Consider the following 288358-nt stretch of genomic DNA (forward strand, 5'->3'; position numbering starts at 1 on the left):
CACCTTTCATCTCTCTAAAAATATTGAACTGAATGTTCAGAAACTGGCTCTGAACTATTAAGCACACACATCTGGCTAATCATACTTGGATTGTTTCATTGATATTACTTTTCAGTTTTTTTTTTTTTTTTCCCTGTTCTTCCTTAATAATTTAATCAAGAATAAAGAATTTTTAAACATAAAACATCACTTAAGCAATTTTTCTAGCATTAGTAACTTCAGTTTTAACAAAAGGAATGCAATTAATTACCTTCCAGGTGAAACTATAACATTAAATCAGAAAATTTGGTGTGTAAGACTACTGAAAAAAATTACTTCAAATTTTTGCCTTTTATAATTCAAGAACCCCGTTTCCCATACCTAAATTACAGAATTTTCACAAAGGAAGGCGTTGAAAAATTTTTTGCTCCTTAAGGGGAGGCTGCTTTGAAAAGCTGAGAATTACTGGTTTAGAGGATACGCAATTATAAAAAGGTTGAGAACTGCTGCTATATGCCATTCTTGCCACATATGTTGTAATGTTTTACTATTAACTGTTTGTTAAGCAGCAGAGATGCACTGTTTAAGCAAACGTGGTATGAACACAAGATCTTTGACATATCCCCAAAGGATGAAGTCACATGGGATTAAGTCAGGTAGGTGACCTACGAGGGTAGCTGTGCAGGACCAAATCATTGGTTGCACTGTGCCCAAGCCAAAGGTGAGCAGTTCTTTGTTTAGAAATTTATGAACCTCCAAATGTCAATGGGGCGGTACACCATCTTTTAGAAAAATGAAATTTGCCGCATCTTCCTTCAACTGAGGAAAAAGCCAAACGTTCGAGGTAGGAAACCCTAGTCACTGATTTTTCAGCAAAAAGAACGGCCATAAACCTTTGATGAATATACCACACAATAGACGCTTATTTCTGGGTAATCCCTTATGTATTCAAGGCAGGCAGGGGGATTTTATGATCCCCAAATTCACATAGTATAGTAGTTTATTTTGCCACTTAAATGGAAGGTAGCTTCATTGCTAAATACGAGTTAATTGCAAAAATGTTCATCTTGCATAGCTTTATCCATGAAAAACAATAGTTTAGACATTGCAACTTGTCACTTGGCTTCAGTGCTTGCACGTTTTACAATTTGAAAGGCTTAAAATGCAATTTTTTTTCTCAACACAATCCAAACGGTAGATTGAGGTATCCCAAGTTTACAATTAGCACAGACTGTTGATTTCTTTAAACTGTTTAAAAAAGTCTTTTGCACTCTTTCAACATTCTTTGCTGAAAACACCTGGTTGCCCTGGACTTTTGCCTTTACAGACATATCCAATTTCAACTAGTTGTACCATCTTTTGATACTCTGAGATTTGTATGGAGTTTTCCTCTAAATTCTAGCCGAATGGTGATTACTGACTGACTTTTTGCAAAAGAGAGCACATAAACAGATTTGTCCACTTTAGACACCATTCCCACTTCTTTCCAAAACTTCAAAAACAGCTTAATGGTAACAGTGCTGCCATCTATTTCAAACAAACAGCATTACTGACTAAAAAATCTAACATTTTACCTTTTTACAATGACATATTAATTATAATTTTCTGTTTACAAATTATGAAAAGTATTAAATTTTGTAATTGGGTATTTCCTTCCCGATAACATTGTATTGTTTAATACAATTTAGTAAGCAAATTATTTAAAATAAGCATATCCCAACATTTTTTTAATGAACATTTTCTAGCGGCCACAGTTCAACAACTGTAGCAAATTATGTGTCAGACATACTATCATAGTTAGCATGTTGCCTGAGCATGAATTATGTTAGGTACAGGTTGAAGCAAAACTGCCATACATGTCCATGGAGGCATATAAACCTGTGCATCCATGTAGTTATATTAGGTATCCCTGAGCTCTGCTAACTGCTAAGCATCTACTCCTATAAAAATTACAAGGGAGAACACCCCAGAGGGTGGTATGAGCATCTCCCATTCCTTATCACCAAACTTTCGAGATAATTTTTAATTTGCCATGTATTTTTAGTGTCTTCTTGCCACACAGATACTATATGCTAATAAATATCCCTGCTTTCACTAGGATTCGAATTTGGGCCCTTCAGCATGGCAGCTAGCATGACCAACTACTATCCCATCAGGTAGGCATTCTGCAAGGTACCAATCACAAAGGGTATCTTTCACTATTAAATCCTTATAATAATTTTACTCATACCTTATGAGCATCACACTTTCTTTTTCTGTTGAAAGCAGAGTGAAAATAGTAAGCATATTAAATATTTAATAACTTTGACCTTTCTCCAGAATTATTATCTGTAACATGATCGTTTTTAAATAACAAAAGAAAAAAAACTGTATCTATTTTAAAACAGAAAATTTTCATTAGCTGAAGAAATGTTAATCTTGTGCCCATGCACAAATCAATAGTCTTTTGCTGATGCTGAACTATGCATATTAACTTTTTAATCAAGAAAATTAATTTTTTTAAAGAGAAAATTTTCACAAACTAAAGAAACATAAAACACATGCAAATCAGTAAATGTCTGAATATTAACAATGAAAAACTATTTAAAAAATTTTTATTAACTGAAGAAATGCTAGCTACCTATTTGCACTTGCAGAAACTGGTAACTGTTTCATACCAAGGTGAAAGCATGCCAATTTTTCTTTCTTACTATGAACATTCTAAGAGATGTAGTAAAACATGTTATATCATGCACCTAAGATTTTTCCATTATTTACCGTGCTTGGATACTAAATATTATACGGTAGTCACATGAAAGAAAAAAAAGAGAAAAAAAAAATCAGTTTAAAAAGGGTTTATTTTACATTAAACTGTACAAAGAAATTGACAGATTTAATACAGTGTTGATGTAACAGCACGATCTTGTTATTTCACTCCAAAATTAAACTTGATTTTGGTTTATATTTATCAAGAAATGTAATTAAAATTAATAATGCAGTTTTATAAATAAAAAATTATATAAAAACTTTTAATAGCCGTTTAGCATTACATCAGAGATAAGCATTAGCATGATAAAATATTTAAAGCCTGTATGTAATAAGTGAAATCAGTATTTATGAAAAATAATGCAAAATGTGGCATTGGAAAGGAATTGAAATAGCAGTGGCTCATAATCTGAGATGCAGAATATGATCTGCTGAATTTCTGCAGCTGTTTACTGAAGGTACTGGATATAATCAGAACTCATCATCAGAATCCAGTGCTGCTCTTCTCCTATCAAACTGAAATTAAACATGAAACTGGTTAACTTTTACTTTTTATCAATATGAAAAGCAATAATTAGCAATCAAATTATTTCAAAAAAACAGGTCACACACATGAAGTTATATGCTGTAAGAGCTTTGAATATAAATAAAATTTATTAATCACAAACATGGATGATCAAATTATTAACTATCAAGGTTGTATTCTAAATTTTTATCTTGAAATAATAAAGTGATTTAACTAGGTTATTAACTCTCCTGGTTCTCTTTAATTCACAATGTAAAACATTAAAACATCTTTTAACACATTACAACTTTTCAGAGTAACCATGTTATGTTAATAAGGGACTATAACAAGGCATAAGTCAAAAACTGCAGGAATGTATTTCATTCCTGTTCTCTTTTTGCTTCTCTGCTTAGCAATGAATTGCAGGCAATGTTTGGTCATTTCTATTTTCAACTTAGCATCTCATAATTTCTGCATATTTTTCACATGCACTCTCTTCCTCTATACATTTCACATCCACATTAATTAACTGCCCTCCCTTCCAAAAATGCCATATTTTGAATATTCTATCCTGGAACTACCGCTCATGGAAATTGTAGATTTGAATCAATTACTCAATGAAGAAGCAAATTTTAAAAAAAAATTTATTAAGCTAGATTTTCAAACTACTTTAAATAACTTCAAACTACTTTAAATAAAAGTGCCCATAAGATGTCACTGAAAATCTCTGAAAAATAGAATATATTTGTTACAAGTTACAAGCTTAAACACAGCCTGCTGAATGATATATTGAATCATGGCCAAATGGACTGAGATTCTTGAAACGGTTGTTAATAAAAGACATGCATATCTAAATGCACACTTTACAGCTTGATCACATATTGTGTTATATCACAGGTCTTAAAAAAAAAAAAAAAAAAAAAAAAAATCATGTCTTACAATAGCAAAGCAGCAATGTATATCAGCCTTCACTGATGGCACCACCTGCCAACAAACTTTGCTAATCAAAACTTGGAACTACTCTGATATGCGCCCTCAAGTCGCCAAATTTCTCGCCAAACATTTTTGGCGAGAAACTTCACGCTGCCATATTACTATCTAAATTTTTTGTCTATATTTCGAACTTTAAGCCTAAAATGTCTCCAAAAATGCAGTTTTCGCACATGCAAAAACTACATTTTGAACACACGATTTAAGCTAAAAAACCGAAACAAAAACAAAAAATTTAGATAGCAAAAATGTCAAGTTTCTAACCAAAAATATTTGACAAGAATCCATGTACACAGCGACATGCTTTAACTTAAAAAAAGTCTACGAATTGCACAATTTAGGCAAGGAACGAATCTACGATCTACGCACACCTCGCTTTAGTAAAATAACATAACAATAAATTTCAAATAATACCATGTACACAGCGTTTTGTTTCAAAAACAACAACGACAGAAATTCATACTAAATAACCAATGAACATAACATTCTACAAAATAAGAACAAGAATAAAATAAAATGCACTTACTATGAATTAATGCTTTTTCGAGCAGCAGAAATGCCAATTTCATACCGCCTTTAACATGCCGCCACGTAATCACTATCGTATTTACATTACAGCCAGACACACTCCAGAAAATTCATACTATGGTTCCCAAATAAATAAAATCACAAATCCCTACTTCTATCATGCACAGGCATTAAAAATAATCTCCCAAACCCTCCTTCCACACCTCCAAATACCCACTACCCCTCAACAGGATGGCCACAATGATATTTCCTTTTGCCGAACTTCAATTCAACAACTTCTTTATCTTTCCCTCCCATCTTCTCAGACACAGACGCGAATCAACGAGCTCCAGCTAAAGATTGTTCAACGTCAACAGGGTTGCCATAGAACACGCAATCGCGCCAAAAACCAGCGCAGAACACATATCGCCTCATTTGGTGAAATTAGGGCGTATATCAGAGTTGTACCCAAAACACTAACAGCAATTCGTTTGCACAAAAAATAGAGGTGATGCTGATAAATAACAAAGGTAAAACAAGAACAGAACTTATGCCTTATGTTTGTAACATTTTACACTCATACGTAATATTACTTCATTTATACAGTCAAAAGTCTTTAATCCGGACCTCAAAGCTACAAACTTTCTGCGCATACATAAACACAAAATGTGTTTACGTATGCACATAATACCTTTACACATGCGCATAATACGTTTACGCCTGCATGTTTAATGTAAAACGGATGGTATAAGCTAAGCTAAAATTATCTAATTATCTATTTCAGTTAATGTTTCAGATTGCGTTGTTCCTTAATCTTCTAATTGGATCCGGCTTATTATTTTTTGCAGACTGTTAGAGCAATTTTTTAAAAGTAAGCTTAAACTTTCGATTATGTCAAAAAGAATTTCCGATTCTGGAGTTGCCAAAGGATCTACAAAGTGAAAGCATGTTTCGATGTTCATCAAACAAAAAGTGGATTTGCTACAAAAAATGGATAGGCATATCCTTTGTTTCTCTAACCATTGCGAAATCTGTTTATCAATTTCACGCTGCTCTGTGGCCATGGGGGGGACTTCTTCCAAAAAACGGATGAACTCCTTATCATCAATGAACTGGAAGTTGATCTGTCAGCACTATCCTTATCTTCAGGGCAGATGTTTTTATTTTATTCGGCTTATAATTACTTACTAAATGTAGTATTTCATCTCGATGTACTCTGTCTTTGATATGATTTAAATCAAATTTTTCGTCATTATAAATATCACGAATACACATCAAATAGTTTTCTGGTTGCAATTTTCTAATTTCGACTATGCGCAATGTATGCTTTACGCATGAGGGTGTTGAAAGAAATGTTTAATGAAGTAAACAAATAAATATTAAGTTTTTTTTTGTAAATTTTGATACCCTTTAGATCATAATTGCTCTTTATTTCATAAATTACAGTTTCATATTTTTAATCTTATAATTTCTGCATGCCATCTTACCAGATTTAAACTGATTATCTATGATCCAGTAAAACCGATAATCCGGAATTGCCGAAGTCCCGATGAGTCCGATTACAGACTTTTGACTGTATATTAATATTTTAATGATACATTGATTATGGCATATTCCAAAGTTTATTTTAAGTGTCACTCTGAATTTTGTTACTAATAAAGGGTTTAGTGTTACAATACAAAAAATAATTAAAAATCTTACATAAGCAGATATTAATCATGGGAATTATCAAATGTGAAACTTCAGTAGTATGATAGTGAAGTACAAGGATTATTATGAAAAGTAAATACATTAAATATAACAATACCTTCACTGTAGGTGTATTATGTTTTACTTGACGATTGACTTCTTCCAAAAGATGGATGAACTCCTTATCATCAAGCTGCAAAGTCAATCAAATTTCTCATGAAATTATTTAATATGAACCTACATTTTTATAAAAGATACAGATCAAATTCAGATGTTAAAAAGACATTATAAAATTTATATGTGAAAAAATTAGCTTTGGAGAAACAAGCTTTAGCTCTCTAGTTGTTGCTCCACCTATTGTGGCACCATTTATTTTAGTGAGGATAATAGCTGTGTTGTTACTTATATCAATGGCCTTGTACTGTATAGGTAATCTTAGAGGGTCGAACAATAAACTGCTGATAGGAAACTGAAGACTGTACTAAAAAGTCAAAATACATTGGACCAAATATGGCGATTTCTTTCTTAATGCAAACACTAGCTGGTTGCCTAGTTGTCACCGCTTCTGACTCTGCAGTACATCTTTGATTTCTAATCAATACTGCCGAGTTTGAACCATAGGTCATTTATGCAGTAGTAGTGCTGTAATGACTCTCATTATAAGCTGCCCCCATAATACTGGAGCACCAACAAATGAAAACTAAAGCCAGGTTCATAACAAATTTGAAATACTTGCTTTAGTCCTGTACTTGAAAGTTACTACTATACAGTGCAAATTATAAATTTCAAACAATTTTCCTACATCTCTAAACCAATTATTGCCTCACCAGTACCTAAGGGGTTAAAACAGCTGAATACCAGTAGTTCAAACTGAATTTAAACTCAGGTGAATGAGCTGGCTGATGACTGTTTTCATGGTTTTTACCATGTGCAACATAAATGTAAGCCAGATTCCCTTAGAAAGTCTTCTATGAAGGCATCTTTCAACTTAAGTAGTTAGCTCTCATGTGCTTTGCTGTATTCAAATAACTAATAATGATGAATACTAATAATGAAACAGTACAATCCAGTGAATTAAATTGATGTGAATAAGATATCAAATATTAACAATTAATCGAAGCTAATTCTCATTCACTTCTAAAGGTAATAAATTACAATTAAAACTTTGAAAAGAGAATATAGGTGTCAGAAAAAAAATCTAATCATAATAAACTAAAGTTTTATTCAGAAAAGTTAAATTAATTTTAAATTCTACATTTCAAAATCCAGTCTGACAGAAATTCAAGCAATCAAAATCCTACTATATGTACTTTATGCACAAAAGGCATTTAAAGTTATTCTGCATGAACATAACTTTACATGTTATTCATTCATATGATATATTAGTTGTGAGAAAATTTCCTAGTAAACTTATATATATACTTTGTGCTGCCTAATGAACAGTTTGAACCTTGTAGCATACTTTTCCAAGAGCTACAAAATTTTGGCTTTTCCAGAGCAGTTTGAATTCTGTTTTCTTTAGCAAGACCACTGTTTGGTCATCCTTAGAATTCAGTTAGCTCACACATAGAAAGTTGTGTTAAGATTTCAGTAAGTTTGCATTTTTTAATTATTGTTTCAAATAGGTTTTCAATTTTTTAGCTGTTTAAAGCTCATTTAACCATTTTATTTATAGAAATCTCCAAGTACAGTTTTTCATTTTCTTGATGTTAAAAGTTTAGTTTAGTATAATTGAAGACCTCCCAATTTTTTAGTTTGTTTAAATGACTATTAGTTTTGCTCCTGATTTACTCTTGATTTTGAGTTTCGGATTAGCATATATTGGTTTTAGACCAACCCCCCCTTTTTTTTTTAAATTTCTATGTATATAATGTAAAGTTCTATGGTTTTTTGTCATTTTGGCACTACGTAATGTTTTATTCATTTTTCTAAGGGTTTCGAAAACGTGTAGGGAAAATTCTGGTACATTCAAGATTCGAGTTTTTGGTTTTATATGAATTTTAAAGTCTTGAATAAAAATTTGATGAAATCTTTTACAGTTCTTGATCTTAAATGGACCAGGAGAATCAAAACATATTAATTTACTTTTATGAAGCTTTAATTCATTTTCCCTGGTGAGTTCTGAATTGGAGTTTCAATAAAAGGAGATTAATTTTTATTTGTATAATTTTGTATATCTTCTCTTTCACAATTTTATTTTTTGAAATTGTTCAACTATGAATTCTTTCTTTAATTGGATTAGTTTCAATATTGTGTTAAACCTCTTATACATGGCTGCAATTATTATATTATAGAGGAACTGCCTAGCTTTTATTCCAATTTACTAATTTATTTAGATGCTTTAAGTTTATATATATATAATTAAAGATATTCTTCACATAATTAATCAACAGAGATAACTATGGAAAAATTTAGCAATTCTCTTTTTATTATTTACCATTTTTCTAGAGAAGATTCTATAAATGATTATACATACAAAACTGGTACACGATTTAAAATATCAAGTAATGTCATTATATTTATAAATGTCTCTATTAATGTCCTACTATTTTAAATTAGTGAGCCAATTTTTTAAGCTAAAACATAGCAAATAATTTGTAAGTACCATAAAAAAGAATAATTACTTTCCTGAAAATATTGTTTAATAACAATGGTTGCAGATATATAAGGTAGCATACAGTTATACAGGAAGATTGGATGATAAACAGACCATATTTATAGTTATTCATTAATATGAGTAATCGGATTTGAGGGACATGAAACCTCATATACAATAAATTTCTACTGAGTGCATACTATGCTTTTTTACATGAATGCTGAATATAGTTAAAAACTATAAAAAATATCATCGTTATTGCATCTAAACTTACATAGCACACCCACAGATTTTCTGGTGTTCTCTTCCGACTACAAAACCTAGTCTAACAATAACATGTCTGATAGCGTTATTTTATGTAATATTATTTAAATTCTAAATTTCAATTATTAAAAGACCTGGCTTTTAAAAGTAATATAGTTTTCTAATGGCACCTCAACACATATAAAAAAGATGTTATAGCAAGTAATCATGATAGTGAAAAAAATTTAATTATCAGTTTGGGGATCAATCATTGTAGTGAAACAGTTGTTATTACTCGCAATCATTGTAGTGAAACAGTCGTTATTACTCGCAATCATTATAACAAGCACTGATTGCATAAAAGATTAATCTGATTACAGAAAAACATTAATTTCTGTTTTAAAATAGTATTTCTAATCAATGGCCAAACAGAAAATCATTTGGAATTATTGGAATCTGAAAAATGAAAATACGATCCCTAATCTAATGTCCTCACAGACTAGCAAAATTAAGAAAATAGCAGTGTCATATAATTGCTAAAATAATATCATAACTTCATAATGACATAAAATATCATTATATTTACATTATTCATAGCTCAAATAAAGCTTTTAAACAGCTTTTATTTTGAAAATAGGAAACATATTGTAATTCATGCATGAAGTGTAACAGACATCTATATCCCACATATATCTGAAATATGCTATCCCTTCATTTGGGTTTTTAATTACTCTACTGTGACCTTCCAGTAAGACAGCAAAATCCGAAACCAAAATCTTTCTCCTGTAAATGAATATAAATTATTTTTAATCATGAACATAGTTTCAGATCATTCAACTATGTGCAGATACATGCTCATATAAAACTGTAAATCATTACCTGGGATCGTATCCGCCCAGTTCTAGCCATATTAATGACCATATTTTCTAACATTTTCCCAGTTTCTGGTTTAGCTATTGATATTGTACTCACTATAAAGAAACAGAAAAAATTAGCAATTACAGGTAAACATGCATTAAAACTAATCCTCTAAAATGACATTTTTTAGAGCTAAATATCCATAGCTAAATCAACATAAGAATATCCAAAGAAAAAGGAAAAAAATTATATACTAAGATATAAAAAAAAAAAAAAAAAATTATATACCAAGATATAAATAAAAAAATTATATACCAAGATATAAATAAAAAAAAATTTATACCGAGATATAAATCAAAACTTACAATATCAAACAAAAGCTTTTTTAAACCTTTAAAAAAATAAAAGCCATGCAAAACAATATTTAAAAAACTTCAAATATATTCTTACATCTACCACGTGCTTCTTTTGATAACACTTGAGTAAGAATCTGATTTTTGAATTCTTCTTCTTTTGCTTTTTGTTCTTCAGCTGCTGCTTGATCTCCCTGACTTCCCTTAAAAAAATTTAAGAGATTTTAAATGCAAGAAATGAAACATTTTTAAACGGGGGAAAAAAAAAAAAAAAAAAAAAAGGGCTTTTTAGGCTTATTTCAACATTTTGTCAATTTATTGGTATCTACACTGAATGATAGAGAGATTTCATATTTTACTTACTTAAAATGTGAAAGAATTATATTTTTCAAATGAGTCGCATATTAGACTTTCTCGTGAAAGTTTCTTGATCTGAGGAAGCGAAACCATCCTAGCAAAAATTTAGAAAATTTAATTATTTACATATTTGTGACAATGGTTGCAGGATGTTGATGAGCTGCCACTAGTTTTTAGATCTTTTTGGCCTTGTCGCACTATCTGTTTTTTTGGTAATCAAGACCACTTTATTACAGGCCAATGCGGTTCAGAGTTACTAATGATGATGTTCACCTATATATGGCATCTGTAATGCTTAAAGCCCATAACTGCTCTGCTCATGTCAGGACAGAATCTCTTAGCTACTGCCCATAGCACAATGCTCAAGTTGGTCACATTAAAACAGCTGTCTTACAACGAAAAATTTGGAGCAATGCACTTTCTACATGGAAAATAATGCCACTACATATCTAAAATTTTATATAATTTATAGGAAAGATGCCTTGGTATTTGTATATTAATTGCTATATATAGCTTAAATTGGCTTCAAGATACGGCAACAACTTGCCAATAAATATCTCCTTGCCATTAGCCAACCATGCCCTTAATCTTTGCAACTTTAACATACTGAATGAGTCTTAAAACAGAACAACAATGAATGATTGAGTAAATACATTACAATGTGACAAGACTTTATCTAGAGGTGTTAGAAGTATCCTCCATTGAATTCAGGGCACATGTTCAGACAAAACATGATCAAATTTGTGAAGGTTGTTGCTGTACACTAGTCCCTTTACGACTTTCAACAAAAAGAAAGGTACTAATTCAGAAGTCAAACAACAAAAAAGAAAGGTACTTACGTATTATCGCAACCAGGTTGGCACGATTTGTAAGTTTGAGTAAAAAAGTATGAATAGAAAGAAAATGTACATTTATTAATTACAGATAATTTTTAATACAGTTTTTTACATTATTTTGTTTTAAAATATAAAATAGCAATTAAACCCTTCCAGTTTCGAATTTGAATAAGTTGCAGAATTATTTTTTCGGCGGAAATCTTTTGGCTTTTTCCAATTTCCGGTTCTCACAACCAAATGTTGATTGCACTCTTCGACGTTACATTTCCAGAAGATTTGCTTTCCAAATTACAGTTTCATTTTATGAGAATTTTTACAAGTACGTTCGTTCGGTATAATTCCATATCCCTGCAACAATTCAACAGCATCTTTTACACTCACAGGCAGATCCCAAATACCCAAAGTTAAAGTATTTCAGGGCATTCAATCTAACCGGTAAGAAAAATAATTTCTTTACGAAAAACTACGTATAACACGTAAGGTTGCCGTAAGTAGGGTCGCCAAATTTGACGATTTATGCGAATCTTGGCCTGGTTGTGTTAATACGTAAGTACCAAAAGAAATCAAGGGGTGATAAATCTGGCAAAAGAAGTGCCACACCTGATGTTATGGTCAGATAAAAACACTACTTACTGTACATGATTGTTGTATGTACTGCTAGCACCATGGCTCCATCCTCCTAACAGCTAGAAATTCCTTTACTCATCCTCAGACAGTTCTTAAAAAAATGAATTGACTATGTTGCTGATTTAACGAGTCAAGTTCACAGTCTTATAGAAGAACACAGGATGATGTGACATGACAGACACCAAATTTCTGAGCATGCAGTGGAACCTCCATGAACATGGATGGATTGTCACGTGAACAGTGTCACATGTTCTGAGAGCACATGTAATCTGACAGGCAGAACTATGCTTCATCGGAAATGAATAAGTAACCATCCTTAATGTATAATGGCAATTTTGAATGCCTGCAAGTTCGAGTACTGCTTCAGGATCCACATAATAGTTGACTGAGACACCAACAACAGCTATACTAAACACTGAGATGATTTTGTGGACTGCATATCATTAGATGTGTTTTGCCACCCATCTCTGCCTCAATGCAGACAGTCTTTAGATATATTTTTGGTCTATTATGCACGAACCTAGTTTCCTGTCATTTTGCAATCATTTATGCATTACTGAATTGGTTGAGAACCTCGCTGCAACTCCATCGGAAGAAAATTTGCATGATGAAAATCGAGGCATGCATATGTCTCAATAATACATATATGCTACCGCTCTATTAACACCATGCTGACCCACTGAACTACTCTCACAACTTTCCTCACTGCTAACACTCGATTGACCTACATGCTGGTTGCCTCAAGATCACTGGTAGACATTTCCTGCTCTTCTAGGTAGGTTGTCACACTATGCCATAATTATTCAATCAGTCATTAATTTAAACATGTTCCATGGGGCTTTTTTTAAAAGAATCACACTGCACATATACTAAGCCACCTTTTAAATTGTTTCTCAAATGAAACTATCCACTTTTTTCAGAATCACAGAATACTGTTTGTGATGCATTAGCATAACTACCTTACCAAATATTCAAAACACAGGCAAACCATAAACATAATAAGTCTTCAGTTAAAACAAATATTATCATTCAGGGTATTTTGGGGGAAGAGGGGTAGCATTATTTTTCTATAAATAAATTGTGCTTTTTTTTTTTTTTTTTTTTTTTCCTTACACTCAACAGCAGTCACAAAATTTCCATCAGATTAAAAGAAATAAAACCTTGTTTGAAATTAAATTTATTGATTGATTTTTCAGGATAAATACATATGTTCAGAATTGAATTTCGGTACAATATAAATAAATTTAAAAAATAATTTTTTTGCAATTATAAGCCATCATTCTTTTCCTTCTGTAAAAAATCAATAAAACCAAAATAATTGCATTGACATTCAAGTACCTATTCTTCTGGCTTGATATCAGACATTCCTTCACCTTCAATTTTTTCATTTTAAGTTTGTTCCCCCTTTCTATTATATTTATCCTGATAATTCTTTTTTTGATTGATTTCTATCAGTTTCAGCCTGGAAACACTATTAAAAAGAAGACAGAAAGAAACACGAAATAAAAGAAATGCAGAAAAATAGTTACTATATTCACACTGAGATGACAAAAGTCATGGGACAGCAATATGCAAATATACAGATGGCATTATTATCGCATACAAAATTATAAATGGGCAGTGCATTGGCAGAGCTTTCATTTGTATTCAAGTTATTCATGTGAAAAGGTTTTTGACATGATTGCAGATGCACATACTTTGAACACACAATGGTAGTTGGAGCTAGATTCATGGGCCATTCCATTTCAGAAATCATTAGGGAATTCAACATTCTGAGGTTCACAGTGTCAAGATTAAGCCAAGAATACCTACTTTCAGGCATAACCTCCCATCACACAAAATAATTCCAGAAATTAATGTGGGACATATGGACATGTCTGGTAGGACAGGGCAGCAAAATTTCACTTTAATGGCTATGGCAGCAGAAGACCAAGTCGAGTGCCTTTACTGATAGAATGACATCAGCTACAGCACCACTCATGGGCTCGTGACCATATCAGTTGGACCCTAGATGACTGGAAAACCGTGGCTTGGTAAAATGAATCATGATTTTAGTTGCTAAAAGCTAATGATAGGGTTCGAGTGTGAAGCAAACAATGCACCGTGCAAGCTGGTAATCTGTAATGATGTGGGCTGTTTTTTCATGGCATGGCCTAGGTCTTCTGGTCCAACTGAACTGATCATTTACTTGAAATGGTTAAGTTCTACTTGCAGCCATTCATTGACTTCACATATCCACACAACGATGAAATTTTTATGGAGGAGAATGTGCTATGTCATCGGGTTACAACCGTTCATGATTGGTTTGAAGAAAAATCTGGACAATTCCAATGAATGATTTCACCACCTAGATTGCCTGACATGAATTTCATATTGAACATTATAGGATATAATCGAGAGGTCAGTTCGTGTACAAAATCCGGCACCGGCAACACTTTCACAATTACAGACGTCTACAGAGGCAACATGGTTCTATTTCTGCAAGGGACTTTCGACACTTTGCCGAGCATAATAATACAAAAAGAATTGTATAAGACTTAACAGAAGGCATAAAACTTAAAAGGCAGCATAATTGAGAATATTTTGCCTTTGGAATGCATGCAATGCCACATGAACTTAATTAGATACGTCTAAACAATATCTTTTTATCATTTATTACACCATTTTGCACTATCCCACAAGCTCTGAATAGACTGAATATGACAACTAGTGTCCACATCAGTGAAATGACAAGAAAGATTTACCAAGTAATATTCGTTATCTGCCAGGTTGCAAATCTGAAATTTTTAACTGATGTGAATATGATTCACAAAAAATAGTTTAAAAAAAGTTAAAAAAATAGTTAAATGGCATGATATTTTACTCACTTATGAAAAATCTCAAATTGTAATCAGAAGATTCATATTCCCATAAGCAGCTTAAAAAAAGTAGTTAAATGCCATGATATTTTACTCTCTTATGACAAAATTCATAGCAGTGAAAAAAAAAAATTCTGATTATCCATAACTTGAGTTTCAATATGCAGAGTAGACTTCCCATGTTTTGTGAATATTTTCACCTATACATGTCAAAATAACCAACTCATGTATGCACGCACTACATACATAGTCACGTACACATGAAAATACACTTTTTAGCTTAAAATTCATTTCTGTAATTAGTATTTTTTCCTTTAAACAGACTTTTCCAGTCATAATGAATCTTAATGGGATTGTAAAATTAGCTGGCTGATGAAAAATAAAACATTGGATATCTTCAAAGGTTTCAAATGTACTTTTAGTCAAGGGAACACACAATGCCTTTTTTGTGCAATTCGGAGATTTTTTTTCAAGTGAAAATAGGTCGATGTGTACATGGATACTGAGTTTGTGCAATTCTTTGTCTTGTTGTTTTGGCTTTGTGTAGTGGTGATTTCATGTAGTGGCAAAAATCGCCGTTATGCAAGCCAAAATAATAAGTCAAAGAATTGCACAAACTCGGCATCCACGTACCGCCAAAAAACACCAAGTTTCGCCAAGGGGTACCCTAAAATATACTTTTACCCAAAATTCTATATAAAGTCCATATACTTTTTTCCTCATTAAATCTATTACTTAAAAATGCTTCTTCAAATTATTATGTATGACTAGAGCATTAACTGTAAGTCATAAAGATTGCCAAACAAATGCTTCTCACCAAAGCTGTCAACAGCTGGCAACTTAACGATGACTTGAACTACCAGGAAAGAAGAAAAGTAAAACAAAAATTAAAAAGATATGAAAAAATAAAAAAGCCAAGCAATTTACTCTCAGGGTTACTGCTGGAAAATTCCATACAGAAGGATTGCTTTCATATTCATACCACATAAAAATTTCTGCCAGCTTTAAATGTGTCAGATTTCGGACTAAATGCTTATTAAAAGAAAAGGAATCAAGGTACAAAGTGAGAGAGTCATTCATTAATTATAATCAAGAATTTAACAATATAACCATTTACTCATGACATTTTGAGGAACTCTGAAATTACAGGGCTAAACCCATAAAGCTCGGAGGGTTAAAAAGAAAAAAAAAATTTTTCCCCCCAGTACTTAAATACTATCCCATAAACAGTGAAAGCTGGCTACCATTGAACCTTAGAAATTAGCAGAGATTGCTCCAAAGTTGTCTCAATCATTCCTATAACATTTTGAAGGAGATAATACTTGTTCATTTAATAAAAAATCAGTATTTGACCCACTTCATGTTTGCTCTTTATAAAAAGGTTTTCACCGACAGAAGGTTTTGCTGTTTGAATTCTAAATTAAGAAAATCGAGTATCGTAAAATATGGACAATCATCCAATTCTCAAAGGCAAGAAACTTAAAAGCTGTGGCTGTTCATAAGTATATGGTGACAATGCAATGACAGAAGTGCATAAATGGGTGAGCTTGTTGAAAGAAGCTCGGAATCACGTCCATAATAAATCAAACTCAGTAATCTACCAAGGGTAAGGATGCTTTTGTGAAGAACTTCATGTGGAAACTAACTTGCATCTATATTATGCATGGGAAGAACAAGAGACTACTATTCAAATTAACTCATTTTAACTTCCCTAAAAATTTTTGCTAATCAATTCATATCTCACAAAGAGGTATTTCTCGATCAGCTGCGATGAGACTTATTCAACTTAAATGACAATTTTTGCAGGTGTACTGCAAGGGTCATGCCTTGACCCTGTATAGTTCCTGCTTTAAACAGCCAACTTAACTCATGAAAAATTAAACCACAATATGATGCTGGCATACTACACAAGTGAGACTGCAAAGTTTTCAGATCTATAAAGCCAAATCCTGCAATTAGTATTCTACAGGACTCTGCCATAAAAAACGAAGATTAGTGTGCAAAATAGAAAATTTCAATTAATGCAGGTAAATCTCAACTTCTACACATCTGCAGAAAGTGGGTTCAAAATATGAGAGTGCAGTCTCTGTATCTTTTCAGTCAGCAGGTGCCAAGATTAGACAAAGTTAATTATTTGGCTGGTATTTACCAATCATCGGCTTACTGAAGCACAAACATCGACTACATAGGCAATAAAATTATAGCAATTGTGCACCAATAAGTACTTGCATTGCCTAAACAGCAAGTTTTTTTATAGGACTTTGTAGCAGTAAAGGAAATTTCAATGCCTTCCTGAAATATATCTGCTTTCTATGAGGCTCGCCCAAATCATTAATACACCTTTTTGAAAAATATAAACATATGCTGTGTTTCAAGAAGAAAGTCAAATGCGATGAGCTCCCTACTTTTTGAATTCACCACTGTATCAAACAACAATAATAAAACTTCAAAATCAGATAAACTTTTCTTCAGCATTAATCACAAAATCAAGTTTGACTTTCACATTGATATTAGTCATCTAGTATAAAAACAGAATCTTAAATACTTCTATTCTAAATAACCATCCTTAGAATTTAACATTACTTACCATATTTCGCTGTCCCTGGAGTTCAGCTAAACGTTTTGCTCTTAATATTTGTAACTCGTCGTCGTCCATGATTTCAATTCTGCTCCAAATTTTCAAGTTGAGTTTAGATGCCCATCTTGAATTTGAAAAATGTGCAAATTATGTAGGAAAAATTCGAAAAAGGAAAAAGAATTAGTTTACGTATCTCTACTTTAAAATACCCATTAATAATTACTTTTAAGCGGTGAGTTCTAAATGATCATTTAGAGTGCACTGTTTTTTAAATGCATGATAGTCTATCATAAAATAAAATTTCTTCAAATGGTGTTTTATGCATACTTTTACAGTTGTAAAAGGTTTAAGCTGAAATTAATGATTTTTAACCTTTTGAAATTGCTAAAATAAAATATAACGAGTATAATAAAAAGTAATATAATATTTTAGTTGTTTATTTTTCTCTGATTACGGTTAACTGTATTATTCGCTGTAAGATTGTTGACATGGTGATGGCGGAATTTATGCAAACTAAATTAAATTAAGGGGACCTTTCTTATTTTCTTACGGCACTGTAAGAAAATGGGAGTTTTAGGTCTCTGGCAATTATTAGGTCCTGTAGGTCAACCTGTTACTTTAGAGTCTTTAGAAAATAAAATTTTCGCCGTAGATATTAGTATCTGGCTAAACCAAGCATTAAAAGGTTATCGTGATTCTCAAGGTGGTGCCGTACCTAACGCACATCTCTTAAGTTTATTTAGCAGATTATGTAAGTTACTCTTCTATAAAATTAGACCAATTATCGTATTTGATGGTGGTTTTCCAGAACTCAAAAAACAAACAATAATTAACAGAAATCAGAGAAGAGCTGCTGTTAAACAAATTAGTCGAAATGTAGGTTTGAAAATTCTTGCAAATTATTTAGCATCTAAAAATTTAGGGCAAGTTGTCGATAATCGGAATAGTAGCAAGCCAATAAAAGTGAAAGAAAAAGTTCAAGATGAAATATTTAAGTTGCCACCTTTGCCTGAAAGTTTTCGAGAAGCTGATAATTCGTTTGAAAGTAGCGATGCAATTGAATGGAAATTTCGCGACTTTAGCAAGAAAGATATAAAATATCTAAATCAAATTGATATTGAATCGGAGGATTTCAACTGCCTTCCTCCTGATGTGAAACAAGAAATTCTGAGTACTCTGAAAGAAAGCCGTAAACATCGAACTTGGGAGCAGTTTGAAGAACTTCCAAAAGAGTCTCATGACTTTTCTAATTACCAAATGCAGTGTTTGTTAAAAAGAAGGAAGCTACAGAGTAAACTTGAGCAGGTGCAAAAAGATATCCAGCAGATGAATTCTGCTGGTTTCATTGACCAATACACAAGTGATCATGTTATTGGTGAAACTAATAAAATCATGTCTGATGATTGCTCCCATTATGTACTTCTGCGAAAAATTATGCAAAATGAAAAACCAAATTCTGATCAAAGTTCTCAGTGTGATGAGAACAACTCCTACTCTATGGTTGAATCAAAAAATGCATTTATTAAAGATATGGAAAATATTGATGTTTCCACTGACATTTCATCTGAAGTTCTTATTAAAAATATCAAGAAAGAAAGTGAAGATTCAGTAACAAGTAATGAAGCATATAAATTTCCATGTTCTTTTGATTTAAGCAGTGAAGATGAAGTTGATAATCCTCCAACATTTGATCAGGTAAATGATTTCAAACAGCAAAGTAGTCCCTATACGAAAGATGAACCTGTGAATGAATTAATATTGAATTCAGATAGCATGAAAAATTCATCAAATGATAATTTTAGTGACCACAAAGAACAATATCTAAAAAAGAATTATACATCTGTTGAAGAAGTAAAATCATCTTCAGAGTATAATGAGATCAATCACATATCTGAAAAGGAATCTTCACATTTACTGCAGGTTTCTGATGATAGTGAAATTGAGGTCATACCTGAAAAACATGAAATTTTTCATAAATCTGAAAATGCTTCACATGATGTGGAACATTTACTTCTGTTATCAAGTGGTGATGAATTTATGCCTTGTAATGAAACAGAGACTCCTGAAATAGATTTTAGTAGCAATTTAAAAGATTCACATGGTCTTGAAAATAAAGCTGATACAATAATAAAAGTGAGAAATAATGATGAATCTAAAAAGCAACATGTAAAACATATTCCAAAAGAATTTGATATATCTGTACCAATCAATCCAACCCTCAGTGAAAATTCTTGTAAACCTTCAACTAATAAAGGGCATTCTGATTCAGGCTTTTCTGTTATACCCTCAACATCTTCTGATCAGTCAATATTAGAAAGAGAAATTGTTTTGAATGAAGAAACTATTAAGGCAAATCTAGACCTGCAAAAGAATCTGGATACTGCAACAGCTTTACTTGAAGCAGATCAAGCAAAACAAGATCGTCAATCCAATACTGTTCAAGAACATATGGTTGAAGATTGTAAGGAGCTTTTAAGACTTTTTGGTATTCCATATGTTGTGAGTCCTACAGAAGCTGAGGCGCAGTGTGCATTCTATGACTCTGTAGATCTAACTCATGGAACAATTACTGATGATAGTGATGTATGGTTATTTGGTGGTAAAAGAGTATATAAAAACTTTTTTACTCAACAGAAATATGTTGAATTTTATAAAGACAAAGAAATATTTGCTCATTTTGCATTAAGTCGTCTAAAGCTTATAAATTTTGCAATGCTAACAGGTAGCGATTATACAGAAGGCATTGAAGGAGTTGGCCCAGTTACAGCAATGGAAATTTTGAGTGAATTTCCTGGTGAAGGTATTGATGCGCTGTATAAATTTAAGCATTGGTGGGAAGAATCAAATAAGAAAGCACGACCACCAGAAAATAAAATTCGAGCAAAACTTCAGAAATTAGCATTAGCTGAAACTTTTCCTGATAATAAAGTTTTTGATGCATATCTTCAACCTGTGATTGATGAGTCAACAGAAAAGTTCTCATGGGGCCAACCGGATTTAGATTCTTTACGTGATTACATGCGAGAAAAATTTGGTTGGAACAAGAGCAAAGTTGATGATGCCTTATTACCTGTTATAAAAAAATTGAATGAGAGAGATTCACAAACGCATTTGGATAATTTCTTCACTGTGAGTTTGAAAAAGCACGCAAATCTATTTCCAAGTAAAAGAATTATGTCTGCACTTAAAAAAATGACTTCATCTGAAGAACAAAATTCAGCTGTGCAAAATGAAGGTAAACCTATGAAAAGGAAGTCAAAATCGGCTGCTAAAACAGGAGTATCAAAAAAGAAAAATATTTCAAAAGCACAAAGGACTAAAAAGAAAACAGTACCTCAAGGACCTGTTTTGAGTGAAGAAAGCTCTGATGAGGAAGCTAAGTTGTAAGCAATTTAAAAAAATTATTTTAAAATCAAATCCTTAAGAACTATAACTCTGAGATGAATGCAATCTCTTTTAAATTGTAATTATAAAAGCAGCTTGATGCTGTTACAGCAGGGTATTCAGGATCCAATTTAAGCATATATATAATGTTAAAAAAATTAATTTTCTTAATTAAAAAGATTTTTAATTAATTTTCTTAATTAGAAAATTAATTTTTTTAATTAATTTTGACATCTTTTGAAGGTACTTTTCCGTTTTGCCGGCGCAAGCGATAAAGTCGCCAATAATGGTAAAACCGATGCCAAACGGAATATTCTCGCTGGTAACCTTTTAAGCCTCATTTTCAAAACAAGTCGCAGCTTTTTCTTATCAGATTGATTGTTTCTTTCAATACTGGCATATAATTACATAGAATTTTTATCAGATAGTTCAGTTTTATGTCTGAGGCCATTTTCGGTAATTAAGTCAATTAGGATGCAATCACAGCGCTTACCCTAAGCAGAAAATATAGAAATATTCATCCATTCTAATGAGAATGCATTAGCGAAGTAAAGCACTGCAGTTTTACATAATTTCTGAGTAAGCTATTCGTACGAATTGAAATATTTCTTGTATTTAAACTTGTGTTCCAAATTAAGATTTAACTTGAAATTAATGTAGATAATTACTGAGAGCATTAGACTTTTGTAGAGTAGTTTACGTGAGAGGAGATCGCTAGGGGTCACGTGATATGAACCGGCGAATCAGGATGTTGAACCATGAAAGCATAGTAAATTCTTAAATTAATGTCTTTTTGCAAACTTATTGTCTTTATTTATTGGCTTTTTATAAAATTTTAAGCGATATTAAAATGTTTATGCCTTCTTTTTTTAAAAGAATTCTTAGAACTAACATTTTTTTAAATATTTTTCATGTGTATACTACTGTATGTTGTCGCCAATAAAGTCTGCTTGGCGAGATTTGCGCCGGCGAAACGGAAAAGTACCCTTTTGAATTTGGGGCTGAATTTGGCATCTTTTGCTTTTGTGCATGATAGTTGCATTATAAAGTTGTAATAATGTATCATGGAGGTAGAAAGTAAGATGGAGTCGCCCTAAACAAGTTCCTCCGTACCCTGCTCTGAAGCACCGGCGATCCCTACGTGGTGACCAAAACATTGGGTCATTTACCATTGAGTTCTATGGGATTTGACGCGTTCGGGTGTAAATATTTTGTAATTACGACGCAAATATACATATAAATGTATATATTTTCTTTTTCTACAACACTTCAGAGTCCTAAGTATGTGAAAACAACATATTTTTAAACAACATTTCATTCTGAACGGAATTAAATGCTATACTTTTCACAGGACAGTTTTCTCAGAGTGGTTTAATTTGAATGAAATACTTTCACAAGTTTTCGTTAATTACAATAGAAAAAAAAATTAAGGTAATTCGATTTTATTCGGTTAAGGTACAAAAGTTAAGATCAAAGTTTATTGTATTATTAATATTAAAATTATGCATTATTTCTTTTCTATTTATAGAGCTTCTTCCTAAAATACTTTCTTAAATATAACATGATTTTTTGGCTTCTTTTAAATCGAAAAATGTAAGCCAATTTATAATTAATGCTCTGTTCGGTTCATTTTAAATTAGAGAATTATTAGGAATTAGCGAAATGCTTTAAATAAGTATTTCGCTAATTCCTAATAATTAAATAGGTATTAAATTGTATTTGACTTTCTCTGAACATTTCTGAAAGAGAATAAAATAAGTTTTTTTTTTTTTTTTTTTTTTTTTTTTAAGTATTATTTAAAACTTGTAACTGAGTTATTATAAAATGTAAAGGGAATAATTCTTTTAATTATACTTATCAGATTTTTTTTTTTTTTTTACCCTTCATTTCAACAATACATATTCCAGAACTCTTTATTACGTTCTTAAGTGCGCATCTCATAGCATTTGCTTTACAATACCTTTTAACAGATTGCTTTCCAATACGAACAATTCTTGCTTAAATAGTTTTATAACGTATTTGTCAACAGGATTTCAATTTATCTTTACAATTCAATATTAAGGTTTATATTTAGATAACATTTATAATCATTATAAATTAGATACATTTAATCATTAGATTTCTTCACAGTACTTTCACAGTTGTTTATAAGTGAATAAATTCTTCATTTCAAATACATTTATAAATAAATTAATGAATATTTAAGTATTTTGTCAAAGGCAGATACATGCTTTTTGCAAACACATGCATAAATACCCATACATATTTCCTATTTATAATTTCCGGCATGTGCAAATCTTTAATTTCTGTGCATTCACTATATTTTTCGTGTAAAGTAATTTACACTAATTTAGCATACACCCGAAAGTTTTACATAAAAAATATATATGAATATAATTTAAATGAAAATTATAAGTATTATTTTTAATACCCACTCAAAGGTCAGTTTTTCTTCAAAATTCCTCCACGATGGCATCTCTCTCTTTAGGCAGATAGCCCTTGCATGCGTTACTCTATTTAATAAAAACTTAATCTGATCTATGTGCCTAATTACAAATATTTTAACATACATAATTTTATGTTTACATTTAGCCATCAAGTTTCAAACTTTTCAAATCTTCTAGAAAATAAATTTTGGCAGATCTTTTTTAGCAATTTTCTTAAAATCTATATTTTTGTAGTGCAACAGCTTAGAATTTTATAAAACGAATTCATAATCAAAATCGCTGTTGTTAGTTATTGAAAAATAACCAAGATGTGATTTTTACGTAAATGTCAGTAAACTATACAAATTGCTATTATCCATCACACTATGAATGTTTCTTTCATGCGAGAGTGTCCCTTTTTCGATTTCTATGAAACTGTCGTGTGTCGAAATACTATCAGAATCTTGTCAAGCGAGCTTCTGAATGTAAACAAAGAACACCCCGTCTGGTGACCCAAGCTTCAAAGCAGTGCTTCACTTCTAGCGCGGAATGGCCCCTCTTCCCTTTCCTACCTCCATGTAATGTATAGTGTTTCAACATTTCATTTATGCATTGTAAAATAATGTATTTAAGATGCTAGTTGTTAAACGGACTTTTGTAAAAATAAGGTTCTGCATGGAAATCCAAATTATATGTAAAAAATGAAGTTCTTGTCAATATCCGTGCATACAGTTTTAAAAAAAAGTTTGTGATTTTACCTATTTTATTATTGTAATATAATAATGAAATTATTTTCCTTAATTATTTATCGTAGATTTAACTAGATGGAATTTTTTTGTATTTTGGAGAAGAGAAACTCCACGCTGTTCTCCCTTGATGTGCATAAATTTTTTAGCATCAATCAAAGATTTAATTTTGATTTTTTTTTTTTTTTTTTTTATTTGGCATGCTTCTCTTCATATGTGAAACCATTTACTTCTGTGTTTGAAATGGATGTTAAGGATTTATTATCCTTTCTTATCCTTCTTGAATTATCTTTTTTGAATCTCATTACATATGTACACATAATGCATATAGTAGAACTAATAGATTTTTCCAGAACAGTGTTGCATACAGTACCCGCTGCTTACTAAAATTGCTTCTGTTTTCAGCATATTTGAGTTTATTAAGTATTTGGATTTAATCCTAGTATACTGTACACATGGGATTTGGCAATACATTTATGAGCTGTAAGCATGACATTTATGGTCAGCGCTAAATTCCCAAATGCGAAGGGAGGTCACTTGACATCCGAACTACGTGAAAGATGATGTCACGTCAAAGATACGCCCCTTACGCTCAGTAAATGTCTGCGCATAAATTGAAACATGCTTGTGCAATATAAATTTCAGTTGAGAAAATTTTTCTGAAAATACTACAGATGCTAACTAAATACATACCAAATATTAACATTTTAGCATGTATAGCTTTCCAATATACTCTTGTGTTTATTTTAAATCACTACGAAATATATGAGATTTTAGTTTTAAATTCTTTTAATATTTGCAGTGCATTTCATGTAATAATTAGTGTTTTGTGATTTAATTTTGTCATTGTATTAGGAAAACAGTATTTGTTTCTCTATATAATATTCAAATGAATAATTAATGAATTTAAAATTTCGAACATTTTGTAATAAATGTGACAACTTGTATTATTTTATTGTATATCTGAAAGGAATCTGGTTTAAATTTTATATAACAAAACTGCTTAATCATGACAAATATTAGCTGCAAAATTGGGAAAAAGTGCACAATCGCAAACCCCTTGCACGTTTTTCAGAATAGCACATACACATAAACCATTTACACGTCGACTTATTTTTACTTAAAAAAAATCCCAGAATTGCACAAAAATGGCATTGCACACACTCTTAACTTTATCCATCTACACTGCTATTTTCTCATAAATTACAAAAATTTGCATGAAAATGCAAAAAAATTCTGAGATTCTTTAAACTCGGTAAAAAGCACGGCTGATCTTTAGAATATGGTAACTGGTAGTTTGGCGACATTTTGGAGGCGATAAAGGTTACTACCTGGGACTTTGGTAATAATGTGAGCAGTACTCAGTTCCGATTACGTATTATTTTGTGTGAGGGAAATGAGAGATCATGGGATATGTCGTGTGATATTAATGGACGAATTACGGTTCTTTAATCCGAAAAGGGGGGAAATCGGGAAATTTTGTATTTGGCTTTATTCTGTGTTGTGTTCGTTAATTTTTGGATCCCATGGCCCTAACTAAAGTGAATTCGAAATGGGTATTTAGTGGGATTGAAAGGGGTAGTAATAAGTGTTTCTTTAAGGTTGTGCGAGATAGAAGTAAAGATGTTTTATTAAGTTATTTATTTTACCTGGTACCTTGCTGTGAACTATAAGTATGATTTTAAAGATCCTAAAACAGGCGCACATACGCTTGCTTTTTATTTAGCGGAGGAAATAAGAAAAGTTTATCGGACACGTAATCAAGATTCTGAAGAAGATTAGGTAAGTTAGTATTTTTAATTATTTGAGGATATTATTTTTATGCATTGTTCTAAATGTAAGGTGGAAGTAAAGTAATTTGGTATTATTGGGAAAATTGTTATTAGCAATGATTTAGTTTAAAGTAATTAGGATTGTAAGCTAATTTTTATTAATTTAATGTATGTGCTTATTTATATTTTAAGTAGTGTTTTTGAATTTAATTATATTTTAATTAAATGATAGTTATTTTGTGAATTTTATGTTTGTAGGAATAAGGTATACGTTTTAGTTGAAGTAAACGTGCATGGAAATAATTTAAATATTTGACACTAAGTATTTGTAATGTTTGCGGTATGAATTCATTGGTGACGTTTATAATATAATAGATAATTTAGAGGTAAAAGTTTTTGGATATTTTATTTATTTTATACGTGGAAATGTTCATATTTGGAAAGGGTATATACTTTTTCGTTATTAGGTAATTTCATATATGTTCTTTTTAACGGGTTTAAAGATTCAGAAAATTGTCATGCATTTTCGTGAAATTTTTCTAATTTATGAGAAAAAAGGAGTGTACATGGATATGGTGAAGAATGTGCGCAATGCCATTTTTGTGCAATTCTGGGATTTTTTTTTTTAAGTAAAATTAAGTCGACGTGTACATAGTTTAGTGATATTTTAATTAAATGATAGTTATTTTGTAAATTTTATGTTTGTAGGAATTTGGTGTACGTTTTAGTTGAAGTAAACGTGCATGGAAATAATTTAAATATTTGACACTAAGTATTTGTAATGCTTGCGGTATGAATTCATTGGTGACGTTTATAATATAATAGATGATTTAGAGGTAAAAGTTTTTGAATATTTTATTTATTTTATATGTGGAAATGTTCATATTTGGAAAGAGTATATACTTTTTCGCGATCAGGTAATTTCATATATGTTCTTTTTACCGGGTTTAAAGATTCAGAAAATTGTCATGTATTTTCGTGAAATTTTTCTAATTTATGAGAAAAAAGCAGTGTACATGGATATAGTGAAGAGTGTGCGCAATGCCATTTTTGTGTAATTCTGGGATGTTTTTTTAAGTAAAAATAAGTCGACGTGTACATGGTTTATGTGTATGTGTTATTTTGAAAAACGCGTAAGGAGTATGGTATTGTGCACTTTTTCCCAATTTTGCAGTGAATATTTGTCATGATTAAGCAGTTTTGTTAGATAAAATTTCTAGCATAAGTGTAATTTGGCTAGTAGATTGTTGGAAGAAGTGTTCAGTAGATAAAAAGAAAAGAAACATGTCTTTACTTCGTGAAGACAAAATGGCGGCGGGAAAAAAAAATAAAGGGTTGCTGTAGGAGAGTTGGTCGCCAAATTTTCGCCAAAAAATCGCCAAGTTACCATAATCTAAAGATCAACCAAAAGCACATATATGAAATTACCTGATCGCGAAAAAGTATATACCCTTTCCAAGGATGAACATTTCCACGTATAAAATAAATAAAATATCCAAAAACTTTTACCTCTAAATTATCTATTATATTATAAATGTCACCAACGAATTCATACCGCAAACATTACAAATGGTTACAAATACTTAGTGTCAAATATTTAAATTATTTCCATACACGTTTACTTCAACTGAAAAGTATACCAAATTCTTACAAACATAAATTCACAAAATAACTATCATTTAATTAAAGTATCACTAAACCATGTACACGTCAACTTATTTTTACTTAAAAAAAATCCCAGAATTGCACAAAAATGGCATTGCGCACACTCTTCACTATATCCATGTACACTGCTTTTTTCTCGTAAATTAAAAAAATTTCACGAAAATGCATGAAAATTTTGTGAATCTTTAAATCCGGTAAAAAGAACATATATGAAATTACCTGATCGCAAAAAGTATATACCCTTTCCAAAGATGAACATTTCCACGTATAAAATAAATAAAATATCCAAAAACTTTTACCTCTAAATTATCTGTTATATTATAAACGTCGCCAACGAATTCATACCGCAAACATTATAAATGGTTACAAATACTTAGTGTCAAATATTTAAATTACTTCCATGCACATTTACTTCAACTGAAACGTATACCAAATTCCTATAAACATAAAATTCACAAAATAACTATAATTTATTTAAAATATCACTAAACTATGTACACGTCGACTTATTTTTACTTAAAAAAAATCCCAGAATTGCACAAAAATGGCATTGTGCACATTCTTCACTATATCCATGTACACTGCTTTTTCTCATAAATTTCATTGCCATATCAGTATGTTTTCATTTTGATGTCCTCCAATTATGAATGTCTTTTCATTTCTTTTTAAAATATAGAAATGTGTCATTACTCTGTATTACGTATGTTTCAGTTAATGTCATAAAACTCTATGCTACATAATGTCATAAACATTATGTAGCAAAGACTTGAAAACTTACTGATGTCTCCTCACAGGAAATTTTTAAATATGTCTGAGTATAATATAAATGATAATATAAATGTCTGAGCAGAAAGAGGCTGTGTTTAAGTAGATAAAGGATTTTTAACTGATTGGTGAGGGCGTTATTTAATAGCCACTGTATTGTCTATTAAACACATAATTTATCTATTTCTGTATAATATTTGGCACTGTTCTTTTATCAGGACCTAATTCAGAAATGTAGATATGTTATGCATGTATATATGTATGTATGTGCTCATATATTTAAGTACAAATGTATGTGTATACACATACACATATATGTATGCATGCATACATTTGTTAATCCGGTCCTGATAATAGAACAGTACCTAATATTTTGCCAGTTGATTTTTTTTTGGGGGGGGGTACACCGCCACTGATAAATCATGAGAATATATTGATGAAGCAACGCACCATGTTGCCAAAGACCATTTACGTGGGAACCCATGATGTCACCAAAAAATATTTATTGTTCAACCCGGGCATATGTATAGCATTCTCCCAGATGGTTTTTCAGTAGCATGACTGCAGATTATGATCCCTCCAATGGGAATTTTAATGTTTTAACCTAGTGGTGGACAGCATAGTGTAGTTTTGATTGTTTCGGCAAAATCTCATATTTAGCCTTCTGCATGAATAGACTGTAATGTGGCTTGCTTTAAAGACATCATGTGCCTCTTTCTTCTTTTTGATTTTAGAATTTTAATACCAAGTTTGTAACCTTCTCAGATGTTTCCTTACCTGAAAACAGATGACTGTGTATATGGTGAGAACAAAAGCACAAAAACTTAGATGTATATGTGTGTTGGATTGGATTATTCAACTATGGCAAAGCACACAAGGGTTATCTGCCTAAAGGGAGAGATGCCTTTGTGGAGGACTTTCTAAGGGAAACTGGCTCATATACACGTTACACATGGGGAAAACCACAAAAATGCCCATGCAATCAGCCCGTTCGCGGGATTCGAACCTCGGACCGAACTACCAGTGTTCAGCGTGTTTACCGCTCGGCCGCTGGTGGGCCTTGTATATGTGTGTTATATAGAAAAAGGAGAATATAGAGAAACAAGTGGCAGTGGATGAATCATTGCAATAGATATAATATTTCTTTCCAATGATGCAAATAAGTTATTACAGTTAATAGCCTAATGACCTTACAGAGTATGGATATCTAGGAATGTGAAATGGTCAATAACACATATTACAGATAATGAGTAATTTTCTCTATAGTTCAAGAAATTTTTAAAAAATACCTTAAAATGTGTGATTTACCATAACTGATTAGGTTTTTTTTTTTTTTTTTTTTTTTTTTTTTTTTTTTTTTAATATGGCGCAAGTACACAAGGACTACATTGCTAAGGACAGGGATACCTTTGTGGAGACTTTCCTAAGGGAAATTAGCTCATATTCATGTTACACATGGAGAAAAACAACCATGCAGTTAGCTCATTTGAGTGTGTTCAAAACTGGGTTAAACTACTAGTGTTCAGTGGTCATTACTTCCCAACGACTGGCGAGACCCATATTTAATGTGTATTAACAATATTTTCCTGCGACTGAAATGGCTCACAATAGGCGATTGGTAAAACTGAGGAGTGTTGTTACTTCAACCCAGTTTCAAATCCCAGCAAATTGATTGACTGTATGAGAGATTTTGTGTTTTTTTTTTTTTCTATGTGTAACATGGAAGCGAGGAACTTTCTTATAAAAAGTATTCCACAAAGGCATTCTTCCTCTTAGGCAAATAGCTGTTCAGTCCTTTGTTATAATCTAAATAATGCAGTGTTAATTTGTAAGTATAATTATGGTCTAAACAGAACTATACTCAATAATTTAAAAACTTAAAATTGTAATTTTAGAAAAAAGAATAGCTTGTTTATAGACTGTACCAATTTCATTAATAGAAAAGTACAGAATAATTTCTTTAAAACACGAGGTATCATATTTCCCTTCAGAGTTAATACTCTATAAACACTAATGTAATAGTAGTAATATTAAATACAGCAAATGCTTAGTAGTACATAACAAATCTTTCCAAGTTTACATTATGAACTATCAAACAGAAGTATTTACAGAGAAGATAGTTCATGCATAGTGCAACAAATTTTGAAGAGACTAATTGCCTGTATGATGCAAACCGTTTTGTTATGTTATTTGATATAGGCTAGTCAAAACTAGGTCACAAAAGGAGATACAATACCTGTTTGGCATGTACAAAATTTGAAGAAATTTTTTATATACCACAAGGCACGTTTTTGCAGAATTTGTGATAGTTAACTATAAATTTTTAAAACCCTAGTCCGACCTTGGCACCAAATTAGCACCATTGCTGTAGAAGTACATGCCGGCCATCTTTCAAAGTAATGCCAGTTGTACCTCATTGTGGTTACGATGCATGTGTTGCTGTTAATGATAGTTTATTTGAACAGTTCTTATAAATGTTAAACATTATTCATTATTAAAATCATATTTTTTTCTCCACACTTTTATTTATTGAGTATTTAAATTTTGAAACAGTCATGGATTTATTTTTTGTTTTATAGCTTTGAAAATTAAAAAGAAAGAAAAGAAAATGTATTGTTGCTGAAAATTCTGAAATAGCAAATTATATTATTGATTGGTTTGTTGATTATGTTGGTTTGTCTATTAAGATATAATTTATGTCCTTTAAAACAAATCTTTTCCTGCATGCTTATATATCTTTAGCAATATATCATTGCAAGCATCTTACTTACTAATAATCTCTTTAACTAATGAAACTAATTCCATGTATGCATACCTGAGAATTAAAATAATAGTTTAATACTAAATCAAGTTCAGTGACAGAAATATAGGTTGTAAAGATGAATGTTGAAAACACAGAAAGTAAGTTGAATGGTTGATATATGTAGAAAAAACTACCTATTATTTCCCAATTTGGCAGAATCTGCATTTAGTTTTTCTTTCGTAAAGATGCAGCCTATACAATTGCTATCCATTTTTTTTAATAATCAGAAATGCAGTGTTCCATAAAATTATAGCAGAGGCAACACTGCAGAACAAAAGTGTGTTGAGTGCCACATATAAAATCTGATATTAATTTTTTTCAGTTTCACTTGTATTATTAAGATGCATGATTAAAGTACACAAACATTTTAAAAACATACTTATTAGAGAAAAAATGAGCATAAAATTTTTAATAGGAACATTGTGCAGGATATTTTTTAACACATGTGAGCTCCTTGTTTGAAAAATATGATAATGATGGAAATAGTATTACAAGATATGTGCCTGAAATTTTGCTCATTTTATATTTTAATTGCATCATATAAAATTTTTACTGAAATGCACCTAATTTCAGCTTGCAATAAAAACTGTCATTTTTTCTGTAATTTCTGATTTGTGTATCTGTTGGATTTGCAAAGTCAGAGAATAGAAACTGTCTACTTTTTTTTTTTTTTTAACTTTATTGAATTGGCAAGAAAACTATTTAAAATTAGGTAAAAAAAATAGCAGCCTAGATTTTGGATAAAACTAAATTGATTTTGAAAGCGAAGAAACACAAATCCCAGTTTGCCTGGAGCAAAGAAATTCAGTTTCTAATTGTGTTGATATCATTATAAACTGTTATATGAGAGTCAGATATTTATCAACAAGTATTAATGGTGGCATGACAAATATCTGTTATTATACAAGCATCATAAATCCAATAAAACACACAGATGTTATAGTAGCAACTATATAAATTTTATTCACAAGTTTGCCCATGATGATGACTGATGTGACATGAGAAAAAAACAGCAAATATATGGAAATGCAGTTGATTGGCATTTTCAAAAACTTAGAATCTATTTTTAAGGTCTGGTTACAAAATAACAGATAACTGTTTATTTATATTTTTTTATTCAAACACAGTTCCATTGTGAATTAAACTATTAATCTTACTGTGAGGTTACCATAATCCCAGTCTTATTCTGAATATTCTTTGAAAGAGAAATTTATAGACTAAATATGGCAAGTTTTGCTAAATTTGGCTTAATCAGTGAACTTGACAAAGCAATCGTACCATGTGAAAACATCTGATACTACAATATTTTACTGAAAATTTTTTACGTGCACTACATTTTCTATATAAGACCAATCTAAAAAATTATCACTATTTATTCTTTCGCTTTCTTGTACGGAGAAACATAACCAAGCCATTCAGTTGAATAATGCTCGAAATCGTTCAAACATACATATTCACAGATATCCACAAAGACATTTCAGATTTCCGAATCAAAGTTCCGAACCATGTTTACATAGAGCGAAGTTCTTGTTGATGCTGGGCGGAGCTTCGTTGTGACGTCGGTTACGCATGAACATGGACCTTATAAGAGATAGACTAACCCAGTGGGCGGGGCGCGCGTCACCGACATGTCGGCGAGAAAGAGTAGGGACGATCTGGTTTACTGTAACACTGAAACCTATGGCGTTTGTATCACATAACTCTTTTTAATTATTAAATGTGATACGTTGTATAGTGATGAGATTATGAAAGCCTCAGTTTTTTCCAAATAGGATTTAATATATCTCATTAAAGCACTTTTTACTGCATTTCGCGCATTTTTTTCACGCGTAATTCTTGTACAAACATCTTTACTTTGGTAAAACGGTAAAAACTCTTAAGCACAAAATTTATGAACTTAATTTTGCCTACGAATAACGTAAAATTAAATAAGATTGATAGTACCTGATACTTTGAAATAAATACGGTAAAATTAAGCAAGATCTGATTTTTTTTTTTTTTTTTTTAAATTTAATGAACATTTTCAGGCAGTGATTTTCCAAACTATAATAACATTCCAAAACGATCATATTTATTTGATTATATGATCATTAAATTATTGACATTAAAGGGGATTAGTTATTTTAATAATTCACAAAATTCGGAGCATAAAATTTTCTGACGTAATGAAGGGCAAAAAAATAAAAGATAAAATAAAATCTAGAAGCACTCAGATTTTATATTACGCCCAAAGGGAACTTTTTTTAAAGTTTAGTGTGTTACCTGCACTTATTGAATATCATGTTCTTCCCCCGTAAACCACATACATTTGAAAACAGCATATCTTTAGAATTTCCGCACTGGAGATAAAACTGTTATTTTCCGTACAGTGCTCTGAACTCTTTGAGTTTGTTAATCAAAAATTCGTTAAAGTTTTACAAAATATGAAATAGATTAAAACAAATTCGAGATTCGGCCGTCCAGATGCCCATGTTCGGGTGGAGGATTACATTATTCAAAATTCGATGGCTCTAGATACCGTCGTTTTTGTGACAGTGCGAGAAACATACATGCATTCATGCAGATTCTTCATTATTTAATTTCTTTACATATAATACAGGGCGATAATATTTGGTAACAACAATTTGCAAGGAGACACGGACATTTCTAGTAAAACAGCGCAAAATGCCGCTTCGAAAATAACAGCCTTTCCAGGCTACCGCCGCTTTGGGCTAATAAATCAAATTAACAGTAAATAAAAAAAAAAATCTTATGCAGAACTAAAAATAAATTTTAAAAAATAATCACTATAAAATACAAGCAAAATTAATTTACGGTCAAATACAATTTTAATATTAGAATTAAATGTATAAAAATTTTTAAGGAGTCAAAAGTGTTTATCACTATGATGTATTATGAAATATAATTGAAATAAAATTCCTTTATAGAAATTGTGCTATAATACTCATTTATAAATTTAAAAAAGCAGTACAGTTTAGAATTTTAAACAAAACTTTCAAAAATTCGTTTTTAAATATTTTAGTCTTTTTTACTTATTTACGCCAATAAAAAGCATAAAAATTGAAAGAGAAAATTGCTTGTTTGAAATTTTCTATTGGTTCAGATTTAAAATATTATTTTCTAAAAGAAGTAGTTACAAATTTCCGTACGGCATAGGAAAAGCTAAAAAAGTATCCAATCCTGAAAGCATGCAATAGCTTTATAATTATTTGGAACGTTAATTATGCTTGATAAATATGCTAAATTTTCAAAAATAAGAATATGTAGAAATTCTAATTTGTGAAATGAGGCGCTACAACCAGCTTTTTCTTGACAATTATATACGCTGCAATAGGCAACCAATGTTAAATTTGTGCAAGTCGTCCCTACTCCTCCGGATGTGATCAGGGTGACAGCCGGCAACGCCTTAGACGAGGGAGAAAACCCGTTTGGATTAGTCTATTTCTTATAAGGTCCATGCGCATGAAGTGACGATCACGTGACCTCCATGCGCGTTCGGGGATTTAGCGCTGACCGACATTTATAAAGAGTAGTAAGGGGGTCATTTTTTTCTTAGTGACAGTTTTCAAAATCACGCCAAAGCCGTATCGTATATTACGCTTTTACCAGTATTTGAGTTTATTATACGAGTTTTGGTTATTGCAAGTCATGATATCAGCTTTAAACTTTTCAAGTAAAATGAAAGCTGCTAACAATAAATCCATTGATTAATCCTAAAATAATAATTAAAAATTAATGCTAAAATTAAATTATTTATATAACATTTAAATTCATGTTGCAGTTTTTTTATAAAACATATATTTATAATTATATTCATGAAGTAGTTGCATCTGTTATAAACAACTATTCTATCTGTGTTTTTAACAGTATTCTCAATGTCGTAAATTTGCTGGCAGCTCTTTTTTTTTTTTTTTTTTTTTTTTTTTTTTTTTTTTTAAAATATATATAGCACTTTTCAGTTTAAGGGTTTATCTTAGAATTTGCTGTGCTTTTCTAGATTCACTTTATGTTGGCACATCATTGTTTTTTTATGCATTACTTTTGCTGTTAGTTTCTGCAGTTTTTTTTCACTTTCATTTTCAGTTTTTACATTTGTTGTCTCAATATTGTTAAGAACTGATACATACTCTAAGAATGAATCTTCATAACATACCTTAACTGATGTCTGAAACATAAGCTATAGTTTGCAATTCCTCTGAGGCTTTTGTTACATAAAAGGCCCGATTTCAAGATAGCCGCTACGCAAAACCAAAATAAGAAATAAAAGAATTGCACAGGCTCTGCATCTATGTACACATCAATCTAGTTTCGCTTAAAAAAACATCCGAGAATTGCACAAACTGGGCACTGCACACTCCCTTAGCTTTGCCCATGTACACATCGATATATTTTCATTTAAAAAAGATCAGGAAGCTAAAACGAAGTTAAAACTATCGTGGTAACCAGAAATGAGGTTTCGTCACCAAAATTTAACAGAATTTGTCGGTAATCGAAGGGACACCCAAAAATCTGAAAAATCATCACATGTTCAACAAAATATATGCTGGTTAGAGTAGACCGAAGGGTACCTATTGTATTATCGCAAAGTTGTTGTTTCGTTTATCGCCAAGTTGTTGTTTCATTTATGGTAACCTGAGTAGTTGAATGTTCTGTAAATACACTTTTACCTAGAATTGGATGCTCCTTTCACTTTTTAAGTCAAAATATATCGATGTGTACATGGACAAAGTTGAGGAAGTGCACAATGCCAAGTTTGGTCAATTGGAACTACTCTTAAGCCCTCGCTTGGCGACACATTTCTCACCAAATATTTTTGACGAGAAACTCCACGCTACCGTATTACTATCTAAATTTTTTGTCTACATTTCGAACTTTAAGCCTAAAATGTCTCCAAAAACCACATTTTGAATACACAATTTAAGCTAAAAATCCGAAACAAAAACAAAAAATTTAGATAGCAAAAACGTAAATTTCTAACCAAAAATATTTGACAAGAATCCATGTACACCGAGATTTGTTTTAACTTAACCGGGACAAATGTGTCCCGAAGTAAGTATACAACAACTGGGGGCTCGGAACAGTTTGTCGTTGGTGGCAGGGGTAGGAATTCTAGCGCTTGAGGATTGATGACTATCTTATGAAACCCCGTAGAGGGCGTTCTTTTGTGGGATTCCGCTAATGGATTGGGGAAAATTGTCCGTGTTTTGAATTCGCATGTGTTGTTGGCAAATTTGGTATCTTCTAGGAAATATTTTGCTGAGAAGAAAAAATAAAAAGAATAATTTGTTACTTTGATTCACAGGCATTTGCGTTTTCAGGTTTTTTCCTGTGAAAATACGGCTTGGAGGTCAAATATAAAAGACATTTTATTTTCTGAAGTTCGTCTGCTTAAATTCTTCGGAAGTTATTTTAAAAGCTTGAATGTAGTTAAAAATACATAATTTTTTCAGTTATTTCTGATTAAATTCTTTTTAATTTGGTTTCAATTTGAAATTGTCTTTGTTTCATTCTTTTCATAAGTATTTTTACCACTTTATTCCATTTTTAATGTGCATGTTAAGGCAGTGTAAATAAATATAAATGTTTTAGGTGATGAAAATTAATTTTAATGTTATTTCTAAATGACATACATTCCATGTATGACATTTAGAAATAATATTAAAATTAATTTTCACCAACTCCAATACATGTGAAATTTTGGTTTGTTATGTTCTAAATGAAAACTAGCGGCAGAGCGGATAATATTTCTTTATCTCCTGATAATTTAACTTGGATTCAAATTCCGATGAATGGATTGACTGCATGAACTTTTCTTGTTCTCTCACGTGTAATTAGGGTATATCAGCTAATTTTCTTTGAAGGCGCTTCACGATAGCCCCTTTCGCTTAGGTAGATAACACTTTGTTTAATCTGACAAATAAAAATAAAATTATATTCAAAATAAGAAAGCTAAACTTATGAGCATTTCCTTTTATGAATAATTTTGATGACAAAATGAATTTTAATTGTGCGACAAATGAAATACAAATTTTTACTAAAGCAATTATTATGGAACATTTTCTAATTCAAAAAAGTTTCAAAACTTTTTAAGTTATCCATTGTTATATGTTTGTATCTATAACGTCATATCTACAGGGGTTGGACAAAAATATGGAAACACCTTTAAAAAAACATGTTTCTTTGCTTAATATGGTGTAGGAAACCCGTTGGCATCCAAAACAGCTTGCAGTCTTCTCGGAATGGATAAATACAGTTCCTGTATGTTTGCCAAGGGAATATTATACCATTCTTCCTTCAAAACGGTGGCAAGTTCAGATAACGATGTTGGCGGTGGATAACGAGAACGCACCTTCCGTTCCAATGTAGACCACAAAGGTTCGATAAAATTCAGTTCTGGTGACTGTGGTGGCCAGGGGAGATGGGACAACTCAACCTCGTGCTCAGAAAACCAGTCCTGGACAACGTGAGCTGTGTGAACAGGGGCTTTGTCGTCTTGGAAGACACCATCACCATCGGGGAACAAAGTTTGTGCCATGGGATGAACTTGATCGGCCAAAATGTTCACACAAGTCTTGGCAGTCATGCGCCCTGACACAGTTATCATGGGGCTAGCAGAGAACCACGATATGGCTGCCCAAACCATAACAGAACCCCCCCATGTTTCACTCTTGGCAACAAGCAGTCTGTATTATAGGCTTGAGATGGCGTTCTCCAGACGTAAACTCGGCCAGAAGTGGGAAACAATGTAAAAGGAGACCATATTACTCGCTTCCACTGCTCTATAGTCCAGGCTTTATGACTTAAACACCACCTTTTCCTGTTACGGGCATTAGCATCACTGATGAGTGGCTTCTCAGTTGCAGCACGGCCAGCAATTCCCTGTTTATGAAGCTTCCTTCTAATTGTTTTGGTACTCACAGGGTTCGGTAGCACAACATTCATTTCAGCAGTAACTTTTGCAGCTGTCGTCTTCTTATTTTTCGTCACAATTGCCCTTAATGATCGTCTGCCACGATCACTCAGGACACACTTTCGTCCGCGCTGTGATTTAGCAGATGATGTTTTTCCGCTTTTCAAATATGCGGATTAAATCTTCGATACAGTACCTCTTGAAACACTAAACACCTCGGCTACCTTGCTTACGGAAGCATCTACCATACGTGCTCCAACAATTTGCCCACGTTCGAAGTCTGTTAACTCTGACATAATGCAATGACAACCTCACATAATGTACTCCGACAACAACTGAACTGTTTAGCACATTTACGAAGTTGTATAGGTTGCGTCAGTAGTCAAAAACGCTAGCGCCACCTACATATTTCATTAAAATCAATCTTTCTTTTCAAATATGCATTTCACAAGGTGTTTCCATATTTTTGTCCATCCACTGTATATCAATTAGTTCAGAAATTGGACACTGTTTAAGTTAATTGAATATGGAAAAGCACACGAAGGCTGCCTACCTAAAGAAAAAGATGCCTTCGTGGAGGTCTTTTAGAGGAAATTGGCTCGTATTCACGTTTCACATGGGGGAAACAACGAAAACCGACCATGCGGCCAGCTCGATCGCCTGACGTCGAACTAACAGCATTCAGCGGCCTTAACCACTCAGCTGCTAGTAGTGTTCAGAAAGTAATTAATTTTAAATGAAAATTGTGTTTTGGAGGGAATCAAATTTAGATATTGGAATACTAAGCATGTATACAGGAATTCAGATGTGTACCACTTTTTAGTTCCCTGAACTTAATCCCCAGAGCGAATCTTCATTAATATTCATCAACTCAGTACGAATCTTCATTCCCAGCTTCATTACTCCCAAAGAAAGCAAGAGTAAATAGCTTGAGATCTGAAAATTTTGCATAACAGTTTAAATATTAATTAGGTAATTATATTGCGTAATTTTGCAATAAAATTACGCAATATAATTACCTCAAAGGTGATTTTAGCAATCTTAAAATTTAAATTATAAAAAACTGAACAAATATTTCGCTATTCAGCAAAGATGTTTACTTTCTGAAATATCAATGCGTTCCTGTATATGCAATTTTGCATTCAAAAAAAAAAAAAAAAAAAAAATGGTGTAGCAATATAAATTATTGAACAACTATCATACAAATAATATCTAATATAAACCGCTAAGTGATAAAACTAAATTTTTGTTACTGAATACATTAAAACTCAACAAGGATTTTATTTTCTTAAGGTCCAGGGTCTGTGTGCATCTGCATTTCTTTCTTGAACCCAAAACTATGAAGCGGTTAAAAAAATTAAACATCTTATATGCCTGATGTAAAGGCAGATCAACTCTGGGATCGCTATTTGCAACGTCACATGGAAGAAAAATAAATAAAAAATTTCTTGGTTCATGCATTGTAAATTTTTAGTGAAGTAGAAACGCAATGACCAATTTCTATTTCTCCAGAAATGAATATTACCAGAGGTGTAAAAGTAAATAACACTCATTTTGGAATCCGGAAATGCTTTTTAGTAAAGTTTTTAGTCTCTCTGTAGTAAATAAACTCTGTTTAATATGCTCTTCAACATCAAAATAATAATGCTACTAAAAATGAAAATGTATATATTGTTTGCAGGAAATGTTTGAATATTTTAACTCACTGAATTTTCGATACGATGACAAGTGAATATATTTAACTCCGATTGCTTCGCTTTTTTTTTTTTTTTTTTTTTAGTACATAATCTATGTGCAAGTTTAAAAAACTATTTTAATCATAAAATGGAACACATTTTTGAACAAAATTTTATAGTTGTAGCATACATTTTATCTGAAGAAGATAAAATAATATATATTTTTCCCTTGAGAAAACTGCATACATTGATTCTATAATTTTCCCCCCTTTGCATAACCGCTGAGCCAAGAGACCCCAGTGAAGGAACACAACTGTTTTTCAAGCCCACACAAAAAGGTTAAAAAAAAATCATAAACTTGCACAATCTATGCGGCAAAGGAATCTACACCTCGTTTAAATAATATACTTAATAAAGTGTATATTTAAGCGAGGTGTAGCTTCCTCGCTTAAATAAATTAATATAACAACAGTAAATTTCAAGCAATATTATGTACACAGCGTTCTGTTTAAACTTAAAAACACATCTATGAATTGCAAAATCTAGGCATTGTGCACTAATCAACAAAATAAACTAAAGTAAATTACAAACAATTCAAAAAACAGCAATAACGACAGAAATTTATACTAAAAAACAGTGAATGTAACATTCTACAAAATAAGAACAACAATAAAATATAATGCACTTACCATGAATGAATGCTTCTTTGAACAGCAGAAATATCAATTTCAAACATCACCAAAACAATTTCACCACAAATTTGTTAAAAAGATCTTCTATTTCAGAACAGCGATGGAAAAACATATAAACCACCAAATAAAACTCAAAATCGCATTTCCGATTATAAATATACAATGTAGCTTTAACATGCCACTACGTAATCTCTATCGTATTTATAAGACAGCCAGACTATCCACAAAATTGATACAGTACAAAGTCTGTAATCTGGACTCGTCGGGACTTTGGCGATTTCGGATTAAAGATTTTTCTGGATGATAGATAGATCATCAATTTAAACCTGGTAAGATGGCATGCAGAAATTATACAATTAAAAATATGAAACCATAATTTATGAAATAAAGAGCAATTATGATCTAAAGGGTATCAAATTTTCCAAAAAAATCTTAATAATTCTTTGTTTACTTTATTAAACATTTCTTTCAACGCGCGCATGTGTAAAGTTTGTGGCTTTGAGGTCCGGATTATAGATCATTCCGAATAATGGACGTCCGGATTACGGACTTTGTGCTGTACTATTTTTCACAAATAAATGTTCAAAACCTTCTTCTCCTAAATCCTTGTAAAATTTCCAGCTGCCCGAAAAAATAGTTGTACCAGGCACGCGATTAAAATTTTACCAACACATCTTTCATTGCATCATAAATCATTTCAAACCACCCACCACACGAACCAACCAGGAACTAAAACCACTACAGTAAAATCCAAGTTTCTACACAAAAAGGGTTGCCATAGAAACCAACATCACCCCCAAAAGTATCGCAGAACAGATATCGCCACATTGGCGACCTGAGGTTTATATAAGAGTAGTACCGTGCAATTCTCTGATTTTTTTTAATTGAAAATGGGTGAACGTGTACATGGATAAAGTCAAGGGCAATGCCTAGTCAAAGAATTGCACAAACTCGGTATCCATGTACCGCTAATTTTTGCCTAGGGGTACCCGTAAATATACTTTTACCTATATCTTGAATATTTAAGCGTGTTTGCTACCAATGATTTATATGGAACGGTGGTAGATGCATAGTCTCTTTATAATTTCTCAAAGCCAACAGCAGCTACACTCATGTAAATTAGTGGTCTATAAGAAGACTCATACTTGTGGCACATGCTGTCAGGGGTAAAAGTATATTTTAGGGTACCCCCTCGGCAAAAGTTGGCGATTTTTGGCAGTACATGGATACCGAGTTTGTACAATTCTTTGACTTATTATTTTGATTTGCATAACGGCGATTTTTGCGCCAAAATAACAAGACAAAGAATTGCACAAACTCAGTATCCATATATACATCGACCTAGTATCACTTAAAAAAAATCCCCGAATTGCACAAAAATGGCATTGCGCACTCCCTTGACTTTATCCATGTACACGTCGACCTATTTTCCCTTAAAAAAATCCAAGAATTGCACAAACTTGCATTGCGCACTCCCTTCACTTTGTCCATGTACACATCGATATATTTTCACTTAAAAAGTCAAAGGAGCACCCAATTCTACAATACAGGCAAACAAAAAATACATAATCTCAATAAACTACATTTTAAACCAAACAAAATAACATAAAAAGGGAAAACATGTTATGCATTTAAGCACTACAAAAAGCAAATATCCACTTACCCTATTTAGAAGGTCTTTGTCTTTAGTCTGTTGCACACAAAATTCCTTAACAGCATCCAAAAACTTCCTAAAATTATCTGAACTCAAATCCATATATCGGCATCGCCATATCTGAACCTTTCTTCCTACAAACCCATTCAAATCCATCTAAACGGTTTTTCTGTTCAACTAGATGTATATCCTTTCTTCATACAGGACACTTACAATGGCTACTAAGTAAACCTTCATTTACCACACCAGTCAATTAACGCTCTTTTCCCCTTTCGTTCCAAATCGTACAGAAACTTCAAATTAATCTTACTACATTCAGCCATTCTACCGTCTAAACAATAAAACCAACACACACCACAAAAGCGCTTAGAAAACATCCCATAATTCAAAATTTCCCAGAATCATGCACCCAATTATGTCACAATAGGGTTTCTATAACATTCAACTGCTCAGGGTACCATAAATGAAACAACAACTTGGCTATAAGTGAAACAACTTCGCCATAATACAAGGATTACAGTCTACTCTAACCCTGTCAGGTTCTGACTTTTGTTAAACTAATATAAAAATTATTTAAACACTATTAAAAGCATATTTTTAGTTAAAAGAATCCTGAATTTTCATACTGAGATTAGTTTTTGGTATTACCATATAAAAATATGCTATCAGTCTGTGGGAGATAGTGCTCTTTAACGCATCTATAATGAATGTGTTAAATATAGTAAAATCCTTCTTATCTGTGTTTTTAAGTGAAGGTTATGTTAGGTTATTTGAGTATGGCAAAGCATATAAGGGTTATCTGCATAAGAGCAGGAATCTTTCTTAGGGAAACTCACTGTTATTAATGTTACACATGGAGAAAACCAATCATGCTACCACCTCAATTGCCAAGGTTCAAACCTGGATCAAACTACTAGAATTCAGCAGACATAAGAATTCGGTCATTGAAGTGGCTGTTTCTGAGCAAATAAAATTATTGTGAATTTATGTAAAAGTTTAATTTTTATTTTACTTTTTATTAATTTAAGTATTATAAAATTATTATAAAACAAAGTGAATGCTTTTAAGTTAATAAGTACAGTGGATGGACAAAAATATGGAAACACCTTGTGAAATGCATGTTTGAAAAGAAAGATTGATTTTAATGAAATATGTAGGTGGCGCTGGCGTTTTTGACTACTGACGCCACCTATACAACTTCGTAAATGTGCTAAACAGTTCAGTTGTTGTCGGAGTACTGTTATGTGAGGTTGTCATTGCATTATGTCAGAGTTAACAGACTTCGAACGTGGGTAAATTGTTGGAGCACGTATGGTAGGTGCTTCCGTAAGCAAGGTAGCCGAGGTGTTTAGTGTTTCAAGAGGTACTGTATCGAAGATTTATTCCGCATATTTGAAAAGCGGAAAAACATCATCTGCTAAATCACAGCGCGGACGAAAGTGTGTCCTGAGTGATCGTGACAGACGATCATTAAGGGCAATTGTGACGAAAAATAAGAAGACCACAGCTGCAAAAGTTACTGCTGAAATGAATGTTGTATTACCGAACCCTGTGAGTACCAAAACAATTAGAAAGGAGCTTCATAAACAGGGAATTGCTGGCCGTGCTGCAATTGAGAAGCCACTCATCAGTGATGCTAATGCCCGTAACAGGAAAAGGTGGTGTTTAAGTCATAAAGGCCTGGACTATAGAGCAGTGGAAGCGAGTAATATGGTCTGATCAGTCTTCTTTCACATTGTTTCCCAATTCTGGCCGAGTTTACGTCTGAAGAACGCCATCTCAAGCCTATAATACAGACTGATTGTTGCCAAGAGTGAAACATGGCGGGGGTTCTGTTATGGTTTGGGCAGCCATATCGTGGTTCTCTGCTAGCCCCATGATAACTGTGTCAGGGCACATGACTGCCAAGACTTATGTGAACATTTTGGCCGATCAAGTTCATCCCATGGTACAAACTTGATGGTGTCTTCCAAGACGACAAAGCCCCTGTTCACACAGCTCACATTATCCAGGACTGGTTTTCTGAGCACGAGGATGAGTTGTCCCATCTTCCCCACCACAGTCACCAGAGCCACCACAGTCACCAGACCTGAATATTATCGAACCTTTGTGGTCGACATTGGAACGGAAAGTACGTTCTCGTTATCCACCGCCAACGTCGTTATCTGAACTTGCCACCGTTTTGCAGGAAGTATGGTATAATATTCCCTTGGCAAACATACAGGAACTGTATTTATCCATTCCGAGAAGACTGCAAGCTGTTTTGGATGCCAACGGGTTTCCTACACCATATTAAGCAAATAAACATGTTTTTTTAAAGGTGTTTCCATATTTTTGTCCAACCCCTGTATGTATGATATGTACAGTAGCTTATAAAATTATTGATATACCTTAAAGTGTTTGAATTTTCACCACATTTTTCAGATAATATGGCTTTATTCTGTTATGTATAAAATTGTGCATTGCTTTTATCTAAACAGTAATTAAATATTTAAAATATTAACCTGTATGGCCAAAAAAAAAATCTACAAAAATCTCGAGGTACTGAAAAAAAAGGGTACTCTTCTGGTACTCCACATTTATAAATGTATGTATGTATGCACATGTATATTAGTGTATTTGCATATGTGTGTGTATGTGTATAGACACACATATGTATATACATATATACATGCATACATTAACACATACATGCATTTCTGAATCCAATCCTGAGAACAGAAGACTGCCGAAAAAAGTTGCTAAAAGCATAAAAATGTAATTTATATTTAAAAGAATTTAAATTCTAAACAAATACGTATAAAAGTAAAAGCAAATTTAAATTCTATAAAAAGGAAAAAAGCCAAAATAATTTAAAAATATGCAAACATGTAAAAGATTTAATTCTCGAACTAATCTACAATATCATTTAAATTCAGAAGCATAAGCAAATCAAGTGTAAAATCTATCCATGAAAATAAATCTACTAATTTAATAAATTAAAATTAAATTAAACAATTTTTTTTTTTAAATGCATATGTGAATGATCGTACAGTAGGCAGGAGACAGACTTATCAAGGGATAATTGCCTCCAAACCTAACTCTCCAATCATTCAATTCGTGTTTCGTCATTCATGCAGGCAAGGGTAAAAGTCAAAACCAAAAGTAATTCCAATAAAGTGGTACTCTTAGAAATTAACATTTAAGTATTAACATTTAAGAATTAAAGTTCAAAAAGGAAAATACTAATTAAGTCTTTTGAGACACAAGCAAGTATATAATAAGTTTTAATTCTAACTTACCTACTATATGAGTGTTGGGGTTCTAAATATGAAATTATATTTTTAAATATATATTTATTTTAAAAATTGTGAATTAGTTCTTTTTGTTTCTTTTTGTTTTTTATTTCTTATTGGTTTATATGGATTATGTATAGTTCTTTTATAGTTTCTTATTATTGATATGCATATTCGTGTAGGGGAAGTTTCTGTAGACAAGGATTTCTAAAATACACTGGTTTCTAGATTTTTTTATTATTTTATAAAAAATTAATTTTTAAAAAAATTTATTTTTTAAGAAAAAGTTTAATTCTTGACTTTACTTGCTTGTTTCTCAAAAGACTTAATTAGTATTTTGCTTTTTGAACTTTAATTCTTAAATGTTAATACTTAAATGTTAATTTCTAAGAATACCACTTTATTGGAATTACTTTTTTAAAAAATAAAATTTTTTTAAAAATTAATTTTTTATAAAATAATAAAAAAAATCTAGAAACCAATGTATTTTAGAAATCCTTGTCTACAGAAACTTCCCCTACACGAATATGCATATCAATAATATGAAACTATAAAAGAACTATACATAATCCATATAAACCAATAAGAAATAAAAAACAAAAAGAAACAAAAAGAACTAATTCACAATTTTTAAAATAAATATATATTTAAAAATATAATTTCATATTTAGAAAATACTTAGATACTACATAAAAATTTTTTAAAAAAATACTTAAAGCAAGTAAATAGTAAGTTTTAACTCTAACTTACCTACTATATGAGTGTTGGGGTTCTAAATATGAAATTATATTTTTAAATATATATTTATTTTAAAAATTGTGAATTAGTTCTTTTTGTTTCTTTTTGTTTTTTATTTCTTATTGGTTTATATGGATTATGTATAAGTATATTATATTATACTTATGGAGTGGGTATTCGAAACGGCGTCTTATACCGGAAATTCGAGTCGGATGATGGGAAGACGTTCCGATGGCAACTGATACTTCCAAGATCCCGGATTCCTGATGTCCTCAAAGAACTACATAACAGCCCTACAGGAGGTCACTTTGGAATTATGAAGACCTTACAGAGAGTTCGTGAGCGCTTTTACTGGAATAATGCAAAGAATGACGTGCAAAAGTGGTGCCGATCTTGCGATGCCTGTGCAGGTCGGAAAGGACCGAGGAAACGCAGCCGAGGCAGACTGCAACGTTACAACTTAGGTGCGCCTTTTGAACGTATCGCCTTTGACATCCTGGGACCTCTGCCACGAACTGCTGATGGCAACAAATACATACTCGTTGTCATTGATTACTTCACCAAGTGGCCTGAAGCTTATCCTATTCCTGATCAAGAGGCAGTCACAGTAGCTGAGGTAATGATACAGCACTGGATTTCCAGGTTCGGAGTGCCTCTTCAGTTACATTCCGATCAGGGAAGGAATTTTGCCTCGGCAGTAATCAAAGAACTATGCAAACTACTTGGCATTGACAAAACTCAAACGACGCCATTGCATCCCCAGTCGGACGGCATGGTAGAGAGGTTCAATCGAACCATCCTTAATTACCTCTCATTAGTACCCAGAAACCAACAGGACTGGGACAAGAAATTACCACTCTTTTTACTGGCTTACCGCAGTGCTGTCCACGAGACTACCGGCTATTCTCCATCACAGATGCTCTTCGGTCGTGACCTTCGTCTGCCTTGTGATCTATTGTTTGGCCGCCCTCCGGATGCTCCTTCATCGTCTGAGGAATATATTCAAGATCTCCAGGCCCGGTTTGAAGTGATGCACAATTTTGCACGAGAGCGAGTCAACTTGGCGACGGAGAAGATGAAGACCGGATACGACACAAGAGCTACTGAACATCAATTCCACGAAGGAGACAAGGTGTGGTTGTGGAACCCGATTCAACGAAAAGGACTGAGTCCTAAATTACAGTCACCTTCGGATGGTCCATATACAGTGCTGAACGCGAATGACGTCGTGGTTCGGATCCGTGAGTCTTCGAACTCTTATGACAGGTTAGCTCATTACTATGGCCATAGTACGTAATGTAAATAATTGTAAATAGTGTAAGACCATGGTCCTTTTTGTTTTTAAATGTGTATTTGATTTGATTTGTATTTAGTATTTGATTTGCATTTAGTATTTGATTTGTATTTGATAGCATTTGATTTGTTTTATTTATTGCATTTATTGTTCATGTTGTTCATTATTGTAATGTAATGCTTATTAATGCATGTATGCCACAGTTGTAAGTTTAGCTTCCTGTCCAGGGATTGTACTGCCCGGGACGTGCAGTCCTTGGGAAGGGGGCAGTGTTACGAATTTGGTATTTAAACAGCTAATGTTAGTTCAATTATAAATTAAATGGTTTTATTTCTCGCGCAGTGCAGCGCGTGACGAATATTAAAAGAAAGCTAAGCAGGAAAATTGAAAATACAAGAGCGCGTGCATTAAATAAATAAATATCTCTTTTTGATTTCGAGAAAGTACTGGAAAATTCTAGCGCGTGATTTTAAAATCTTATAAAAGGAGGAAAACATCTCAGTTTGTAGTAGTTGCTTAGTTTGTTGTTGCTTAGAAAACTGCTCTTGTTGATTGTAGCGAATTCGCGGATTAGCGTTCTTTAGCTGTTTTGAATTACGTTCTATTGGATATTTGAGTAGTTAAAAGATAACTACTGTGAGATATCGTAATTCTGCATGATAATTTGAGAAAATTTAAGCATTTTTGTTGTGATAATAATAAATTTTTGTTCATTTTTCATCGGACTTGTGCATTCATTTCATAACGAACCCGTACGCACGCAACAATTTTTGGTGTCAGGAGTGGGGTCCCACTTTTATAGTTTCTTATTATTGATATGCATATTCGTGTAGGGGAAGTTTCTGTAGACAAGGATTTCTAAAATACATTGGTTTCTAGATTTTTTTATTATTTTATAAAAAATTAATTTTTTAAAAAATTTAATTTTTTATAAATTTAATTATAAAAATTAAAATTTAATTTAATTATTTAATTTAATAATTATTAAAATTTAATTATAAAAAATTAATTTTTAAAAAAAATTAATTTTTTAAGAAAAATTTTAATTCTTGACTTTACTTGCTTGTTTCTCAAAAGACTTAATTAGTATTTTCCTTTTTGAACTTTAATTCTTAAATGTTAATACTTAAATGTTAATTTCTAAGAGTACCACTTTATTGGAATTACTTTTGGTTTTGACTTCTACCCTTGGCTGCATGAATGACGAAACACGAATTGAATGATTGCAGTTAGGTTTGGAGGCAACTTCCCCTTGATAAGTCTGTCTCCTGCCTACTCTACGATCATTCACATATGCATTTAAAAAAAAAATTGTTTAATTTTAATTTATTAAATTAGTAGATTTATTTTCATGGATAGATTTTACACTTGATTTGCGTATGTTTCTGAATTTAAATGATATTGTAGATTAGCTCGAGAATTAAATCTTTCACATGTTTGCATATTTTTAAATTATTTTAAATTATTTTGGCTTTTTTCCTTTTTTTAGAATTTAAATTTGCTTTTACTTTTATACGTATTTGTTTAGAATTTAAATTTGTTTAAATTTAAATTTCATTCCTTGCAGCATTGGCGCAAAGAATATTTAATTAAATATGTAGTTAAATTTAATTTTTTTAATTAAACTCAGTTTATTCTTATGAAACAAAAATGTAATTTATATATATTTTAGTACCTAGTGGGTTAACCTCTTGCTTTTACTACACATTTAACTTTTTTTTCTAGTGCAGCAACTACACCAAAATTTCCTTTTTTATTCCATTATTTGTTTCAGGTCTAACTTTTGGTGAAGTATATCCTTACTCATATCTCCAATTGTTTTCGAATATATTCTGCTAGATTCAAATTGGGAGACTGAGGAGGTGTTCGCTTACTTAAAGAGTGCTTCATCAAGAAAATTTTGGGCTTTAGCCAAATCACACTTTGATTTCTAATTTTTTTTTTTTTTTTTTTTTTTTTTCATGAGGTGGTTATTGCAGCAGAATCTTTCTTTGTGAAGAACATCTCTTGAAGAAACAATATAACTGCTTCTTCATCTCTTGTTTAATTCCATTTTATTATTATTATTAGTAGTAGTAGTATTTTATTTTGATGTGATTTTAGGAGCATTTTGTGTGTGAAAGTATTGGCCTAAATAGAAGATGCAGTATAATTCTACTTAAGAAAAAGGCTTGCATATAAATTTATCTTTAAGTAATGCTAAGTTAAGAAATAAATAATGGAATATGGCTTGATTTTCAAAACATCATTTTGAGAGAATAAAGAAAATTGTATTATAATCAGGCCACTGTCATGAACATCCATGCATTCTTATACTATTATTTCATGCCATGTTCAAAGCTTTCTCTGACAAAGTGTACTCATGTCATCTTTAAATATATGTTAATTCATACCATATATACTCTTGGTTAATTTTGTGACTTTGATTATCAGTACTCGTCCGTTAATGGGGCACCGGACAAAGTATGTGATGCAAGTGCTCCTGCAACAGCCTTAACTCCAATAGTCATCATATCATTCTGTGAATTGCACCAAACATTGTGATTCATTATTTTTATATCCAAACGCATTTTCCATGTAAGATTTGAAGATTTTGATTCATTGCTGTTTTTGAACAAAGGAATTGAAATATATTTTATGATTTGGTAATAGCCAAATAAAGGGTCTGTCATTAAATTCAATATTTTCTGATTATCTGCACCCCTCTCTTGAGATGTTGTAAACTCACTGCCAGTTAATTTTTCACAAAGTTAACACATGAAAGGCAACAGCCTTTTTAAAATGACAGCAGGATAAAAATTTCATAAAAAACCAAGACACAGACATGCAATGAAACACTAACCTTTGTCAAGAAATCTTTATGTAATTTGTGTGTGTGTGTGTGTGTGTGCGCTTTAACTTCATGTAATCTGTTTTCGCATAAAAAACACCAAAGAATTGTACAAATTTTGCATCCTGATTCTAACATTTTGTTCGTAATTTTTCACATTACATTTCCATAAAATTCATCCATTTACGAAGTACAGCTAGACTGTGATTTTTCAAGTCTCTACTGTTGGGCAGAACACTATATTTCAGTTAAAAATGCAAGGTTTTACTTTTCCTCATCTGGCAAGCAAACCACAGTCCCACTATGGTTCGTTACAAGAAAAAAAAAAAAAAGAAAAAAAAAAAAAAAAAAAACCCTCAATGCAAAATGGAGGACTAATCATAAAGATAACCATCAAAATAGAAGGCCTGCACATGCACGTATATCTGGGTTGCCGCATAAATATATTTTGTCATCATCATGAGTTGCCATGTAGTTATTTTGGTGGCATAGTGAATTTCCTTTTGAGTACTTTTCAGGCAGCAGGGATGCAGATAATCAGAAGGAATTTTAAATTCTTTTAGGAGGGGAAAAATAATTTCCGTGAGACACACGATCAAAGATCCTTTCAGTGGAAGCATTTTCTTTGTGAAATGATACAATATCGTTCTCAGATTATTCATGTGTGAATATTTTCAAGCAGCAGTGTGTAATGAATGTATCCTTAGATTTCTCCACTGGTAATGACTGTAGCCCATCAGTAGCAAAGTACCTATTTCTCTGTGAAATAAACAACAGTTTCTACATTTTGGGACAATTTGTATTTTGATGGTTAAAAGACCATAAATGTAAAATATATAATGTAAAATATTCTGCATTTTTATACTGTTAACTGACGCTTTACACAGAACTGGCAGTAGACTTTTTGTCACCTAGTGCAAACTCCATGAATTCAAAATTTTGCCACTCAGTGCAGTCACACCAGCTGCATAATCTCTGGCTATGCATAAATCATTGATTGATTTGTGTTAATTGTGGTATTAATGTAAGTAGTGAGAATCTTTTTAAATCTTGTTATGGATTTCAACAATATTTTTAAAGTAAATATTTTTTAAACTATTGTACGCATGTGTGATGTACATATGACTTTAAATCTGAAGGTAAATTTACAGATCTTGATTATTCTCTTCACATGTAGTTAATTTTGATATGTTTTTTCGTTTTTTAGCATAAAACCTGAACGCTTATATTTAATTTTGTGTTAACATTAAGTGATCAGATTTCTCTGAAGCTACCGGGCAACAACTTGGTTACTAAAAAGAAAACAATTTTTTTAGCATAATCTTATCATTTCAGACAATTAACACTTTAAATGGTTTCTTTCTGTGTTGTTCCTAGTAAGTTGAGTTTAGTCATTAAAAAAGCAAATTTGAATAAAATTGCCACCTATGTGAATTAAACATACCACCCATTCCTGATAAGGACATCTGATTAAATTTTGCTCTATCTTATTTGTGTATTTGGATAGTCTCCCCCTTTTCTTGTATTTCAGATATCTTTTAATACTGTATTAATCCTTAAAAGAATTAGCATTTTAGGAGTTTATTTTAAATGACCTTTTATTAGCACCTAACATTAACATACAGAAAAACAATCAAAACTCAAAACATTAAATAGTTTTTAAAAGTTCAGAGCGTGAGTTCAAACAATCACATCTCACTTCTGCAGCTCACGTGCGTTTGAATTGAGTATTTTCTCTATATCGTCGGTAGAGCAAGTTGCCGATGATATTTATTTGTTACAGTCTCACCCCCCCCCGCTACGAAGACATCCCGGTGAGCAGCCAGAGGAAGAACTGTCTTGTCGGTTCTTTTGCACAGCATTCTCCATTTCCAAGTGGAGTGCTTCTTCGTGAGATTACTCAATGGTCTTGAGATCTGTTCAAAATTAGGAATGCAGCGTCGATACCAGCTGCAAGTCTGAGGGACACTGTACTTGCTTTACATTCTCTGGTGAAGGAATTTGTTGAATGACTTTTACTTTGGCAGGGACTACTTCATTGCAGAACTTAGGATATAATGTCTGAGGTATTTCACTTCAGAACAAGCAAAATGACATTTCTTTCGATTGGTATGAAGCTTGAATTTTAAGAGTCGATGAAACACTAAACGCAAGTTTTTGAGATGCTTCTCAAAAGTAGAATACCGTCGCAATAATACCGTATAATAATACCGTCGCGATAAGTAAGAGTGTTGACATTTAACCCATTCCAGAAAATATCCATTAATCTTTGGAAGGTGGCTGGTGCCGTCTTCAATCCAAAAGCCATCCTGGTGAATCTATAAATCCCAAATTGACATACAAAGGCAGTTTTGTCTTTGTCTGGAGGGTACATCGTAACTTGGTGATGCCATCATTTTAAGTCTATGGTACACATGTATCTAGTTTCCTTTGCATTATGAAGAAGTTCATCCACACGAGGCAGCGGGTATGGATCAGACTTAATCACAGAATTCAGTTTCTTGTAGTCAATACACAATCGAAAGTCACCGTCCGGCTTGGGAACTAAAACAACGGGTGCTGCATATGGTAAATCGCACTCTTCGAATATGCCTGATGTAAGAAGTGCATCGATTTCTTTCTTCAAAATATCCTTTCTTGTTGGAGATAGTCTGTAAGGGGTTGTAGCCATTGAAGGTGAGTCCTCTGTATCAATTCGGTGCTCGATGTAAGGAGTTGGTTCTCCCCCCCCCCGGAGAGAACGTAGTTTCGTATTTTTCTAATAAGGCATTCAATCGTTTTCACTGCTCTGCAGTTAGATTTTCACCTTCGTCTGGACGTAATAAGCAAGGATTTGTTAACATATCACAGGGTTGGACTTGAATTCTTTCAGCAAATGGAAAGTATTTATTTGTATTGTCACCCAAAAAACCACTTTTGCTCACAATTATTTAGAACTACTTCAGCTTCTCCAAGTGGTGTTCGATTACCTGTAGCATCAGGAAGAGCTATCAGTGTCAAGGGGAAGGTCCGTCCTTCAAGGCCAAGTTTCATACAAGTTGTGTAAACATTTTTCGTTCTTTGGCTGCCATCAGCGAGACCAACAGTGCAAGAGGATTTCTCGAACTTTACTCCATCTTCTTTTAAGATTTGGTACATTTTTTTCCCCAGCGATTTAATGACTTGCTCCACTATCCGCACAAACTGTGCCAACTTTTCCATTGATGGAGATATTCATCACTGCAGTTGTCTTAGTGTTGCCTAACTTTTGTATACAAATCTTGTCAAAACGAGCTGAGGCTGAACTCGTGGAGTGCTGGCAATCTGGGCATTTTGATTTAGTAAATCCAACTTTGTCACGGCTATAACAAGAGAGGGTTGGTTTATTTGCTACATTGGTACGCGTCTTCTTCACTGGCGTGGATTTCGGAATGCCACCTTCCGAACTGGAAGTTTTCTTTCGAGTTGATGTGATTGCAACTTTGCTTTGATTATTATATAAACAATCGTAAGTGTCCAACTTTTCCGCTAATTCTGCAGGCAAGTTTAAGTTTGGCGAAATGTCCAGAAAGTGATCTCTTATTTCTTGAGAAACTCTCTTTTTCATTTGGTCAGCTATAATGAGCTGCTTCAAATCATTAAATTTTGTAATATTTAATTCTCTGTGCCAATTTTCAAAATAACTGGTCAGTTTAAATATGAAATCATGCCAAGTACTTTCTGGTTTCTTTCGATGTAGAGCGAACAGTTGTCGGAATTTATCAGCGGTGAGCTTATATCTCTTTAGAAGCATTTCCTTTATCTTTTGGTGATCTCTTGACTCTTCTTCTGGCTCACGAGCAATCAATTTTCCAATTTCTGTTGGTGACGATCCCACTAAATAAAGAACTCAAGTTTCTTCTGGAACCTTTAAAACTTCAGTTGTCTCTCAAAAAGATTTAGGAACAGGGCCATGTCATTATCCTTAGGTAAAATTCTCTCAAGATCCCCATTTTTTTTTTTTTTTTTTTTTTTTTTTTAAATCTCATTAACAGGTGCTGCTGTAGTGGAGAAGGGTGAGTTCTGAACTTGTCTCAAGTGTTCCAATTCATAAGCTTGCTCTTCTTCTTTTTCTTTGGCTAATTCAGCTTGTTTCTCTTTCTCAAGTCTTTCTTCTATTATATTAGTCAACATATTTTTCACTAATTCTTCATCATAATTATCGGATTTCGTTATGAGTTCTTTTAATTGTATCACTTTTAGATTATCTTCCACGACTAAATCCAGTTCAAGGGCAAGAAGTTTTAAATCTTCTTTTCTACCCTTACTCAAAAAGGACATTTTGACTTTTGCAAAATTTAAACACAGTCGTAAAGTCTCAGCTAAAGTTCCCACTATGGTTGTTAAAGCTTGATATTCTAATTTTATACTTGTTTGAATTTTAAATGTATTTTCGTCTTTCAGTCCTTAGATATCGTTGATAATTTTAAGCACTTATGGTCATACAAAGGAAATCAATTTTGCAATAACTTTAAATAAACACTATTGGTTCACAATACTTACAATTCATACATTTTTCAAAACTTATTATCAATTAAAATTTTAATACTACAAATAATCAAATATTATTCAATAGTTTTAAGTCGAGATTACTTATCTGAACTATACCCATCGGGGTAGATGTTAGCAATGCACCTCTCGGGTAAGAAGATCCATTCCTTTCATATAAGGCTGCTATCACACATTCATTTGCTTCGGAAGAACAACTATTTGGAATAATTTTTCTGCTTTGTCACAACAGCTAGTCACCACAGATCATCTTGGAATTAAGACAGGGAAAATGGTTCTCCATTACAAACAAGATAACAGCATTCGAAGCCAACCGCTGATTAGTTGAAAACGAACAACTTGCAGTTTTTTTTGGAAAGGAAGGAAAACGTCACACGTCTTTCTTTCAATAGTAAACCACGCAGAAAAATTGTCCGAAACAGTTGTTCGTGTGAAACAAACGCCGTGTGATATGGGCCTAAGACAACAAAATGGCTATCACAACTATATAAAGTATCCTGAAACGAAATTAAATTTAACTCATTCTGCAACTCTATACTGCGGCCCCACAGTGGGCACCAATTTTCTTTGTATTAATCCTTAAAATAATTAATTAGCATTTTAGGAGTTAATTTTAAATGACCTTCTATTAACACCTAACATTAACATACAGGAAAATGATCAAAACTCAAAATGGAATTAAATATTAAATAGTTTTTAAAAGTTCAGAGTGCGAGTTCAAACAATCACATCTCACTTCTGCAGCTCGCGTGCGTTTGAATTGAGTATTTTCTCTATATCGTCGGTAGAGCGAGTTGCCTATGATATTTATTTGTTACAATACAATATTTTGCTGAATAATTTGTTATCAGATAATTATCCTTTGTCAAAATGTATTCTTTTGGAAGTTAAGTTTGACTTCATTTGCTTACATTCTACAGAATTTTAAAAAAGTCCTTTTTTAAAATTCTGCTCATGATTTAATTTTACTGTCCATTTTCCAAGTATGAAATACAAGTAAATTATAAATCTAGAAATTCTTTTACTAGCCAGTCTTTTTGTGGATCTCGAAAATTCCCTGAAATGAATGTCTAGAAAGAATGATCATTTGATTATTAAATATATTATTAATCACACAAAAAATTTCAATAGCTTTATGGAGCAACATTAATAAAAATTCATGCAACTAAGTATATTTACAGAATGCAAGATATTTTCTTGCGCTTATCCTAAAGTGGAAGTATTACAATGTAAGATACATATAACCAAAGATGTCTGATCACTTCATGTTAGCATTAAGTATCAGTCATAGATATTCTCAGAAATCTTTCTGAGATTTTAATGTATTTTGTTATAAGAATAATTTTCAGTCTTTTATCAAATGGTGTTACGACATTTTATACCATGCTTTGTTTTTTTAACCATTTTGTTAAACCAATGATGAACTAAATGTGGTACTCATGATGTATGACTGTTAATAATAAACAAACGAAAAAAAAAAAGAAAAAGTATCCAGTGTTTTAATACATTATTTACAATTTGTTTACAGTGATATTATTTCTCTTTGCAGTCCATACTACATTGAAAGATAGTATACTGTAGGGAAATGAATATCTTTTGGCTCTCCTTGAATCTATTTAAATAGATATATATTTAAAATGAGGGAATTTGAAATCACTGAAGGCTTAAAGTTTTCTCAAGTTTCTTTTAATATTTGAACATGATTGGTACTCAGAACAAAATCAAACTGCAGTAAAATTGTTTTCAGCTGTATTTTTGTATAAAACAAGTATGGAATCTTCGTATCATTTCAGCCATTTTCTGTATTTTTTCTTTTTCTGGTAATATTGTTAACCTGTAAAGAAATTGCATCAAATGAAAAAAAAAGGCATTCATCATTGAAATTATAATTAAAAATTGGTTAAAAGTTTTGGAAGATTTAAATTTAAGCATATTGTTATTGAAACATTATTCAATCATTTTTAGTCTAATGCATATTTTGTATGTTTTCAATATTTTTAATTCATGGAGGCAGAAAAATCTTATCATGATCTGATGCGATGATGAAATTTTTCTGATCAAAAAATTGCCAGCAAAATTTACTTAGATTAAAAAATCATCTCTAAAAACCGAGTTAATTATTTATACCGAAACACTAGAAGGTTATCTAAGCTTCATTCCAGTTTTGACTTATGGAAGTCTGAGCACTTGTAACCTTCCTTTCCTTCTACAGACCTCTCAGAAGGACTTTTTTCTCAACAGATTTTAAGTTCCCCTCATTCGCAAAGATGCTTTAGTCATAAATATTTATACTTGAGATTTGAACGCATAACTAGTGGCATAGGAATCCATCTGCACCAACCCTCATACCATCCAGTACATCAAAAATTGTCTCGTAAATACAAAGTATGCAAAAATTTCTTTAAAAGAGTGATGCATTAAAATAAGACATCATTATTTATATGCTCTAGCGTGAGATGGTATGGTGATTGAGTTTGAAGGAATTAAAAGTAATGTCTGGGAATTTTTTTAAATATATTGTTGCGTGCGTACGGGTTCGTTATGAAATGAATGCACAAGTCCGATGAAAAATGAAGAAAAATTTATTATTATCACAACAAAAATGCTTAAATTTTCTCAAATTATCATGCAGTATTACATTATCTTGTAATGTTGCGCGCTCCCAACCTGCACGCAACAATAGTGGTGACTGCTATGAACTGGAAAGTACACGAAGTCTTGAGAAGGGTTTAAATCCCTTTTTATTCAACTTTAGAAATTACAAATGCGTGCTCTTGACGCTCACAAACTACGCCGACCCGGCGGTAAAATAAAAATAAGAAACTAAAAATGAATAATAACAAGTAACTACCTACGAGGCTCTCTAAAACGTAACTAACCTAACCACGTTCTAAGATACCGCTGACAATTCAGCAAACTTCTGAATATTACGTTGAAAGATTTAACTATCTACCGAGGCAAGCACACAGGCCGAAACGCGTGGTTCTTCAATTTCTACCTAGCCACCTCCACGCTCGTGAAGCAAGAAAGCACACTTTCGAACTCGTTTCCCTTCTATTTAACTCAGATCTCTTCCGCTGACAATTTTGAATACTTTGCGCGTTCTACTAAAATTTACATACTCTGGCATTGGCAATTCCAGGGGAAAGTAAGGCTAGATAGGAAAGATAGTTTAAACTTAAAATAAATATTAGTTAAAATAAATATAAACCCTACATTTGCCGCTGCCAGAATTTTTTAAACTTGGAAGCAGGTCCTAGAAACGACCTGTTGAAACGTTTCCACAATTCTGAACTAAAATTTAAGAGCCTCGTTTACATAAAAAAAAACTGTTTTCTCACAAAAGGTAGAATAAATTTCTGTAGATACTTATTTAACCCTCTCTTCTTACAGCAACCTTTCCTGGACTTCAGCAATCAATCTCTTCTCTTCCTTCCAGAATCTGGAAGGAATAAGTATCAGTATCTTTCTAAATACATTATAATTTACACTTTCTTGACACTGAATAAGTTTTTGCTTTTGATCGATTTATTTTTCTTAGTTACTGCTTAATTCACATTCATTCAAGTATTCAAACATGAATTTAACTTTACCCTGGCTCTCCACCATGTGTGGTGTCAAACGGGAAGATTCGTGTTTTAGTATTGCAACACTTCCCCTAACCACAATGATTTGTTAGAATTCAACGACCAAAATAGACACACCTTACTCGACATTTTAAAACTCGATGAGCTATTTTAACATTCTTAAAATTCAAGTGAAGGTGGAGAACCCTACAAAACACATTCATTTTAAATTCCCCCTCATTCATCTTTAGACATGCAGGCTTTCGCTCTAAAGCATGATTTTATCTACAATTTAATACTTAAATTTGAATTCATTTCTTTTGAGCATTTACTTTTAGCATCTAAAATTTTATGCTCCTAGACTAAATTCTACTTTTACATAACTTTCAAGTATTTACGTATATTTACAAAATTCTAATCCATATCATTTTTACAATTTACCATAAAATGAATAAGAGAAAAATAAACTTTTACTTTACGCATTCTTCGCCAAGCTGGCGGCACTGAAACTAAATTTCTTATTAATACAAGAATACGAAGTTATTTTTATCTTCGGCCAAATTTTGGCTTTAACATAACAGAATTAGTCTTTCGACCAACAAAAACTGCTTGTTCTTAGATTTTATACTTAAAGAAAATAATACTTTTGCCTTAGCTAAATAAAGTAAAACAAAACTTATTCTCAACCGAGACAAATTGACTTCCGTCAAAACATAGAACTTCGTATTTACGCATAACATTTCGGAACAAAAGAAAAAAATTTTATAGATTTTAACTTATCTTTGAGTTTTCGATGATTGGAACTCGGACATCCTCTTCTGGCAGAACTGCTCCCACGATATGGAATTCATCAACGTCAGTCGTCTCCTTTGTGTCCGTCGAGTGTCGTCCATGTTGATATTTCTTTTTCGCCCTCTGCATGCTGGCCTCTTGGAGTGGTAGTCGTCGGGTTGCTGTCTTTTCTGTTTTGCCCCTGGACAGCTGGTCTTGGCGTCCTCCGGTCTGGAATCATGCTTGAATTTCTTCTGTTGGTGGTGGTCTTTTCGTTCTTCCTGCTGTCTTTTCGTTCTCGGGAACGGCGGCCTTGTTTGCACCTGCCACTCTGGCTCTGGAAGCGTTTTCCTCGATGCAGAATTTCTACTGCGATACGTTGTAACTGGTGTTTTCCTCTTTACCAAATCTTCTTTACGCGGCGGCGTTGCTTTCTTGTATTTCTTAAATGCTGGAGTCTGAAAGTTTTCATTTCTTCTTTTCGGTACCGTCGCATGACTTGTAGCAGGGCTAGGTTTCTCTTCAGTTCTCTGCTTCTTGGGTGGTGGAGCGGGTGACGTTACTTCTGGACCTTCTACTTCTTTTACGCTTGAGTCCTGCAAGAAACTTTTAAGGATTTCAAAATCATTTTGATTATAATATTTTTTTCACCTGGTCGGGACTTGCTTTACAGATTTCCCCTCTCTCGTTCTTAAGGTACAATACGACTCCCTTGATTTCCTGAATTACACATGGGCCTTCAAATTTTGGAACTAACTTTGCAGTAAAATTGTCTGGGGCACTTGATAAAGAAAATTTCCGCTTCAACACTTTATCCCCAACTTTAAGATCTGCTTCACGGCGTTTTCTAACATAGTATAATTTTTGTCTATTTCTTGCCGTATCCGAGCTTTTAACCGCCTGGTCAATGAGTTTCTGTACATCGTTTTGTTTGAATTCTTGCTCTCTTTGTTGCACAAAGAATAATTTATCTAGTGGCGTAATGAACTTCCTTCCTAAAAATAATTCTGCTGGAGTTTTTCCCATAATATCGTCATTTGCCGTTCTGAAAGCATAAGCTAACTCATTTATGTAGCCATCCCAGCGCTTGTGATGTGTGCTAACATAACTTCGAATTATTTTTACAGTATTTTTATTAACTCTTTCTGCTATGTTTGCCTGTGGTCTATACGGAACCATTTTGATATAGCGTATACCAAGTCCAGTGCAAATATTTTCAAATATTTGGCTAACGAATTGTTTACCGTTATCGCTAATAACTTTTATCGGTGCACCGTATTTTAAAATGTATCTGTGTATGAATGCATCTGCGACTGTTTTGGCTGACGCGCGTTTAAGTGGAACAATTTTTGTCCATTTTGAAAAATGATCTGCAATTACTAAAAGAAAACGATTTTTATTTAACTCACTCTGGGGGAAAGGACCAAGAAGATCTATGCCTAAAATTTCATTCGGAAATGTAGCGCAAATGCTATTTAAGTACCCGGCCGGGCTGTAATTAATATCATTTATTAACTGACATTGACTGCAGGACCTGACATACGCATTTACTATTTTGTATAATTGCGGGAAATATACCGCCTCGCGTACCCTTTTTAAAGTCTTTCTCACCCCTAAATGACCCGCTGTTTTCGCCTGGTGTAATTCCTCAAAATGCTTAATCGAAGCGAGGCTGGGATGACTGGTTTGTACTCGAGATTTTCGTTTGTTGTTTTCGTATAAACGGTCCTTCAAATATGCATAGATACTTCCAAATTCAGGATCATCTTTCAATTCAGCAATAATTGTTTCTCTAGACTCTAAAATTTTTGAAGTCAACACAGCGTATTTAAGTTCATTACCTTCATCGTCCAGTTTTATACGAGAAAGTGCGTCAGCTACATTGTTTTCCTTACCCGGTTTATATTTGATTATTAGATTATATTCTTGGAGTTTTAAAGCCCATCTTATTAACCTGGGCGTTAGGTTTTCCCCTAGTAAAGTCTACCAACAGCCGCATGATCCGAAAAGACTGTTACTGGCGCTTTGCCGAAATAAACTCGAAATTTGTGTACAGCCATTAATACGGCTAATGTTTCTCTTTCTGTAGCTGTATAATTCCTTTGTGTAGGGTTAAACGTTTTACTAAAAAATGCCAAAGGATGGCCATTTTGCATGCGAACAGCACCTACAGCATAGTCCGACGCATCTGCAGCAATTTCTAGGTTTTCGTCCCTCTCCGGGAATTTCAAAACAGGGGCACTGATGAGCGCTTCTTTTAACCTTTCAAATGCGGTATTTGCGTCTGCTGTCCACGTGAATTTACTCTTCTTTCTTTTAATTACTAACAACGGTTCAACAATGTTCGCAAAATCTTTTATGAACGACCGATAATAAGAACATAACCCAAGGAAAGAAGAAATTTTCTTGGCGGTGTTGGGAGGTGGGAAATTCTTGAAGGTTTTTATTTTTGAATCTTGAGTTTCTATACCCTTTTGCGAAATTTTATAACCCAGATATTTAAGTTCTTTAGTTGCGAACTTGCATTTTGAGGCGTTAATTGTAAGACTGGCCTCTTTTAATAATTTAAAAACTTCTTCTAGGTCTTTAATATGTTGTTCCAACGTACTACTTGTTATAATTATATCATCTAGATAGATTAAAGTCGATTTTCCTAGGACAGGCTTTAGAACAATGTCCATAGCTCTCTGGAATGTTGACGGGGCCCCACACAACCCAAAGGGCATGCGTAAAAATGCATAAGTGCCCGATTTTGTTATAAACGCGGTTTTATGTATGTCTTCGGGTCTCATAGCTATTTGATAGTAGCCAGACGTTAAGTCCAACGTAGTCATGTACCTTGTAGATTTAATCTTTCTAATAATTTCCTCTATAACCGGCAAAGGATAAACTGGGAATTTAGTAACACTATTAAGTTTTCTGTAATCGATAGCAAACCTCCAAGCCCTTTTATCCGAAGGAGAAAACTCGTTCTTTTTCCTACATAGTACGACTGGACTCGCGTACTCACTATTTATGGGCGTTATTATTTGGTTCTTTAACATTTCCTGAATGTGTTCTTCTATGATTTGCTCTTTCTGTTTATCATAGCGGTAAGGTTTAGTCCTACAGGGTTTGTCGGCAGTTAACTGTATCTCATGCGTAACTATTTGACAATTACCAGGCCGTTCTGAAAACAAGTTTGAAAAGGTACTCACCACTTGCTGGATGGCTTGGCTTTCATGGTCATTCAAATGGCTAAGGTCGATTTGCGGTTGTTCCACTAGTTCCACCACCCTCCGTTCCATCTCCAGCACAATAGAACTTTCCTGAAAATTCAGTTTGCCTTTCGCGGCCTTTAAAAACTCCATACCTAAAATAAGTGGACTTTGCAAGTTTTTTACTGCAAAAATTAATACTTTAAGGCTCTCGTTTTGAACCTGTATTTTTAAAGATAATTTTCCAATACAGTGACTAGTTTGTCCTTGCCCTGCTATTATTTCTGTGTTTTTATTTTTAAATAATCGTATCCTATTAAAATTCTTTTTAAAAAAAATATCACTCATAAAATTACCTTCTGCTCCTTTATCGATGAGGGCTTCTACTGGTACATCGCAACCAAGACTTGTATAATTGGTAATTGTAGTTTTTTTACGATGACCGTATTTAAGTATCTTCTTGAGGGTTTTTTCAAAACTTCCGGGGTCTGGACCCTCGCTTGTACAGGCACCTCTACTCGTTTAAAGCTTTCCTTTCAACTTCTGCCTCCTGGGTACGCGGACGGTTGTTTTCAAATTTCCCTTTTGGGCCTTGACCTTCGAGCTTCGATGAGTTAGCTTGATAGCTCTTTCCCCCATAAGAGCGGTTTGCATTTCTCGTCTGCTCATTTGAAAATTGCCTTCGGATACTTTGAGAATACGATGCCCCTCTAGCTTTTTCCGCTATTCTGCGATTTTGGAACTTGACCGCCAATTCGAAGAGCTCCTGCAATGTGCTTGGGTTTCTAATTTCGAAGTAATCTTGAACAGCAGGTAGCAATCTTGGTAAGATTATTTCAATTTATCTCCGCGTCGGGTTTCTTCCCATACAGCATATCCGTCAGCTTAATTTTTCTCAGAATAAAATCCGTCAACTCTTCTATATTCCGTTGATAAAAACTATATAGTTCGGCTTCTAGCCTTCCTCGGTCTTTCACTATGGGGTAGGCCTTTAATAACGATTTTTTGAAATTTTCAAATGTATATGTCTGGCCTCCGAATTCCCCTAATAAAAATTTGCCTATATTCTTCCACCATAGCGAGGCCTATCCTCTTAGTGCAGATGTGGCGATGGCAACTTTTTGTCTTTCAGGCACAGGGTAGAGCTGGAAGTGATTTTCGAAGCCTTCTAGAAATATCGCCACCGAATTTTTTCCGTCGAAATTGACGTTTGGCTTTGATTGATGCTCTCATCGTCTGGACCAGGTATCCAAATCCTTCCAATTGGCTTGCCATTTCTTGTTGTTGTCCATCAGCTTCCATCCAGTTTTCGGCCATTTCAGTTCGACAAGTGTTCGGGCGCCAATGTACTGCGGCCCCGCAGTGGGCACCAATTTTCTTTTTATTAATCCATAAAATAATTAATTAGCATTTTAGGAGTTAATTTTAAATGACCTTCTATTAACACCTAACATTAACATACAGGAAAATGGTCAAAACTCAAAATGGAATTAAATATTAAATAGTTTTTAAAAGTTCAGAGTGCGAGTTCAAACAATCACATCTCACTTCTGCAGCTCGCGTGCGTTTGAATTGAGTATTTTCTCTATATCGTCGGTAGAGCGAGTTGCCTATGATATTTATTTGTTACAATACAATATTTTGCTGAATAATTTGTTATCAGATAATTATCCTTTGTCAAAATGTATTCTTTTGGAAGTTAAGTTTGACTCCATTTGCTTACATTCTACAGAATTTTAAAAAAGTCCTTTTTTAAAATTCTCCTCATGATTTAATTTTACTTTCCATTTTCCAAGTATGAAATACAAGTAAATTATAAATCTAGAAATTCTTTTACTAGCCAGTCTTTTTGTGGATCTCGAAAATTCCTTGAAATGAATGTCTAGAAAGAATGATCATTTGATTATTAAATATATTTTTGATCACACAAAAAATTTCAATAGCTTTATGGAGCAACATTAATAAAAATTCATGCAACTAAGTATATTTACAGAATGCAAGATATTTTCTTGCGCTTATCCTAAAGTGGAAGTATTACAATGTAAGATACATATAACCAAAGATGTCTGATCACTTCATGTTAGCATTAAGTATCAGTCATAGATATTCTCAGAAATCTTTCTGAGATTTTAATGTATTTTGTTATAAGAATAATTTTCAGTCTTTTATCAAATGGTGTTACGACATTTTATACCATGCTTTGTTTTTTTAACCATTTTGTTAAACCAATGATGAACTAAATGTGGTACTCATGATGTATGACTGTTAATAATAAACAAACGAAAAAAAAAAAGAAAAAGTATCCAGTGTTTTAATACATTATTTACAATTTGTTTACACTGATATTATTTCTCTTTGCAGTCCATACTACATTGAAAAGATAGTATACTGTAGGGAAATGAATATCTTTTGGCTCTCCTTGAATCTATTTAAATAGATATATATTTAAAATGAGGGAATTTGAAATCACTGAAGGTTTAAAGTTTTCTCAAGTTTCTTTTAATATTTGAACATGATTGGTACTCAGAACAAAATCAAACTGCAGTAAAATTGTTTTCAGCTGTATTTTTGTATAAAACAAGTATGGAATCTTCGTATCATTTCAGCCATTTTCTGTATTTTTTCTTTTTCTGGTAATATTGTTAACCTGTAAAAAAATTGCATCAAATGAAAAAAAAAGGCATTCATCATTGAAATTATAATTAAAAATTGGTTAAAAGTTTTGGAAGATTTAAATTTAAGCATATTGTTATTGAAACATTATTCAATCATTTTTAGTCTAATGCATATTTTGTATGTTTTCAATATTTTTAATTCATGGAGGCAGAAAAATCTTATCATGATCTGATGCGATGATGAAATTTTTCTGATCAAAAAATTGCCAGCAAAATTTACTTAGATCAAAAAATCATCTCTAAAAACCGAGTTAATTATTTATACCGAAACACTAGAAGGTTATCTAAGCTTCATTCCAGTTTTGACTTATGGAAGTCTGAGCACTTGTAACCTTCCTTTCCTTCTACAGACCTCTCAGAAGGACTTTTTTCTCAACAGATTTTAAGTTCCCCTCATTCGCAAAGATGCTTTAGTCATAAATATTTATACTTGAGATTTGAACGCATAACTAGTGGCATAGGAATCCATCTGCACCAACCCTCATACCATCCAGTACATCAAAAATTGTCTCGTAAATACAAAGTATGCAAAAATTTCTTTAAAAGAGTGATGCATTAAAATAAGACATCATTATTTATATGCTCTAGCGTGAGATGGTATGGTGATTGAGTTTGAAGGAATTAAAAGTAATGTCTGGGAATTTTTTTAAATATATTGTTGCGTGCGTACGGGTTCGTTATGAAATGAATGCACAAGTCCGATGAAAAATGAAGAAAAATTTATTATTATCACAACAAAAATGCTTAAATTTTCTCAAATTATCATGCAGTATTACAATATCTTGTAATGTTGCGCGCTCCCAACCTACACGCAACAATAGTGGTGACTGCTATGAACTGGAAATTACACGAAGTCTTGAGAAGGGTTTTAATCCCTTTTTATTCAACTTTAGAAATTACAAATGCGTGCTCTTGATGCTCACAAACTACGCCGACCCGGCGGTAAAATAAAAATAAGAAACTAAAAATGAATAATAACAAGTGACTACCTACGAGACTCTCTAAAACGTAACTAACCTAACCACGTTCTAAGATACCGCTGAGATTTCAGCAAACTTCTGAATATTACGTTAAAAGATTTAACTATCTACCGAGGCAAGCACACAGGCCGATACGCGTGGTTCTTCAATTTCTACCTTGCCACCTCCACGCTCGTGACGCAAGAAAGCACACTTTCGAACTTGTTTCCCTTCTATCTAACTCAGATTTCTTCCGCTGACAATTTTGAATACTTTGCGCGTTCTACTAAAATTTACATACTCTGGCATTGGCAATTCCAGGGGAAAGTAAGGCTTGACAGGAAAGATAGTTTAAACTTAAAACAAATGTTAGTTAAAATAAATATAAACCCTACAATCTCACAGTAGTTATCTTTTAATTACTCAAATGTCCAAGAGAACGTAATTCAAAACAGCTAAATAAAGCTAATCCGCGAATTCGCTACAATCAACAACAGCAGTTTTCTAAACAACACCAAACTAAACAACTACTACAAACTTCGAAATCGAGTGAATGGTTAGGCGGCATTTAGTATGCTCTGCTACTTTAACCGTCTCTATTGGAGATATGCCCTAAGGCGTTGGGAAGAATTAAAAATTAAGGTGATTTACACCGCACCGTCAAAGGTGTAGCAGGAACATGTGCTAATGCACGTGAGTTGGTCAAGTAGGCTTTGGAGAAGGAGGGTTCAAGCATCTGGCCGCCGTAAAAGCTGTGATGTATCTTCACTAGTTGAAGAAAGATGATACGTCGAGGCCAGTCACGTAGGTGGTCACCCACCCAAGTACTGATCCCGAGCTCTGCTGCTGTAAACAGGGGAACCTGTGTGTTGAAAAAGTGAAAAGAAATCGTAAACATACTGAAATTCCCTCAAATGCTTCTAAGCTGGTGATTACTCTTCACTTTCAGCAAATCTCATCAGTGTCATGGCTGCTTTGAACCCGGCAGTAAACTTCTCAGCCGTGGTTTTTGCAGCACGGATCTTCTCAACATTCTTGACTATACTGTTCAGAAACTTTTTGATTTTAGGATCTTGAATCCAGTCTATGACTTCATTGTACTCTTTGGGTGGGTTTTCCAATTTCTTCTTTATTACTGTAGAGAGGTTTCATGTGGGTTTTACTGCTGTCTTCCTCTGCTTCGATGAATTTCGGAAAATCTGCCGGAGTAGGGATCTTGGCTGCTGGCTTCGTCTGCTGCTTCTTTGCTTCATATCGCTTCTTGTACACGGGGCAACCCCTGTATGAACTTACATGCGGTAGTGAGCAGAAGATGCACTTAGGTTTTTTCTTCTGGCTTTAGAGAGCATTCTTTACTTCTATGGTGTTGTCCACACTTGCAGCATCGCTCAGGATTTGAGCACAGATGTTGCGAATGTCCATATTCTTGACATCTATAGCATTGAATTACGCGTTTTTTCGGGGCAAACTTCTCGATCTTGACATTAACACTTAACATATTGTTGAGTCCATGAATTGCACGTCCTTCCTTCTTTTTCTTCAGCTCTAACTATAAAGTTTCTCGATAGCGTCTCTTCTTCGTCTGGAAAACTGCTTGACTTTACTTATCGGGAATTTCCTTCTCTCCAGATCTGCCTGGATTATTTCTTCCTTCATCGTCGATGTGAGGCCCTTAAAAACAACCTTAATAGGTTTTTCGCTGAGTAACTGGAAAGTATGAAATGGTATATTTCTTTTCTGCAAAACCAGAGTTGTTTTTCTGTAATCGTGTCTACTGACTTTAAATTAACATATAGTAGTTTCATTTTCATATTGGCTTCGAATTCTTCATTGCAGGTATTGATAAGGATTTCATGAATTTTAGGCCAATCCACTTTGCTTTGCTGGAAAACTATTGGGGGTGGAGTTTCCTCTTTTTCGACTCCTCCTTCTTCTTCCATACCTTCTACTTCACTTAGCTGCTCAAATCGATTTTCCGTCGTAACTTCCATTGGAGCTTCGTTTTCTGATACTTTCGCGGTTTTCTTAGGAGAAATCCATTCTTGTTCCCTACTGTCTGTTCCTCTTTCAGTTATCTGCCCTGGATAAAATTTTTTCGTGAATGTCTCTACATCCATCTCACCCTTAGTTCTTTTATGAAAGTAATTGCAAATTATGTCAAACTCAAATTTTGCAATCTGGTCCCGGATTTCTTCTTCAGAACATGACTTGAATTTTGGGATGTCCTCATCATTTCCCATTGATAAATCTTCTGGTGTCTGTTCGTCAGTAGCTTCTCCATTCGGTGTTTGAATGTCTCTTTTTTCCTTACCAGGTTTAACATCTTTCTTCTTACTTGGTTGTTCGCTTTCCGTATCTGACATAGTTTTCGCCTTTTTCGCTTTACGTTTCTTTTCTTGGGCCATAAGAATGAAATCCTCTTTCTTCAATGGATAGGTCTTGTTGGTTTTAGACGAACGCTCGCTTCGGTAGTCCTCTTCATCAGAACTATCGAGTGGTGTCCTATAAAAGGGAATTTTTGTGTTTCGGTTTCGCAAATCAATGACTTATTTAAAGACACAAAAATTTTTGACAACAGCGTACGTTTAGAACTCTAACTAAATTGTTACTACTACAAACTGAAATCGAAATCGAAATCGAGTCAATGGCTAGGCGGCAATTAGTAGCCAACCGCTACTTTAACCGTCTCTGTTGGTAAATTGCCCTAAGGCGTTGGTACGTAAGTTTTTAATTAAGGCGATTTACGGCGCGCCAACTAGGCGAAACTTGTCAAATTTTGGGAAATGTAGATGGAGTAAGGGAGATGATTGGCAGGAGCCTGTCACGTGGGTGGTCACCAGCTTACGCGTACAATGAGAAATATTGGAAATATTAATAATTATCAAGTTTTGAAACAGGTTATCTAGATTGGAATAATTAAACTAATATCGCGATCTAAATGAAGACAAATGACACAACTAAGTGCAACAGATTAGCTAAACAAAATATTCAAATTCATCCTTTCTGTAAAACACAGGTTAGACAGTGGTAGTCACGTGGGAGTCACCCTCCCGTGAACTGTCCACAGCCCAATGCATCTTGAAATAGTAGATATCACAATTCAGTGAAGTCTTGGTCTGAGAAATTAAACACTAAAGTTCTTGTACAACACTGAGGCACATGAGTTACTGTAACTATACACTATGTACATATAGGGACGGCGGTATTTGAGCGAAGTGGCAAATGGTGAAAAACATTTTACACTAGCAATAAATAATCAGAGCTTTGAAGATCCAGGTACACGGATCATGTCCATAAGTCCACAATATTACAAAGTCTCTGATATAACAATAAGAAGATTACGAAAATGACAAATATAAGATCAGTGCTTTGAAGATCCAGGTACACGGATCATGTCCATAAGTCTATAAAGTTTCAAAGACACTGGTAAAATGACACAATGAAGATAAAATAAAGATAATAGTACTATGTACAATATATACACATTTCACCATTTGCTGTTATGGAAGATGCCTCTTGGGCGCTTTGCTGCAATTTCTATAGTAGGATCATAATTTATCAGATTACGGATATGTTCGTATTGAGAAAGTTCTATTTTAGCATAGAAATTGTGGCTCGTGGTGAGAATTTGATCATCTATGGGTCTTATTTTTAGTTCTTTATGTATCTGCAGGTTACGTACGAACCATGGGGAGTCAACAATTTGTCTGAGTATTTTGTTCTGAAAGACCTGTAGTTTGTGTCTATAAGTCTTGTACACAGTGGCCCAGATAGGCACTGCATAAAGTAGGGTGGGTCTTATTAAGCTGGTATAGATCTTCTTCTTGAGACTGATATTTAATTTAGCATTTCTTCTTATTAAAGGGTAAAGAGACATTTTAGCAGCGGTGGCTTTGCGCAAGGCATACTCCGTGTGTTCTTTGAATAACAGCTGTGAGTCGAAGACCACTCCTAGATACTTGGTACTTGAAACAATTGCTTACTACAAACTGAGAGGTTTTCCTCCTTTTATAAGATTTTTAAATCGCGTGCGAGAATTTTCTGGTACTTTCTCGAAATCAAAAAGATATATTTATTTATTTAATGTTAAATGCACGTGCTCTTGTATTTTTAATTTTCCGGCTTAGCTTTCTTCTTTTAATATTCGTCACGCGCTGCACTGCGCGGGGAAAAAAAAGCCATTTACTTTATAATTGAACTAACATTAGCTTTTTAAATACCAAATTCGTAACAATATAATTTATTACTTTTATTTATATCTTTTCTTGCTGTTTTAGGCAGCTTCATCATCATTCAAAAAACGGTTTCATTTCCATTCCTTATGCAGAGATATTTGCACAAAATAACTGCAAGATAATAATAACAAGCCCTGTGCTAGGACTTTTTCTGCCCATTGTGATTTCTGCCCTTGTTAAATTGAGCTACTTCTTGTATTGAAAATTTTGTCAACTAGCGTGGCAGCATTAATCACCAATAAGTAACAGTTTCTGAATAGTAAGGCCACTATCTAGAAAATTATTAGGCCACTGAATAGTGAGGCCACTATTTACAAAATAGATAAACCTATAGAAAGTATCAAAATATTCTGAGGAAGCAAAATGCCTGTCTTTTGCAGTGGTACATAATATGTTGTAGAGTTTATATTTATTTTAACTAACATTTATTTTAAGCTATCTTTCCTGTCAAGCCTTTACTTTCCCCTGGAATCGCCAATGCCAGAGTATGTAAATTTTAGTAGAACGCGCAGAGTATTCAAATTTTTAGCAGAAGTAATTTTGAGTTAAATAGAAGGGAAACGAGTTTGTAAGTGTGTTTCTTGATTCACGAGCGTGAAGGTTGTTTGGTAGAAGTTTAAGAACCGCGCGTTTCGGCCTGTGTGCCTACTTCGGCAGTTAGTTGAATCTTTCAACTTCTTATTCTGAAAGTTTGCTGAAATCTCAGCTGTATCTTAGAACGCGGTTAAGTTAGTCACGTTTATAGAGCCTCGTAGGTAGTGAATTGTTATTTATTCATCCTGTTATTTATTTTTAGTTGTACTTTTCTATTTTTATTTAACCGCCGGGTCGGCGTAGTTTGTGAGCGTCAAGGGAACGCATCTGTAACTTCTAAAGTGGAATAAAAAGGGAGTTAAACCCTTCTTAAGAGTTTGTATAATTTCCAGTTCATAGCAGTCCCTACTCCTGTTGCGGGCAAGCTGGGGCCACGCACACTACATTGGCGCCCGAACACTTTTCGAACTGAAATGGCCCGAAGCTGGATGGAAGCTCCTGTACAACTCCAACAACAAGAAATGGTGAACCAATTAGAAGGATTTGGATACCTGGTCCAGACGATGAGAGCATCAATCAAGCCAAACGTCAATTTCGACGGAAAAAATTCGGTGGCGATATTCTTAGAAGGCCTAGAAAATCATTTCCAGCTATACCCTGTGCCTGAAAGGCAAAACGTCGCGATTGCCACGTCTGCACTAAGAGGACAGGCGTCACTATGGTGGAAGAATATAGGCAAATTTTTATTAGGGGAATTCGGAGGCCAAACATATACCTTTGAAAATTTCAAAGGATCATTATTAAAGGCCTTCCCTATAGTGAAAGACCGAGCAAAGCTAGAAGCCGAACTGTATAGTTTTTATCAACGTAATACAGAAGAGTTGACGGACTTTATTCTGCGAAAATTAAGCTGACGGATATGCTGTATGGGAAGAAACCCGACGCGGAGATTATTGAAATAATCTTACCAAGATTGCTATTTGCGGTTCAAGATTACTTTGAAATTAGAAACCCAAGCACATTGCAGGAGCTCTTCGAATTGGCGGTCAAGTTTCAAAATCGCAGAATAGCGGAAAAAGCTAGAGGGGCATCGTATTCTCAAAGTATCCGAAGGCAATCTTCAAATGAGCACACCAGAAATGCAAACCGCTCTTATGGGGAAAGAGCTATCAAGCTAACTCATCGACGCTCGAAGGTCAAGGCCCAAAAAGGAAATTTGAAAACAACCGTCCGCGTACCCAGAAGGCAGAAGTTGAAAGGAAAGTTTTAAACGAGTAGAGGGGCATGTAAAAGCGTGGTTCCAGGCCCCGGAAGTTTCGAAAAAACCCTCAAGAAGTAAATACGTTCGTCGTAAAGAACTCACAATTACCGATTATACAAGTCCTGGTTGGCGATGTACAAGTAGAAGCCCTCATCGATACAGGGACAGAAGGTCATTTTATGAGTGATATATTTTTTAAGAAGAATTTTAATAGGTTACGATTATTTAAAAATAAAGACACAGAAATCACAGCAGCACAAGGACAAACTTGTCAATGTATTGGGAAATTATCATTACAAATACAGGTAAAAAAAATGAAAGCCTTAAAGTATTAATTTTTGTGGTAAAAAATTTGCAAAGTCCACTTATTTTAGGCATGGAGTTTTTAAATGCCGCGAAGGCCAAACTGAATTTGCAGGAAAATTCAATTATGCTGGAAATGGATCGGAGGGTGGTGGAGCCAGTGGAACAACCGCAAGTCGACCTTAGCCATTTGAATGACCATGAAAGCCAAGCCATCCAGCAAGTGGTGAGTACTTTTTCAAACTTGTTTTCAGAACGGCCTGGTAATTGTCAAATAGTTACGCATGAGATACAGTTAACTGCCGACAAACCCTGTAGGACTAAACCTTACCGCTATGAAACAGAAAGAGCAAATTATAGAAGAACACATTCAGGAAATGTTAAAGAACCAAATAATAACGCCCATAAATAGTGAGTACGCGAGTCCAGTCGTACTATGTAGGAAAAAGAACGAGTTTCCTCCTTCGAATAAAAGGGTTTGGAGGTTTTCTATCGATTACAGAAAACTTAATAGTGTTACTAAATTCCCAGTTTACTCTTTGCTGGTTATAAAAGAAATTATTAGAAAGATTAAATCTACGAGATACATGACTACCTTGGACTTAACGTCTGGGCTACTATCAAATAGCTATGAGACCCGAAGACATACATAAAACCGCGTTTATCACAAAATCGGGCACTTATGCATTTTTACGCATGCCCTTTGGGTTGTGTGGGGCCCCGTCAACATTCCAGAGAGCTATGGACATTGTTCTAAAACCTGTCCTAGGAAAATCGACTTTAATCTATCTAGATGATATAATTATAACGAGTAGTACGTTGGAATAACATATTAAAGATTTAGAAGAGGTTTTTAAATTATTAAAAGAGGCCGGTCTTACAATAAACGCATCAGAATGCAAGTTCGCGACTAAAGAACTTAAATATCTGAGGTATAAAATTTCGCAAAAGGGTATAGAAACTCAGGATTCAAAAATAAAAGCCATCAAGAATTTCCCACCTCACAACACCGCCAAGAAACTTTCTTCTTTCCTTCGATTATGTTCTTATTATCGGTCGTTCATAAAAGATTTTGCGAACATTGTTGAACCGTTGTTACTAATTAAAAGAAAGAGAAGTAAATTTCCGTGGACAGCAGAGGCAAATACTGCATTTGAAAGGTTAAAAGAAGCACTCATCAATGCCCCTGTTTTAAAATTCCTGGAGGGGACGAAAACCTGGAAATTGCAGCAGATGCGTCGGACTATGCCGTAGGTGCGGTTCTCATGCAAAATGGCCATCCTTTGGCATTTTTTAGTAAAACTTTAAACCCTACGCAAAGGAATTATACAGCTACAGAAAGAGAAACATTAGCCGTATTAATGGCTGTACACAAGTTTAGAGTTTATTTCGGCAAAGCGCCAGTAACAGTCTTTTCGGATCATGCGGCTGTTGGTAGACTTTACTCGGGCAAAAATCTAACGCCCAGGTTAATAAGATGGGCTTTAAAACTTCAAGAGTATAACCTAGTAATTAAATATAAACCGGATAAGGAAAACAATGTTGCTGACGCACTACCTCGTATAAAACTGGACGATGAAGGCAATGAACTCAAATGCGCTGTGTTGACTTCAAAAATTTTAGATTCTAGAGAAACAATTATTGCCGAACTGAAAGCTGATCCTGAGTTTGGAAGTATCTATGCGTATTTGAAAGACCCCGAAAGCTTTGAACACACAGATATCGATTCAATAAGAAATAGAGCAGAAAACTATGAAATAATCGATAATTTATTATTTTATACGAAAACAACAAACGAAAATTTAGAATATAAACCTGTCATCCCAGCCTCGCTTCGATTAAGCATTTTGAAGGAATTACACCACGCGAAAACAGCGGGTCATTTAGCTGTCAGAAAGACTTTAAAAAGGGTACGCGAGGCGGTATATTTCCCGCAATTATACAAAATAGTAACTGCGTATGTCAGGTCCTGCAATCAATGTCAGTTAATAAATGATATTAATTACAGCCCGGCCGGGTACTTAAATAGCATTCGCGCTACATTTCCGAATGAAATTTTAGGCATAGATCTTCTTGGTCCTTTCCCCCAGAGTGAGTTAAATAAAAATCGTTTTATTTTAGTAATTGTAGATCATTTTTCAAAATGGACAGAAATTGTTCTGCTTAAACGCGCGTCAGCCAAAACAGTCGCAGATGCATTCTTACACAGATACGTTTTAAAATACGGTGCACCGATAAAAGTCATTAGCGATAACGGTAAACAATTCGTTAGCTAAATATTTGAAAATATTTGCACTGGACTTGGCATACGCCATATCAAAATGGTTCCGTATAGACCACAGGCAAACATAGCAGAAAGAGTTAATAAAAATATTGTAAAAATAATTCGAAGTTATGTTAGCACACGTCACAAGCGCTGGGATGGCTACATAAATGAGTTAGCTTATGCTTTAAGAAGAGCAAATCATGATACTACGCGAAAAACTCCAGCAGAATTATTTTTAGGACGGAAGTTAATTACGCCACTAGATAAATTATTCTTTGTGCAACAAAGAGAGCAAGAATTCAAATAAAAGGATGTACAGAAACTCATCGACCAGGCGATTAAAAGTTCGGATACGGGAAGAAATAGACAGAAACTGTACTGTGATCGAAAACGCCGTGAAGCAGATTTTAAAGTTGGGGATAAAGTGTTAAAGCGGAAATTTTTTTTATCAAGTGCCCCACACAATTTTACTGCAAAGTTAGCTCCAAAATTTGAAGGCCCCTATGTAATTCAGGAAATCAATTGAGTCGTATTGTACCTTAAGAACGAGAGAGGGGAAATCTGTAAAGCAAGTCCCGACCAGGTGAAAAAATATTATAATCAAAATGATTTTGAAATCCTAAAAAGTTTCTTGCAGGACTCAAGCGCAAAAGAAGTGGAAGGCCCATAAGTAACGCCACCCGCTCCACCACCCAAGAAGCAGAGAACAGAAGAGGAACCTAGCCCTTCTACAAGTCATGCTACGGTCCCGAAAAGAAGAAAGGAAAATGTTCAGACTCCAGCATTCAAGAAATACAAGAAATCAACGCCGCCGCGTAAAGAATCTTTGGTAAATAGGAAAAGACCAGTTACAGCGTCCCTCAGTAGAAATTCTGCGTCGAGGAAACCACTTCCAGGGCCAGATAATCAGGAGCAAACAAGGGCGCCGTTCACGAGAACAAAAAGACAAAAGGAGGAACGAAAAGACCACCACCAACAGAAGAAATTCAAGCACGATTCCAGACCGGATGCCGCCAAGACCAGCCGTCAGGAAAAAACGGAAAAGACAGGAACCCGAAGACTACCACTCCAAGAAGCCGGCGTACAGAGGGCGAAAAAGAAAAATCACCATGGACGAAACTCGACGGACACAAAGGAGACGACTGACGTTGATGAATTCCATATCGTGGGAGCAGTTCTGCCAGAAGAGGATGTCCGAGTTCCAATCATCGAAAACTCAAAGATAAGTTAAAATCTATAAAATTTTTTTCTTTTGTTCCGAAATGTTATGCGTAAATACGAAGTTCTATGTTTTGACGGAAGTCAATTTGTCTCGGTTGAGACTTAGTTTCTTTTACTTTATGTAGCTAAGGAAAAAGTATTATTTTCTTTAAGTATAAAATCTAAGAGCAAGCAGTTCCTGTTGGTCGAAAGACTAATTCTGTTATGTTAAAGCCAAAATTTGGCCGAAAGTAAAATAACTTCGTATTCTTGTATTAATGAAAAATTTAGTTTCAGTGCCGCCAGCTTGGCGAAGAATGCGTGAAGTAAAAATTTATTTTTATCTTATTCATTTTATGATAAATTGTAAAAATCATATGTATTAGAATCTTGTAAATATACGTAAATAGTTGAAAGTTATGTAAAAGTAGAATTTAGTCTAGAAGCATAAAATTTTAGATGCTAAAAGTAAATACTCAAAAGAAATGAATTTAAATTTAAGTATTAAACTGTAGATAAAATCATGCTTTAGAGCGAAAGCCTGCATGTCTAAAGATGAATGAGGGGAATTAGAATGAATGTGTTTTGTAGGGTTCTCCACCTACACTTGAATTTTAAGAATGTTAAACAGCTCATCGAGTTTCAGTATGTCGATTAAGGTGTGTCTATTTGGTTGTTGAAATTCTAACAAATCATTGTGGTTAGGGGAAGTGTTGTAATACTAAAACACGTATATTCCCGTTTGACACCACACATGGTGGAGAACCAGGATAAAGTTAATTTCAGATTTGACTACTTGAATGAATGTGAATTAAGCAGTTAATTAAGGAAAATAAAATGATCGAAAACGACAACTTTATCCAGTGTTAAGAAAGTGTAAATCATAATGTATTTAAAAGATACTGAAACTTATTCCTTCCAGATGCTGGAAGGAAGAGAAAAGATTGATTGCTGAAGACCAGGAAAGGTTCCTGTAAGAAGAGATTGTAAAATTATGTACCTACAGAAATTTATTCTAATTTTTGAGAAAACAGTTTGTTTTATGTAAACGAGGGTCTTCAGTTTTAGTTCAGAATATGGAAACTTTTTCAACAGGTCGTTTCTAGGACCTGCTTCCAAGTTTACCAAATTCTGGCAGCGGCAAATGTAGGGTTTATATTTATTTTAACTAACATTTATTTTAAGTTTAAGCTATCTTTCCTGTCAAGCCTTTACTTTCCCCTGGAATCGCCAATGCCAGAGTATGTAAATTTTAGTAGAACGCGCAGAGTATTCAAATTTTTAGCAGAAGTAATTTTGAGTTAAATAGAAGGGAAACGAGTTTGTAAGTGTGTTTCTTGATTCACGAGCGTGAAGGTTGTTTGGTAGAAGTTTAAGAACCGCGCGTTTCGGCCTGTGTGTCTACTCCGGCAGTTAGTTGAAACTTTCAACTTCTCAATCCGAAAGTTTGCTGAATCTCAGCTGTATCTTAGAACGCGGTTAAGTTAGTCACATTTATAGAGCCTCGTAGGTATAACTTGTTATTTATTCATCCTGTTATTTATTTTTAGTTGTACCTTTCTATTTTTATTTAACCGCCGGGTCGGCGTAGTTTGTGAGCGTCAAGTGAACGCATCTGTAACTTCTAAAGTGGAATAAAAAGGGAGTTAAATCCTTCTTAAGAGTTTGTGTAATTTCCAGTTCAAAGCAGTCTGTTGCGGGCAAGTTGGGGCCACGCAACACCACAATGTTATTGAAATTTTAGAGATACATGGGGATAAGATTTTACGATTTCTGGAGCTACTATGTTACTTTTTAGTTACACTTCTGTAGTGACAAAAGTAACTGTAGTGATGACTTTAATTTAAATATCATATATAAATAATCTAAATATTATATAGATATATATAAATTTTTAAAAAATTTTGTTTTTATCATGGCAGGGGTATTACAAAATAATACAGTTTTTCTTTTATAAATATATAACTTTTCTGTGGATTGATTGTCAAGACAAATTTCGTTTTGAAATGGTATCATGTATCAATAACAGGGGTGGAAATTAAGGTATAAAAAGGAAGGTAATCCACTATAATGTTTACTAAACACATTGTCCATTTTACTAAGTATCTTTCTATAATTATCCTTTTCTAAAACATTTTTGTATAAACATTTTGTCTTAACAACTAAACACATTGTCCATCCTACTAAGTAAATATCTTTCTATAATTATCTTTTTCCAGACATTTTTTATGTGTACGGAAAAATGGATTCAGAGGCTTTAGAAAAGAAATAGATAACTTGCAAAATTCTTATTGTTAGTTAATCTTTGTATATTTAATTACATCTGACTGTTTAACTGTAGAGTCATTAGGTCATTTTTAAAGCAGAAGTGATGAAAAATGAGCAACGCCTTCCCCGGGAATAGAACCACGGACCTCCGGAATACGCGCCCAGCGTGTAGACCACCACACTACGAAGGCGGTAGAAATACATTATATAGTTCTTTTAAAGGGTGACTGCGGGTTTTAGGGTACCCAATCGCCAAATCGTGGGTGTGGAGAATCATCATCCACCACCCTTTTAGTTCGGGCACCACTGTAAAGACATTAGGATTCTTTTTTTTTCCTGGAAAAGCAGGGAAGATGAAAAATAAGCAACGTCTTCGCCGGAAATCGAACCGCGGACCTCTGGAATACGCGCCCAGCATGCAGACCACTACACCACGAAGGCACGCTAAGAAGGCGGGAAAAATACCTTATATAACATTTGAATTTATACCTACCGTAAATGGTAAGTTCCAGGAATTTGACCATACAATGCTCCAGGTACTGAACATATCCCTGTTTCTTCCAGTAACTGCATGGCATAAAATGTATCAGGAGTTTGTCCCTTGGCCTGAAAAAGTTAGATGTATTTACTTATTAGATTCCGTTTTCTAGTGACTGGTCTAATATTATCTCAACGTAACTGAGAATGAACAAGCTTCTCGCATTCTGCTTTTCGGTAAACTAGCCTAAATTAAAAAATTTGAAAAATAACGTGGATTGTAAGGGAAGAATCTTCGCTAAGCTACTATTAATTAAGGACTGAAACTGAACATTTATTAACCCCCTGCAAAGGAAAGCATTCATAGCTTTGGTATTATATGGAGTAAATTTCAGATGGATGAGTTACACATTACCATGTGGAATGGCATGACTGTTGCCATTGAAAGGAGACCAGGTAGCTTGAATATTGTGACATTCAACTAAATATTACTACCGTGGAATGTTTTTGAAATGAAACAGGAAATTCATCAAAAGCCAAAGACCTTCATTCTCGAAATCAATAAAAATGTCCATTCTGTTTTATCACAACAAGGGAATTTTGTACATGCCTAATGCGAAGCAAACTATTAACTGTAGCTGCTATATTTTCTTTCATGTATACAGCTATATATACATTTTTAATTCCATTGATTGCCACTTTATGTAATTGTAATTTCTACTCATTTTCGAATTTTAGATGCTTAAGTTTCCTTCTTGAATTTTCAGTTAACTTGCTTTCAAGACTCCTTACACAGATTAATTGAATTCCGTATGCTTGAAAGCTCTAGCCAACTATTCAATTTCTTTCCTAGCTCATGGTTCAGTACTTATAATTTTATTTACTTTAAAATTTGGCAATAATTTTATCAGAAAACTTAATCTTGTTTTCCTAATTCCTAATTAATGTCATATTTGTTTAATCTGTTAATAATTTGGGGTTTCTGAATCTTCGATCATCTCCTACACCTGACACGTCCTTCCCGAAAGCTTTAGTAGCCCAAATGAAGGTTGTAGTGTCATCCACTGCCTGGCTACTACATGAAATTCTTTTGAAGTTTACACCCAGCACTTTTCAATTATTATCTTTCATTCTCTAATTTCATAGTACCCCCTCCCCAATGCGCCTACAGAATGCATTTCAAATATTTCTCACTTCAAAATGTGGTTAACTTCAAATAACACAAATGTATGCAACCTGCTCCACCAGAGAGGAAAGTTTAATATACTAAGCGGAAGAAGGAGTTAAGAGATTAATATAGAACTTCCCATGAGGAATGCGAAGCGCATTTATCAAAATTAATTGAAAGATTAGATGACGCCGCTATCAGATCTAAAGTACAAATCTAGTTGATATGCCGTCGAACAGCTTTACACTGAAAAATATAATGTCATTTATAAGCACTACGCAAGAGAAAACAAGATGGTTTGGTTTATTTCATTATGGCAAAGCACTCGAGGGCTATCTGCCTAAGGGGAGGAATGTTGACTCGTATACAGGTTACACATGAAGAAAACGCCCATGCAGTTCGCGGGATTCCAACTTCGGAACTATCAGTGTTGAGCGACTTTCCGCTCGGCCCTGGTGGGCACTGAAAACGAGATGGAAATGTAAAAACAAAATGGATGTATTATGCACAAACATCAGAATTCTTCTACTAGTGCAGGAAGTTAGTTTCTCCAGCCATTGAAAGAGTGAATTCCGTAATAATGTTAATAATATTTCGACATCCGACATAAAACACGGAAAAGTACAATACTTTATATATTAAATCTTTCGTAATATGTCGGAAAATGCCCGTGATTAGTGATATTTTGATTCAGATATCTGTCTGAAATGCATTTTCTGTGAGAGATTGTGGTAGAAATATGAGAATGAACGTTTTATTACATGGTTTATCATTCCATCTATTCTGCCTTTCAGTTACACCAAGCGCTCAGAAAAGCTGATATTGAGGGTGTAAACTGAATTCCGATTGTATCATTTGATTTGCGTTGCTGCTAGTTTTTAGAAGCAAACATTTATTTATTATAAATATACAGATGAAATTTAGCAATGTAAAAACTTTTGAATTCTGAAGTTCGCTGTCATGACATGATTTGACAAACATAGGGTAATTAAAGATGAATAATACAGAAAAGAAACATATTTATCACTTCTATAATAAATCATTTTTATAAATATAGGTATAACATGAAAGGTTAACGCTCTAATTTTCGTATAACAACGCCGCAAATCTCACTAGAGGCGATGATATATAAAATGTTGCCTTTAGCGAAAGGAAAATTCGTACGGGCTATAACACGCAAAAACTCCATCAGTAATTGTTGTTCAGAGACATTTCTGAATCAAATGTGCTAAAGAAGCACTCAGTGTCACAACATAACAAAGTGGATGAAACAGGTTTAAAAGACAGGTTATGCAAGGAAAAAACACACAGGAGATCCAGGACAATAACCAAAAGCACAAACCAATAATGAAATACTGGCTTAAAACATTTGAACATTTCAGCTATGACACCCTAGTAAGTGCATGCACCAAGCCAACAGACAAATATACAAGGAAAATTATGTCGTGTTACAAACCTGGCATAGTTAAGGCAGGCACAGAAAGCTACCGGGAAGTCAAATGGTGAGAGTTTAGTATAGAGCTGCAAGTGGATTATTTCGTGAGCGGACTCTAATTCACTGATTAAGTCATGTTTTATTTTCGTGGCAAAGTGAATGGGTATAATTTGACTTGTCACATTGGAACATGTACGTGATTCTCCAAAGGTAAGCATTCTCTGCGTCTTAACCAAATGGAATGTGTTTAGGCCTTTTTTCTTTAGAGTTACGTGAAAGAGAATATATTCTTACCCTCACTTCAGCAAGTAAACGGGAGGTGGCCGAATCATTTGATCAAGAACTCACCAGCGGCCGAGCAGTAAAGTCTCTGAACACTAGTAGTTCGGTCCGTGATTCAAATCTCGTGAACGAGCTGGCTGGATAAGCATTTTCGTGGTTTCCCCCATGTGTATACGAGCCAGTTTTACCTAGAAAGCCCTTCACGAAGACATCCCTTCCCTTAGGCAGATAACCCTCGCGTGATTTGCCGCAATCAAATAAACCAAACCAAGCTATTTGATCTAGATGTGTTTTCACCTGCATAGGGTTTTATGCTTATTAAATAGTTATCGTGTTATTTGGCCTTTACTTTCACTTTTGTTTTCGTCCTTTCCCATCAGAATGCAAATTAGTGAATGCATTTTAAGTACAGAGTTCTTGAATTTAAAAGAGAAGTTTTAGCAGCTATTGCTGACCGGTGCACTGAGGCAAACACATCAAGACAAACGGAAAACAGCATATTAATCGCGGCATGTCTTTAGCTTTAGTATATGTAACTGTTCATGAGAGTTTGAAGGCTTAATCTAAAGCTTGCAAACCCACTTTATCTTGTAATTTAATATTTTAATTTTTGTTGAAATGTTGTATCTGATTTTATTGCAAGCTGCGGAGATTTATTTTCTGTACACAGATTGTATACAGAAAATAGTGCATAGAAAGTAAAATGTAACTTTTTTATTTAATTGTCAGGCTGACGTTTAAATAAAAAGGATTCATTTTTGGAGTTATTCTTATTTGGAAGTTTGAAAAGAGACGATAATTCATCTGACTGTCTTTATGGGTCCAGTAGTTAACAGTTAGAATAACGTGTATACTATGTAGCAAAACTCAGGAATTAAGCAATCATGAAGACGTCTGTCTTGTCACAAAAAGCCTTGACATCGAACGTCTCTTGCAGATGCATAAAAATTTGAGTTAACTTTTGTATTATACCTACATTTCAGATATAAATCCGTTGCATTCGCAAGTATTTCTTTCCGTACCATTAATTTTGTTTTACCGTGAAAGAGAGCTAAGTTCAACAGCCATGTCTTCGTTAAAGTCCTTCGTTAAGTCAGCAGCCATGCTCTATGTTAAATTCGGAGCTAATTGGAATATATGCTCAACGTAATGTTTATATATCTAGGCCTCACTTGCTATATTTATTAGTAGTAGTTTATCTATGTCCAGAATTATCGAAACCATTCGAGAGATAGTTTGGAGAATTTTCAATAACACGGTGATTAAAAAATTCTGCAGAATTCGTTGGATGCCATTCTGAACTGCGTAGCATTCAGCCGTCATGAGTGATAGCGATGATTTAGATACCACTGAAAGTGCAATTGCATCCTTTTTCTGGAGAATTCTCCTGAGCATGAGCCATTCCAACATTTTGAGTTAAAATATTTAATGTTTTTTTTTTTTTTTTTTTTTTTTTTTTTTTTAGATTATGGTTCAAAATATTCAAATGATGAGAAAAGCTCCAAGATTCGAGATACGGAACTTAAAATCTTTCTGAAGATTCCCAAGATCCAAAGAATCAAATGTTCAACTTCAGAAAAAGCAATAGTAACTTATAATCTATTTTGCAGATTATGAGTTAATTCAATTACTTAATTTTTTCCCTATTCAAAAGATATCTCAAAATTTTTTAAACGGTATAAATATGGTTTTGCGGCTCTTGATCTTTCGTGAAAGCTACCATGTTACTCTAGCATCATGAAGTTTGGCTACTCCTGCTATATAACATCGAGAGCCATTTGGAGCTTTATCTATAGACTACATACAAGAAAACGTTTTTGCTGCATAAATTCTTAATTCTTTCTTAGTTAAAACTTACTTGAGGCTAATCTAAAGGCCACTTCAATATTGAGTCTTTAATAAAAAAAATTTTAACTTAAATTTAGACTCAAATTTAACACATTAGTTACCAATCTTTATTCTTTGAATTAGGTTTCTTCCATTTGAAATCCTTTTAGAAAAAATCCAACAATAGCTTTATTAAATTTTACACAATTTAAAATTTGCTTGCTTCGAATGCTACAACGAACTAACTACCAAAACCGTAGTTAAATTATTCTCAATGATCCAATTTATTTACTTTAAAATGATCCCCAGTACTTTTAAAATCTTCATAATAAAATGAATTTTATCATTAAGTTGTAACAACTATTATAAAAATGCCAGTTAATAATATGTTTGCCAGGAAGTTACAAGCTTGATGAATGTTTATTATCACCCTTCTAACTTGATGATAAACGTGTTGGTAACTATTTTTTTATATCCATGTGTTCGTGAAAAAATGATGGAAATATAAAAACAATTCGATGAGAGTAAAGTCAATAGGTGGCCAAGAGGCTAAATTCTTGAAATGCTAGTATTTATATCTAGGGTTCGACTCTCAGGGGGGCAGAACAGATTAAGCATCATCATGCTTTCACTTTGTGTAACGTACACAAAAGCCACTTAGAAAATCCCCCATAAGGATATCGCTTCAGCAAATAGATGCATGAGTATTTTGTGATAGATTTTACTGAATTTAATAACTAATTATCAAAAATAAAATTTGCTATAATAACAAAATAGTACTAGTTTTCTAAAAAAATTAAAAAGAAAGAAAAATGCTAAGAAAAACTGATGAAGTATTTTGTAGCACACTGTTTAAAAGTAAATTACCAACATGAATTAAGTACCTATGGCTATACATTCTAAATTGTATATTATGATATACTACAGAATATAAATAGTGGTAAAAAAAAAGCCCAGCTATGGATTATTCACTTATACTATATTTATTCCATTTTTAATTTCAAAACTCTATATAAATTAGACAAATGCGATGAACTTTAGTGTGCTATTACAAATAACGTTGCTTCTTTTATAATGTGTCTGCAGCTTTTCATATACTCTGCAACATTCTTTCTGGAGTGTATTGTATGATGAAATTGTATTCATAGATCGTCAACTGCCATGCTAGTACTGTGGACAAATTGTATCGGAAATGATTCATTTAAAATACGCATTTGCGAGAAGTCGCTTGTAAAGTTTATTCAGAACTTGTTATGTCTTTTATCGACATCTGGCAATAACTTGTATTTCATTTTCTTTTATCGTTCGAAAATGTATGTATTTTTAGACAATAAAAAACTGATGCTTTTGGCAATTTCCAAAATGGCAAAGAGTTTGGTTAAATTTCGCCTTTGCAATTAAATTTCATATCGCTACGTAAACGCTTGAAATATTGCTTTGAAGAAAATCTTTGGTCAAAAATAAGATTCTTTGGGTAGTATGTACAAGATGCCTAAGAAAGGCAAAGAATGGTCGAATATGAATTACGCTGTAGTAGGCACTCTGTTTCAACTAATAAATAAAACATCGACCAAATCATTAGTCACTTAACAATAAGGAATATAATAATACAAATTCTTGTATCATTTGGATTCCATCAATGAATTGTGAAAACGCTTATCGAGTGTTCCATAAATAATAAGCTTTAGCCAAAAACAGCAGTGAGTTTAAGTGGAAGTAGATGCTTTCTCGACGCGAAATTCTCTTAAAATACATTATTACACGTGAAGAAACATGGATCTACGCTTTTAATAGAGAAACAACAATCAAGTGAATGAATCCATGTTCGAAATGTGAAGCAAAACCTAAATGAACACGTCAAATGTCAGCAAACCTCAAAGTGATTGATTGTTTTCTTCGATTATCTTGGTGTTGTGTATCAAGAATTTTTATCATCTTGCGAAAGTGTTAATAAAGGATATTGTTAGAGTACTTTGTAGTGTTTGTGTGAAGCAACTCGTAGATGTTGACTTCAGTAAATTAAGGCGAGATAACTTATGTATTTTGCACCATGTCAATACACCTGCTGTTAATGCTTTTGTCTTGAATTTTTATCCCAAAATTTAATGAATACGACTTTGTATGGCTCTATGATTAAAATGATATGATGTCTCTATGATTAAAATTGCCACATCATAATCACTATTTTGAGTTTGTCGATGCAAGAAAAGGAAATTCGCTGCATGAAAATAAATTTAAACATGTTTCAAGATTGAAAAAACATTGGTGTTAAGTTCAATTCAATCGGTGGAGTTACTTTGAAAGAGATGTAATAGACATTGTTTGATAAATTAAAATCTTGTATTTAGTGAAATCATTTCCGACACATTTCGCTCCAGTAGTATCACACATTTTAGACAGTTTCATTGAGATTGTATTCATAACTCGTTCAAAATGTGTTGCTATATGTTATAACTCACTTTAAAGAATTTTCTTTACTATGATATAAAGCTTTTGAAAACGCTTTTAAAATTTTCAAATTTCAAATTAACATTGAAAGTAACATTACCTTTGCTTCTATCACAGCTTTTTCTGGAATATAAATCTTAGGGAAAACAAATGTAGAGCCAGTGTAATTGTTGCACTGTATGCCATCTATTTCATTCAATGCATTAATAGCAATAGTTGCCTTCTCGTACAGTGACTGCATTATATCTCTACATTCCTGTTCAGAAAATGGAAAATAAAAGTTAATTTTTTTTTACGGGTCATCAAGCCTAAATTTTGCTTTTATTTAAAATTTTATTGGGATTCTGATTAAAACGGTTCTTTGCGTCAGTGCATGGGGGCGAGGAAATATATATTTTTCCAAGACAAATTCATAACTTTGCATAAAGGAGAATGAACATAATACCATATTCATTCGAAAATAAAATACTTTTTATTTAATTTTTGTATTTCATTTAATTTTTACTTATTTACTGCTATATTTTTTCTAAAACGTGAGAATAATAATAATAATATATAATCGGTATTCTGAAACGAAATTGTAAAATGTTTAATTATCTCACTATATAGAATAATTCTGCTTAAGTAGTAAATATATATATCCTATAATACTATCAATAATGTGGTGTACTATAGAGTGCAAATTAATTAGGACAAAGTGATTTTTTCCGAAAATTTTAAATTAGTTACCTTCAAGTCCCTCCAAAGCAGTTTTATTTGCCTTAATTTCGTTTAGATACCTACTTTCGACTATTGAGAACTAACTACTTTAGACAATAAGTTAATATTGTTGCATTCGTTTTAAGCTTGTTTCTGTGAGAAGAGAAAACTACGATTGCATACTTATTATATACGTTTAACATTCGCTTATTTTAGCGTATTAAAAATTGATATCATGCTTAGAAAGAGAGCAAAGATTATCGCATTTAACAGTCGCAAATCCATAACTGTAAGCAATATTACTTTTGCAGTTGGTATTGCAATAGGGAGCTTTTCTTGAATTCTGGGTGACACAAAGAAACTGGATCTTTTCCTCCAGAAAGAAAGAGATATTTGTAGATGAAAAAGGAAAGCAACTCAAAATCTGATCAATTTCTACTCCAAAATAGCACTATTAATCCAATAAAAACCATCAAAGACCTTAAAAGAGATCTATTATGTATTGGTGTTGATATTCATCCTTCAAATGTGCTGCGTAAATTTCTCGCTGTTAGTAGGAACGCGAGAAAGACAATTTAAAGACAGCTTTTCACACGTCAAATGGAGCAAAAACGATTTATTGGGAGCAAAAAATACAAATCTTAGACCATAAATGACTGGAAAAGATCATTTTCAGCGATGAGACTTATTTTTGCTCATATTTACATATCTTGTTAACTATCTAGACGAAGCAAGGGTGAACCAATAAGACTTCAGCATCCCCCCACACCGCCACAGATGGCACTGAAAATCTAGTTCCTATAGACAGAATGATGAATTCTTCGAACTATAGAATCTTCGTATTTTAAAACGTAGAATTGTGCTATCGTTGAAAACCTTTTGCAGGGACATTTCAGCGTGACTTAGCTCCATACCACAATTTGAAAATCTGTCAGAAGGTTCATGTTGGAAAATAAAATTATTGTGCTAGGTTGGCCAAGGATATTCACCAGACTTAAATCCGATCGAAAACTTGTGGCAAATTCTCAAGGAATATCGTAACAAAATGGATTGTACAATAAAAGAGCGCATGTTAAATTAAATATATTTGTATCACGGTATTAAAAATGTCTCGAACGTCTTAAAAACTTCTTAAAATCTTAAAAATAGCTAATACATATTATTTTACTCTTTGTACACGATATGTTTTGTTTTACTATTCAACCTTTGAAGAAAAAAATAGTTGCTTACTCTTCATTTTACCCTGTATTATCTAGTAAGCTTTGAGAAATAATTGATCATTTTTGCAGTTTATCATTATCTCACCTGTATGAAGCCTGGATATGACGGCTCATGTGGTTCGGGTGGAAAAATCATACAGTCTAATGCAATCTGGAAAAACAAGAAATGAAATGTAAGTGCTTCGAGTAAAGTTTCAAGCATACTAATTTATAAACATTAGTCATTTGCCTTTTCAAAGCGCACCAAAGTCTTAAACTATTATTGCCTTTTATATGTCTTTCCTGCTTGACTTTTACTCTCAGTTACGTTTTCAAATATGTTGAATGTGATTACATTTTTTTATATAATTGCTAATTTGGATTTAAAATGCTGAAAAATAATTTCCCTTTATTTTTTTAAAATCTTTTAATATTTGATTGTAAGTTTAGTTTTTGTATCAAAATTAATTTTTAATAGCTCTAATTAATTGTGTATAAATTACACAGGGTGTTTGTTCAAAAGGCGGCTATAGGCTTCGTATCCTTAACTAAAAATAAAACTTTTAAAATCTTCTATAACATCATTAAAATGTGATCATAATATCATTCCGGTATGGATCATATCTGGATATCACTTTTTAAACCATTAGCTCTTTTTAGGTTTCTTGATATTTTCTAACTATTCTATTTCTAATAACGTATTTTAATTTTTGTTTTTAAAACAGCTGCTTGGCCCAGGTTCGAATTCTGGAAAAAGGCCTAATTGCATGAGCGGTTTCCAATTTTTTTTTATGTAACGTAAATGTGAGCCAGTTTCCTTTAGAAAGCTGGCTTGACATCTTTATCCAGTCAGGAATTTTTTTGTTACTTCGCATATATTAGATTCTAATTTAAAATATTTTTCTTACTTTCTTTAATGATGCATATTAGTGAATGGAAGTTTATGAAAACAGAGACTAAAATAAGTAATCATATGAATTTGCTAAGAAGCTGTTTAAATATACAGATATTTATTTGCAGATCGAAAAGCGGTGCCGCTCAGATTGCTAAGAAATACTTTACTAAGATTGCTCTTGATATTGCCCTTCCTTTAATAAGATTGCCCTCGAATGTAACTCGATAATATTTAAAATAAACGAATTTCATTCCCATTGTTTATACAAGGAAAAGTATTTTTATTTTTTGTGCGTTTGTGTGGCTGCAACGAGTTAGCATTTTAAATTAATATTCAAATTTTATTTGCCATTAAAATTAATATTCAGTTTTATTTGCCATTTTTAATATAAGCTATATAGTCTGTACAAAATCATTAGCCCTTCGCTGTAAAAATCAGTTATAAATCTTCAACTTAGCTGAAAGTTAACATTGTTCCGATATCCTTAAAAAAATTCCAAGGGGAAACTTAAACAGCAGAGAGGGAAATGATATGAAACGAAGAGGATTACACAAAAATATTTCTCAGGGCATGCGGATGCTGTCATATAAATTATCAAAAATAATTACATAGTTTATAACTTTGTTTAGTTGGTTAGGGCAAAGCACTCGAGGGCATTCCTGCAGAAGGAATGTATTCATCACGAGCTTTTTTAGTAAAGGCGCGTATTCATATTACACGTGGGGAAAATACGAAGATGCCCATGCAGCCGCCCTTCTGCTAGTATTTGAACTTTGGTCAAACTACCAGTATTCACTTTTACTTCATCTATTAAGCTACTCAATGAGTTTGCTTTCTAACTGTGTCTTTTTGTTATTCATTAAAGCTCTTCAAATTCCTAATGAGGAAAAATTGCTATTGAGAGAATTTTAAACTGATACAGATATTACGCACTTTCCATTATTGCGAGCAATTGAAAATCAAGTGCTTCTATTTAGTCGTAGTGAATTAGAAATTTTAGTATCATCAACATAGCTGTAATTCTTTATTCAGCATTAATCACAGATGGACATTTCTAGTTATTAAATTCTTAAACTATGGCACAGAAAATCATATAAAAGTTTAGATACCAAATTTGAACCACTCGATGAAAATAAAGATTAAACATTAAATGTTATCTTACTTAAAGTAAAAAATTCGAGTTCATAAAATGTATAGAACACTTGAAATAAGTTGAAAGACCAGAACGTTTCTAATATTAGAATAAAAATTCACCGCGCTATTTGAGTAATTTACCATGGCTAACATTGTTTTGTCTCGCTGATTGTGATTTAAATTTAAAAAATTTAAGAAAAGATTTATGCAACTTTAAAACAAAAACTGACGTTTTTAGAAATTAAAAATTTCTTCTTGGATACTATATTTGTAATATTAAATTTTTAGCTGGCAGTTTAAAAGTGTTGACAAATCACATCTCTTCGAATTCTGAATGTACAGGTATCTAACATTTTTGTTTTTAAAAAGCCTAATGAATATTCTATTTGTTTGAAATTCTGCTCTACGGAAACCACATATCGTTTGAAATTTTATAAATTATATATAATTTTCATGCAATATTTATTTTCATGCAATAAGCATTTAAAACAGATATTTTTGAATGACACTCCCGATATTTTATGCTAACGAAATCGCCTCTTGAAAATTTACCTGACCCATAACAGATGGGCACATTTTCACGCATATAGACTTCTTGTAAACGCTAATAACATCTTCACGGATATTCATCAGTTCGCAACAACCGCAACGTAATCCGCATCTATGCAGAAAAAGAATAAGAATGAATTTTAAAAAAGAAAAAATTCGTTAGTTCTTTACAAATATTTTACTGCAGAAAATTTAATTCTCATAATAGTATCATGCAACTAATCTGTTTTTTTTTATTTATTTATTTTCGTGAATTTAAAATAGAAACAATGTACATTGTGATATAAAATTTAGAGAATTTTTATATTTGTCAACTTCCACGTAATTTTCTCCTTTAATTTCAAGCAGTTATACAGTAGAATTTCTTTTTAACCCGCAGCAACGAGACCTTGCTGATTCAGGACATTTGAATGTATATGTTACCGGCAACATATGAAATCCGGCATCCTCTAGAATGCCTAAAACTAGCTGGGAATGTATGAAACGATTCCTATTTTGCACATTTCCTAGGCATTCTGTAGAATGCCAAATGACAAACCGGGCAAAGTATGAAATACATTTTGATTCGTTTCGAAGAACCGAAACTACTTATTAGAAGATAATGACGTAAAAAAGCCAAAATGACTGCTAAAGAAGGAACCACAGGACTACTGGCCGCTAAATCGCTAGGATGAGATAGATGTTTGTAGAAAACAAAAGTACATTCATTTACCCTCTTAAAGAAAGCGTTATTATACTATACAGTATTACGTCACGGACGCTGAGTAATTTTCGTTATTTCATGAAAACACATTTAAGTACTGCACAGGAACGACGTGACAGAATGTCTAAAGAACTTTCAACCAATTACAAAAACATTACACGTAATGATATTGAACTGTAACAATCACCTTTGTGAGCCCTGTCAGAAAAAAACCAAAAAGGTACTAAAAAGGGCACTGATGTGAAACTCATGATTATTTCTGACTTCGGTTGTCAGGTAGATCTTACCGATTCAAAGTCTCAGCCAGATAGAAAATACAAATTTATTACTCTGTATCAAGATCACCTCAGCATCTTTTTTTTACATATTTCGAAGAACAGTTTTTTCATGGCACTCCTTCATTAATTTATCAAAGTAACATTTGTATTTTAGACGAATGAACGTCTTTTAAATAACAGCCTTATCATAACCTTTTTTTTCATACTTTGCGTAAAGAGCATTTGTCATTCTGTAGAATGCTTATTATATGCAATGCCTAGGTAAAGTATGTAATAATTCTCTTATTTCATACTTTGCCTAAAATTGCCCGGCACTGTATAGAATGCCTAGGCATTCTGTAGAATGCCGGCGTTTCATACTTTGTCGGTAACATATATATATTTATAACATATTTGTTCATGTTTTTTGATACCATCTATAGATATTGCCGATTCGGAACCTTTGATCGTGTTTTTTTACGTATCAGCCAAAATTAAATAAATAACATCGAAAGTCATATAAATTATTTAAAATTTAAACACATAGACATGATTTTATATTACAAAAAATCAAGCAACACTTTAAAATTACCTCTTTCGCAGTGCATCTCCTAATAATTCGATGTCATTTTAAGATAGTGCGAATGAAACAAAAATGTCTGCCGCCACCCAACCCTGCTTCTTCTCATCACTAATACAAATCTTCTTCGAATATGTAACCAAATACAAGATGTTGGCATGGAGGGGGGTCTAATATATTGTAAAACCAAGAGAATCTTCGTCACTTGACTCGTCACCTACGAACATGACTACAGCCCACAATTTACGTCAATAGCGAAGTAAAATAATGTTCTTTACATCTTTCCAAGCAAGAGACAAGGTAAATTATTTCTGAAATCATGAACATTTCCTTAAGTACACACATCGAAGCATACACAAAAATCTGCAATTCATTTTTATATTCGAGATTATTCCTTCGTCTACTGATTGAATAAGGCTTGCTATGTTGTGTGGCAGAAATGAAACATGTAAGTTTTCAATGCTTAAATCTCCAGATTTCTTGATTTTTATATATTTTTTTTATTTCGTAGTCCTAAATTTCGAATTTAAAGTTAGGACCTTCAAGAGTATCTTTCCTGTGGAATTCCGCCGATTAGAGCCATCCATGCCACATCAAGCTAAAGCGAGGAAATCCCACATAGTATTAGAAAGGTATCCCATAACTTTTACATGCCAATTAAATTATTAAGATCGGAAATTAAATGAGATCTTACTCTCCAAGGATACCAGTTGAACCAGACATGATACTAACAAGTTCTAAATGTTTGAAAGGTTCACTCATTAGCATCATTGTTTTCTTGAATGACTGGAAGAAACAACCTTGTCCAAATGCATTAAACTGGTAACTCTAAAAAATTAAAAGAAGCACCAAATAAGACCTTTTTTAAATCTTTATTTCCAAGACCATATATTACTTTTCTTGTTATTCATATCACTCACCAATTATCAGTATAAATATAATATGAAAAAAGTATAAAAGACACTCTTACGTACTTGTTGCTCACCTCATCAGCCAGTAAGACTAATTTCTGACGAACAGCAAACTGAATGATTTCTTCCATGGTGTTAGAATTCAGTACGGAACCTATAAGCAGTTCGTAGACTTTAAAAGTTGGAAGAGAAGCACACCAATGTAAAATTTTAAATTAGTCAAAAAAGAAATTTTGAATTACCCTAGATTTCGAACAAATCTATATTTATTTCGAGATAAATAAAAAATAGTTTCCTTTCCTTCAGAAGAAAAAAAAGTGTGCATAAGTAAGAGCGTTCATATTTCAATGGAAATCAATGTGAGGAGACAGACGAGAAATACATGTGTAAAGACAGACGAAAAATATCAAAGCAGGACTTTCTAGGGAGACGCGTGACAGCACGTCATTTATTGACAGTAAATTGGCGCTACAAAAGAAATGGGCAGCAATGACTAAACAACTCATTGGCAACTCATACTCAGCATGGACAGTGGATGTGGAACCTGCACAGCAGTCACGGGAGATCATATCCCCTACTAAAGGCTTGATGCTTTTTGCTGGACACCTGCCATTTGAATGTTTCGGCCTTCTGTCGCATTTTGCTCTATGCTACTTTTTTAATAAAGTTCCTTTTTATCCTCTTAATTTCTTTCTCGGGAACTTTCGCTTGCATTACCAATGTTTTTACGTCTTGGGCATTTATGTTATTGTTGTGTTGATTTGGAAAGCTTTGAACAACGTTATGTTGGAAAAAAGCCGTCTCGTCCTTAATTTTTGCACACCAGTATACATCATTTTGATGTCAAATTGTTTGAGAAACTGTCTTTTTATCTCTGGGTTGGCTACGCAGACCACTTTCACACTTTTTGATGGTAAAAAAGTAGATTCATTCCAGATTTTATCTATTATAAATTCAATTGATTAAGCCACTAGTTCATTTTTGAAACTGAATCTGACATAATACTCTTCCCCTTCCTTGATATTCTTATAATCCACAATGAATCTGATTTGGCACTACTGTTTACCGTAAAGCTTTTCTGTTTGTTTACCTTCCCATGCTATGTCAACCAGCTAAGGAAAAGAATGGTTTTATTTTACTATTATGTATTTCGGGCTCTCAGAGTTTATTCCTCAAAATATTTACTTGATGATTAACTCAATTATTTGAGAAAAGTTGCCATTGATCGAGGATATTTATCCCGTGATTATTGATAAAGGCCTTTAAAAAATTTTCAGCTTACCATCAAAGAAGACATTCCGCTATTAGAAATAACATTAATAATTTTTTCGTGCCTTCATTTCCTACCTGTGTACGTTACAAAATTGCACAGATGCTCCTGGAGATCAATTTTTATGTCATGTTTTCGCCTATTAACAAAATTCATGATAAGGTTCCATTTCGGACTTTAATTGTTTGGGAACTTATAGCATATCTCGTGAGCGTGGTTTGAGACATATTGGCCAAACTAAAGGAGCTTTGAAGTTCAGTATGAAGGAACACGAATTTTATGTTCGAAAATTCGAAATTAACAATAGCTTCGATAGCTAATCATAGTTGGAAATGTAATGGTAATTCTGACTTTGAGTCGGCAATAAATTACCCACAAAGTTTCTTCAATTGGAGAGTTGGATTTCTTGAAGCTTTATTTTAAATATTTCTCTTATTTATATAGTGGCTTTAATTCCAATCCAGTCTTTTGTAACTCTTTTAACATTCAATTAACATATATTTTTAATTTTCTTTATTTTTTCTTCCTATAGATGGCACTACCTTCTCCTTCGCTTTACTCCTGTTAGGTATACATACAACCGTGGCTTTTCCTTCGTTCCTGATTTCTTTGCTCCTGATGCAGAAGGACATGTACCTGTTTGCCCTTGCAATCGTAAAAGTCTTTACTAAACTCTACGCCAAACACAAGGTTGTTGTTTTGCTAATTCAATCTGTGGAGCATACTAAAAACGAGCACAACACCACCTGTTAAGAATAATATCTAAATATAACGTCATGCTCGTTTTCGCTTTGGTTCGCTCAATAAATCTCATATAATTACGGCTATTACTTCTCACGGGTTTGAAAAAAAAAATTTATAAGTAAATATTTTTTTTTTCTTTTGAAGAAGAAGCCGCTCATCCGGTATAGTGGTCAGTCGCGCGGACAGCCGTATCGAAGAGCCTGTGTTCGAATCTCGGAGAAGGTATCTATTTTGAAACTGAACAAAAGTTCCACAGTTAAAGTTTCCACAGTTTCTGTATTCACAAGCATATATCCGTATATGCTTATGCGTATATGCGTATGCAAGCATATATTCCGTATACACAAGCATACAGTGTCTGCGTGGCGAGGACGCACTCAAAATACACAGCGAGCAGAAAGTTCTCTCTAGCAGTTGGTGGTAAGAAAAAAGTTGTGAAAGACCCTCGGATCGCCTCTCGGGATGTTCATTGAACTTTTTCTCCACATTCTGAAATGCTTATCGTTACTTCACTACAAGCATCTCCTTAATTTTGAAATTCTATTTACATGCTAAGTTTGTACATAGTTTTAATAACTTGGGGTAAGGCTTCGGCCTGTGGTCACCTAAGAATTGTGGAGTAGAGTAGTTAATGTGGTGGAACTATGCCTGTACAACCTTACGGTGAAATCCTAGTGTTCCGTTCACTTTTCCCTGTACCTGTTGAAGAAGAACTTATGTTAGATCGCTTTCGAAATCGTTATAGTTTTATTCAAAATTTACACCCAATTTAAATTTGCTTTTTTGCCTAAATTTAAACAGATTGTCTTTCTACTCAAAAATCTTTTGAAACTAAAAATTGTAAGGACTGAGGGATACATTTTAGCAGCATTTTATAACTTCTTATAATTCAATCGATGCAGTTTAAAAAATCAAAAATTCTCATATCGAGAGAAAATATACATGATATTATAAATACGGGATTTATTTTTAGAAAACCAACGCTTATTGTAGCAAAATATAATAATTCAGTAAAAAAACGAAGCTTGCATACCATACATATTCATCTCAAACAACATATTAGCTTCTATAAAAATATTTACTTTACTGTATTGTCTTTACATATTCTTTAATTGAGCTAAAGAATTAAGATGTCTGTATACATATTAATTTCATTCAAAGTCAGTATCATTTCAAGAAATGATCAATTCTGATGAAAAAGTCAAATTTTTTTAGGCAAAATAGACTTTAATTTGTCGTACATTTTAAACAGAACTGTTTCGATTTGGAGAGCGGTCAAACACAGATCCTTCTTCTTTAAGAAAAAAAAAAAATTTGTGAATTTTTCAAGATTTTTATGAGGTCGGGAAAACTGAAAGCGAGAGTTTAAATCCTAGAATGTGGCCTTTAAAGGAAGTCAATCAGAAACTAATTTTAAAAGAAAAAAATTTTAACTGTATTTTTTTTAAAGTTTTGAGATAATAATAATAATAATTTAAAATTAGATGTAATCAAATACGAATATATTGGACACATTTAGGAGTGCAGTCACGCTATGCCTGGAAAGAAGTGGTGGAAAATTAATTAATGTCTTTATGAATAAATAAGCTACAAAATTACAACAGAACTGAAATTTTGCACCAAATGTCAATAATCTGCAAAATATGCAGATTACAAGAATTTCAGCAGTGTCCTGTCGCTGTTCAAATATAAAGCAGCCGGTCTACAGTTAGTGCTTTTATAGCCTTAGAAACTTTCAACAAGTTGCAGCAGTTATAACATAAATACAAAATAAGTCCAAACAACGAAAATAATTCTGTTAAAAATTAATTTCCAGTATGTTATTCATATACGTTGTTTTTTTTAAATAAATTTCTAATCAAATTATATTAAATAAAATAATAAACAGAATTTTACAGCATGTTTATACGAATAACAACGTACGTGAATATTCAAACAAAACAGCATACATGATTATACTAACTCGATAATGAATGTATTATACTATCAAATAAGTTCTATTGAATGATGTTGCTATTTTAAATTCCATCATAAATACAAATTTATACTGAATTCCTTCTATATGTGTATATTAAATAACTTGTGTTGTACAGATATTAAATGAACAACCGATTTATTGTTTAGCGTAGTTAATTTCGTTTTCGTGGATGTTTATAACATTTAGCGAAAATCGCGTGTTCTTAAGCCGAACACAACACCAATGCTGTATTTTTTATCACCAATCCAGCTATCGAAGACAAGTACAAAGAAAACTGTATAATTAAAATTTATTAAAAGCTTACATAGAGAACTCAGAACGTAAACAAGAGCTCCAAAATTATTCCCTGGAAGCTCATTCCAAAAGACATCATTGTTGAAGAACAAACCTTCAATTGGGGAGCATAATGGCTGCTTTCCAATTCAACAAAGGATTTTAAAGGTGTTTTTGATATTCCTGAAATTGCTGATATTAATCCTTATCCTTTCACACTAAAAGGACAGATTTAGATATGGATGAAGAACAAATTATCGAATTCGATCATCTTTCACTACCTGAGATGAAAATTGTCTTTACTTTTATATAATTTTCTAGTGAACTTCCTAAAAGTAATTCGCATGTGAAAATGCTTTTCTTATTATGGTCTTTTTGAATTTTAACGTGATTATTATGCCTTCTTGGTATGCCTTCGTAGTGTGGTGGTCTGCACACGCTGGGCACGTATTCCAGAGGTCCATGGTTCGATTCCCGGTGAGGGCGTTGCTAATTTTTCAATTCTCCTGCTTCCAAAAATATACCCGGCGAAGGTGTTGCATATTTTTCATCTTGCCTGCTTCCAAAAAATACCTAATGTCTCTACACAGTGTATTACAAATAAAAAATTAAAAATAAATAAAGAATTACTTTACTATACATTATGTACCTTGGATACTCGTCTTCCAGGCATGAATGGATAAGGTGAGGATGAGTCTGGTAGATCTTAAGTGGGTAAGTTTGAGTCAACGTCTGACACTGAAGACTCATTGACAAGTAAAGGGGACATTTGTGATGAGGAGACTGTATGAGAGGTGGAAGAAGTTGGCACGTTAATTGTGCCAGCAGCATCATTTGCTGAAGAGTTAAGAAAGTAAAGGTGTAAACTTTTCTGAATAGGTTTCCTTTTCCTGGTAAATACGATTACAGCACTGTATTGTATCTTGCACACCAGACTTTACTTAAGCAAACCTCTCATAATTTATTTATTATTATTGTTATTATTATTATTATTATTCGAATCCGAACAAATTTCCCTCTTTCAAGACAATTTTGTTCGTATCTATGAAAGTTTGTAAAGTGGGAAACGTCTGATAGAATTCATAGAATGGGGCGCGGAGGTTGATAATCTGTCATTAAATTTATGAGAACTGAAGCTAAAAATGTGACTGAAGTTTTTCTATATTATGTTTTTTTTTTAATGTTCTCAGAATGTCTTCTATAATGCCTTGAAGATATAGAAATTAACAACTTTATTTGACTTTCCCCCCCCCCAAAAAAAGAACATGCGATCCAGATAACTGGAACTCCCGATGATTGGAGTTGTACTGAACCTCTACAGGAAGTTTTTAGATATCGTTTAAAACTTTTAAACATTTTAAAAGTTTTTTTTTTTAATTAAGGCACTAAGTCATAGCTTTTTGAGCGAATTATATTTTTTAATTTACTGCATCGTATCTAACAAAAGTTAATGAATATCTCGTACCTGTAGGATTGCCAGGATTAATGACTAAAATTGCTCTGGGAATACAGTAACGACTGGCTGCTTCCAGCGCAGACGAGAGTTCATTTAAACTAATGGACCATTCTTGATCTTCTTCCAAAAAGTAATCAATCTGAAATAATTAAGTGTACTTTATTTGAAGAGAATCTTTAACGTTTCAGAAATGGAATGCTAATCAGTTGAATGTAATGCTAATACGAAAGACGTCTAGAGACATTGCAATACTTGAGAACGATCACATTTTTAAATTAAAGAAGTTGAATATTAAACTTTTATAAACTAAAATTTGTCCTATTAGTTGAACGTTCAGCCATTATTCTATGAGTCATTGATGAGATTTCATTCTTATTTTTATTGACAACTTTATATATATTGTTACGTTATTTTCTTCCTTCACGTTCGTATGGGGTTCGTAGATTTGGAGTGAATAACGACGACACTTGATGAAGTATCGAAACACACTTTATTTAGCCAATATTAATCAGGACAGCTCCAAAGTCACGTTTTACAGTCGTCGAAGATCTACTATATACACTCGCTGGAACAATCAGCGATACAGCCTTCAGGTTATCAGGCTAAAACGGGGGACAGCTTCACTGCAAGCGCCAGAGTACAGCTCCCGACTCTGCTCGGTCGTTCTCGGAACTCCACGTACTCTAGATCCTCTCCACGCTACAACTCGCGATGCACTCGACGACATACAGGGCACGGCTCCCGACTCTTCGGTTCAGTCGTTCCCGGAGCTCAACACGCTCTCTCGGCGATGCACTAACCGCGATACTCGAAGGCACACTCTTTCGATGCACTGGACGACCAACTCGGCGCTAGACTTCGAGACACTCGCTGACTGACTATATATCAGCTCGCTAGACGAGGCACACACACTAACTGACTGCGAACCAGCAGGGTTTATATAGCTTTTGGCTGGTGTTCGAGAACATGCTGGGCTAAACCGGTAAGAATTCGTTCCAGAAGGTTCTCCGTCTGTCCATGGTATATCGCCAATTTTGTCGCCAAATGAGCGATTTCTCGCCAAATGTGGCAACTTTGCCTTATCTTTCCATTTTATATATATAAGCCTGTTTTGCGGGGAAGCTATCTCACCGCGCCTGGACATTTTGTAACAATATATATATAATTGTATAATATAATGAAACATGTTACTTCAGGTTAGATTATAAATTCGTCATAAAATCTTATTCAGACATATATAGAACTGTTACTCAATCCTGTAATCTTATATCACTTTACAAAATTTTATATTAAATGGATACTTGAAAATATAAAAATAATTTAAAGAACTAAAGTGTTTATACATTTACAAAAAATAGCGAAGTATTTATATATTTACAAAAAATTACTACACTATTACATAGTATTTCCATTAGTTGTGATTTCTTTAATCCGAGTGACTGATACAATCAAACTTCTCATTAGCTGACACTACCTGGGTTTTATATATCATCAAGGGATGTCCGAAACTAAATGCGGATGTATTAGCTTCTTATTTGACAGTTTGGCGAACTGTATGTTAACAGGGGAGTGTCCGCTAACTTGAAATATGCTTTAATTGAGGTTGATCTGTATTTTCGAAAAATTAAATCATTCTTTAAATTCTGTTCAAATTTTAATTTGATTTTATCTATGTACTTCTTTACCTCAACCATACCAAATTCATTCAGAAGTGAAGTGAAAGAGGGATCTCTTGGGACTGGTACCATCACACCAATTCTGTTGCCATCATTAGGAGAATTCAGAACGTTCAAAATCGACTGAAAATTCAAAATATTCAAAATAGCTTAATAAAATCGTAAATTATAAGCGATGAAATAAAGTTATAATGAGTTTGTATCCTTTACCCTCAATGCTTCACTGGCCCCAGCAGTCAATATGACATTTTCGGCTGAAGCTTGGACTCCATCTCTTCTTTGCAGGTATTGGGCAATGTGTTCCCGAATAAGGTCTATGCCTTCACTGTACGTGTATGCTCCTTTAAATATATAAAAGTTAATTACGTTATGTTATTTTTATATATCTTGTTATACATATAATATTATAAAACACTAATTACGATAAGTAATAAATCAGAAAATTTTTAAATATTAATTATCAGAATTAAAACATTTCTTCACTAAATGTCAAAATCATTCGTAGAAGCAACATAAAATCTTTGGAATTATGAACATACTGCGTCTTTTGAGCTTAAACTCCTCACTATCTCGATTTTAAAATGACCATTATAATTTGAAGTTAACTGAACTATAACGATAACAGGTAGGATATTCAACAAAAATAGCTTACACACATCAGGTTTTGCATTTTCCTCCATGTTTTAAAGCGAAACGAATATTATTTAGCGAAATTACTTTCATACATAGTTATCATTTATGAAAATGCAGTTTAAGTTCAATAGAATGTAAATATTTTGAAATATGAGGAATCATCAAAAAGCAACTTTAATATGTTAATGAATTTAAAATAATATATTACATAAATACTGCTAGTAGCGACTTTAAAAGGGGATATAAGGCGATCGCATATGGCGCCGAATGTTTAAGGTTTCTTGAAAGTCACCAGATACAATAAGGCAGGCCCCGGATATTACAAAAACGTTATCCATGTAGCTTGAGGTTTCAGTGCATGCAGATTTGTCGTCCTCATAGGAAATACAATGTCAAAAAAAAAAGTAATTCTAATATTCGGCTTGTTTTAAGCATACACGAACAGGAAGATGTAGGAATTAATCAATTTTGATATACTTGATATGAGAAACCAACAGACATTTAGCAAAATGTTCCATTGAGTAGCTTGAATTCTTCATCAGTTTTATTTCAATGAGATAACAACTAGCAAGAAGCTAGCATCCGTTTCATTTCATTTCCTACAAGTAATCAAATGAAAGATAAGATGCTTCAATGATGAGACAGTCAGTCGTTGAAGAATATTTGTCGTGGAATCCCGACGTTATTGGATCAGTAATACATCTTCACGAACCGTAAAATGAGCTGTTTAAAAATGTATAAATGTGCATCCAATCCAATTTCTACATGTTTTGTGCAAAAAATATTTAACTTTCTTTTTTATGCTTCCTCGTACAGTGAATTTCCACGAAGGAGAAATTGCTCGAAATTGTGATCAACCCTTTACAATCGAGAAGTGACTCTCGATCACCACTTGTCCATTAACTCGAGTGGTCAACTTGGTCCATCAACTCAATCACTTGAGTCGATGGATTCGACTTGTCCATCAACTCATGTGGTGACTCTCACTAACCACTTGATTTGATGCGTTAACTATGGTTCAGTTATCACTTCATGAGACTAGTTTGGTTCATACTCAACAATATGTGCATATAAAACAACTGCTGGTCTTAAATCTTAAATACATATTCTAGATTTATTATCATATATGTGTCTTCGATGTTAGCTCGAACTTGAGAGTCGTGGCAATAGGAATATTATTTTCAAAGTTACGGACCCCAATAAGCACGAAATAAGGTGAAATAATCAGCTCAAGAGAAGATGAGTTTGATTTTTCATTGTAGAGGAGCGAAATTACGTCTGTGCGTAGACTAACATTTGTAGAGGATGAAAGAAGTGATGAAGTTGAGAGGTAAGAGTTGTAAGAAGGCGAAATATCAAGGTAATAGATAGTGAATGTGAAAGCAACAGGGATTCTACAGAAGTTACAGAAAATAATCCAATATCACAATGGATAATGTGCTCAGAATCCGAAAAAATACCGCAGAGAATACCGTTTATATCCGGCGAAAGAGCCTGAAGACAGCAAGTACCTTCAGACATATAAAAACCGTTAGATTTCTGTGAAATCATTTTAAAGTAGCAGTAAGAAATTCAATAAATATTCGAAAATCGCCTCGAGTTGCTGCTTCGCCGAAGGCCTCTAGTGTAGTGCAAAGGGTTGATATATAAGAGTCGGGAAGTATAGTTCCAGTTAACAGCCAGAGAACTACACAACTGAATGTTTGACATCATGATTTCAACTTGTCTTGAACTTCTGAAATGAATTATAAACTTTTAAAGCCATAAATGAAATCAGTTGCAATAAAATATTTACTGATAACAGACCATATAACTGCAGCGGTATCTCATATATTAAAAATATTACCAAACGCTTTGAACCTAAAATCTAAAGACCATTAAAATATTTTTCTATACTGAAAAAGCTATGTCTCGTATTTTTGAAAATACTTTTTATTACACATGATAATAAGAAAAATAAAATTGTGTTTGAGAACAAATTTGAATATTCAGCTTTTTTGTATATTTTCGTATCTTACCTGCACTTCTGCCTCCGCATTCGTCTAAGATACTGTTAGCTCGTGCCTTCACATCACTGGGAATAAAGCTATCGTTCAAAAGAGGAGGATATGCGCAAACTGCCATGACCTGCAATAAATAACAATGATTTCTGATCAAATAATATCTGATTCAAGAATAAACAATGTAACTTAGAATCTCAGAACCATCCAGATATATAGATGTGGTAATTCGCTCCTATAACTCGTCCGCCTTTTCCTAAATCTGGCAACAGCGACAGCGGCGAGATACTTCTTCACGCTGCGTGAGGAAATGGACAGATTTGCATTCCGATGAGGTTAGAACACGGTGATGGATGCAGCTGAACTATGCCGCTCGAAAGATGTAATTCCGTTTCACGAGGATTCAACCTTTTTATCTTACTTCCTTTCACTATGTACATACCACAATTATGTTTATTCTTTCATCATTAAATAATCCTGTACACCAAGTAATTTTTGTTAAAAAATGTCTTACAGGTCCAGCTTTAACATTAATAAGATCAATTCGTGGAATTACTAATTGGGATCAATTAAAACACCATTTATTATATGAATTTTTGGAAAAAATTAATAGCCTTCAATTACATAAAATAATGGAATCTCGTCACATGAAACCATTTGAAACCTTACAAAAATATTTTTTAGCAATGAGAGACCTCGCACACAAAGGTTCTCTGGATGATTCTTCTTTGATTGACTATGTCATCAACGGTATTCCTGATTCATCAAACAACAAAATAATTTTATACGGTTGTAAATCCATCCCTGAATTTAAAGAAAAACTGAAGATTTATGAAAAACTTTTTAACAATTCAAAACATTTGAAGCAAAGTACTCCTAAGAAATTTACAAATTCCTTTCCCAATGCTAAAATTGATGCTAAACGTACATCAAATACACAGCCAGTTTGTTATTCTTGTGGTTTAAAAGGTCACAGAAGCAATACTTGTCCTAATAAATCTAATGGCAAATTCTGTTATGGCTGCCAAAATTATGGTCACGTTCATTCCAATTGTCCCAAACGTTCTGGTAGTTCTACCACGGAATCTGCTCCTAGTTGTTCTATATCTGATAATACTGTAAATGCACTTTCTGATCAAAAGTTTTCTAAAAATCCTATGCATGTTGATATTCGGCTTAAAGTAACTCAGTTAACTGCTCTCTATGACACTGGTTCACAAGCAACGCTAATTAATGAGCAAGCATACCGCAAAATTGGTTCTCCACTATTACATCCTTCCAGAATTACATTCTCAGGACTTGGCCGAGACACAGTTCAAAGTATTGGATTCTTTCAGGACTACATTCAAATTGAAAACACTATTTTACCTGCTAAAATCCATGTAGTAAAAACCATATAGTAAAAATATAGTAAAAAACTATATGATTCCTCTTGATGCCATTATTGGAACAGACTTTTTGCAACAAATTCGATTTACATTTGATAAAGACGGTATTCATTTATGCAGCAATAATAATGATCAAATTTTTGTTAATGTTGCTAATGTTACTCATGATCACACATTTACATCTGATCTTTCACACATCCCAAAATTGGAAATTCTCGAAGAAGTTCAACATATCATTCCTCCTCACAAACCACACAAAGTTGACACTACTATGGAAGATTTTTAGGGAATAAAAGAAAATGAACATCAGTTGAAGAAAACAGTTAAGGAAAATGATAATGATGATGCACATGACAATTTAGAATTGGATTTAGATGATGACAATTTGGATTTGGATGATCTCTATGACAAAGATGATGCTGATACCAATCGTGGAGCTCATGACGATGATGTTGATGAAGTTGGTGATGACGCAGACAACGACATGGATCAAGATCATATTGATGATGACGACAATCATGACGCTAATGGTGCTGATGATGATGATGGCACTCATGAAGCTAATGAAGATGGTGATAATGATGTTGATCAAGATGACATTGCTGTTGTTGATGAAGATCATGTCAATGAAGATGATGATGATGACAGTCATGAAGCTAATGATGATGATGATGTCGATAATGATCCAGACGTGCAGAATATTGAAGAAACTGCGAAAAATAAACTGAATCAATTTGAACAAGCATGTGCTGATCAAGCAAACGAGAAAACACCTAAAACACCTGCTAAAAGTGCAGAAATTCCCAAGGAACAGAAAAATAATCTAAGGAAACTACTTGTCTCTGACATTCCAGCGGATAGTACAATTTCTCAAATTGCCGAACTTTTTCCAAAAGCATCTCAGATAACTCTGAATTTATTACCTGTACATCCAAATGTTACCGTAAGTTATATACAGGAAAATGATGCAATTGAAGCGAGGCAAAACAGAATGCTGAAATACTTAAAATCAAAATTACTGTTTCATACACTTTATCCGCTTCACACCCAAAGAAACGCAAGACGAGAGCCTGGAAGTATAAACGAATAAAATTTAAACGAACTTCAAAGACAATGACATTGCTGACACAGCATGATAATGAAAAAGCTGCATTATGCATTGAAGCTCAACGGAACCTCCTCCGTTTACAGCAAGCACATATACGACAGTATAAGAAACGTCGCAAACCTCCCTGCAAATACAAACTTGGACACCAAATACCAATCCAGCCTGAACTGAAACTTCCATTTGGACTGAATCTTCGACTTGAACTGAAACTTCCATTTGGACTGAATCTTCGACTTGAACTGAAACTTGGACTTAAACTTCGTCCCAAATTATTCGGTCCTTATGAGACAGTTCATCCCTATGATTGTAATGAAGTACAAAAGATACGCCATGAAGGAACCATTATGATGACAACCTGTGCTGATAAGACGAACCGGTGGTGCACAAACCTAACATTCGCCACCTGGACATTGATTTTTTTTTCACTTTTTCTGCTTTTTTTTTTTTTTTTTTTTCTTTCTTTTAAGATCAACCCCCAGGCGAGGACGCCCGGCAAGGCAGAATGGCCGTGTGGTAATTCGCTCCTATAACTCGTCCGCCTTTTCCTAAATCTGGCAACAGCGACGAGATACTTCTTCAAGCTGCGTGAGGAAATGGACAGACTTGCATTCCGATGAGGTTAGAACACGGTGATGGATGCAGCTGAACTATGCCGCTCGAAAGATGTAATTCCGTTTCACGACGATTCAAACTTTTTATCTTACTTCCTTTCACTATGTACATACCACAATCATGTTTATTCTTTCATCATTAAATACCCTTAAAATGTCACTGCCTTCCTCTATTTTAATCCTAACCTCATCCTACATAGATATCAGCAGTTTTTGTGTTTGAAATTTATTCTGTCTTTTCTAGAATGTGTTTGATGTAATGAATGAATAATCAAACATAAATAAATACTGCTTCAAATTAAGATACAGGTATTATAATCAATTACAGGCTGCGTACAAAGTCCGTTTAATTTCTAGATATTTCAGAATGTATATCATGTAACATACATATATCAGCGTAATTATCAGGAAAAAAATGGAATGTACCTCTTAGGCGTCTATACTGCCTGTATGTGTGTAGAGACATTAGGTATTCTTTGAAAGCAGGAGAGATGAAAAAATAAGCAATGCCCTCGCGAGGACTCAAACCACGGACCTCTCGAAAACGTGCCGAGCATGCTGACCTTTACAACACGAAGACATGCTAAGAAGGCGGGAGAAATACCTTATATACTTACCTTTTAAAGGGCGACTGTGCATTAGGGGAAACAATCGCCAAATCCTGGTGGTGGAGAATCTTCATCCACTCTATTAGTTCGGGCGGCACTGTATCAGGTTCTGTGTTCCTCCTTACTTGCTTTGGGAACATTAAATGTCCTGACTCGGAACAGGGAGCTTACTAAAGCTATGTTCAATAAATTTGGGAAGTAGACAATACACACAGGAAGGGTATACGAAACCCTTTATTTTTCTCTCTTTACAATGATTTCCGGACTTCGGAATACAGAGACCAACCACTTGTGGTCTGAACGTAAGAATATAAAAATATTAACTAAACTCTAACTAAACTTTGGATTAATCAAACAAGTGCCTACTCCAAGATTGGCCGTATATTAGCAAAAAGGCGTATGTAGTACAGAGAACTGCTAACACTACGATACGTTTAAAATTATCAAGAGGATTAAACCTCTGGCCTTGAAGGCAACCAGCAACCGAGTAAAACTACTATGGCAAACGGCCTGCTTCTAATAGCTCTTCCTCTCTCTTGCTTGGCAAAAAGCCACAACTTAAGTACTTGGCGTTCGCAAGACAAGTTTGCATAAATAAGTTAAAGCTTTTAATTCTGGCCGGAAGTAGAAAATAAGAAGTGATAGTAAAGATTTAAAATAAAATAAACGTTAGTAAAACTTAAGATCCTTACATACTTCCCGCCAGAGTTAATTAGTTTGAAACTGAGGTCTAAAACGACCTTGTTGAAAACTTTTAGCTCTAGAATCCAACGCGAGGCCAATCTTTTACAAACATTTCTCACTAGAAACTAGAAATTTAAAAAAAAAAAGTCGTTTTTACATTATCAACTCCATGGACAATTACGTTTCATCTGTACTACACCTAAACAGGAGTTCTTAGTTGAAATCTGGTTCCTTCCAGAGATCTGGAAGGAAAACTAGTTTAATGAAATGTTACACAATTAAATGGCAAGTAACATGAATACTTATATTTCTCTTAACATTCTTATTTCATTCATGACGTTATTTAATTATCTCCTCGTGCTCTCTGACATGTGTTGTAAAGGAAAACACCAAACACGAACGTGTTTATGTACAAGTGTTCAACACTACCGCCTGCAACCAAAACACTAACGTGTTAAAATTCAACACAACAAGACCTCATAACACACCTTATATTCATCTCTAAACCTTGAGGTACTATTCTGAAAGTGGCTAACTCTGAAGTGTAGCGTCAGAGAGCCTAACTACATTCATTCAACCTTTAACACATATTCACAATAATTTGCTCTTTTTACAGTCACACGAATAAGTTAAAATTTTTAGCATTACTTTCACTTTTAACATATCACAGTATTTCTTAACGTTTAAAATAACAGTTCACATTGTATATAAGGACATATTAACATGCCGTTAATTTTACGCATTTTAAAACATTCATTAGTAGTACATTGTTAACTTCTATTCTTTTCCAAGCAAGTGCCAATTCTTCTACATTGAAATACTACATTTCCAAAGTCTTTCAGACTAAAACTTCTTTCTTGCCAGAATCTTTTAAATAAAATTTTAAACAATAACTTTTACAATATTCAAGTATTTACACATCCTTTTATACATTAATTTTAGTTTTACTCGCGAGTAATTGAAAAACATAATACCAAAATAGGTAACAACTCATTTCTCGCCTTTTTGGCGATAAAGGTAGACCTCACATGAGGTAAAACGTTTTGAATTCTGCCACTTGCAGTAAAAATGAAAGATTAACTTAAGGTTTCAAAGTAACATAAAGTTTTACTTATCTTTGTGATATTCGGACATCCTTTTTTCTGCCCAGTCCTGGAAGGTAGCGAAGATTACGGTTTGGTTTATCTTCCTTCTTGTGCGGGTTCGCCCTTCAGTTCCTTCCTCCATGAGCTTTCTTTTCCTTCCTGTTTGGTCACAATTGAAGACCTTCTTTTTAGCCTCTGCCTGTGGTCTCGGCCGTTTGATGGCAGCTGGTCTTGGTGGAACCGGGACAACTCTCTCTCGTTCCTGCTTGGATCTCGTTGCTGTTCAAATTTTCCTTGTTTCTTTGCCTCCGCAGCTGGTGTTCCTTCATCAATTCGTCGACATTTGCTGCGTAGACTCCTGTCCGATGGGTAGATCTTCCGTTTTGGAGCCGGGTTATAGTTGCCGTCATTTCTCCTGGCTCTCTTTGCATTCGTCGTACTTCTCCCTTCTTCATTCTGGGGGTGGCCGTGCTCTCTCTTTTCTGGTCGGTGGAACGGCTTCTTTTTCTTGTTACCTTCAATTTTCCAACGGGGAAACTTTCTTTTCAATTGCTCCTGCCTCCTAATGGCTTGCTCTTGTGATTGTCCTTGTTCCACCTCTGGAGCTTGTGCCTGCAGTGCCTGCCGTGCCGGATCCTGCAAAAGATCTTTAAATATTTGCATTTTATTACGATTATAGAATGGTTTTATCTGGTCAGTGTTTGCGGAGCATGTTTCACCATTCCTGGCTTTTAACACCACTACAGCCTGAGTTATTTTTTCTATGACATATGGTCCTTCAAATCGTGGAAAAAATTTGGCAGTTTTATCTTCTGGTGCTGAAGAAAGTGAATGCTTAATTTTTAACACTTCATCTCCTACTTTATAAGTTACTCCCCGTCGTTTCATATCATAATAAAGTTTCTGTTTTCTCTGTGCTACTTCAGTGTTCTTTTTTGCTTCTTTAATTAATTTTTCTATATCGCCCATTTTAAATTCTGGGGCTCTTTGTTGAACATAAAATAATTTATCTAACGGCGTTATAATCTTTCTGCCTAAAAATAACTCAGCAGGAGTTTTGCCCGTTGTATCATGTTTTGCGGTCCTAAGGGCGAAAGCTAATTCATTGACATAGTTATCCCAGCTTTTATGAAAATTTTTAACATAACTACGGATAATTTTCACTATATTTCTATTGACCCGTTCCGCTATATTTGATTGCGGCCGATACGGGACCATTTTTAAATGACGTATGCCCAGTTTTTTGCACATGTCTTCAAATATATTACTTACAAATTGAGGACCATTATCCGATATTACTTTTAGGGGCGCCCCGTATTTTAATATATATTTATTTAAAATAGAATCAGTAACTAATTTCACGGAGGCTCGTTTTAAGGGAACAATTTCGGTCCACTTACTAAAATGATCAACCATAACAAGGAGATAGCGACTTTTATTTAACTGACTTTTTGGGAAAGGGCCCAATAAATCGATGCCAATTATTTCATTTGGAAATTCGGATTTAATGCTATTTAGAAACCCGGCTGGGCGGAAATTAATATAATTAACTGCTTGACATGTTGGGCAGGACTGGACATACGCCTTTGTTAACTTTTGCAGTTCAGGAAAATAAACTGCTTCGCGTACGCGTTGGATGGTTTTTCGAATACCAGCATGAGAAGCTAAAGGGCAGTCGTGTAACTCCTGCAGTATATTTAATCTAAGACTAGCTGGGATAACAGGTCGAAATTCGTTGCTGGAATTTGTAGTTTTTGTATAAAATAATAGACCATCTATTAGTTCGTAATGGGCCTACCTATTTCTTATCGCAACAATATCTTGGTGGCTAAAATTATCAGGATCCTTTAAATACTCATAAATGCTTCCAAACTCAGGATCCTTACCCAGTTCGGTTATTACAGTTTCTCGGGAATTTATCGTACATGCTGTGAGCATTGCCACCTTTACAGTATTACCTTGTTCATCTATTTTTATTCTGGATAGGGCATCTGCTACGATATTTTCCTTTCCGGGGGTGTGCTTGATTACGAGGTTATAATCTTGTAACTTGAGTGCCCATCTTATTAACCTTGGGGATAAGTTTTTCCCTGAGTACAATCTAGTTACCGCCGCATGATCAGAATACACTGTTATTGGCGCCCTTCCAAAATAGACTCGGAACTTTTGCACTGCTAACAGAACTGCAAGTGCCTCTCTCTCAGTCGCGGAATAATTTCTTTGTGTTTGATTTAAAGTTCGACTAAAAAATGCCACGGGATTTTGCGAAAGTACCGCTCCTACCGCATAATTCGAAGCATCCGCTGAAATTTCTAAATTCTCATCCTTTTCAGGAAATTTTAAAACAGGGGCTTGCGTTAATGCTTGCTTTAATTTTTCGAAAGCACTATTGGCTTCGGCCGTCCACGAGAATCTTGCCTTTCTCCTTTTTAATTTTAACAATGGTTCAGCAATAGCTGCAAAATCTTTTATAAAGGACCTATAATATGAACAAAGTCCTAGAAAAGAAGAGCGCTTCTTCGCCGTATTTGGCGGCGGATACTTTTGCACAGCGATTATTTTCGATTCGTCTGTCTCGATTCCTTTCTGAGATATTTTGTAACCTAAGTATTTTAATTCAGGGGCTGCAAATTTGCACTTTTCGACATTAACTTTTAGGCCGGCCAAATTTAATAATGAAAACACCTGTCTTAAATCCTGTAAATGTTGGTCCAGATTATCACTAGTAATAATGATATCGTCTAAATAGATAAATGTGGACTTTCCAAGAACAGGCCTTAGCACAATGTCCATACATCGCTGAAATGTAGCCGGTGCCCCTGAAAGGCCAAACGGCTTACGAAGGAATGCATAAGTGCCAGACTTGGTTATAAAAGCAGTCTTAGGCACATCTTCCGGTCTAACCCCTATTTGAAAATAACCAGTCGTTAAGTCTAAAGTAGTCATGTATTTGGTAGAAGTTATGTTCCTTAGAATTTCTTCGATAATAGGTAACGGATATACAGAATATTTAGTCATGGAGTTTAATTTACGATAGTCAATTGCAAAACGCCACATTTTTGGATGTGTTACCGGATAGTCATTATTTTTCTTACATAACACAACCGGGCTAGCATAACTACTTGAGATGGGCGTTATGATCTTTTTACGTAACATATCTCTAATGTGCCACTCTATAATTTTTTTTTTATTCTTATCATATCGGTATGGTTTGTGGCGAACTGGCATTGAATCTCCGGTGTCGATACTATGGTTAGTAACTTGAGTAAATCCTGGAATATCACTAAATAACGAAGCAAATTCACTTACCACTTGCCGAATTTTTTGTTGCTCTTCCTTAGGCAGGTGATCGAGGTTTAACGTTGGTGGTTCTGTTTTTTCTTCTCGAACTGGTTTCATCGTCACCTTAAGGGACGATTCGTTAAAATCCAGCGTTACTTCTGCCTCTGAAAGAAAGTCTATCCCTAAGATGACATGTGCTTGCAAATTCTTTGCGATAAAAAACATAATCTTTACTTGCTCGTCCTTGATACGAATGTATACCGGTAATTTACCTATGCATCTTTCTCCCTGCGCAGCTAACACTGTCGTATTATCCGAATTATATATGCGGTATTTCCGAATTTACTTCCTAAAAAAATATTCTGCCACACAGGAACACTGCGCGCCTGTATCCAGGAGTGAGGTGGCTGGGATGTTATTCACCAACACTTCAATCTTTGGAAGAGTCAAATTTTTCACCATCACTGTATTTAACTTGAAGGAAGAGGGGTTTTCTTGGCCTTCGGATTTCCGCACCCTTCCGTCCGCAGAAATCCGTTTTAGTTTAAATCTTGTTTCTTCCTTTCCATGCCTTCCTTCTTTTTCCACTGGCCTTCAGACTTTTTTCCTGGCTTACTATTGAACTGTCGACGTTCGCCGGTTGTTTTTGGATACTCGGGTTTCCTTGCCCACTGATTCGCTTTGCTTCCGTAGCCGTGTTCTTGACTTTACTGTGGTCTTGGCGCACCAAATTGGCTTCGTTGCTCATACTGGCGTCTTCTTTCAATGTCCGACGTTCTTCTACTTTCAAACTGGATTGCTAGCTCAAATAACTTTTCCAGTGTAGTCGGATTCCTTAATTCAATAAAATCTTGTACTCGGGGAAGTAACCTCGGCAAAATCACTTGAATTATCTCAGGACCCGGACTGTTTCCATACAAGAGTTTGAAGACGTGAATTTTTCTTAAAATAAAGGTGGAAAGATTTTGAATTCGTTTCTGGTATATGCTGAAAAGTTCGGCTTCTAATCTTGCACGATCTCTTACGACAGGGAAGGCTTTTACTAAGGCGGTCTTAAAATTTTCGTAAGTATAGGTGGGACTTCCCGCTTGACCCAAGAGGCTTCTGCCTATATATTTGAACCAATTAAGCGCTTGGCCCCTCAAAGCACTGGTAGCTAAGGTGACTTTCTGGAACTCATGCACTGGATACAGCATGAAGTGGTCATCCAATTTTTCCAAAAAACTGGTTTGTTAAGTTACAAAAAACCAGTGAGTTTCCATTAAATGTTGCTTCTGGTTTCATCGATGCGCGCATGGTCTGGACCAGTGGTGCGCAAACTTTTTTCGACTGCGACCCCTTTTGTAGAGAGAAATTTTTGGCGACTCCTAGAGATAAATGTTTACAAATACGATGTATATTTCGCGCATTTCTTTCGTTTCGAATAAAAACATCATCATATCTGACTCATATTAATTTTATTTATAATTTTAAGAAAATACTTTTTGTATAACACAAAAATCAGTAAATTGCCCTTTAATGAGACGTATGTGGCTGCATGTTTCTAATTATCTCATCGATGTTTGGATGTATGTTGCTAACTGCAATTCGCATATCATCTTCATAGTTTAAACGCGAGCGGTATTTAGTTTTTATTGAAACTAGTTTGCTAAATCCAGTTTCACATAAATACGTTGATGCAAATTGTATTAACACTCTGATGGCATTCTTGCATGAAACGGGATATTGTTTTTCCACGGATAGCCAACATTTTTGGCAAGGCTGAAAGGCTGAGTTTTAAATTGATTTCGAAGAGTATAATCACTAATTAGATCTATCAATTGCTCTTTCTCACTAATTTGAAGAGTTGAACTGCATATGTCAAAGGAAAATGGATCACGAATCCAACCAAGATCGTTTTCAGGAAAATCCTCGAATCTTCTCGAAAAATTTTCCTTTAACTTTTCAATGTGATTGGAAACGATGTTTTTAAATGTAAATATATCTATATTATTTTCCTTGATAAAATCGTTAAAGCAAGGGAACATGTCGGTGTTGTTTTTATTCAGTTCAGTTTGCCAGAGACTAATCTTATTCTTAAAAGCTTGAATTTTACTGGCTTAAGTTATGATAGTTGAATTCTCACCCTGCAAGCTCAAATTTAAGTCGTTAAGTTTTTCGAAAATATCAACTAAATAGCTCAGCTTCCCTAGCCAAACTTCATTGATATAATAACTTGCCAATCTATGTTTCTTTTCGATTAAAAACATATACACTTCATTTCTCAAATATCCGTCGTAGTATTTTCCCACGTGAAAGCCATGTGACTTCGGTGTGTAACAGTAATCTCTCATACGTTGAGCTCATCTCTTTGCAAAGTATTGAAAAGAGACGGCTGTTGTGGCTGTTGCATTTAATGTAGTTAATTGAACTAACACCGTCTTATTATATGTTGTGCAACTCTTCATCCATATCTTTTGCAACAAGAGCTTGCCGATGAATCATACCGTGATTAAATACCATATGAGACGCCCCCTTCTGAATTAAGCCTCTGAGCCCTTTATTCGAACTTGTTAATGCTGCAGCACCATCAGTGCAAACCGCAAAACAGTTTGCCCAGGTAAGGGACTTTGTTTCAAAATATTCATTTATTACTTCGAATATTTTTTCTCCAGTTGTTTTTCCCTTCCAAACTTTTGCAACATAAAAACGTTTCTGTTATATCTTCATTAAAAATAAAGCTAACGTAAATAATTAGTTGTGGCATGACATTTTAGTAATATCGGTAGTCTCGTCCAGTTGTCAATCAAATACAGATGAATTTTGCATGCGTTTTATGACTTCTGAGTCGTTATTTCATGACATTTCGGAAATCTACCGAGACACGGTATCTCTTGATAATGGTATTGTTTTTAGTTCATTTCCATATTTATTGCCATGCATAATTGATGTCATCTTAGTTGCTGCAGGCAGGATAAGGGATTCTCCAATTGTATGGGGTTTCATTGTTTTTCCTATTAGATAAGAAACTTCTAAAGAAGCTCGTAATGCTTTCTGAGGTATTGTTGTAAATTTCTTTAAATGTGCACTTTGAATTTTCAGATTTTCAGCTCGTCTTTGAAAAAAATCGGCATGTTTATTTTGAAGTTCTTTATGTTTAATTTCCAGGTGCCTTTTTAATTTAGCTGGTTTCATGCTCTCATTTGTTAATTTTTCGTTGCAAATGACACATATCGGGCAAATGACACATAACAAATAATATATAAAATTTTATCATTTTTTTTCGAGAAATTCAATAAAATTAACAGAGATCTTTCTCTAATGATAGTACATACTTGATAACAAAGAGTAGCAAAGCCCGATAAAAATATAAAAAATCATAATTACACAACGTCACACCATAAAACTTGAGGATAAACTAAAAAAATTGCAGGCCAACAGCTACATGCTACAACTTCATGCGAACACTTCACGTCTTCACTCTGACTATCAGATACACTGCGTACCTCGCCATCTGATTGGCTGATCACGGAAGCGAATTTTTCCCCTTTCCCTGCGGTTAACGTCTAGTCAAATAGGCGCTTTACAGTAAAACTGGCAAATTATCGCGAAGAGGGCGCTATCTACCGGAGTGAAAAACTTGCGTCTTTACACTTTACATACATTACGCATTACGGTCAAAGAAAGAGCGGACAGCATGAAATTGCAATTAAACAGTGAGTGACGGCGCTTCACTCTTTATATGTACACTGTATGGTATGCAGCATGCAGGCATAATGCATTTTATAAAAATTTGGCGACCCCCAAAAAACTTCTGGCGACCCCTAGTTTGCGCACCACGGGTCTGGACGATGTAACCAAATCCTTCCAGGGCGGCAGCTGGCATTTCTGGATTCTGAGCCGCTTCTGCAGGCAGCACAGGTTCTTCTTGAAACTCGGCCATGGTTATTCTTCTTCGTCGGGCGCCACTATCAGGTTCTGTGTTCCTCCTTACTTGCTTTGGGAACATTAAATGTCCTGACTTGGAACAGGGAGCTTACTAAAGCTATGTGCAATAAATTTGGGAAGTAGACAATACACACAGGAAGGGTATACGAAACCCTTTATTTTTCTCTCTTTACAATGATTTCCGGACTTCGGAATACAGAGACCAACCACTTGTGGTCTGAACGTAAGAATATAAAAATGTTAACTAAACTCTAACTAAACTTAACTTTGGATTAATCAAACAAGTGCCTACTCCAAGATTGGCCGTATATTAGCAAAACGCCGTATGCAGTACAGAGAACTGCTAACACTACGATACGTTTAAAATTATCAAGAGGATTAAACCTCTGGCCTTGAAGGCAATCAGCAACCGAGTAAAACTACTATGGCAAGCGGCCTGCTTCTAATACCTCCTTCCTCTCTCTTGCTTGGCAAAAAGCCACAACGTAAGTACTTGCCGTTCGCAAGACAAATTTGCATAAATAAGTTAAAGCTTTTAATTCTGCCCGGAAGTAGAAAATAAGAAGTGATAGTAAAGATTTAAAATAAAATAAACGTTAGTAAAACTTAAGATCCTTACAACTGTAGAGACATTAGGTATTTTTTGAAAGCAAGAGAAATGAAAAATGAGCAGTGCCCTCGCCGGGACTCAAACCACGGACCTCTTGAATTCGTGCCGAACGTGCTGACCACCACACCACTAAGGCATATTAAGAAGGCAGAAGAAATATCTTATATGTGCTTCTCCATTATCTCTCGATAACTGAATCTGTAACCAGATTCACTTGTTCGTGCTGTTCAACATTCCTAGGATCCCTTTTTAAAGGCTTCACCTACGCCATTGATCAGTCGTTCAATAACAGGTGCGCTGAATAGACTCTTTGAGGAAACCTTAAAGTGCATTATCCGTTATTGCAAGATCGTCACTTCTAGGAAAAAGGAAAACCGGAGGTGGATAAGTGTCCAATCTAGCAATTCAGAGATTTCGTTCGAACGACGTCAAACAGACAATACAAATCTATCGTGCCGGAACCAAAGACTGCTCAGGATTTCCGCGATAGTCACCAGCATGAACGAAGCATTATTGCTCTTATCCATATTGTAGAAACATCGCATCATCCTGTAACAGACAGCACCATTCGTTTCTTTTACCAACTCCGTTTCAATGTCCAAAATATGTGTGTAAGTTAAGAATTCGAGAAGAAAAGCAAATGAAAATTAACTCTTCTAAAGACTGGGTCAACTTTGTTGGTTCCAGAATAATAGACAGTTTTAAAAAAGAAATTATATTTATGTATAATGATTGCTAATGGTTTTGGCTCATGTTAAATCAGCTTAATATTTCATACTTTTTTTTATAAATCTTTTTTGGGAGGGAGGAGGAGTGAAGGAGAATGTTCTGCAATGTGGAATTTGAAATTGGATTTCGATCGTTTTTTAATTTCTCTTTTCTTAATGTTTGCAATGTAGTAAAGTTTGCAGCAGTTCATATGTCATTTTCATCACAACTGTTTGCTGAGTAAAAAACACAATAAAAACTTTCAGAGATAATATCTGAGATCTTGGAACAAAACAACAAAAGTCAAACTGCTGCAAAGTTTACTCTTTACAGAAAGAATCTGGTATTTTTCAAACAAGAAAAAAAATGATAAATACATCATTCATTATTGATATTGCCATTATTTTCTTAGATTAAAACAGCATCATAGCTAAAAAATCAGTAAAGCAGAAATTACAGCATGAAGTCAATAAAAATTTCCATTCATTTTTCACAAGGTTTGAACAACTTCTGGAACATATTTGTGAAGTCAAAATTTCGAAACTGGATTTTGCAATTTCTACAGCCCGCTACATTTAGTTAAAACTTGTCATATGAAGAATATACAGATAGCAAATTTTTAATTTTTTAGGGTACTTAATGCTGTATCCATTCGTTTTGAATGTTGTCATTGAACATTAAGTGAGCTGTCTCCTCTATTGGAGACTTTGCACTAATCATTGTTATAGTGCTTTTTTTAATTTACCTTTAAATTATCCTTAGTTACCAAAAGGTACCCTACAAGTTGACCATAACATATAAAATAAAACTCAATTCAGCAATAAGATACTAGTAACAATAAAGTTGAAAACTTTGCGTTGTGTTTATTCCGGATTAACCCTTAAAATCCATTTGAGTAAAAGACTGGTAAAAATCATGAACACACAAAATAAATTTAACCATTGAATGATCTAGAAAAACTTATTTATTTAATTCTTATGCATTTAGTATATCCATTTCTTAAAAAAAATCAAAACAAATTCAAACAGTTCAGCACTATTGATTTTTCAATCCATACTCTTACTGAGTAATATTACTTTAGACTTAGAATCTCTATTAAAATTTACCTTTACAATCTAGTAAGCATATCAGAAATAAACTATGAACGATACCCTCCCCGGGGAGCAAAAAAAAAAATAAATAAATTTAACAAGTTACACTTTCCAAAAAAAATGAAACACTTCACACAGAATAACAATACAAAAATATATTGCATACTATTGCACTCAATCACATCAGTTATGATACTGCTATTGCACATAATAATTTTCTATTTACTCCCCTTCTTTTTTTTCTTAAAGTATAGTTTAACCGGATAAATGTTAGGTATTTACGCTATTACGATCCTACCAATAAAGTTAATCCCTGAGAGTAGCAGAGAGGCTCAAACAAAGATATTACAAATCAATCCTCACCAAGCAGGCACTCCAAAGTTGAATTACATAATTTCATGAAGAACTTATTTTTTCTTTTACAATTAAGTTAAGTTACAATAATAAAAAAAAATTAAATCCTTAGTCAAATTAATACTTTACTTAATCGGCACACAAAAATTATTTCTATAGAGTTAGGTTAACTTTGTCAACTACAAAAAAAATTTAATACTCAACAAATCAAATTAATTCAATCATTTAACTGCAGAATTCTATATCATTTATCTAACCGGGAAAGAAAACATAAAAAAAACTGATCTGGACCACAGGCAAGCAGTTGCTGAGTAGCAGGCAAAATCAAACCATATGAAAAAAAATTATCCCTTGAAGCTCAGGAGTAAAACCGGCAGATAGTTGCAGGAAAGGTGTTCGTCGATTATATGGAGATTATCACGGGAGCCGAGGAGGTTTTCCATTTGATACAGGATGAACAAGGAAGTTCCCATATTGCAGGATGGTTGAAATACAGTCCAGGACTTGGAGACGAGAGCTGTCAGCAAGGAGAAAAATTTCAGCTCAGGAATCTGTCGGTGGAAAAGGCGAGTCCGACTTCTAAGTTCATAGAAGCAGCGGGTGTTGACCAACCAAATTAAACTAGGCTATTTCGGAGCAAGCAAGAAGCTAAAGAAGCATTTCTATGGTAGAGAACTAGGTAGAGTCATCTTTCTACAAGGCAATTTTCAGCATTATATTTCTTGAGAACTTAAATGTAAATACACAAACGCATACACCAAAAAAACTGATGCAACGAAGAATTAGGTGGAGACAATGATACCCGTAAACCAGTGCCCGCGCTCAAGGCGCAGAGGCACGAGGCCCGTAGCTCTATCGGGGAGGTATACCATTTCCTCGGCAGAATCTGCTGCCGTCGCGTACAGCATCAGAAAAGGAATTCAAAAGAAAAGCAGAAGACGTGTCAAGAAAAGTGTGTACGTCGTCCAAAACAACCCCTTAAAAGGGAGGACGCCGGACTGCCAAGTTGGCACAACCCACTCTTCGCCAAAAGTTAAAATAGTTGCAACAACAGCATTCCCCCATGTTAGCAAACTCGCCAAATCCACTACTTTGAAACATCAACGGAAATTCTATGTCGCCAAACCCTCGCCAAAATAACCCCGCCTTGTGGAAGGGGAAATTAGGAATTTCAACAACCCTGCAAGCCGTCCCAACGAAAGATTGCTGAAACTCGCAAAAAGTGACTTTTCAACCGGAAGAAGGGCATTTCATCCCCCTTTACCAAAATCACAAGCAAACGAAAAAAAATCTACTAATTAAAGCTCATAACTGAAATGCAATTAAAGTTATAAAAACGAAAGTTATGTCAAATTAAAGAGCTAATTTTTCTGCAACTAATGATATTAAATACTAAGAAATCAAATTAATTTTTGACATGAAAAACTGAGTTTATTACGTGAAAAAATTCACCTAAATCCATTGTTTGCGTGTACAAGATTGAAGACGCAGTTCGCGTAAACTCGGAAAGCCAAAATATATTACACTAGAATTAATAAGCCAAAAAAAAGAATATAACCAAACTTGTGTAGCTCAAATTTTGAATAATTACAAATTAAAATTTTGATTTTTATGAACCACTTAATTAAATTAAATTTGCTACAGAACATCCACCACTTAATTAAATTAAATTCGCTACACAACATCCCTCCTATGATCGGGAAAAAATTTTTTAGCGAAGCGAAAAAAATTTTTGGACCCACAGACAATGGAAAAGGTTTACATAAGTTACTAAATACGAAGAGAAAAATCAGAGTACATAATGGTACCACATGTTAATCACAAAGAAGGATACCTATACCTATTTACAATTAATCCTACCATGAGTCATGGTTAGCAAATATAAATCCTACCAAATCAATGGTTAGCAAATTCAAAGTCCTACCATAATTGGTTAGCAAAATCAAATCCTACCATAATTGTATGGTTAGCAAAAATCCATTAGTGAACCGAGTAAGAGGGACAAGAAGTGTCCCTGGCACACAACAAGCATATATCAAAACAAAATAAAAGTGTTGTCAAACAACACGTGACATGCCCTAAAGTAAAATGTTAAATCACGAAACCCCCAAAAGGCAAATCAAGTGAAAAGTGTGTAAAAAAACAAAATATATGTAAATAAACAAACACCACTGAGTATACGAGTGTTCAAAGCAAAACAATTCAAGAGCTACTGGCGCTTGACACAAAATGTAAACAAACTAGTTCTTGGAATCACCCATTGAAGTGACAATATCAACTCAAAAGTACGCTTAAGGAAAAGTGTACCGTATAAATCATAATTTTCCCTAACACACAGAATTTCACTTCCCTAAGAACTGACACCCCACCAATACGAGAGGGCAAAGGAGTAAACACCGCGACTGTACAGCGCAGACTAAACTACTAATAAATCCTTGGCATAAGAAATTAAAACGAGTTGCACTAATATGAACAGAAGACAATCACCACGAAGTGTTGGCTGGAAAACTATCTAGTCAAAAATTCTAACCGAAACAAATCCCGGCTACCATGGCTAAGGGATTTCAAGAGAGAGAAAAAAAATTTTTGAACTTAAGAAGAGGAGAAAAAGCGGGGACCAGCCCAGCAAAATTTCCAAAAAAAAACCAATCCGGGCTATTGAGACTAGAAAGTTCCAAGCCAAGACAACTTGATCACAACCTCACATGCCAAAACATGTAAAATCCAAATGCAACACTCGACCAATGATAAGCCAAGAAGACTACACAACTATACTAATTGATTATAAAATTTAGCTACAAGAATACAATTACCAGAAACAAATAATAATTTAACCAAAATTGTATACAAAACACACTATATTCTCAAAATATTTCATTTTACTTTTTCGACACAAAACCATGGGTATCTCTAGGCCTTAGATGGTAAGGTGAATCGTGTGACGAGTTCTTTACATTATCTGTCAAAATTGAGTCATCCTTTTGAAGTGTGGGAAAAGTAATTCTCTCTGGTACCTTCGTGAGTCTGTCCACGTGTATCGTCTGAATCCGATCAGGATTTGTAATTGAAGAGATTTTATAGTTGACTTTAGTCACTTTCTCAATAACCCTGAAAGGTCCCTGATTCAAGTTAGAGAGTTTTCTAGCCATACGTGGCTGAACTACTGGAGTGTATAAATTCACCAAATCTCCCACTTTTATGTCCTTATCATGAGAATTCTTTCCACGTAAATTTTCTTGCTTATCAGCAGCCTCCGTTAAATTCTGATTGACTAATTTAAAAGCCTTTTGTAATCTCAAAACCAAATCTTTAGAATAATTGTTTGTGTCATCATAAGTTCTAAAATTGGTTTGCAATAATAAATCAATTGGTAAGCACAAATCTCTGCCATACAAAATAAAAGCTGGACATTTCTGAAGTGCACTATGACGACCAGTTCTGTGTGCCAATAAGGCAAAAGGCAGATGTCTATCCCAATCCTCCTGAGTTTGAGAAACTAAGTGGCTAAGTGAATTAATTAAAGTGGCATTTAATCTTTCTACTACACCATCAGACTGTGGATGATAACTCGTAGTAGTATGTTTAGTAGCCCCCAATTTCTTATAAACTTCCATTATAGCTTGAGAAATAAAATTAGTACCTTTATCTGTAACAATGTGTTGAGGTATACCATGAGTTAAAATAAATTGTTCTAATTTCTCAATTATGGATATGGATGTGGTGTCTTGCAAAGGATAAGCTTCAGGCCATCGTGAAAAATAGTCAGTTACGACTAAAATATATCTGTTGCCTACCATAGTAACTGGAAGGGGACCCACTATATCCATCGCTATTCGCTCAATGGGACGGGTAGCCATAGGCATTCTCATAAGGGGAGCCTTATGAGCAGGTCTATGACCCCTCCTCTGGATACAGGAGTGACAGGACTTAATGTAATTGTGCACCTGTTTATGCATACCCTTCCAGAAAAAAGACTTTTGAACCCTATGAAGTGTTCTGTGATAGCCTGAGTGTGCAGCAGTAGGAGAATCATGATGCTCCTGCAAAATTCTTAATATTAGTGTTTTAGGAACAACTAGTCTATCTTGTTTCTGCCAACGTGACTTGGGTTTCTTGTATTTGCAATATAAAACATCTTCCTTTACAAAAAATATCTCAGAATTAGGTGTAGGAGACTTATTATTCTTAAGATCATTTACGATCTGTTGGCAAGAAGGATCAGAAGCTTGTTCTTTTTTGAATAATTCCAACAATTCAGGAGTAATGGAAGTTTGAATTAATTGTGTAACATTTACTGCTCTAGATAAATAGTCTGCTGTTAAATTTAATCTACCTGGTTTATGAACAATCTTATAATCAAACTGGGATAAACCCATAATCCAACGTGCAATTCTAGAAGTGGGATCTTTAAGTTTTAAAACATGAGATAATGAAGCTTGATCAGAATATACTGTAAATGGTTTACCAAGAAGATATTGTCTAAAATGTGCTGTGGCCCAAACAACTACCAAAATTTCCCTCTCTATAGTACTATAACGTGCTTCAGGACCTTTTAATTTTCTACTAGCATAACAAATTGGATGTTGGAAACCGTTAGAATCTTCCTGACACAAGACAGCACCCAGTGCATAATTAGAAGCATCTGTACACAAGGAAAAAGGTTTAAGAAAATTAGGTAAAGCCAAAATGGGTTCATTCAGAAGTTCAGCTTTTAGAATATCAAAGGTGTGCTGAGTGGTGTTTTTGAAATTTACCTTTAAATTTTCCTTAGTTACCAAAAGGTATTCTACAAGCTGACCATAACATATAAAATAAAACCAGGGCCCGCGCTCAAGGCGCAGAGGCACGAGGCCCGTAGCTCTATCGGGGAGGTATACCATTTCCTCGGCAGAATCTGCTGCCGTCGCGTACAACATCAGAAAAGGAATTTAAAAAAAAAGCAGAAGACGTGTCAAGAAAAGTGTGTACGTCGTCCAAAACAACCCCTTAAAAGGGAGGACGCCGGACTGCCAAGTTGGCACTACCCACTCTTCGCCAAAAGTTAAAATAGTTGCAACAACAGCATATCCCCATGTTAGCAAACTCGCCAAATCCACTACTTTGAAACATCAACGGAAATTCTATGTCGCCAAACCCTCGCCAAAATAACCCCGCCTTGTGGAAGGGGAAATTAGAAATTTCAACAACCCTGCAAGCCGTCCCAACGAAAGATTGCTGAAACTCGCAAAAAGTGACTTTTCAACCGGAAGAAGGGCATTTCATCCCCCTTTACCAAAATCACAAGCAAACGAAAAAAAATCTACTAATTAAAGCTCATAACTGAAATGCAAGAAAAGTTATAAAAACGAAAATTATGTCAAATTAAAGAGCTAATTTTCCTGCAACTAATGATATTAAATACTAAGAAATCAAATTAATTTTTGACATGAAAAACTGAGTTTATTACGTGAAAAAATTCACCTAAATCCATTGTTTGCGTGTACAAGATTGAAGACGCAGTTCGCGTAAACTCGGAAAGCCAAAATATATTACACTAGAATTTATAAGCCAAAAAAAAGAATATAACAAAACTTGTGTAGCTCAAATTTTGAATAATTACAAATTAAAATTTTGATTTTTATGAACCACTTAATTAAATTAAATTTGCTACACAACATCCACCACTTAATTAAATTAAATTCGCTACACAACATCCCTCCTATGATCGGGAAAAAATTTTTTAGCGAAGCGAAAATAATTTTTGGACCCACAGACAATGGAAAAGGTTTACATAAGTTACTAAATACGAAGAGAAAAATCAGAGTACATAATGGTACCACATGTTAATCACAAAGAAGGATACCTATACCTATTTACAATTAATCCTACCATGAGTCATGGTTAGCAAATATAAATCCTACCAAATCAATGGTTAGCAAATTCAAAGTCCTACCATAACTGGTTAGCAAAATCAAATCCTACCATAATTGTATGGTTAGCAAAAATCCATTAGTGAACCGAGTAAGAGGGACAAGAAGTGTCCCTGGCACACAACAAGCATATATCAAAACAAAATAAAAGTGTTGTCAAACAACACGTGACATGCCCTAAAGTAAAATGTTAAATCACGAAACCCCCAAAAGGCAAATCAAGTGAAAAGTGTGTAAAAAAACAAAATATATGTAAATAAACAAACACCACTGAGTATACGAGTGTTCAAAGCAAAACAATTCAAGAGCTACTGGCGCTTGACACAAAATGTAAACAAACTAGTTCTTGGAATCACCCATTGAAGTGACAATATCAACTCAAAAGTACGCTTAAGGAAAAGTGTACCGTATAAATCATAATTTTCCCTAACACACAGAATTTCACTTCCCTAAGAACTGACACCCCACCAATACGAGAGGGCAAAGGAGTAAACACCGCGACTGTACAGCGCAGACTAAACTACTAATAAATCCTTGGCATAAGAAATTAAAACGAGTTGCACTAATATGAACAGAAGACAATCACCACGAAGTGTTGGCTGGAAAACTATCTAGTCAAAAATTCTAACCGAAACAAATCCCGGCTACCATGGCTAAGGGATTTCAAGAGAGAGAAAAAAAAGTTTTTGAACTTAAGAAGAGGAGAAAAAGCGGGGACCAGCCCAGCAAAATTTCCAAAAAAAAACCAACCTGGGCTATTGAGACTAGAAAGTTCCAAGCCAAGACAACTTGATCACAACCTCACATGCCAAAACATGTAAAATCCAAATGCAACACTCGACCAATGATAAGCCAAGAAGACTACACAACTATACTAATTGATTATAAAATTTAGCTACAAGAATACAATTACCAGAAACAAATAATAATTTAACCAAAATTGTATACAAAACACACTATATTCTCAAAATATTTCATTTTACTTTTTCGACACAAAACCATGCGTATCTCTAGGCATTAGATGGTAAGGTGAATCGTGTGACGAGTTCTTTACATTATCTGTCAAAATTGAGTCATCCTTTTGAAGTGTGGGAAAAGTAATTCTCTCTGGTACCTTCGTGAGTCTGTCCACGTGTATCGTCTGAATCCGATCAGGATTTGTAATTGAAGAGATTTTATAGTTGACTTTAGTCACTTTCTCAATAACCCTGAAAGGTCCCTGATTCAAGTTAGAGAGTTTTCTAGCCATACGTGGCTGAACTACTGGAGTGTATAAATACACCAAATCTCCCACTTTTATGTCCTTATCATGAGAATTCTTTCCACGTAAATTTTCTTGCTTATCAGCAGCCTCCGTTAAATTCTGATTGACTAATTTAAAAGCCTTTTGTAATCTCAAAACCAAATCTTTAGAATAATTGTTTGTGTCATCATAAGTTCTAAAATTGGTTTGCAATAATAAATCAATTGGTAAGCACAAATCTCTGCCATACAAAATAAAAGCTGGACATTTCTGAAGTGCACTATGACGACCAGTTCTGTGTGCCAATAAGGCAAAAGGCAGATGTCTATCCCAATCCTCCTGAGTTTGAGAAACTAAGTGGCTAAGTGAATTAATTAAAGTGGCATTTAATCTTTCTACTACACCATCAGACTGTGGATGATAACTCGTAGTAGTATGTTTAGTAGCCCCCAATTTCTTATAAACTTCCATTATAGCTTGAGAAATAAAATTAGTACCTTTATCTGTAACAATGTGTTGAGGTATACCATGAGTTAAAATAAATTGTTCTAATTTCTCAATTATGGATATGGATGTGGTGTCTTGCAAAGGATAAGCTTCAGGCCATCGTGAAAAATAGTCAGTTACGACTAAAATATATCTGTTGCCTACCATAGTAACTGGAAGGGGACCCACTATATCCATCGCTATTCGCTCAATGGGACGGGTAGCCATAGGCATTCTCATAAGGGGAGCCTTATGAGCAGGTCTATGACCCCTCCTCTGGATACAGGAGTGACAGGACTTAATGTAATTGTGCACCTGTTTATGCATACCCTTCCAGAAAAAAGACTTTTGAACCCTATGAAGTGTTCTGTGATAGCCTGAGTGTGCAGCAGTAGGAGAATCATGATGCTCCTGCAAAATTCTTAATATTAGTGTTTTAGGAACAACTAGTCTATCTTGTTTCTGCCAACGTGACTTGGGTTTCTTGTATTTGCAATATAAAACATCTTCCTTTACAAAAAATATCTCAGAATTAGGTGTAGGAGACTTATTATTCTTAAGATCATTTACGATCTGTTGGCAAGAAGGATCAGAAGCTTGTTCTTTTTTGAATAATTCCAACAATTCAGGAGTAATGGAAGTTTGAATTAATTGTGTAACATTTACTGCTCTAGATAAATAGTCTGCTGTTAAATTTAATCTACCTGGTTTATGAACAATCTTATAATCAAACTGGGATAAACCCATAATCCAACGTGCAATTCTAGAAGTGGGATCTTTAAGTTTTAAAACATGAGATAATGAAGCTTGATCAGAATATACTGTAAATGGTTTACCAAGAAGATATTGTCTAAAATGTGCTGTGGCCCAAACAACTACCAAAATTTCCCTCTCTATAGTACTATAACGTGTTTCAGGACCTTTTAATTTTCTACTAGCATAACAAATTGGATGTTGGAAACCGTCAGAATCTTCCTGACACAAGACAGCACCCAGTGCATAATTAGAAGCATCTGTACACAAGGAAAAAGGTTTAAGAAAATTAGGTAAAGCCAAAATGGGTTCATTCAGAAGTTCAGCTTTTAGAATATCAAAGGCGTGCTGAGTGGTGTTTTTGAAATTTACCTTTAAATTTTCCTTAGTTACCAAAAGGTATTCTACAAGCTGACCATAACATATAAAATAAAACCAGGGCCCGCGCTCAAGGCGCAGAGGCACGAGGCCCGTAGCTCTATCGGGGAGGTATACCATTTCCTCGGCAGAATCTGCTGCCGTCGCGTACAACATCAGAAAAGGAATTTAAAAAAAAAAGCAGAAGACGTGTCAAGAAAAGTGTGTACGTCGTCCAAAACAACCCCTTAAAAGGGAGGACGCCGGACTGCCAAGTTGGCACTACCCACTCTTCGCCAAAAGTTAAAATAGTTGCAACAACAGCATATCCCCATGTTAGCAAACTCGCCAAATCCACTACTTTGAAACATCAACGGAAATTCTATGTCGCCAAACCCTCGCCAAAATAACCCCGCCTTGTGGAAGGGGAAATTAGAAATTTCAACAACCCTGCAAGCCGTCCCAACGAAAGATTGCTGAAACTCGCAAAAAGTGACTTTTCAACCGGAAGAAGGGCATTTCATCCCCCTTTACCAAAATCACAAGCAAACGAAAAAAAATCTACTAATTAAAGCTCATAACTGAAATGCAATAAAAGTTATAAAAACGAAAATTATGTCAAATCAAAGAGCTAATTTTCCTGCAACTAATGATATTAAATACTAAGAAATCAAATTAATTTTTGACATGAAAAACTGAGTTTATTACGTGAAAAAATTCACCTAAATCCATTGTTTGCGTGTACAAGATTGAAGACGCAGTTCGCGTAAACTCGGAAAGCCAAAATATATTACACTAGAATTTATAAGCCAAAAAAAAGAATATAACAAAACTTGTGTAGCTCAAATTTTGAATAATTACAAATTAAAATTTTGATTTTTATGAACCACTTAATTAAATTAAATTTGCTACACAACATCCACCACTTAATTAAATTAAATTCGCTACACAACATCCCTCCTATGATCGGGAAAAAATTTTTTAGCGAAGCGAAAATAATTTTTGGACCCACAGACAATGGAAAAGGTTTACATAAGTTACTAAATACGAAGAGAAAAATCAGAGTACATAATGGTACCACATGTTAATCACAAAGAAGGATACCTATACCTATTTACAATTAATCCTACCATGAGTCATGGTTAGCAAATATAAATCCTACCAAATCAATGGTTAGCAAATTCAAAGTCCTACCATAACTGGTTAGCAAAATCAAATCCTACCATAATTGTATGGTTAGCAAAAATCCATTAGTGAACCGAGTAAGAGGGACAAGAAGTGTCCCTGGCACACAACAAGCATATATCAAAACAAAATAAAAGTGTTGTCAAACAACACGTGACATGCCCTAAAGTAAAATGTTAAATCACGAAACCCCCAAAAGGCAAATCAAGTGAAAAGTGTGTAAAAAAACAAAATATATGTAAATAAACAAACACCACTGAGTATACGAGTGTTCAAAGCAAAACAATTCAAGAGCTACTGGCGCTTGACACAAAATGTAAACAAACTAGTTCTTGGAATCACCCATTGAAGTGACAATATCAACTCAAAAGTACGCTTAAGGAAAAGTGTACCGTATAAATCATAATTTTCCCTAACACACAGAATTTCACTTCCCTAAGAACTGACACCCCACCAATACGAGAGGGCAAAGGAGTAAACACCGCGACTGTACAGCGCAGACTAAACTACTAATAAATCCTTGGCATAAGAAATTAAAACGAGTTGCACTAATATGAACAGAAGACAATCACCACGAAGTGTTGGCTGGAAAACTATCTAGTCAAAAATTCTAACCGAAACAAATCCCGGCTACCATGGCTAAGGGATTTCAAGAGAGAGAAAAAAAAGTTTTTGAACTTAAGAAGAGGAGAAAAAGCGGGGACCAGCCCAGCAAAATTTCCAAAAAAAAACCAACCTGGGCTATTGAGACTAGAAAGTTCCAAGCCAAGACAACTTGATCACAACCTCACATGCCAAAACATGTAAAATCCAAATGCAACACTCGACCAATGATAAGCCAAGAAGACTACACAACTATACTAATTGATTATAAAATTTAGCTACAAGAATACAATTACCAGAAACAAATAATAATTTAACCAAAATTGTATACAAAACACACTATATTCTCAAAATATTTCATTTTACTTTTTCGACACAAAACCATGGGTATCTCTAGGCCTTAGATGGTAAGGTGAATCGTGTGACGAGTTCTTTACATTATCTGTCAAAATTGAGTCATCCTTTTGAAGTGTGGGAAAAGTAATTCTCTCTGGTACCTTCGTGAGTCTGTCCACGTGTATCGTCTGAATCCGATCAGGATTTGTAATTGAAGAGATTTTATAGTTGACTTTAGTCACTTTCTCAATAACCCTGAAAGGTCCCTGATTCAAGTTAGAGAGTTTTCTAGCCATACGTGGCTGAACTACTGGAGTGTATAAATACACCAAATCTCCCACTTTTATGTCCTTATCATGAGAATTCTTTCCACGTAAATTTTCTTGCTTATCAGCAGCCTCCGTTAAATTCTGATTGACTAATTTAAAAGCCTTTTGTAATCTCAAAACCAAATCTTTAGAATAATTGTTTGTGTCATCATAAGTTCTAAAATTGGTTTGCAATAATAAATCAATTGGTAAGCACAAATCTCTGCCATACAAAATAAAAGCTGGACATTTCTGAAGTGCACTATGACGACCAGTTCTGTGTGCCAATAAGGCAAAAGGCAGATGTCTATCCCAATCCTCCTGAGTTTGAGAAACTAAGTGGCTAAGTGAATTAATTAAAGTGGCATTTAATCTTTCTACTACACCATCAGACTGTGGATGATAACTCGTAGTAGTATGTTTAGTAGCCCCCAATTTCTTATAAACTTCCATTATAGCTTGAGAAATAAAATTAGTACCTTTATCTGTAACAATGTGTTGAGGTATACCATGAGTTAAAATAAATTGTTCTAATTTCTCAATTATGGATATGGATGTGGTGTCTTGCAAAGGATAAGCTTCAGGCCATCGTGAAAAATAGTCAGTTACGACTAAAATATATCTGTTGCCTACCATAGTAACTGGAAGGGGACCCACTATATCCATCGCTATTCGCTCAATGGGACGGGTAGCCATAGGCATTCTCATAAGGGGAGCCTTATGAGCAGGTCTATGACCCCTCCTCTGGATACAGGAGTGACAGGACTTAATGTAATTGTGCACCTGTTTATGCATACCCTTCCAGAAAAAAGACTTTTGAACCCTATGAAGTGTTCTGTGATAGCCTGAGTGTGCAGCAGTAGGAGAATCATGATGCTCCTGCAAAATTCTTAATATTAGTGTTTTAGGAACAACTAGTCTATCTTGTTTCTGCCAACGTGACTTGGGTTTCTTGTATTTGCAATATAAAACATCTTCCTTTACAAAAAATATCTCAGAATTAGGTGTAGGAGACTTATTATTCTTAAGATCATTTACGATCTGTTGGCAAGAAGGATCAGAAGCTTGTTCTTTTTTGAATAATTCCAACAATTGGAATTTTGAATAATTCCAATAATGGAAGTTTGAATTAATTGTGTAACATTTACTGCTCTAGATAAATAGTCTGCTGTTAAATTTAATCTACCTGGTTTATGAACAATCTTATAATCAAACTGGGATAAACCCATAATCCAACGTGCAGTTCTAGAAGTGGGATCTTTAAGTTTTAAAACATGAGATAATGAAGCTTGATCAGAATATACTGTAAATGGTTTACCAAGAAGATATTGTCTAAAATGTGCTGTGGCCCAAACAACTACCAAAATTTCCCTCTCTATAGTACTATAACGTGTTTCAGGACCTTTTAATTTTCTACTAGCATAACAAATTGGATGTTGGAAACCGTCAGAATCTTCCTGACACAAGACAGCACCCAGTGCATAATTAGAAGCATCTGTACACAAGGAAAAAGGTTTAAGAAAATTAGGTAAAGCCAAAATGGGTTCATTCAGAAGTTCAGCTTTTAGAAAATCAAAGGCGTGCTGAGTGGTGTTTTTGAAATTTACCTTTAAATTTTCCTTAGTTACCAAAAGGTATTCTACAAGTTGACCATAACATATAAAATAAAACCAGGGCCCGCGCTCAAGGCGCAGAGGCACGAGGCTCGTAGCTCTATCGGGGAGGTATACCATTTCCTCGGCAGAATCTGCTGCCGTCGCGTACAGCGTCAGAAAAGGAATTTAAAAAAAAAGCAGAAGACGTGTCAAGAAAAGTGTGTACGTCGTCCAAAACAACCCCTTAAAAGGGAGGACGCCGGACTGCCAAGTTGGCACTACCCACTCTTCGCCAAAAGTTAAAATAGTTGCAACAACAGCGTTCCCCCATGTTAGCAAACTCGCCAAATCCACTACTTTGAAACATCAACGGAAATTCTATGTCGCCAAACCCTCGCCAAAATAACCCCGCCTTGTGGAAGGGGAAATTAGGAATTTCAACAACCCTGCAAGCCGTCCCAACGAAAGATTGCTGAAACTCGCAAAAAGTGACTTTTCAACCGGAAGAAGGGCATTTCATCCCCCTTTACCAAAATCACAAGCAAACGAAAAAAAATCTACTAATTAAAGCTCATAACTGAAATGCAATAAAAGTTATAAAAACGAAAGTTATGTCAAATTAAAGAGCTAATTTTTCTGCAACTAATGATATTAAATACTAAGAAATCAAATTAATTTTTGACATGAAAAACTGAGTTTATTACGTGAAAAAATTCACCTAAATCCATTGTTTGCGTGTACAAGATTGAAGACGCAGTTCGCGTAAACTCGGAAAGCCAAAATATATTACACTAGAATTAATAAGCCAAAAAAAAGAATATAACCAAAGTGTAGCTCAAATTTTGAATAATTACAAATTAAAATTTTGATTTTTATGAACCACTTAATTAAATTAAATTCGCTACACAACATCCACCACTTAATTAAATTAAATTCGCTACACAACATCATTAAATCCTTTTAATTTTTTTATACTATACGTTTAGTTTCCCGCCTGAAGCAACACCTTTGCAGAAGTTCATTTCAACATCTTCATTTGTTGCAAAAAACATGATCGAAAGAATTTGCCCATGTATGGAAGAAGATTCCATAAATTATTTTCAGCAACACAGAATCATACCCTTGGAAGTGCCATGCGTTAAATAGTCATACTTTTGTGTTGCACGTGGTACAGAGAAATAATGTCATTTCGAAGTTTAGAAAACGAATGCCTGTTAAAAAAAACTCTTCTCTCAAAAGATCAAAAATTTCCTTTCTCTGAGATGCCTTATTATTCCCGTTAATTCTTTATATTACGTATAATATAAAACCTAATTTGAGACAGATGAGTTACATCGAATCAAGTCATTGTAGCCTCGGTAGAACGGAATACAAATGTGGAACAAATAAAAGCAACAGCGGGACTAAAATTGCTTAGAAAACTCTTTTCTGCAAATGAATTGCTTCAAACCTAAAAATTAACTGTAAATACCTCATTTTTTTATGGAGATGGAAGCTAATAAACTGCTTGATCTTTGAAATACGTAAGAAAAAGGTGCTATATTATTTTAATACTGCTGACTGTATTCTTACAATGTTGATGAAAATAAATTCAAATTCCTGTTCCCATCGAAATGTCTTCGATATCGCTTTTTAAAGTAATATAATTATTTATCTCTTCACTTACTTGTCGAATGAAAGTGACTGGTTTCTGCCCCATAGCTTGATTATCGTTGACATCTGCTCGGATAACTTCAGAAAATGTTTTCACAGCACCCTGTAAAATTATAAATAAAATATTTATAGTATTAAACCATGAAATAGTGAAACTTAATGACTACTTTACTGTATTTGCTTTTGTTAATAGTATTGTTTACAATAATGTAACTTTGAAAATCATTAGCAAAGAATTTCATCACTGGCTGTTAAACGATCTGCTCTTTTCCTGTTACTGCAAGAATATTTAAACAGGTGTTTGTTTAATGCAAGTAAAATGTGCAATAGGTATAATCCAATTAATTTGTTTTATAGAGTGATTCAGGAAAAATCTGCAAAATTTTGCTTCTTAAATGTTATCCTTTTGGGTTTAAATCTATTTATAATGTAACATTCCTACTTTTCAGTTGTGAATTATTCCATTCCTTCTGGCGTATAAACATTATATTGTATGCCTAAAAAGGAAAATCTAAATTTCTTGAATGCATAGCAGTTTGAAAATATAAAGCTTATTCAATATATCCAAAAAGAACTATATCAGTTAAAATTAGTCGCTAAATGCCTGCAGATAGCTTTCTTTCTTTTTGCCAACAGCGAGGCGACTGATTTACTGGAGTGTTACCATATCGGCTGAGAACAACCACTGTTTTAACTGTATATAACACAAAGCTTAGAATGCATATACTTGGAATAGGTTTTGGTCGACTAACAGATATATTCCAAATATAAATAATCACGGAGGTGAATGAACGAGGTAATGACAAATTACTAACAACTAGCTCTTCTTGCTATGAATAAAAATATACGCTATGCTGTAGTATATGCTAAAAATATATGCTATTGCTATGAATAAAAAAGAAGAAATTGTGGAGTATATACAGACCGCAGTATGAAACGATTTGGCAGCAAATTAGTAGGACTCTCCAACCATTCTTGTTGGTCACTGCATTAGGAGGTGAAGCGGAAATTTTTCTATAGGCACTTCCGGCCAAAGCAAGATTGAATGCTGAATCGATTAAGGGTTTCTAAGGCTCGGTTTCTAAGGCTGTATACCTTAGAAACCGAGGTGTGGAGCTGGCTGGAGGAGTGGAAGTGAAAGACATTTACGGAGGCAGTGTACTACGGATAGAGAAATAAATTAGTGGATGCAGAAAACTCAGCAGTCGATGTTCTAGACTTTGCCGCATGATTGTGGACACCATTGCTAATGTAAAAAGCTTACGTAGCCAAGCAAGAGATCAAAAGCATTCTGTATACAGCTCCATCCTTTGTTCTAGAAGCAAGGCTACGAAAAGGCAAGAAAATATCAGTGCATAGTAAAATAAATGTACACATCAAGTTCGCATTCTATGCGAATGACTACTTAGTGTATGTGAATCCATGCATCCTTGGACCTGACTTTTTAAAGAAATACAGTTTTGTTCAGCTGCCAAAATTTACTAGCTGTGTACCTACACTGTAGAAAAATTAATGTTTCAGTTACATGAAGTGCGTTGCTCTTGAACAAACTGCATAATTAGGGATATAGCGAAATTCACGAGAAGCTATGCATAGGATTTCCGATTTCCCTAACGAAAATAAACATTTGAAACGACTGTTGTTTGCAGTTGCGTTTATGAAATGGGAAAAATCAAGAAATTAAACATTTCAATCAGAGTTGGCAACATAAGTAACAAACCACGTACCACGTATTTGAATCTTCCTGTAGTACTTGGGCTTCACATATAGTATTAGTTCAGCAGAAAGACGGTTCCACACGATTTTGCGGTTTTCAGGTTTCTGAATGGCATTATAAAGAAAGACAGTAACTCTTAGTTTAGAATTCACACTGCCTTGCATACGTTAGCAGAAAGCAAATGTGTTTCCATTTTGCATTCGAAAAACAACTACTGGCAAGTGGAAATGGATATGAACGACCATGAGAGGATCGCATTTAATACTTACCAGAACTCTGGCAGTTTGATATAATGCCTTTTTTACTGTGCAGCGCTCTATCAATACTTGACGTCTAATGAAGACAGTTCTGAGAAGGGGATTGCCATATTAACACTATCTTGTATTTCTCGACGACATTGTTATAGTCAGACGCAAGTTTTAGAAATATTTGATAAATATTAAAGTGCTTCAGAAACACTGATGGCTAACTTAAAGATCAATCCTTCGAAATATAAATTATTTTCCCAAAATATTAATTATCTTTCTCATATTACCATTTCTGAAAATATAGACACAGATCTTGAGAAAATCAAGGCTATTTGAGACTGGGTGACCTTGAAGACGTTCATCAATTAAGAGGCTTCACTTAGTATCAAAGATTTGCTAAATATTTTTCTAAGTTTGCAAAGCGTTTATATCGCAGAGCAGGAAAAAAAAACAAAAGATTTCGTCATATCATGAGTGTGAAGAATCGTTTAAAGCTTTGAAAGGTGCTCATCAGTATGTTAGACGTAGTCAACTCTATGGTTCAGGCGAACATAATAGTCTGACACATCAGGATCTGTATAAGGTAATATTTAACGATCGTGTCCAATCAACATTCCCTAATGCAGAAGCAATTTTGAGATTGTTTCTTAGTATGACGGTTGCAATTTACTCTGGAGACAGATTTTTTTCTCAGCTGAAGGCGATAAAAAAACGAATTTAAAACAACTCAAGATAATTTATGTTCCCTCAAGGTCATTTCGAAGCAGGAGAGATGAAAAGTGAGCAATGCCCTCGCCGGGACTCGAACCACGGATTCTCGATACGCTCCGAGCGTGATCACCGTTACACCACGAAGGTATGCTAAGAAGGCGGGAGAATACCTTACAATGCGATCACTGACTTTGCTCTGACAAAGGCAAGAAATAAACTATTTTAGTTTAATATAATTCCTTAATCTGTATAACATGTTTCAAGAGCTTAGATAATAAGCCTTTGTAAATTGCGCCTTTTAAAATAACTTTTTAGCCCAAAAGGCGGTAGCCCTGAAGTGCTATTAATTTCGTTTTGGCATTTTGCGTTGGTTCACTATAAATTTCGGTTTACTTTTCAAATTGTTGCCACCAAATATTAGAGCCCCGCATTATATTTAAAAAAATAAACGATGAAGAATCTGCATGAATGTATGCATGTTTCTCGCGCTGCGAATAAACAACGGTACTTAGATACATCAAATTTGAATAAACAACGGTACGAAGATACATCAAATTTGAATAAACTACGGTACTTAGATACATCAAATTTTCAATAAGTTGTCTTCCACAAGAATACAGGTATCTGGAAGCCCGAACTTGGAATTTGGAATTTATTTTATTATCTGTTACATATTTTGTAAAACATTAACGAATTTTTTTATTAACAAAGTCAACGATTTCAAAGCGAGCATTAGCAACATTGTACGGAAAAAAAAAAAAAAAAAAAAAATTATCTCCAGCGCGTGAGACTGTGTATAGGAAATTCTAAAGATATGCTCCTTTTAAAATTATTTTGTGATATTGCTGTTGAAATGAATTTTATGGTTTAAGTGCAAAGAACATGATATTTAATAAAAAAAGAACTTTAAAAAAAAGTCCCTTTGTGCGTAATATAAAATCTAAAAACTTTCAGTTTTTTTTTTTTTTTTTCCATTTTACCAGTTTGCATTATAAAGAGCCCCATATCTCAGTTATAGTTCTGGACCTATAAAGAGCCCCATATTTCAGTTAGCTTAGGTCCTTGTCAAGTCTAAATCCGGCCCTGGTAGCCACTAATGTATGATTGATGAAATGAGATGGAGAATCATAGGCAGCTTGGGAGCAGGCCACTCACAAGCGCAAATGGCTATAGAGCTCAGTGTAACGTCCAGTGTCGTCTGCAATTTGTGAAAACACTTTCAGAACACTGGGTCGATATCGAGAAGACCTGGACAAGATCGAACAAGGTCCACAACGACGAATGGGGATTGTTATTTGGCAGTTTCAGCGCGGCGACACAGGACTGCTACAGCTTGACAGCTCTCACGTTAGCTGTATTCTGACACTGGAACCCAAGTTTCACGGTCTACAGTTACGCGAAGACTTCATGAATTAGAGATGTATATCAGATGACCCACTGTCTGCGTCCTCCTCACTGCACCACCTCTACAATAGCGTTTAGCATGGTGCATACAAATGGGCCTTGATGCAGGCTTAACTGGAGCACTGTGGTTTTTAAGAAAAATCGAGAGTTAGCCTGAAATCTGATTCTGTGCGTATCTGCACCTGGAAATAGCTTGGAACACAATGCCATTCCACCCTCATCAGGAAAAATTATCATCACGTTGGTGGAAGTGTAATGGTTTGGGAAGGCATTATATTGGACGGTCACACACCCATGAATATGTTTGACAAAGTCTTCTTGACTGCTATGAGATATGAGACTTTACAGTCCTATGTTCGAGTTTTTAGGGGCTCAATTGGCCCTGGATTCCTGCTAATGAAACAACGCTCTTCCACATAGGGTTCAGCTGATCGATGATTACCCTTAAATTGAGAATGTTCACCACTTGGACTGGCCAGACAGATTTCCTGATCTTACCCCTGTAGGATTTATATTTATTTTAACTAACATTTATTTTAAGCTATCTTTCCTGTCAAGCCTTTACTTTCCCCTGGAATTGCCAATGCCAGAGTATGTAAATTTTAGTAGAACGCGCAAAGTATTCAAATTTTTAGCAGAAGTAATTTTGAGTTAAATAGAAGGGAAACAAGTTCGTAAGTGTGCTTTCTTGATTCACGAGCGTGAAGGTTGCTAGGTAGAAATTGAAGAACCGCGCGTTTCGGCCTGTGTGCTTGCTTCGGCAGTTAGTTGAATCTTTCAACTTTTTATTCAGAAAGTTTGCTGAAATCTCAGCTGTATCTTAGAACGCGGTTAAGTTAGTCACGTTTAGAAAGCCTCGTACGTAGTGACTTGTTATTATTCATTTTTAGTTGTACTTTCTTACTTTTATTTAACCGCCGGGTCGGCGTAGTTTGTGAGCGTCAAGTGAACGCATCTGTAACTTCTAAAGTGGAATAAAAAGGGAGTTAAACCCTTCTTAAGAGTTTGTGTACTTTCCAGTTCATAGCAGTCACTACTATTGTTGCGGGCAAATTGGAGCCACGCAACACCACACCCCTATGCAGCATGTCCGGGATGCTTTTATGAGAGCAATTTCGTTTCAGCAATTCCTCTTCGAGAACCATTTCAGGAATGAAAACTGCTTTGCTGCAGGAGTGGATCGACTGCCACAGGAACTCCCCAACTGCCTCCTGTCGAGCATGCCATCACGCTGCGCAGCCTGTCTGGCTGTGAGAGGAGACTCATATTAGACTTATTTACGGTTCATTATCACAGCGGGAAATTTGAACATCCTAGCACTTTGAGCTTTAAGGAAATCATGCATACACAAAATGAGTTTTGAATGGTATGTCTCTTCTCTGTTATAAATGTACATTCACACCAAATTTGATTAAAATCTGTCTATTATTATAATTTGCACTTTTTGAAAAAATGTGCAAATTCTCTTAATTTTGCACACGAGTGTACATATTCAAAACTGTTGAGAGTCTGGAGTTGGCAGACCTTCGTCATGAATAGTGTGACTATATGCAAGCCCTGCATAATAATACACTCCTGCTAGAAAAAAACCAGCAGAGGCAAAACAAAATAAAATAAAAACTATTTAATGAATATGCGTGACATTAATTCAAGAGGTTTGTGTAGCATTACGAGATCATATATCAAACAATACAGCAAAGACATACAAAAACACATGCATTGCCACTATCACATCGCAAAAGACCAAATGAGTCGAAAGTATGTGCAATCGAAACATTACGCTAATAACGGGTATGATAGATACCCTCTAGTTGAAATGCGTGCTTGACAACGGCGGGACAAGCTGGCAATACTGTTCTTTGATCACTTATTGTGGCAGTAGCCCCATTACTAAAGTAGTGCATGTCGAAACTAAAAGGTGCCTGTTTGCACACTGCCACCTGTTATCCGTCGTCCCACACATTCTACATGGGATTCAGGTCCAGTGATCTAGTACAGCACGGCAGATGTAGAACAATTTCACTCTCCAGGTAATTCCACACCACTCGAGCTGTATGCGGTCGGATGTAATCGTCCATAAATATCGTATCGGTACCCGTTGGGGAAGTTACCCCGTGGTGTAGAATTTCGTCGCGATATCAGACGGCTGTGGTGGAACCATCAGAAATCCCGTGGAGGTTCGTGCGACCGTTCGTTGCTATATCAGTCCATACAAGTAAGCCTCCTCCTCTGCAATGGTCTCTTTCGACGACGTTTGGGGCCCAGTTAGCGTGTCCTTGGCTCTTGTCATACAATTGACCTTTGGGAATCGTTATGGGTATTAAATAGAGACTCATTCGTAAACAGTACGTGGCCCCATTGCTCTGGTGTCCAACTGCGATGTTCACGGCTCCCATTTAACCGCTCTCTGACATGCGATGGGACAAAGATTAAGGAGTACAAACCACAGGTCGTTGGGCGTACGGTCCATCTTCATGCATTCTACGCCATACAGTTTAGTGTGATATGGGCTGTCCTCAGCAGCAGACAGATGCAACGCCAGTAGTCGTGCGACGCCAGTAGTAGTGATCTACTGCGTCTTGCACATAGTAACAGAAAGGGATCATCTGCCACTGTGGTAATCCTCGAGTATCCAGACCCAGGACTTCTCAGGGATTTTGATGCCTTTCTTAACGGTTCCACAGCCTGCTGATGACACTACAATGCACATTCAGCTTTCTCGCAACAGCGAATTGTCTTGCACCATCCCGACAACCCCCAATGTATTTCATCGTGTAAATGATGTCTTTGGCCCCTGCTTTCCGCTTTGGCTATCTCGGATTGCACAGAACTTTTGCTGCTTGCGAATTGACGCATGGTTCCTTTGAAGTTCCCTTTTTAAGACGTTGTGGTGTGACTGCGGGATTGCATTTTATGCTAATTTGGGTTAGCTACTTGCATTCGGCGATGCAGCCCCCTTTTCATATGCAAACTATATTGTTACGGTTTTTGTATTTAATTTTATATTTCTAATAGAATTATTATTAAATTGTTTCATTTTTCCGTGCAATGGTGCGCGTGACATATTTGAAGAGAAAGCTAAGCCCGAAAAATTAAAAATTGAGGAGCACGCGCATTTAATAAATAGATATCTCTTAATTGTACGGTTTTGCTTTTCGAGAAAATAACAGAAAATTTTCGTGCATTTAAAAAGCTTATATAAGCGGCATGAAAGCACCTCAATTCGGAGTTTAGAAAAGTGCTGTTGTTTACTGTAGTGAATTTGCGGTGAAATCGGACTAGCTTTCTCTATGTTGAATTAGTTCTATTGAATGTTTTTAGCTGTTTAAAAGATAACTATTGTAAGATATTGGGATATTATACGAATATATGTGGAAATTAAGTCATTTTGCTTTATTTGTTATGATAATAATAAATTTTATAAATTTTTCATCGGACTTGTGCATTCAATTCATAACGAACCAGTACGCACGCAAGATGTTTTGGTGTCAAAAGTGGGTTTTGAATGCCAGTCACTAGAGCGATGGAAGAACAATTGAGGCAGCTCAACACTGTTTTTACTGCATTCCAAGAAAAGATGGAAGCTGGCCAAGCATCATTTGAAGAAGAGATGAATGAGGGACAAGAATTTGTAAAAGACGAGATGAAATCTGGTCAGGAAAAGATGGAAGAATCCGTTAAAAAGGAAATGAAAGCCGTTCAAGAAAAATTGAAGCAGGTCAAGAGCAAATGAAAAGAAAAATAACCTGCCTAATAGAAAATCAATTCGAAGCTTTGGAAGACAGAATAGGAGCTGTCGAAAATAAAGTCGGATAAATTGAAGAAAAGGTTTCTTCTGTCAAAGATCAAATAGAAGAGAGAGTGTCGGCTGTGGAGCTGCGAATCGAAGGAAGAGTTTCGGCCGTCCAATAACAAATCCAACAACAAATTGAAGAAAGAGTTTCTGCCATCCAAGGACATATTGAACAACAAATTGAAGACAGAGTTTCTGCTGTTGTCGCCAAAGAAGTTGACATTTTAAAGAAATTCGTAGCTACGGGAGAGAGCAATTCCGATGGTTTAAAATTCTTACCTATGCGTGCTCGTCTCTCACTGGAGCTATCGACGTAAGACGTCTTGGCAAATTTATAAGACACAATTTTTAATAGTGGCGGAAGCAAATGGATGGGATTCCCAACCTGTCATTTCCCCACTTCTCTGAGAGCAGACGCAGCGGATATCCTGCAGACTCTTCTCGAAAACCAGAGATTATACTTTGAAGCTCTATCCGGCGCATTGGAGCTGCGCTTTGGGGAGAAATGTCTGAAAGACTACAAATGCCGCCAACAGAAGCTCACGGAAACGCTCCAGGAACGTGCCACGGACGCTGAAAGGTTGTCTCACCTCGCCTTTACGGAGTGCCCGAGAGAACCGAGGGAATTCCTATCCCTGCAGTACTTTATCGACGGCATCCGAGATCCTGAAATACAGAAAGCTCTACGAATGGAGGATGTCGCGCCACTATCAAACTCCATGAGAGGTAAGTTTCTCTGTTACGGAATGGCAACAAAAGAGATTGTTGTTTAAAAAGATGGATGATCGAACTGCATAGTAACAATCATTTTATGGATGTTGCGTATTGTAAAATGAACCTATTGCACTGTGCTAAATAGTATTAAAATGCTATATATTAAAAGATCTTTCATCTGATCTAAATTTTAACAAACCGCTCATTATTTTCTCTTAAACTCACAATGTTCACAACATTTTCTGGCGCTCCCGGGTGGGCGTGTTTGTTGAAAACATATCGGATGAAAGAAAAGATAAGGTAAGTTGATTACCTTATACTTCCGTTTTGAAGTTATTGATTATTGTTTTACTGAAGTTTAAAATACTATTCTTACCTAATTTTTATCTGAATATTTTAAACTTAAGACTAAATGGAAGTGATGAAAAGAAACAAAACTGCGCAACGTTCAGCTTTTACTAAAGCATATAAAAGACTAGATGATCTTTTAAATGATGATAATGTTGATTATGAAGAAGCAGAAATGTGTTTTTATTTGTTCAAGAAAAAGGCAGAAACATTAGAATTGACGCACAGTGCTTATTTAGATACTATAACTGATGATAAAGAATTCGAAATAGAATTTGAAATAACAGAGGACTATCGAGAAAAGGCTGTTAGGATACAGTTAAAATCGGAACGATTTCTCGATAATATTAAGAGTAAATTAAACGAAATCCAAAATACATCGTCAGAGAGTAGTCAGAAATTAGTTACTGATGAAAATACATGTAAAACTTTGTTCCAACGCCTACCGAAAGTAGAACTTTATAAGTTCGCAGGTGATTTAAAAAATTGGCTTACGTTTTGGTGTTGGTGTATTTAATTATGGCAAAGCACACGAGGGCTATCTGCCTAAGGGGAGGGATGCCTTTCGTGGAGGACTTTCTAAGGGAAACTGGCTCGTATACACGTTACACATGGGGAAAACCAAAAACCACGAAGACTCCCATGCAGCCAGACCGTTCGCGGGATTCGAACCTCGGACCGAACTACCAGTGTTCAGCGACTTTACCGCTCGGCCGCTGGTGGGCCGGCTTACGTTTTGAAATCAGCTTAAAAACATACATGAAAATAATAACTTAACGAATGCAGATAAATTCCATTATTTGATACAGTCAACAAATATTAAATCAGAAGCTAGAGATATTGTAGAATCTTTTCCTGTGACGAACGAAAATTATCCTTTGGCTATAGAAAGCCTTACTGAGAGATATGGCCGTAAAGAACTTTTAATTGATTTTTATGTTCGAGAGTTAATAAAACTTGTTTTGGATAATGCAGCGAAAAAGAAGCAGGATTCTTTGCACAACTTAGAGCGCTGAGCAGTCTTGGTGTAACGACTGATCAGTGTGAAACAATTTTATATACTCTTGTAGAAAGTGCTATTCCTATTCATGTATTACGATCATTTGAAAGACAACGAAAAATTGTTGAATCTGAACGAAACATTTCGAGTCTTGATGCAATAATTGAATTTCTGAAAAGCGAAGTTCAGTCAGAAGAAAAAATAAAATTAAGCAGAGCGGATATTTTTTCTGTGTCTGATCGTAAGCACTTGGCAACTAGCCAAAATATTCCTTCCGCGTCGGATTTGATGAATCATGAATACCTTCTTGTTTGTTTTGTTTAAAAGATCATGAAACGCGTAACTGTAAAAAGGCGTTTTATATTCCGCTAGATGAAAAACTGTCTACGGTAAAAAAGAAAGGTTTATGCAGAATATGCTTGGTTAAAGGTCACCACAGTAACCAGTGTCGATCAAGTGTTAAGTGTCAGATCTGTTCAAAAAGGCATTTGAAATTTTTTTTGTCTTAATCTTGAATGTAATAAGTCTAGTGAAATGCATAACCAGGAAAATGATGAGAAAAAAGAGAAAACAATCGATTCTTTGCATTCGCGTGCTACGAATGAAGTTTTCCTTCAGACCCTTGTTATAAACATAGAGGGTAAGAATAAAAGGCGTAAAGTTAGATTAATGATTGATACGGGAAGCTCAAAAAGTTATGTTTTAAAATCTACCGCAGAAGAAATGGGTTTTGACTTGCAATGGGAGGAAGAATTTAGTCACTCTTTATTTGGTGGAAAGAAAACTGAAATTTATAAACATAAATGTTACAAGATTTATTTGAGTAGTCTTGATGGTAATTATTCATGCAAATTAGATGCTGTGGACCATGATGTTATTTGTAATGATATTTCGAGCATAAGATACGGTTCTTGGATTCGCGAATTAGGAAATAAAAGAATACGCTTAACTGATACCAAAGGGAATCCAGGCCCTATTGAAGTGCTGTTAGGGGTAGACGTTGCAGGGAAGTTATTTACTGGGAAACGAGAAGAACTAAGAACAGGTTTAGTGGCTATAGAAACAAAATTGGGTTGGACTTTGATGGGTGAAGTACCTCAATCCGAACATCAGCACAATGTAAATATGACTATAGTTTCTATGTTATCTCAAGAAGACCTGCCTATTTCATCGTTGTGGGACTTAGAATTATTGGGTATCCGAGATCCTGTTGAACAAAAAACTAAAGAAGAGTTGAGAAGAGTGTTATGGTTCATTTCCAAGAAACAGTTCGTGAATTAGAAAATGGTAGATACGAGGTTGATATGCCTTGAAAGATGGAGCATGCAGTCTTACCTGACAATTATGACCTATCTTTGAAAAGACTCGAGTTATACTACGAAGAAGTTGGAAAAAATCGGATATCGTGAAAAGTATCATGAAGTCTTTAATGAATGGCTGCAGGAAGGAGTGATTGAAGAAGTTCCCCAAAAGGAATTGTCTTTACCCGTTGTTCATTACCTCCCACATAGTCCGGTCATTAAGGAAACGTCCTCACTATCTTCCATGAAAATTAGACCCGTTTTTGATGCTTCGGCAAAGCTTCCTAATCAGCCATCTCTAAATGATTGCTTAGAGACTGGAATTAATTTGATTGAAACTGTTCCTTCTATTCTAATACGATTTCGCTTACAGGAAATTGGCGTGATTTCAGACATCAAAAGAGCTTTTTATAGATATCTCTAAATGAAAGAGATGGAGATTTTTTACGCTTTCTTTGGTATGGTGATGAACATTCGTCACACCCGTGTGGTATTTGGCATTACTTGTAGTCCATTTTTGCTGATGGCGGTTATTGACCATCATTGATCTAAAGAAACGTGGAAAGAAAAATATTCTGAAGAATTTCTTAAAAAATTACAAGATAGTTTTTATGTCGATAATTGCGTAACTAGTGTGCAAAATAATGCCGAACTAGAAATATTCATCGAATCTGCAACTAATGTGATGAAAGAAGGAATGTTTGATCTCAGAGGATGGAAAAGTTCTGGCATTCCTGCATTTTCAGAAAGTACAACATCACCGGTATTAGGACTGATTTGGGACAAAGATTTAGATACCTTAGAAATAGACACCGAATCTTTGACATTTGATGACAGAGAAAAGGTAACTACAAGGAAAATGCTTTCACTAGTTAGTCGAGTATTTGATCCCATAGGTTTCCTTGCACCTGTTATGATTCAGCCTAATATTTTGCTTCAGGCGCTTGGAAGAGCAAACAATCATGGGATGATGAAAAGAATGATGAAATAAAGAAAAAATTTTTTAAATGGGGAAAACAACTGAAATACTTCAAAAATATAAAAATTCCAAGATGGTTAGGTGTGATGAAGGAATCCAATTTAAGTATCCATACTTTTGTCGATGCCAGCAAGACAGCTTATGCGGCATGCATTTTCTTAAGAAGTGAATCCAGTATGGGTTCAGTGACTGTTCAATTACTTCAAGCCAAATCACGAATAACTCCAACGAAGACTATTACTATACCGCGTCTTGAATTAATGGCCGCTACCATAGGTGCTAGGCTATTTAGTTCTGTGAAGCAAGCTCGGAGACTTCCCAACGTCAAGACTTACTTTTGGACAGATTCTTCCACAGTTCTTGTGTGGATAACTCTTCGAGAACAGTGGTCGGTATTCGTTACAAACAGAATAAGTGAAATTAGAAAATTGACAACTCCGGAAGACTGGTTCCATATTTCAACTGACCAGAATCCAGCAGACATTTTATCAAGAAGTTGTGGACCTAGGCAACTTCAGAAACGCAAGTGGTGGCAAGGGCCAGCCTGGTTGAAGAATTCGAAGGAGCAGTGGCCAAAGTCAGCTGTAAACATTAACAAGAAAGAAGTAGAGATGGAGAAACGAAAGTCAGTCATCTCTGCTAGTAACACAGAGCTAGAGTCAATTTCATTGCAATTAGCCAGAAGATTCTCTAGATTTTCAAAGATGATTAGGGTTATGGCTTGGATACTGCGTTTTCAACCAAAGGCCAAGGACTTAAGAAAATGTACAGAACTTAAAAATGAAGAATTGTTAAATGCACAAAAGATTATTTTCCGTGTAATACAAAAGGAATGTTACTCTAATGAAGAAACACGAAAAAATTTGAAAGATCTTCTAATATTTGAAGATGAAGAAGGAATTTTACGATTGAAGTCCAGATTGATAAATGAGGAAGAATCGAAAGATTTTATTTCTCCAATAATTCTACCATCGAAACACCTGGCAGTGAGAAGATTTATAGCCTAAGAACATATTGCTAACAAGCATGCTGGGACATTAACTCTACTGACTATTTTACGGGAAAGATTTTGGATAGTGAAAGGGAAAAGAACTGTCCGAAGTGTTATCAAAGAATGCTTAACAATGTAAAAGGCAAAAGGTAAAACATCTTGAGGTACCTTTTCCGCCTCTTCCAAAAGACCGAACAGAAGTAGCAGCAGTTTTTCAAGTATCGGGTGTAGATGTAGCTGGACCTCTGTTGACTAAATCTAAACAAAAGGTGTGGATAGTACTTTTTACTTGCGCCGTATTTAGAGCCGTCCATCTTGAGCTAATACCTTCACTAAGTACCAATGACTTCATCCAAGCTATGCGTAGGTTTATAGCCAGAAGAGGACGAATTTCTGTGATGTATTCAGACAATGGTACTAATTTTACAGGACTAAACAACGCTCTGAAACAATTAGATTGGACTACAATTGAAAGTGAATTTAGAGTCAACGAAATTTGTTGGAAGTTTAACCCACCCTCCTCTCCATGGTGGGGAGGCTTCTGGGAGCGCTTGATTGGGATTTTGAAAGATCTTTTAAGAAAACATCTTGGACGCTCCTGTTTGTCTTATGAGGAATTGCAGACTTTTGTCTGTGAATGCGAATCTATCATGAACAGCAGACCATTAACTTACATATCCGAGAAACAAAAGCTGAAAACCTTGACCCCCTCAATGTTTCTTCAGGACATTCCATTAAATGATGTTCCTGATTTAGATCAAATTGACAAGACTAATATTGTTTTGAGATGGAGACATATTCAAAAGGTTCGTGAAAATCTAAAACGAAGGTTTAAAAGGGAGTATCTGGGTTTCCTTCGTTCTTCAGTTATGGCTGCTAGGGAGAGTACTCGAACTCTTTCCAGGAAAAGATGGAATCATCAGACTTGTAAAACTCCGAACTGAAAAGGGAAACATATTACGACCAATCCAACGACTGTACCCTTTGGAACTGGCACCAGATTACAAGCAAGTCGTATCGGAACCTCAGAAGGTTCCAAAAGTGGTAGCTGAAAATCCTGAGCTTAATACTGACTCTAATGAAACTGTTCGCGTGTCTCGCTCAGGACGAAAAATAAAACCATTTAAAAGACTAGATTTATAAACTTCTAAACAAACTTTTGAACTTTCTGTGTTTGAACTCTAAAATATTGATTTCAATTTGCATTCTTATATTTTGCAATATTTCTATTATTATTATGTACGTTATTGTTATCTCAAAATTGTATGTATGTATTATCATTATGTTATTGTTTTGAGTTTGTATTCCCAAACTCAAGGCGGGGAGAATGTCGCGCCACTATCAAACTCCATGAGAGGTAAGTTTCTCTGTTACGGAATGGCAACAAAAGAGATTGTTGTTCAAAAAGATGGATGATCGAACTGCGTTGTAACGATCATTTTATGGATGTTGCGTATTGTAAAATGAACCTATTACACTGTGCTAAATAGTATTAAAATGCTATATATTAAAAGATCTTTCATCTGATCTAAATTTTAACAAACCGCTCATTATTTTCTCTTAAACTCACAATGTTCACGACAGAGGATGTAAAGGGCATAAAAAGTGCTCTGTTGTACGCCGTGAAATTTCAAGCAGCCCACCAAGCAACTCACAAGATCGCTACCCAGTCAGAGCAGCTATGTGAGTCCGCGAACCAGTTGATCATTTGATGGCTCGTTTAGATGATTTATCCAGACAATTCAGTGCTTTGATACGGAGCAGGAGTGAGAACAAACTGGCTCTAAAGTATTGGAGATGGGGTGCTGAAGGCCACATACGGCGGCATTGCAGAACACCCCAAAGCACGGAAAATAAAACGGATAATTTGACAAGACCACTCAGTGCCTTGAGACGGAATAGCAGTGAAATGAAACCAGTTCTAAAGTGCTGGAACAGCGGTGTTGAAGGCCACATACTAAGGAATCGCAGAACACCCCAAAGCACGGAAAATGAGGCAAACGAGTTAAACAGACAATTGAATGCCATGAGATTAAAACGGAGTGACTAGAAACAGAAGTGCTGAAACTGTGGAACTGAAGGCCACGTACGAAGGAGCTGCAGAACGCCCCGGGGTACGGAAAATAAGATCATTTCCCAGCAACGACGCAGGAAACAAATTAATGACCATATCGAGGATTGGTCATTAATTTGTTTCCTGCGTCGAGGAGCAGAAGTTGCCAGATAATGAAAAGCCCGGTTTTAAAGCGCTCAAGATTTCTGCGGTGAGTGGCAACAGTAACGGACTGTCCATCAATGGGATTATCGATGGAGTTCCTTGCAATATAATCATTGACACAGGAGCTAATGTTGCCATCATTTGGAAAGATTTAACTGAACAATTTAAAAATAAACTCATTTGGGCGCTATCGTGTGTTACCATTCCGACTGCGTCGGATGATAAAATCGACTTAGATGGGAAGTTAAACATGAGCATCACGTTTGAAAGTGCCGTCTACCATCACGTGGCATATGTGGTAGATATTACAGATCCCTGCATACACGGACTTTAAGAAAATATGATTTTTCCTTGGACCTCAAAAACAACAAACTGCTTTCAGCATCAGAGGATGTAACCATCCATCATCAGAAGGGATCCTCACCTGGATACGCCAACTCCTTGTCTAGAAGACCCTGCATAGAAATCTGTCGAAATTATACTAGGGTGGAAGAGAAACACCAGATTACCGGCAATTCTCCATGCCAGATGCTCATCGGTCGTGACCCTCGTCTTCCATGTGATATCTTGTTTGGTCTCCTTCCGGATGCACCTTCATCCCCTGAAGAATACATCCAGGCCCTGTTTGAAGTGATGCACCGTTCTGCACAAGAGCGAGTCAACTTGGCGATGGAAAAGGTGAAAACCCGATACGAAACGAGAGCTGCTGGACATCGATTCAACGAAGGAGACAATGTGTGGTTCTCGAGCCTGATTCGACGAAAAGAAATCAGTCCTAAATTACAGTCACCTTAGGATGGTCCTTACACAATCCTAAACAGACATACCAGACGAAAGACCTCTAACCCAGGTCCATATTCTAGAGGACCCATACAGAGTTTGAAGATATCCGTCGTCCGTGGGACCTCATCCTCGCGGACGCAACCCCCACCCGGTTTTTACAAAGCATTGGGCAGAAGTCCTAAACAGACTGAACGACGTCGTGGTTCGGATCCGTAAGTCATCGAAGTCTAAACCTAAAGTCGTTCATTACGACAGGTTAGCTCATTACTGTGGCGATAATACGTAGTGTAAATAATAGTAAATAGTGTGAGACCATGATACTTTTTGTTTCTAAATGCGTATTTGATTTGACTTGTATTTAGTATTTGAATTGTTTTAAGTTACTATTGCAATTATTGTTTATGTTGTTTGTTATAGTAAGGTGTTGTTTATTATTGCATTGATGCCTTAGGTGTAAGTTTGGCTTCTTGTCTAGGGATTGTACTTCCCGGGACGTGCAGTCCTTGGGAAACGGGCAGTGTTACGGTTTTTGTATTTAATTTTCTATTTTTAATACAATTGTTATTAAATTGTTTCATTCCTCGTGCAATGCTGCGCGTGACAAATTTGAAGAGAAAGTTAAGCCGGAAAAATTAAAAATAGAGGAGCACGCGCATTTAATAAATAGATATCTCCTAATTGTATGCTTTTGCTTTTCGAGAAACTACCAGAACATTCTCGTGCTGTTGTCTACGGTATCAAATTAGCGGTGAAATCGGACTAGCTTTTCTTTATTTTCAATTAGTTCTGTTGATTTAATATTTTAAAAGATAACTACTGTGAGATATTGGGATATTGTACGAATATTTGTGGAAATTTAAGCATTTTGTTTTATTTTTTGTGATAGTAATAAATTTTATTCATTTTTCATCGGATCTGTGCATTCAATTTATAACGAACCCGTACGCACGCAACAGTATGTTTTAATTTCCCTTTTTACATTCGTACCTTTTCGTTTTTCGTTTATTGTTTTAGCCAGGAGTGTGTAACACGGTGAAAATGAGCTTTAGGCCCCTGCTTGGCGATTTTCAGCAGCGGCCATTTTTTGAAAATCGCCAGTAAAATATCAGAATACGTTGCATAAACCAAGTTGCGAAGGCGGAGCTATGTGACGTTCATAAATGGGTGGGACTAAGATTGTGACGTCACAATGTATTCTCTACAGATGTAGAAATAAGTATACTAAATTTTTTGTATTTCAAACTACTATAATACGGTAAGTGAATTATAACAATTATTAAAACTGTAAACAACGTCGCAGTCTCTCATACAGGGTGAATATTTTTAAGCTTTAGTATTTATACAAATAAAAATATATTTTTTTAAATTTTAATTTCATATTGCGGAACATTTTAACTTATCATCTTTATAAAATTACCTTATTGCTAAGTAACGACACCATCTTTTACATACTAGTAAGTAAACAATCTTCATTATTTTCTAAAAATTTTTAAGCTTTACATTAATAAAAAAAGAAAAATATTGTTACGAATTTGGTATTTAAAAAGCTAATGTTAGTTCAATTATAAATTAAATGGTTTTATTCTCGCGCAGTGCAGCGCGTGACGAATATTAAAAGAAAGCTAAGCCGGAAAATTGAAAATACAAGAGTGCGTGCATTAAATAAATAAATATCTCTTTTTGATTTCGAGAAAGTACTGGAAAATTCTAGCGCGTGAATTTAAAATCTTTTAAAAAAGAGGAAAACATCTCAGTTCGTAGTAGTTGCTTAGTTTGTTGTTGTTTAGAAAACTGCTCTGGTTGATTATAGCGAATTCGCGGATTAGCTTTCTTTAGCTGTTTTGAATTACGTTCTATTGGACATTTGAGTAGTTAGAAGATAACTACTGTGAGATATTGTAATACTGCATGATAATTTGAGAAAATTTAAGCATTTTTTTTTGTGATAATAATAAATGTTTGTTCATTTTTCATCAGACTTGTGCATTCATTTCATAACGAACACGTACGCACGCAACAATTTTTGGTGTCAGAAGTGGGATTTGAATGCCAATAACAAGAGCGATGGAAGAGCAATTAAGGCAATTGATCTCAGCCTTTGCCTCGTTGAAAGAAGATATGAAATCTAATCAGGAAAGGATTGAAGCGGGACAAGAATCCGTTAAGGAAGAGATGAAGGCCATTCAAGCTGGTCAATTCACTTTTAAAGACAAAATAAAAGTTGTTAAGGAATCTGTTCAAGAAGAAATAAAAGCCATGCAAGTAACGATTGAAGAAAGTCAATACGAAATGAAAAGAGAAATTGCCTGCATAATAGAAACCAAATTCGAAGCTATGGAAGGCAGAATAGATGTGGTTGAAAATAAAGTTGGGCAAATTGAAGAAAAAGTTTCTTCCGTAAAAGTTCAAATTGAAGAAAGAGTTTCTTCGGTGAAAGAAGAAATAGAAGAAAAAGTTTCTTCTGTAAAAGAACATATAGAAGAGCAAGTTTCTGCCGTCGAGCAACAAATTGATGATAGGGTTTCAGCCGTTGCGAAAGAAGTTGACACTTTAAAGAAGAGCATAGCGACCGAAAGAAGCAATTCTGAGGGTTTTACATTCTTACCGATGCCTGCTCGTCCATCTCTGAAGCTATCCACATATGATGGGAAAACATCCTGGCAAGTGTATAAAACCCAATTTTCTATCGTTTCGGATGAGAATGGATGGGATTCCCAAACTAAGGCCTGTCACTTCGCCGCTTCTCTGAGAGCAGACGCAGCGGATATCCTGCAGACGCTTCCAGAAAACCAAAGACTTGACTTCGAAGCTTTATCCGGCGCATTGGAGCTGCGCTTTGGCGAGAAATGTTTAAAAGACTACAGCAGGCTTCAATTAAAATCCCGTCAACAGAAGCCCACCGAATTACTCCAGGAACTCGCCACAGATGTTGAAAGGCTGTCCCACCTCGCCTTTACGGAATGCCCGAGAGAAACGAGGGAAATCCTGTCCCTGCAGTACTTTATCGATGGCATCCGGGATCCCGAAATACAGAAGGCTCTACGAATGGCGGATGTTAAAGATTTGAAAAGCGCTTTAGTGTACGCCATGAAATTCGAGGCAGCCCAGCAAGCCACTCGTCGAGACCGCCACCCCGTGAGAGCTGCTCAAGTCCAGCAGCCAGAGGATCAAATCACTGCTCGTCTAGACGATTTAACTAGACAACTGAACGCCTTGAGATGGAATATTGATGATAAGAAACCGACCGTTAAGTGCTGGAACTGCGGTGCTGAAGGACACATATGTCGAAACTGCAGAACACCCCAGGGTACGGATGTTAAGACCGCTCCTAACAAACAGCAGGGAAACTAATTAGTGGCCATCTCGCGGGGCGAAGTTTGCCATATAATGAAAAGCCCCAGTTTAAAGCGCTTCAGATTTCTGCAGTGAGAGGCGGCAGTAATGGACTTTTTATAATAGGACATATTAATGGAGTTCCCTGCAATATGACTATAGATACAGGAGCCAACGTTACCATCATCCGAAAAGATTTGGCTCAACAATTGGGAAGCAAACTTATCTGGACGCCGCCCTGCGTTACCCTCCAGACTGTGTCCGGTGAGAAGATCGATATCGAGGGGAAAGTGAACGTTAATATCACGTTTGGAAGTGCCGCTTACCATCACATGGCATATGTAGCAGACGTTACATATTCTTGCATACTCGGATTAGACTTTTTAAGGAAATATAATTTTTCCTTGGACTTTAAAAATAATGAATTGCATTCTGCGTCTGAGGACATAATGTTATTTGGAATTAATAATGAAGAAGTTAAATCTGTCAACAGAATCATAGCACAAGACAATATCACAATACCGGCAAGAACAGAAATTTTACTCCCTGGATCTATAGCCGAAAACAGAGATTTTCGCTACGGCATCATAGAATATCCCAATAACTGTAATAGCCCGAAAGGAATACTAGTAGCCTCAACACTCGTCGACCAATCGTGAATGGTTATTCCTGTGAGAGTTGCCAATGTAACTGAGAAGGCGAGAGTTATTAAGAAAGGCGACGTGGTTGCAGCATGTACTCCAGTAACCAGCGTTGAAAGAAAGAGCAACATCCCAGAATCCGTGTCCTCAGAGAGCATTACATCGAAGTTATTGCAGAATGCGCAATTAAACGATGAAGAGAAGAATGCTGCCGATCGCGTCATTAAAGATCTTCAAGTTGTTTTCTCCCGCTCGTCTTCTGACGTGGGTCGAACTAGTTTGACACAACATAGAATCGATACCGGCGATCATCCCCCGATCAAGCAACATCCAAGACGCCTACCATTTGCTAAACAGGAAGTGGTACAAACACTTTTAAAGGATATGGAAGAAGGCGATGTCATCGAGCCTTCAGCAAGTCCATGGGCATCTCCCATCGTTCTCGTCAGAAAGAAAGACGGCTCAACAAGATTTTGCGTTGACTAACGCCGGTTGAATGAGGTTACGAAGAAAGACAGTTACCCTCTTCCTAGAATTGACGACATTTTGGACACTCTTTCTGGAAGCAAATGGTTCTCAACACTTGATTTAAAGAGTGGGTATTGGCAGGTAGAAATACACCCTGATGAACGAGAAAAGACGGCATTTACTACGGGACAAGGGCTTTGGCAATTCAAGGTGATGCCGTTTGGACTGTGTAATGCGCCTGCAACATTCGAACGTCTTATGGAGACTGTTTTGAAAGGCCTTTCCTACGAAGCCTGCCTGATATACCTGGACGACATCATCATCGTCGGAAAGAGTTTTGAAGAACATTTAGAAAATTTTCGGAAGATGCTTCAGAAACTGAAAGAAGCCAATCTGAAGCTGAGTTCCGCTAAATGCAAATTGTTCCGAAAGGAAGTGACTTATCTGGGACACATCATCTCTGCAGAAGGTGTACGCACGGATCCTGAAAAGGTATCAGCGGTTAAATCCTGGACACGTCCCGAAAATGTCCATCAGCTGAGAAGCTTCCTAGGGCTTTGCACCTACTATAGGAGATTTGTGAAGGACTTTTCTTCCATCGCAAGACCCCTTCACAAGCTGACAGAGAGCAAGCAAACGTTCTTGTGGACAAAAGAATGCGAGAATGCATTTAACAACTTAAAGGAAGCTTTAACATCTGCTCCAATCCTGACGTATCCTCAGCTTGACAGACCATTTATTCTCGACACGGACGCGAGCAATGAAAGTGTCGGTGCGGTTTTGTCCCAAGAAATAGACGGCCAAGAACGTGTAGTAGCGTACTGGAGCAGGTGCCTGTCTAAACCGGAGAGGAATTACTGTGTCACCAGGAAAGAGTTGTTCGCCAAAGCTGTAGAACATTTCCATCATTATCTATACGGCAGAAAATTCCTCCTCCGCACGGACCATGCCTCATTAGCCTGGGTCTTAAATTTCAAGAATCCTGAGGGTCAAATAGCCAGGTGGATACAGAGACTCCAAGAATATGACATCACTATCCGTCATCGTAAGGAATCATCACACGGGAACGCCGACGCCCTGTCTAGAAGACCTTGCCCAGAAAGCTGCCGATATTGTTCCAGGGTGGAAGCGAAATACGAGCTGCTGACTCCGGTCGCAAGACAAATTACAACATCAACATCGGCTGATCGAGACCCGTGGAGTGATGATAAAGTCAGGAAAGACCAGCTGTAAGACCGCTACATCAAACCCATACTTGATTTAATGGAGTCATCAAACAGAAAAACCTACATGGCAGGACATTTCTATCTGTAGTCCTACAACAAAACAATACTGGGCACTCTGGAATTCACTTCACATTCGAAACGGCGTCTTATACCGGAAATTCGAGTCGGATGATGGGAAGACGTTCCGATGGCAACTGATACTTCCAAGATCCCGGATTCCTGATGTCCTCAAAGAACTACATAACAGCCCTACAGGAGGTCACTTTGGAATTATGAAGACCTTACAGAGAGTTCGTGAGCGCTTTTACTGGAATAATGCAAAGGATGACGTGCAAAAGTGGTGCCGATCTTGCGATGCCTGTGCAGGTCGGAAAGGACCAAGGAAACGCAGCCGAGGCAAGCTGCAACGTTACAACGTAGGTGCTCTGTTTGAACGTATCGCCTTTGACATCTTGGGACCTCTGCCACGAACTGCTGATGGCAAATAATACATACTCGTTGTCATTGATTACTTCACTAAGTGGCCTGAAGCGTATCCTATTCCTGATCAAGAGGCTGTTACATTAGCTGAGGTGATGATACAGCACTGGATTTCCAGGTTCGGAGTGCCTCTTCAGTTACATTCCGATCAGGGAAGGAATTTTACCTCGGTACTAATCAAAGAACTATGCAAACTACTCGGCATTGACAAAACCCAAACGACGCCGTTACATCCCCAGTCAGACGGCATGGTAGAGAGGTTCAATCGAACCATCCTTAATAACCTCTCATTAGTGGTTTCCAGAAACCAGCAGGACTGGGACAAGAAATTACCACTCTTTTTACTGGCTTACCGCAGTGCTGTTCACGAGACTACCGGCTATTCCCCATCACAGATGCTTTTCGGTCGTGACCTTCGTCTGCCTTGTGATCTATTGTTTGGTCGCCCTCCGGATTCTCCTTCATCGTCTGAGGAATATATTCAAGATCTCCAGGCCCGGTTTGAAGTGATGCACAACTTGAAGTGATGCACAACGAGAGCGAGTCAACTTGGCGACAGAGAACATGAAGACCCGCTACGACACAAGAGCTACTGAACATCAATTCCACGAAGGAGACAAGGTGTGGTTATGGAATCCGACTCGACGGAAAGGACTTTGTCCGAAATTACAGTCACCTTGGGATGGCCCGTACACAGTCCTAAAAAGGCTGAATGACGTCGTGGTTCGGATTCGTAAGTCTTCGAACTCTAAACCTAAAGTCGTTCATTACGACAGGCTAGCTCATTACTATGGCCATAGTACGTAATGTAAATAATTGTAAATAGTATAAGACCATGGTCCTTTTTGTTTTTAAATGTATATTTGATTTGATTTGTATTTAGTATTTGATTTGCATTTAGTATTTGATTTGTATTTGATAGCATTTGATTTGTTTTATTTATTGCATTTATTGTTCATGTTGTTTATTATTGTAATATAATGCTTATTAATGCCTTTATGCCGCAGTTGTAAGTTTAGCTTCCTGTCCAGGGATTGTACTGCCCGGGACATGCAGTCCTTGGGAAGGGGGCAGTGTTACGTATTTGGTATTTAAAAAGCTAATGGTAGTTCAATTATAAATTAAATGGTTTTTTTCTCGCGCAGTGCAGCGCGTGACGAATATTAAAAGAAAGCTAAGCCGGAAAATTGAAAATACAAGAGCGCGTGCATTAAATAAATAAATATCTCTTTTTGATTTCGAGAAAGTACTGGAAAATTCTAGCGCGTGATTTTAAAATCTTATAAAAGGAGGAAAACATCTCAGTTCGTAGTAGTTGCTTAGTTTGTTGTTGTTTAGAAAACTGCTCTGGTTGATTATAGCGAATTCGCGGATTAGCTTTCTTTAGCTGTTTTGAATTACGTTCTATTGGACATTTGAGTAGTTAGAAGATAACTACTGTGAGATATTGTAATACTGCATGATAATTTGAGAAAATTTAAGCATTTTTGTTGTGATAATAATAAATGTTTGTTCATTTTTCATCGGACTTGTGCATTCATTTCATAACGAACCCGTACGCACGCAATAATATTTATGATTGAATATCAACATCATACACAGCTTATATTTCCCTGTTTCTTAAGTTCCTAAACCACGTTCTATACTCTCATATTAGAATTCTACACATTAATAAATTTGAAAAATCTAATTTCTCACAGTGAAAGAAAATAAGAAAATATTAAAAATAAGCAATTTTAAAAAGAAAAAAGATTTTCACTTACCCTTTTCAGGAAAATAAAATGTCTTTCTGAGGTGTTTTTTTTTTTTTTTTTTAATTTATGTCGGGGGAAACCTCCCTAAACCCCGTCTTTAAGAAAATTTTCTCAGTTTTATCGGCCGTTTCCGGCGGATAAATCTTTATGATTGCCGCTAAAAAGGCACGATAATGTTCATCACTTAGTGAGTGGTTGTGCCATTTTCGCCACATATATTGCGCTAAATATGAATCAAATTCGCCATCTACGTGGTTTGTATTTCGACGTAAATGACGTTTGATTCCAGACCAGGTACCTTCTATGGAATTAGTGTGTGCACCCGACTCGGGATCACGGAAGTACAGACTGTGGTTGACAGTCAGATGGCCATAACCTAAATTTTTTAGTCCACCTTATGCCTTCCAGCAGTCTGAAGCCACAGTTGATCCCGGCAACACCCATTCAACTATCACTCTCTCCAAACTCTCCTTTGATCTATTCTTAACCTCTCTAAAAAAACATCTGCTCGTTCCTCTCTCTATACCACCAATTACCCAATGACCGTCCACAGGCTTTCCTCTTCCATACTTCATTTTCCTGAATTTGCTCTCATCCACTTCAACTATTACTCCTTCACCACCAATTGGAACAGTATCATTTATCACAGTCATCATACACACTTCGCTGCAAAACATAAACCAATCAACAACAGCATGTTCATGCACTTTCACTTCTTGAATCACAGATTCATTTCCCATTTTCAAAAACCAACACCTCGTAATTCTCAAAATATCACATATACTCAAATGGCTATGACTAAACCATGAACCTTTCCTTATACTCCTACATACATCATGCTCATTCACTTTTCCTTGCTTTCTACATCGCCATTCGAATCCATCTATACTTCCCTTTCTCTCACAAAAACGCATATTTTCACCACATTTCGAACAAACAAAAAAGTAGCAATCAAACCAACTTTCATACACCATTCAATGATGGCACGTTTCCCTTGCACTTCCAATAAAGTAATAAATTTACATGTACAATCACTCACTTCTCTCAGCATCACAGATAAATCCATAGCGACTGTTATTTAACAAAATGTATGCAGAAAAATTGCAAAAACACACAGATAAAACCACTCGATTGATAACTACAGTCAAACGTCGTTAATCCGGACTCGTCGGGACTTCGGCGATTCCGGATTATCGATTTTTCCGGATTATAGATCATCAGTTTAAATCTCAAAAGATGGCATGCAGGAATTCTAAAATTTAAAATATGAAACCTTAATTTATGAAATAAAGAACAATTATAATCTAAAGGGTATCAAAATTTACAAAAAAAAGCTTAATATTTATTTGTTTACTTTATCAAACATTTTTTCAATGTAAGTTGTTTTAAGTTGCTTCATTTTATGTGATAATACTTTCTCTTTAATTCTATAAAAAGACATAATTTTTTGTTCAGTTACAAAGTTCCGCTGTTCAAGTCCCGTTAATTGTTGTGTCGAGAATACCGACTAACTTATCAATCGAAATTTTTTCGTTTTCACTAACCTCTCTGTCACATTCTTCATGCCTTTATCCATTTTTTGCAGCAATTTCACTTTTTGTTTGATGGACATCGAAACATACTTTCGTTTTGTACGATCCTTTGGGAGCTCCAGAATCGGAAATTCTATTTGATGTAATCGAAAATTCAAGTTTACTTATATAAAATTGCTCTTACAGTCTGCAAAAAATAATAATCCGGATCCAATTTGAAGATTAAGGAACAACGCAATCCTCAATATTAACTGAAATAGATAATTAGATAATTTTAGATTATGCCGTCCGTTATGCATAAAACGTGCACCCAAAAACGTATTCTGCGCTTGCGCACACGCATATGCACAGTTGTAAAAGGTCTTACGCGCACGCGTAAACGCCTATGCGCATGTGTCAACGCAGCGCATGAACAGAAAGTTTTTAGCTTTAAGGTCCGGATTATAGATCATTCTGGATTATGGGTGTCCGAATTAACGACTTTTGACTGTACCAAATAAGAACATTCAAACGGCAACTGAATTAACTGCTCAAATTACGAAGTAAAAATTCCAAAAGAAATCGTCTGCTTGGAAATTCTTTTTAACTGCAAGTATATATTTTTGAAAGCATAAATTATCTCTGCTACTTGACAATTTGTCTTCGGACATTTGTGCACTCTCCGAAGAAATTTATTCGTATCTAGTTACTAAAAAACGCTGTGAAAGCCATGGCTTTTCGATATCTAAAGCTACGATAAGTAATATTGTCAACGATAAGAATTTAAAAGAGACAACAAATATAATAAAATTAAAAAACAAAATAAAATCTGAAATTTAAGTTTAAAACACAAAATAACATTAGTTTCTCTTAAACGCTACGTGTAATTCACAACAAATGCGAGACGTTTAAACCTCGTAGAAATTTACAACATTTTCATTCAAACATGGAAGTTTATTTCTCGCAAAATGCATAATTCATGCGAAGGATTCATTTGTTAAAATTTATTTGCGTGCATACATATTTTCTTAAAGAGATATCAGTCACTATGCATACCAGAAGCAGTGTATAGAAAAGCCTGCTATACAATTTGAAGTCAATTAAATAAGATTAAAAAATTCAGATAATTACACAAACTTGGTATTGCGCACTGCCTTGGCTTTGTCCATGTGCAAGTCGATCTATTTTTACTTAGAAAACATTAGAGAATTGCACAAACTCGGCATTGCGCGCTTTTTCCATGTACACATCGATCTATTTTCACTTAAAAAAACATCCCAGAATTGCACAAACTCGACATCGCGCGAAACTTCGGCATTGCGCACCACATTGGCTTTGCCCATGTGCACATCGATCTATTTTCACTTAAAAAACATCCCAGAATTGCACAAACTCGGCATTGCGCACTACATTGGCTTTGCCCCTGTACACGTCGATCTCTTTTCACTTAAAAAAACATCCCAGAATTGCACAAACTCGGCATCGCGTACCACATTGGCTTTGACCATGTGCACATCGATCTATTTTCACTTTAAAAAAATCCCAGAATTGCACAAACTCGGCATTGCGCACCACATTGGCTTTGCCCATGTGCACATCGATCTATTTTCACTTAAAAAACAACATCCCAGAATTGCACATACTCGGCATCGCTCACAACGTCGGCATTGCGCACTGCATTGGCTTTGCCCATGTACATATTGATCTATTTTCATTAAAAAGAACATCAGAGAATAGCACAACGTCAGCTTTTCCAATCTCCTAGGATTGAACGAAAAAGAAATACAAAATATTAAAAATAAGCAACTTTAAAACGAACCATACAAGAAAATTTTTTTCATTTACCCTTTTCAAGAAAAATGTAAAGTCTTTTTGAGGGGTTTTATATATGAATTTATCTCAGGGGTAAACCCTTTTGGATCCCTCCTCATCTTTAAATAAATTTACTAACGTTTTATACGCCGTTTCCGTAGTATATGCAGAAAAAAGGCTAAAACCCACAGGGGGGGAAACACTCGATTAAAAAAAGAACCACCGCATAAGAATATTCAAACAGCAACAGAATTAACAAGTAAAAATAAAAATAAATAAATAAATAAATTTAAAAAAATGAAAGCTTTTAGATTTTACATTACGCCCAAAGGGGCGTTTTTTTCAACGTTTTGTGTGTTACCTTTCTTTATCAAATATAATGTTCTTTACACTTAAACCATAAAATTCAGTTCAACAGCGATATCACATTATAATTTTAAAATGAGCATATCTTTAGAATTTCCGATACACAGTTTTGCACTCTGCACGTAAAAATGTTTTTTTTTTTTTTTCTCGTACTGTGTTGCCGTTGCTCGCTTTGAAATCTTTGAGTTTGCTAATCAAAAATTCGTTCAAGTTTTACAAAATATCAATCAGATAATTAAAAAAATTCCAAGTTTGCGCTTCCAGATACCCATATTAGGTTGGAAACGTATGTTATTCAAAATTTGATGGCTCTAGGTACCGTTGTTTTACCACAATGCGAGAAACATTTATGCAGATTTTTCAATATTTAATTTCTTTAAATATAACACAGGGCGATAACATTTAGTGGCAACAAGAATAACAACACAGCTTCAAAACATCGGGTTAGCCATGTTGGCACGTTTATTACCCATTGAAACAATCGCCAAGCAGTGGGCTAAACTGCATTTTAACCTGTAACACATCATGACTGATGTTTTGAAAGAGGTTCAAAACGCAGAATTGTTTAAATCTTTTAAATGTGTAACAAATTAATTAAATGAATACCGTCAACAGGTAATTAAATCCGTCACAATCGGTCAAATATGTCTTCATATTCAATAAATTCTTATTAAGCAGAGGTATATAAAAGCCACTGTCTTCATTATGAAATTTTTTTAAGTTATTGGTATTACGATAATGTACTAAAAGAGTTTTCTTTTTTTTATGTTAATTAATTATTTATTTATTTCAGAAATCAAGGAAGAAGCTGCCATTAAATAAAAGAGTTAAGCAAAAGATGCACTGAAGAAGCATTATAGGCAAAATTGCAGTGTCTAAAAAATAAAAATATCTTAAATGAGTTTGTTAAATTTAAATTTCAATTCAGCTTTGTTCACAGCGTCATAACACATTGCCATCAAACCATGAAGGCGAAATGTTTGATAGTGCGCCAAAACGTAGAACTTATTTTTGAAACTCAGTTACATTATAATTAAAATGCGTCAGAACAGAGTTGCACACATACACAGATGCTAAATTTCTTGATGATTCAATTTATTGTTATAAATACTGTTTATCATTTTAACTCTTTGCACATTAAATAAGCACATTAGCTTCATTTTACAGGTACCTAAATTAGTTTATTCTACGTTAAAGCTGTTTTAAATTCCTTTTTAACTTTCGCGTGAAACGACTGGAATAATAATACTTTACTTAAATTGTGAAGGCTCAAAATCTGAGTAAATTGATTAGTGACAGAGAAAGAAAAATATAAACATCTCAGAGAAAACTAATAGCTTTTATGACAATTTTAATGTTTAAGCCATTGTATGAATGTTCCGTTATGCAACATGAGTTTACCCAACTTCGTCTCAATATATCACATCTTAAAGTATAAATCTAGAGATGTCCTATCTGTCCTTTTCTAATTATATATAGAATAAGAATAGAAAGAACTATTTTAATTGCTCTCATACCACAAAGACACACTGTATATTTACAAGCATCCATACCTAGGAAAGTATACTTCAAGCTTGAATAATAATGGATTCAATTATATATTTGTTATATCCTGATAAAATTTTGTGCAAGCAAATAACAAACTGTACTACCATTCCAAATAATGTGAATTGCAAAAGTGGTAATTTAGGAATGCCATTTTTAATATTTCCTTTCTATTTAAACCTTGATAAAATATAAAGATTTTAAAAGATGCCTTTTAAAATGTGTGCATAGTTTCACTCTCAGATATTAGTTAGGAATATAGCTGTTTATGAAATGCTACTTATTCATACACCACTGTGATACTAAAGTAATCACTCTGAGAAAGTAAATTAAAAAGAGTGTTTCTAAGAAGAAATGTGTTCAGTTTCAAAAAAATCGATCTTCGAGTATTTAAATACTCAAATTTTTATATCATCAAAACTTTAAACTACAGGTAGGACGAATCCTAAATATTCCCGAAACCGAAACCCTAAAATGTTCTTGAATTTTTCGAATCCTTCATATAAGAATAAAAACCAGAAAGGGAAAAAAAAATTCTTTACTATGAAGCATTTTTAGTTACAATAAAATTTGAAATCTGAGTTTAATGAAAGAATGAATTTAAGAAATCATATTTCAAAAGCATATGAATATTTATTTAAGACCCAAAAATATTTAATATATTAGACATATAATTAAAATTCTTCAATCTTTAAGATCCATTTTTACAACATAATTTAATAAAAATATTAAAAAACCTGAAAGCCTTCAGATTTTATATTGCGCTCAAAGGGGCATTTTTCACCGTTTTGTGTGTTACCTTTACTCATTAAGTATCATATTCCTCGCACTTAAACCATAAACTTTAAGTCAATAGCCATATCGCAAAATAATTTTTAAATGATCTTATCTTTAGAATTTCCGATACCTACTTTCGCGCGCTGGAAATATTTTTTTTTTTTTTTTTTTTTCATACAGTGATGCCGATACCTCTCTTTGAAATCGTTTTGTTAATCAAAAATTCTTTAATGCCTGACAAAATGTGAAATCGAAAATAAAATTAATTCCAAATTTGGGCTTCCAGATGCCCATATTCGGGTGGAAACGTACGTTATTCAAAATTTGATAGCTCTAGGTGCCGTTGTTTTATCACAACGCGAGAAATATACATGCATTTATGCAGATTCTTCATTATTTAATTTCTTTAAATATAGTACAGGGCTCTAATATTTGGTAGCAACAATTTGCAAAGTGAACCGACGCAAAATGCAAAAACAAAATTTATAGCCCTTCTGGGTAAATTACCCCTTTGGGCTAAATATATGTCATTAATAATTCAAAATTTTGACAACGTTTCATTATGCTTTCGAATAAAGGCGGCTCCAAAGCGGCGAATTATTCCAAAAATTAATTTAAAACTCTAAATTCTCTTCAAAAATATTAAGAAAAATCAAAAACGTTTTTATTTATGAATAGCAATCAATGGCGGTACAAGGGGATGATACTGGTGATACAGACACCAAAGAAATAATAATAATAGCGTTCTTTTCTTTTCTAATGAATGTATGTATTGCATGTCAAAATGTCTTATCAAGGGCCGAATTAAAATGCGTAAAGGTTATTCTGCTTTAAGTTTCGGAATATTCGAATAGCGTAAACAACTCAAAGATTTGAGAGATCTGAATGTCCCATCTCTGCTTGAAAGATGTTACAAGATAACTAGATCAGATGAAGAATATATTAATTAAAACAAAAATTAGAGTAAATAGTTTTCTTTTTCAACTTGACTGATTTTATTTTTGAATTCGTTTATTTATTCCCCCCCCCCTTTTTTTTTTTTTTTTACATTTGTCGAAACGTGCGTAGAAGCAAGCTACTTGGTAGGCTAAAAAAGCTATTTTGTGCACCCGAATGTCACTTTTACTCATGAATGGAGCCTCCGTGAAAACAGTGTCATCCACTTCCTGTTTGAGCATTTACCAAAACTGCAGTTGGAAATGTACCTTCCGTATTATTGCGCAAGGTCATAAACGTAAGCTCGCAAGAATGGTGAGTGGGGTGATGTATATTTTTAGAAGTTCGTAGATAATATTACCTATAAGCGGAGTCCTTCTTATCTAGACAAGAAGAATTCCTTCGTGTCTGGTATGAAGCTAAGTGTTACATTTTGCATACATTTTGCAAAATGAGTTGCATTATCGAGTTTATGTTAATTAGCTAGTCATTATGACTTTAACTTCTTCTTTGTGTAGTCCTTACTAGAATTAAGGTAGCTGCTGTGTATTTGAGTCGAGAGCTTGAATATTAGTCTAAAGATTCTGGCAGCATGGCGTTTAAGTTATCACCAGCTATACCAAAGCTATTTCCGGCTTTAGCACCTTTCTAGATGTTTTAACTATTCCCTGTTAAGTATCTTGAGTCAGTTAAAGTAGTCTACTTTGTGTAGTCTCAGACTAAGTTACCTGCATTTGAATTTAGCACTTACCTTACGATAATATAAATACCCGCAAGTAGCAGAAGTTTGTCTCCGGCACAATTAGTTCCCACGTGTTGGCCTTAGAATTTCTCTCTTACATTTAACCACTATGTATACTGCTTTTAGCCCAAAGGGCGTTAGCCCAGAAGGGCTATTAACTTCGTTTTGGCATTTTGTGTCGAAAACTTTAAATGTTCGTTTCACTTTTCCAAATTATTGCCATCAAATATTATCGCTCTGTGTTGCATTTAAAGAAATTAAATAATGAAAAATCTGCATGAAGGTATGTATTTTTCTTGCATTGTGATAAAACAACGGTACCTTAGAACCATCAAATTTTGAATAACGTAATCCTCCACATAATATGGGCATCTGGAAGCTCTAATCTGGAATTTGTTGTATTATCGATTTCATATTTTGTAACACTTTAGCGAATTTTTTGATGTTACAAACTCAACAATTTCAAAGCGATCAATGGCAAAACTATACGGGGAAAAAATAAGAATATTTATTTCCAGCGCGCGAGACTGTGTATTGAAAATTCTAAAGATATGCCGTTTTAAAATTATTTTTCGATATTGCTGTTGAATTGAATTTTATGGTTTAAGTGCGAAGAACATGATATTTAATAAATAAAAGTAACACACAAAACGTTAAAAAAACGCCCTTTTGGACGTAATGTAAAATATGAAAGCTTTCAGATTTCTTTTGAGTTATTTATCAGGACAGAAACTCACAACCAGCAACATAAAAATACTTTATTCTATTTTATTTATACTATTTTTAAAAATACATGAGTAGTTAATACCGTCTGTTGCCATGATTACATTCTATCTCTCAGGTTTTCATTATTACAAATGCTTTGAATGGTCATAATTCCATCTGGCGGTAAACTGTAAAAATTGCTAACATTGTTAACATTTTAGCCTGCATTTGAATTTAACGCTTACTTTACGATAATTTAAATACTCGCAAGGAGTAGGAGTAGCACAATTAGTGCTGTCTGTTCATTTAAGATTTAAATAAAATGGTTATTTAAACCTTCTTAAGATGCCGTCCAGTCGGTATGGTGGTCAGGGAAGCTGACTGCGATGCCGAAGGGCCTGGGTTCGAATCCCGGAGAAAGCATGGTTGTAACTGTCCGTCCCTTCATAGGAAAGGCGATGGTGGCCCACAGATTAGGTGATTCCATAATAAAGAGACCACCCCGTCCGGCCTTGTATAGATTAATGGACTGGGTTACATTTGTAATTGTTCACAATCTGCCATTGGAGGGGAAAATTAAAAAAAAAAAAAAAAATACCTTCTTAAGATTTTTTCATAAGTTTCAGACTAAAACACTCGCTTTCACTCTTCGCAGGGTCAGCAAGATATTGAAGCAAGCTTTCTAAATACGATAGAACCCTATAGAATAAATGCGAGAACGCTAAATACAGTTTACGCAAGACTTTCAGAAAACTGAATGAATTAAGAAAATACAATAAATGTAAATTCTATCATTAGCTTGATAATTTTAACTCATTCGCATGGAAATGAAACGTCAATCGAAAAAAATTAAAAGCCATTCCAAGTAAGAATGAGATAGCTGTGTTACATAGTAATGAAAGGTAAATATATAAACTTTCCATTTTGTGTTGGTAATAGCGATTTGCTTCTTTTAAAACAATACTTCATTTAAATACTACTAGAGTCATTTATGAAATGTTTCCCATTTAACTAAAGTTATTAAAAGCGTAATATTACATTTTTAAAAAATATGATACCATCAGATACAAAATTTTCTATTTAAACGTTACAGAAATAGTGAAGTATCAAAAACAACAATTTATCGACTTTTAAAACAGTATAAAGAAGAGACACGTTACGATATCAACCAAAATTTCTGAAAAGATTTCCGAAAAATGAAACAAATAGGTCACGAAAATTATAGTACAGAACCTTGTCGATAAACCGAATATTTCCATTCATTAAGTTGCTCGAAACCTTAAGACATTATAATCAACTGTTTATCGAATTAAGAAAGGTATGGGTTTAAAATTTAATAGTTCCGACCTGGGTTCCATTCCAAGTAAGCAGGTTGTTTTCGTGGCTTTCCCAATGTGTAAGGCGTACATGGGCCAGTTTACCTTAGAAAGCTATCCACAAAGGCATTCCTTCCCTGAGGCAGATAGCCCTAATGTATTTCGCTATAATCAACTAAAACAAGCCAAACCTAATCTGTGGTGACTTTAAGTATTTATTATCATTCAGCTTTCGCGAGTCTGTCCCTATAGGCCAGTGGTTCTTAACCGGGGGTGCGGGAATGTATTTTTGGGGGTGCGGGAGAAGCCCCTACCTGATCATAAAAATTATTAAATATCATTTATTAAATTTCTTATAATAAAATATTTGAAATCTGCAATAGTGTCCCTAATATTGAAGCTCATAAAATTGGTAGCACCTAGTTCACTTATCGGCAAAAGACTCAGGAAAGAGCCGGTGCCGATGGGCGTATACACTATGCTACGAAAAGGCATGAAACGCTACAAACGAACTCGAACAGGCTGCTAGGTAACGGAGAAAAGAAAAAAAATTTTGTGGGAATACAAGTGGAGAATGCTATCTCAGCTTGCGCATGCGCTAAGTTCAATATGTGCTACTCCAATGGAAACTAAGGATTCGCAGATTTGTATCTGCATCTACTGCGCCTGTGTTAGGTTGAGTCAAGTTGAGTCAACTATTATGTCTGCGACATGTGTATTGTGTATTCTGACTTGTACAGAAACCTCTGGAGACTAATACATTCTTAATTGCCCGCTTAAGCCGAATAGGATTCAGTGATATTACAAACGTAAGAACATTATATATACTATATTATATTACATTATTTCTAAATAATTGAATAGATTATAGTAAACCCCCACTATGTCAAAAAAAAAAAAAAAAAAAAAAAAAAAAAAAAAAAAACGACAATGGGACGATAAGTATGCCGGTTATGGATTTACCTACACAACCGAAAAAGATGGCACGTAACGACTGCAATGAATCTTGTGTTCCAAGATATTTTCAAACAGCAATCTCTAACCATCAAAGTTATTAGAGCATTTCGACAATCTGCATGGTGGCGAAAAAGCGCATAGCATGGACAGCTTGAAGTCAAAGAAGGCTCGGTTTGATAGCAGTGGAACTATCCTAGAATTGTGCGAGCCAGCAATTCAAAAGCCTTTATTAGAAGCGACATATCAAGTGGCATATTTATGTGCAAAAAAAAAAAGAAACCTCACACGATCGCTGAAGAGTTGATTAAACCTTCTGCTTTAATTATTGCTAAAACAGTTTTAGATTAGAAGCACATAAAAAAATCCAACAGATTCCGTTATCGAATGATATTATACGATCGCGAATACAAGATCTCAGTGAAGATATTTTAATGCAAGTAATTGAAGACATAAAAATCAGTCCACTAAAAATAAGCATGCAACTGTATGAGTCATCTGATGTTGATAATTGTAGCCAACTTTTGGTATTTGTCGGGTATGTGAAGGAAAAAGAGGTGATAGAAGAATTTCTATTTTGTGAGCCACTGGAGGTGAATACGAGAGGAATTGATGTTTTCAATCGCATCAAAGATTTTTTTACTAAATATCAATTACCAATGAATGTGATTAGTTCAATATGCACTGATGGAGCCCGAGCAATGTTTGGCAAAAATTCAGGATTTTTTTCACACATGCACATGAAAAGAGAATTACCGGAAGTTATAATAACGCATTGCATGTTGCATCGTCATGCATTGTGTCGAAAGTATTGCCAGAAAGTTTAAAACAACATCTAACTACAGCAGTAAATGTAGTAAAATACATCCGAGGGCCAGCGCTTAATCATCGCATTTTTCGTGCATTTTGCGAAGAAATCGGTGCTGATCATACCGTGCTCCTATATCACACCGAAATACGATGGTTATCTAAGAGTGGCATGCTTAACAGAGTTTTTGAATTGCGTGAGGAAATTATTCAATTACTGACTAGTCAAAACTGTTATTTAGTAAAAGATTTTGAGAGTAATGATGCAATGCTGAGGCTGGCCTACTTAGCAGACATATTTAGCCATTTAAATGAATTGAATCTATCAATGCAAGGATTTGGTATAAATATAATAATATCTAATGAAAAATTATCTTCATTTATCGCAAAATTAGAAATTTGGATACGTCGAGTAGAAAAGGAAAATTTTGCAAACTTTCCCCTGCTTGATTCTGTTATTGCGAAAAATGAAAAGAATACAATTATACCCGACATTGTAATACATTTGAGACGATTGAGCGAATCATTCAATGGATATTTTTCTACCGGAAGTGTTACCAAAACTCAGAGGTGGATACTGGAACCATTTCTATTTGACTTAAATTTGATGGATGATAGTGATCTGAAAAAAAAAGATCAACTTATTGAAATGCGAGCAAGTGGACATGTTCAACTGGAATTCGAACAATTAGAATTGCAACAATTCTGGTGTTCACAGTTACAACGTTATCCAGAGTTGGCGAAAGGAGCACTGCAGTTACTCTTACCCTTTGCTACCACCTACTTGTGCGAAACGGGATTTTCATCGCTTTTGCATATAAAAACTAAAGCGTGAAATCTCTTAAATGCAAGTGATGACTTACGCTTATGTCTTTCAAAAAAGGAACCTCGCTTCACCAGTATAATAATGAACAAACAACAACAGACTAATCATTAATAAAAATAATATTGTTTTGTATTTATATAAAATGTACAATGTTTTTCAATAAACAATAAGTTTCGCAAAAAATGTATTTTTCTAGACTAAAAAAATTAAAACACATTTTTCAATGTGGTGCGGAGATATATTTTCAGATTCAATGGGGTGCGACTCGCTATAAAGGTTAAGAAACACTGCTATAGGCTAAGAGATAAATCCCCCATAAATATAATAAAATTTTCAAGAAAAGTATATCACATACGAAGACGACATTAGTGTACCTAAATTAGTCCGTTTTCTGGAAACTAAGTAATTCCATATATTTTAATCAACACATTAAGAACGGTTTGTTTCTCCTTTAATCACGTAATACATCAAAATCAATATATTCAGTTTTGATCACATGTAGTTGCATATATGAAAGAATGTTGTCAACTATTTGAATAACCCGGAAATTGATTTTGTATGTAAATCGAATAATGACTCTAACTTAGAGTTATTGAAAATCTTTAGAACATTATTAAAAAAGTACTTCACTGAAAAAAATATAAGAGCCTAAGGATTTGACTCATTTCATGAGAATTTACACTCATGTCCATAAATTAAGGATAATTCGGAGTCACGCGGAAATCGAACTCTAAAATAAATATATCACCTGTAAAATCACTACACACATCTTCAACAATCATACGCAAATTTCAGGAAGTACCCAGATGACACTGATCGTACGTCACAATGACGAGACTGTAAGAGAGTGATATATAAGGAATACAGGCATAGAAGTAAAATTGTTCGCAGGTGCTTTATAAGCATTTCAGTGCAATAACCGAGTAGTTATGACACAAAGGACGCATTTGGATGATTTTTTACGTGGTAGAATTATCGGCCATCTGGAATGTGGGCGTACCCAACTGGAAGTATCAGACGAACTTGGAATTGTCCAGAGTGTCATCTCCAGGCTTTGGCAACGATTCCAAGATGATGGTAATGTGAGTAGACGTTACAGCACAGGTCGCCCCAGAGTTACAACGCCGAATGAGGACCGGTATTTGGCAGTTACTACCAAAAAAACAGGCGGAGCACAGCCTCAGACCTGTCTCGTCAGCTCTCTTCAGCCACTAGTACGACAATTTCAAGGCAGACCGTGCACAGACTCTTAGGGCAGATTGGTCTATATGCTCGTAGACCTGTCAGATGCGTTCCACTTACTGAAACTCACTGTCGCCTGCGGTTAGCCTAGAGTAGAGAGCATGCATTGTGGACCATGCAACAGTGGGCTTGTGTGATGTTTTCCGACTAGTCTAGTATTAGCTTGCAGTCTGATTCTCGCCGGACTTTCATATGGAGAGCTCCAGGTACCCGTTACCACCAAGAAAACATCATTGAACGACACCGTTACGGTGGTGCAGGAGTGCTCGTTTGGGGTGGAATTATTCTGGGTTCCAGAACTGACCTGCATGTTCAAATTGGAACACTGACAAGCCAAATCTATCAGGACGTCATTCTGGAACAACATGTACGTTCGTTTCGGGGCGCCATGGGCGCACAATTTGTGTTTATGGATGACAACGCCTCACCGTGCAAACATTGTAAGCGAATGCCTTCAATTGGAGGATATCACCCGTATGGACTGGCCAGCATTCTCACCGGACTTGAATCCAGTAGAGCGCGTGTGGGACATGCTTGGCCGACGAGTTGCAGCCCGTCAACCTCCTCCTACATGTCTACCGGAACTTCGGAGAGCATTGCTTTTTGAGTGGGGTAATATCCTCCAAGATCAGATCGATAATTTGATACTCGGCATGCCTAGGCGTTGTACGGAATGTATTGCATCGTCTGGGAGACCTACAATGTATTAACAATCATACCAACCATGTAATATAGGTTTTTTGTAAATAGGTTTTTTTTTTTTTTTAATTTGCTCCAGGGAGAAAAAATCGCTAATTTTTTTATAATATCAAACATATAGCATCTTTTTTTGCCCTTTACCTTTTGTTTAATAAATAAGCTTTACAAATAAGTCAAATTTGTTTTGCTTCGAACTCTTCCTTTGCCTGATTTTGCATTATCCTTAATTTATGGACATGAGTGTACTTTCGACTGTTAAAGTCAGTTGCTAAAGAAAGAATACAAGCGATGTATGGGAACAACTGCAATATATCTTTCTGAAGGCAAGCCAAAAATTAATTTGCGAAACAATTTAAATGCACACATTGTAAAAAAACTAATTAAATGAAATTCTAATGTACACTCTGCAAGGGGAAAAAAAATTATCTCTCGGTTCTACTGGGCCGATTAACAGAATTTAGCTTCCGTTTGTACATATTAGAAAGCGGTACTAAGGATATATATTAGATTTATATGTATCATTGTTCTAACATGCAACTTAAGTCGCGCGTTCAAGACATTAAAAAAGCAAGTTGAATTCTGAGACAAAATCGGACTTTTTCTGAAATGACATACTTATATTTTCCATATTTCGATTCCACTACTGAAATTATGTGAAAGTCCCAGTTTTGTAAAAATTGCTCGAGTAGTTTTTAAAAAATTAGAACTGAAAATTTTAGCTTCTCAGTATTATAATTGAATTTGGTATATATTTATAAACGTCTCCTTTTTTTATTAAACGTACTTGATTCCTTCTTTGACAATTCGAAATTTAAGTTCACTTCAAATAAAATTCACATGTATTTTCTGATTTGCCTTTAAAATTTATATTTTTCAGTAATTTTTATAAATTTTTCTAAAACATTTTTAAATTATAACCTGTAAAAATTTCACCATCACCTTAGTAGATGTATTTCTAGGCATACATTGAAAAAATTAGTTTTGCGCATACATGAAAAAAATTAGTTTTGCATTGAAAATTTCCAAAGGTATATTTAAATTTATATTTGGCGTGTTTTGAAATTTGGCATAATTTTAAAATTATTTGAAAGAATGAAAAATGAACTTTTTCCCCCAGTTCATGTGCAATGAAGAAAATGAAAGAAAAATGGGTTTCCATAAATTAAGAATTTTGCCTAGTGAATTATTCTTGGCATAAACTAAAAAAAAATCCGCGAAGATTAATTTTTAAATTTCTCACCAAATTTTACAAAATTTAATATTTGGACATAATTTGAGTCGTAGAATCGAAATATGAAAATAAGATCGATATGTCATATCAGAAAAAGTCTGATTTTTGTGTCAGAACACTTGTGTTAGAACAATGCTATATATAAGTCTAATACATATCTGAAGTCGCGCTTTCAAGACATTAAAAACGCAAATTGAATTTCGTCCATCGGCTCAGTAGAACGGGAGATATAGAACTTTTGAATGGGGAGGCAAGGTGTGCGTTTTAATGTTACATGAATTGTTACGGTAACTTTTAAAAAATCTCAAAATTATGTCATTCTTTTTCAGGACACTCTTTAATTTTTATATGTGTGATCATTCAAAGTTTACTGCTACTGTTACTTAAAAACCTCACAAAGTGCTATTTTTAAATTGAGTTTGAAACACAAAGTTAAAAAGCAATAAAGGAAGTACCACAGACGTTTTTCTACGCTATTCTATTGCATCGCTATTACGTAAAAGGAGTATGTAAATTAAAACATGAAGGATAAAAGACTTCGATTTTTTGCATTACTTCGCACTAAAGCAAATTAGATTTTCAGTGTAATATCTTTCTGATGTACCTTAAGTAAGGACTCTTTTGCCATTTCATTTACACTCTATTTACTATGTTAAGAACATCATCCACATCAAGATTTAAGAGTTTTAATTACGCACGTTTTATTTAGCAAATTGTAATTGCGAGTTCTTAATAATAATGGGTCTGTTTTTTAAATTTGTCTTCTTGGATTTGCTTTTCATTAAACACAGACTTAAAATTTACTTTTAATTAGAATATTTTTATTATAAAATAAAAATTCTACATTCTTACATCACTTTCATTTGATGTTTCCAAGAGATTCGGAAGGGTCAAGAGATGCGAGAAAATTTTAGAATTCAAAATCATGACGAAAATTTAGAATTTGTTTCATCTCTAACCGAAACTTTTGCATCAGCTAACCGCAGGAAAATACTTTTTCATTATTTTCAGGTTAAGATCTAAATACGACTATGATCTAATTTGTATTACGGATTTAGAAGCTTTACTTTTTCATCAGGAATAATAAATTAGTCTTCCGTTAGATTTATTTATTTTTAACGCACAGTTCCTTTTTTTTTATGATTGAATGTTCTATTGTTACCTGTTTCAACTACAGGCATTGACTTGAAACAATGCATGTCTATAAATTATGCGTTGTATCCTTCTGAACAAGCAACTTTGTTGTCCTAAAAGTTCTGTAATTCAGATGAAGCCAACGCAAATCGGTACTTGTAGCATTGTCAATTAGAAAAATAAATTAGCTTTGGTGACAATCATTTATTCTTTGCCAAACAGAAGAATCCACCCTTTGGCTATATGCCATCTCCATTTTTCTGCTTTGAAGAACGGAAAATCCGTTTTCGAAAATCACCTGCACACATTTGTGTATTTTTTCTCAAACATACGGTAAACATGAACTTAGAATTTTTTTGATAATGAGCGTTTTCCTCACAGAAAAGTGTATGTTAATGGCAAATGTACAGGATCGAAATATAACGTACAGTGTTATAATGTAAACTTCAGTAACTTATCCTAAAGTAGCACAATGGCCTTTAAAAATGTATGTATAAAGCAATGACAGCATTATAAAATAATGTTTTGTTAGGTGTTTTCAAGTTTATAACAAAATGCTTTTATATTTCTTAAAGCTCTTAAAATTTACTTAATTATGGTTCGTTTATTCACATAAAAGAATCCTCCGGTTTCGAAATTTTGCTTTGAGAAATTTCAACTTTGGCGAAAGACCTAAATTTGTATACTTTTCGGTTACCGAAAGAAATTTGAAGACGATTTTTTTACATTTGTACGGTACAGGAGCCATCTGCCACATAACAGGGCCCGACTTTGACTCCGAATATCAGAAAAGACATGGATGTTTCTAAATATATAACGTTTTTGAAGCACAGGGGCACTTTAAATATCTTCGAAGCTAAATTATACTCCAAGGGTTGGTCGTAGTAGTATTAGTAGCAGGGGAAAGATGTAGTAGTCCTTTGCGGAGTGGGAGTTCCAGTCAGAAGAGGTCTCACAGTTTAAATATCTCGAAAAGACGATCGACGACTATCTGTCATGGCTGCCTCATCTCAAGCAAGTCAATCATTTCCTCGAGCATCATGTAACGGGTAATATCTTCTACATCGAGTGCATCCTCGGAGATTCTATGCATATGTTACCGCAATATATTAGAAACGATTATAGCAAATGGGGCTTTTATTTGGAGAACAAATCTAAATGCTATTTCATCACGGGCCTGCTCGTAATGCAGTTCTTCCTGTTCAAGACATATCGCGCATATCGCATGACATTGTACGACATGAACTTGCAAGTACTATTGCCCTTCCGCTAGTGAACTTGGTAGCAAAAAGAAAGGTTACAAAGGCCAAAATGCCCCGTTTATTAAAGGCAGTCACCCTGTGGAATCAAGTATATATCCATATTGACTACGAACAAAGGTTCATCTCAAAGCCTTTGCTCACAGTTGTGCAGAAATAAGAAGGATGAACCCTGTTGCTCCTTATTAATTCAACACAAGCAAATACATAAGGCTGATACCTTTAGAGAACGGCTCAGAGAGTAATTTTACTGATGCTCTCAAGACGGATAGAAGCACAACCGGTACGTTTGGTCGCGTATTTCATACAAGAATAGAAGGGTAAATTGAGTTCGTTCAACTCGGTCTTCCAGGAAAAGCTTAAGCAGTCACTGAACATGCCATCTTGCTGGTTTCTGTCTAATCCGACTCGTCTCCAGCTTAGCAACAATAGCTGGAACTGCTACAGCAGTTCATTTATTCGACAGGTCTAAAACCTGCTATTAGCAATTCTAGAGCAGGTATGCCCATTTCTATCTCGTAGTCTTCGTTCTCTGCCATATAGGTATCAGGGCATAAAGGCTGACTTTATAATCAAACAGGTTGTCAATGCCCACAATGACAGTATACAGAGTGTTACAGTGCCACTTCCTATTTCTAGGCTAAAGTATTACAATAAAGCGCAAGCTGTTAGAAATATACAGTAGTACGGGACAGTAGCGATACAAGGAGAACCTTTTGTCTGATCTCAGAAATTAGCACAGGCGTAAAAGTCACTAACTTAACTCAGTTTCTAACTGATGACGGACTATTCACTAGTTATTTGTGCAAATTTAAAGACATGAGAGTGACTTCCGTGGTGCGGAGAAGCAGAGGTTTATGATCATTATGTGTTTGAATGCTTGTTGACTGGCCAGATGGATTATCAAATTATGCAAAAGATAGGTAAAAGCAAAGACATAATGGAACATTGTTACCTCTTGTTCTGAGCTGTATTCAGTTATTAATTTTAATTCACTCCGATTTTATGAGAGTCCACTGTGTTTTCACACTCAGAATTAATTATTCATATAATTTATATCAGCAGTTATCAACCTTTTGACTAACGCATACCATCTAAACAAAAACTGAAAACTTGAGTACCAAAACTACGTTTTACAATAATTATTTTTCAATTTCTCAACATAAAAATTAAAAAAACATATTTTGCCATTTGCACAACCTATTGACTATCTTATCAAATATGCACACAAAAAATATTAGAATAAAAATTGGTTACCATTTCAATTATCAAAATTTAAGTTATAACACTTTAATTCTAAAATTTAGTGTGAAATTTGGACCTGTTTAAGAGAGATAAATTTCTTTATGTCTGGTCTTATTTCACTTAGTTTTAACCGTAAATTAGGATACACTTTTAATTTTGTTCTTTATTTATTTTTCAAATATAACATGAAAGGAAATCCTTGTTCACACAAATGCACAAATAGGTTGCGCAAAAAGCAATACAAATCAAATAGGTTTATTTGAAATGCCTTTAAATTCTTTTTTTTTTTTTCTGTTCAGCCGAAAGAAGTAGGTTATTTTTTAAATGTTCTGTTACAGTTCGATTACAGGAAATTTCTATCAATTGTTCTTTTTCTTCATGAGATAAAATTTCAAGAAGAGTTGAACAAAACGGATTCTTAATCTAATTTTCTTTTTCATAATCCTCTGGAAAATAAATGTTGAAATTATTTATCAATGAAAAACAATGATTTTTAATGTTGGATGCTAATTCTTTTTCTCTTTTCAAATTATTTTCATTAGAAAACTTTCTAAAGTAGTAAAAGCTTTAAATATTACTATTATGCATTTCTTTGATTATTAGATCAAGTTTTTTATCATTGCATTTATTTTATCTCTAATGGTAAACAAATTTTAACACTTTGTCCTTGTAATCCTAAATTTAATTCATTTAACTTCAATAACTTCAAAATATCGGCTAAATATGTTAAATGCGCCAACCATAATTCACTCAAATTTTGAATCACAGAGAAAAATTTGAATTTCTGATCAAGTTCAAAATGACAATTTGAAACTTTGTCTCTTGATAACCACCCTGCTTCGGAATATAATAACAGCGTTTCAAATTCATTGCCCAACACTTCTATAAATTCGCAAATATTCTTGAATTTAAAGCTTGGCTTTTAATAAAATTAATAATTTTCACACCTTGATTCAAAATGATTTTCAGATTTTCGGGGATTGTTTTGGATACTAAAGTTTCACGATGAATGGATTAGTGAGTAAATTTAGTTTCAGGTGCGACTTTATTTGAGAAGTAGCACCGGAATTTTTTCCTGTTTAAGCCCAAACTCCATCACTGCATACGCCAATGCACTTATTCTAAGAAATATCCTTCTCTGGGATAAAATTGCCAATTACTTTGAAAATTTCATTTTCAGTTGATGTTCTATCATGAAGATATTCAATAAATAAATACTCTTAGGCAATTCATTTATCTTCTTCGAAACGTATGTAAACTAATAATTGAACAAAGTTCGTTATATCAGTACTTTCATCCAACTTCCAATGCGAAATACTCACTATGTTTTATTTTTTGAATAAGTGTCTCTTTTATAGAACTTGCCATGTCATGAATTCGTCGACTTATTTTATCATCTAATAACATATTATTATCAAGTTCATTAGCCGTTTTTTCGTTGAATGATGTTAAAACGATGTCTTTAGTTGCTGCTAATATAAGGTGTTCTCCAATAGTGTGTGCCTGTTCAGTTTTGCCAATTCTTAGGCTTACTAAGTAACTAGCTTCCAAAGCTTTTTCACTTTGAAGAAACAAAACCTTTCATTACTTAGTATTTTTGAACTCCGATAATTTCCTCTTAAAATATTCTTCAAATTTATTCTTTAAAGTGGGATGCTTAGATTCAAGATGTTTTTTAAGAAACGATGGCTTCATACTTTGATCCAATAATAGTTCAACGCAAACAACACATTGAGGTTAAGGGTCCATTTCATCTGCATTCCCAGTAAACCCAAAAATAATTAACTTTCATTATATTTTCTATAAACAATTTTTCTTTTATTTTTAATATTCTTAATGCTAGTAGATTGTCCTGGATCCATCACTTTTGAATCATCACGTTCAGGCTTAGTCAATCCTAGCCATTTTTCCATTTGGGGGATCTAAGTTCGTTTTATTATTTTTCATACATATTTATTTAAATGCACAATATATTACGAGTTCTTCAAAAACAAATGGTGATATTCTCAAACGCGTAAAAAAGTAATGAATATAAAGACAAAGAATAAAAGACAAAATACCTGCTGTTAGGGACAGCAAATCCATGTAAAAAAAAATATTCTAATTGAAAATTGAGCAATATGAGCCCTGAAATGTGGCGACATAAAGTGTAGACATGCTAACAAATCAATCAACTCTAAAAGGATTAATGAGATACTATTATCTTTTCATAGGAACATATTTTTATTTCTAATTAAATACAACATCCATTTCTATTACTCCTTTTAAAAACAATATGACAAATTTTGTTACGTCTATGGCTAAAAGAATATTTGTGAAGATAAAAACGGATTATTTAGTCGATGAGGGGTTACTGACCTTGAACAAAGCTTAGATCGCATAAATTTACGAGTGTTAGGAAAAAATCTTAAGCAGGATGTTGGGATATTTAATTTTTGAATTTAATAATTAAAAATACTTTGTTTGCGTACCACATGTTTCTCTCTTGTGTACCACCAGTGGTACGTATAACACCGGTTGAGAATCGCTGATCTGCGTCTATACATGTACATTGCATTTAATATATTTGCTCACTAGTATACAGTATTTCATTTTGATTTCTTACTTGTACCAGTTATTATGATAAAAAAAACATTTATTTTTATTTACTTTTATTTTATCCAAGTTTTTGACCATGCTTTTATTATAATTATGTTTTTCTCTTTGTTGTCTTTCTCCTATTCCTTTTATTGTATGCATGTTTCAGTATGATGGCATTCTCTGTGTCACTTGTGTAACTGCATACTACACAAACAAGTCTAGCATGACTGTAGTTACTATTTACTCCAGTATCACTATGTATAATACAGCTTCTGTATAGATATTATCATAATTATTATTATTTCCTTCGAGTACTGTATATTTATTTGGCACTGGCCACATTATTCAAAGTAAGTTTTTATTGCACATTTTATTTTGCATACATTGTACACATTTTGTTACTTTTCAGGTTGTTTTCGACTTTTAGCACAGTACTGTCTTGACATATGCACATATACTTATTGTGTAATATATTAATAATAGTAGTTGATCAGCTGCTTGGGCAGCTTTAAAACCTGTCTGAGCTATCATCTTGGCGTTTGGCCGAGGTCTGGAAGTTAAGAGATTTCACTGCTGGTCGTATGTTGGCAGTACTTCCAGACGCTAGTAAACTGCCTAGCCAGCAGGATTAATGGGCAGTTTTTTTTTTTTTTTTTTTTTTTTTTTTTTTTTTTTAAATGTCACCTATAAGGTGCCGAAGACCTAGCCATCGAAAGAGGATCTAACCCTTAGCTTTTGGCCATGATAAAATTTGTTGACCTAATTTGGTTGAAGATCGTATCAAGATTACAACAGCCTAATATAATATAACAGTAACAACAGCAAATATAATGCAAAGTTTTAACGGGCAGTTTTTACAAGATGATTTAATTGCTTTCAAAGAATTCTAAAATAGAAAGAACATATCTGTCTTCGCAAACCAAACACACTATCTTTCTTCAGAATAAATATTTGTTAACCGCTTTGGAGCAGACAGACAAAGAAATTACAGACACAGTGATTTGATAGCTACATATGATGATAAGGAAACAGAATGATCTTCATTCTCTTTATCTTAGATAGTAAACCACCTATCTTCCACTTCTAAATCGCTGACGATTCAACATGTGCAGGGTATCTCAAAATCTATGTAAAAAAGAGGTAGCGAACAAAGCTGTAAGCAATTTTCACATAGAAAAGCTTGACTGCTATCCCCAGGAGGTAGGACAAATAATAGACATAGTAATAATACGAAACAGAAAACAATGCTAAGGTGTTTTATTAGGCGAAACTTAGCAATATCACTGCTGGTAGATACAGATTACGATTTTACTTGTTCACAGAGGTTTTGCTGCAAATACACGAATATTTCATGCTGTTACGCGTTTAGGTACTTTACCCGATCTATTCTTACATGGGCCGCTCCATTGCAACCAGCTGATCCATACATGAAATGTATGTCTTCAAACTCAGGGTGCGTAAAATAATGCATGGTTTTCATGCGACGTTGCAAGGTTAAATGATGAAGTTAGGACATGAAACGGATAGGTGGAGTGTTAAATCCTAACGTCTTTTGTTAATATGATTCATACAGATGTTCTTTACTTATGGAGTCTCTCAAATAGTATTAGTTTTTTTTTTTCGGAGCTGAAAAACTTTAAAATCAATTATATTCTCTTCGGAATTTCAACCACGAATCTCTCATTGCTAACTAATTGAATGTGCGATGCACTTACACTAGAAAGCAGGTAAGGGCGATGTGATAATTCTTTACATTCTCCCCAATAAAAGGGAAACTTGAGAGAGGTACGAGATCCATGTGAACAAATCCTGATAGTAAAGAATACATTACATTTTCGTTTGCGCGCCATTGTAAATCTTATCGGGTTATATATATTCGAGAAATGTGAAACATGAACTATGCTCTTGCATAGTTCAGACCGCAGATCTGTCACTGCAAATTGGATATGCTAACTACTTACACCACGGGAGTAGAGACTACGCACGAGACAATGGGATCTTGTATATTCGGTTTCTTTTCAATTTCGAAAATTTAAATTGTATCGTGCAAATGCTGTTGCTAATGTATGGTCTACGTATTCATCATGTAACTAATTTTTCTTGTTATTTTAGTTTTGAAACAGGACCCTGTTAAGTCTGCATACGACTCTAGAAGAACTAGCGTTCTTTTAAGTTAGTTTAGTTTATACTTAGTTTCAACTTTCTTCTCTTCATAAAGATATAAATATGATTATAATAAAGTATACGGTAATTTGGAGGCTTTCTGAAATATTGGAAGCTTGTGGACTTAGGAGCCACAAGGACTTAAACACTCGTCTTAAGAGACGTTTGATACGATTATATAAGTTTCTTTGAAAATCTAGAAACGCTCCAAGACTTTATCCTATGTAAATTTAGGATAACTGCCTTTCGCGTTCTGTCATTTCAACTTATGGAAAGCTTCACATGAACATTAAAGAAACTAAAGTGAGGAAAACATATTTGTCATTTAAATTTAGAAAATATTTAAAATACATACTAATGTTAAGTTCTGGCGAATTTTCTATAAAAATATAGTGTCTTTTCGTATTAAAATTTATATAAAACACACTCTAAGGAAAAGTCTTAACTCCTAGACGCTTTTTCGGCTGTTGGAACTTGGTTAGACAGATGTTGGTAAAAGTTTGAGAAGAAATACAACAAATATAAAGATGTAAAAAGTAAAATCATCCACTTTCCAGTCCGCTTCCTTTGGTGTCCATAATTTCACTTTCGGGACTGAATAATTACTATTCCTGTATTGTACATCTGTTTAAGTAACTGTTAGAGAATCTTTTAAGATATCTGATCAGGAAAGAATTTCTTTCATTTAGAAGCAAGTTTCTAAGGATTTACCGCCCTTTCTCACACGTGCTTTTGTGTACAAATGATTAGCAAGTCACGCGTGCAATGATTAGATGTGGTAATTTTTACCTATCAGTGGAAGTTCTTGGGCTCGAATTCCGTCGAAGGCATAGTTGCTTGCTCACATTCCACGCTTCAGTAACGGTAATAATAGCTACTGTCTGTCTACGAGAAGAATAGTTCCCGCCACAGTGTCTAGCGGGTGGCGGTCGTTATAGCAACGGGGTTAGTATATTTCAAATAGGGGAGAACCAAGGGTTGCTTTATTGTTATTTTGTTTTTGGCGACTGTTGGCTGAGGGGAAAAGAGTTTATCATTCGTCTTCAAGAAACCCCTAAGGAAAATGAGTCAAGGTTGGTTTCTACGGCAACAGACAGCTGCAGACTAACTGGTGAGAGTTTTTATGATAGACAGACTGTACAGTGACACCTGAGAATGTAGTGATTGTTAAGGTCCCAATCACATTATGTGTCGGCTACGTGGGACTTGACATCGAAAGGGACAATTCTCAGAACCCGCACAATTCCAGGAAACACACGTAGGTAGGTTACCATTCTCACTTACTACAAAGACTTGAACGCCAAACAGTAATCGATTATCGCTCAAATCAGGATCACGTGATCCTTCAGAATCAGAACTTTCGTCTGATTGGTTGTCTCTACCCGGGACCCGAGACATTTTCGGTGAAGTTTGAAAAAATCCCGCGTAGCCGCAACATTGCTTCCGTACCTAGGCGGGACTTCGCTTCAGGCGGGTCTCTTTTTTCTAGGAATCCTCCCATTTGAACCAGTGCTACCAGAATCTCATTTCTCAGAAGAAAAGTCCCGTCTAGCAGGGACTGTATCCCTATGTGATAACCTCTTAACTCGTCACTTTCTAGATTTGATCGGCTGTATATCGTACATCTCTATAGTCGTCTGTCAGGGGTGGCCCAAGAGCGATGCGTAGTGCCGGGAGAAAATTATGCCGCGTGCGCATGACGTCATGTGAGTGACAGTCGTTAGTTCTTGGCGTTTGTTTACATTCGTTACATCAACAGTTTCAATTGATTTATGTTATTGATTTGCTATTATACCTGGTCAGAAATTGCAAATTGCGCTGTATCGTTATGACAGAATTTAGAAGGAAAACTAGAAGTCAAGGTATCACATACCATCGTTTTCCAAGTGATCCAGAACTTCGTAAGTTATGGATTGTTCGCTGCAAAAAAGCAGATAATTCCAAAATCGAAAACGCAAGAATAGGTGCCCTTCATTTTACAGCTGATGACTACATACGGTATCTAAATGCGCTTGATTCAACTTCTAAAAGGGTGCTGAAAGCCAATGCTGTTCCCACTTTACATCTTACATCATCATCGTGCGAAAATAACTCACGAATGCATTATATAAGTTGTACTTCAGAAAACTGAAGTTAATCAGGAAAGAAATATTTCTGACAAGAATGATTCATCCAAACTTAGGCTAAAAAGAGATAGAGCAAGCAGCTGTTAGTCTCGCGAAACAAGGAAACGATCATTGGAAAATTTAGCTTCTCTTTCCCCCAAAAAGAAAAGGCTATAAGCTGATAAGAGACTGTGCAGCTCAGTTTACACCCAGTGACACATCTGATTTAGTTGAAGTGACACATTTGAGTTAGTCGTTAGAACCAGATAAAATATCTGCTTATTTTTTAATGAATTTATGTAGTTTTCATACATAAATTCTGTGATCGTAATTCTGTGTAAACTGTGATCGAATGGATACATTAGTATATATAATTGTACATTTATAGGTCATTTTACTAATATTTTACATTTAAATTAAAAAAATTTCTCATCTTAAATCACTTCTTATCTCAGAGTCATGTGTCGACAAACTTATTTCTAATTTATTATTTATTTATAAACTTATTTCTAAATTATTATTATAATTTAATTAACCGATCTCTCAATCAAAATTGAAAGTAAAATCAAAAATTGCAAAATTTGAAATTAAATGAAAAATGAAATCCCGGTCACATTTCATACGAGAGTAAAATTTCTTATGATTTTTTTTTTAACGAGTATAAAACTTTCCCAGATATGAGTATAGGAACCGGGAGACCAAATTTAAAGTTAGATTTCGTCATTTGTCCATTAAAATATGACGTTGCGAAAACATGAATATTTTCGTCTTTTAAACCATTACCATAATTGGAAGTAAGTCTAGTCTAACGACCGCGGAAACAAGGGCCGGGTAAAGACTTTTAATCCGGTGATAGTTCATATATATATATATATCTTTGATTCTACCAACTGCAATAAAAAGGAGAAGTGCACAACTAGAAGTTATAGCAGTCCCATATACAATATTTCCACGTTCTACGTGTAATCGTGTTTAAGTTGCATCACATTATATACGTCAGGGAAAAAATTCCATTTTGCAATCCGTTTTGAAATAAGGGGTCCTTTATTCTATTCGTACGTACAGATATCACGCAAAAAAAATAGTCAAAATGGATTTTTCAAAATTTCCGTTGAAATGTGAAAATTGAAATTTTTCGCTCTTGCAATACTTCTTTTCTTCGTACAAGGAATTAAAAAGAATATTGAAGTCTAGTTTATAATTGTAAATATCTAACAATTAATTTAACAAAATCAACAACGTAATAAAATTTTAATAAATATTTATTTGCCTTCCTTCCAAACATTATTTAATCTTTTTTATTCATGTAAAAATTGTCGCAAAAATTTGAATTAAATCAAAAGCTACTTAATTAAGTTACTACTAAGGTTAATTAAAAAAAATCTGTAATGCATGCTGCTTTCTTTCGATTTAAAAACTGAATTAATGTCTAAAATGTCATTAAGTAATCAAAAATTAATTGTTTTGAATTTAATTATTTCCAAGTCTGTGTGGTTTCTCTTATCTTCTATTTAAAAAGAAGAAAAAAAATCCGTTTAAACCAATTACTTTAAAACCTCACTTCTGCATGAATTAAAATAATTGAGTTATTTCATAAAATTGAAGACTCATTAAATTACAGAAGAGTCCCAATTTATATGAATAACAACAGAGGAGATGTCTACAATTAAAATAATTACGATTAATCCGACAGCATGGTTAATCCACTGTCCCGGTCAATCCGACAGCTGTCAAATAAAACACTGGAAATAAGAATAACCCATATTAAAATTAACAGAAAGTTGACAAGTTATCTGCATTTTAAAGCAGCTTAATCTGAAATGGAAATTTATTTAATTGTGTAAATTAAATCAGCATTCAAAACAGGGAGAACTTGCATCAAAACAAATAAAACTCTTGTGTTTCAATAGCAGTCAACACGAAATAGAAGCTGTAGATTTAATAATTTTCGCGATTCAGCAATTTATTTTTAACGATTAGTTAAACAATACCAGCCGCTTCTTCGGCCAACCACAGTTAAAGTAATTATTAAATAGAATATATATACGATGATTTTAATGAGATTAGTTAATGTAATTTCATTGGTTCCAGCAACTGCAATTTCATGAAAATACTTTATGATTTTAATAGTAAGTCAAAAGAATTGCTTTCTTGATTGTTCTTATTTAAACACTCCTTCTATTCTAACGATTCTACCGGAGTTCTCAATCTGTTTACACCATTCGACTCTTTCACCTTTGTTAGAAGATCATTTCCCCCTTCTTTCCAAAATTCGAAAATAAATATGTAGATTTTTGCTAGACTTAGATGATTTTTTAACATATATTATAAACTAAACAACAAAAAGTGTAGAAAATTTTAATAAATAAAACACGAATAAAAATTTTTTATATTCATAAACTAAAACTAAATATTTAACAGCTGAATAAAAGGCTGACCGCTTTCCCCTCCCGAAACTATGAAATTCCCCCAGAATTCACCAGAAAAAAGAATGAATTCACCTTTCCCCCTCCCCCCCCCCGGTGGAGAATCCTTGCTTTAGATGCAATAAAGAGCTGAAGCGAACAGTGCAATTCACTGTATAATTTCTTTATTATGACAACTACTTTTAATTATGTTCAGAAAAGGCTGGAACGGGGGAAAAAGTCCTTTAAAGTATTTTAATTTTTAGTTCATAAAAGCATCACAAGTATGTTTAACAATTAAATAAACTGAATTTGAATCAGCTTATTACTTTCCTTCAGACCTTCTGAGCTATATTTGTATTATCTTTGGTATGCTTATATATTTTCCATTGTATAATGGCAGCATCGATATAAGCTCAAATATAACTTGTTTAATTTTATTAGTCCAAAGGGGCAATTTGCCCTGAAGGACTATTAATTTCGTTTTGGCATTTTGCGTTAAAAACTGTAAACGGCGAATCCCTTTTCTAATTGTTGCAACCAAATTTTATCGCCCAGTATCATATTTAAAGAAATTAGATAATGAAGAATTTGCATGAATGTATGTATGTTTTTCGCATTGTGATAAAGCAACGGTACCTAGAGCCATCAAAATATGAATAACGTAATCTTCAATAGAATATGGGCATGTGGAAGCCCTAATTTGAATTTGAATTTGTTTTGTTATCAATTTCATATTTTTAACACTTCAACGAATTTTAGATTATAAAACTAAACGATTTCAAAGCGAGCAATGGCAACACTGTAGGGGAAAAAAATTATCTCCAGCACGCGAAACTCTGTATCGGAAATTCTAAAGATATGCTCATTTTAAAATTATTTTGCGATACTGCTGTTGATCTGAATTTTATGGTTTGAGTACGTGGAACATAATATTTAATAAATAAAGATAACACACAAAACGTTATAAAAAACGCCCCATTGGACGTAATTTAAAATCTGAAACCTTTCAGTTTTTTTTTTTTTTTTTTTGGGGGGGGGGGTTGCTGTTGTTGTTGTTGTTTTTAGTGAAGAATATGGTGAAAAAGTAGTCTTTCTAACAATCATCATATATTTTAGTTCTGTAGTAAAATTTCTTTTTTCTTTTTACCTACGAAAATGAAATTTAGCGAGTCTTTCTCAAGAAGCATTGAAAAATAAATATCAAGAAATGGCCATAAAGCGATATTATCATAAGATATAACATAGACTGGAAGACTAAACATAATGAAAAGTAAAGATTTTCCGTAGGAATTATTAGCACGAGTTTAGCTGGCAAAATAATTAAATGCTTTGCTAGTTAAATCAATATAATTAATATATATATATATATATATATATATATAATCAGTATTTTATTTCCGGGAGTAGGCTAAACATTGTTTTTACATAGCCTAGTTTATTGATTAAATTTGAAAGATACTGATTTTACACTTTGGCGAATGGCAACATATTAGCGCATGGAAAATAAAAATATTTCATTTCCAGCAGTGGCAACTTATCGCTTTTAAACTGCTGATCTTGTTAATCAAAAATTCATTAAATTCACACTAAATATGAAATAAATAGAAAAAGGACTACTTCAGAATTTGGTGCTTTAGGTGCCACCATTTTTTTGTAATGACAGAAGCAAGCATATGTGCATAGAGATTCTTCATTGTTTAATAATAGATATTTAAGTACTCAAGATTATGTACAATTGATTTTCCTGCAGAAAGTTTGCTTTATTGCGATAGTTTGCGATAGCAGTTTACATCATTCCTGAATTGAGAAAAGAAAAACTGTAACCTACTTTTAGAGAAAGCCCGGTTAATCCGCATGCTGGTTTTATCCGGCCCTGGTTAATCAAGACTTGACTGTTTCAATATCATCTTCGTTAATATTCCTAAATGGGAATTTTGGCCGGTAAATGATTAAAATCGATAATACTTGCCTTGCGAAGTTCTTGTTCTATCTCCATAGCTCTAAGTGAAATGCATGCTATCTCCCCGTTTTGCATTTCTCTTAGAAGGGGATTTATGTTTTCGAGAGTCAGACACTTTTTCGCCATGTTCTTCTCGCACCTTCTTCCACCTACATTTGGCCATGAATGAAAACCGCTGCACTGAGAACTTACCGTCGCGTGACGTAATAGGAATAACTTAAAGATTCGTCTTCCTGTCGCCAAAAGTGATGTTTGCCAACAGTTAAATTTTTTACAGTTATATTTTTTGGAGGGTTCAACAGATGTATGCGCCAATCAAATAGCTAAATAAAAGAGACTTTTGTTATGCGGTGTAACGAAAAGCGGTTTGTTAGCGATCTGTTCCTTGGAGTTAAAAGTCCTTAGAAAGATGTTTACACACAGTGTGTCTATAAAGCTTTGTGATTAACATTTTTAATTAATTCCTGCCAAACTATAAATAACAACTTTTAGTCTTCATCTAAACTCGCTTCTTCTAACATATTGTCTACTTATGGATAGAATTTCTTATGCAGTTATTCTTTTACTTTGGCCTAGTGAAGATCTGCTGTCACGGATCTGAAAGTTGAGCAGAGAATAGTTATAGAATTTTTTTGTAAATATTGTTACGAAATGTACATGCGCGGTAAGATTGTTTCCCCGCAAAGCAGTTTTAGGGTTGCAATAAAATAGCAAGGAAGGAAAGGGTTGTCACATTTGGCGAGAAATCGCCAATTGGCGACACAATTGGTGATATGCCGTGGACGGATGGAGAATCTTCTGGAACGAATTCGTACCGGTTTAGCCCAGAATATTCTCGAACACAAGCCGAAAGCTATACAAACCCTGTTGGTCCGTAGTCAGAGTGTGCCTCGTCGAGAGGGCAAGTGAGTGAGTGCCTTGTAGAGTGCGAGTTAGTTGTCTCATCTAGTTAGTCCGTGTGGAGTCGATCGAGTTGACAGCCGAGCGAGTGCCGAGTGGGTCGTCGAGTGCACCGAAAGAGTCTCGTGGTGTATCGCGGTTAGTGCATCGTCGAGAGAGCGTGTTCAGCTCCGGGAACGACTGAACCGAAGAGACGGGAGCTGTGCTCTGTGTGTCGTCGAGTGCATCGCGAGTTGTAGTGTGGAGAGTCTCGAGAGTACGTGGAGTTCCGAGAACGAACGAGCAGAGTCGGGAGCTGTACTCTGGTGCTTTGCAGTGAAGCTGTCTCCACCGTGATAATGTGATAACCTGAAGGCTGTGTCGATGATTGTGTCAGCGTGTTTATAGTAGTTCTTCGACGACTGTAACGTGATTTTGGAGCTGTCCTGATTAATATTGGCTAAATAAAGTGTGTTTCGATACTTCATCAAGTAGTGTCGTCATTATTCACTCCAAATCCATACGAACCCCTTACGAACGTGAAGGAAGAAAATAACGTAACAACTGGTGTCAGGAAAGAAAAACGTAACAATATATTGATCTTGATTTTTTCAAACAAATTGCGACTGGAGATGAGTCATGGTGCTTTGTTTATGTACCTGAGACATATGGAGAACCATCTGTTATGCTTTGAAATTGTTTACCATTCTGCCTCGAGAAATCTCGAGTAAAGGCCTTATTCGCGACTTTTTTTTTTTTTTTTAGCCCAAAAGAACGTTAGCCCCAAAGGGCTATTAGTCTCAAAGCGGCATTTTGCATCGTTTCACTTTCCGCGTTGTTTCATTTTTCAAACTATTCCCACCAAATAGTATCGCTATGTATTATATTTTAAAAAAACTCAATAATTAAGAGTTTGCATGAATCCATGAATGTTTCTCGCATTGTTAAAAAACAACGGTACCTACAGCCATCAAATTTTGAATAACGTAGTCCTCCAGCCGAACATGAGCACTTGGAAGTCCGAATTTTGAATTTTAAATTTGTTTTATTAGTTTCAAATTTTGTAAGACTTGGGGAATTTTTTATTAACAAACTCAACGATTGCAAAGCGAGCAATGGCAACACTGTACGGATAAAAGACATTTTAATCTCCAGGGCGCGAGACTGTGTATCGGAAATTCTAAAGATATACTGTTTTGAAATATTTTGAGGTACTGCTGTTGAACTGAATTTTATGTGGTTTAGGTGAGAAGATAAATAAATATCCATACGAAAAGATTTGATAAGATTAATGAGATTTAATAAATAAAGGTAACACACAAAACGTTAAAAAACGCAATTTTGAGCGTAATGTAAAATATGAAAGCTTTCAGATTTTTTTCTTTTAAATGGATCACTCACAAATAATTTTATTCCTGAGGAACAGGAAATGAATTTTGTGTCTTAAAGAGATGCAAAATAAGAGATAATCAAAAATAATTCAGCGCGTTAGGCCAAAAAATTATCAGTCTCTTATTTCTCCTGAACGATAATGCGCAGTAACACAATTCAATTCGCATCAAGTAGTTTGTATTTAAAAAAAAAGTATTACATTCATAAACTACTCCGTTGCTCACCAGATGTGATGTCTACAGATTACTTTCTCTTCCCTGAAGTGAGCCCACCAGCGGCCGAGCGGTAAAGTCGCTGAACACTGGTAGTTCGGTCCGAGGTTCGAATCCCGCGAACGGGCTGGCTGCATGGGTGTTTTCGTGGTTTTCCCCATGTGTAACGTGTATACGAGCCAGTTTCCCTTAGAAAGTCCTCCACGAAAGGCATCCCTCTCCTTAGGCAGATAGCTCTAGTGTGCTTTGCCGTAATTAAATACACACACCTCTTCCCTGAAGTAAAGTGTGCCCTCGAAGGTCGTTATTTTAAAAGTATTAAAAAGAATTGAACAAAAGATCGTAATCAGAAAACCCAACAATATGCCAAAAGATGAGTTCTACGGAGTAATGCAGCTGTATTAAGCAGCTGTATCAAGCAGCTGTGTTAAGAGCAAACAACGGTTAAAGGCACTTCTAGCTTTGCATGGACTTGTTAAGAACTGCATATTGAAGATTAAGACGTGAGAATGCCATTTTGTTTTACTTCGATTTTGTAGGTATTTACTCCTAAAATTTCGTAGACGTATTCTGTGCAGGTTGTTTGGAAATTATAATGTCTCCTTTCTAAAATATTAATTCTAAATATAGTATACCTATATCAGAGCTCTACGATTCAAGAAGTCTTACTTCGTATGTAGTCGTCGTGGAGTAAAATACCTGCTGCTATCTAATGCGCTTGTAAAAAAAAATAAAATTTTAGTATTTTGTGCATAAAATTTGCAGGAAAATGCTTAAAAATATTTTCAAAGGTATGCGTCAAATTTAATACTGAGTGCTGTTTCTCAGAGACGGAACCAGCAAAATTTTAGTTGCAATGATTTCTTAAATTTTTCTCCAAAATGTTTAATTATATCGGTAAGAACCATGGAGAAAAAAGGGACCTGAGTCATTTTAGATATTGTTACGAAATGTCCAGACGCGGTAAAATAACTTCCCCGCAAAGCAGGTTTGCTGTTGCCAGAAATTGCAAGGGAGGGCAGGGTTGCCATATTTGGCGCAAAATCGCCCATTTGGCGAAAAAATTGGCGATTTGCTATAGACGGATGGAGAGCCTTCTGGAATGAATTCTTATTGTTTTAGCTCAGAATGTCCTCGAACGCAAGCCAAAAGCTCTATAAACCCTGCTGGTACGCGGAGAATCAGTGCCTAGTCGAATCAGTTAAGGGTGTCTCGTAGACTAGTGCCGAGTTGGTCGTCGAGTGCATCGAGAGAGTCTCTTAGTGCATTGCGAGTTGTAGCGTGGAGAGTCTCAAGAGTACGTAGAATTCCGAGAATGACGAGCAGAGTCGGGAGCTGTACCCTGGTACTTTGCCATGAAGCTGTTTTCACCGTTATAGCCTGATAGCGTGATGGCTGTGTCGCTGATTGTTTCAGTGTGTTTATAGTAGTTCTTCGACGACTGTAAACGTGACTTTGGAGCTGTTCTGAGTAATACTGGCTAATAAATTGTGTTTCGATACTTCATCAAGGGCTGTTTTCGTTATTCACTCTAAATCCACGAAGCTGTACGTAAGAAAAGCATAACAATATTTGTTCGTGAATAACTTCTATACCATTCCTTCTTGAATATACAGTCTGCACCGCACGTTATTAAGCGTCACAATTTGTAACTATCGAAGGGTAGTGATTATTATTTTATTAGAATTTTTTTGCCTCCCTTCACGAAGTGAAAAAGGTATTGCAATCTCGAAAAATTTCGGTTGTCACATTTTAATGCAAATATCCATTTTTTCGTGACGTTTGCACGTATGTACATATATATATGTGTATGTGTCCCGCTTAACTCAAAAACGATTAGCTGTAGAACGTTGAAATTTTGTATATCGGACTGCAAGACATTTAGTTGTACGCCTCTCTTCAGTACCAAAAGTATGTATACCATATATATATACGTAGGTTGAGGCTAAAGTCGTGCCAACTATTCTTTTTCTTGAAGATACCAGTCCGGTTGGAAAATGTGACATATGCAGACGAAAGAACATGGTCTTAACTACATGTGTTAGACCATGTTATGTGTGGACAATGAATAGCACTGAAATATCGTAACACACGAATTTATTGCGGTGTACACAGGGCAATATGGCTTTCACCGTGCAAAAGAATGATAACACAATACACATAAAGTTGACATGAAAAACCTGGGCCTAAAGACCCTCAATGTAATCCTTTGCTACTGTCACCACACGCTGCCAAAGATGTGGGAGGCGCTGAATACCATCAGCCTCAGCATTTGCCTCACCATGTGTGAATCGGGTCATCTGTTGGCGCACAGCATTACCAATGTCCTCTCGTGTTGCAAACCGCCTACCACGTATTGGTTCCTTAATCTTGGGAATGAGATCAAAGTCACAGGGCGAAAGGTCAGGAGAGTACGGTTGGGGGCTCCAATTCTTCTCATCCCCAACGTCGGAGTAGCTGCCGTACACACTCTGCTTTATGTGGTCTTGCATTGTCGTGCAGAATTATTGCACTGTCCACAATATCCGGACGTTTATCCCGAACGCCACGTCGTACCTGTAGCACCAGGAAGTCCCTGTTGTGCTGTGCGGTCACTGTTCTGCCATGAGGAACAAAGTTCAAACAATGACACCCCTGACGTCATACGCGACGATCACCATCAATTTGACTGGGGAAGGATTCTGATCGACCTTCTGCTGCCATGGTGATCCAGGATGTCGCCACTCCGCGGACTGATGTTTCAGTTCTGGTTCGTATGCCCTGACCCAAAATTCATCGATGGCGATTCTTCGTTACAAGAATTGATCGCCGTCCTGTTGCCAGCGTGCAAGTGGACGTAAGAGTATATTGCATAGGGCACCCACCTTTGAACTTCCGTCAGTGCATGCCGTACCCACCGCGAAGCCATTTTGCGTAGCTGTAGCTCATTACGCAATATCCTGTGCACAGTGCATTTCTCGATGTCACTTGTCCTCTCAAACTCCAGTAACGTCCATCGTCTGTCTTCATCCATGAGGTGCTCGATGACAGCACGTGCCAAGTCGGTCCGCACACTCATCGGTCGTCCCGAATGTTGCTCATCACTGGTTGACACACATCCTTGATGAAACTTTCCTGCCCACCATGCTACTGTACGATATGGTAGGGCATTATTCCCAACTAATTCACTGTGATATTCTATCGCATTTCTCCCTCGGAGAAAGGCTATTTTGATGTAAGCGCGCTGCTCAACACGGGTTACTTCCATCTCGTACGACACTCACCAGCTGATTGATTTCAGAGCCCTCGCTACCGCACAGCCAGCTATCACAGAGCCATTTGTTGTTCTGCATACACACTATGCCTGTAGAACTTCCACACGACACATATACATTTTGTGATCCGTTTACATACCTACAAGAAAAAAACAGTTGCCATGACTTTTGCCCCAACCCTCGTATATGACGGAATAAATAATTATAGAATAAAAGTAATAAATCCTGAACCAACTTTACAAATACATGATAGAAATTAAATTTAAAATTAATGCTATTTTTAAATTTTCAATAAAAATGTGAGTTTTGCAAATAAAAAAAATTAAATTCAGTATTTTTAAATTAGAGGAAATTTTGAAAACAATAGAAATACATAAAAATAAGTAAAAAAAGGAGAAGGAATACAATTAAAATCTGAGTTAGTGTTACCAAGAGGAAATAGATCAAACCTCATTTGAACCCCATTTCCTAGGTAAACACTGTATTTGTGTTCATCCAAAATTAGCTAATGAATCATTTTAAATTATTGAATTATTATAGCTCATCCAAAAATTCTGGATACATCCTCTACAATCGCCATTTTGTAGAGCCAATAGTGCTAAACAAGCAGCCCTAAATGTCTCTATTTGCCCATTTTTTGAATTTCTTTCTTTTGTTTTTCTAACGAAGATAAGTACTCAATTTTTCTTACTTTGATAAAATATTTGTTCTCGGTAAATAATTCTTATTGGTATGTAGGACGAGAGCTTTTCCTCTATATTTTGTAAATTATTACATTTAAATTTAAATTTTAGCATTATTAAATTGTATATATTACGAATGAATATATCGTATAGTCTCCATGCACTACCTGTTCAGAAGAAACAAGAAATTAAAATGGGACCACTTCAAGGATAAGACAGGGGAAGAGGACGAAGCAAATGCTCTCTTTTGTGTAAAGAATATAGTCATATTACAAGTATGTTACATACACATTCCTTGTATCTATCTGTAAATTATACAGATATTTATATACTTGCATTTCAGGTGTTAAGGAAGGGAAATGCGTGTCCTGGTGAAACTTCTAAATATCATTCATTCCTCGGACATTTTGACAGATCATTTCCTCTGACATTTCTGAGACTATAAAAATCATATCGTCTATCTGTATTACTTTCAGTGGTGCTAATGGAAATGTAAATTTTGGTGAACTTACTCAGAAAATTGAAATGAGTATAGTTTCTGATTTAAAAGGAATGTAAATAAAAATTTAATATGTGTTAGCCCATATTATGCATTATTGTTTGCAACATGGTGCTGATACATTTCTAGGGAAATGTAGAGTATTTTTCTTAAAACTTTCAATTATTTTCAAATATGTATATGTAATAAAAATAAAGTCAGAAGTAACTGAAAAGCAGGAGGAGGAATTTTGATGGTGTAGATGTGCTGATTCGTAAGACTAGGAAATTGGAGGCGAAGCAAAATAAATCTCCAGTTTTATTTTCAGCAACTTGTTGCGGCTACACACAAGTCGGCACATTAAATGTGTGCCTGTTCCAAAAGGCTTATGTTTTTGATAGATTTGCAGCAAAAAAGAAGAAGCAGACAGACTGCAGTCCAGCTACGGCGAAGCGTAGAAAGAAAGTGATCAGGATGAAATATTAAGTCAAACTGAGTTAGGTTTGGTTTTCAAAGCATTTTGATTGGATAGTTAATATTGCTGTAAAATTATTATTGGCTGCTTGAGTTTTAGTTCAATTTGCATCACCAGAATTACGTAAGAGTCATATAACATGGATTTTTCTCGAAATGACGCAGTGCAAATAGATGTTGCTATTTTTAGAATAGAGAAGTAAATTAAATTAATTTAATTTACGCTGCTAATTTAATCTTTTACATAGTCTTTATTTTTTCTTACACACAGACACACACACACACACACATATATATATGTAAGTATATTATATACACTCATGTCCATAAATTAAGGATAATTCGGAGTCACTCGGAAATCAAACTCTAAAATAAATATATCACCTGTAAAATCACTACACACATCTTCAAGAATCATATGCAAATTTCAGGAAGTAACCACATGACACCGATGGTACGTCACAATGACGAGAGTGTAAGAGAGTGATATATAAGGAATACAGGCAAAGAAGTAAAATTGTTCGCAGGCGCTTTATAAGCATTTCAGTGCAATAACCGAATAGTTATGACACAAAGGACGCATTTGGATGATTTTTTACCTGGTAGAATTATCGGCCGTCTGGAATGTGGGCGTACCCAACTGGAAGTATCAGACGAACTTGGAATTGCCCAGAGTGTCATCTCCAGGCTTTGGCAACGATTCCAAGATGATGGTAATGTGAGTAGACGTTACAGCACAGGTCGCCCCAGAGTTACAACGCCGAATGAGGGCCGGTATTTGGCAATTACTACCAAACGAAACAGGCGGAGCACAGCCTCAGACCTGTCTCGTCAGCTCTCTTCAGCCACTAGTACGAAAATTTCAAGGCAGACCGTGCACAGACTCTTAGGGCAGATTGGTCTATATGCTCGTAGACCTGTCAGATGCGTTCCACTTACTGCAACTCACTGTCGCCTGCGGTTAGCCTAGAGTAGAGAGCATGCGTTGTGGACCACGCAACAGTGGGCTTGTGTGATGTTTTCCGACTAGTCTAGTATTAGCTTGCAGTCTGATTCTCGCCGGACTTTCATATGGAGAGCTCCAGGTACCCGTTACCACCAAGAAAACATCAGTGAACGACACCGTTACGGTGGTGCAGGAGTGCTCGTTTGGGGTGGAATTATTCTGGGTTCCAGAACTGACCTGCATGTTCAAATTGGAACCATGACAAGCCAAATCTATCAGGACGTCATTCTGGAACAACATGTACGTTTGTTTCGGGGCGCCATGGACGCACAATTTGTGTTTATGGATGACAACGCCCGTCCTCACCGTTCAAACATCGTAAGCGAATGCCTTCAATCGGAGGATATCACCCGTATGGAATGGCCAGCATTCTCACCGGACTTTAATCCAGTAGAGCACGTGTGGGACATGCTTGGCCGACGAGTTGCAGCCCGTCAACCTCCTCCTACATGTCTACCGGAACTTCGGAGAGCATTGCTTTTTGAGTGGTGTAATATCCCCCAAGATCAGATCGATAATTTGACACTCAGCATGCCTAGGCGTTGTACGGACTGTATTGCATCGTCTGGGAGACCTACAATGTATTAACAACCATACCAACCATGTAATACTAGTTTTTTGTAAATAGTTTTTTTTTTTTTTTTTTTTTTTTTTTTTTTTTTTGTAATTTGTTAATTTGTTTCAGGGAGAAAAAATCTCTAATTTTTTTAATAATATCAAACATATAGCATTTTTTTTTTTGCTCTTTACCTTTTGTTTAATAAATAAGCTTTAGAAATAAGTCAAATTTTTTTTTGCTTCTAACTCTTTCTTCCTTTGCCTGATTTTGCATTATCTTTAATTTATGGACATGAGCGTACTTATGTAAGTACTAGAAATCCCGGCGGTCATACGAAATGACCGCTGATCTAGATATTATAAATTGTAGTTAAAATGATTTGTGCAAAGGTGTGTGCTAATTCAAACTGAATTACGTAGGGCAGGCGGCGAGGACGCCCCTTTGCTTATTGCCCCACGGGGTTTCCCCTTCTACTAGCTTAATTTCTTAAAGTAGAGTGCAATGAAGGAAACCACTGGCGGTACATTTCTTAAAGGCCACCGCTAGCTCAATAAATAAAGGCGATTTAAATAATAAAATGTTAATTCACATGTCAAAGATCTCTTTGTACCCAACATTTCTTGTGTAGATCTTTCCGTCATTTTTAAGCTCGCCTTGCAGAGGACCATCAATTATTTTTAATTTTGAATCCGTTCTTTCACGAACTCTTGAACAGGCAACATAAAGTTGACCGTGTCCAAATGCAGGCTCAGGTAAAAAAATGCCAACACGCTTAAGCGTTTGGCCCTGAGACTTATTGATGGTCATAGCAAATGCGAGTTTTACAGGCAGTTGTCTACGTCTCAATTGAAACAGCATCCCTGTGCCGAGGCAACTTCACCCATTGGCTAGTACAGTTATGCAAGCAACCAATAAACTATCGGCGACAAACAGACACTTAAGCCGCATATATATATGGGGTAAGATAACATCATCTCCTCCGAAACGGCTGGCTCACGGGCTTAGCGAAACGTCGCTGGATTCCGAAGATTTGTGGCATGCCATTTTGATCATTCGCGTCTTCGTGGGACTTTCATTAGCTGAGATTTTAATTAAAAACTAATATTCCCCTACGTTTTCCCCGCATTTTCCACTTTCTTTCTTGGGTTTTCCCTATTACAGGGATTTGGTTACGTGCTAAATTCTTTTTTCTCGAATATCTACGGAACGGCGCCGAGTTGAAATTCGAGACGCGTATCCTCGGATTCCAAAAATTTCTCCGAATCCACCGATACCGTTCTCATCTTCGTATGACTTTAATCGTCCGAGATATTAATTAAAAACTGTGGAAACGTTAATTTCCGCGCTCATTTTTCTGAGTGGCAACAATAAACTATCGGCGACAAACACTTAAACCGCTTATATATATAATGATATTATGTAAGTATATTATATTCTTACATATGTATATATAATACACACAGAACTCTAAAACTTCTGTGAATGAAATCAACTATCGACTATTTTCGTCTCACAGCAAGCTCAGCTTAGGACAGTTTGATTTTATTTCCAGCAGTGGAAAGGATCATTAAATTATTTCCTGTTCCAAAGGCTGTTTCTTTCTCGGCCTACAAAATATATTCTTATTTTATTAAGTTATGTTCTTTTATAATAAAATCTAAGAACTACCTGTAATTTCTTCGATCTAACATGCATATTTTTGCCGATAAATTTCTGCTACAGCTCGAAAAAATTACGTTGTAGAAGCAAAAAGTGCATTAGTTCGAACTCTTTGAAACATCATCGAACTGCCATCGAACTCTTTGAAATGCTCATCGAACTAACTCTTTGAGTGCTCATCGAACTCTTTGAAAGCCACGTTAGAGAATAAGTTTATGATCCTAGAATTAAAATAGTCTTTAAAAATAGTTTAGAAACAGATTGTCCTATGTTTTCAGAAAAAATGTTAGATTTTTATGAAGCATGTATTGACTATGTTATAAGGTATTTCTTCCGCCTTCTTGGCATGCCTTCGTGGTGTGGTGGTCTGCATGCTCAGCGCATAGTTGAAAGGTCCGTGGTTCGATTCCCGGCGAAGATGTTGCATATTTTTCATCTTTCCTGCTTCCAAAATACCTAATGTCTCTACAAGTGGCGCCCGAACTAAAAGGATGTTCGATGATGATTCTCCTCACCCAGGATTTGGCGACTGGGTCCCCTAAAAACCCCAGTCGCCCTTTAAAAGGGGGAGTATACGCATATGGTATTTCTTCCGCCTTCTTGGTACGCCTTCGAGGTGTGGTGGTGTGATTGCTCAGCGCGTAATTGAGAGGTCCATGGTTCGATTCTCGGCGAAGGCGCTGCATATTTTTCATATTTCCTGCTTCCAAAATACCTAATGTCTCCACAACGTGCAGAAATGAAGAACTCGAAGAAGGCGTGAGTGTTTTCAATGGAGTATTTGGTGAAGTTATTCTTCGTCTGGAGTTGGCAAAGGTATGATTAAAAATGCAAGCACTTCTTTGCATATATACATAATAATGCTGTGATTAAAGATGACATAAAATATTTCATACAGTTTTCCAGTGTTCAAAAATATGTCACAACTTATAGCGTTGACCAAAATTTAGTTCTTAATGAACAGTTTTGCAAATTTCCCAAAGTAACAATAGCATCAAAACATTCAGTGAACTTCGAAAAATTTGTCAATTTTTTCCAAATACCAAGCAGTAATGCAACATATGAAAAGAGTCTTTTCTTTAATCAATGCTGAGTGGCCAAAAGACATAAAATGCATAATATCTTCAGTTAAAAATTACGGTAAACTATATAACTTCAAACATATAACGTATAAAAAATTTTATAAATATTTGTTACAAGAAAATGATACAATTTTTCTGTCAGAAGTGAGGACTATGAACAAGTATTACTGTATTCCTCATTAGTATCCAACACACCTTCACTGTTAACATAATGTTGAGTGCGTACAGGTTGACAAGAGATTTAATGCACAAGTCCGATAATAAGTAATAAAATTTATTCTTATCAACAGAAATATATGAGAGCGCTGAATTTCCTTCAGAGATATTCGTACAAGTGTTCACAATATCGCGCAGTATAATTAGTAGTTATAATTCAGACTACTGGAAACGTTAAGATACAACGCAATGCAAAGCTCAATCTAAGGAGAAAGCTAACTCCGATTTATCTCAGTTCACGCGGAACTACAACTCGCAACAACAGTAACTAAGCAACTAACTAAACAATCTTTGATCTTTGATCGTAGTGTTACGAATTTGGTATTTAAAAAGCTAATGTTAGTTCAATTATAAATTAAATGGTTTTATTTCTCGCGCGGTGCAGCGCGTGACGAATATTAAAAGAAAGCTAAGCCGGAAAAATTAAAAATACAAGAGCGCGTACGTTAAATAAATAAATATCTCTTTTTGATTTCGAGAAAGTACTGGAAAATTCTAGCGCGTGATTTTAAAATCTTATAAAAGGAGGAAAACATCTCAGTTTGTAGTAGTTGCTTAGTTTGTTGTTGTTTAGGAAACTGCTCTTGTTGATTGTAGCGAATTCGCGGATTAGCGTTCTTTAGCTGTTTTAAATGACGTTCTATTGGACATTTGAGTAGTTAAAAGATAACTACTGTGAGATATTGTAATACTGCATGATAATTTGAGAAAATTTAAGCATTTTTGTTGTGATAATAATAAATTTTTGTTCATTTTTCATCGGACTTGTGCATTCATTTCATAACGAACCCGTACGCACGCAACAGTATCTTTATTTCTGGCCTCAACCACCAAGGGTTTTTACCAGTATCATGAAAATTACAACCATCATACATTTGCTAGGTTTAAAATTAATAAAATTGTACATTAGTACATCAGCACACAGGCGCAAAAGTGAAACAAAATGAAAGTTTATGAGTTCGTAAAGTCTGTACGAAGAATGTTCTGCGTCTTGCGCTATGCTGGCGTGAAGGCAGTCAGAGTCATGTGATCTTGAGAAGGTACCTGGTTGTTCAGCTTGGAAGCAAAGAAGCTTCGAAGCTCCTTAGAGATTCTTTGTTCGAAGTAAGCAAAGTTCGCTAAAAGTTCATAATTAAGCTAGAAAATTGCTTAATTTGATATAAATTTTTGTACTTTGCTTTAAAACATAGTCCATAGAAAAAATGCCTTATGAGAACTAATGCAGTGCAGTTAGAGCTCGAAGCATAAAATCATAAATAAACTTAGTCCAAAACAGGTAAAATCTTAAATAAATAAAACTATTTACAGACTTACAAGTTGAAGAATGATATATACAGAATAGAGATCAGTTAAAATAATAAGTTGCAGTTTTGGAATTGTAGTAAATTTAAATAAACAACTGAACTCTCTTTGCTTTTTAAAGTTTTCAACCTGTCGGGAGAAATTTCTAGTAATTTCAGATTTTCCAGATTTCTGAGAAGCAATAAGAGAATGTAATTACGGTTACAGCTAACATAGTGGTCAATTAAATCTATTCAATTTAAATATTTATAAGATACATTATATATTTACTCAGAGAGTAATATATTTACTCAAAGTTAAATGTCCGCGTGTCTCAGTATTCTTACTTTTCCCGCATAGCTTTCTCTTCAAATTTGCCTCGCCCTGAATTGCACGCGGAAATGCAACAATTTTAATCCGATTCAACTAAAATTAGCTATCTAAATACAAAATTAGTAACAATAATTATGACATAAGCTATTTTAAAAATTCAAACTAAATATTAACAAATTATTTTATAATTGCCTGAATTCAGTATTCATATTGTTCTGTGAAACACAAGATTAGTCAATTTTTATTACATTGTTTAAAAATAATTGTTTTTAACCAACAAATTGTCGGCCGGAAACAATTTTTTATCAAGTATGAATGTGTTTCCAAACTTATGAAATACGTAGTAAGTAATGAAAAGGAAATTCAATTAGACCATTCCCATCTCTAATTATACTAACAAAGTTGCTTTAATTGAATTTTTATAATACAGTATAATTTACAATAATAAAGAAAACTCCAATGTATAAAAAGCATCTGAAGATTATGATAGTTCCTAAAGTGTTCAGAATTTTGTTTACAGATAGTAATATTAAAATATATTTTATCTGAGTGATGTTTTCTTATTACAGAAAACAGGTCAAAATATGCAATTATGTAAAAGAACACATTTTCAGACTATATACTTAATAGCGTCAGCAAGTGAATGCACTAATTTACTACGTTCTGTTTAAGTCAGGGGTGGCCAACCTTATTGGGAATCGTGCCATTATCTGAAAAACAAAACTTATGCGTGCCACTTCCAACTTTTCCAACATACTGAAAAAATATATAAAGGTGAAAAAAATGTTATTTATAGGCTGATTATGGGGGTTTTACTGAAATAACACATTTTTTAATATAAGTCTGAGTAGTGGTCATTTAAAAAAAAACCTTACTAATATTATAAATGCGAATGTGAGTTTGTGTATTTGTTACGCTTTTACGCCTTAATTAATTAACCGATCATCATGAAAAATATTTTTTATATATTAGAAAAGGTTATAGGCTATACATTGTCTTCGGCTTTCATTAAATGAAATATTAATTAAAAACTACTTTTTCCCTACATTTTTCACTTACTTTGTTGGGTTTTTCCCTATTAAAGGGATTTGGCTACGCACTAATTTAATTTTTTAAAAATATCTATGGAACGGCAGTTGGTTGAATTTTAAGACACATATCCCCTGATTCCAAAAATTCGTCAAAATCCATCGATACCATTGTCATCTTCGTTCGACTTTAATCAGCTGAGATATTAATTAAAAACTCTGAAAACGCTAATTGCCGTGGATTTGGTGAAACGTACAAGATAAAAGAACCACGAAAACTGCCATGCAAACAGATCGTTCACCTTTTGCTAACTTCTATAATCGGCTATTGCCCTTGAACAAAGCTGAGATCGCATAGTCAGTATTTTTCATTAATGTGGTTTTTTGAATATGTATAGGTTTTCTATCATATTACTATCATACTACAATTAGTTCTTAAAGATGCCAACAAAATTAGGTGTTTTATGTGCATATCAGTTAATCTTGAACGATATTTTGATTTTACTATTGTTGCGATGTTCTTCTGATACCAGTTGTTACGTTATTTTCTTCCTTCACGTTCTTACGGGGCTCGTGTTGGTTTGGAGTGAATAATGGCAATACTTCTTGATAAAGTATCGAAACGCACTTTATTTAACCAATATTAATCAAGACAGCTCCAAAGTCACTTTTTACAGTCGTCGCGAAGATCTACTATAAACACGCTGGAACAATCAGCGACTCAACCTTCACACTGTCAGTCAATAACGGTGGAGACAGCTTCACTGCAAAGCACCAGAGTTCAGCTCCCGACTCTGCTCGGCCGTTTTCGGAACTCCACGTGCTGTGGAGACTCTCCACGCTACAACTCGCGATGCACTCGACGACACACAGAGTACAGCTTCCGACTCTTCGGTTCAGTCGTTCCCGGAGCTCAACACACTCTCTCGACGATGCACTAACCGCGATATACTAAGAGACTCTTTGATGCACTCGACGACCCACTCGGCACTCGCTGCCCGGCTGTCAACTCCATCGACTCCGCACGGACTAACTATCTCGCACTCTAGACGAGGTACTCTCTCTAATTGATTGCGGACCAGCAGGGTTTATATAGCTTTCGGCTTGTGTTCGAGAACAATCTGGGCTAAACCGGTAAGAATTCGTTCCAGAAGTTTCTCCATTTGTGCATGGTATATTGCCAATTTTGTCACCAGAGGTCGCCAAATGAGTGATTTCTCGCCAAATGTGGCAACCCTGCCTTTTTGCCATTTTATGGGAACCCTAAACTTGCTTTGCGGGGAAGCTACCTTACTGCGCCTTAACATTTCGTAACACTATGTTCAGAAAAGAAAACATTTGTTCACGAAAATATGTTGATCCAAACCTACAACAATATTTGTTGTTATAAAATTCCAAAGTTCAATATAATTTGGATCATTTGCCGTTGAAATTAGTTCCTTATATTTGTTTTTCAGTGTAGTATACTGCAGTAGATCAATACTTCTGATTTGTATTTCAGTTGGGTAATAATTAACGTATTGCAGAGAAACTGAATTGTTATATTTGTTCTAATGTACTTAAGTGTGCATCTATCGACGGAATTGATACAGACGATAATATTATGTTTTCAAATCTTTTTATTCAGTTACTCTTCGCGTGCCAATCTTAAACTTCTCCGTGCCACACGTGCCTCGGGTTGGCCATCATTTGTTTAAGTTGATGAGCATCTTTTTAGATTAAATACGATATTTAATCGTTAAGTAAAGTTTTACACTCCGAGACACCACACCTCGTTTAAATTTTCAAATATTCTTAATTTATCAATTTCTATTATACTGTCAGCTGATGTGTAAGTGTGCAATGCGTTACATCTTTAGCGAGAACGTTACTACGTTTATCGCATTACATTCTTTCATAATCCCTAATACTTTCTTAAATCGAAGGAAACGTGTGATCCTTCGACTGCTTAGCCTATATGCAAGAATTCTATAGGCGAAACTAATCGACTTTTCCGTGGCGTCAAAAATTCGAAAAGTGGGGTAATGTCTGTAAATACGCGTCGCGTGTCTATCCTGTTGAGGTGGGCAGGCTTAATAAAGTATGGGATTCAAGAGGGGGTTTTTATGTGAGTAACTTATTGTCAATAGATAAAACAGTGTGGTTAATCTTTGGATTATGGTAACTTGGCGATTTTTTGGCGACCAACTCTGCTACAGCAACCTGTTATTTTATGTTTGGACGCCATTTTGTTTTCACGAAGTAAAGGCATGTTTTTTTTTTTTTTTTTTTTTTCCTTTTACTCAACATTTCTTTCAACAATCTGCTAGCCGAATTACGCTTATGCTAGAACTTTTATGGAACAAAAGTGCTTAGGAGAAAGTGCAGAATTGCAAACTGCTTGCCGCGTTTTTAAGAATTGCACATACACGGTATCATCCATGTACACGTCGACCTATTTTCACTTAAAAAAACATCCCAGAATTGCACAAAAATGGCATTGCGCACACTCTTGACTTTATCCATGTACACTGCTAAAGTCCTAGCTAGTAACCTTTATCGCCTTGCCAAAATGTCACCAAACTACCTGTTACCATATTCCAAAGATTAGCCAACAGTGTTTCGAGAAACACTGATCAGATGCGGTTAAGTCATAAATAACAAACGACTTTAAACACGGAGGATGTTGAAAAAATGAAGACTGCGCTCTTAGGAGTCGTGGAAAAATTTGGGGGGTCGTTTAAATATCTAGCTCCTCTGCATTCAGTTTGATAGAGAGGAAAATAAGATAACAAATTGAGTTCTTCGAATGAATGCAATTTTGTACTATGAAAACGGGTTATTGAACGATAAATTGTAAGGTAAATAACATCTTTTTTTTTTTTTTTTTTTTTTTTTAAGACATAGGAGTAGAACGACACATATTTGTTACATCAATGAATCTGTAGTGTAAATACTGAGTTTTGAATACCGAATTCTAAGCTACATGTATATGAAGTATCTGGAAAAATAGTCTTAACTCAAATGACTTCGGGACTTATGAATAAAATAACTCCCCTAACCACGGTATCGCTCAACATGACACATAACTCAACATGACTCAACTCATAAATAACTCAACATGACAGAATAGAAATTTATAGATTGAAGCACAAAATTCCATGCAACATTTATTAAAATTTTGTCACAATTTATATCAAACTGTGTTACGATATAAGTATTTTACAAATTAAGAGAAGAAAGAAAGCTAATTAAATTTAACATGTGTTGCTGTCATTTCCATATTACATGGAAGAATAGTTGCCAGAGCCTACTCTAAAGAGAAGTTGAACTTATATTTTCCACCCCAATTTCGAGTGACAACATCCCAGGGGTGGTCCTCCCATCCCTCTCCCCTTCCACCAAACCACACGAGAGGACTTTTGGCTAGCCGTATATTTAGAATGCCCCCATGCCGCACGAACACTATACACTTACAAATATCCATATCTTTTCCGGGATTCGAACCCAGGCCTTTCAGTATCGCTCCCCTAACCACTGTACAGTCTGGAAAATAATTAAATTTAACATATATATACTAAATATTATTACTAGTTGTTCGAGAATAAAAGGTACTCATGAAACACAAACACTGAGTTTTAATGGACTGTAGCTTTATTTCTTTTAACTTCTGTTTGGATGGACACTCTTGCCATCGCATAGGTGCACCTCCCAGCACGCAATCAAGCACAATAATAATGGCCGCTAGTTAACCACGTTGCTGTTTTCTCTCATCGTGGTTGCCAGATCATTTCTGCCTTAACATACCGCCCGGGTTGGGCATTTGTTACATAGTTAACAATGACCAAAATTAAACAGTTTTAAATCACCATATAGTCCAAATCATATATCACAAAATTTAAATTGATACACCTGAACAAAAGCAATAAACATAATTAACCACAGAACATCAAATGGACAACATCTAAATTAAAATACAATACATATACACTCATGTCCAAAATTATCTTTACATACCCAAAAATGATGATATTCAATGAAATATCGAATCAATGTGATCCGTATTTGCAGGGAATGTGTGAAAACCAAGCCTAATTAGCATTATCCAATCAAAAGTAATCAAACGGTTTGTGATATGCAAATCTAGGCGTTACGTCATCCAAGGGTGAATCAAGCGCTTTGCGCAAACTGAATATTTGAGTGCATTTCTGCAATAGCGTTTGATTTCAGTGTGTAGGGACTCAAAGCGGTTTGTTATGGCTTCGAAGTATCATTTGGAAGAATCTGTAAAGTGGCGAATTATCGGCCGTTTAGAAGCAGGGCAGTCAATCATGGAAACAGCCACATGTCTGAATATTTCAAGACAGACAGTCTCTAAACTATGGAAACAGTTTCAAAATGATGGAAGTGTTGTAAGGAAGCCTGGACAAGGTCGGAAACGAATGACAACTGCTTCTGAAGATCGGTATCTGGCATTAACTGCCCGTCGTAACAGAAAGGCTACTGCTCGCTAGTTAAGTTCAGAGCTTGCAGCCGCCACTGGAACTGTTGCATCACGGCAAACAATATACAGAAGGCTTAATGAAAAAGGCCTTTATGCAAGAAAGCCAAGGGTATGTGTTTTACTGTCTTCACAGAAAAAGAGGGATCGCTTTAATTGGTGTAAAGAACATCAAAACTGGACTGAACATCAATGGTCCCATGTTCTCTTTACTGATGAGTCGCGGTTTAGTTTAACTGGTGATTCTAAACGTGTTTACATCTGGAGGGAGTCAGGAACACGAAATGATCCCTCGAACATTGTGGAACGTGACCGTTTCGGTAGTGGAGGTGTGATGGTATGGGGTGGAATAATGATCGATGGACGTACGCCCCTACACGTGTTCAGAGCGGATCTGTGACAGGCCAGATATATCGAGATGAGGTCTTAGATCCTTATGTAAGACTTTTCAGGGGTGCATATGGACCTGACTTTTTATTTATTGATGATAATGCCCGTCCACTTAGAGCAAACCTCGTTGATGAATTCCTTGAAAGTGAAGACATTAAGCGAATACCTTGGCCACCAAACTCTCCTGACCTTAACCCGATAGAGAACTTATGGGACTACCTTGGAAGAGCAATTGCACGTATACATCCTCCTCCTAGAGATGTAAATGCTCTGAAGACGGCATTGCTGGAAGAGTGGAGATTAATTCCCCAAACTGTGGTTAACAACGTTATTTCCAGCCTTAAAACACGTTGTGATATGTGTGTACAAGTCAGGGGAGATAATTTTCCATATTAAATTCGTAAGACTTAATTCTTTTTCTGAATCATTCCTTTTTTTCTTAACTCTCTTTGTCACACTTTATTACCATTTTTATTGTTTCATGCTACAATTTTATATCATATGAGGTGATCTTCAATTTTTTCTTTTGCATTTATGTGTCCTCACGTTATGTATGATTCCACGAAAATTCATTAAATTATAAGTCATAGTCTCTGAGAAATCTGTTAATTTATGCATGTAAACATAATTTTGGACATGAGTGTAATAGCAATTTTTTGAACTCAGGAAATATACATGAAATTATGTAACATCTACTAGTAGTACAGCTAATTTAGTTATTGGTCTTTTTAAAAAACCTGACTTGGTTCTTACAATACAAACTCTAACCTTTTTATCCTTACCATAAATTACCTCTTCTATTTTACCCAGTAACCAAGTCGAAGTGGGCATGTTGTCTTCCTTTACTAAAACTATAGTGCCCTTTTTAACGTTATCCTTAGAGAAATACCACTTAAATCGTTGCTGTAAATGACTGATGTATTCATTTTGCCATCTTTTCCACAAATATTGCGTTACTTTAGTAGTGCGCTGCCAGCGCTTTAAAGAACTATCAGAAAAATCAGTTAAATCAGGCTCTGTTATTGATGTTAAAGGTCGCCCGACTAGAAAGTGTGCGGGTGTAAGAGCTTCTAAATCATTGGTGTCATTTGACAAAGGGGATATTGGACGTGAATTTAAAATTCCTTCAATCTGGTTTAAAATTGTAAGAAACTCCTCAAATGTAAAAATCAATCTCCCAACTGCATGCTTAAGATAAAACTTAAACGACTTAACACCTGCCTCCAAGATACCTCCAAAGTGAGGAGCCCTGGGAGGGATAAACTTCCAATGAATTCTTTCAGATGTCAGATATTTAGTTAAGAATTCATCAGGGTATTTCAACAAATTGTAGAGTCGCTTCAATTCATTGCTAGCCCCAACAAAATTTCGAGCGTTATCGCTAAATAAGGTTGCGCATTTACCCCTTCACAGTTTAGCAATTCTAGAAATAAATCGCTTTAAAGCAGCAATAAATGATTCTGTAGACAAATTTGAAACGATCTCGAGGTGGACTGCACGAGTCAAGAGGCAAACAAAAATTGCAACATAAATCTTGTGCACTACCCTCTTCTTTTGAGTTGTATACTTTATACCAAAAGGACCACAAAAGTCAACACCAGTATGGTTAAAGGGAAAGGATGGATTCAGTCTCTCTAATGGTAAATTTCTCATCTTTTGATCCAGCAATACTGGTTTTACTTTGGCACACGTAACACATTCTCTTACTATCTTTCTAGCAAGATTACGCCCACTTATCGGCCAAAATTTTTGTCTAACACTATGCAAGAGCGCTTGTGCTCCAGTATGAAAGTTTCGAATATGGTAGTGTAACATAATTAAATGAGTCAGTTTATGATTTTTTGGCAGGACAGCAAGGTGCTTGGTGTTAAAGGGCAAGTTAGCTTCCTGAAGTCTACCACCTACTCTAATAACTTGCGATTCATCTAAAAAGGGACATAAAAATTTTAACTGACTATTTTTACATACTTCCCTTTTCTTACTTAAGTTCTTGAATTCTTCAGGAAAGTTTTGACGTTGGACTAAGGAAAGTAATTTATTTTCGCTTAACGAAACCTCATCTACTGTCAAATGACCTACTTGTTTTTCCTTGGATCTACAATTTCTTATAAATCTTAAAACATAAGCAAAAACATTAATTAATTTAGCATAACAATTAGTAATACTAAAAACATAATCCAAAAGAGAATTTTTAACAGTTACGGTCAAATTTACATTAGAAATAAGTTTCAGTTCGCGCACATTGTTCTCATTTGAATTTTCAAAGTTATTATTAACACTATAATTAATGACCTGTTGATGCAGAAAATTTGGTCCTTGAAACCACAAAGAGTTGTCAGCAATAATTTCCGGTCTCAGACCGCGAGAAATTAGGTCAGCAGGATTGTCTGCGGTTCTGACATGTTGCCAGCAGAAATCCTTAATTAGCTCTTGGATACGAGCTACTCTATTTGACACAAACACTTTTAGAAGATGAGGAGATGTAGCAATCCAGGCTAACACAATTGTTGAACCTGTGTACAGAATAACTTTGTCAACATATAAACTCAAATATGTTATTACCTTATACACAAGTTTGGAAAGGAGCTCTGCTGCACACAACTCCAGACGAGGAATGGTTATTACTTTGATAAGCGATACTCGAGATTTAATGCAAACCAAAGTCACTTCGCCAATTTTAGAGACACAGCGCAAGTAAATTACTCCACCATATCCAAACTTTGAAGCATCAGCAAAACAGTGGAGCTCAATTTCTTTAATTGATTCTATTAGAGTGCAACGAGGGACTTTGATTTGTCTCAACTCTGGTAGGGCCTTTTGAAATGTCTCCCATTCTTGTCGCTCTTTGAAAGGAAGTGGATCATCCCATTCTAGATGTAAAAGCCACAGCCTTTGCAGGAATATCTTAGCACGTATGATTACAGGCCCTAGGAAACTTAAAGGATCAAACAGTTTAGCAATATCTGCCAAAACCGTGCGTTTTGTACAGAATTTTGACGAACTAGACACAGTAAAACTAAAAAAGTCTTCTTCTGGATTCCATCTTAAACCCAGAGTCTTTACGATGCTTTGCGAAGATTCTTCAAAACGATACTCTTGTTTTTCGAATGGAACTTGTTCTAAAAAGAATTTTTTCGTTTGAGCACCACTTGTGCAATTCTATTTTCGCAGATTGTAGCATGTCTATTAACTGCCGCTGCAATTCTACAGCAGAGGTGACATCTTCTGCATCAGACAAAATGTCATCAACATAAAAATCGTTGAGTGTCGTTTTAGAAGCCAATGGATACTTATCCTTTTCATCTAAGGCTAACTGCTTCAACACTCTTGTTGCTAAAAAAGGCGCTGATTTTGTTCCATATGTTACGTAAGTAATTGATAAAGTTTAGATGCATCATTCAACGTATGTTTCCAAAGGATGCATTGAAGTTTGTGTTGCTCAGGATCTATACGAATCTGCCGATACATTTTGCATATATCAGCAGTGAAAGCCACCTTGTGTTTTCTAAATCGTAGCAAGATAGAAAACAGGTCATCTTGAACTACACCTCCATTCATCAAACAGTCGTTTAATGAAAAACCAGACAATGAAGGAGCCGATGCGTCGAATACCACTCGTAACTTAGTTGTACTGCTATCTGCCTTATAAACACCATGATAAGGCATTATGTATTTAAGAGTTTCCGACACACTTTGCATTTTTTGCATATGCCCTAACGCTTCATATTCACTCATGAACTCACAATACATCCTAGACATGTCAGGGGTTTTGTTTAGTCTCTTCCACAAATTATTTAACCGTTGGGTGGCTAATTGCGAAGAATCACTCAAATGAACATCTTGCCTTAATGGTAGAGCCACTACATATCTACTCTCAATATCCCTCTAATGGGTTTTCATAAAATGCTCCTCACATTCTACTTCTTCTTTATTTTTTATTTTGAGAGATTCTGTAACAGCCTCAATTTCCCAAAAATACTTGATTAGCGAATTTAAGTCTTCTTCGACTGTCATAAATCCGTACTGAATCGTATTGCCTGAATTTGAACCAACATTTACACCGGTAGCAATGTATCCAAATACGGAATTTTGAAGAGTTAAATTAGAATTTCGTGGATGAATTTGATCAGCCTTCAATAGTTCATAAAAGCATTCTGCACCTAACAAGGCATCTATTTTCTGGGGCTTATTAAAATGAGGATCCGCTAGTTTGATCTTTTGCGGAAGCTGTGAAAATGAAATTTTAAAATAATTCACTGGTACCAAATCATTAATTTTAGGTACAACAAAGAATTCGAGAGCACGGTGGTAATCACGCTTGTTTGATATCACAGCAGTAAGCTTGGATTTTACCGATAGAGCTTTTCCATTTAAACATGAAATTGATATGTTAATTTTACTCCCTTTTATTCCAAGCCTATTAGCGAAATCATAGGTGAAACACGAACACTGACTTCCGCAGTCAAGTAAAGCTCGACAAGCAATAAAATTCCCGCAAGAATCTTTAACATAAATAATAGCAGTAGATAGTAATACCTCCTTCGAAATCACTTGTGAAGCAGTTACAGACGAACCAATAAATTCCGAATTGTTTATTTGGTTGCAATTAGATAACATTTCAAAACATCTGGCGTCAGGGTTTAGATTCGAGTTGTCTATTAAAGGAGGGTCAGAATTATTAGCCTGTGCTTCCTCCTTCCCCACACAACTCGCTATAGTAGCAGATGAATGCGAAATGTCTTGATTAGGATAATGCAGTAAACTATGGTGTTTTTTCATGCATTTTGTACAGCTGAATTCTGAACGACAGTTCTTTGCAGAATGAGTCGGATTCAAACCCAAGCAATTAAAGCATAATTTATGTTTTTAACAAATTCAAGACGTTCACTTACAGTCATTTTCAAGAAAGAATTACATTTATACAACTTGTGAAAATTTATACTTTTACAACAAACACATTTAAAATCTTGACCTTTAACATTTGACACTAAGGCAGTCACCTTTTGAATAGGTTGACCCTTTTTTTGCATTAAACACATTAGATGACTTTGACGACTGCAAAGTTCTAGCATGATTTTTTAGAAATGTAATAAGCTCAGATAATTTAGGTAACTCATTTGTTTTTGAATCTCTTTCCCACCAAAGGCGAGTGGAAACATCCAATTTTTGCAGCAAAATGTATGCAAGAAATGTTTCTGCGAATCCCTCTATTTTTTGGTCTAATATTTCCAAAGACCTTATACTTTCATTCACTGTGTCTACTAATTTTAAAATAGAAGACGGGCTTTCATTTTGTATGGGAGAAAGTGACATGAATCGCTTTATTTGGGCGAAAACCTGATCACGTTTATTGGAGTATCTCTCTTCTAAAAAATCCCAAGCAATTTTATAGTTATTGTCACAAATTTTGACTGATTGAATAATCCTAGCTGCTTCGCCATGAAGCGATAACTTCAAATACGAGAGCTTTTGGGAATCCGATAATACATTATTATTATGAATGCTTGAAATGAAAAGATCTCGAAAGCTTAACCAATCTTGAATATTTCCACTAAAAGACGGCAAGTTTAATTTAGGTAATTTCATACCTTGTGAGCTGGTATTTTCAATCTTTACATTGTTTGCATCTTTAGCACTAAATTTTGACATTTGCCGTTTAACCTTAACCCACAAAGTATCAATGCTGTCCTGAACAGTTTGATGTTCAGTTACATATTTGTCAAACTCTTTTTCATCTACTACTACAAATAATTTATCAAAAATCTCTGAACATTCATTATTAAATTTTGCACATTTATTTTCAAAAAGTTGTAACTGAAATTCATCACAAGTATATTTTTCGAAATCTGAAGTTGCTTTCGTTATATTTGACTTTAAAATTCTTTTCTTAATTAAAAATGCTTCCATAATTAACGTTAATTAATAATACCGAACATATATGAGAAAATTCACTTACCTCCGTTTGAGGTAATCCAAATGAACCCGAAATTTGCAAATCCAAACACACACTAATTTTTAATTATCTTGTCGAATGCGAAGTAACATATCACACTTTTTTTATCAATTTAATACTTCACCTTTAAGCTTTTTAACCAGCACTTTATCCATAGGCACTAATCTTCCTCCGGCTCGACGGACCACAATATGTTCGAGAAGAAAAGGTACTCATGAAACACAAACACTAAGCTTTAATGGATTGTAGCTTTATTTCTTTTAACTTCTGTTTGGATGGACACTCTTGCCATCGCATAGGTGCACCTCCCAGCACGCAATCAAGCGCAATAATAATGGCTTCTAGCTAACCACGTTGCTGTTTTCTTTCATCGTGGTTGCCAGATCACTTCTACCTTAATACTAGTAATATGATACTTTTGTGAGGAGGGGAACTGAAAAAGAACGTCTTCAGATTAATCATTCATAAAAAGCACTACTAACCTTTAACCATGAAATCCGTAAATTATATTTTATAATTTAAAGAGCAAAATATAATGATTAAAGAAGAGAATCCAAGAATTTTACTACCCCACAAACATAATCCAACGCATAAAAACGTAAATGTTTCCTTCTCCATTGTTATGAGCAGTTCCTATGCAGTTTCAGATGCATATGTATAGGGAACTTGCATATGTAACGACCGTGAAAGGTTACGGCGGAAATCCCTTCGAGATAAGTGATTCGCCTAGCCCAAAGCAGTGTGATTTTCCTACACGCTAAGACTGCCGTTGATTTTTACTTGGTGAAGATAAGTGCTATGGATTTGCTCACATTAATTTCAATTTCCTAGCTCACAAGTGTATACATGCGCGTTTGCAGTGCTTATAATGCTGGACAAAGAAGACCATTTTGTGAGAGGATCGCAGTATAATCAACACAAAGTGCTGGGGTGTCTTCATATATAAGTTAAATACAGTAAGCCCGAGTAAGGAGTCTTGGAGCACACCGGCTAGCACGGCGGTTTGAAATGCGAATAATAAAATTACTACCTATTAAATTCAATTGCCGGATTATTAATGAAGTTTGTGATGTCGCCAGGATGAGTGACTTGGGAATGAGGCTGTCCACCCAGACCCAATCGCAAGCTTTGGCTATATCAAGGAAAGGTCTAATACCTCTTTGAGTAACCTCTTTTCCGATAGCCACAACTATATAATTCCATTGCACCAACATAGTATCTAAACTGATCTTCTTTCCCCAAATTATTATCACTCGAAACCATGGAGGTAGGAAAGGGAGGAGAAGCCATTCCGCGCTATAAGTGAAGCACTGCTTTGAAGCTTGGGTCACCAGACGGGGTGTTCTTTGTTTACATTCAGAAGCTCGCTTGACAAGATTCTGATAGTATTTCGACACACGACAGTTCCATAGAAATCGAAAAAGGGACACTCTCGCGTGAAAGAAGCATTCATAGTGTAATGGATAATAGCAATTTGTATAGTTTACTGACATTTACGCAAAAATCACATCTTGGTTATTTTTCGATAACTAACAACAGCGATTTTGATTATGAATTTGTTTTATAAAATTCTAAGCTGTTGCACTACAAAAATATAGATTTTAAGAAAATTGCTAAAAGAGATCTGCCAAAATTTATTTTCTAGAAGATTTGAAAAGTTTGAAACTTGATGGCTAAATGTAAATATAAAATTATGTATGTTAAAATATTTTTAATTAGGCACATAGGTCAGATTAAGTTTTTATTAAATAGAGTAACGCATGCAAGGGCTATCTGCCTAAAGAGAGAGATGCCATCGTGGAGGAATTTTGAAGAAAACTGACCTTTGAGTGGGTATTTAAAATAATACTTATAATTTTCATTCAAATTATATTCATATATATTTTTTATGTAAAACTTTCGGAAGTATGCTAAATTAGTGTAAATTACTTTACACGAAAAATATTTAAAAAAAATATGCACGAAAAAATGCACAGAAATGAAAGATTTGCACATGCCGGAAATGATAAATAGGAAATATGTATGGGTATTTATGCATGTGCTTGCAAAAAGCATGTATCTGCCTTTGACAAAATACTTAAATATTCATTAAATTATTTATAAATGTATTTGAAATGAAGAATTTATTCACTTATAAACAACTGTGGAAGTACTGTGAAGAAATCTAATGATTAAATGTATCTAATTTATAATGATTATAAATGTTATCTAAATATATAATAACCTTAATATTGAATTGTAAACATAAATTGAAATCCTGTTGACAAATACGTTATAAAACTATTTAAGCAAGAATTGTTCGCATTGGAAAGCAATCTGTTAAAAGGTATTGTAAAGCAAATGCTATGAGATGCGCACTTAAGAGCGTAATAAAGAGTTTTAGAATATGTATTGTTGAAATGAAGGGTAAAAAAAAAATCTGATAAGTATAATTAAAAGAATTATTCCCTTTACATTTTATAATAACTCAGTTACAAGTTTTAAATAATACTTAAAAAAAAACTTATTTTATTCCCTTTCAGAAATGTTCAGAGAAAGTCAAATACTATTTAAAACCTATTTAATTATTAGGAATTAGCGAAATACTTATTTAAAGTATTTCGCTAATTCCTAATAATTCTCTAATTTAAAATGAACCGAATAGATCATTAATTATAAATTGACTTACATTTTTCGATTTAAAAGAAGCCAAAAAATCATGTCATATTTAAGAAAGTATTTTAGGAAGAAGCTCTATAAATAGAAAAGAAATAATGCATAATTTTAATATTAATAATGCAATAAACTTTGATCTTAATTTTTGTACCTTAACCGAATAAAATCGAATTACCTTAATTTTGTTTTCTAATGTAATTAACGAAAACTTGTGAAAATATTTCATTCAAATTAAACCATTCTGAGAAAACTGTCCTGTGAAAAGTATAGCATTTAATTCCGTTCAGAATGAAATGTTGTTTAAAAATATGTTGTTTTCACATACTTAGGACTCTGAAGTGTTGTAGAAAAAGAAAATATATACATTTATATGTATATTTGCCACGTAATTACAAAATATTTACACCCAAACGCGTCAAACCCCTTGGACCCCAATGGTAAATGACCCAATGTTTTGGTCACCACGTAGGGATCGCCGGTGCTTCAGAGCAGGGTACGGAGAAACTTGTTTAGGGCGACTCCATCTTACTTTATACCTCCATGCTCGAAACACGTCATGCCATGGAAAATATACACTCTTTGAATAATGCTACCTGAATCAAAACTTAAAACTTTGGCTTTATCAACTAAATCTGATTGAGTACAAGAGATAAATAGTCAAATTTAGTTGATAAATGAGATATAATTTAATGATAAGATTTGAATCTGAACCAAGCGGGTTTTCTTTCTCTTGATTCACACGCCCTGATGGTAAAAAGACCTAGCATGTGCAAAATGAGATTTCGTCTGTTGCAGTGTTGATTTGTGCTTTTTTTCTTTCGTCTTTATTTATTTTTAAAGCTACGTATTGCAGTAGAAATGTTGCGGTCCTCTGTACCGGGAAAAACAAGCAAAGTCTTAATTTGCGGTTATAGGAGCAGTGGGAAGACATCAATTTTAGAACAACTTATATATGGAAATTTTCCTTGTAATGCTGTATGTTGTTACGTATATAAAATTTTATTTATTATAAATTTATCCCAGTACAAGTGGGAAAATCAATTAGTTATTTAAGAAATTGCCTACATCCATTAAAAAGTGTCATTTTTCAGAAGCGTTTGTAACAAGCCATTTGCGAAAGATATTAATAGACACTAGGAGAGAGAATAATAAAGGGATTCAAAATTTTAGCATTATATTAAACACTTTAACACTTTTTATTGCATTCAGTAAAAACTTTATTACAGGGACTATTTCCAAACAGAAGACTGGGTGCCAACTGTTTGATTACCATAAAAGTACAATCTGAGAGTTTGTAATAATATGAAAACAGATTAAGATATGCTAAATTTAAGTTTAGCAATTTATAAACTTTGAATTTTGGATAAAAGGTAGCACATTTTATGAAACAAACTGTGTAGGGTCTAATCTTTAGAAGCAAATTATTTTATGATAACTATATTATATGTCATATTAGTCCAGATATAAGGCAGCCTTATATGTAAGATGGCCTCAGGATTACCATAGAGGTACACTGCAAAAAAAAAGAGACAGTTCTATATTTCCCTGGGCCAATTGACGAAATTCAAATTGCGTTTTTCGTGTCTTGAAAGCACGACTTAGGGTATGTATTACATTTATATATATCATTGTTCCAATATAGGTAATTGGACAGAAAAATCTAACTTTTACCGAAATGACATGCTCATTTTTTATCCATATTTTGAATTTATGACTCAAATTATGCCTAAATGTTACCTTTTGTAAAATTTGGTTCAAAATTTGCAGAGATATTCAAAAACTTGGCAAACTTCTTAATATATGGCAACCTATTTTCTTTTCCTTTTTTTTTTTTTTTTTTTTTTTTTTTTTTTTTTTTTTTTTAACATTGTGCTTGAGCAGAAAAAGAGTCACAGCATTCCTGCTTTCAAATAGTTTTAACAAAGTGCCTAAACCACATTTCATGTTATTAATGCTTTCAACAAATATACCAGATTTCAAAATGTGCTAATATATAAATTCATGTATATCTTTGAAAATTTTGAATAAAGAATCATAATTTTTTGCAGATATGCTTAGAAATACATCTATTTTATAATGATGGTAAAAATTTTATAGGTTATAATTCAAAATGTTTATAAAGGTTATTAAAAATTAAATCATAAAGAAGGGGCAAATTTTATTTGGAATGAACCTAAATTTTGAAATATGAGAGGAAGAATCAAATAAGTATAATAAAAAGAGAGAGATTAATAAATATAAATCAAATTCATTTAACATTGTGGAGCTAAATTTTTGAGAGCTAATTGTTTAAAAACTACTCGTGGGATTTTTACAAAACGTGTCACTTTCTAAAAATGACTTAATGACATAATTTGAGTCGTAAAATCGAAATATGGAAAAAAATTGGGAAGCACTTCCAAAGAGAACCCGGTAAATGTAAACATCACCAACTTTAGCGATAATAGTTCAAACCTGGTAACCCAGCGGATTCAACCTATACGCTTGTTCGAAAGTTGCAACCATTCCTCTTACTTTCATTTTGTTGAATTATGACTGTCGTTGTTCACAATTGCCAATTTAAATTATTCTCCACTTATTTATTATTATTTTTTTGTATTTTCACGCTATTTTTATGAAATAAACAAAACAGACGGCATGAAAAACCTAATCCATACATCCTTAGTGACTGATATTTGACATAGTTTTTACGTTGCATCTGTGAACTACACTGTCAGATTTCATTGAGTGAAATTGTGACTAAATTTCAGAAGACTTTGATAAAATTATGGTGTGAAAATTTAAAAATGAAATTAAAGTCAAAGATAAATTGAACAGTACAATCAAAAGAAATGTTGTCTATAAATATTTTATAATAATTAATGATAAAATAGACATTTAAAACATTCATATAATAAATATGTGCAACTAGTGTAATTAATATAAATATTACATTTAAAATAATCTAACTTGGACCATATTTGCAATTTTTGTAATGTTATTAAATATGGACTTTAAATAAAAATTTTAGCAACATACATCAGTTGGGTTTGGTATGTTTAAATTATGGAAAAGCATGGGAGAGATATCTGCCTACGAGAAAAGATACCTTCAAGGAGGTCTTTCTGAAGGGAACTGGTTTAAATCCACGTTACATATTGGAAATATCATTAAAACAATCATATAACTTGCCCATTAGCTTGGCTAACCAAACTACCAGACTTGAGTCACTTTACTGTTTGGCTGCTGATGAGCTGCATTATCAGTTGCAAATCAGTAAACAACAAATAATATGTTACTTGGTTCTTGTTATGAGTTACATGCAAGAAAGCAAGTCTTAATAAAAATATGCCAAATTTAGAGTGAATATGTTGGTTTTTTTATGCACTACATGAACACATACATAAAATTTTAAAAACTAAGTTAGAGCAGAATATAATTTATTACTAAAAAAAAAACTTTTATGTAATCAGATAGTTGCAATTAAGTTTTTTTAAATTAGATATATTGATTTATTTCTGTGATGATAATGGCTTTTCAATCATAGGTTTGGAAATGCTTTAAAATCCTGCAATAAAGATATTAATTGAAAAATTGGCTTTTTGATTTTATGCTTTCACAATTTCTTTAGAAACTGCACTGTTAAAAACAGGAATATTTTGGAATTTTATAGTACTGAAAGATATTCAAAGACAGATCTGAATTTTACTATTTTTTTCCATTAAATAGATAACTTTGCCAAGAAAAAGGATCATTATTACATGATTATTTTACCTCTGTTAGGCTTTATATATTGTTTTCTGTGCTAACTTGAATTCAGTACAATCGTATATCACGGTTAACTGGTTAATTTTGAATTTTCACTTCCATATGCTTAATATATTGTTTTCTCTGCTAACTGAATTTATGTTATTTATTCTTTAATTATTTTGATTATATGCACTAAATACCACGTTTACGTGGCTTACTTCCATGTGTTTTAATATCTGATCACCGTACGCTGATCGGTGTCAATGAACCGTTGGTGGACTTGGCGAGTAAAACTGCAATGGCGCCAACAGGTTCTTTCTCGAACCACCAATGAATTCTTTGTGGATGAAAACCCAAAAATTGGTATGTTATTTCAGGAAAAGTCTGATTTTGTGTCAAAATACCTATGTTAGAATAATGCTATATAAAAATCTAATATATATCCTAAGTTGCGCTTTTGAGACTTGAAAAGCACAATTTAAATTTTGTCAATTGGCCCGTTAAAATAGGAGATAGAGAACTGCCCCCCCCTTTTTTTTTCCCTGGCACAGTGCACATGCCAGATATCTTTTGCCTTTACTCCATCAAAATTCAAAAATGTTTTAAAAAGGACCTTTTGCTCATTTTAAAACATATACAGTCAAAAGTCGTTAATCCAAACTCGTCGGGACTTCGGCGATTACGGATTATCGATTTTTCCGGATTATAGATCATCAGTTTAAATCTGGTAAGATAGCATGCAGAAATTATAAAATTAAAAATATGAAACCGTAATTTATGAAATAAAGAACAATTATGATCTAAAAGGTATCAAAATTTACACAAAAAAAAAAAGCTTAATATTTATTTGTTTACTTTATTAAACATTTCTTTCAATGTAAGTTGTTTAAGTTGCTTCGTTTTATGTGATAATACTTTCTCTTTAATTCTATAAACAGACATAATTTCTTGTTAAGTTACAAAGTTCCGCTGTTTAAATCCTATAATTGCTGTGACGAGAATACCAAGTAATTTGTCAATCGAAATTTTTTCGTTTTCAATAACTTCTGTGTCACTTTCTTCACTATCAGAAGCGAATTATAATGACGAGGAATTTGATTTAAATCATATCAAAGATGGAGTACATTGAGATGAAATACTACATTTAGTAAGGAATTATAAGCCAAATAAAATAAAAACATCTGCTCTGAAGATAAAGATAGTGCTGACAGATCAACTTCCAATTCATTGTGTACCACGGCTTCCCCCCCCCCCGCAGAGCAGCTGAAATTGATAAGCAGATTTCGGAATGGTTAGAGAAACAAAAGATGTGTCTTTATCCATTTTTTTGCAGCAATTCAGCTTTTTGTTTGATGGACATTGAAACATACTTTCGCTTTGTAGATCCTTTGGGAGCTCCAGCATCGGAAATTCTAATTTGACATAATCGAAAGTTCAAGCTTACTTTTATAAAATTGCTCTAACAGTCTGCAAAAAATAATAGGCCAGATCCAATTCGAAGATTAAGGAACAACGCAATCTGTAACATTAACTGAAATAGATAATTAGATAATTTTAGCTTATACCGTCCGTTATACATTAAATGCGCATGCGTAAACATATTATGCGCATGCGCACATGCATATGCACAGCCATAAAGGTCTTATGTGCATGCATTAACGCCTATGCGAGACGCATGCGCAGAAAGTTTGTAGCTTTGAGGTTCGGATTATAGATCATTCTGGATTATGGGTGTCCCAAATTAACAACTTTTGACTGTATTTTATTTTGTTCCAATAGTGTTAAAATTATAAAGTAATATTCGTGTACCTGGATTTTCATAAATAAAAAAAAAAAATAAAAAAAAAAAACTTAGAAACATAAAGAGAATGAGGTTTAAACTTAGAGAAAATAGGAAATATATTGGGAGATTTTAATCTAAAAAAAAATTCAATATACAGTCAAAAGTCGTTAATTTGGACACCCATAATCCGGACCTCAAAGCTACAAACTTTCTCCGCATAGGCGTTTACGTGCGTGGATAAGATCTTTACGGCTGCAAATATGCTTGTGCGCATGCTCATAAAACGTTTACGCATGCGCGTTTAATATATAACAGACGGTGTAAGCTAAGCTAAAATTATCTAGTTCAGTTAATGTTGCAGATTGCGTTGTTCCTAAATCTTCGAATTGGATCCGGATTATTATTTTTTGCAGACTGTTAGAGCAATTTTATAAAAGTAAGCTTAAACTTTCGATTATATCAAATAGAATTTCCAATATATATTTGTTAATATGTAAAGGATCTAAAGCGAAAGTATGTTTCGAAATCCGAAATCTGTTTCTCAATTTCACGCTGCTCGGCGAGGGGAACGCCGCGGCGTGCAATGAATTGGAAGTCCATCTGTCGGCACTATCCTTATCTTCAGGGCAGATGTTTTTATTTTATTTGGCTTATAATTCCTTACCAAATGTAGTATTTCATCTCGATGTACTCCGTCTTTGATATGATTTAAAACAAGTTCCTCATCATTATAATTCGCTTCCGATAGTAAAGAAAGAGACACAGAAGTTATTGAAAACGAAAAAATTTCGATTGACAAATTAGTCGGTATCCTCGACACAGCAATTATAGTACTTGAACAGCGAAACTTTGTAACTAAACAAGAATTTATGTCTGTTTAATAGAATTAAAGAGAAAGTATTATCACATGAAATGAAGCAACTTAAACAACTTACATTGAAAGTAATGTTTAATAAATAAACAAATAAATATTAAGCTTTTTCTTTTTGTAAATTTTGATATCCTTTAGATCATAATTGTTCTTTATTTCATAAATTACAGTTTCATATTTTTATTTTTGTAATTTCTGCATGCCATCTTACCAGATTTAAACTGATGATCTATAATCCGGAAAAATCGATAATCCGGAATCGCCGAAGTCCCGACGAGTTTGGATTAACGACTTTTGACTGTATATGTTTTAAAATGAGCAAAAGGTCCTTTTTAAAACATTGTTGAATTTTGATGGAGTAAAGACAAAAGATATCTGGCATGTGCACTGTGCCAGGGAAAAAAAAGGGGGGGGCAGTTCTCTATCTCCTATTTTAACGGGCCAATTGACAAAATTTAAATTGTGCTTTTCAAGTCTCAAAAGCGCAACTTAGGATATATATTAGATTTTTATATAGCATTATTCTAACATAGGTATTTTGACACAAAATCAGACTTTTCCTGAAATAACATACCAATTTTTGGGTTTTCATCCACAAAGAATTCATTGGTGGTTCGAGAAAGAACCTGTTGGCGCCATTGCAGTTTTACTCGCCAAGTCCACCAACGGTTCATTGACACCGATCAGCGTACGGTGATCAGATATTAAAACACATGGAAGTAAGCCACGTAAACGTGGTATTTAGTGCATATAATCAAAATAATTAAAGAATAAATAACATAAATTCAGTTAGCAGAGAAAACAATATATTAAGCATATGGAAGTGAAAATTCAAAATTAACCAGTTAACCGTGATATACGATTGTACTGAATTCAAGTTAGCACAGAAAACAATATATAAAGCCTAACAGAGGTAAAATAATCATGTAATAATGATCCTTTTTCTTGGCAAAGTTATCTATTTAATGGAAAAAATAGTAAAATTCAGATCTGTCTTTGAATATCTTTCAGTACTATAAAATTCCAAAATATTCCTGTTTTTAACAGTGCAGTTTCTAAAGAAATTGTGAAAGCATAAAATCAAAAAGCCAATTTTACAATTAATATCTTTATTGCAGGATTTTAAAGCAATTCCAAACCTATGATTGAAAATCCATTATCATCGCAGAAATAAATCAATATATCTAATTTTAAAAAAAACTTAATTGCAACTATCTGATTACATAAAAGTTTTTTTTTAGTAATAAATTATATTCTGCTCTAACTTATTTTTTTAAATTTTATGTATGTGTTCATGTAGTGCATAAAAAAACCAACATATTCACTCTAAATTTGGCATATTTTTATTAAGACTTGCTTTCTTGCATGTAACTCATAACAAGAACCAAGTAACATATTATTTGTTGTTTACTGCTTTGCAACTGATAATGCAGCTCATCAGCAGCCAAACAGTAAAGTGACTCAAGTCTGGTAGTTTGGTTAGCCAAGCTAATGGGCAAGTTATATGATTGTTTTAATGATATTTCCAATATGTAACGTGGATTTAAACCAGTTCCCTTCAGAAAGACCTCCTTGAAGGTATCTTTTCTCGTAGGCAGATATCTCTCCCATGCTTTTCCATAATTTAAACATACCAAACCCAACTGATGTATGTTGCTAAAATTTTTATTTAAAGTCCATATTTATTTTATTTAAAGTCCGATTCCGGATTAACGACTTTTGACTGTAGTTCCTAACTATTTTTTATTTGTTTTTAGATGAAATTTGACACTGTTATTGTCTAAGTACTTTAGTATGAGTTGTGGTTTCCTTTTTCAAAATGCAGAACTAGTGATATTCTATGCTATTTTGGAATATGAATATTGAATGAATAACAAGGTCTTCCTATTTATTATCAATCAGATAGAAAGTACTGATTCGTTCTAGGGATAGTTCTCTGTTGGTATACATTGACATTGCTACCTTTTTTAAAGATGTGCTATTTTCAAATGTTTATTATTTTTAAAGCCCTGTGTAATTCCTGGTTTTATTACTTAAATATAGCCATCAAAATAATGAATCTGGTGTATATGTAGAGTATATTTTAATTCAAATAGATAAGAAATATAACTATACAAAATTCAAAATTAGGCAAATGAAGCAGCCTTAGTTTGATGCAGATTTTGAATAAAAAGAGTTATAATTTTATTTTATTTTTACCACTCCTAAGCTTCTGTGTCTGTTATCCCTAGCATTGCCAAAAGTATTTTTAGTAAATTTTGCTAAACATACATGTTTGTAACTTAAAAATTAAGGACACTTTTCTGTTAATGGAACCACACTCACTACCAAATGTGTGGTTAAAACTAACTAAGATTCATAAAAAGTCACTATTTTCCTTTATCAGATTAACAACGTATGAAGTTAATTTTGCTGAAATTGTCATATTGCTTAACCAGGGTGACATTCTGTAAAATTAATTTCATTGGAATTTTAGCATAGATATGAATATATGGGATTTACTTAATGGTGAAACAATGATACAATATCTGCAAGAATGAGGAATTATTCACTACTAATTTTTTTTCCTTGGATTTTCTTCAATTTATCCATATTGTAAATATTTTCATGATTATTTTTATACTTCAAATTTTTTACCAAATCGTTGATGATGTCCGAATTTGATCCTGGTAACAGAAAAGTACCAAATTAAGGAATATTATTATAAAATAGATTAATATTTTTAAACATTAGTCTGTGACTATAAGATATGTTTGCTTTTGGAATATGTGAATGGAAAGTCCTGAGTTATATTTATTATATAAATTGTATTATTATATTTAAAAAATGTAGTATTGCATATGATGAGATAATTGTTCTTTAAGGTGTGATAAGTAGTTTATTTACTTTAATATGCACAGCTCGTATCTGCATAATTAAGATATGTACCTTATCTATTTCTGATATTTTTATTTAGTATCCAACTATTGAAGATATTTATTGTGCTCTTGTGAATACTGATAGAGGTTTGAAAGAAAAGCTCAGATTTTATGACACTGCTGGAACAGTGAGTATTAAGTATTTTATATTTCTGTAAAATGTTATTATATTTTATAATTTAAATGCATTTTATGTTATATTTATGCAACAGCTTCTGAAAATGTAGACTTCCTTTCTTCAACATATATAGTACACATGTTATAATAAATGCAATTCTAGCCTGGGTGTTCTTTTCAAGTTGGATGTATACAATTACAATCAATACTAATAAATAACATAAAATTCTGAAAACTGACAAAGTTTTCAAAAGTGAGAAAGATTTGTATGGAATTGTATGGAATCATTTCGAAATATTTAAATAATTAGATAAGAAACAATTTTTAAGTTATGTCTAATAAAATATGTCTCTCTATATTATTATTAAAAGAAATTCTTATAAAACAGAATAATTGAATTAACAGTTTTTGAAAATTTATTTAAATTATGTATTATTATTTGCATATCATTGTATTATGTTACTCTATAACTGCCTAATCAATTACATGGACTTGTCATGTTAATTTATTACCAAAGTATATTGCTTATTAGAAAAATAAACAGAAACTAATTTGTGTTGAAAATCATTAAAACTTTATTGATTTGCATATTTCTTTATAATTCCATGATGAAACTTTTAACTGTTATTGAATTAACAGTTGTAGAAATAATATTTAAAAAATGTTTTTTTTTTTTTTTTTTTTTTTTTTTTTTTTTTTTAATTTTTATGAGATAATTTTCTGTATAATATTTTAGGTGCCTGGTCAGTCTACAGATTTCCTAAAAACATATATGACCTATGCAGAGGTAAAATAAATTTCTCTTGCTTCTAATTATAGTATAATTTTGTTTTATTTGCTTCAGAGTGTGTACTTTTCTTAGCAAGCATGTTTATTTTGAACAAAATACAAGGTGCACACATAAAGCAATAAGTTAAAAGACCAAATACAAGAACAACAAGTGATAAAATAAAAAAACATGAAAGAATAAATGTATGTTTAGAAAGAGTGATATCTCTTGTTAAAGAGAGTTTAAACTGCTAGTTTTGTCATCTGCATATCAAAACGCCAGAATAATTTTTAGTTGCTGAGATAAAATTGTACAAAAAAATTTGCTTTGAAATGGAACAACGTTATAACATTAAATTTTGTTACAAATTAGGTAAATCTGTTGCTGAAACATTAGAGATAATTCGAACAGAAATGGTGATGCATTATTATGAAGCACAAAAGTATATAATTGGTACAATTGCTTTAAATGTAAGCGTGAAAGTTTTGGAGATAAACCAAAGATAGGGTGCTCTGCAACTTCAAAGAATGAGGAAAATGTAGAGAAAATTCATTCTTTGGTAAAAGCTGATAGATGTGTAACAATTCAGCAGACATGCTTGAGATAAGCAAAGAAAGCTGTCGGTTAATTTTAACTTAAAATTTGAAAAATGAACAAAGTTTGTGCTTGATTTCTGCCTTGGATTTTGACAAAACAGCAAAATGAAGACAGTGAAACTGGCTGTGAAGATTTGCTGACTAGTGCAAGACAGGACAGTTTATCATAGAGATGAGACCTAGTGTCTACATTATGACCAAAAAACAAAAGCGCAAAATGAAAAGAACAGTTTTCTCTCATACAAAAAGAAAAAAAAAAAAAAAACAAATTGGACAATGAAAACAAAGACTAATGTGATGCTGATTGCACATTTTGATTACAAAGGACTCATTCAGCATGAAAAAATAAGGAAATTCATTATGAAAATATCTATAAAATAAGACTTAAGCATAAATTTCTATTGTTCTTGCATAGTTATATATGCTCTGTGCAAGATTTTAATTGGCCACTGAATGGGAATTTAGTAATAAAAAGATAAATACAATATAAAATCATTTATAAATAATTCCGGCAATGGAAAAATTGTATAAAATCACAAGTATTTATAAATATCCATAATTTTAAATGCTTTTTTTTTAGGTTCAGCAAATTCGCTGATTCCATTATCATAATTAATGCTGTTAGCACTATTATATTCAATAGAAATTGTGGAATGTAACTTTTTTATGTAACAGTCAATTTTAAACAGTTCTCACTAAATTAAAATTAAAAGTATTATATACGTGAAATATTTTGGATGTTGATGTCATGGAAATGCATGAAGAAGAGGCTTGCAGTCACGACCGATTTAAATATTCATTTTTATTCTCATTGACAAAAAACACACAACCAACACAGATAAAGACCTGCAGTCAGCACACCTCTTTTACTTTTTACATTTTTGAAGAACAGCAGCAGTGAGTCTAGTTGCAGAAGAAGCAGAAAGCAAATGTGACATGTCTGAGAGGAAACTTGGACTTGAAGGGATTTGAATTTTAGTTCAGAATGAGTTAGTTTTTATTTACTTTATTTGATTGATTAATATTTAAGCTTTTAAAATTATTATTAGGAGAAGCCTCTATGTAAAAGCCCATACCATTAATGTTATGTATGAATTATATGACGTGGATTAATTTAGAAATGATATAGTTTAGTGAGATTTATTATAAACATGTACTTTTTTAGAACAGAAAGGGAAAATATTCATATTAAAATAGAAATTTAAGCAACTATTGCAAATTAAGTTTAGAAATTTGATTTACATATATATAAACTGACATATATACTATATATATATGTTACCGTGAAAGACCGAAATTGGAGAATGTCGACTTTCACCGGATAGTGTCAACATTCACCAAATACGTCGGTGAAAGATAAAATATTTCTTTACATTCTTGTACATTCAGACCCTCACCGGTGTATGTCGACAGTCACAGATATGCTCTGGTGTAGGTCGAAAAGAGAGAAGAATATGTACACTCTGCCATTCCAAAAGGAAGTGTTCCACAAATAAATGATGTTGTAAAAGCAAGAGCCTCTTGTGCAATTCAAAGTGTCATAATAGTTTAAGTTGTTGCAATAAATAAGATTTGAATCACGTAATTTGGTAAGTTTGTAAGTTCTATTATTTTCCTTTGAATGTACTGTGTGTTTTAAGTTCTTATTCTGAGTCTCAAGTGCATTTTTTCGCGAATGAATTACGGAGAAGGAAATATAATACTCTTGTTCAACATTCACCATTAGTACATGGTGAATGTCAACATTCACCGGTTAAGTCAGAAATAAGAATATTTGGAAAATATTTCAGGCATACACTAAGCGACTATGTGAATGTTGACATTCACCAGTGAAAATCGACATTCTCCAGATTTCGGTGTTTCACCGTAACACATATATATATAGTGAGACAGTAAGACAAAAAATAAGAAATTCAGAACCAAATCCACAAAAACATGACAGAAATGAAATACAAAACCAATAGAATCCAAAATTCCCCATAAATCAATTGTTGATTATCTTAATCTTAGCATATATAATCTTAAAGAAATAAGACTATTTGATAAAAGAAAGGAATTTAATTTTTCTACAATTAAATTTATAAATTATAACACCAACATCTGTAAAAAACTTATAATTAATACAATTTTTAATCAAAATACCAGAATTTAAAATCTTTGCACAGAAATTGAACAACAGCAAGAAATTGTTTTTCTTACTAAAATTTTATAAGAAAATAAGATTCACTTCATTTATTGTCTTCTAAAAAAAAAAAAAAAAATTTAAGTAGTCTACACTCTATAAATATTCTTGTAATAATTGATAAAGTAATGACTAAATGTAAAGTCATGAATTTTTATCTGAAAACTCAAATAAAGAAGGACGTTTTAAAGGATTTTATAATATATTTATATGTATATATTTGTATTACTGTACATTTTTTCTTGACTCTACTTTTATTAACATAGAGCCTACTCTATTTTAAGTCATCATGATAAGCCCATGACATGAAGACTTTGTTTCTTTTTTCCTTTTTCTATTTGCTTTCCAAATTTAAAAAAAAATTAAAAATCACTTGCTTTTAATTCACTTTTTGGGCGATTTCAAACATGCCATCGGAAATTAGTTTTGTCAAAGACACAAAACTAGCAACCATTGGCGTCTTCTTTTGAATTTCAATCTTTTGTTTCTCTGTTTGCCTAACAGTTAAGTTTTGCATCCATTCCTCTGTGAATTTGTATGTATATTTTATTAATACATTTTATTTGCATTTATTTCAGTAAAATATGTCCAATTATTATTCTTTTATTGTATTGGACATTAAATTGTTACATATGGATTTGTTCTTGTATTTTTTTTTTTTTTTTTTTTTTTTTTTTTGGAATCTTTACACAGATGAGGGATTCAGAATTCTCGGGTGAACTGTTATAATTAAATTATTTAGAATGGTTCATCATCTAATTTTGAATTAACAGAAACGCATTGGATTTCCAAGGGGGTGGAGTTAATTAAATCTGATCTACCTCCTCTTCATAATGTTCAATCAAATTTTGATTGCATTTCTTTTCCTATACAACTTTTGTATTTCCTTTCTCTGTAATTCTACTAGTTTGATGACTATTAGTTGATTTTTTACACTTTTATGGGGAATTTTGAATTTTATTGGTTCTGAATTTCATTTCTTTCATATCTTTGTAGATTTGGTTCTAAAATTCTTACTTTTTATCTATGATGGATTAATTTTCAGCAGCATATTGTGTGGAAATAAATATTGGAAAAATGTGATTTAAATAAAAATCAAATCAGCTTGGGAGAAAATACTATAGAAATTCATGGAAAACTCAGCAGTAATATTCTTATAACGTGTTTGGAATAAAAAATTTTACCTAATTTTGAAAATGGCTTAAATCTGTAATAGAATAATAAATTGTTACAAGGATTGAATTAGATTATTTGATACTGGTGTTATTTCTATAATCCATAGTTCTATTTGGGAGAGCTTTCGATTTGTATATTCGATTCAAATCACTACTTCAATTAAGTCTTAATGACTTTTATTTACACACATCTTTTATATTACAATATATAAATAATTCGAGATTAATTTCAAAACAAAAAATGGGGATTATCCCCCCTTTGTATCAAATTCTAACAAGAGGAACCGAGTGAGCGACCGCTCTCTTCCAAGTTCGTTTTTCGACTCCTCATTGCCACTGGCCAAAGAGAAATTTTTGCTCATTTTGTGTTCGAGTTGTAACATTTCTCCCACCTTTTGATTTTTGACAAAGTATGAAAAAATCAAAACAATTGTGAAATGAAAATTGAAATATGAATATAAGATGAGTAATTTAAATCTTACCAAAATCAAGAATTTTATCTAGGCATAACAAATATCTTGAATATTTTAAACTTACTTAATATTCTGCAAAGTTACATTCTTTAAACAACAGGCAAAAAATCCTTTTCTGAAAAATACTAGTAAAGAGATTAATTCACAAAACTGGAAAATCAAATTGCATACAAAATTTAAATTCAAAGAAAGGAATAAAGAAAACAAATAATAGTGGTACTGAAAACAAAATTAAACTAATTAAAGTTCTTTGGTTTCACAATTTTTCTGCCATATCTACTAAACTGAATGTTTTTATCTGAATTTTCAAGTTCACAGTCTTTGGTATCAATTACTAAATCATTACTTTTACCAGTATTTCTCAAAGATGTAGATGATTCAGTAGTTTTAAGTTCAAAGATAGATTCTTTATTGTCTATCTCTATTGGAAATACTCTTTGAACTGGTCTTAACAGTTCACCACTAGGTTTTTTACTTTTACCACTCTGATGTTGTTGTCTTTTCCTGGGTATGTTTCGATCAAACGACCCATAGGCCAGTCTGTTCTTTTCCTTTTATCATCCTCTACAAACACTAAATCACCTCTCTTGATGGTTCGCTAAGGTACAGTCTTTGGTCGATGTACTAACATACCAATATATTCATCTCTAAATCTTTTACGAAATTCCACACGTAACTTTTGGTGGTATTGCCATCTTTTCGATAAGTTGATTTTATCCAAACTGTCCAGATCCGGAACACCTTCAATTCGCACATCCTGAATAAACATAGATGGAGTGAGTGCACATAAATCGGTGGAATCTTCTGACTCGTATGCTAATGGTCTGGAGTTTATATTTGCTTCTGCATCACATAGGATAGTTAATATTTCTTCATATGAAAGTAATGCTTTTCCCAGGACTCTTCTCAATAATTTCTTGATCATCTGAACCAGTCTCTCCCACCAGCCGCCTCACCATGCTGCAGATGGTGGATTTAACTTCCACTGAATTTTCATTATCGAAGAACTTCTGATAATTTGGTTCCAGTCAACAGATCGGAGCAAATTCCTTGCCCCTACAAAATTTGTGCCATAATCGCTGTATGCTACTCTAGGCCATCCTCTTCGTGCTATGAATCTCCTAAATCCGAGAAAAAATCCATTAGTCAATAAGCTTTCAATTAATTCTAAATGAACTGCACAATAAACTCCACAAGTAAAAAGCAAGATCCAAGCTTTTCTATTTTCTTTTAAATAAATTGGTCCTGCTACATCAACAACTGTCACCTCAAATTCATAAGCATCTCTGACTCAATCTTCTGAAAGAGGACAAGGCACTGTATCAAGAGCTTTCGCTGAGTGTCTCTTGCACCGAACGCACTTCGATATGACTCCTTGTACTGTTTTTCTTCCTTTTATTATCCAAAATTTTTTACAAATATTGGTCAAAAGAACTTGAGTACCAGCATGTAAAAGTTGTAAATCGTAGTCTTGTAACATTCTTTTTACTAATTCATGTTTGGCTGGAAGTACAATGGGGCACCGGAAGTTTTCATCATCATGTCTTCTCAAAATCTTCGTTTTCAAACTTATAATCCCTTCTTCATCTCTTAAAGTAAAATGTCCCTTCAACGGTTCTTCACTAGAGGATGCTTCTTGTTGAACGATCTTCACTAATTTCTTCTCAGCAATGTCCAATTCTTCAACACTCAGGGTTTTGCCATAATTTCTTCCTCCATGTCTACAATTATTTATGAATCTTAGAATCCAAGAAATCATTCTCACAATTTTAAAGTAACTTGAAAAGTAAATCAGATACCATTTTTCCACGGTGATATTAGCCAAAGTCGAAATAATGTTCTTTCGCTTTTCTTTCATAATTTCTTCTTCATTAGTAATCACTTCACTAGTTGGCCACTCTTCATTGTTCTTCATAAGCCATTCTGGCTCTTGCCACCAGCGAGATTTCACAAAACTCTTAATCGAACACCCTCGGGATGGTCTTTATCTGCTGGATTCGAATTTCCTGGAATGTGACGCCATTCACATTCCGATGACAATTTTCGTATCTCTTTTACTCTATTTGCGACAAATGGCGCCCAATGGTCATCTCTTTGGATCCAAGAAAGTGCAGTACCCCAATCTGTCCAATAGTTCCTTGGAACGTTGTCTGATTTGAGTGTTTGTAAAGCGAGAGCTGCGATTCTGACTCCTATACAGCAGGATAATAATTCTAGACGATTTATGGTCATTTTTCTTAATGGACTCACTCTACTTTTGGCTAGAAGGAAAAACACCGTTACATTTTCACTTGTTTGTTTTCTTAAATAAATCACACATCCATAAGGTTGTTTACTTGCATCACAGAACGTATGAAGACTAAGACTTTCATTTCCATTTATATCTAAAGCCCTTGGAATTCTAATACTGGATAAAAGTGACAAATCATCAATCCACGAATAGAACTCTTTTCCTAAGTCTTCGGATATATTTGTATCCCAACCAATTTTTAACAACGATGTCTTTTGTGTGAGTAGTTTAGGTGTTAGCGTTATAGGGCAGAGAAAACCCATGGGGTCGAAAATGCGATGTACCGCAGACAATATATTTCTTCTAGTAAGATTCACTGGTTTGTAAGTATCAGTCTTCATTTCACAGAAAAGACTATCATCTTCCTTATCCCACGAAATTCCCAATACAGGAGTAGGTTCTATACTGTGTTCAGATTTCAAAAGAGAAGTGTGCTCGCACCCTCTCAAATCAAATGACGCAGAATCTAATATTTGTTTCGATTCCTCAATGAATTGCGTAAGTGTTTCTTCATCAGGAACAGATGTGATGCAATTATCTACGTAAAATGATTCTTTTAAATTTTCCGCTGTTTCAGGATATTTAAACGAATTTAGATCAATGTGATGGCTTAATACAGCAGCCAGTAAAAAGGGACTGCAATTCAATCCCAAAAACAACGCGTTTATGTCTAAAAACTCTTAAGTTCCTCCTTGTCAAAGTCTTTCCACCATAAAAATCGTAAGAAATCTCGATCACTCTTATTCACTGACATTTGCAAAAAAGCCTTTCTTATGTCTGAAATCACTCCGATTCTATTCTTGCAAAATCATAAAATTATAGGAATAATTTGTTCCAGCAAATATTGACCCTTTTCTAGGCAATCATTAAGTGAGCGTGAATTTTTGTCTTTACAGGAAGCATCAAAAACTGGTCGAAATTTCTTTGAATACCCCTTTATTTGGTAAATAGTGACACTGATTATTCATTTCGTGTTCAGGGACTTCTTCTATTATTCCTTCATTTAACCAATCTGTGAAAACATTTTCGTAATCCTCGAATTTGCCCTTTTGTATCAACCGATGTGTCGTACTGTTTAAACGCTGTCTAGCAATATCGAAATTTTGACTTAAACAGTCCTTTTCTGTTACCCAAGGCAATTGAACCTCATATCTTCCCTCTTTAAAGGTAACAGTTTCATTAAAATGATTCAATGTGGCAATTTCCATTTCCTTTCTGCATTTTGTTTCAACAGGGTCTTGAATACCCAATAAATCTAATTTCCACAAATTTTCAATCTTCGGTGTGTGAATTAATAAAGAAGTCACTGCGACAGCATGAGTCACATTTTCCTTATCTTAATACGATCAAACAGTTTTTGCATTAATATCCAACCCATTTTGGTTTCTGTTGTAACTAATGTTGAATTCAAACGCTCAATTTTGTCTTTTACTAATTTCCAATAATTATCAGCTCCAATGAGCAAAGATATGTTGTTGTTATCTAAAGATTCATGATCAACATCCGCTAAAATTATTCCCCTATCTTTTAACAACTCCTTAATATTTTGCGGAGGATAGTCTAGCTCAGCACTCGATATTTCATCAGTCTCTAAAACCTGAATAATTAATTCCTGGTTATCAAAAATGTTTTTTATTTTTACTTCTACTCGCGCACAGTTCTGTTTGGTAGGCGCTTGAGATCCGAAAGTATGAATTATTATTTCTTGCATTCCCGCGACTTTTAATCCCAGTTGTTTAGACAGACGTTTCTGAATATACGAACATTCACTAGCGCTGTCAAATAAACAATGAGCTAATTTATTGCGTGACCTACTTTTAAGTTCTACTGTCGCCGTCTGTAAAAATATTTTATTCCTACCGATGCTAATGTGATTGCACGCTGAATTTTCTACACCCTTTGATTGCGATGCTTCGGGTTTTTTCTCATTTTTGTAACAAGGGGTTGCATTATGTTTTTTGTGGCAATATACACAAGCGTTTTTTCCAGAGCAATCGGAAAATTGATGACCTTGAGCCAGGCAAACATAACATCTACCTTGTAATCTCAGCACATTTTGTTTTTCATTTACACTCATATTACATTTTTCACTATTATGTGTGTTATTTTTGCAAAAAATACAGTTTTCATCTTTTACAGGAGCTAATAATTCTGACACCGACGAGGGGTTAACTTTAGAGTTAAACTTATTGTTTGTGTATTTATAATTACTTTTGTGTTTGTCGAAGTGTTTATTCTTTCCTTTCAATGAAACAAGTTTCGGTTCCGGTTTGTTAACTGCGTACGTTTGTTCGCGGCATTCAATTTCATTTTTCAAAAACGCAATTAAACCTGTACCATCAGATTCCTCTTTTGGATCACACTTTCGGTGATATTCGAGAATCAAATCATGAGGCAATAATTTCAATAAAATTGGATTTAACAAGTGTCCGTACAAACCTGAAGTTACTCCTAAATTACTTAAGCTTTGTATGTTTATTACACAAGCGTCATGTAATCTTCTTAGTGCATTTAAGTTAGAAGAATTTTTAACTGGTTCTATGTCCAAAAAATTATTCATACGTGATTTTATAATTTTCTCTGGTTTTCCAAAACGTTCTTTTAAAAGTTCTAAGCACGAATCGTAATTTTGTTCGGTTAACTGAAATCCTTCAACGACATTATATGCTTGCCCTATCAATAATGATTAAGTATACGAATTTTTCAATCTTGCTGAATGCTTTGTTCTGATCAATTGCAGCATGAAAACTGTTAAAAAATTCTAACCATTTTCCTGAATTTTGGAATATTTAACTTTGGCAATTTCATAGCCGATGATGATACATTTATTTCAGAAACAGAAGTGTTCAAAGAATTTGCATCTAATGCATTTTTCACAGACAAATTTTCATTACATTTATTTAATCTTATTTTAATTCTAAACTTTGCAGACATTTATCACTTGCAGAAATATCTTTTTCAAATTCTTTAGCATCTTTTAACAGAGTTTCGATTTGTGAATTCAACATTTTCAACGTGTTTTCTCTTTCGAGAATTGTTTCATTCATCTCCTGCAATTCCTCGATGTTTGTGTTTTTGCTATTTTCTAATAACAAAGATTCTATTTTTGTAATTAATTTTGTAACGATACTGCGTTCATTCATACGTTTCTGCTTCAGTTTGTCTAAAGCTTCCATGTTTAAAATTCACTAAACACAATATTGAAACTCATTTTTTTCCAAATTTTCAAAGAAAAAGGAATTGCTTACCTGTTTTCAGGTAATCCATCTGCTAATCTTCGAAATTCTAAGCCAAAAGTCCCTTGGTGAAGGCACCACTAAAATATGTTATTTCTATAATCCATAGTTCTATTTGGGAGAGCTTTCGATTTTTATATTCGATTCAAATCACTACTTCAATTAAGTCTTAATGACTTTTTATTTACACACATCTTTTATATTACAATATATACATAAGTCGAGATTAATTTCAAATCAAAAGATGGGGATTATCCCCCCTTCGTATCAAATTCTAACAAGAGAAACCAAGTGAGCGACCACTCTCTTCCAAGTTCGTTTTTCGACTCCTCGTTGTCACTGGCTGAAGAGAAACTTTTGCTCATTTCGCGTTCAAGTTGTAACAACTGGTAAAGCATAATAGATCTATCTGTCTTAGGGAAGAGGTGCTCTTGTATAGGACTTTTATGGAAAACCTATCCTATTCACATTACGCATGAGAAAAACCTTTAAAACTGCCATGTGGTAAGATTTTAATTCAGCTCTAACAATTACAGTTCAGTAATTTTATTCAGTTAGACACTGGTAAATGTAACACAACTTAAAGGAGAGGGTGTATCTAAAGCAGATGTATAAAATAAAAGATTCATCTGGAAGATCACTAAATTTTTTAAATAGCTTTACAATTTAAAAAATATCTGAAAGGTTTCAGATTTTAAGTTACATCCAAAGGGGCTTTTTTTTTAATGTTTTGTGTGTAACCTTTATTTATTAAATGTCATCTTCTAAGTACTCAAACCATAAAATTCAGTTCAACGGCAATATCGCAAAATAATTTTAAAATGATCATATCTTTAGAATTTCCAACACAGACTCTCGCATGCTGGAGATATTTTTTTTTCTTTTTTTTCATACAGTATTGCCATTGCTCGCTTTGAAATCACCAAGTTTGTTAATAAAAAATTTGTTAAAGTGTTACAAAATATGAAATAGACAATAAAGCAAATTTCAGATTCCAAGTTAGGGCTTCTAGATACCCATATTCAGTGGGAGATTACGTTATTCAAAATTGGATGGCTCTAGGTACCGTCATTTTATCACAGGCAAGAAACATACATACATTCATGCAGATTCTTCATTATTTAATTTCTTTATATATAATTGAGGGCTCTAATATTTGGTGGCAACAATTTGAAAAGGGGGTACTTTCGTATTAACGCTACTGCAGCAGAAGTTGCGCTGATGTGCCAATAAAGAGCAATCCTGTTGTTCTCACACAGTTAATCTTTTGGATTCCATTTTGCCTTGTTGTTTGCTGATTTTTGACACCATTTTTTAGTGCTACAAAAATGCATCTTTGGGATTTGCCAAACACAAAAGATGCAATTTTATTTTTTCAGGAGCGAAATATTTTACAAAAAAAAAAAAAAAAAAAAAAAAAAAAAAAATGAAAATGTACTGATTCCTATGATATGAAACTTTATTCTGGCAAATGTACGTTTTGAAAATGTAATTTAAGACAATGTGATCAGCAAGTGGGATGTAAAGACAACTTGTTTGAAGGAAGGAGAATTCCATTATCGTCAGCTTTGAGATTCATATACTGCTGGTGCAAGGAGTTGACTTTGATTAAATTTTGTGAAAAGCAACATAATTTATCAGATAAAACTGTTATAGATTGGAAAAATTACATGCATGAATTACTATGTGTTTTGGATATGGAGAATAAACCAAACAAGAATGTAGGTGGACCAGATTGCATTGTGGAAATTGATGAAAGTTTGTTTACTAAGCGTACAAATAACTGTGGTTGAGTATTACCCGAACAGTGGGTGTTTGGTGGTAGGGAAACAAAAGATTTGTTTGTTGTCACTGTTCTTATAGAACTGGCTCTACCCTTCTTAATAAAATTATTGAAAACATTGCAGATAGTAGCATAGTTTATTCTGACAGTTGGAAAGATAACAAAACAAACAGAATAGAAAAAAAGGATTCCTACATGCTAAAGTTAATCATAAATATAATTTTATTGATCCTGATATGGGAGTTCGTACACAAACAGTTGAGAGAATGTGGGGCAGTGCTAAATGGAGGAAAAAGGGAGGGGCAGTGCTAAATGGAGACATAGGGGGACTGCGAGACATCATTTAGAATCTTATTTAGCAGAATTCATAAGGCGACAGCATCAGGTCAAAGAAAATAGAGAATGTTTTGAATCTATGTTGAACTATATTGGCCCATTTTCCACCAAAATCTAGTTGACTAATTTGATTTTAAATAAAGTTTTTTAATTTATGATTTTTCACGAAAATTTTAGGTGTAGATTGGCGGCACTTAAAAACCGCCAAATCTGCAGCTGCGGGGGCATGGCATTAATATGTAAGTACCGAAGAGTGATTCGCTGTTTATAGTTTTCAACACAAAATGCCAAAACGAAATTAATAGTCATTCAGGGCAAACTGTCACTTTGGACTAATGAAAAATTGAAAGTATAGGCCTCAAGTGAGTAAAAATTTGGAGATTATTTTTTCCTTTCAAATTTATTGTTTTTCCCTTTCAAATTTCATTCATTCATTCATTGAAGTAGACCAGTTTTCAAAGCAGAGTAATGTATTAATTGACATGCTTTGCTTATGATAATTCAGAGTTCTAGCAGTTTCCCTGGATTTGTGTGTTTTATTTTGTAAGTGCTTGACTATTTTTAAATTAATTGCAAACAATAATTTAGGAATATTTTATGTCCTGGATAACTGAAAAACTGACAGATTCCCCAAAAAAAAAATACTGGAGTAATATATGGGTTGAGGGTAGAATATTTCTGTGTGCCACATCTGCCAGTCCATTTGCATGAATCGTTTACAAAATTCATATATAGTCAGTTATGCATTTATTTGGACCATTAATTAAAAACAATAATTTAGGACCATAATAAGAATAAGCAAGTGTCGCCGGCGCCACTTGCTTATTCTTACACAGGCTTTCTTATCTTATCTAATCATTATTTCCTTTGTGGTGTTTATCATTTTTATATTGTTTATCATTTTTATTTGTGGTTTTGCAGCTGAGGATGGTGGTTCGGTAAAACCATCGAAACTAGTCCTGTGAAAATTTTTTAAATATAACGCTGATTTTTGTTGTTTGACTTCTGAATTAGTATTTATTCGGCGTGTTATTGTATCTTAATTACATTCTATCTATTTTAGGGTGTTGTTCTGGTTTATGCAATTAACAGCAGAGAATCATTTCAGTTATTAGATCAAGTTAAAAAGGAATATGATAAGAACAGGGATAAGAAAGAAGTTTGTTATTGTTTTAAATAATAATTCTGAAGTGTATAATATATGTTTATGATTTTTATTACTTTCCTTTATTTTAATGTCAAATATACTGCAATGTTCTTTAAATGCTTTATTTTTAAATATGCTATATACACAATATAGAAAATAGAAAAAATGCATTTTGGTGTCCCAGTTTGATAACACACAAAAAAAAAAAAAAATAAAAAAAAAAAATAAAAAAAAATATTGCAATTTAATCAGTTTCAGTGGATTAAGTGAAGCAGTTTCTATGTCAGTGTGTTGGAGCATGAAATCTCAGCAACCACAGATGTTTGTGACTGCCACATCTAAATAGAGTAGATGTGCATAAAATCCATTCATTTGAAAGTTCTTGCATAAGATTTTTGACAGGGATCAGGTTTGCAAGAACCTTCAGTATCATCCCATTGAGTGTGCTATTCTGGACTTGTATTGGATAAACTTCTACAAAATTTATTCTGTTAACACTACAGTCAAAAGTTGTTAACTCGGACACCCATAATTCGGAATGATCTATAATCGGGACCTCAAAACTAAAATCTTTCTGCGCATGCGCCACGTTAACACATGCGCATAGGCGTTTACGCGTGCGCGTAAGACCTTTTACGATTGCGCATATGAGTGTGCGCAAGTGCAGAATACGTTTTCGCGTGCGCGTTTTATGTATAATGGACGTATAAGCTAAAATTATCTAATTATCTATTTCAGTTAATGTTGATGATTGCGTTGTTCCTTAATTTTCGAATTGGATCCGGCTTATTATTTTTTGCAGACTGTAAGAGCAATTTTATAAAAGTAAGCTTAAACTTTCGATTATATCAAATAGAATTTCCGATATATATATTTGTTAATATGTAAAGGATCTAAAGCCAAAGTATGTTTTGAAATTCGAAATCTGTTTATCAATTTCACGCTGCTCGGCGGGGGGAACGCGGCGGCGGGCGCGTAATGAATTGGAAGTTGATCTGTCAACACTATCCTTATCTTCAGCGCTGATGTTTTTATTTTATTTGGCTTATAATTGAAGATCAGATGTTTTTATTTTATTTGGCTTATAATTCCTTACCAAATGTAGTATTTCATCTCGATATGCTCCGTCTTTGATATGATTTAAAACAAGTCCCTCGTCATTATAATTCGCTTCCGATAGCGAAGAAAAGTGACAGAGGTTATTGAAAACGAAAAAATTTCGATTGACAAATTAGTCAGTGTTCTGGACACAGCAATTATAGGACTTGAACAGCGGAACTTTGTAACTGAACAAGAAATTATGTCTGTTTAATAGAATTAAAGAGAAAGTATTATCACATGAAACGAAGCAAAACTTAAACAACTTACATTGAAAGAAATGTTTATTTAAGTAAACAATTAAATATTAAGCTTTTTCTTTTTGCAAATTTTGATACCCTTTAGATCATAACTGTTCTTTATTTCATAAATTACGGTTTCATATTTTTAATTTTAAATGTTGATGATTGCGTTGGGTTGATCTTTACATTATGGTAACTTGGCGATTTTTTGTCGAAAATTTGGCAACCAACTCTCCTACAGCAACCCTCTATTTTTTTCCCCGCCGCCATTTTGTCTTCACGAAGTAAAGACATGTTTCTTTTCTTTTTATCTACTGAACACTTCTTCCAACAATCTACTAGCCGAATTACACTTATACTACAAATTTTATCAAACAAAACTGCTTAATCATGACAAATATTCACTGCAAAATTGGGAAAAAGTGCACAATACCATACTCCCTACGCGTTTTTCAAAATAACACATACACACATACACATAAACCATGTACACGCCGACTTATTTTTACTTAAAAAAACATCCCAGAATTGCACAAAAATGGCATTGCGCACACTCTTCACTATATCCATGTACACTGCTTTTTTCTCATAAATTAGAAAAATTTCACGAAAATACATGACAATTTTCTCAATCTTTAAACCCGGTAAAAAGAACATATATGAAATTACCTGATCGCGAAAAAGTATTTACCCTTTACAAATATGAACATTTCCACATATAAAATAAATAAAATATCCAAAAACTTTCACCTCTAAATCATCTATTATATTATAAACGTCACCAACAAATTCATACCGCAACCATTACAAATACTTAGTGTCAGATATTTAAATTATTTCCATGCACGTTTACTTCAACTAAAACGTATACCAAATTCCTACAAACATAAAATTCACAAAATAACTATCATTTCATTAAAATATAATTAAATTCAAAAACACTACTTAAAATATAAATGAGCACATACATTAAATTAATAAAAATTAGCTTACAATCCTAATTACTTTAAACTAAATCATTGCTAATAACAATTTTCCCAATAATACCAAATTACTTTACTTCCACCTTACATTTAGAACAATGCATAAAAATAATATCCTCAAATAATTAAAAATACTAACTTACCTAATCTTCTTCAGAATCTTGATTACGTGGCGGATACACTTTTCTAATTCATTCAATAAAATTATTGAAAGATTTTTTCTGCGAATTTTTCCTCCATACTTCCTTCGCTAAATAAAAAGCAAACTTCTCTTTATCACAATGCCTAAATACCCATTTCGAATTCACTTTAGTTAGGGCCATGGGATCCAAAAATTAATCAACACTGTTTTACACAACACAGAATAAAGCTAAATACAAAATTTCCAGATTTTTTCCCGATTTCACCCCTTTTCCGATTAAAGAACCATAATTCGTCCATTAATATCACATGACATATCCCATGATCTCTCATTTCCCTCACGCAAAATAATGCGTAATCGGAACTGCTCACATTATTACCAAAGTCCCAGGTAGTAACCTTTATCGCCTCCAAAATGTCGCCAAACTACCAGTTACCATATTGTAAAGATAAACCTTGCGTTGTTCCTTAATTTTCGAATTGGATCCGGCTTATTATTTTTTGCAGACTGTAAGAGCAATTTTATAAAAGTAAGCTTAAACTTTCGATTATATCAAATAGAATTTCCGATATATATTTGTTAATATGTAAAGGATCTAAAGCGAAAGTATGTTTTGAAATCCAAAATCTGTTTATCAATTTCACGCTGCTCGGTGGGGAAAACGCCCCAGCGGGTGCGTAATGAATTGGAAGTTGATCTGTCAGCACTATCCTTATCTTCAGGGCAGATGTTTTTATTTTATTTGGCTTATAATTCCTTACCAAATTAGTATTTCATCTCGATGTGCTCCGTCTTTGATATGATTTAAAACAAGTTCCTCGTCATTATAATTCGCTTCCGATAGCGAAAAAAGTGACAGAGGTTAGTGAAAACGAAAAAATTTCGATTGACAAATTAGGCGGTGTTCTCGACACAGCAATTATAGGACTTGAACAGCGGAACTTTGTAACTGAACAAGAAATTATGTCTGTTTAATAGAATTAAAGAGAAAGTATTATCACATGAAACGAAGCAAAACTTAAACAACTTACATTGAAAGAAATGTTTAATAAAGTAAACAAATAAATATTAAGCTTTTTCTTTTTGCAAATTTTGATAACCTTTAGATCATAATTGTTCTTTATTTCATAAATTACGGTTTCATATTTTTAATTTTAGAATTTCTGCATGCCATCTTACGAGATTTAAACTGATGATCTATAATCCGGAATCGCCAAAGTCCCGACGAGTCCGGATTAACGACTTTTGACTGTAGTTCCCATTTGTTATTCTCCATTAGTGATTTTGTTCATATTCTTTGATCAATGATTATATTACTGAATGATTACTGGTATGGGCCTTCTGTTTTTAACTTATTATTAAATATTTTACTAATTTGGACTTTCACTTTTCAGAAAGCTTACAAAATGTTAGAGTTCACAAAAGCTGTTTGCCTACAGCACTAAAAGCATACCTATAAGTTCTTCTACCTTATTTTGGGAGATTTTACTCATTTTGATGTTGCTAATATACCATACCTCTCCAACACATAAAGAAAAGAACAATTTCTTGAATATCAATAGAATAAGAAAAAATCTGATGCGGACATGGCTACTTCCTTGTATGACCTATTAATTATATGCATTTTTTGCCTGCGTTTCATTTAAACGTATTTCCTCGAATTTCATTAGAGATATATTTCTCATTCAATTAATTCCGTTCTCACTTCTTGGCAAGACAAAAAAACCTCAACATATCCTTATTAAAAATTGAAAACTAGAGAAAAATATAAAACACCAAATACAGTTAAAACAATTAAAAAAGCAATTTTTACAATTAAAATTAGATTTTCTATACAAAAGCAAGCAATTCTGTAAGCAAAAAGGCAGAGTTTTCAGTGCACAAAACTGAAAGTTTACTTTTGGCCCCACTCGGCAAAAAAGACATTGAAGGTGCAGAAACGGACTTAATTCACTGTTCTGCTAAGTTTCAAATATAAACAAATGTGGCTGCTAAGCTAGACTTAGCCGCGCTTCGATAACTTTTAAATTATTGATAGTTCTACAGCTATTGCATACAGATTAATTAAAGGCATAAAAACCGTAACTGGAACATAAGAACAACTCAATTCAATCACAAAGCAAAAAATGCACAATTTACCAACATATAAGACTAAAAAAAAAAAAAAAAAAAAAAAAAAAAAAGCCAGCTGAGCAAGCTAAGTAACAGAGTGGGTAATATATATGTAAGATATAAGAAAATATGATAGCTGTTTTAATAATAATTGGCAACCTCAAAATGAACATTCTAGCTTTGGTGCTGTTCTCCTAAATTCATCTCTTCTCCCAAATTCGAAATCTTTCTATGTTATGTAACACCACTTGAAAAGGGTAACCAAAACTAATATTAATCAATCATAGCTTGTCTGTACAATTACATTACATAAATACTCTTGGCACAATAAACTACACCTTTCCATTTCAGGTCACATGACAGTTTAATGTCCAGATTTTGGGTTCAGATTTCATGGGTAAGTGCGCATCAGAACTGCAGGGAACTTAGAAAAATTTATTACTGTTATTTTTAGAATGAAAACGGAAGTTAAAGGGCTATTATTAATTTATGATTTGAAAGATTTTGAAAGATAAATACTTCATATTTTACATATCCCCCCTCACTTCAAGAAGGAAATGGCTGGGTGAGAGAAAACCTTTTTAGAGAGAAAGTGCTGAAGCATTAGCAAATGAAGAGAAATACAGTACAAAGTCTGTAATCCGGACGTCCATTATCCAGAATGATCTATAATCCGAACCTCAAAGCTACAAACCTACGCATGTGCCTAATGCGTTTACGCATGCACGTTTGATGAACGCATCTGCTACACATGCACGTAAAGCCAGTAAAACGTTTACCCATGCACGCTTCCAATAGTGAAGAAAGTAACAGAGAACGTTATTGAAAACGAAAAAATTTCAATTGACAAGTTAGTCGGTATTCTCGACACAGCAATTACAGGACTTGAACAGTGGAACTTTGTAACTGAACAAGAAATTATGTCTGTTTATAGAATTAAAGGGAAAGTATTAGCACAAAAACGAAGCAACTTAAACAACTTACATTGAAAAAAATTTGTACTAAAGTAAACAAATAAATATTAAGCTTTTTTATTTTTGTAAATTTTGATACCCTTTAGATCATAATTTCTCTTTATTTCATAAGTTATGGTTTCATATTTTTAATTGTATAATTTCTGCATGCCATCTTACCAGATTTAAATTGATGATCTGTAATCCGGAAAAACCCCTAATCCGTAATCGACGAAGTCCCGATGAGTCCAGATTACGGACTTTGTACTGTAATTTGAAAAATATAAATCCTAAAATTTTGACCGGAGAGAAGTTATGAATCATGAAGGGGCATAGGAAAACCTGCTGACTATGTCCTTGATGCTTCCTCATGTCTTTCCTCATATACAGTCAAAAGTCGTTAATCCGGACTCGTTGGGACTTCGGCGATTCCGGATTATCAGTTTTTCCGGATTATAGATCATCAGTTTAAATCTCGTAAGATGGCACGCAGAAATTCTAAAATTAAAAATATGAAACCATAATTTATGAAATAAAGAACAATTATGATCTAAAGGGTATCAAAATTTACAAAAAAAAAAAGTGTAATATTTATTTGTTTACTTTATTAAACATTTCTCTCAGTGTAAGTTGTTTAAGTTGCTTCATTTTATGTGATAATACTTTCTCTTTAATTCTATAAAAAGATATAATTTTTTGTTCAGTTACAAAGTTTCGCTGTTCAAGTCCCATTAATTGCTGTGCCAAGAATGCCGACTAACTTGTCAATCGAAATTTTTTCGTTTTCACTAACCTCTCTGTCACATTCTTCATGTCTTTATCCATTTTTTGCAGCAATTCCACTTTTTGCTTGTTGGACATCGAAACATACTTTCGTTTTGTAGATCCTTTGGAAGTTCTAGCATCGGAAATTCTATTTGACATAATCGAAAGTTCAAGTTTACTTTTATAAAATTGCTCTTACAGTCTGCAAAAAATAATAAGCGGGATCCAATTCGAAGATTAAGGAACAACGCAATCATTAACATTAACTGAAATAGATAATTAGATAATTTTAGCTTACACCGCCCGTTATACATTAAATGTGCAGGCGAAAACGTATTCTGCACTTGTGCACACGCATATGCGCAGTAGTCAAGGTCTTACGTGCACGCGTAAAACGCTCGCAGAAAGTTTTTAGCTTTGAGGTCCGGATTATAGATCATTCCGGATTATGGGTGTCCGAATTAATGACTTTTGACTGTAATAAACTTTCTCTTGCTTCGCTAATTCATTAGTGCTTTTCTGCCACCCTGTTCTTCTGACCTTTCTTTTGAGGGAGGGGACATGTAAGATATAAGAAAATAAGATAGCTGCTCTAAGAAAAATTGGCAACCTCAAGATTAGATTACTAGATTTGGTGCTCTCCCCCTAAATTCATCTGTTCTTCCAAATTCGAGATCTTTCTGTGTTACGTAACACTACTTAGAAAGGGTAACCAAAACTAATACAGTCAAAAGTTGTTAATTCGAACACCCATAATCCGGAATGATCTATAATCCAGACCTCAAAGCTAAAAACTTTCTGCGCATGCGGCGCGTTGACACATGCGCATAAGACTTTTTACGACTGCGCATATGCGTGTGCAAAAGTGCAGAATACGTTTTCACGTGCACGTTTTATGTATACTAAAATTATCTAATTATCTATTTCAGTTAATGTTGATGATTGCGTTGTTCCTTAATTTTCGACCTGGATCCGGCTTATTATTTTTTGCAGACTGTAAGAGCAATACTATAAAAGTAAACTTGAACTTTCGATTATGTCAAACAGAATTTCCGATTCTGGAGCTCCCAAAGGATCGTACATCCAAAGTATGTTTCGATGTCCAACAAACAAAAAGTGGAATTGCAAAAAAATGGATAAAGACATGAAGAATGTGATAGAGAGGTTAGTGAAAACGAAAAAGTTCGAGTGACAAGTTAGTCGGTATTCTTGGCACAGCAATTAACGGGACTTGAACAGCGGAACTTTGTAACTGAACAAGAAATTATGTTTGTTTATAGAATTAAAGAGAAAGTGTTATCACATAAAACGAAGCAACTTAAACAACTTAGATTGAAAGAAATGTTTAATAAAGTAAATAAATAAATATTAAGCTTTTTTTTTTTTTTTTTTTTTTTTTTTTTTTTTGTAAATTTTGATACCCTTTAGATCATAATTATTCTTTATTTCATAAATTACGGTTTCATATTTTTAATTTTAGAATTTCTACATGCCATCTTACGAGATTTAAACTGATGGTCTATAATCCGGATAAAACGATAATCCAGAACCGCTGAAGTCCCGACGAGTCCAGAGTAACGACTTTTGACTGTATTAACCAATCATATCTTGTCTCTACAATTATATCAGACTTAGTATAAATACTCTTGGCACAATAAACTCCGCCATTCCATTCTTTTCCCTAAGTACTGCTCTGTCATCCTGACGTCACTTCACTTCTCAAATGCCTACATAATTTTTTTCAAATACAAATGTCATCGTATTCAATTATGATTGAGTAAGTATGTGCCAAACTAATTGGGATATGTGTGAGAATAAAGATTGGTAATATGTCAGAATCTAGTTTCATCATCTTTGTCTGGTCTTTCCACTATACCCAATTCTAGACTACACATAAAAACTTTTACATATATATATATATATAGTATATATATTTATATACTTTTGCTGCAGCCAATTGAAACCAAAATGGGAGATGCACAACTACATGTTATGGCAGTCGTATGAAAAAATTTCAATGTTTTAAGGCTATTTGTTTTTGAGTTATGCAAGATACAGACATACATACATACAGATGTCATGAAAAAATTCTTCTGAATCTATTTTAAATCCATTTTGCAATCTATATTGGAAAGAAGAGTCTTTTTATTCTGTCCTTATGTAGAGATGTCGTGCGAAAACATCATTAGCAGTCAAAATCGGTATTTTTATTGAAATATGATACCCAAAATGTTTTGCGATTACAATACTTCCTTTATTTCAGACAAGGAAGTAAAGACTATCATTAGCCATGGTTTTGGTACCTACCTGGTGATGATATGACTTCACCAACCTTCAGCTCAATTTTTTATTAAGAACATCCTAGGAGATAGAAAAGTCTTGTAGTACTTGTTTTTCCACCAAACTTATGAGGGAACTAATGACCGGATGGATTTAAAAGCATCTCTGCCTCAGGGACGCTGTATATTTGTGAATATCATTGTTTGGGCTGGAACCTGTATCCAGTGAAGCAGTCAGCTCCATTAAATGACCTATGAATGTTGGTTGCAAGAAAGTGTGTGATTTGATAAATATGTCTAGTTTCAGTATTTAAAGAAATAAAGCCTATAGCCACCTTTGAAGAACATCCTGTTTAAATTATCGTTTAATAAATTTAAGGCCATTATTTAGATCATTGGATGTGTGAGTTAATTAAATTTATATCTTGTAGGTTCCAATAATAGTTTTAGGGAATAAAATGGATTTACAGAATGAAAGACAAGTTGACACAGTATTAGCGCAGGCTTGGGCACAGAAAGAAAAAGGTGAATTAGCATTTCTATATTTTTATTTAAAAAATTATTTTCTATATTTTAATTTTTATTTTTATTTCATTTAAAAATTTATTAAAATTTTTTAATTCATATTAAATATTTTAATTTTTAAATTGTATAAAATCTGTTTTCATTCATTTAGTGAAACTGTATGAAGTAACTGCTGTGGATCGAAGAACTTTAACAGAACCATTTGTATATTTAGCTTCTAAAATGAATCCACCTCCAAGTAAGAACTTAAATATTATATACATATATATACAGAGAGAGATGAAATGTTTAAAATCAATTGCATGACTACATATTTCTTGAATGGTTAGCCATAAAGTTATGTTCCTGGTTTAAAAATGAATCAAATGAAGTAGGCTTTCAAATTTTAGCATTTTTTATCTCATGACAACTTTTAGTAAAAACACGTAAAATTTTAATTTTATTACGTTTTTTGAATAGTTATTAACTCTTTAACTGTCAAGTTATTTTGATGATTTGGGTACACAAATTGTCAAATTTTTTAATTGCAAAAATCAAATGTTTAGTACAAAATAAAATATACTTACTAGTTAAAAATTGATATTTTGAAGTACATGGGTAAAATTTTTAAAGTTTTGTAGCCACTGCATATTTGCTTGAGGTGGCTGCCACTCAACATGGCAGTTGTAAAGTTCACTTCTAGTGGAGCATTATTTTCTAAAAATGGAAAAAAAAAAAAATAATAATCAATTATTTTCTAAAAAATAAAGAAATGAAAAAAATAAATAAAAGTGAATACCTATTAGTAGTTCCGTAATTCAGTCTTGTGTGGTACAACTAGAAACACTTTTCCAAGCACAAACCAACTTCACAATCACTACACCAGAATCATGTTTCCTTCCTTATCTTTTCCCCATTTTTATCCTTTTTCGAACAACACACTTTGCACTGTCTTGTAGGCTCACGTTTCACAGGAGTAAGAGGAATATGGGAAATAAAATGTCGTTCAGTGAAATGGGCAGGGTTATCTATTGTAGGTGGTCTGCCAACATTCTTTTGTCCAGAAGCTGCATCATCATATTTATGTAAAAGCTCTTCTACAACTTGGATTCGAAATTCTAAAAATGTAATACGTTTCCCAACTACATTTTAATAGAGCAAATATGAGTTCCAGAGTATTTTGTCTAGTAAATGTAAAATTATCTTTTTATAATATTTTTTCTGATGTTTTCAGATTGTTGGATGAAAGGATATTTTCTGATCACAGCGATCTACATCACCCATAGTTAGATTATAGCCAGAAAAAATCTTTGGCTTAAGTATATCTTCATTTTTGAGGCTGACCATGGAAGTATCATGAATATTGCTCATCAAACACACATCCTTCTTATCTTTCAACCTTATAGCCAAAAACTTACCTCTTTGAAAAGCTATGATTTGACCTTTTTGTAATTTTCTTTTAGCAAATTCTGTAGGTAAATCTCGTATGTTTATCCTTACTGTGCCATAAATATCTGTTTTTTAGGCTGTAAGTAAATCTGCAAGCTCGGGTGACATGTAAACATGTAATAGTTATCTACAGTCACACAATAACTATTTCCAAGAAAGCGATGCAATAGTTGCATGACGACTTTTGTAGAAAGTCCATAATTTGTATACAATTGATTGAAGACAGTACTACTTCCTGTATAGATAATGAAGTCACAAATATACCCTGTTTCTGCCTCACAAAGCATAAAGAATTTGATTCCAAATTGTGCACGTTTGATAGGAATATATTGTTTCCAAGATAACCTTCCTTTATAAGGCATCAAACTTTCATCAACCCATACATCACTTTCCGGTATGTAAAAATTACAAAATTTTTCCTGTAAATTTTCTATCACATTATACAACTTCCAAAGTTTTGGATTTGGAAAATCATCTTTTTTTTTTTTTTTTTCAGCTTCATTATTGCAAAAATGTAAATATCAAAAAAGCAAAATAAAACGATTTATGGGCATTGCTTTTGAGTAAACTGGAGTATGCAAAATTTTTCAATGAGACCAGTACATAACCTGATTTGGTTTCATAATAATACCTTGAAGAATTATTAGCTCAAAGAATAGCTTCATTTCACTGCCATTTGTAGGGATCCATTTTTTACTGCGGGAGCCCCTTGATATCTTTGCCCGATTTACTTTTCTTTCTTTTTCTGCATAGTTGTTTGTTTCTTTGACAATTATATCCATTAGATTTGAATCCAGAAACATTTCTAAAATATCTAAAGGAGTGTAGTTTATGTTTACAGGAAAAGTTACACCTGGAGTACCCATAAAAGGGAACCACAGCAGTCCTGATTGGCCAGAAGCAATTATTTCACACCAGTCTCTCACATTTCCTATATCATCATCACCGCTATCCGTTGATTCACTGCTACATTCAATATCACTCTCCTCAGTTTCACCTGCATCACTAGTATCGATACCTTCAAAATCTTCATCTTCAGTTGAAGAATCTAAATCATCTATACAGTCAAAAGTCTTTAATCCGGACATCCATAATCCGGAAGGATCTATAATCCGGACCTAAAAGCTACAAACTTTCTGCGCATGCGTCAACGCATAATGTGTTAATGCATGCGCATATGCATCTACGCATGCGCATATGTTTACGCATGCACATTTAATGTATAACGGACGATATAAGCTAAGCTAAAATTATCTAATTATCTGTTTCAGTTAATGTTGCAGATTGCATTGTTCCTTAATCTTCTAATTAGATCCGGTTTATTATTTTTTGCAGACTGTTAGAGCAATTTTTTAAAAGTAAGCTTGAACTTTCGATTATGTCAAAAAGAATTTCCGATTCTGGAGCTACCAAAGGATCTACAAAGCGAAAGCATGTTCCGATGTCCATCAAACAAAAAGTGGAATTGCTGCAAAAAATGGATAAAGGCATATCATTTGATTCTCTAATCATTCCAAAATATGTTTATCAATTTCACGCTGCTCTGTGAGGTGGGGGCAATGAACTGGAAGTTGATTAGTCAGCACTATCCTTATCTTCAGGGCAGATGTTTTTATTTTATTCGGCTTATAATTCCTTACTAAATGTAGTATTTCATCTGGATGTACTCCGTCTTTGATATGATTTAAATCAAATTCCTTGTCATTATAAATATCATGAATACACATCAAATAGTTTTCTGGTTGCAATTTTCTAATTTCAACTATGCGTAATGTATGCTTTACGCTTGCACGCGTTGAAAGAAATGTTTAATAAAGTAAACAAATAAATATAAAGCTTTTGTTTGTTTGTTTGTTTTGTAAATTTTGATACTCTTTAGATCACAAATGCTCTTTATTGCATAAATTACAGTTTCATATTTTTAATTTTATAATTTCTGCATGCCATCTTCTAGATGCATGCCATCATCAGATTTAAACTATAATCCGGAAAAACCCCTAATTCGGAATCGCCGAAGTCCCGACGAATCTGGATTAAAGACTTTGTACTGTATATATATATGTGGGGGGGTAAGAATTATATTTAAGAAATAACTTTAAAACATTTGTTTTTTGTGTAACATTTATAAGGTAAGCTTACTTTCCATTCTTACGATGTGGGAGTATTTTGAGACTGAAAAATGAGTAAGATAATGAATGCTATAAAGTAGGAGGTCTTCAACGTTTCACGCCTGAGGGCCACATCGATAAATTCATAAAGATCTGCAGGCCACATGTCTGTCAAAAAAATAGTGTAGTGTGAAAATTTATACAAAAAAAAGGTTTGTTTTGTAAGACTACAATTGATTCCAGGCAAAGAGATAGTGTTATAGATTTGTATATATGTATGTGGGTTCTTTAGTTTCCAAATTACAATTCATATTCAAACAAAGCACATTTAATGAAACATTAATACATCTGTAAGATCCTTCATCTATTAATACAGCATCTATATCATCTTACATCTATAAAACAACATCTTACATCTATAAAACAACATCTTACATCTATAAAACTACATCTTATATCTCCTAATAAAACAAAGTGGCGAGAGTTCTATCAATTTCACTCGTGCTAACAGCTAAAATTTAAACAGCGTGCGAGGAAAACTATTAACCTATGGATTTAAAATCCCTTCCAAAAAGTCAAATGGATATCAAATTTAAATGTTTTGAAGCTTTTTTTTTAACTATGAAATAAGTGTAAAGATTATTGTACGGAACGATGTTACAAAGTGCATTTATAATAAAAAAAAGAAGAAGAAAAACTTACATTACTGGCGGGATATGGTAGTTACTTTAGTTTTAATGTGAAATTTGACATTGTTTTTGCTTGATTAAAGCTTCAATATCCGGTTTAATCTGTGTTGCTGTAATTTGTAAAGTTTCCTCCAAATGTCTGTCTGTCAGCCGTGTTCTTGTTTTTGATTTTAGGATTTTCATTTTACTTAAAAGCTGTTTACATATGTAGGTACTGCCAAAGAAAGAAGACATGAAGAGTGTATGTTTACGAATTCCTAGGTACTTGTCTTCGGTCACGTACTTCAAATAAAAATTAATTAATGTAGGATTTTCAAGAAACATGCATTTTATTGCAGTCACACTGTAAATCTATAAATTCTAAATTCAGGTGGAATTCTATTGAAAATGACAAGGAGAACATTCTAATAAAAATTTCATTTTCACGAAAATCGAAAAATCTGCTTTTGAATTCCTCTTTGAAATTTGAAATGCATTGTACATAATTATTTGAATTCCATGTTGTAAATTTCTTCGCACACTCCATCAGTTTTAGAAAAGTGAGTGACTACTGACTTTCCCACAGGATTAATTTTGTCTCAAAAGATTTCACATAGTAATAAAGATTAGGAACAGGTGGATCTTTTCCCTGAAAGTTCAAATCATTGAGATGACCTGTAATATCTGCAAGAAATGCAAAGTCTCTCAACCATTTCTCATCACTGAATTCGTGAATAGATTTTCCTTTAGCTTCTATGAATTGTTGAATTTTGCTCTTCAAACAAAACAGATGCTGAAAGCATATTTCTTAGGCTCAACCAATGTACTTCCACGTAATACACAGCATCACCATATTCAGCTTCCAAATCAATCAAGAACTGTTGAAATTGCCTTTGATTAAGTCCTTTAGACCGAATGAAATTTACCACTTTTACAACAACATTCATCACATGTTCAAAGTTTGAGAATGACTTCTTGCACAAATTTCCTTGGTGGATGATGCAATGGAAAGTCAACATAGTATTATTTCCACTTGCCTTCACATCAGATATGAGTAATGTTCTTACTCTTATTTTTTCTCCAGTCATAGATTTAGCACCATCCGTGGTTATAGCAGATATATTACTGAAGTCAACATTACATTTATCCAAAGTTTGTGTTATACTCGAATACAAATCCATTCCTCGTATTGTACTTTTAAGTGCAATGACACTAATTAATTCCTCTACCATTGTGAAGTTTCTATTAACGCCATGAATAAAAAATGCAGTATCTGTTGCATCTGTTGATTCATCCATTGCTACAGAATAAAACTCAAATTTTTTTCATTTGGATTTTAATTTACTGAATATATCTGTTTCAAGGTCCTCTATACGCCTCGCTCCTGTCACACCAGACAAGCTAATACAGTCAAAAGTCTTTAATCCGGACTCGTCGGGACTTTGGCGATTCCGGATTATAGGTCATCAGTTTAAATCTGGTAAGATGGCATGCAGAAATTATAAAATTAAAAATATGAAACCGTAATTTATAAAATAATGAGCAATTATGATCTAAATGGTATCAAAATTTACAAAAAAAGAAGCTTAATATTTATTTGTTTACTTTATTAAACATTTCTTTTAACGCCCGCATGCGTAAAGCATACATTACGCATAGCCGAAATTAGAAAATTGCAACCAGAAAACTATTTGATTTGTATTCGTGATATTTTTAATGACGAGGAATTTGATTTAAATCATATCAAAGACGGAGTACATCGAGATTAAATACTACATTTAGTAAGGAATTATAAGCCGAATAAAATAAAAACATCTGCCCTGAAGATAACGATAGTGCTGACAGATCAACTTCCAGTTCATCGCGCGCCGCGACGTCCCCCTTCCCCCCCCCCCCGCGCAGAGCAGCATGAAATTGATAAACAGATTTCGGAACGGTTAGATAAACAAGGATATGCCTTCATCCATTTTTTGTAGCAATTCGTTTTTTGTTTGATGGACATCGAAACATACTTTCGTTTTCTAGATCCTTTGGGAGCACCAGCATCGGAAATTCTATTTGACATAATCGAAAGTTCAAGCTTACTTTTATAAAATTGCTCTTACAGTCTGCAAAAAATAATAAGCGGGATCCAATTCGAAGATTTAGGAACAACGTGTTTCAAAATATAACTTATTGTAAACCTTTTACTTATTGTAAACCTTTTACTGCATCATCTCTCCTCCTTGAAATGTTTATTTAGTTTAGTTCTTATTTTAATGTAATATAGTAGTTACTTCTACTTCTTTTTCTTCCTGCCACTGTTTGCATTGAGAACGGACTGTTTCAACCTAATTGAGATGCAAAAACGAAAGTGATGTTACGTCATCTGGAAAGCCGATTCGTGCCGATAGCTGATTGGTTGCCGTGAGATGACGTCATTCCTACTTCTGCTATAAGTATCTCGCGTCGCTCTGGCTCGAGAAAGAGATTCGACTGCTTGCTCCTGAGCGTGAAGGTGCTCGTCCCCTCGCTCTGCGTTTTCGCTGTTCTGCAGTATTAACCTCTCGTTTTTCTGAGTTTGACTATTGTGACTGAGAAACTGCTGTGCTTTCTCGATTGTGCATTCAGGTCAGCATGCAAACCACTATGTTTAGGATGCTGTAAAACGACCTGCTTTTACCCTGTGCTTTTTAAGCATAGACTTTCTGCATTTCACTACTTCATCAACCGGCATCATGGAACGTTTCCTGGACTTCATTGCAGCTGAGATTACTCAGCTGGAACTCCGTCAAGAAGACAAAGGTTTCCTTACCCCTGAAGAAACAAGAGACCTGAATTTGTTCAAAAAATTCCGAGCTCTTGCTGACCAGGAATTTGTGAACTCCAGAACACAGGACGACCGTGCTAAGACCAAAACTGATGACAACCCTGGCTTCCCGCCTCTCCCAAAGATCAACGCTCGACGTGCTGAGAGTCCCGCCAGGTCGGATGAGGACTTTACAAAATACAAGGCTTTAGATGTCAGCTCTGACTCCGATGGAGAACCCAAAGGAGACAGCACCAGAAAACCTGCGAAAAAAGCTTTTGCACCCCTGGCTGCTGCGACTGCTCCTGAAATTCCAAAGACTCACCCTGTTACTGATCTCACTCCGCAACAGAATATGGACACAGACCCCGCCCCAGTGCAGACACCTCCAACCAATCAGAACGCTCCGATCAACAGTGCGAGAAAACTGCCGCCGATTATAATCAAAGACAGCAGATTCACATGGAATGACTTAAAAACGCTGTTTAATAATAAGAATTTTTCTCTGCACGATTTCTATGGAGAAAACATGAAGGACGGAATCAAGATTAAAGTGAAATTGCCCACCATTTATCGGGAAATGGTAAAAATGTTAGAAGAAGAAGGCATCAGGTATCACTGCTATGCGCTTCCCGAATCTAAACATATAAAAGCTGTGATACGAACCTCCCGTCTTACATGGACCCTGAGGAAATTATGATGGATCTAAAAGAACATGGACTCGACGTCGTGCGGGTCAACCAAATCACTATGAGGCGTAACGGAGAAGTTATTAAGCTTCCCCTGTTTCTCGTTACTCTCACCCGCAAGGAGAAAAACAAGGAGATACACCAGTTAAAATTTGTGCTGGGAATGAAGATTAGTGTTGAGAGATACCGTGGCCGTAAGGGACCCATGCAGTGTTATCGCTGTCAAGGGTTCCATCACGCCCAATCGCACTGCAATCACGAACCACGTTGTGTTCGTTGCGGTGAACCTCATGAATCATTTAACTGTGACAAGGATAAGGCAACTCCGCCTAAATGTGCCAATTGTCATGAGATAGGTCATACAGCTAACTACAGATTATGTGTGCGTTTTCCAAAACCAAAAACCACTCCTGTGAAACGTTCTCTGATCGGGTAGTGCATAATAAAACTTATGCACAAGCTTTAAACACCGGCCTCGCTCCTGAATTTCTAACTGAAGCAAAACAAGTTGCAGCTGAGCTACGTATGCTTGTCTCTGCTCTAAAAGAAACTGGATTTACTCTGATGGCAAAATCAAACGTATCTCAAGATCATATTCCTGCAGCCCCTGTTAATGGCTAATTACATGAAAAAGTGTACTCCCGTACAAATAATGATATGGAATGCCTGCGGGCTACCCACCAAAATTACTGAACTGCACCATTTTTAAGTGAGCATGATATTGACATTGCAATCATATCAGAGACTCGTGCAAAACTATGCCAACGCCTGAGAATTGCAAATTATAATTCATACCGCTGTGATAGACTTTCACACAGAGGTGGTGGTGTGGCAATATATGTGAAACGTAATTATGCATCTTGTCTTATATCTGATTCAAGAAATTTTAATTGTGAGCAAACTACTGTGTGTGTCACTCTTCCTGTGTTTAATAACATCAATTTTTGTGCTGTGTATAACCCTCCAACGAATAGACTATGTGCTAATTTTCTAAATAGCATTCTACCGGATGACATACCTACCCTAGCTGCCGGGGACTTTAATGCTAAGCATATAGACTGGAACTGTCGTCGAACAAATCTAAATGGTAAAATTCTGCATGAATATATTTTACAGCATCCGGTGGCGCTACATGCCCCACCAGAATACATGCGGCTTCATAATAGAATTGAATTTTCTGATATACTAGACATTGCAGTCACTACAACGACTATCCCCGTTGCAATGGAAGTATTTCATAAATTGTCCTCTGACCACCTCCCCGTAATCGCAACATTAGGAGTGACAAAAACTTCTCGAGTTCTCTACTAAGCGAATTACGAATTGGAATCTCTTCAGCAATATCATGAAAAATTCACCTCCTCGACTGCAAAATCTCAATACTAAACAAGGCATAAACACCGTAATTAATGCCTTAAGTGAAAGCATTCAAGATGCAATTAAGGAAGCCAGTACTGAAATTACTAATCGTGATAAGGCTTTCAGACTGCCCCTTAATATACGACAGCTTATTAGAGAGCGAAATAGACTCAGGAAATGTTATCATTTAACGTGGGACCCGGCACTTAACTTAGACCGGCACTTAAACGTGAAATAAATCGTAAAAATAAGCAAATTCAGAAGGCCATTAAAACCTTCAAAGAAGAACTATGGGATGATAAAATGTTAAATCTGGATTCTAGACAAGGTACATTCTGGTCTTTAATCAAAAATTTTAAAACTTCCTTCACAAGTAATCGACCCCTCTATGACAGAGGTAATATTGCCATCTCCAATCAGGAAAAGGCAGAAATCTTCGCAGCACACCTCTAAGAACAGTTCTCGCCAAATGATTGGCCAAATGACTCTGATTTCGAATTAAAGACCCTCCTACGAGTGAGGGATTGGCTCAACGCCCCTTCAGTCAGACTTCCGATTAAATATGCCACTCCTACTGAAACGAATAATATTATCAAACACCTGAGACAAAAGAAATCTCCAGGAATTGATGAAATCAGCAATACAGCAATTAAAAATTTGCCGCCTAACATCATCTGCAGCCTGACAAGTATTTTTAATGCTTGTCTTGCTCTTTCTTACTTTCCAACACCTTGGAAAATTGCTAAAATTATTTTACTACCTAAACCGGCTAGAGATCACACCCGACCAGACGGATATCGTCCTATTAGTCTACTGCCGGGCTTAGGCAAAATTTTTGAGAGAATTATCCTGAATAGACTGAAACCATATTTTCAGCATCTTCCGCCGGAACAATTTGGGTTCCGTGCTCACCTCTCAACAACGAAGCAACTTGTCCGAATAACCGAATTCGCTGGTGTAGCTCTGCACTGCAAACTTAATGTTGCTATACTCATGCTAGACGTGGCGAAAGCATTCGACCGCGTCTGGCATGAGGGCTTAATTGCTAAATTAATTGACCTTCAACTGGACAGAGAACTCATTATGCTAATCCATTCTTTTATCAGGGATCGGACATTCAGAGTCTCTGTAAAAAATGAATTATCCAGCACTAAAATAATGACTAGCGGTGTTCCACAGGGTTCTGTGACTGGCCCTATACTCTATCTATTCTACGTTTCAGACTTTCCGAGATTGCATTTAAATCATAATTCTATGCTAGCCTGTTATGCAGACGACACTGCCCTGGCACTGAAGTCTGCTAACATCAATCATGCTATTCGGAAACTCCAAGACACTATTCCCTCCATAGAACAATGGTGTGGATATTGGAAGATACGAATTAACGCTCAAAAATCGCAGCTCCTACTCATAAGAAAAAGGAAGAAAAATGTTCCGATCAGGCAAAGTGTTTATCTTTTTAACGAGGCTGTGCCTATCGTGAAACAAGCCAAATATCTGGGCATCACCATCAACGACAAGCTCACATGGCAGCATCACATCCAACAAATCAGGGGTAAAGCGATTAAAGTCATGAAATGTTTATATCCTATGATAGGGAAATATTCAAAACTTTCGTTGGACAAGAAACGACTTATTTATCTAGCCACAATCCGACCCATCATGACGTACGCTTCGCCAGCATGGACTACCGCTACGAAGGGTGAAATCCAAAAATTACAAGTTGTGCAAAACCAATTTTTAAGAATTATCACAAATGCACACCCGTATGTGAAGAACAAACGTCTCCATGAAGATTTAAAAATGGATACAATAGTGGAATATTTAAGAAGAACTAACACGGCATTTTATGACGCCGCTAAGGAGTGCCAACATATGGACATTTTCAACCTATTTCACTATGAAATTTTACACGAGGATAGGCACCTCCGTCCATATGCCGCTTTTCTACTCAGTGGAAACCAGGATTTTCCAACTTAATTTGTGTTTTTAAGTATGTAGTACTCTGAAAAACTTATTTGACTTGTAAATAATGATGTTTAGAAATCTTTGCCGGATGATCATGTGACACACACAGCCACGCCCACAAGATATTACTTATATTTTTCCTGTATATACTATTTTACTTTTTGGAATCGTATTTTATTTTCTGCATTTATGACTGCAACACACACCTTTTATGAACTGATTTAGTACTATTTTATGTATAACTATTGTAAAACTTCAGATTTACAGCGCTACGATGCCTGGATACCTCATCGCCAACCAGATGTCTTATCGCTCATCACGTGACATTGGTCACACCCCCTGCATCTGCTATCCTGTCTCCACGAGAACTACGTTCGGCATTTCCTTACCTGCAGCGCTCCTAGAAGCACCAAAGTTCGATAGCCGGAACACAACCTGCGATTTCGCAGGTTAATCGCGGCAAATAAAGCAAGTTGGAGTTGGAGGCTCGACAAAGACAAAGGCTCACCACTCGATTCTGAGCTGAGACAGCAAGCGTGTCACACGCACAGCAGATCTCTTCTCATATTTTTGACCCAGTCCAGTAGGCGGTCAGTGATTTTCTTTGCGAACTTTACCTTCGGGTAAGACAAAATGTCCTTTTTTAGGACACCCCCAATCGAGACGGACCAAAGTGATGCTGATTCTGAAATTTCTTCTGTATCCAATAAAACCTTCCCGCTAAGAAAAGAAGACTTCTTGATAGATCCATCTAATAAGAAAAGCAAAAATAAGAAAGTTAAAAAATCCGATCCTCGAGACCAAAGCCAACCTTTTCCTAAAACCGTTGATGATATGTTGCATCCTGATTTCAAGATAACACTCGAACATTGGGAAAGGATGAAAGCGTCTCTTAGTGCAGAAAATGCAAAATCTGGAAATACTCACCACAACAGCAAACCGAATACGAATGATAATCATGAAACTAATCACGACTGGATAACGCCCAAGAAAACTGTTCAAATTCACACAGAAGAAGAACAAATGGACGTTACGACCGAAAATAAATTTAACTACCTCGACAACGATGAAGAATCCGATGCAGAATGCAGCGAAGCTGAAAATCCACTGCCAATAGTCTTTCGGCAAAACCTAATAAATTGGATCAACGTACATAAAATTTTACTGGAAATTTGTAAAGAAGAGTTTGAAGCGAACATAAAGTCAAGACTCCTTTATGTTAACCTTAAAACAATAGAAGACTACCGTGCAGCAACCAAAATCCTACAATCCGAATGTATTCCTTTCCACTCATATCTACTAGAAAGCAGAAAACCTATCAAAGCTGTTCTGAAAAACCTCCCTGAAACAACCCCAGAAGAAGCAATATTCAATGATTTAACAAGACGTAATTTTCCAATTACTAAAGTTACCCAATTCTCCAAAAAGCAAGACGACAATATTATTAAACTTCCCATCTATTTACTGGAACTAAAAAAATCCGCCGCCGGACGTGCTATTTTTCAGCTCAACAACATGTTTAGCATTAATGTAAAAATTGAGAACTACTCCCCTAAAAAAAGAATAATCCAGTGTTTCCGTTGCCAGGAGTTCGGACATTCACAGTACTTATGTCTCAACCCAGAACGCTGCTGTAAATGCGGGCAGCAGCACCGAAGTAAATTATGCCCTTTAAAAGCAGATGAAAAACCTACTTGCATCTTCTGTAAATTACCACACGTTAGTTCCTATAGAGGTTGTACAGCTTATAAGAAACGATTTGAAAAGATAGAAAACAAGAAAAAACTCCAAGCTCAACCAAAAGAATCAATTCCCGCAGCAGCCGACTTCCCGCAAATGCTCAAAAGCCGTGAAGACAACACAGCTCCCGCAAGCAGCACTCCTAAAATTTCTTACGCCGAAAAAGCCAAGATCGGAATAAAACCCCCGCCGGATGGATGAAATGACAGAAGCCTTTAAATGGCTCCAAGATCAGAAAATACGAAAATTCCTCGAAGAAATTGTTAACAGCATACAAATGATTAAAGCTGCGAAGTCGACAGCGGAGAAGTTTGCTGCCGGCTTCAAAGCTACGGCTATCCTCATGAAATTTGCAGAAGAAGAAGATTAATGCCATACAGAAATTTAACTTATGATTCTCATCTTATACTTAATTCTTATTTGATCTTTCAGTCCATCTTCTAGTTCCAGCTAAGCTGCTCTTCCCGGGGCCAGAACTTGGGAGGGTGACCCCCCACGTGACCAGCCTCGACAAACCAGCTTTTCTTCTCCCTTCACCAGCTCTGCGGCGCCGATTTGGTCAGCTTTTCCTACTGCAATGAGGCAGGTCATCTTTTCCCACGGCAACTGAGTTTTTGGACGAACTTTTTGGATTCGCCTATAGCGAAGCGTTTACGCTTGCACTCAAAAATTGTACCATCGCCTTAGGGCACATTTCCAATCGTACCGGTTAAAGCCCGAAAGGCTAATGCCGGTTTTACCTCCATGTTCCACGGCTCACCGCTTTCGATTTGGTAGTGCTGGCATGAGGTGTTGCTGTTGATTAGAGAAATTGTTCTTTCTGTCTACGGCGTTGCTTTATTCCTGCAATTTTGTGAAGTAAGGGAAAACGACATTGCTCTCACTACTGAAACTGATAACTGATCCTGAGTTGCTGTCGTCTCTTCTTGATGTTCGCGATAAGTATGTTTTCTTTATTCTTTTCGCCATTAGGTTAAAAGTTAGGATTCATGCATATCATGGACAAGGAGGCGATCGAAAACCGTATCAAATCTGTGTGTGATCACAGAAATCTGGAAGTTACCTGCGATAACTTAGAAAAACTTAAGCAACTTATGCTTTCTGAGTTTCATGCTTATCAAAATTCATTTAATCCAAATAATGCGACTGAAGTTCACTTAGCCCACGTCAATGCTATGGAAAGGATATACAAATCTTAGAATTATACATTAATGAAATGAAACAAAAAGAAACCCTAAATAATCCAACAGAGGAAACAAATTAGTCTGATATTACTGCTATTCAAAAATCTAGAATCAAAAAGAAAACCACAATAGATAAAGGATACATAACCCCTAGAAAAACTCATAAAAGAACTCTATCAAATTCGAAATTGAAGAACCAGCTCAAAAAAATAAATTCGAGGAACTAAACCCTGAAGACAATATGGAAGCAGAGGAAGGTGAATTTATTACACCCAACAAAAAAGCAGGACACATTCCCCCTATAGTCTTAGCAGACTTCACGGGGGATTGGGATAAGATGAAAGAAGATTTTGAAGAGCAATTAAATATCAAAAAATATCGTGGTAACCTAAGTGGAGGTACACTGACCATAAGAGTTTATGACTCAGACCACTACCGCACAGTTACTGAATACCTAACTAAACTACTTATTCCTTTTCATACTTTTAAACTCAACAGTGAAAAGCCTATCAAGGCAATAATTAAAAAACTTCCAAAAACAGCTAATATGGAACTAATCAAAAACGAAATTGCCCAAGAAGGTATCCCAATTCAAAAAATTCGACAAGTAATTCACACTATTGAAGGAAAAGTTCATCTTCCTGTTTTTATAGCAGAATGTACTAGAAATAAAGAAGGTAAAAGAATATATGATCTAAAGAAACTCAGAGGTCTGGATGTCTTCATCGAGCCTTTTAAAGCTCGCCCTGGAACCGTGCAGTGCCATAAGTGCCAAAGGTACGGGCACACACGGGACAAATCTCACTATAAACCTCGCTGTTTAAAATGTGCAGAGCCTCATGAAACATTCACTTGTAAACAAACAAAAAATGACAACAAACTCCCTGTCTGTGCCCTCTGTGGGCAAAATCGCGTTTCTTCCTTCAAAGGATGCAGTAAACATCCTTATAATGTTCAGAAGCAAATCGAAGAATTTAAAGCTTTAAAAGAAGAAAAGAACAAAGAACAATTTAAATTTAACAAAAAGGATTTTCCTTCACTCCCAAACCAAAAACAAACCAAAAAATGCATGGAATACTTCCATGGAAAATGAAAACACTAGTAAAACAGAAGACACAAACTCAAACCCACTTGGCTTTTTTGACTGGATAAAAATCCAATTCACTCAAGTTAAAGAATTCTTCCAGAAATTTAAAACAGCAAAAACAATATTAGACAAACTAGAGGTCGGTATGGCGGCCTTCGAATATTTCTCAAATCTAAACTATGAATTTTAATCAAACTCATAGTCAAATAAATTTTATCTCAGCTACAAATAGCTTCTTAAAGATTTGTTACTATAATGCAAACGGCATCAGATACCAACAAGTGGAAATTTCAAATTTTCTTACTAGACATAACATTGATGTTATGCTAGTAAATGAAACCCATCTCCGCTCTTGCGACAAATTTAAAATACAAGGCTACCGCATCTACAGAAAAGACAGAAGACATAATAGAGGAGGAGGAAACGCAATTCTCATTAAAAACCATATCAAAACAGCCAAATATGATTTAAATCCTGCTTGTACTATAGAAAATGCTGCATCTGTAGTGGTTTTAGAGAACCTTTTCTTTTTATCTCCGTCTACAATCCCCCCTCCAGCACTCTTGATCTCAATAATCTGAAACTACTTACTGAAAATAACTACCCCACCTTAATAGCAGGTGATTTAAATGCTAAAGATTCCTCTTGGAACTGTAGAGTCACAAATAGAAATGGAGAAAATTTAGGCAACTTCATCCACAATAGTAACATCAATCTCATTGCTCCCAATCACTCAACGCACTATACGCACAACGGACTAGGGGATATTTTAGATATAGTTTTGATGAAAAACCTTCCTAATATTCCTAATCTTGATGTTCTCCCAGAACTTTCGTCTGACCATCTCCCTATAGTCTTCAACTTCTATGGATTTTATCCCCCTCTCCCTAAAGCTCATACAAAAGTTAATTGGTATATGGTTACCAAACAGCTAAATTCTGTTAACAGCAGAGCCACACTTCGTTATGACTGCGATATTGAGCTGGAAATCACCAGATTAAATTCCAAAATTCAAAACGCTATCAATAATGCTACCTATACAGTCAAGAATAAAAATCCCTATGGCATCCCAGAAGAAATTAAATCCCTTGTACAAGAAAGAAATAGACTTAGAAAAAGATGGCATATTACTCGCAATCCTACTGAAAAACGTCATATTAATTATTTAAACAGAAAAATAAAAGAAGACATCGCCACCCATCGATCAAATTCGTGGGATAATTTCCTAGAAAACATGGATCTTTACCCAAACTCTGTTTGGAAAGTAGCTAAATCACTCAGAAATCTTTCACCCAATCAAATTCACCCCCTGTATCACATGGGCAAAATTCACCACTTCGAAGACTCCATTGCTGAAATTCATGCAAAAGAATTAGAAAACATTTTTAAACAACATGAAAATAAAAATTCTGATCACGAAAAAGATATTAATTACTCTGTCAATAGCATCCTCAACAGTCCCAGCATTAATTTTTTTACGCCTGCATCTCCAAACGAAGTTCAGCAAATTATTAAAAAATTAAAGAAGCGCAAAGCTAAAGGATATGACATGATTTCTAATGAAGCGTTGCAAGCTTTACCTAGAAGATGCATAGTCTTAATTACAAATATTTTTAATGCTTGTATTAGACTCAGCTACTTTCCATCGCAGTGGAAACACTCGATCATTGTTACGATCCCGAAACCAGGAAAAGATCCAAAACTAGCAAAAAATTACAGACCCATCAGTCTTCTGCCAGCGCTTGGAAAAGTTTTCGAACGAGTACTTAGTGCTCGGCTCACCAATCATCTAGAACGCCTTAATCTAATAGACAAGCATCAATTTGGATTCCGCAAAGGCCACAATACCACACATCAAATATTAAATTTAGTTGAATTTATTGCCCAAGAATTTACAAAAAAGAACGGAGGAGCGGCATGTTTCCTCGATTTCGAAAAAGCTTTCGATCGAGTGTGGCATGCTGGCTTACTTCATAAGCTATCTAACTTCCTTTTACCAAACAGCTTTATTAAGATTATGCATTCTTATTTTAAACATCGTACTTTTCAAGTGCGCTGTGGTGAAGCAATCTCTTCAAAAAAAGTGATTTACAGTGGAGTAGCTTAAGGCAGTGTTTTAGGACCGAAGCTTTTTACAATATTCATAAATGATATGCCTCTACCTTTTCATTCTAATATACTCAAATATGCCGACGACACAGTAATCCTCACCAGTTCACGAAGTCCAAATAATGCTTTAGAGAAACTTCAGCTCCAAGTCAACATTATTAACAAATTTTGTCAAGACTGGAAAATCAAACTAAATACTGATAAATGCTGCGTATTTCTCTTTCGCAGATACAAAAAAAATATCCCAGTGAATATAAATATCCGACTCAATAACCAAGATATTCCTGTTGCCAACTCCTATAAATACTTAGGTGTCTATATTGACAAAACCCTAAATTTCAAAGATCATATTCAATATGTTACAAATAAGACTAACGCTGCTTTCATTGCTCTCTACTCATTAATTGGAAGAAACTCTAAGTTAAACCTCCGTACCAAGAAAAATACCTACATCTCACTTATTCGCCCAATAATCCTCTATGCAGTTCCAGCCTGGGCTACTGCCCGAAAAATAGACAGACAAAAATTAATGTACTTCAAAACAAAATCTTACGTAGCATAGTGAACGCACCCTGGTTCGTGCGAAATTCTCAAATTCACAAAGACCTGGATATCAACCCAATTCACGACCAAATCCTAATTTCTGCACACAACTTCTTTGAAGATATGAGAAATTCTCCCTATGAAGCTATTAAATCGCTTACAGACTATGACCCTACTATTGAGAACGTAGTGAAAAGACCTCGAACGATCCACCACAATTCTAAGTGGTGGTAGTGTATATAATGTAAAAAAAAAAAAAAAAAATTACCATTCCTTTGCAGTTACTATTCAAGAAAGATGAACTTTGCAAAATTAGGAATTTATTTTTCATCGATGAATTCTTCGTCTTACTACTTATTTAACCAAGGTTTTTACTTTTACTTTTTATTTTTACTATTTCGTATCGTGTGTTTTAAAATCAAAGTTCGTGGTAACACCAAGTGCTTACTCTCACTCATTAGCCCTAGTGAGCTACATGACCTCATTTTCGCCTTGTACAGTTTCCTATTCATTTAATGATTATATCGCAAGTTTAGAAGATTTTCAAGTGTTTCAAAAGACATAGGACTCTTAAATTCACAACTAGATGTTGCTTTTACTATGTTCGAACTTTATTTATTGCCAAAAATTACATTCATTTTTCGAACTCTGACTCCTCGACCAATCTAAATGCCGGACGCTGATCACGTGTTTCTGCTCTTCTTGACTCACGCAGAAGCTTAGACTTTCATTTCGCTTCTCGCCACCATTTACGTATATAATCACCCATGCTATACCATGATATGCAATTTAGCAAAACTTATTTTATGAGTTCTCTCATTTATTGATCTGGCCTTCGGGCGCGGTGTATTTTTAAATACACCTCTTAAATTTTTAACTTTATGGCCTATGGTAAAATGATAATATACTGGTAAGAGCTCCTAGTAGCTAAAGCCAGCAGTAAAGATATGATCCAAGATCCAAGGCTCACCCCTTCCAGTTCTCCTTCTTCTAGTTCCTGCTTTCCTGGCACTTGAGTGAGCGGTTTCCAGCCCCTTCAGAAGGATGCATGCAGTCCGGTGAATAAAGTGCCTTGGTTCTGGTTTGCGGGATGGCTGTTCCTGAATAAAGTTCCTTGGTGCCTGTCCGCGGGAAGATTGTTTCGGAATGAGTTCCTTGGTTCATATCCATAAGATGGTTGTTCCAGAATAAATTCCTTGGTTCCAGAGGCTACCATGTGAGTGACTGCCGTGGGCGGCATCCATGTTCTTCAATGAAGGCGGCATTTAAAATACGTGAGCGGCGATTCCTTGTGCAAACGGAGTTAGGCCGGTTTTGAGTGCTTTCAAGAACTTCATTTAAATTTTCAGGTGTTTTTCTCAACCATTGTTCATGGACGTTTTGAATGTGTAGCCAACTTCATTTTTAGGCCGCATAATTAATGTTTAGGACATTTTTGTTTGTATTGAATGCCAGTGTTTTGGAGACCAGGTAAAAATATTATTTGATGAATGATGGTTATATTATATGTTTCCTAAGACTCTGATATTGTTGAAATTTATTTTCTGTGTTTTTATTCTTTATTATATTGTTAATAAATTGGTTAAGTTCAAAACCTTTTATTGTCTTCAATGTCTGCACAACATGATATCTCAGGGAGCTTTTATTGCTACTACTGCTAAATATTTAATTTTTTTTCAAACTTTAAACTTTGCTTTAGCATCACAACGCAATCATCGACATTAACTGAAATAGATAATTAGATAATTTTAGCTTATACCGTCCGTTATATATTAAACGCACACGCATATTCGCAGTCGTAAATGTCTTGCGCGCACGCGTAAAACGCGGCGCATGCGCAGAAATATTTTAGCTTTGAGGTCCGGATTATGGGTGTCCGAATTAACGACTTTTGACTGTATTAGATATGACTTGAGGTTAGATAGGCAACGTTCGCTGTGGTGAAGAAAGACTGCTGAAAATTTGGTTTTTATTTTAATTCAATCACCTTATCACTTTGAAAATGACCTTCCAATGCAGAATATTTCTCACTGTGCTTAGTATCATAATATCTCTTAATGTTGTATTCCTCCATCACAGCTACACTGTTGTTGCAAGTAAGGGAAACTGCCTTAATTTAATCATTTTCAAAAAATTTTATATCAAATAATATCAGGCATGCCAATAAAATGATTTAAATATCAAGAATAGGAGGGAAAAAAAGTTTTTTTTTTTTTTTTTTAGAGAAAAAGTTGACAAGGCAAGTTTTCTTCAAATCAAAATTTCTTAAAATTCTTCAATTTTTCTTCAAATTCAAATGTAGGACCACTAAAATGCCTTCAGCGGGCCATGGGTTGAAGACCCCTAATCTAAGAGATGATAATTCATGTAATCATGAAATGCCTACGTAAAATGATGAATAATATTTAATGTGGAGTTATTGATATAATAGCAATAAATTTTCTGCCTTTTTCTACAATTATTTCTTACTGTATGAATATTTTCCTGAATTGATATTTTCGAGATTTTTATTAAAATTAAAAATATTTAATAAATTTATAGTTTATTAGAAATTGGAGACCATAATTAAAAATGTTTTTTCATATTAATTCAAATACATAATTTTGAAAAGGTAAAAAAAATACAGATTTGGGGGGGGGAGTGGATTTTTTTAAATATGATTATAGCTACAGAATTACTTATGGTAACTAACTGGCAGTTAAAAATTCACCAGTATTACTTATATAGTAAAGCCGAGGCACAAAATATGAAAAATTAACTTGAATGTATTAATACTTTTTCTATGGGGTTGAAACACAAAGTATGGAATTTGAATTAATTTGAATGTATCTATGTAATACTTTTGCCATGGAATATATAAGCAGGTGTATAAACAATAAAATAATGCAACAGTAAAAACAAGCATATGAAATGTTTATATATAAGGAAATAAGCTATCTTTGTTTTTTAGGTAAATCTTCGTTTCCCCAGCTTGGGAAAAAAGGCAAAGCTGGAAGCATCACCATGGAGCTTTAATTATAATAACTTCTTATATATATATTTTAAGATTTTGTTACTTAGTAGATATATGTTTTAATTGTGGAGTATTTGTTACTTTCTAGCAGGAAACTATTATAATGCTTATTGCTGTAGAACTGAAATTACACTGCAAAATAATAGCAGAAAGAAACAAATATGGATTTTTGAATGATTTTCGTATTTTTAATATATATAAATCTTTTGCAAGTAAAATTTGGCATAACATAAATACTTATATATGTATATATATTAAAATAAGGAATATTTATCTCTATTATGATATTTTTTAAATGTGTATTCTTGCAGAATTTCCACAAAAAATTTCTTGATAATGTTAACTTTTGAAAAATCTCACTATATCCTGATTTATGAGAAATACACAAAACTGTAAGATGTATGTATAAATGAAATTTAATTTAAATACATTTTATTTATCAACTTTTTGCTGTCAATTGTTCATTTGTCATACATGAATGGAATTTATATCAAGTTCCCTAATTTCAGATGATAAAACTTCTGTATGGTCCTTCATAACCGCTATGCCATTTTCATTTTCAGGATCTTTTTCACTGAACTCGTCTTTCAGTTTGAATTTTTTCTTGCGTTTCTAAACATACACATAGGTAGAAGTTTTAATGCAGCCAGTCGAGGACTGGGGGGATTCACATTATGTTGTTATCACATCTATAGACGCGCACGCTTACCCGGGACAATTCCGAGAAACGAGATTCTAGTAGCACGGCTTTAAGTGGCAGGCTTCCGAGAAATGTTTCGTCTAGCTAGGAGGAACGTGTCCCGGCTACGAGCAACATTTTAAAACTTTTCCCAAAATGTTCCGGCTGGAGACGTGTTCCTCGAACGTTCAACCAATCAGATGAAAGGTCAGCTTCTGAAGGATCACGGGTAACTTTCAATATGGCGATGGCTCTCACTGTAAAGTGATGGACGGTGGAAATAGAGGCCGATTTAATTATTGCTGTTTTGTTGTAATACAACTGCCTGAGTCATTTCTTAAATGTGTATATATTCATTAAATATATAATCGTGGAAATTTCAGAGTTGACAGTATTTTACGACGTTCTTGCAGTTCGGATTTGTTTACAAATTGTTCGTAGCCAAAAGTTCGCCAAATTTGTCGTATTTCGTGCTGATCATGTATTATAACACTGTTATATAATAGAATTTTATTTCTTAAATTTAAGTTGAATAATTTTTTAAAATCCGTTTGTATATGCGCGGCTTTTCTCCTAATTACTTATCTTTTAAATTGTTAACTGCATAATCAGTGACACATTTTAAACAGCATAAATGATGCATAAAAAAGAAAAGCATAGCTTATGTAATAATGAGAATAGTCATTAAATTTGTCTATTACTTTCATGTTATTAATGAAATACTTTTTGGATTATAAATACATTAGAAACTATACTTTTATTGTAAATGCTACATATTGAAACATTGGAAATTTATGGATTTATTATTATGCATGATGAAAAACATTTGTATATACATTCATTAATATAAATCTTATTCATTACATTAATACTAATAAATATATATTAACAACTTCTAAAACATCGCATCTCTCTATCTGTATGTAAATATATGACTTATTAAATGTGTATATGTATATGTATGTATGAATACAAAAATGAACATTGCCAAGAAGTTTATTTGAAGTTACTTTTAATTCAGATAACGATTATGTAATTGACAGCAACTATAGTTATCAGTTCTTTGCAAATTATTATGGGTATGTAATAATCAGTTGAAAAATAATTGATGAGTATTTGAGTACTAAAGAGTGTACACATTTTGTTATTGGGTTAATTCATAATTATATCATATGTATGATCTACGTAATAAAAACATGATTAATAAATAATAAGAAATGTAACAGCTGTGCATTTATAACATTTGATTACTTAAAACAGAGCACAACTGATTATCAGCTTCATGTCTGTTTACATAATGAATTGCACGGGCCTACTAGTGGCCGAAGTGTCGTTGAACACTGGTAGTTCTGTCTCAGGTTAGAATGCCGCGAACGGGCTGGCTACATGACGTTTCCTTGATTTGCCCCATTTGTAACTGGTATACGAGCCAGTTTTAAAAAAATCTTCTACAAAGGGATCCCTCCTATTGTTATCCCTCGAGGCTTTGTGGTAATCACATAAAACCAACTGAGCCCACCAGCGGCCGAGCGGTAAAGCCGCTGAACACTGGTAGTTCGGTCCGAGGTTTGAATCCCGCGAACGGGCTGGCTGCATGGACGCTTTCGTGGTTTTCCCCATGTGTAATGTGTATACGAGCCAGTTTCCCTTAGAAAGTCCTCCACGAAGGCATCCCTTCCCTTAGGCAGAAAGCCCTAGTGTGCTTTGCTGTAATCTCAATAAACCAAACCATAAAACAAACTCATGATGTGAACACCTAATTTCTAGAGTTGGTATAATTAATGTGTTTTAGGTATATTACCGAGTGTTCTATGGGACAGTAAACAACTCGCACATGTTTGATTGCTCATGTATTCATATGCTTTATTCGATCTTCATTTTGCTGAATAGTATCTGCTGGTTGTGAGGAGGTAAATATCAGCCATATAGATTTTTGTCATTTGAATGGACAAAACAGTAATTATGAGCCATAAAGTTAGTCAGAAAATGCTTTCACCAGGTCACAAATTTTCCAGTGAGCCATCAAATTTTCATTGAAATGCAGACAACAGAAAATACACATAAGTGATGTGTGATAAATAGACTTATCCAGCACATGTTTTTAAACTATTCTTAGTGTATACAGAATTTGGCTATTACTGATGTAATTGATTGCTATAACCAGTAGTGTGTTTATCTGTTACATGAAGTGCCAGAGTGGAGATCAAAGTGATTAACTTGATAGCAATCACCTTTCTATTGTCTTCCATTACTAACAATAAAGTTTAAAACGAAAAGCGTGTGAGCGATACAAAACAACACGAAGCAGTGAATGTCACTTGAAAGGAAACGTCACTTTCGCCAATCTGAGCGATAACTGATTCTTGTTTGGCTTTCAGCCTGTTTGCCAAGTGAAGATGGTAACCCTATTTCGCCAAAGGCCGTTTCTCAGAACTGTTGCTGCAAATGTTTTGTTCCGGCAACAAACAGCTAATGTGATAATGCTTTATTACATTCAGCAGCAACACTTATCATATTTCATTTTTTTTCCTGTTTACATGTAATTAAAATTAAACCCTTCCAATTAATGTCAAAAGATATTAATTTAAATTCCAATGAAATTTTGTAAATTAGTAACAATAGAGTTGGTATGTAATTTTAACCTAGAAGAATGCATATTTTTAAATTTTCAGCACAATTTTCAGATTTTCTTTTTTTATTATTATTTATAAATGTTTTAATAAATTTCTTTCAAAACAGAAACAAAACACGTTTGAATCCATTTACAGTAAAACTATGCAGATGATTATAAAAATTTATTACATTAGTTAATCTTTAATAAAAATATACCATACACCAAAAAAGTTTAAAAAATTCATAAAAATGTAGAAAAGCAGCTTCATATTTTTGTAAAAGTCTAATTTTTAATTTAAAAAATATAAATTTTAATTTTAAAAAATCAAGGATTTTTAATTTATCTTTTTCAGTTACGAGCTAAAGTAAATGATCTGAAATATTTAGTACTTTTTGGATTTACTTTAGTGGATACAAAGTTTTAAACATTAAAAATCTCTTAAATTAAAAAGAAATCTTTAACTATTGAGCTTGCTTCAGAACAGACATACCTCCATTTTCTATGGATAACTTTAATTTTTATGTTTAAGTATATAGGATATGACTTCTGTATCAGAAAACATTTCTGTTAATAAAATTCACCACCCTGATCAGTATAGTGGTTAGCTATGCTGACTGCTATATCACTGGACCTGGGTTAAAATCCAGAAGAAGGCTTGAATGTTTGTAAATGTTAAAGTGTGCAGTATGGGGGATTTTAAAATACTGATAAGTCGAAAGTTTTCTCTAGCGGTTTGGTGGTAGGAAAGAGATGTGGCAAACCGTCAGATCCAACCCATGAAGTAAAATTGGGATTGAACGATACAAGTAATGCAGAATGGCCAGCTCTCACGATTTAGGCGAGAGACTCCCGATTTCCGACCGTTCTTCCACCAACCCTATTTACAACTTCCTCTTATTCTTAAAATTTCTCACGATTTTTATGTAGCTTGGCTTAATGTCTCGTTATTTGCAAAAAAAAAAAAAAAAAAAGAATGATTTTGGACATCTGAAATCACTCTTGGTTTTCTCTAGATAACATTAAAAAAAGAAAAAAGTTATTTCATCAATAAGAAATTAAGGCACCCTTCTGTTTTGTAAGTGAGAGCACATTTGTCCAAAAACATTGTGTTCCAATTCACCAATGGGTTGTTATTTCATTCATCTTGTTCCTGAGAGGTGTGAGTGCACATGATTCATGCTTTTGAGGAATTCTTTAAGAAATTATTATCTTTTGTTTTAATTATGTTTGCAAAAAAGGTAAAATACTTTTCAAAAAAGGTACTTTTAAAAAATCGTTCACAGATGACTTTTCTTCTATTATTTCCTTCTATTATTCTAACATTGTAATACATTTCCAATGTGTACCATTTTTTATTGCAATTTTTGGATTTCGTGCAGTGAAAAGGCCGATGTTCTCAAGCATGTGCATACACAAGAATAACATGAGTTCTATTGAAAAAAACGAAAAATTCAATTTTTGTGGCAAAAAAGGGCCAAAATGTTATTAATGCAAAATACCTGTTCTCTGCCTTTTTACTGGAGCACAACCTGCCACTGAATGCATCGGTCATGCTGCAGCTTTATTTAGAAAAATGTTTCCCAATAGCAAAATTGCCAAGAAATACTCAAGTACAAGGACCGAAGCAGCTGCAATTGTTAAAGAAATGTGTAAGAAAATTAAATCTTCAGTTATTGATTCAAGTAAAACAGCTCCAAAATGCCTCTTTACGAATAGAAGCAATAATACCAATTTAAAACTGTATCCAATTCTTGTTTCTTTTTTTATTCCAGTGTGTTTAGAAATTGAGTGTAGTTTACTTTCTGTCTCAACTTTTGGAGGACATTCATCAGGCTTTAATATAACACAGCTAATTATTAAAACTTTAAAAGAAAATGCAATTTCTCTGAATAATTGCTTAGCACTTGGTGCCAATAATGCAAGTAATAATAGTAGTAATAGGCTTAAAGATTGGTGTTACACGCATCTTAAAAAAGAAAAACTCAGACTTACAAATTATGAGGTGTACCAGTCACCTGTTAAATTTAGCAGCTGAAAAAGCAGCAGCTTCTTTACGAATAAATGTGGATGAACACATTGTTGATATATATTACAGTCAAAAGTCGTTAATTCGGACACCCATAATCCGGAATGATCTATAATCCGGACCTCAAAGCTACAAACTTTCTGCGCATGCGTCGCGTTGACGCATGCGCATAGGTGTTTACGCGTGCTCGTAAGACCTTTACGGCTCCAAATATGCGTGTGCGCATGCGCATAATACGTTCACGCATGCGCGTTAAATGTATAACGGACGGTATAAGCTAAGCTAAAAATTATCTAATTCAGTTAATGTTGCAGATTGCGTTGTTCCTTAATCTTCGAATTGGATCCGGCTTATTATTTTTTGCAGACTGTTAGAGCAATTTTATAAAAGTAAGCTTGAACTTTCGATTATGTCAAATAGAATTTCCGATATATATTTACTAATATGTAAAGGATCTACAAAGCGAAAGTATGTTTCGAAGTCCATTAAACAAAAAGTGGAATTGCTGCTGTTACGAATTTGGTATTTAAAAAGCTAATGTTAGTGCAATTATAAATTAAATGGTTTTATTTCTCGCGCAGTGCAGCGCGTGACGAATATTAAAAGAAAGCTAAGCCGGAAAATTGAAAATACAAGAGCGCGTGCATTAAATAAATAAATATCTCTTTTTGATTTCGAGAAAGTACTGGAAAATTCTAGCGCGTGATTTTAAAATCTTATAAAAGGAGGAAAACATCTCAATTTGTAGTTGTTGCTTAGTTTGTTGTTGTTTAGAAAAACTGCTCTTGTTGATTGTAGCGAATTCGCGGATTAGCGTTCTTTAGCTGTTTTGAATTACGTTCTATTAGACATTTGAGTAGTTAAAAGATAACTACTGTGAGATATTGTAATACTGCATGATAATTTGAGAAAATTTAAGCATTTTTTTGTGATAATAATAAATTTTTGTTCATTTTTCATCGGACTTGTGCATTCATTTCATAACGAACCCGTACGCACGCAACAATTTTTGGTGTCAGAAGTGGGGTTTGAATGCCAATAACAAGAGCGATGGAAGAAAAATTCAGGCAAATGATGACTGCATTTGCTGCTTTCCAAGAAAAGATGAAAGGGGCCGTCAACTCCGTTAAGGAAGAAATGAAATTGGGCCAGGAATCCGTTAAGGACGAAATGAAATCCGTTCAAGCTGGTCAAGAAGAAATGAAAAGAGAAATTACCTGCATAATAGAAAATAAATTTGAAGTTATAGAAGGCAGAATTGACACAGTTGAAAATAAAGTTGGACAAATTGAAAAAAAAGTTTCTTCCGTAAGAGATCAAATTGAAGAAAGAGTTTCTTCGGTGAAAGAAGAAATAGAAGAAAAAGTTTCTTCTGTAAAAGAACATATAGAAGGGAGAGTTTCTGCTGTGGAGGAACGAATTGAAGGAAGAGTTTGTGCCGTCCAACACCAAATCGAACAACAAATTGATGATAGGGTTTCTGCAGTAGCCAAAGAAGTGGATATTTTAAAGAAATTCGTAGCGACGGCAGGGAATAATAGTGATGGTTTTAAATTCTTACCGATGCTTACTCGTCCATCTCTGAAGCTATCCACATATGATGGGAAGACATCCTGGCAAGTGTATAAAACACAATTTGCTATAGTGGCGGATGCGAATGGATGGGATTCCCAAACTAAGGCCTGTCATCTCTCCGCTTCTTTGAGAGCAGACGCAGCGGATATCCTTCAGACTCTTCCCGAAAACAAAAGGTCAGATTTCGAAGCTCTGTCCGGCGCCTTGGAGCTGCGCTTTGGGGAGAAGTGTTTAAAAGACTACAGCAGGCTCCAATTAAAATCTCGTCAACAGAAGCCTACCGAAACACTTCAGGAGCTCGCCACGGATGTTGAAAGGCTGTCCCATCTCGCCTTTTCGGAATGCCCGACAGAAACAAGGGAAATCCTGTCCTTGCAATACTTTATCGACGGCATCCAGGATACAGAAAAATACAGAAAGCTCTTCGAATGGCAGATGTAATTTCTTCTGAAATACAGAAAGCTCTTCGAATGGCAGATGTAAAGGACATAAAAAGCGCTCTGTTGTACGCCATGAAGTTCGAGGCAGCCCAGCAAGCAACTAGTAGAGATCGCTACCCAGTTAGAGCTGTGCGAGTCCATGAGCCAGTGGATCAACTGATGGCTCGTTTAGATGATTTAGCCAGACAAGTCGGAGATTTGATACGGAGTAGGAGCGAGAAGAAAGTGGCTATAAGGTGTTGGAGATGTGGTAGTGAAGGTCACCTAAGACGGAATTGCAGAACGCCCCAGGGTACGGAATATAAAGCAGATGATTTTACCAGAAGTGAAAAGAAACTAGTTCTAAAGTGCTGGAACTGCGGAGTTGAAGGCCACATACGAAGAAAGTGCAAAACACCCCGAGGTACGGAAAATAAGACCATTTCCCAGCAACGACGCAGTAAACAAATTAGTGACCATATCGAGGAACGGAGGTTGCCAGATAATGAAAAACGTTGTTTTAAAGCACTTAAAATTTATACAGTGAGTGGCAACAGTAACGGACTGTCCATGAATGGGAATATCGATGGAGTTCCTTGCAATATGATCATTGACACAGGAGCTAATGTTACCATCATTAGGAAAGATTTAGCTGAACAGTTTAAAGATAAACTTATTTGGACGCCATCCTGTGTTACCCTTCAGACTGCGTCTGGTGATAAGATCGATATAACTGGGAAGTTAAACGTAAGCATCACGTTTGGAAGTGCCGCCTACCATCACACGGCCTATGTGGCGGATATCACAGATCCATGCATACTCGGATTGGACTTTTTAAGGAAATACAATTTTTCCTTAGACTTGAAAAACAACAAACTGCTTTCAGCATCTAATGGCATGACTATCCATCCTCAAAAAGGATCCTCACTTGGAAATGCCGACGCCTTGTCCGGAAGACCCAGCTCGGGAAGCCGCCGAAATCATGCTAGGGTCGAAAAGAAACGCAAGACTACCAGCTATTCTCCATCTCAGAAGCTCTTCGGTCGAGACCTTCGTCTGCCTTGTGACCGCCTGTTTGCTCGCCGTACGGATGCGCCTTCATCGCCTGAGGAACACATCCAAAATGTCCAGGCCCGGTTTGTAGAGCTGGAGCAAACCGCATGTATTCGTTACTGAGTAACGGGTACATCGGTTGACTCGAAGTACCGATTCGGTACTCACAAATTCATTTCGTTACTCGCATGTGTTCGTTACTCGCATCTGTCGTACGATGCGGTTTGTTCGAGTACGAACGATGCGGTTGCTATACGAATACGAATGATGCGATTTCTATGCGAATACGAATGATGCGGTTTCTATGCGAATGCGAATGATGCGGTTGCGTTACAATGTGCTCATATTTTTCATAGATAATTTTGAATTTTTTTGGGCATCGGGCAAATTCTTGTTTACATTATGTGTTTTAGTTGAAATACTATTTAGTTTAGTTGTTGATATTTAAGAAGATGAGCAATTTTGATAGCGGGAAGCATTATTTTGTATTTGCTTTTTACTATTGCTATTTCTGTTTGTAATTTGAAAATTTAGATGATTATTTATTTACTTATTTTCTTGAACGTGCCATAGTGAGATTTTATTGATTTGAAATATTTATATACTGCACTTAGGTATTGTTTATATAAGAATATGTAGGTTAATATAGGTTCTTTACTTCCTTGTATCAAATAAAATGGTAGTAATTATTGTAATCGAGAAAACTTTGGGTATCATATTTTAACGGAAATATCCGTTTTTGACGATTACGGAATCCATGTGAATTATTTTTTGGGGTGAAGTCTGTACGTACGAACACAATGAAGGATTTTTTTTTTTTTTCCCCCAAAAGAAAGAAAGAAAAAAAAAAAAAAAAAAAAAACTTATTGTTAAATATAATCCCATTTACTCTAAGCTGATACTTATGACTAATGATTATGACTCTAAGTTGATACTTGAAAGGGATTTTTTTCGTGATGTGCAAGTACGTATGTATGCATTTTGCATAACTCAAAAACGATTAGTTATAGAACGTTGAAATTTTGTATATGGGTCCATTATAGCATCTAGATGTGCACCTCCCTTTTTATTGCAATTGGTAATGCTACCAAACGTAAATATGTATATATATATCAAATAAATTATAATTAAATGTAAAGTACATATATATATGTCCTTATAATTAAATTTAAAGTACACACACACACAAACAAACATATATATATATATATATAATAAAAGCTTTGGCTTTTATTTTATTTAATTATCACTAAATAAGTTACTTGACTTTTATTTTCGCAATCATTGGTTGTAGTCAGGACTTAATTTTTAAAATTAGAAGTGCTGGAGCTCTATGGAAGGCCATCAGGAAAGATGAATAAATAAATAAAAATAAATAAAATAACTATTACAATAATAAAATAATTAGCAACTAGAATATTAAATGATTATTATTATAATTCAATAAAAATTTAAAGACAAATGAAAATTTAGTTAATTCTTAAATTAATGATGAATAACTAAATAATGAAATAAAATACCAGACATCGTCTTGTTTGGGGGCTGCGGCTAAAATTGCAATTTAAGAACTAAGCCGAGCATTAGCTAAATTTAGGCTTTTGATGAGAAAATAATGTACTGTTTACCAGAGTATAAATAGAAATTTGGTTATGTAGCCCATTCTTCTAAAACGACGTTTCGTCGCTGCCTTCCACCACCAATTCTCTTTTTTTTTTTTTTTTTTTTTTTTTCCGGTTTCGGTTTATTCGGTTACAGCAAAGCACACTGGGGCTATTGCCCCTACGGGGAGGGAGGCCTTCGTGGAGGATTTTTTAAAGGGAACTGACTCATATGCAAGTTACACACGGGGAAAACCATGAAAACGTCCGTGCAGCTAGCCGTTAGCCGGGAATTGAACCCCGGACCGAACTATTAGTGCTCAGCGACTTTACCGCTCGAGCTCTGGTGGGCTCTTTTTTTCTTTTCATTCGCTGTTTGAAAAACGGGTGTTCACTTTACGATAAAGTAAGCACCTGTTTACTTCAATTAAAATGTGTGAGACGATATGACTCTTCCTACTTTAATCTCACTTAGCTTTTGATTTCTAATATTGATTCAATGTTTTCTGTAGACAAAGTATTCTGATTAGAATAATGGATATCAAACATGTTCAAAAGGTGTGTATCTGAATATAATTAGGTTTTTATAACATAGGGCCCATTTTATTAGTTTCACATAGTTCTAAAGTAATTGACCACAGTATCGCTGTTTTGAAAGAAAGTAAAAATGTGAGAAATGTATAATGAACATTAATATACAAGCTTTATTAAAAGTAGTCAGCCTTTTAAAACGTGACCGTCTATGCTTTTAGATGATTTTTGGAGCTCTGTGCATTTGCTCTGGCATCTTAAAAAAGTGATGTTCAATATCAACGTATGTTTATGTTCTCAAAAATACAGGTTTCTTTCAGAAAGCGACCTCTTAGAAGTCGTCAATAAATGATTCAGTATAGTTATTTTCTCATAGACCATAGAATAAATTTATTTTAACGTCAATTTTAAAATGGCTGCTTGTACTAAGAGTTAAGAGCAATAAGACTCTAATTTTTCTTTCGCAATTAGCTGTCATGCCAGCTGAATTGTTTTCTGCAGAATCTTATTGTGTATAATTGAAATATTTAGCTATGCATTCAACAAATATACAACAAATGGAAGACAAATCATTAAAAAAATTAAAATTTGGAACATTAATAATAATTTTTTTGTTATACATAAAATATTATTAATGAATGATGAATTTATATCATATTATATATAAATCAAAATTTAACTCCTATACCTTTATAATAAATTGGAGAATAGCTATAAAGTGAATTAATTTTTAAAAACAAAACGAAAATTTAAAAAAAAAAAAAAAAAATCATATACCTAGAATCTAAAATTTACGAATACTGAATTTTACGCCTCATGTGTGTATGCGTGTGTTTAATTATGGCAAAGCACACTATGGCTATCTGCCTAAGGGATGGATGCTTTCGTGGAGGACTTTCTAAGGGAAACTGGCTTGTATACACGTTACACATGGGGAAAACCACGAAAACACCCACGTAGCCGGATCGTTCGCGGGATTTGAACCTCGGACCGAACTACCAGTGTTCAGCGACTTTACCGCTCGGCCGCTGGTGGGCCGTTTTACGACTCATATAATAATAAATGCATATTCATATTGTAACAGAAATTTTGTTAGAAGTCTAGCATATGTATAGTTATTTGTGATCTTTTAAAACTGTCGTAACATGATGCATATTTATCATTATTGTGAACCAAAACAGTATGCTTTACATCTTTACAAATATACGTGATAGATTTTAATATTTATTTCTGCATATAATTACGTTTCCCAAAGACACGAAAGCAAGTCAAGCAGATTAAGCAGACTTAAGTTCTCTGTTAGCTAGTGTAACATAATTTCGGATTCTATGAGCCTTCCAGAATTATTAGCAAAATAGTGGAAATGTCTTTACAAAGTGTTTTTATAAGCAAACAGCAGATGTACACTGAGCAGTGATCAACTGATATATTTCTTAAATGATTTGGTTTAGTTGATTATGACAAAACACACTGGGGCTATGTGCCTAAGAGGAAAAATGCCTTCGTAGAGCACTTTCTTAGGAAAGCTGGCTCGTATGGTACGTGGTATGCTGGCTCGTATGGTACGTGGTAAGCTGGCTCGTATGGTACGTGGTAAGCTGGCTTGTAAGCTGGTACGGGAAAAAAACCACAAAACGCTTATGAAGCCAGCTCGTTTGCCTGAGATCGAACTCAGGTCGGAACTACCAGTGTTCAGCGATTTTACCGCTCGACCGCTGATGAGCCATTTCTTAAATGAATAAAGGTATACTCATAGCATTATGAAATAACATTGATTGAAATATTTAGTGCTTCACTATTATCTCTAATAAAGTAACATAAAAATGTCCTTACCTTTTATAGATTTCTAAATTTCTTTTAAGTTCTTTCTTAATTCGTACTTAACCTATGCATGTGCGAATGTTTTTATCGATTATATTGTTAAGTGTAAAAAGCAAGTTGACATTTATAACATAGCATTCCTTGTCTCAACAAATAACAGTCTCAACTAGGAGTTTTTGGAAAGGGGATGAATCGGGGAAATTTCACCCTTTCGCCATTAGCGGTTCTGATGAAGGGAATGGGGGAAGCAGCAAACGAAATAACGAATAACGGACAAATAACGAAAGCTAATCTTTAATGCGGTCTCCCAGTTTCTGTATTTTTATTTGGGAAAGTTTTATGGTCATTATGAAAAAGTGAAAATTTGATATGGATTCCGCATGACTTCCTTCTACGACTATTTAAATTATGCTTATTTTTGCTGCACTTCATTTAAACTTATTTCCAGAATTATTCTAACTCAATTAAGCGATACCCGAAGGCAAGTTACAAATGGCACCAAACATTGCAAATTTTGAAACTAAATTTCCCGGTCAATCTTTGTCCTACGGGACTCAAACTTCTTGCATTTTTATTTTTTCATAACAAGTATAAAACTTTGCCAGATATAAATATAGAAACTAGAAGACGACATTAAAAGTTAGATTTCATAATTTGTCCAAAATTAATTCTTTTTTAAATTTGATATTGACAAAATATGAATATTTTCGTCATTTAAAATACTTCTGTATTTTTGTTGCACCGTATTTAAACTTGCTTCCTCGAGTTATTGACATTAAATTACATTAATTCCATTATCTATTGGAAAATAATTATAGCAAATCATCTATTTACAACATCTCTGAAAGGTCACCTTCTAAGAGATCTCTATTTTGGGGAACATAAACAAACATTGGTAGTGAACATCATCTTTTTAAGACCACCACATGTAAAATCCTCTAAAAGCATGAATGGTTGCATTTAATGAAGACCCATTACTTTTAATAAGGAATGTAACATTAATCTTAATTATACATGTTTTTTATGTGTGTGCCAAAAAGTGATACCGTACTTCCGTTGCTTTAGAAATGTGTGAAATTAAAAAAATGGATACTATACAACATAAATGTTATTATATTCAGATACACACCTTTTGAACACGTCTGAAATTCATTATTCTGCTCAACATAATTTGTCTGCATAAAATATTAAATATTATTAAAAAATCAAAAGCTAAGTCGAAGTAGAAACAGTCATCTCCAAGGATAAATAAGTCCTGAAGTCTTTTAAGTCCTGAGTCATCTCTTCTAAACCATTTTAATTGAAGTAAACAGACGTTCGCCTTATCGTAAAGTAAACACTTATTTTTCAAACAGCGGATGAAACGGGAAAGAGGGAATTGGTGGGGGAAGGCAGCGAACGAAATAACACTTTTTCGAGCTGGGGATGAAATGAGAAAGGACGAAACGATACTAAGCCAATAAGACAAGATCTGGTATTTTACTTTATTATTTAATTAATCATCATAAACTTAAAAATTATTTTAATTTTTATTTGTTTTTACATTTTTATTAAATTTTACTTATAAGTATTTTATACTTCAGTTGCTTATTATTATGTTACTTTAATTATTCATTATTTTAATCACTATTTTTTATTATTTTAATTATTAAGTTTTTTAATAAGTAATTTTTTGTTATTTTAATTATTAATTAATGTTATTATTGTAATATTTATTTCCTTTCTTTCTTTATATTTTCCTATTTTCCTGACGGCCTTCCGTAGGCGCTTCTGACTTTAGAAACTAAGCCCTGACAGCAATAGAAAATTTAATAATGAATCATATCCAGTGCACCAAAAAATAATAGCCAAAATAAAGTGAATTATTTCTACTCAAAAATGCGACGCAAAACTCCCTATCGCAGCACTACCCAGTTCCCGCGGGGTAGAAAAGCTCACGTGATTCAATGCGATGCGACGTTTCAAGGCCCTTCTTAGGGCCGTAGACCGATAAAATAGGCTCAGGATGCGGATACCGATGGATTTTAAAGAAAGTAACGAGTAACGATACGATAGTAACGAGTACTGGTTCACCGAGTAACGAATACATACGGGTACACAATTTCTCGTTGCTTCTACAGCACTACCGGTTTGAGGGGATGCACCGTTCTGCACGAAAGCGAGTCAACTTGGCGACGGAGAAAGTGAAGACCAGGACGCCTATTCTACGCTACGAGAGTCGACAGCAAGTTGTGGCCCGCCAGAGGTCGCTGCTAGTGAAAAACAGGTCTGCCCAACATCCTATATTCTCTGAGTACGGAAGTTGCCGAAAGCGCGCGAAAAAGTGTTGCCGCGTCGTCAATCAGGGTTGTGCAGTTGACGTACTAAGTAGACAATGGCTTTGTATGTGTTTTCGCCGCTGATTTTTTCATATTTAAACGAAGAATACGGTCGTAGATCTCTGAATCGGCGGCGAATTTATAGAAAATATGATGATGCGTTTTCTCTGCCAGAAGATGTGTTCATTACATATTTCAGATTACCAAAATTTCTAGTAATTTCAGTTTGCGATGAATTAAGGGAATATTTGGAGCCGCATTCAGAAAACAGGAACGCAATTTCTACTGAAAGAAAGGTAAGTTATTTATACTTTTCCTGAAGTAATATATATATTGCAATTATATAGTTTAAAAATGTAGAAGACGATATTTCTTCAATTTTTTCATAAAGTATTTCTCTAGCACAAAATCTTTTATCAATTAATAATAATATAAACATCCGAGAAGAGTCTACTCGATTTATGTACAGCAAGAATTAAGTTTATTTGAAAATACAACAGTGGAATTTCTTAGGAACAATATTGTAACACACACAAAAAAAAAAGGAATGTCTTTCATTATTATTATTCGACATTCACACCACTGTAAAATAAAAATTAAAAAAAAATATGTTAAAACTAAAATTTTTGTATGTAGTGTGATACTTTCATAAATTATAATCACTTGCGTAATTTATTACGATTTAAAACTTGTTGTTAATAATAAATATATTTTATTTAAATTGAAATACTGATAACAAATTTAAATTCAAGCCCTTCATAATTGTTTTGAGAAACGGTGCATATTGAATTGCCATATGAAAATAAATAGTCACTCTATTTTTTTAATTAAATTCCTTGTTTTCACAAAGGAAAAATATGAAATTATTAAAATTTTTAACACAGAGAGACATGATTTTAAAGCCCCTCTCAGTGTTAAAAGCCATAATGATTATTTGACATATAATCTACTAACAGTAATGACAGAAATTTAAGTAAATTTTTTAACTTTTTGAGTTGTATTATTTAATTTTTTTTAATCATAGCTGGGTAATAAATGTTTTTATACCCAATTTATAACTGTGTAACTTATAGTTAGGTGCTAAAATTTATTAGTAGAATGATACTGCATTATGTTATAAAGTAACAATGCTATAAAACTGAGGGTTTTTTTCATAAAATAGTATTTTTTGGTCTATTGGTATTAACAAATAATTGTTTCTTTGCAAAATTAAAAAAAAAAAAAAAAAAAAAAAAAAAACTGTTTATAGCTGAGTTCTCAATTTCATATAGTAAAGGAGATACTGATTATTATTACAGTTTTCCATTTAATGTGTTAAAGTGTTAAATGCTGCTCCAGCATTTATCATCTCATACAGAAGTACTGATTCTCTTATACTTTTAATATAATTTGACAATCACATGCACACATAATAGGCAATTTATAATTGATGTCTTTCTATCCATCTGCACAGCTGTCAATTTGCACATTTTGCTGTTTGACAACTCTTTTTGATGCTAGTTTTAATTCTCATTTCCATTCTTTTTCATTTTACTGGGCTGCTCGTTGTTTAATAGCAGAAATGCTGCTGACAGGCATAGGATCAAAAAAAAGTTGCTGTTAATTATTGATTGATAATTTAGTATTGAAAATAACATGACTTAATTTTTCAACTGTGTTTATGCTACGATTTAAGCCATGGATTTTCCATTTGGCAGATGTATGTGACAGCTACTTACACTATGCACTTAGTTATATGCAATAGTTTGTTGAAACTATTGATATATAAGTTAACATGAATAATTAATATCTCATACAAAACATTTCATTTAAATTACTTTGTATAACAAGACAATCACATCTATTATCGACTTAAATTCATTGGATTTCTTAGATCCTATATATTTATATGTATGTTTAAGATTAATATATAGTATTATCAGATTGCTAGTTTTATATATCATTGCATAAGTAAAATATAACTGTCATAATTTCAGGTACTTTGTGCCTTACGGTTTTTTGCATGTGGTTCATACCAGCAGTCTATAGCAAATGAATTCTGCCTCCAAGTCAGCCAGCCTACTGCTAGTAGAGCAGTTTCACACGTTGCTGCTGCTATCAACAGAAAATTACTCAGAAAATGGATAAAATTTCCAAAAACTTCAAGGTATGTATAACCAGTTGCATTATTTTAAATAAAACCTTGCTTTAGGTTCTCTAAACTGAAAAAGTAGAAGAAAGATAAAGTAGATCAGCTGTATGCATACTTTCAGAGTTTTCTTGGGTATGATATAGAAGCTAAGGCCCATAATAAACCACCTGCCAATGCTTCTAAAATAATTTGTGTACATATATGAAATATGCACCTAAAAGCTTTTATTTCTTTCACAATTCTATGCAGTATACCTGAAAAGCAAAATTTAATGTTTAAATAAATGCTTTATCAGATTATCAATTGTTCTTTTGTGAATATTTAATGTAGTGGGAGGGTAAGTAATTAACATATTATTATTAATATAAATTGATTATGAATATTTTCTTTCCTAGACAGCAGCAAGAACTGAAAACTAATTTTATGTGATTGGCTGGTTTTCCTAGTGTAATTGGGGCAATAGACTGCACTCATGTGAAAATAGTGGCACCTCCACGTAATGACAGCACTTGTCCTGAGCACATTTTTGTTAATAGGCATTGCAGTCATTCTATAAACGTGCAAATGGTATTTACGATATATTACTTTTTAACCATTTCTTAAAAATATAAATTTGGAACACAGCAATGTGATACTTAAAAAAATTAATTTTTGTTGCTGAATATTTAATGCAGTATGATTACTTATTTCTGTTTTCTAGGTTTTCCCCCCTCCATTTTTTAAAGTATTCAGATTTCTATACAAACAAAAATTATCTTTAAATTTTTTTATACAATTATCTTTCAGATATGTGATGCAAACCAAAAAATTATCAGTTGCAATGCTAAGTTTCCTGGATCAACACATGATGCTTTCATATGGAGGACATCAGCTGTCAGAAGAATAATGCAAGAAATATCATCGGCTGAAAATACTACTTGGCTTTTAGGTACTTACATACATATGTGTGTGTGTGTGTATATATATACACACATATGCTTGAATTTCTTTGAAGTACAGCTATGCAATACAGTATATGCATAGAATTAAATTAATAATCATTTGTTAGTTGTATTAGTTTATGATATAAATGCACTGTAAATAAAATTTTGGGATACCTTAACTTATAAACTCCCAGAATTTAAATATTACTATATGAAAAGTTTTTCTGAAAATGTTCATACAGATAAATGGTCTAAAGCAACGACTGAACCAATGAATGATGATAACAGTTTATGTTAAATAATTCTGGCTATATGAACAGTTATAATTATCATATAAAGAAATATGTAAAATGTATGTAAAGTAATAAAATGTTTCATTATTTTGAAGAATTTTTAATATTTAAAATTAGGCGAAAAGCAATATGTGTTTGGCATAGATTTTGAAGAAATTGATATCAGTTTTAGACAGAGGTACAAATGAAGAAAGAAGTCTGCTGCTGAGAAAGGAGCAAATAAATCTGATGTTGTTTCTCCCCCCCCCCTTAATTTTTAATTTTACATTGCCTAATTTCTGTTCCAATTTGAAATTTTTTATGTGTTACAAATGGCATTGCACCTAAAATTATAGTAGCAGGTAGTTTTCAATTAGTGTTTGCTTGTATGCCAAACTTTAGCTATGTATTTCTATTTTTTTTCTTTTGTGAAATATTTTACTTCTATCTTATTTTGAATTCCTAATTTTATGAAGGAGATAGTGGTTATCCTCTTGAAGAAGGTTTATTAACTCCACGACTGGATGCATTAGAAAATTCTCCTGATCAAAGATATAATGTTGCTTTGTGCAAAACAAGGAATGTGATAGAGAGATGCTTTGGAGTCTTAAAATCAAGATTTAGGTAATAAAGAGTATTAAATAATTTAAAATACTTTTTAGTATACAGTATTATATAATGTTAAGTCAGAATATATTAAATAGTTATTACAGTAATTTTTATTTTCAGGTGTCTTCTAGGAGAAAGAGTTTTGCATTACAGACCACAAATAGCAGGAAAAATAATAAACGCCTGTGTAGTCCTGCATAACATGTGCAAAGCTCATGGACTTCCAGATCCAGCAATTGTGGAAAGTGAAGAAATTCCTGCAGAAATTGAAAGAGGCACTTCACATGCAAGAGCACTCTTAATACAATGTGATTTAATAACCAACTATTTTAGTACGTTGTTTAAGCTCCTCACTGAAAACTTATCTGCAAACTCTAATTAATTTAAGTACTAATTTCTTTATATGTTTCTCATCTAAATTGGTAATAAATAAAATCTATAAACTAAAATAAAATCTATAAAGCAATAGCATATAATTAAAAGCTAATAAAAGGGAAAGTTTGAGATAATTTAGCCCCTGTATTTTTAAAATAATTTTTCAGTATAATTTATAATAAGTTATTTCTATTTACAGGTTGAAATAAGGAGAGTTACAGCTCCAGCAGAAACATATGGATTATTAAAAAATTATGTCACACTGTTATATATAATAATAAACATATATTTTTTCAAACTGATTTTTCTTATTTATTATGATAATTTCTATCAAGTGCTGCAAACATTAATTGGCAAGAATTATTAATTGTTTTGGTTAATTCTGCTACTGCAGATTTCATATCACTTCCAGAGTTCTTCATAGAACATGACAGCTCACTGATTGCTGCTGTCATGTTTACAATATTGTGATTTAATTCATCAATTTTCCCCTCCATTGATGACTGTGCTGCAGCTATTCTGTCTAATGCAGCCTCTGCTGCATGTTTAAATTTTTTTCGTGGAGGCTCCATGAAACTGTTGGTGCTCTCTGCAGCGGTATGCTGAATTGAGTTGGGCTGCAAAAGAAAAATTTTCTAAATTTCATGTTTTCCTCCTTAACACATTTCAATAACGTTAAGAAAAATGTGCATTAATATTTAGAGTATTATATATATATATTGAATTTCTTGCATCTTCAGTTACAGCAATGAAATTGTAATGTACATGAACTTCAAATTTTTTGTAAAATTTTAAAATGCTGCTTTTTCTTCTAACAACTTATTGTTTGAAAGGTAATCAAATTCACTGATACTCTAATTTCATGTACATTGTGTTGTAACAGAAAATGTGTTGCTAATTTTTACTAAAAAACTCATATATATTTGAAAATATATTTCTGACTTCCATGGCATTCTATATACATTTATTCCTTATAAATTCTGAATTCAATAAAAATAATCTTTTAAGTAATAACACTGTAAGATTATGCTATAACAAATATTAATTTAGGAAATAATACTGAAATAAATTTAGAGCGTTTCTAAAAAAATTAGTTGTGCATTTATGTTACACATCAAACATAGCACAAAATCATCATGTGACTAGCCTATACAGTGACTAGAACTTCAAAGGAATTATTATTTTTGGT

The 288358-nt window shown here is 34.2% G+C and overlaps 4 protein-coding genes across 11 annotated transcripts; 2 read left to right on the plus strand and 2 right to left on the minus strand.

The window, feature by feature from the left end:
- Window positions 1-2798: 2798 nt before the first annotated feature.
- PDCD-5 (programmed cell death 5) lies at window positions 2799-17845 on the minus strand. The gene is made up of 5 exons (XM_085813297.1): window positions 17731-17845; window positions 10563-10668; window positions 10134-10225; window positions 6534-6608; window positions 2799-3240 (listed from the first exon to the last, which is right to left on the minus strand). Exons 1-5 carry the CDS (start codon window positions 17797-17799, stop codon window positions 3196-3198), a joined length of 387 nt encoding a protein of 128 aa, XP_085669423.1. The 5' UTR covers window positions 17800-17845; the 3' UTR covers window positions 2799-3195.
- Window positions 17846-18178: 333 nt separating this feature from the next.
- Window positions 18179-87841, plus strand: mus201 (rad2 superfamily protein mus201). 2 transcript variants are annotated; one of them, XR_015040258.1, is made up of 2 exons: window positions 18179-21684; window positions 87739-87841. XR_015040258.1 is itself a non-coding variant. In XM_085813290.1 (1 exon), exon 1 carries the CDS (start codon window positions 18286-18288, stop codon window positions 21106-21108), a length of 2823 nt encoding a protein of 940 aa, XP_085669416.1. In that variant the 5' UTR covers window positions 18179-18285; the 3' UTR covers window positions 21109-25196. The 2 variants fall into 2 exon arrangements, 1 of the variants encoding a protein (XP_085669416.1); XM_085813290.1 differs by lacking the exon at window positions 87739-87841 and having other exon boundaries at window positions 18179-25196.
- LOC118182824 (alanine aminotransferase 2-like) lies at window positions 64702-187195 on the minus strand. Of its 6 annotated transcripts, XM_085813291.1 has the most exons (13): window positions 187033-187192; window positions 132605-132694; window positions 102726-102834; window positions 100285-100415; window positions 100084-100197; window positions 98408-98537; window positions 92752-92831; window positions 92461-92594; window positions 90230-90338; window positions 87755-87820; window positions 85851-86006; window positions 78607-78719; window positions 64702-65059 (listed from the first exon to the last, which is right to left on the minus strand). In XM_085813291.1, exons 1-13 carry the CDS (start codon window positions 187147-187149, stop codon window positions 64969-64971), a joined length of 1440 nt encoding a protein of 479 aa, XP_085669417.1. In that variant the 5' UTR covers window positions 187150-187192; the 3' UTR covers window positions 64702-64968. The 6 variants fall into 6 exon arrangements, with proteins under 6 accessions (XP_085669417.1, XP_085669421.1, XP_085669418.1 ...); XM_085813295.1 differs by lacking the exon at window positions 85851-86006 and having other exon boundaries at window positions 187033-187195; XM_085813292.1 differs by lacking the exon at window positions 100084-100197 and having other exon boundaries at window positions 187033-187193.
- A 28609-nt stretch (window positions 187196-215804) lies between these two features.
- kappaB-Ras (NFKB inhibitor interacting Ras like 1) lies at window positions 215805-270135 on the plus strand. 2 transcript variants are annotated; one of them, XM_085813298.1, is made up of 7 exons: window positions 215806-216012; window positions 224377-224466; window positions 225192-225242; window positions 238359-238454; window positions 247448-247541; window positions 247693-247779; window positions 268163-270135. In XM_085813298.1, the coding sequence occupies exons 1-7, from the start codon at window positions 215896-215898 to the stop codon at window positions 268225-268227; spliced, it is 600 nt and encodes a 199-aa protein (XP_085669424.1). In that variant the 5' UTR covers window positions 215806-215895; the 3' UTR covers window positions 268228-270135. The 2 variants fall into 2 exon arrangements, with proteins under 2 accessions (XP_085669425.1, XP_085669424.1); XM_085813299.1 differs by lacking the exon at window positions 238359-238454 and having other exon boundaries at window positions 215805-216012.
- The last annotated feature ends 18223 nt before the right edge of the window (window positions 270136-288358 follow it).

The sequence above is a fragment of the Stegodyphus dumicola genome, chromosome 3 (assembly GCF_044657685.1).
Source record: "Stegodyphus dumicola isolate Sdum_Otavi_A_Nest chromosome 3, ASM4465768v1".
NCBI lineage: Eukaryota > Metazoa > Arthropoda > Arachnida > Araneae > Eresidae > Stegodyphus > Stegodyphus dumicola.

Coding starts and splice junctions, on each gene's coding strand:
- kappaB-Ras (XM_085813298.1), top strand. CDS start 215,896: ATGTTGCGGTCCTCTGTACCGGGAAAAACAAGCAAAGTCTTAATTTGC. Junction 216,013..224,376: donor GAAATTTTCCTTGTAATGCT/GTATGTTGTTAC, acceptor ATTTTTATTTAG/TATCCAACTATTGAAGATAT. Junction 247,542..247,692: donor TTGGGCACAGAAAGAAAAAG/GTGAATTAGCAT, acceptor TCATTCATTTAG/TGAAACTGTATGAAGTAACT.
- PDCD-5 (XM_085813297.1), bottom strand. CDS start 17,799: ATGGACGACGACGAGTTACAAATATTAAGAGCAAAACGTTTAGCTGAA. Junction 10,669..17,730: donor TCCAGGGACAGCGAAATATG/GTAAGTAATGTT, acceptor AATTTTTTTAAG/GGAAGTCAGGGAGATCAAGC. Junction 10,226..10,562: donor AAAAGAAGCACGTGGTAGAT/GTAAGAATATAT, acceptor GTTTCTTTATAG/TGAGTACAATATCAATAGCT.
- mus201 (XM_085813290.1), top strand. CDS start 18,286: ATGGGAGTTTTAGGTCTCTGGCAATTATTAGGTCCTGTAGGTCAACCT.
- LOC118182824 (XM_085813291.1), bottom strand. CDS start 187,149: ATGGCGAAAAAGTGTCTGACTCTCGAAAACATAAATCCCCTTCTAAGA. Junction 100,416..102,725: donor ATGCGGAGGCAGAAGTGCAG/GTAAGATACGAA, acceptor ATATATTTAAAG/GAGCATACACGTACAGTGAA. Junction 100,198..100,284: donor GGGCCAGTGAAGCATTGAGG/GTAAAGGATACA, acceptor TTGAATTTTCAG/TCGATTTTGAACGTTCTGAA.